The sequence below is a fragment of the Thunnus maccoyii genome, chromosome 9 (assembly GCF_910596095.1).
Source record: "Thunnus maccoyii chromosome 9, fThuMac1.1, whole genome shotgun sequence".
Taxonomy (NCBI): domain Eukaryota; kingdom Metazoa; phylum Chordata; class Actinopteri; order Scombriformes; family Scombridae; genus Thunnus; species Thunnus maccoyii.
In genome coordinates, this window is record NC_056541.1 from 7,082,274 (window position 1) to 7,370,631 (window position 288,358).

At 38.8% G+C, this 288,358-nt stretch overlaps 14 protein-coding genes, 3 long non-coding RNA genes and 1 pseudogene across 23 annotated transcripts; 9 read left to right on the plus strand and 9 right to left on the minus strand.

The window, feature by feature from the left end:
- The first annotated feature begins 7,170 nt into the window (after window positions 1–7,170).
- On the plus strand, window positions 7,171–9,007 carry LOC121904037 (UDP-glucuronosyltransferase 2A2-like). Its single transcript, XM_042421531.1, has one exon. The coding sequence runs from the start codon at window positions 7,196–7,198 to the stop codon at window positions 8,777–8,779; it is 1,584 nt and encodes a 527-aa protein (XP_042277465.1). The 5' UTR covers window positions 7,171–7,195; the 3' UTR covers window positions 8,780–9,007.
- Window positions 9,008–23,077: 14,070 nt separating this feature from the next.
- On the minus strand, window positions 23,078–24,407 carry LOC121903787 (balbiani ring protein 6-like; the record flags this gene model as incomplete). Its single annotated transcript, XM_042421175.1, has 2 exons — window positions 23,480–24,407; window positions 23,078–23,299 (listed from the first exon to the last, which is right to left on the minus strand). Coding segments are annotated over exons 1-2 (996 nt in total), but the record flags the coding sequence as incomplete, so codon positions are not given.
- LOC121903788 (nuclear factor 7, brain-like) lies at window positions 24,272–32,034 on the minus strand. The gene is made up of 2 exons (XM_042421176.1): window positions 30,528–32,034; window positions 24,272–24,298 (listed from the first exon to the last, which is right to left on the minus strand). The coding sequence occupies exons 1-2, from the start codon at window positions 31,950–31,952 to the stop codon at window positions 24,272–24,274; spliced, it is 1,452 nt and encodes a 483-aa protein (XP_042277110.1). The 5' UTR covers window positions 31,953–32,034.
- Window positions 32,035–34,896: 2,862 nt separating this feature from the next.
- Window positions 34,897–37,664, plus strand: LOC121904686 (UDP-glucuronosyltransferase 2A2-like). The gene has a single exon (XM_042422543.1). The coding sequence runs from the start codon at window positions 34,906–34,908 to the stop codon at window positions 36,487–36,489; it is 1,584 nt and encodes a 527-aa protein (XP_042278477.1). The 5' UTR covers window positions 34,897–34,905; the 3' UTR covers window positions 36,490–37,664.
- A 1,144-nt stretch (window positions 37,665–38,808) lies between these two features.
- LOC121904687 (nuclear factor 7, brain-like) lies at window positions 38,809–40,386 on the minus strand. Its single transcript, XM_042422544.1, has one exon. It carries the CDS (start codon window positions 40,384–40,386, stop codon window positions 38,959–38,961), a length of 1,428 nt encoding a protein of 475 aa, XP_042278478.1. The 3' UTR covers window positions 38,809–38,958.
- Window positions 40,387–46,860: 6,474 nt separating this feature from the next.
- Window positions 46,861–48,610, minus strand: LOC121904688 (nuclear factor 7, brain-like). The gene has a single exon (XM_042422545.1). It carries the CDS (start codon window positions 48,474–48,476, stop codon window positions 47,049–47,051), a length of 1,428 nt encoding a protein of 475 aa, XP_042278479.1. The 5' UTR covers window positions 48,477–48,610; the 3' UTR covers window positions 46,861–47,048.
- Window positions 48,611–50,732: 2,122 nt separating this feature from the next.
- LOC121904685 (UDP-glucuronosyltransferase 2A1-like) lies at window positions 50,733–53,938 on the plus strand. Of its 2 annotated transcripts, none has more exons than XM_042422541.1 (2): window positions 50,733–50,904; window positions 51,562–53,938. In XM_042422541.1, the coding sequence occupies exon 2, from the start codon at window positions 51,575–51,577 to the stop codon at window positions 53,156–53,158; it is 1,584 nt and encodes a 527-aa protein (XP_042278475.1). In that variant the 5' UTR covers window positions 50,733–50,904; window positions 51,562–51,574; the 3' UTR covers window positions 53,159–53,938. The 2 variants fall into 2 exon arrangements, with proteins under 2 accessions (XP_042278475.1, XP_042278476.1); XM_042422542.1 differs by having other exon boundaries at window positions 50,733–50,898.
- Window positions 53,939–54,360: 422 nt separating this feature from the next.
- On the minus strand, window positions 54,361–58,195 carry LOC121904690 (nuclear factor 7, ovary-like). Its single transcript, XM_042422546.1, has one exon. It carries the CDS (start codon window positions 58,049–58,051, stop codon window positions 56,630–56,632), a length of 1,422 nt encoding a protein of 473 aa, XP_042278480.1. The 5' UTR covers window positions 58,052–58,195; the 3' UTR covers window positions 54,361–56,629.
- Window positions 58,196–61,227: 3,032 nt separating this feature from the next.
- LOC121904684 (metal transporter CNNM4) lies at window positions 61,228–110,484 on the plus strand. The gene is made up of 7 exons (XM_042422540.1): window positions 61,228–62,752; window positions 80,579–80,722; window positions 81,020–81,154; window positions 84,192–84,361; window positions 99,358–99,454; window positions 109,607–109,785; window positions 110,210–110,484. The coding sequence occupies exons 1-7, from the start codon at window positions 61,339–61,341 to the stop codon at window positions 110,465–110,467; spliced, it is 2,397 nt and encodes a 798-aa protein (XP_042278474.1). The 5' UTR covers window positions 61,228–61,338; the 3' UTR covers window positions 110,468–110,484.
- Window positions 110,485–123,594: 13,110 nt separating this feature from the next.
- Window positions 123,595–126,042, plus strand: LOC121904080 (interleukin-1 beta-like). Its single transcript, XM_042421602.1, has 5 exons — window positions 123,595–123,677; window positions 124,221–124,462; window positions 124,688–124,852; window positions 125,010–125,143; window positions 125,368–126,042. Exons 2-5 carry the CDS (start codon window positions 124,243–124,245, stop codon window positions 125,587–125,589), a joined length of 741 nt encoding a protein of 246 aa, XP_042277536.1. The 5' UTR covers window positions 123,595–123,677; window positions 124,221–124,242; the 3' UTR covers window positions 125,590–126,042.
- A 3,844-nt stretch (window positions 126,043–129,886) lies between these two features.
- Window positions 129,887–132,071, minus strand: LOC121904430. Its single transcript, XR_006098225.1, has 3 exons — window positions 131,965–132,071; window positions 130,226–130,338; window positions 129,887–129,983 (listed from the first exon to the last, which is right to left on the minus strand). It is a non-coding gene; the product is annotated as an uncharacterized LOC121904430 (long non-coding RNA).
- ckap2l (cytoskeleton associated protein 2-like) lies at window positions 131,362–144,952 on the plus strand. Its single transcript, XM_042422181.1, has 9 exons — window positions 131,362–131,560; window positions 133,479–133,545; window positions 133,645–133,702; window positions 133,813–135,104; window positions 137,646–137,841; window positions 138,637–138,795; window positions 142,188–142,248; window positions 143,243–143,402; window positions 144,375–144,952. The coding sequence occupies exons 1-9, from the start codon at window positions 131,521–131,523 to the stop codon at window positions 144,688–144,690; spliced, it is 2,349 nt and encodes a 782-aa protein (XP_042278115.1). The 5' UTR covers window positions 131,362–131,520; the 3' UTR covers window positions 144,691–144,952.
- A 21,147-nt stretch (window positions 144,953–166,099) lies between these two features.
- LOC121904036 lies at window positions 166,100–170,412 on the plus strand. Of its 6 annotated transcripts, none has more exons than XR_006098164.1 (6): window positions 166,100–166,183; window positions 166,546–166,637; window positions 166,793–167,030; window positions 167,309–167,391; window positions 168,125–168,204; window positions 170,102–170,412. It is a non-coding gene; the product is annotated as an uncharacterized LOC121904036 (long non-coding RNA). The 6 variants fall into 6 exon arrangements; XR_006098163.1 differs by having other exon boundaries at window positions 167,309–167,334; XR_006098162.1 differs by lacking the exon at window positions 168,125–168,204.
- A 14,750-nt stretch (window positions 170,413–185,162) lies between these two features.
- LOC121903790 lies at window positions 185,163–192,327 on the plus strand (annotated as a pseudogene).
- A 24,111-nt stretch (window positions 192,328–216,438) lies between these two features.
- LOC121903834 (transcriptional activator protein Pur-beta) lies at window positions 216,439–220,086 on the minus strand. Its single transcript, XM_042421225.1, has one exon. It carries the CDS (start codon window positions 219,703–219,705, stop codon window positions 218,776–218,778), a length of 930 nt encoding a protein of 309 aa, XP_042277159.1. The 5' UTR covers window positions 219,706–220,086; the 3' UTR covers window positions 216,439–218,775.
- Window positions 220,087–220,416: 330 nt separating this feature from the next.
- Window positions 220,417–223,427, plus strand: LOC121903892 (histone H2A.V). Its single transcript, XM_042421292.1, has 5 exons — window positions 220,417–220,528; window positions 221,637–221,714; window positions 221,836–221,949; window positions 222,074–222,203; window positions 222,437–223,427. Exons 1-5 carry the CDS (start codon window positions 220,526–220,528, stop codon window positions 222,496–222,498), a joined length of 387 nt encoding a protein of 128 aa, XP_042277226.1. The 5' UTR covers window positions 220,417–220,525; the 3' UTR covers window positions 222,499–223,427.
- A 6,771-nt stretch (window positions 223,428–230,198) lies between these two features.
- On the minus strand, window positions 230,199–260,509 carry hs3st1l2 (heparan sulfate (glucosamine) 3-O-sulfotransferase 1-like 2). The gene is made up of 3 exons (XM_042421979.1): window positions 260,458–260,509; window positions 234,661–235,051; window positions 230,199–231,714 (listed from the first exon to the last, which is right to left on the minus strand). The coding sequence occupies exons 2-3, from the start codon at window positions 234,916–234,918 to the stop codon at window positions 231,049–231,051; spliced, it is 924 nt and encodes a 307-aa protein (XP_042277913.1). The 5' UTR covers window positions 234,919–235,051; window positions 260,458–260,509; the 3' UTR covers window positions 230,199–231,048.
- An 8,417-nt stretch (window positions 260,510–268,926) lies between these two features.
- Window positions 268,927–270,469, minus strand: LOC121904371. The gene is made up of 2 exons (XR_006098213.1): window positions 270,223–270,469; window positions 268,927–269,361 (listed from the first exon to the last, which is right to left on the minus strand). It is a non-coding gene; the product is annotated as an uncharacterized LOC121904371 (long non-coding RNA).
- Between the last annotated feature and the right edge of the window lie 17,889 nt (window positions 270,470–288,358).

A 288,358-nucleotide genomic window follows, 5' to 3' on the forward strand; every position in this document is an offset into this window, starting at 1 on the left:
TACAGCTACAAGCTACTTTAAAGATTAAGATTTTCCATACAAAATAATCATAAAATGATAAAATATAATGCATTGTTATAATCTAAAAGCTGTGAAGTTGAGAAAACCCCAAAATTTCAAGTCAACAAACTTCAGTAAGATTTGGGTCGGGTTTAGAGTTACATAGTATTTTACCTTTTTTGTTTTACATGACCACAACTCAGAATTGTCACTTCTGTTATTTTACTCAAAGTAACTCAAATTTGTGTTCTCTGTCTCACTTATAGATGCGATTGAATCACTATTTTTTAATTATTTTATTTTCATTGTGTCAAATTTTATCCTTCATGGCAGCTTTTGTTGTACTGTCACAATTAACCCAGGAACATTGTTCTTGATTATGACCACTTTGACTCAAGCACTTTACTCAAAAAGTGTGCAGGAAGAATGTCTGAAGTGCATCTTCATCATGGTTTCCATTTTGATCAGTCACCCATTTGACTCCTCTGAGTATAAAAAGACCCATAACAAACTCCATCATATTGTTCATATCAGGAACATACAAACGGGTGACAAATTAAAGGAAAAACTGGTACAGGTGTGAATGCTTGACCCCTACAGTGAGGGGATCTGGTGGCTCTATTATGCTGTGGGGGGCATTCTGCTGGCATGGTTTGGGTCCACTTGTCCCCTTAGAGGGAAGGGTCACTGCAAATCAATACAAAGTTGTTCTGAGTGATCACCTTTATCCTATTGATGAAACATTTCTATCCTGATGGGAGTGGTCTCTTCCAAGATGACAATGCCCCAATTCACAGGGCTCGAGGGGTCACTGAATGGTTTGATGAGTATGAAAATGATGTGAATCATATGCTATGGCCTTCAGCCACCAGATCTCAACCCAATTGAACACCTATGGGAGATTTTGGTGTTTCACGTGTAAGATGGCGCTCTTCACCACCATCATCAAAACACCAAATGAGGGAATATCTTTTGAAAAAATGGTGTTCATCCCTCCAGTAGAGTTCAAAGTTAGAGACTTGTAGAATCAAAGCCGAAGCTGAGGAACATCATTCTTGGTGACTGCGAAGGTCGTAGCATGTGATTCATATCATTTTCATACTCATTAAACCATTCAGTGACCCCTTGTGCCCTGTGGATGGGGGACCACTCCCATCAGGATAGAAATGTTTCATCATAGGATAAATGTGATCACCTTTGTATTGATTTGCAGTGACCCTTCCCTCTAAGGGGACAAGTGGACCCAAACCATGCCAGCAGAATGCCCCCCACAGCATAACAGAGCCACCAGATCCCCTAATTATAGGGGTCAAGCATTCAGACCTGTACCGGTTTTTCCTTTAATTTGTTACCTATCTGTATATCTTTTGATATATAAGAAATCTACCAAAAAGAGCTTTATATTGATATTGCATATATGGAAACGTTTGCTTTGTGTGTGTAATTGATGGTGGCCACTGTTGGCGTAACAGATGACCTGACAAGATAACATTCAGTAGTTACAGCAATGATGTCTCAGCTTTGGTCAACAATGTCAAAATCTGCTTTCAGTTCCTATTTATAGAGGGGAACGCTGCTATGTAGTTCTGTCACCAGCAGATGGTGGTGCCAGCATGTCCCTCAGAGTAAAATATTTTACTCAGAACTCAGCAAAGTACAGATCCTTGTCTCATATAGAAGCTTTTTTAGTGTCATCATATATGAGAAATAATCTCCCTTAATAATAAAAATAAAAACATTACAGCTCTTATAAATTTTACAGACCTGAAACTTTAGTCCTCCAGTGAGGAGTGAACACTTCAGCTTTCACATGGCATGTAGGTACAGGGTGAAACTGTTTTATTTAGCCTTCATTTGACCTTTTCTATCTTTTACAGCTTGTTGCTGCCGTTTATTGCACAGCTCAAATGTTACTCATTAAACAAAAATAATGGAATAATAAAGTGATAACGAACCATCAGGATTATAAAGTGGGTTACCTTTGATATCATGTCACAGAACAAAGTCTTCTCATGTTGAGTGAACTGCTGCTACTTACTGCTGAACCAGACTGAATTAAAAAATAGACAACTTCAAGTTTTTCACTTTAATCTTTCAAGTTAAAATGATGAACGCCGACATACAAATAACCTTTACACAACACTTAAATCACAATCCTTGTTGACACCTTAAATTAAGAAACTTAACCTTAACTGAAAACAGATATATTTCTGGAGGAAACTGTTAGAAATGATTCTTTTAAATTGAACAGCCTCATTTAGAGTTTATGTTCATGTCTTGAAGTAGTGGAGGGTAAACACATATACATTCAGTTTTATCATCTGAGGATTTGTTTAATAAAGTTTTCCCTCCTTTTCTGACTGTTTCAATATCTGACACACACAGTGAGGTACAGACCAGTGTGAGAATTAACACGACTCCATTAAAATAAACAGGTTGCACAACTATTCTCTAATATGTCATGCTTTATTACTCACATGTTTTGTCTATTTAGCTTTCATCAGGGTGGTATGAGGTTGTTTCAGGTTTCTTTATATACAATCAGTTAATTTGTCATGTGACTTTACAAAAGGAAATATTCAAATCAAATTTATTCATAAAGCACATTTAAAAAACAACAGTTGACCAAAGTGCTGTACAATGATGATAACAAAGGCCATGAAAAACACAATTAAGATGCATAGACTGGTTGAACAGACAAAGAGACATTTCTTGGTTTTAATGTACCGAGTTAGAAGCCAAGGAATAAAAATAGTTTTAAGACAGGATTTAAAAACAGGCAGTGTGGGAGCCAGTCTAATATGCAGAGGCAACTTGTTCCAGAGTTTGGGGGCTATAACAGCAAAGGCACGATCACCCCTGTGCTTCAACCTTGATCGTGGCACAACGAAAAGCGGCTGGTCAGCAGACCTGAGTGACTTTGATGGGATGTATGGTTGCAAGAGGTCAGAGAGGTAGGTTGGAGCTAGTCCATTCAATGATTTATAGGCAAACAATAAAATCTTAAAATCAATCCTAAAATGTACTAGGAGCCAGTGGAGGGAAGCCAGTACAGGGGAAGTGTGTTCTCGCTCGTGTGTTCCTGTGTGAAAGCTGCAGCATTCTGGACCAGCTGTAAGCAAGAGAGGGAAGCCTAGCTAACACCAATGTAAAGGGCATTACAGTAGTCAAGCCAGGATGAGATAAAAGCATGTATGACCCTGTCAAAGTCATTAAATGATAAGAAGGATAAGGGTTCCAGATATGGTTCCAGGGAGCACAAGTTCATATGAGGGGCATCGCAGGCACCACTGGGTCCAAAAATCAGGACTTCAGTTTTGTTCTGATTAAAACTTAAAAGTTTTAAAATTTAAGGCCATCCAATTTTTGATATCTTTAAGACAGTCCAACAGTGGTTCTAAATTGTTTGTGTCTTTCAGTTTCAAAGGAAAATAAATGTGTGTGTCATCTGCATAGCAGTGGAATGAGATGCCATATTTTCTTAAAATGGACCCGAGGGGGAGCAAGTAGAGTGAAAATAGGATTGGGCCGAGAATAGAACCCTGAGGGACTCCACAAGGGAGAGGCACTGAGGAGGATACAGAGTCACCTAGACTGACAGAAAAACTTCTGTCAGGTAAATACGACCTGAACCACTCCAGAGCAGTACCTTTAATACCAACACAGTGCTCCAGGTGAGAGATGAGGATACTGTGATCTACTGTATCAAATGCAGCTGTGAGACCTAACAGGATAAGAATCTGGCAGAGTCCCCAGAGTGAGTAGCTATTAAAAGATTGTTAAAAACTTTTAAAAGAGCAGGTTCAGTGCTGTGAAAGGCTTTAAAATCAGACTAGAACACCTCAAGAATGCAATGTGAGTCTAAGAAAGATTGCAATTGTATAAGTACAATTTTCTCCAAGATATTAACTAAATAAGTTCGAACTGTACATAAATGTTGAAGAGGTGACACAAAGATTATGAGACTGTGTTCTGAAAACTGAAGTTGAAACAGTTTCATTAAGAAATTTGTTGTTTTGAAATGAAGAAATTGAGATTTAACCATAAATAAAATAAAAATATCATGTTTTGCAAAAACTGGTTGTATAATTGTTTAAGATTTTACCTTTTGTAAAGACACATGACTATTTGATAGATGTTTGTAAAGAAAGTGAAACAACCTGTATCTCCTTTTCTGATTGACATACATGTGGAATAAAAACTATGTGGCACTACATAAATTGAATTGAATTGAATTCAAAGACCCGAGAACATAAAAATCTAAAACTGACAACTGTAACTGTCACAAAACAGAAACAATCAAAGCATTCGGTACAGTGGATATATACTACTATACAATGTTGTTTGACTAAAAACAAGATGCTGATAACCAGGATAATTAATCCACTTGTTTGTATTTGTTCCTCTTGTCCTGTAGAGACTTTAAGTCAGATTTCAGCTGGTCCATCAGGTCACTGACTGCTTGTTCTACAGGAACCACCTTATGACTCTGGTGGAGAGAAAACTCACAGACAGGAAACACAGCTTTCTGTTCATCCTCACAGAACAATTTAGGCTCTTCTTGATGTTTGCTACACACCATCTTCACCTTATTTTTTCCTTTTTCTGTCTCAGATGATTCAGCTTTCTGTCTCCCAGCAAACAAGTCCAATAGTTCCTTCAGTGCAAAGCCAACTTCTGGATGATCCTTTTAGGATTTTCTTTTACAAATGGGAGAGTTTTTGTTTTTAGCTTGTTCCCAGAATGTTTGCAGACAGATTGAACAAAATCTGTGGTTGCAGCTCAGAGACACAGGATCTCTGAAAGTCTCTGAACACACATGGCAAGTCAGGAAACGTTCAACAAAAGCAAATTCCTCAGCCATTTGCTTTGGTGTCCAAAATCATCTTTCAATAGTCAGACTCACCAAGTTACTGTTCCTTCACTTGATCACTTAAAATCCTTCAAATGAGTGTTTTCAGCAGAGATCTCAAACCCTGTAATGGCGTCTCAGCTCTGACCTATTATGTCAAAATCTACTTACTCTTTTATTTACAACAACAGGGTAAATTATTAACAGCAGGAAATGCTGACATGTAGTTTTGTAGACTATTTTTCTGCATCTTTTTGAGAAAGGATGTGCCTGATATTTGCAATATTACATAAGTGAAAAAGCAGTCCTTGAGATTTGTTTTATATGGGAGTTAAAAGACATATCTTGATCAAAAATTACTCCCAGATTCCGTACGGTGGTGCTAGAGGCCAGGGTAATGCCATCTAGAGTAGCTATATCATTAGATAATGTGTTTCTGAGGTCTTTAGGGCCAAGAACAATAACTTCAGTTTTGTCTGCGTTTAGCAGCAGAAAATTGCAGGTCTTTCAGGTCTATATGTCCTTAAGGCATGCTTAGAGTTTAGTTAACTGATTGGTTTCATCTGGCTTCATTGATAGATATAATTGGGTATCATCTGCATAGCAATGAAAATTTATGGAGTGTTTCAAAATAATATTGCCCAAAGGAAGCATATACAAGGTGAATAGTATTGGTCCAAGTACAGAACCTTGTGGAACTCCTAACGAATTCTAACATTTGTGTGCATAGAGGATTCATCATTAACTGAAATCAATCTGATAAATAGGACTTAAACCAGCTTAATGCAGTTCCTGTAATGCCAATTAAATGTTCCAGTTTCTGTAATAGGATGTGATGATCAATTTTGTCAAATGTGGCACTAAGATCTAACATGACAAGAACAGAGAAAAGTCCATTGTCCGATGCAGTTAGGAGATCATCTGTGGTACATAGCCTGTTATTAAAGACATATTGATCATATTTAATAAAAAAAGTGCTAACTAAGGGTAAGACTTCCTTAAGCAGCCTAGTTGGGATGGGGTCTAAGAGACAGGCTGATGCTTTGGATGAAGAAATCGTTAATTCAGGAAGGTTAATTGGAGAAAAACAGTCTATAACAGAGAAACAAGAGGTGTCAACATTACAGTCTTTGAGCTCTCTGGTTTTGTTGTGTCTCTTATAACCATCAGGAAATGTTCTTCAAACTCTCACTAACATTTCTCTGTTTGGTCATTTGTTTCAATAAATGCTCTGATATGTAAAAACTGCAGTGACAGTGATCTGTTTTATGAGTCTGTTCAGAGAGAAAGTCACTTCTTAATGATGACCTTTGATTAGGATATTACACAACATTCAGCGTAAGACTTTTCAGTCACACGACAGTGAGAAGTGTAGATCTGCTGCCGACTCTGAGACAAACAGACTGTTAATCTGCTGTACAACACCTTTCCACTGTAAGTAAAACATGAATTATTGTCATTGAATCAAGACGTTGTCACTCAGGTTGCATCACATATTCACAACAAGGTGCAAACTGAGCTTGTTGATAAGTGTTAAACCTTCAGCCTTTCAGACTGCAGGTATCCCAAAACGTACAGAAGCACAAACTGATGTTTGACTTATTTATCTCTCTGCAGAAGAAATAGAAGAGTTGTGAGGAACGTGTGCATGTAGGAGCAGAGTCATTTCATATCAAAGTACTGGAGCAAACATGTCAGATATGACAGATGTTCAGTCCAGTAAAATGTAATTTTATGTCAAAAGGTACAAGAGTTGTTCTCATCTCTTAAACATTTATTGTGTCTGAGTTTATAGTTCCTTTAAATGAAAATCTGTTGGTGTGATTGAAACAATAAAGTAATTGTTGAGGCATCCAAGAATTTCAAAATGTGATCAAATGTTCAAGAAAAGACATTCACTGTCATTTATTATTATCACAGAAAAAAAGTCACTGAAAAATATGTTGACATATGTCATGATGTTTATAAATATCATAAAGGTGAATCAGAAATTAACAAATATGGAGAAACTGTGCAACCTGCAACCAGCTCAATTCATCTGATGTGACTGACTTTATTCTGTTATTTAAAACAACAGCATGAAACTGGGAGTCTTACTGACACTCTGCTCTCTGGTGGAAGATTTAAGAATAGAAAGTTAAAGAGACAGAAGGTTCAACCGTCTCTAAATCTCTGTTTCTTCATATCTTCTGTTTAACTATTTTAACAATGAACTTCAAACTGTTGATATTAGCAAATCTACAATTAACATTAAAACCTTCCTGATCACAGTATTATATTTAAAGTCATCCTGTTAAAGTTGCACCTCTTCCTTGTTTTTATGGTTCCAGCTTCACTTCAGAGATGATCCAGTTGAGACTGGTGACACTGGCTGCACTGTTCTGCTCTCTTCTTAGTGCTGATGGAGGGAAAGTCCTTGTTTTCCCTGTGGATGGAAGCCACTGGGTCAACATGAAAGTCCTCATCCAAGAGCTCCACTCCAGAGGTCACAACATCACAGTGATCCGGCCTGAAAACAGCTGGTATATCAAAGCAGAGTCCCATCACTACCAGTCAATCACCCTCGATGTTGCTCCTGGATTTGATGTGAACAACATGAATAATTTTACAGCAAGAATGCTGCAACTCCGGCGTGAGGTCCATAGTTCAACTTCAGCTTTCATCAAAGCTGGAGACGAATTTATGGTGATGATGGATCGTGTTCACAAAGCCGTGGTTGATAAATTGCAGAAGATTTTTGAGGATGCTAAACTGATGCAGTTCTTCCAAGAGGCCAAGTATGATGTTGTTCTGACTGACCCCTTCCTTGGCGGAGGGGTTCTTCTGGCTCATCGGTTGGGTCTGCCTCTGGTCTTCAATGTACGATGGACAGTCATGGAAGACGGACATCACACAGTTGCTCCCTCACCGCTCTCATACGTTCCCATACCAGGCAGTGAACTGACTGATAGGATGAGTTTTTGGCAAAGGGTGAAAAATGTTTTCTTCTCATTAATGGTACTTAATGTCCAGGTGATAATAAAAGACTCTCACTACACACCATTTGTCCACCGTCACTTCGGTCCTGATGTCCACTATGATGAGCTTGTTCAGGCAGCAGATGTTTGGCTGATGAGAACTGACTTCACCTTTGAGTTCCCTCGTCCCACCATGCCCAATGTTGTCTACATGGGCGGGTTTCAGTGTAAACCCTCCAAAGCGCTTTCTCAAGATCTGGAGGACTTTGTCCAGAGCTCTGCAGAGCACGGTGTCATTATTATGAGCTTGGGGACCTTGGTGGGGAATCTCCCTGAGGATATAGCAGAACATGTGGCTGCTGCTTTTGCACAGTTGCCTCAGAAGGTCATCTGGAGGCATACCGGGAAGAGACCGTCCACCCTGGGAAACAACACCCTGCTGCTGGACTGGCTGCCCCAAAATGACCTCTTAGGACACCCAAAGACCAGAGTGTTTGTGGCTCATGGAGGCACCAATGGACTTCAAGAGGCCATCTACCACGGAGTTCCCATCGTCGGCATTCCTCTGATGTTTGACCAGGATGATAACCTGTTCAGGATGAGAGCGAGGGGCGTTGCCAAAGTGCTGGACATCAACACGTTACACAAAGACAACTTCCTGGAGGCGGTGAAGGAGGTGCTTCACCAGCCGTCCTACAGGGAGAACATGCAGGAGCTCTCCAGGCTGCACAGAGACCAGCCCCTGAAACCTCTGGACCGAGCCATGTTCTGGATCGAGTTTGTCATGAGACACAAGGGAGCAGCTCACTTAAAGACTGACTCCTACAAGATGTCTTGGATTCAGTACCACTCCATCGATGTAATCACACTGTTGCTAGTGTCAGTCACGCTGATGTCACTGATTTGCATTTTAACAGTGAAATGTTTGTGGTGTAAAGTGTTTGGTAAGAAGAAAAAAACCCCCAAATAATATAGATACACTATCCTCTCAGTTGAGTGGAGGTTTTCTGCAACACAGGGAGAAAGATGATGAAGATGTATTAAACTCAGTACTAATCTGTGTCTTGGACAACTGAGTTTTAACAATAATATGCATTGAAAAAAGTGACAAACTGGAAATAAAATATCCAGTGTTCAAAATGACTGTGAACAAAACGTGTAATTTGTCTCCATCTTGTGGCGTTCACAAGAAGAACAATTTGCAGAACAATTTAGTTTAGTTTAGTTTATTGTCTTTTTTCTGTCTCAGATGATACAAAGTTCTGTCTCCCACCAAAGGAGTCAGCTAACTGCAGTGCAAAGTCCACTCTTAGATAATTCTTTTAGGATTTTCTTTTACAAATGGGACATTATTTCTTTGTAGCTAATTCCCTGAATTTATACAGGCAGCTTGAACAGAAACTATGGTTGCAGCTCAGAGACACAGAATCTCTGAAAGTCTCTCAACATAAACTGTAAAAAAGGATTTTAGCTACTCCAGAGGTTTTACCCTTTATGGCAGCTTTTGCTGCACTACTAACAGTCAAAATTAACCTAGGAACATTATTCCTCAATATAACCACTTAGACTCAAATATTTTACACAAAGTGTGCAGGAAGTGTAGTATTTTATAATATTATATTTAGCAATTTTAGTCTTTGAAAAGATACTTATGAAGTTGTGTGAAGGCATTTTTTCAGCTGTGACAAGGTCATCTCATGTTATCTTTCTTTTATCCCACACATTGAAGTTTACAGTGGTTGCATCAATGTGACTGTTGCTGTAGCAGATAATGTCATATTCTGATGTCTGCCTATAACCTGCAAACAGAGAAGTTTTAAAGGACAAGTATTTTTAATATGTCTACTGTAATATCATGTATTAAAAATGTTTTAAATATTTTAATTATCTAATATTTTATTATTACCACTACTACAATTGTTACTCCTACTTGTACGTATGTCATCAGTATGTCTTCCTTGGACACATGAATTGGATGTTAATGATGTGCTTTTCCTGCTATGACAAGGGTAAAATTTTACTTTAAGTCCCCCTATTTAACTTTTATAAACAGTTTGATTGATTGAAGTTATGGGAAGACAAACAATATTAACAGCTTCTTAACTTACATGATAAAATATGAATAAAATGTACACTAATAAATGTGAATCAATACAATGAAACAATAACATTATTTCTGTTGTGATTTATTTTTTATCATCATCATTATCATGCATCATTACAGTCATAAACATCATGAGGCAAGTTGCTCTGGTGCAGTGCTGTGATAGAGGTTGACCAGGATACTCAGAGACAGGTGGGTGTTTTTCACTCTTCTCAGCAGGTAGAGCTCCCGTCGTGCCTTCTTGGAGGAGTTGCATGTCCGGGAGAGGTCTTCTGAGATTTAGACACCCAGAAACCCGATGAAGACGGGGTTGTGTCTGCAGCATTCATTGTGTTCTGGGTGTTTCGGGTCAGGTTGCTGCTCTCTGCAGGCCGTCTTGTATTTGTTGCTAATGAGGACTTTCACTGCAGTGTCACCTGTAAACTTGATAATGGCTTTCGAACACCTGATTTTACAAACTTTTGAGACAAAGTTAGCTCACTTAAAGAAAAACATTTTTCACTTCCAATGTGTTGAATATCAGAAAACTGTCTTGTGAAGCCGTCTCATGAAAAATGGACAATCTTCAGCCATCGTATTAGGTAAGAAAATAATGTAACTGACATTCAGATACTAGTTCTAAATAGTGTAACTAAAAATCTTTGCCTACGAGGTAAGCTTGATTTAATATACCACATATCAACATAACAAAACTTAAGCTCGAGGGCTAACATGAAATTTTGGCTCTGGCAGTGGGCATTAAGGTGGTCACAGCAAAACATTAACATTTCTGAGACGAGGCTTCAATGTACTGACAGCATGGAGGAAAAGAGCAATAGATCATCTGGGTTTTTCACAGTTAGTTAAGGCCATGCTTTGGTTATGGTTTCCGCAGGAAACAAGGACAACAGGTTTTTAGAGATGGAGCAGAGCTTAAGGATGCCACAGTCAATCAAAAGACTGATGAACAGCAGTGGAGCAGTGGAGACACAGGACTATTTCTTAAATATTATTTGTTTGTTTAACTCATAGTTTTCAGAAATGGCCTGCTTGATATAAACTAGAGCTTTGCTACATGGTTTCAGCAGGATAGACAGAGTGCAGCCTTTGCTGGGTTTAGGAGGAGTTCAAGTAGGCTACAGCTAGTTAGAATACATGAGAGCAAGAGGCAGGGCTTTGTTGAACATGTTTTCAGCAGAAGAGGAGAACTACTAACAGACAGGCACTGTATGAGCAGACCAGAAAGACTGCAGCTTCTTTTGAATAGGCAAAGCTGGAGTTTTGGAGGTAGTCAGTGCAAAATTAACATTTCTGCAGATATAATTAAGCAGTGGAAGGAACATTTGAATAATTAAGATGCAATCAGTGAAAAAGGCAGAGCTGGAGAGCTCAGAGGTAGTACAAAGTGGCAAGGCAACAGGAATATTTATGCCTATTTTTGGATTTTTATTGTTTGTTTTTTGCTTAAAAACATTTTCAGGAATTGCCTACTTGATATAAACCATAGAGGAGGTTTTTCTATGGTGATAGTAGGTTGGAAGGACTGCAGCTTCTGTAATTGCAAAAAAAAAAAAGGTGCGGTGTTGGAGGAGCTTGGGGAGGCTACACTCAGGATCAGGTCATCTGTCAAATGACTGAGTGGGAGGCAGGGCTTAGTTGGTGTAGAAGAAAAACTGAATGACAACATGCCTTCTTTGGAATAGGCAGAAGTGGAGGACTCAGTCTCAGTTTTGGCGCTGGCAGTGGCCGTTAAGGTAGTTAGTGCGAAATATCAACATTGCTCAGGGGAGCCTTCACTGTACTAACAGGAAGGAGGAACAGAGCAATAGATGATCAGGGTTTTCACAGCTAGTTTAGGCCATGCTTTAATGATGGTTTCAGCAGGGAACAAGGTAAACAGCTTTTGGTGAGTCTGGGAGGATACCAAAGTCAGTCAGAAGACTGATTTACAAGAGGCAGGGCTTTGTCTCGGCTGTACTCTACAGAGGAGTAGAACTAGCAACAGACAAATATCAGCAGAACAGAAGAACTGTAGCTTCTGTCGTTGCCGGAGTGAAAGCTGGATTGCAAGAGGAGCTCAAGGAGGACACTAACAGGTTCTGGTGAATGACTGAGGAGTAGGAGACAGGGTCATGTTGAGGCTAAGCTCAGTAGGGGAGGAAAACCACTGACATCAACTACAGATATGGACAAGGAAGAACTATGTCTAATGAGCAGGATGATGATTTCATGTCAGAGGTGGTCAGCGTAAGATTTGGTAAGAATTGCATAGTCACCAGGAATACAGAGAGTAAATCATTTAATTTGCTCACAAAGTTATGCAGAAAATCTTAACATTTCTCAGTGGAGGCTTCAAGGTAGTGACAGCAGGGAAGGAGATAATCAGGTCTTTACAACGACACAGTTTTGTCAGTACTCTTTGCTGATAGATAAAATCATTTTTCAGAGGCAATGGAGACACAGGGCTATTTATTAAACATTTTTTGTTTGTTTAACACATTTTTCAGAAATAGCCTGCTCGATCTAAATTGGAGAAGACCTTTTCTGTACTTTCAACAGGCTACAGCTTTTTCTGGGTTTGGGAGGAGTTTGAGATTGCTACAGTCAGCCAGAATACATAAGAACAAGTGTCAAGGTTTTGTCTAGGATGCTTTTAGCAGAAGAGAACTACTATATTTTTAAAGATTCACCTGCTAAACCAGAGCAGAGTTTTGCTATGGTTTCAGTGTGAGGAATGCAGCTTTTGTTAGGGTTGAGAGGAGTTTGAGGAGGCTACAGTCAGTCAGAATACTTAAGAACAAGAGACGGGGCTTTATCGAGGATGTTTTCAGCGGAAGAGAAGAACTACAGATAGTTATTGGCAGACTACAGGGACTACAGCTGGGAAGAGGAGGACAGTTTGGCAGAAGCTTGACTTGATTCAAGCAGGTTGTTAAATCACCTCTCAGAAGACTGAGAAAGGACAGGCAGGGCTTTGTCTAGGCTGTACTCAACAGAGGAGGAGAGCTATTGGCTTTAACTGCAGATATAATCGAGCAGTGGAAGGAACATTTCAAAGGCCAACATGCCGTCAGTGGACAAGGCAGAGGTGGAGGGCTCAGAGGTAGTGCACAGTGACAACATTTTAAAAAATCCTTTTCAGGAATGGCCTTCTTGATCTAAGCCATAAGAGAGGTTTACTATGGTCATAGCAGGTTAGAAGGACAGCAGCTCCTGTGGTTGAAGAACCAAAAGGTTAGACAATAGAGGAGCTTTGGGAGGCTACAAACAGGATCAGGTAAACTCTCAAATGACTGGGATAGCAGGTTAGAAGGACAGCAGCTCCTGTGGTTGAAGAACCAAAAGGTTAGACAATAGAGGAGCTTTGGGAGGCTACAAACAGGATCAGGTAAACTCTCAAATGACTGGGTAGTGGGAGGCACGGCTTGGTTGGTCCAAGGAAAAACTGAAGGACAACATGCCTTCTTTGGAAAAGGCAAAGCTGGAGGACTCAGTCTCATTTTTGGCTCTGGTAGTGGTCATTAAGGTAATCAGTGCAAAATTATCATTTCTCAGAGGAGGCTTCAATGTACTGACAGGAGGGAGGAACAGAGCAATAGACAATCAGGACTTTTACAGTTAGTTAAGGCCATGTTTTGGTTATGATATCAGTCAGAGGACTGATGAACAAGAGGCAGGGCTTTGTCCAGGCTGTTCTCAACAGAGCAGGAGAACTGGCAACACGCAAGGATCAGCAGAATTGGAGGACTGATAGGTAAAATCAATTCTGAGAGGCCATGCAGTCACATAGCTATTTCTTAAATATTTTTTGTGTGTTTAACACATATTTTTGACAAATGGCCTGATTGATCTAAATTGGAGCAGACCTTTTCATAAGGCTACAGCTTTTTGCTGGATTTCGGAGGAGTTAGAGGAGGTTACGGTTTGTCAAGAACAAGAGGCAGGGCTTTGTCGAGGATGTTTTCAGCAGAAGAGGAGAACTACTAACAGACAGGTATGAGCAGACCAGAAGGACTGCAGCTGGGAAGAGGAGGTAGAAGCTTGACTTGATTCAAGCTGGTTGTGTCAAATCACCTCTCAGAAGACTGAGAAAGGACAGGCAGGGCTGTCTAGGCTGTACTCAACAGAGGAGGAGAGCTACTGGCTTTAACTGCAGATATAATCGAGCAGTGGAAGGAACATTTCAAAGGCCAACATGCCGTCAGTGGACAAGGCAGAGGTGGAGGGCTCAGAGGTAGTACACAGTGACAACATTTTAAAAAATCCTTTTCAGGAATGGCCTTCTTGATCTAAGCCATAACAGAGGTTTACTATGGTCATAGCAGGTTAGAAGGACAGCAGCTCCTGTGGTTGAGGAACCACAAGGTTAGACACTAGAGGAGCATGGGGAGGCTACAAACAGGATCAGGTAAACTCTCAAACGACTGGGTAGTGGGAGGCAGGGCTTGGTTGGTCCAAGGAAAAACTGAAGGACAACATGCCTTCTTTGGAAAAGGCAAAGCTGGAGGATTCTAGGCTGCACAGAGGAGGAGAACTTTTGGCTGCAACTGCAGATATAATAAGGCAGCCAAAGGAACATTTGAATGACCGAAATTACATCAGTGGACAAGGAAAAGGCTGGAGGGCTCAGAGGTAGTACACAGTGACAAGGCACCAGGGATGTTGATACCTGATTTTTGGCCTTATTTTGTTTGTCAGGAATTGTGTGCTCGATCTAAACCATAGGGTTGTTTTTCTATGGTGATCGCAAGTTGTAGCTGGTTGCAGAAGCAAATGCTGGGAGGACAAACGGGAACAGGTAAACCGTCAAATGACTGAGGAGTGGGAGACAGGGCTTTGTTGAGGCTGAGCTCAGATGGTGAGGAGAACTACTGACCTCAACCACAGATATAGTCAGGCAAGAACTATGTCTAATGAGCAGGATGATGATTTCATATCAGAGGTGGTATTTTCTAAAATGAGCCTGAACTCAGTGGAGACTTCAATGTACTGACAGGAGGGATGGAGAGAGCAAAAGATAATCAGGGGTTTTACAATTGGTTAAGGCCATGCTTTGGTTATGACATCAGCAGGCAACAAGGACTACAGCTTCTGTTGATGTGGAGAGGAGCTTGAGGATGCCACAGTCAATCAGAAGACTGATGAACAAGAGGCAGGGCTTTGTCCAGGGTGTTCTCAACAGAGGATAAGTGGCAACAGACAAGCATCAGAAAAACAGGACTGAAGCTTCTGTTTCCAAAGTAAAAGCTGTGGCATAACAGGAGTTCAAGGAGGACACAAACAAGTTCTAGGAGATGACTGAGGAGAGGGAGACAGGGTTTTGTCAAGGCTGAACTCAGTAGTGGAGGAGAACTACTGACCTCAACCACAGATATAGTCAAGCAAGAACTATGTCTAATGAGCAGGATGATGATTTCATATCAGAGGTGGTATTTTCTAAAGTGAGCCTGAACTCAGTGGAGACTTCAATGTACTGACAGGAGGGATGGAGAGAGCAAAAGATAATCAGGGGTTTTACAGTTAGTTAAGGCCATGCTTTCCGCTCGATTTTCAGGAGCAGTGGAAATACAGGGCTGTTTCTTGAATAGTGTTTGTTGGTTTAACACATGTGTTTAAGGAATGGCCTGCTTGATCTAAATCAGAGCAGAGTTTCCCTATGTTTTCAGCAGATTAGGAGGAATGCAGTTTTTGCTGGATTTAGGAAGAGTTCGAGGAGGCTACAGTTAGTTAAAATACATAAGGGCTTTGTCAGGTCTGTTCGCAGCAGGTGAGAACTACAAACATACAGGTATGAGGAGACCAGAAGGACTGCAGCTGGGAAGAGGAGCACAGTGTGGCAGAAGCTTGACTTTACTCAAGCAGGTTGTGGCAACCAATCATAAGACTGAGAAAGGAGGATCAGCAGTGAGCCGTAGAGGAGGCTGCTCAGAGATTTGACTAAAAGATAATTATGGCAGATAGTTATGGCAGCAACTCAAGAACATGATGGATGACACCAGCATTGGAGGAGGCCTTGAGGTTGAGGAGGGAGGTCTATTGAGCAAAGTTAGTCGAGAGGACTAATGAATCAGGCTCAAGGAACGTTGTTTCTTTGTTTTTAGAGGCAAAAGGTTCAGTATGGGAGGAGGCTGAGAAGGCCTGAGAAGGCCTGAAGAAAGTAAACCATCACAAGATTGAGGAAGGAGAGGCAAACGAGAAGCAGAAGAGAACGACTGACATGTATCAGCAAACAGGAAGAACTGCAGCTTCTGAGATTGCAGAAGTAAAAGCTGCTGTGTAGCAGAAGTTCAAGGAGGCCACGAACAGGTTCTGTCAAGACTGACTTCAGACGTAGTCGGTCGGTAGAAGTAAGATTTGAATAATCCTTTTTTCTTCTGTGGAGGAGGCAGTGCTGGAGGGCTCAGAGGAAGCTTTGCCCACTGTCCGGTGAAGGTCACTCAGATAGTACAAAGTGACAAGGCATCGCTTGTGCCTTGCAACCAACCCCATTTAGCAACCACCTACCTTAGAAACCACCCAAAACAGTGTAACAAACCCGAGCAACAAGCAACTCTTGTTGTGTCAGCATACACACATAAAATGCCAATTGGTCAGTTATTTTAGTTAGTGTTAGCAGAGATAATACAGACATTACTAGACTGCAATTTTGAGTGAGAGCACCGAGCATAACAATTAAACATTTCCCATTTAAATTGCCCTATTCATCATCACAACTACCTATTACTGCTTTGACAACCACCTGAAACCCCCTGGCAACACAGTTTTTAGTTAGTTAACTACTTTTCTGATGAGTTCTCACAATTTGTGTCCTACCAACCGTCTGGTTTCTTTTAGCCTTGACTGCAAACCTTCCCTAACCTTAACCTGCAATTTTCGGGGATCCTTTCCTAACCTGTTGGTTATACTGAACCAAACCCGCCTTACCTATAGAAGTGGGAGATCTGAAAATGTTCAGACAGTATGAATAATTTTTGAAGCACTACTATCTGTCTTCTTAGGAGTCACTGACAAACAGCCTGTTTTGACATGTATGAGAAGTTGTTGGGCATATGCTGCTGACCGGGTTGCCAGATCAGAAAATGCATTATCATATTGGTCTATTTTTTATTTAACTGAATCTAATTCAAAATTGTTTTCCTTTTCATTTCTTTTGCTCAATTTTTCATCTTTATTCCTCCTTTTTCTCATTCTGTTTTAATTTTTTTTAATGTTTTGTGTTTTTTATTTCTTTTATGTTTTTAAAAAAAATGTTTTTATGTTTTTAAAAAAAAATGTTTTTATGTTTTTATTTTTTATGTTTTTATTTTCTTTTTTATATATTTTTCTCTTTCCTCTCTTGGTGGGGGTTGTTTTACTTCTAGTAGTTATGTACCGTTTCAGAAAAATCCATCTGTATACAGTATGTTCCTCTCTTATCTGTGATAGAGTGTTCACTCAGTGTGCCTTAATCCTTTGCAGCATTGCCTGCATGTGCATCTGGAGCACCTGCTTTGTGTCACATCACCAGTTTATATTGTTCACTTTTGGAAGTTTTGTGAGTGGCTGCAATGTACTACTACTAAATAATATATATTATCATATAAATGATTGTCAGGTGTCTGCCTTGATGGTCTGCATGTTGTGAAAATTTGGAAAATTGAATTGAAATTGTTTTTTAAAAGCTTACCTTTCACTGAGATTTTTAACATTTATTTATTTCAGTACGGTAAAGGGCAGCTAGTATCACTTCAATATATATAGTATACCAGTGGTAGTATCAGAAGTAGCAATAATAATGGCAACAAATAATTAGAATAAGTTGCAGTTGTGATCAGGATCGATAAAGAACAATGTAAAGACGGATATGACCAATTATGAGATAGCAGGTTACACCCATGAGGAGGATGTGCATGTCAGATATTCAGATGTGGTTACGTCTGGTCTAAGTGGTGTATTTACATGTAACTATACTTTTTTTTAGAGGTGTCATGGTGTTCAGTCTCAGGTCTGTCCATTTATCTCTGTTTTCCTACTTTTGGGGAGGCATCAGACCCTGAAGATAGTGTATTAGAGGTCAGTGATGGGGTGTCTCTCTGAGTCCCATGTATCAATAAACATGCACCACCCAAGCGTAGAGCACAGCTCATCCTCTTCAAAACTGTATCATTGTGCTCTTCAGGATTTTATCAGTATTAATTCTTGTGTTCTTGCACACTCTACAAGAACTCAAGTTAGGGTTTTCCTGCACACTGTGCCTGCTCACAGTGACATCAAGGTCAAGTACTCGTGACTGTGCCTGCCTTAGGTTGTCCCAAGGTTTTGCAGGGGGATCTTACCCGTCATAGGCGAACCAGTCTTCCATACTTGCCTGTTTGTTTTTTAAAATGTTTTTCCTAATGTTTTTCTGCATCTTTCTATTTCCCGTGTTCTTGCACTCTGTACAAAAACACCATTCACGATGGTCTCGCTCACTGTGCCTGCTCACAATGGCGTTTAGGTCAAGTACTCGTGGCTGTACCTGTCTTAGGTTGTCCCTAGGTTTTGCAGGGGGATCTTACCCGTCATCGGTTAAACAGTCTTCCATACTTGACCCTTTCTTATATGTGACATGACTTTATCAATTGGGAACATATAAACACCAGTCCAGCTTGAAGGTGAATCTCAGTGTGCCTGACTTGATCGGTGCAGAATCAATACTTATGGGACTCAGGATTCTCCCCAGTGGCCTCATTTACTTTCTTCAGGTCAGGTATGTGCATTGTTTTGTTTAATCTTTAGCTTCTTATAGGACCATGTGTGTGTATATCATGTTGAAAGTTACAGTAGGTCTAGTGTACTGCTCAAAGACACTTCAACATGTGGAAAAAGATAAAACTACCAAATCAATCATTAGACCTGGACAGGTAAAGAGGATGAAAGAAGAGGAAATGACTCCTAACTGGAACATGATACTGACATGCAAATCTCCCAGCAGGATTAGAACTGGCTCTTTTCAGTAGAGTCGTTGTGGTTAGTCATATTTTCTTTGCATGTATTCTTTTACTTCTGATCCAAGATGTTACTGCAACTCTAATCTATCTCTAATCTAATCTAAGTAACGTTACTACTGATACTACCAAGGTCCGAATAACTTTTTTTTGTACTAGCATCAAAATGAACTCAACTTAGTTTTAAAAACTGAAATATAAATTTTAAAGTCAGCATTTACAGCTGAGGAACAACCACAGTGTTTCACGAGAGTGTGCAAATAACTCACTCCCAGATTAAGATGGTGAGGAATAATAATCTGTAATTGCAACAACCTCATTGGGCCATTAGACCATGTTAGGTGAATTTCAGTTCTGTTCTATTTCCTTTGATGTAATTGATACCTGAACACTTTATCCAGCTGTGTGACAGATCGAAACATCTGTCTCAATTATGTTGGGTGGTGTTGTATGACTGTACAGTAGGTTGTAGAGAAATGTGTCTGATTGTCTTTAGCTGTGCTGCTCAGTCAGTTTAGTGTAGTGTAGTGTAGTGTAGTGTAGTGTAGTGTAGTTTAGTTTAGTTTAGTTTAGTTTAGTTTAGTTTAGTTTAAGTTAGTTTAGTTTAGGTCAGGTCAGTGTAGTGTAGTGTAGTGTAGTTTAGTGTAGTGTAGTTTAGTTTAAGTTAGTTTAGTTTAGGTCAGGTCAGTATATTGTAGTGTAGTTTAGTTTAAGTTAGTTTAAGTTAGTTTAGTTCAGGTCAGGTTAGTTCAGTGTAGTGTAGTTTAAGTTAGTTTAGTTTAGTTTAGTTTAGTGTAGTGTAGTGTAGTTTAGTTTAAGTTAGTTTAGTTTAGGTCAGGTCAGTGTAGTGTAGTGTAGTTTAGTGTAGTTTAGTTTAAGTTAGTTTAGTTTAGGTCAGGTCAGTATATTGTAGTGTAGTTTAGTTTAAGTTAGTTTAGGTCAGGTCAGTGTAGTTTAGTCTAGTTTAGTTTAAGTTAGTTTAGTTCAGGTCAGGTTAGTTTAGTGTAGTGTAGTGTAGTGTAGTGTAGTGTAGTGTAGTGTAGTTTAGTGTAGTTTAGTCTAGTTAAGATTAGTTAAGGTTAGGGTGGGGTAAGTTAGGTTAGGGGACTGTAAATACCAATAGGTATCTGGAAAAGCTCTGGCTCAAGTCATCTTCTGGGAGAAACCCATAAAACCAGAAAAAAAACAAAGAAAAAAACAAGTCAAACTGAAAAATACAATGAAAAAGAAAACTAATTTGGGCTTAGAATATCTCTCCTGGTGGCAGAGTGGTGCCACCTCTGGGCCAAGGACCAGGAGAACCCCGGCTCAAATCCCAGGGGGGACAGCCCAACAACACCCCCAAACAAATAAAACTGAAATTTAGCCTCCACTCTTTTTAGTGTTAGGGCTAGGTTAGGGGACAAAAAATTAGGTTAGGTTAGGTTAGGTTAGGTTAGGTTAGGTTAGGTTAGGTTAGGTCAGGTTAGGTTAGGTCAGGTTAGGTTAGGTCAGGTCAGGTTAGGTTTAGGTTAGGTCAGGTTAGATTAGGTTAGGTCAGGTCAGGTTAGGTTAGGTTAGGTTTAGGTTAGGTCAGGTTAGGTTTAGGTTAGGTTAGGTTAGGTCAGGCCAGGTCAGGTTAGGTTAGGTTAGGTTAGGTTAGGTTAGGTTAGGTTAGGTTAGGTTAGGTTGGGTTAGGTTAGGTCAGGTTAGGTTTAGGTTAGGTCAGGTTAGGTTTAGGTTAGGTTAGGTTAGGTCAGGTTAGGTTAGGTTAGGTTAGGTTAGGTTAGGTTAGGTTAGGTCAGGTTAGATTTAGTTTAGGTTAGGTTAGGTTAGGTTAGGTCAGGCTAGGTTAGGTTAGACCAGCGGTTTTCAAAGTGTGAGGCATGCCTCCCCTGAGGGGGGGCCAGAGGACTTCAGGGGATGTGCAGTGTGACAAAAAATAAACAACTGATAACACCCTTGATGCTGGCTTTAACAATTCAATTAAATAATAGCATTATGCATTTTCCTACACTAAGATAACCTTAACTAATGTAAGGCTATAGTGTAACCCAGGGGTTTTCAAAGTCTGGGAAAGTGAGACTCCCCTCAGAGAACATAATGGTAATAAAAGTGTCCTACTGACTTTGATGTGTTCAAAAATTCTTTGACAAGTAAAATTGCACAAATAAGCCTTAAAATATATTTGAGGTTATTTTAGTAGGGCTATTGTTGAGTCTATTTTCAATTTAGTTATTGGACTGTGGAGGATTAATTGTTAAATAATTTTATGTAAGGGTTGCCCGCAATTTAAGCATGAATGTGGGAGAAAATCAAAAGATGTAAAAAAAAAGATAGATGTTTAAAATGTTTAAAAAAGATGTTGAAAAAATAAAGATGTTTCCAACATTTGTTGTTGAAACTTATTTTTATGCTCAAGTAGAATATATAGTATAGCAAGAGCAATAATAGTAATAATACCAATAATAATTACTGTGTGTGTGTAATTAATTGAATTAAAATTTTTAAAGCCAGCATCAAGGGTGTTATGAGATGGCTGCTGGGGCATTACTAGGTGGTTGCTCAGGTGATGTTAATAATTTGATATTCATCTATGTCTGTGTATATTTGTTTCCGTGACCTGAACACCTTTTGTATCCTGGTCCATACTGACTTGTTGCTTTGTTTGTGGCTTACTTTTAAGTTGCTCTTCATCTCCCTCTTCCGTCTTTGTTTCTCCTCTTCCTGTGCCTTCTCATTTTCCAGTGTTCGTTTTAACCTGAGCAGCTCGCTCCTCCTACGCCACTCCCTCAATATCTTAATCTCCTGTTGTCTGACCGTGTCGCCTGAAACTAAAAATATATGAAAGGTAAGTCTGGAGTTCAGATGTACACCTGCACCCCTCCCCACAGAAAAGAGTCAACAGGTCACATTTATATATTTTTGTTTTGTTGCAGCTTGTTACAGTGACACTGTCTCACTAAGTGAGATCCAGTAGTCTGAATTGGAAAACCCAGACTTAACTGAACAAGTTAACTGAACTGAACAGCTGCACCAGCTGTTCCTAAGTTAACACTTTAATTTCAATGTCAGTGTTATTTATACTACAGGAAAGAGCAATAAGAATCATAAATGGCAGTAAGTATCGACTGATACTGAAATTCCCACGTTGTCGATTATAATTTTGGACTGATTATGTTCAGAGCCTATAAAACTCACTACTAGAAAAGATACAAAACATGTTTGCTACCAGAGTAAGTCGTTACAACCTCAAAGGAAGCTGCATGTTCAAGAAACCAAAAATCAGAACAGATATAAAAGGGAGACGGTAAAAGGAGTTAATTTATGGAATAACTTGCAAACTGAAATAAAACTGTGTAATACAATCATAAAATTTAAAAAAATGTATAAAAAGAATGTGAAAGGAAATAACATATTTAAATCTTGTGTTATGAATATGATCATTGTATTCTGATCTTCTTCATGCACTACATGTACAGGGGCAATGACATTTTTTATTTAATTTCTTTTTCTGTGAAAATGTTTATATGAGTCTAAAAGGGTAGAAGTAATAAGTTTAGGTTTCAGCCTATACTTTTCTGCCTTTTAAGACTTTAAAGACACTGTTTCTGGAGTTAATCATTATAAGAACTTATGCATTGAATGTTTTCTTCTATGTATGTCAAGCATAATATTTTGTATATGTGTAAATGGTGTAAATATGGTTTGGTATGTTTTATATGTTTTCTTATGGACTGGAATAAACACATGAAATGAAATGAGAACAAAACCTGAAGTAGAAACTGTCTCTTCACTAAATAACTAGTTATTACATGAAGATCAGATGCTACTAAACTTTATGTGAAAGAATGTAAATGGACTTACGACTAAGTGCGATGAACCACTCCCTCTCATAGGTCCTGTTGATGGCTCTGGTGACGTTCCTTCTCCCGGAGTTGATACACCAGATGTTCAGTCTGGAGAGGAGGCCACCTTTTGGAGCCGTTCTTTGTGTTTCCTCCTCTTCTTGTCCTTTCCACCCTTGGCTTTCTATTTCCTCTTCCCCCCTTTCTCGTTCCTTCTCCACACCTGTCACCCCCATCTCTTCCCCCTTTCTTTTTTCTTTCTCTGCCTGCTTTTGTCTTTTTCTCTCCTCCCCTGCCTGCTTTTCTAACTCTCCCCTCTCCCTTTTCCCTCGTTTTCTCTCCTTCTTCTCCTGCCTTTCCCTCTCTTTTCTTTCCCTTTCCTCTCGTTTTCTATCCTCCTTCTCCTGCCTTTCCCTCTCCTTCCTCTCCCTTTTCTCTCGTTTTCTCTCCTCCCTCGCCCGCTTTTCTAACTCGTCCCTCTCCCTTTTCTCTCGTTTTCTTTCCTCCTTCTCCTGCCTTTCCCTCTCTTTTCTTTCCCTTTCCTCTTGTTTTCTATCCTCCTTCTCCTGCCTTTCCCTCTCCTTCCTCTCCCTTTTCTCTTGTTCCCTCACCTTCCTCTCCTGTCTATCTCTCTCTTTTTTCTCCCTCCTCTGTTTTTCTTTTTCCATCATCTCCTGTCTTTTTCTCTCCTCTTTCTTCCTCTTCTGCATTTCTTTCTCCTCCCTTTTCTTTCTTTCTCTTTCCCACCTTTCCTGTCTTATTCTTTCCTTCCTCTCCCACCACTCCTGTCTTGCTCTTTCCCTCCTCTCCCACTTCTCCTGTATTTCACTCTCCTCCTTTGTCAAGGTCCATGCCTTGACCGCTCTCCCCTTACCTTTCTCCTCCATCCCACTGTCACTCTCCCCCTGCTCCTCTCTTTCTATCTGTTTACCTGCCTGTCTTTCCCTCTCCTCCTTTCTCCTGGCCCACTCCTGGAACTGCGCCATCGTCCTCTTCCTTCGCTCCTCTGGCTCCTCTGGCTCCTCTGGCTCCTCTGGCTCTTCTGGCTCCTCTGGCTCCTCTGGCTCCTCTGGCTCTTCTGGCTCCTCTGGCTCCTCTGGCTCCTCTGGCTCCTCTGGCTCTTCTGGCTCTTCTGGCTCCTCTGGCTCTTCTGGCTCCTCTGGCTCCTCTGGCTCCTCTAGCTCCTCTAGCTCCACTAGCTCCTCTAGCTCCACTAGCTCCACTAGCTCCTCTAGCTCCACTAGCTCCACTAGCTCCTCCGGCTCCTCTCTTCCTTTCTGTTTATCCACCTGTGTTTCCTTCTCCTTCTTTGCAAAGATCCATGGCTTGACCAGTATCCTCTTCACTCTCTCCATCCCACTGTCATTCTTCTCCTGCTCCTCTCTTTCTTTCTGTTCATCCACCTGTCTCTCCCTCTCCTCCTTTCTCCTGCCCCTCTCCTGGAACTGGGCCATCGTCCTCTTCCTTCGCTCCTCTGGCTCCTGTCTTCCTCTGTCCGTGTCGATATCTCCTGGAGACCAAAGTCTCGTAAAGGAGTCTTCAAAGTCTCCACGACTGGATTTATTCATACTCTCAATGACAATGACTCAATGATGTGTGCCGACGTTGTTGAACTGCAGAGACAAACACATGGAGCGATTATTTCACTGACAGATTATTTTTTTTAAAACAGCACATTGAACACATTTTTCTTACTAAACTGACTTTCTTAAAAGAAAAGCAAGAGAGATTTCAAGACTGCAATGACGTTCAAATCAAGTATTAATGTGTGTCAGACATATAATACATCTAAAATCATTATATTCATTGAAAATGTATTGCAGTATTGTTGTATTGAAACATTTAATTAAGACAGTTATCTAAAGAATGAGGGAAATACATTTTTAGGGTAAACTTTAGGCTTGTAGCATTTCTTTTCTCTCTCTTTTTTAAAAAGAATTTCCTTTTATCAAGTGCAGTCATACATAACACAGGTATAAATGTCTTAGGGGGCAGTCCATGGATTTCAGCATCCCCTCAATGTCCATATATAGTTCCCATTCTCAGAAAAAAAGGGGGATGGATAGTGACATTTGTCGTTGAACACAGAGAAAACAAATAAATAATGAAAAAACATATAGTGTTCACATTTAAATGAGGAGAAAAGAAATCTCCAGCAATGTATGTATGTTTTAATCTTTGATATATCTTGTAATGCCATATGAAATTGGCCAATTTTTGACATGACATGGAAATAAACAATAATAATATATTAACAACAAAAGATACTAAACTTTCACTGCCACCAAACATGGTAATACTACTACTACTACTACTACTACTACTACTACTAATAATAATAATAATAATAATAATAATGATAATGATAATAATAATAAGAATAAAACTACTATTGGTAATAATGATAAAAAAACATAATTGAAACAGAGCAAGCACTCAGTGCTACAATGAAAGCAAAGCGTATGATTAGCTCATGATGAGTCTTTTCTGTAACATGATAAGAAAACTTTAAGATCAACAACAACTGCACAGAATTTAACAAAAATATTAAAAAAGGAATTAGGAGTCAGATTTACTAAAATGCCTTGTAAATAATCTTTAATTAAAATGGCATTTTTGAAAAAAATGCAAAAGTGCAAGAACTGTACACCTCTCTGTAAATATGAATTTTCCTCAAGAGCAAAGAAAAATTACAAATGCAGTCCACACATGCAATTTGCACACATGCAATTAAGGCAACATAAAAAAAGTTTACAAAATATAATATATGATTATATAATTTTACATGATACTAAATATAATTATGTTATGCAACACAAAAAGTAGACTTGCATTTAAAGATTACAGGAAAAGATACAAATCTTAGTGTTATTATTTTGCATGTAACTAATGAGAAAAATAATTTTCTTGACAGAATAATGCAATGAAAATTAATTTACTTTTTTCTCAACACAAAACATGTTTATCAAATAGAAATAGCTATTTTTAAAAGCTGGTTTTCCCTGCTAAAAAGCGGTCTTACCTCTTCAAAGGTTGGGTTGGAAATGACTGTAGAATTCTTAGAACCTGCATTTATGCAAATGTCGTGGAACTCTTCCATTATGATGTTGGTGTTCTCACAGAGAACAGAACATCAGCATTGTGATCCTGTTCCAAGTAAAAACACTCTTTCATTTTGACTATATGAACTTATCCTGCCAGCACAGGACTTTAACTACAAACCTGCTGATCACAAGCACACTTAACTGAACTTTGGGCCACCGCCAAATCTACATGACATTATAAGATATATCAAACATTAAAACTATAATAACACATCTCCTGGTGACACATGACCAAAACCAAAAGAAAACACTGATCATAACAATATATATATATCTATATAGTTTAGGTAACATGTTTTTATGGTCAAAATTTCACATAAATTGTGCACCAATTATCAGAGGAGAGAAAATAAATGCTACAAGCCTAAAGTTTATCCTAAAAGTGAATTTTGTTCCTCAGGTTTTAGGCAACTGGCTAAATTAAATGTTTCATTCAGTCTTTGTGCTTCATCCATGTTTAAAAAATCTATTTGTTTATATGTCTATATGTTTGTATATTGCTTAAGTATTGTATTAAAATCGAGCTCATTTTATGCATTACTGAGACTGTATGAGAAAGTTTCTCATAACTATCTATCTATAAATATCGTTCTCATGAGAGAAGCACACTTCGGTGCTGTCTGTCTAGTAAAACTGGACTAAATTTCATTTGTAAATAAAATTGTAAGTGCATTATGAAGGGATCTTCTAATGGCCAGTATAAGGAGGAATGATTACAGCAAGAAAAACCAATTTCAATGTTCATTTGGGCTCCTGACTGTTGTTTTAAGACAGACTTGGACATTTGTGAACCTGTCCATTACATTTTTATGGATTCATGCATTTAAAAGAGAGGTTCACAATTTTTCAGATCTGTCTTAAAACAACAGTCAGGTGCCCAAATTAACATTGAAATAGTTTTTTTCTTGCTGTAATCATTCTTCCTGTTCATACTGGCCATTAGAAGATCCCTTCATAATGCAGTTACAATGTAAGTGATTGGGGACAAAAATATATTTAAAAGTTTATCTGAAGCTAATGTGAAGCTTCAGCGTTTAAATGAGTCAAATCAAGTAGATATCTTTCAACATTACAGTCTTTTTAGTGCCAAAGTCCCTCTTTTTGTTACTATTCTTCCACCACAGCTCAACAGGGAAACACAAAGAGGGAATTTGATGCTAAAAAGACTGTAAATGTGGCAGATATCCACTTGATGTGACTAACTTAGACTGCTGAAGCCTCATATAAGCTTCATATCAACTTTTGCACACACACACACACACACACACACACACACACACACACACACACACACACACACACACACACACACACACACACACACACACACACACACACACACCGTACACTAGCACCTCTTAAAATCATGGTGAGAAGAGTACAGTTTTAGTTTTGCAGTATGTAGAAGGACACTTCCACCTGTCATAGTCCAGCTGGACTCTGATCCTCTGGAGACTCTTCTTCTCTGTGACAGTCTCACCAAAACCATTATTGTATTTTCCACAGCCATGCTGTAAGCATCAGTGTCCGTTTTGCGTGGCATATAAATATCTCTTCCTGTCAGCTGACCCTGTAGCCAAACCCATGTTCCCATAAAAGCCATAAAACACTTGTTTCCAAAGAATAAAACAACAGATTCACAACTGAAATAACTCATCAAAAGACCCAAAAATATAAAAATCTAAATCTGATGACTGAAACTGTCACAAAACAGAATCAATCAAAGCATTCGGTACAGTGGATATATACTACTATAAAATGTTGTTTGACTGAAAACAAGATGCTGATAACCAGGATAATTAACAGCTTTGATTTGTACAGTTTGTCTCTTGATGATGTGAAACAGTTTCAGCATTTTGTATCCATATTTTCTTGTGAATTCAACTTTATTTTAAGAGGCGACACAACTAACTTACACACTAAATCTATTTTTTGAAAGCCAAGAAAACAGAATCAGAGTATTTAACAACATAAGTAAATATTCTGTTGAAATCCATTTAACAGTAAACATAATATCAACAGCAGGAGTTCAAATCATTAAGACATTTTGTCCAAACAGAAAATAACTAAATCCTGAACGGCTCAACGTCTTTCAAAAATTCAGATGAGAACAACGGTTTCTAGGTTTTAATGTTTTTGCATGAAAACAAGAAAAAACAATATCTGTGACCCTCAACAACAAATCAGTTCTGTTGAAGAACAAAAGAACAAGTAATAATAAATTGGAGCCAGAATGATTTTTGATACACTGAACCACTGAGTCTCTGAGTTTAAAGTGTAAAAAACTGAAATTAAAACATGATCAAACATAAAATAACTTTAATTACTATGAAAGTTTAAAAAGCTCATAAACTGTAGTATTTTGTACAGTCATTACAGTGTTTATTATATCTATATTATATTGTAGTCTGATTAAAAACAAGATGCTACTAACCAGAATAAAAAGTTATAATAAAAACAGCTTTGATTTGTATCTGTATAAAAATTCACCTCAGATGATGATATAATACAGTCTCAGTATTTTGTTGATTTTTTTTCTGGATCAAACTTTATTTACCTTGATTTTTTTTTGTGTATTATTTTTATTGTAACATTATACATAGCAACATATAAACCACATAGAACTCAATACCCAAAACCCAATTTAAACCTGTACACACACACATACACACACACATCCACTGGGGAAGAGGAATACAAGTAAAGTAAATAAGAAAAGTTCATCCTTGCCACCTGTTGAGGACACAAAAGCACATAACAACACATATCATCCACAAGTGACTTTCAATTACAGCCCCACAAAATTAAAAAAAAAAAAAAAAAAAAAAAAAAAAAAAAAAGGGACCCAATCTACAAATACATACAAATAAGGTTAAATTGAGTCCAGATATTGCAAAAAACAGACCCCAAGATACTATTCCAAAATAGTATGTGAGTAGTAGACCTTTTAAATTAAAATAAATTTTAAAAAATCGCAGTTTCTCCATGTGGATAACCAAAGCAAGCTCATGCAGCCAGTTTCTAAAACATGGTGGAGTTGATGTCTTCCAGTCTTTGAGAATATGTTTTTTTGCTAATACTGTGCCCATCAATAAAGCTGTTTGAATGTGTAAAGGGAGAGTCAATGAGTCCTCTGAGCATCCAAAGAGAACCAAGTCCCTGTCAGGTGAGAGGGTTCTGTGGTAAACCTCAGAAAAAAAAAGAAAAAACTCTTGACCAAAATGGATAAATTAACGGATAGTCCCAAAATAAATGCAACAATGTACCGTCATTCAATTTACATTTATCACAAATTGTGGAAACAGAGAGGTAATATTTATGTAACATGACCTTAGAGTAATGAAAATGGTGTATCACTTTGAACTGAATTAACCTGTGTCTGCTGTTTATTGAACAACTACTAATATGGGAAAGTGCAGTCCTCCATACTTTGTCAGTCAACACAACACTGAGTTCCCTCTCCCAAGCCCTCTTGATAGAGTTGACAGATACAGAGTCCAACTCACAAATTTAGTTATAAGTTTCTCACTTCCTGGTGAAAGAGAAAGCAATTCCAAAATAGTATGTGAGTAGTAGAGTGAGGTAGATTGTACTTTAAGCTTAACTGAGCAAAAGATGCAAACGTGTTGTCTAAATAGAAGTCCTTTATGCTCTTAAGCCCTTTTACACACCATGTAGCAAAAGTGTTATCTAGCAAAGCTGGAGTAAAGGCATGGTTATGGTGTATATATCAAAATATTAGGGACTTTGTACATATGTTTTATTTGAGTAAGAATCTTCAGTGAATTTCTGACAACAAAACTGTGACTTACTGATTTAATAGCACATATATGATTCGTAAAAAGTTAGGAAGACAATGAAGCATACGGTTTTATTAAGGACCTCAGCTCTAATTTTAGCCTCAAGGGGGCAGAATTGAGTAATTCATGATATGGAGAACCCCATTTCCAGTATACCAGTGCCCTACCATTAGCTGCCCAATAGTAATATTTAAATACTGGAAGACCCAGACCTCCATCCAAAGTAGGCCTAACTAAATGTTGTTTTGATAATCTATGTTTTTTATGACCCTAAATAAATTCTAAAATAATTGTGTCTAACTTTTTAAAAAGAGTCAGCTGAAATCCATATAAGCAGATTTTGAAAAAGCTATAAAAACTTTGGTAAAGATACCATCTTAATGGCATTTACTCTGCCAATCATAGATAGGGGTAAAGCCCTCCAGTATTCTATGCTGCATTTTAATTTATCAATACCTTCTAACAAATTTAATTTGAGCAAAGGTTTCAGATTTTGGGGGATTTTAAGTCCTAAATATGTGATATACTCATCCACAACCTTAACGGGGCAATCCTGTAAAATTGTATGTTCTCCAATAAACATGAGCTCACTTTTAGCCCAGTTTATTGTATAATCAGAAATATTACTGAATGATTTAATACATTGAAAAAGATGAGAAATACTCACTTCAGGATTGATTAAGGTAACAAAAGTATTTACCTTGATAATGTGATCTAAATAGATATTGAAGTCAGAATATATACATAAAAGTTTTAAAAGTAAAGTAAATTATTTATTGAAAACAATTATCGAGGTGTACATGTGTCTGTTTTGTACATGTTTTGTACATGAAAACCACTTTGGATCGTTTGTTTCAATGAGCAAAAAAAATTCAGTGACCCTTAACACAAAATCCAATCTGCTTAAGATAAAAGAAAAAATAATAGAAAAGTAAAACCAAAATGCTGAAAACAGTTTGACAGATTTTGATATCAGTGGTTTTAGCATCACCAGCTGGTCCAATATGAAAATAAGGGAAGAGTTTCTCAGTGAAAGTGTCTCTGTAAGTGCAGATGTGAGTCATGTCTTCAGGGTCGTAGAAGGACACCTCCCCCCTGTCATAGTCCAGCTGGACTCTGATCCTTTGGAGACTCTTCTTCACACTGACAGTCTTACCAAGACCATTAGTGTATTTTCCACTGTGATACACTAAACACCAGATTCCACATTTTGGTGAGACAGATCTCACTCCCTTCCTGTCAACTGACTCTTTAGCTAAACCCACAGTCCAGTCAGGATGGTCTCCCACCTCCACCTCCCAGCTATGTTTCCCTGAGCTGAAGCCCTCAGAGCCCAGAACAGTGGTATAATTAGTGTGTCTCTCTGGATTATCAGGCAGCTGTTGCTTTGTGTCTCCCTGTCTCACACTGGTCAGATCCTCAGACAGATAGATACGGGGGTTTGCAGTGTTTGGGTCCAGAATGACAGGACTGAAGTGGACCTTCTCCTTCATCTTCTCCCAGACTCTGAAGGACAGGTTGCCCAGGTGTTTGGCCACATCTATCAGTGCTCCTGAGACCAGCTGTGGATCTGACAGTGAGCACTGGGCTCTGGCTCTGGTCTGAGTGGGTTTATAACTGCTGAGGAATGACACCTTGTGTTTCTGCAGGTCTTCTTCAACAGCAGAGATACTGTCTGACAGAGAGGAGATCTGCTCCTGAATCCTCTTCATCTCTCTGCTGATAGTCTTCCCCTTCTGCCCCTCTTCCTCCCTCAGAGCTGCCAGTCTGGACTCCTCTTCCTCTTTCAGGAACTGGTGAAGCTTGTTGAACTCTGCTCTGATCTGCTTCTCTGTGGACAACAGCTGCTTCTTGGAGTGTTGAATCACTTCATTGTATGTTTTCTCCACTTGTTTGTATTTGTCCCTCTTGTCCTGTAGAGACTTTAAGTCAGATTTCAGGTGGTCCTTCAGGTCACTGACTGCTTGTTCTACAGGAACCACGATATGACCGTTTTGGTGAGGAAAATCACAGACACGACACACAGCTCTCTGTTCATCTTTACAGAACAATTTAGGCTCTTCTTGATGTTTGCTACACACCACCTCCTCTTTCTTTTCTCCTTTTTCTATGTCAGATGATCCAGCTTTCTGTCTCCCAGCAAAAGAGTCAGCGAGTTCCTTCAGTGGAAAGTTCACTCCTGGTTGAACCTTTGAGGATTTTCTTTGACAAATGAGACAGTTTTTGTTTTCAGCTTGTTCCCTGAATTTTTGCAGACAGCTTGAACAGAAGCTGTGGTTGCAGGTCAGAGACACAGGATCTCTGAAAGTCTCTGAGCACACATGGCAACTCAGGAAACTTTCAAGAACAGCTCTCTCAGCCATTTGCTTTGATGTCTAAATGATCTTTCAAAAGTAAGACTCACAAAGTTACTTTTCCTTCACTTGATCACTCAAAATCCTTCAAATGAGTGTTTTACAGCAGAGATCTCTCACCCTGTAACGGCATCTCAGCTCTGATCTATTAGGTCAAAATCTGCCTTCAGATCCTATTTATAGAGGGGAACGCTGCTATGTAATACTGTCACCAGCAGATGGTGGTGCCAGCATGTCCCTCAGAGTAAAATATTTTACTCTGAACTTAAACTTAAACTTAAACAGTAAAGTACAGATTCTTGTCTCATATATAAGCTTTTTTAGTTTCATCATATATGAGAAATAAAAGGTGAAATTGCTACATTCTATCATCTTTTTCTTCCTTAATAATAAGATAAAAACATTACAGCTCATATAAATCCTACAAACCTGAAACTTTAGTCCTCCAGTGAGGAGTGAACACTTCAGCTTTCACATAGCATGTTGGTACAGGGTGAACCTATCTTATTTAGCCTTCATTTGACCTTTTCTGTCTTGTACAGCTTGCTGCTGCCGTCTATTGCACAACTCAAATGTTACCCTGCAATAAAGGAATAGAAGTGGAATAACAAGTGACAGTTTATATGTTTATATGAGTGTCCAACTGGCAAAAAGTACTTAACATTTATTTATTTAGTAATTTTTAAACAAAATGAAGCAAAATTCTGTACTATTTGGTTCATTTTCATCCTTTTACCAACAGTATATGTTCAAACAACACTAGTGATACACAAACAGAATTTAGAAAATATAACATGTGGAGGCTGCTTTTCTCAATCATGATGATGTCACTGATTTGTATTTTTACAGTGAAATATTTGTGGCATAAAGTGTTTGGCAGGAGGCAAAATATATTTGTGACTAATTTTTGATCTCTTCTGTTTCTGTTTCAACAGCTCAGAAAAATCCTATAAACATGAAACAAGGAGAGGTTGGTGCTTTCGTCTTCCAGTGAGGAGTGAACATTTCAAAAGGCTGACTGATACTAAAACGGTTTTTCAACGTTTTTATTTTACGTAACTGCGACAGGAAACATGTTCTGCTTACATGTCTGTATGATTGTGTTTATTTCATCCAGCTTCATTAAATATTTGGCATTGATCGAAAATGTAGGTACGAGGTCCAAATTATTAATGAAACTCACATTTGACCTTTCTGATCTTGTACAAAATAAAAGTTTAATATTTCATATTTCATTCCCCACGTATTATCTATATATTAACAACTGTTAAAAAACAAAGCAAATAAAGATTTTTAGCTGAAAACAACACATAAATGTTCTGTCAATGTCTTTTACAATCTTTTGAATCTAAAAATATAATAACTTAAAGAGAAACTAGAGGTCTGTGGTCTGTTTTATGAGTGTGTTATGAGAGAAAGTCACTTCTGAACAATGAACTTTGATCAGGATATTACACAACATTCAATGTAAGACTTTTCAGTCACAAAGCAGTGAAAAGTGTAGATCTGCTGTCGACTCTGAGACAAACTGACTGTTAATCTGCTGTACAACACCTCTCCACTGTAAGTAAAACATGAATTATTGTCATTGAATCAAGACATTGTCACTCAGGTTGCATCACATATTCACAACAAGGTGCAAACTGAGCTTGTTGATAAGTGTTAAACCTTCAGCCTTTCAGACTGCAGGTATCCCAACATGTACAGACGCACAAACTGATGTTTGACTTATTTATCTCTCTGCGGAAGAAATAGAAGAGTTGTGAGGAACGTGTGCATGTAGGAGTGGATTCATTTCATATCAGAGTACTGGAGCAAATATGTCAGATATGACAGATGTTCAGTCCAGTAAAATGTAATTTGAAGTCAATAGATTCAAGAGATTTTTATTGGAATGAACTGAACTAAGTGAAGTGATTTCTCATCTTGTTAACATGATTTGTGTCTGATAGTTTAAAGTTCCTTTAAATGAAAATCTGTTGATGTGATTGAAAAAATAAAGCAATTGTTGAGGCATCCAAGAATTTCAAAATGTGATCAAATGTTCAAGAAAAGACATTCACTGTTATGTAATCATTATCAGTGTTGGGCAATTTACTGAAACTTAGTAATTAGTTACAGTTACCAGTTACTTCTCCCAAAAAGTAATTGAATTACTTAACCAATTACAGAAAATAAAGTAATTAGTTACTAGGGAAAGTTACTTTCGCATTACTTTTAATGCAATAGTGTAACTTTTCTCCAAAACCCCAAATCAGTTCAGTTCAATCCAGTTTCACAAACATAAGAGAGTTTTACCGCAGATCCAAAACTCAAACCAGAAACAGCAGCAGCAGTTCAGTAACAGATATTATTTACAATATATAAAAGTAACAAGTAACAAGCCCATATAAATTTCAATAATTGTAATTGCGTCATTTTATTTTGAAAGTATTGTATTGTTTTGAAGTAATTAGTTACGTTACCGCAAAAAGTAGTAGAATTACAACACTGATCATTATCACAGTTAAATATGTTGACTGTTTCATTCTCAGATGACATGATGTTTATAAAGATCATAAATGTGAAGCAGAAATTAACAAACATAGAGAAACTGTGCAACCTGCAACCATCTCAATTCATCTGATGTGACTGACTTTATTCTGTTATTTAAAACAACAGCATGAAACTGGGAGTCTTACTGACACTCTGCTGTCTGGTGGAAGATTTATGAATAGAAAGTTAAAGAGACAGAGGGTTCAACCAAAAAGGTTCTTCAAATCTCTGTTTTTTCTTACTATTGACTGACTGTAACTATTTTAACAATGAACTCTAAACTGTGTTGGATCAGAAAACTGTTAAAAAGAACATTAGCAAATCTACAGTGAACATTAAAACCTTCCTGACACAGTATTATATATGAAGTCATCCTATTAATTTTGCACCTCTTCTCTGTTTTTATGGTTCCAGCTTCACTTCAGAGATGATCCAGTTGAGACTGGTGACACTGGTTGCACTGCTCTGCTCTCTTCTCAGTGCTGATGGAGGGAAAGTCCTTGTTTTTCCTGTGGATGGAAGCCACTGGATCAACATGAAGGTCCTCATCCAAGAGCTCCACTCCAGAGGTCACAACATCACAGTGATCCGGCCCGAAAAAAGCTGGTACATCAAAGCAGAGTCCCATCACTACCAGTCAATCACCCTCGACGTTCTCCCTGGATTTGATGTGAACAACATGCATTATTTTACAACAAGAATGCTGCAGCTTAGGCATGAGGTCCACACTTCGACTTTAGCTTATTTGAAAGGTGGAGAGGAGTTAATGAAGATGGTGGATCATGTTCACAAAGTCGAGGTTGATAAAATTCAGAAGATTTTTGAGGATGCTAAACTGATGCAGTTCTTCCAAGAGGCCGAGTACGATGTTGTTCTGACTGACCCCTCCTTCGGCGGAGGGGTTCTTCTGGCTCATCGGTTGGGTCTGCCTCTGGTCTTCAATGTACGATGGACAATCATGGAAGACGGACATCAGACAGTTGCCCCCTCACCACTGTCATATGTTCCCATACCAGGCAGTGAACTGACTGATAGGATGAGTTTTTGGCAAAGGGTGAAAAATGTTTTCTTCTCATTAATGGTGCGTAATATCCGGGTGATGATAAAAGACTCTCACTACACACCATTTGTCCACCGTCACTTTGGTCCAGACGTCCACTATGATGAGCTTGTTCAGGCAGCAGATGTTTGGCTGATGAGAACTGACTTCACCTTTGAGTTCCCTCGTCCCACCATGCCCAACGTTGTCTACATGGGCGGGTTTCAGTGTAAACCCTCCAAAGAGCTTCCTCAAGATCTGGAGGACTTTGTCCAGAGCTCTGCAGAGCACGGTGTCATTATTATGAGCTTGGGGACCTTGGTGGGGAATCTCCCTGAGGATATAACAGAACATGTGGCTGCCGCTTTTGCACAGTTGCCTCAGAAGGTCATCTGGAGGCATACCGGGAAGAGACCGTCCACCCTGGGAAACAACACCCTGCTGCTGGACTGGTTGCCTCAAAATGACCTCTTAGGACACCCAAAGACCAGAGTGTTTGTGGCTCACGGAGGCACCAACGGACTTCAAGAGGCCATCTATCACGGAGTTCCCATCGTTGGCCTTCCTCTGATGTTTGACCAGGATGATAACCTGTTCAGGATGAGAGCGAGGGGCATTGCCAAAGTGCTGGACATTGGCACATTAAACAAAGACAACTTCCTGGAGGCGGTGAAGGAGGTGCTTCACCAGCCGTCCTACAGGGAGAACATGCAGGAGCTCTCCAGGCTGCACAGAGACCAGCCCATGAAGCCTCTGGACCGAGCCGTGTTCTGGATCGAGTTTGTCATGAGACACAAGGGAGCAGCTCACTTAAAGACCGACTCCTACAAGATGTCTTGGATTCAGTACCACTCCATCGATGTAATCACACTGTTGCTGGTGTCAGTCACGCTGATGTCACTGATTTGCATTTTAATAGTGAAATGTTTGTGGCGTAAAGTGTTTGGTGGGAAGAAAAAAACCCCAAAATAATATAGATACTATCCTCTCAGTTGAGTGGAGTTTTTCTGCAACACAGGGAGAAAGATGATGAAGATGTATTAAACTCAGTACTAATCTGTGTCTTGGTATCTTGAGTTTTAATGATGATGGTACAACATCCTTTAATTTTAAGTAAACATTGTTCAACAGAACATCAAGTGATGAGGAACCAGCAGGATTATAAAGTGTTTTACCTTTGACATCATGTCACAGAACAAAGTCTTCTCATCATGAGTGAACTGCTGCTACTTACTGCTGAACCAGACTGAATGAAAAAACACACAACTTCAAGTTTTTCAGTTAAATCTTTCAAGTTAAAATGATGAACGCCGACATACAAATAGACTTTACACAACACTTAAATCACAATCCTCTAAACACCTTAAATGAAGAAATACAAAGTCTCAAACTGAAAATTTATATATTTCTGGAGGAAACTGTTGTGAATGATTTCTTTTAAATTGAACAGCCTCTTTTAGAGTTTATGTTCATGTCTTGAAGTAGTGGAGGGTAAACACACATACATTCAGTTATATCATCTGAGGATTTGTTTAATAAAGTTTTCCCTCCTTTTCTGACTATTTCAATATTTGACACACAGCGAGGTGCAGACCAGTGTGAGAATTAACACGACTCCATTAAAATAAACAGGTTGCACAACTATTTTTTAATATGTCACGCTTTATTACTCACATGTTTTGTCTATTTAGCATCATCAGGGTGGTATGAGGTTGTTTCAGGTTTCTTTATATACAATCAGTTAATTTGTCATGTGACTTTACAAAAGGAAATATTAACTAAATAAGTTCAGACTGTCCATAAATGTTGAAGAGGTGACACAAAGATTATGAGACTGTGTTCTGAAAACTGAAGTTGAAACAGTTTCAGTAAAAAAATTGTTGTTTTGAAAATAAGAAATTGAGATTTAAACCATTAATGAGTTTAAATGAAAATATTGTATTTTGCAAAAAATGGTTGTATAATTGTTTTGTAAGATTTTACCTTTTGTAAAGTCACATGACTAGTTGATAGATGTTTGTAAAGAAAGTGAAACAACCTGTATCTCCTTTTCTGACTGACACACATTTAGAATAAAAACTGCTGGTGATTTAATTACACATCATGACAAGCAGCATCCATCAGATGTACATTTTATAAAATATAGTTGATTCAGAAAAAAACTGATTAAACCAAATTGTTTTGGTTGATTTTGTTTATTTTATGTTGATCATCATCTCAACATTGCAGTTTATCAATCCATGTATACACCACCAAAATGACACACACAGTATGCAGAAGCACTGTCAGAATTAAACACTGAATTAAAATAAAACTATATTAAAACACGTTTCCAAAGAATAAAACAACAGATTCACAACTGAAATAACTCATCAAAAGACCCAAAAATATAAAAATCTAAATCTGACGACTGAAACTGTCACAAAATTGAAACAATCAAAGCATTCGATACAGTGGATATATACTACTATACAATGTTGTTTGACTGAAAACAAGATGCTGATAACCAGGATAATTAACAGCTTTGATTTGTAAAGTTTGTCTCTTGATGATGTGAAACAGTTTCAGCATTTTGTATCCATATTTTCTTGTGAATTCATCTTTATTTTAAGAGGTGACACAACTAACTTACACACTAAATCTATTTTTAAAAGCCAAGAAAGCAGAATCAGAGTATTTAACAACATAAGTAAATATTCTGTTGAAATCCATTAAACAGTAAACATAACGGAAAATTCAGATGGGAACAACGGTTTAGGTTTTCATGTTTTTGCATGAAAACAAGGAAAAACAATATCTGTGACCCTCAACAACAAATCAGTTCTGTTGAAGAACAAAAGAACAAATAATAATCAATCAGAGCCAGAATGATTTTTGATAGACTGAACCACTTAGACTCTGAGTTTAAAGTGTAAAAACTGAAATTAAAACATGATCAACACTGAAATAACTTAATTGTGAATTAATTTAACTATGATGAAAGTTTAAAAATCTCCCCAACTGTAGTATTTTGTACAGTCGTTACAGTGTTTATTATATCTATATTATATTGTGGTCTGAGTAAAAACAAGATGCTACTAACCAGGATAAAAAGTTATAATAAAAACAGCTTTGATTTGTATTTGTATAAAAGTTCACCTCAGATGACAGATCAGTATTTATTTTTCCTTGATAATGTGATCTAAATAGATATCGAAGTCAGAATATATACATAATATAATAATAATATATTTAATAGTCTTTTAAAAGTGAATTTTCTGATGAAAACAATTATTGAGGTGAACGTGTGTCTGTTTTGTACGTGAAAACCACTTTGGATAATTTGTTTCAATGAGCAAGAAATCCAGTGACCCTCAACACCAAATGAAATCTGCTTCAGATAAAAGAAAAAATAATAGAAAAGTAAAACCAAAATGTTGAAAACACAAACCTTCCTGAACATCACAGAGAAATCTCAGTTTGACGGATTTTGATATCAGTGGTTTTAGCATCACCAGCTGGTCCAAAACTGAAAAAAGGGAAGAGTTTCTCAGTGAAAGTGTCTCTGTAAGTGTAGATGTGAGTCATGTCTTCAGGGTCGTAGAGGGACACCTCCCCCCTGTCATAGTCCAGTTGGACTCTGATCCGCTGGAGACTCTTCTTCACACTGAAAGTCTTATTAAGACCATTAGTGTATTTTCCACTGTAATGCTTTAAACACCAGATTCCATATTCTGGTGAAGCATGTCGCTTTCCCTTCCTGTCAACTGATTCTTTAACCAAACCCACATTCCAGCGAGGATGGTCTCCCACCTCCACCTCCCAGCTGTGTTTCCCTGAGCTGAAGCCCTCAGAGCCCAGAACAGTGAAATACTTAGTGTTCCTCTCTGGATTATCAGGGAGCTGCTGGTTTGTGTCTCCACGTCTCACACTGGTCAGATCATCAGACAGATAGAGACAAGGGTTTGCAGTGTTTGGGTCCAGAATGACAGGACTGAAGTGGACCTTCTCCTTCATCTTCTCCCAGACTCTGAAGGACAGGTTGCCCAGGTGTTTGGCCACATCTATCAGTGCTCCTGAGACCAGCTGTGGATCTGACAGTGAGCACTGGTCTCTGGCTCTGGTCTGAGTGGGTTTATAACTGCTGAGGAATGACACCTTGTGTTTCTGCAGGTCTTTTTCAACAGCAGAGATACTGTCTGACAGAGAGGAGATCTGCTCCTGAATCCTCTTCATCTCTCTGCTGATAGTCTTCCCCTTCTGCTCCTCTTCCTCCCTCAGAGCTGCCAGTCTGGACTCCTCTTCCTCTTTCAGGAACTGGTGGAGCTTGTTGAACTCTGCTCTGATCTGCTTCTCTGTGGACAACAGCTGCTTCTTGGAGTGTTGAATCACTTCATTGTATGTTTCCTCCACTTGTTTGTATTTGTTCCTCTTGTCCTTTAGAGACTTTAAGTCAGATTTCAGCTGGTCCTTCAGGTCACTGACTGCTTGTTCTACAGGAACCACCTTGTGACTCTGGTGGAGAGAAACCTCACAGACAGGACACACAGCTCTCTGCTCATCTTTACAGAACAATTTAGGCTCTTCATGATGTTTACTACACACCACAATTAGTTTCTTTTTTCCTTCTTCTGTCTCAGATGATCCAACTTTCTTTCTCCCAGCAAATGAGTCAGCTAGTTCCTTCAGTGTAAGGTTCACCCCAGGATGTTCTTTTGAAGATTTTCTTTTACAAATGGGACAGTTTTTGTTTTCAGCTTGTTCCCAGAATTTTTGCAAACAGCTTGAACAGAAGCTGTGGTTGCAGGTCAGAGACACAGGATCTCTGAAAGTCTCTGAACACACATGGCAAGTCAGGAAACTTTCAACAAGAGCAATTTTCTCAGCCATTTGCTTTGGTATCTCACTTATCTTTCAGTAGTCAGACTCACCAAGTTACAGTTCCTTCTTGAAATCCTCGAAATGAGTGTTTTCCAGCAGAGATCTCAAATCCTGTAATGGCGTCTCAGCTCTGATCAACGATGGCAAAATCTACTTTTGTTTTTGTTTACTTATAAACATGAAACAAAGAGAGGTTGGTGCTTTAGTCCTCCAGGGAGGAGTGAACATTTCAACTGGCTGACTGACACTAAACCAGTTTTACAACATTTTTATTTCTCAACCAACAGGAACATGTACCAGGAAACATTTTCTGCTCGCATGTCAGTTAGATTAAATATTTGGGGTTCACTTTAAATACAGGCGCTAGTTCAAAGTTTTTTAATTTAACCTTCACTGACCATTTTTTTCTGATCTTGTACAACTTATTGCTGTTTTTTCTTTTCCACACATGTTCTCATTCAGTCACTCATTCATAATTTTTCCTGTTCAGGGTCACAGGAGAATTTGAGTCTATCACATCATGCACTGGTTGAAAGGTCATCATCATAAGATTAACAACTGCAAAACAAATATGACAGATTGAAATGTTCTTGAATGAAACCCTGCAGGTTGACTCACAGCGCTGCCCCCTCCTCCCTCTCTGGTCTTGGGTACTTCACCTCTCAGAGCACATGAACAGGTAGTCAGCGTGAGTGTTGGTGGACAAGAGAGAGGCCAGAGAGAGGTATGTTGTGTTTCATTTAAACTTGGTGAAATATTTTAGTCAACTTGGTGTTTCTAAATATTTTAAATCTTTGCTACAGCTCATAAGCAGCCTTGATCGTGTGGACATGACATGTGGCTTAAAAAGTGTATTTTGTATTTTAGATAATTTGAGAGTGTTAAGCAGTCCCTGATATAGTCTATAGCCTTTAAGCATTATTCACTTCAATGAGGGAAATGATCTAAATGTCTGTAGATCCTTCTTTGAATACCTAGAGACCTAACACCCTCACATTTACCTCTACTTGTATTGTAGGACCTGGCCACTGCTGCTTTGTTTTAATTATTATGCTGCTTTTATGTCACATTGTTTATTTATTGTCAAATATCTAACAGGCCTAACACTCATTTCTTTTCTTCGATTGTCCGCCTTGATGTTTGTTCTTAATTATACTTATTAGTAGATGGGCAGATTTAATGCTGAGTGTCTTTAGGTTTCAGTCCAGGTTTTTTTTATTTATTTCAGTCAAGTCACTTTTTATTCTTTTTTATAGGATACTGGTGATCTTCCCCCTCCCTGCACATGGTGGCGGTATAGTGCACAATCACACCTTTTCAGTTAGCTGCATGTGTGGTTTTGTGTGCTTGTGCAGAAGTGTGTAATGTGCTTCAGCCTCCCTTTTCTGCAGACACTAAAACAGCACAAGGTCTAACTGTGTTGTATTACTTTATGAGTGTTTTATATTTCTGGGTGTAAACTTAGTGACAGCCAGTATTTATCTGTTTAATTCTGTAAGATTTCAATTAAAGTATTTGTTTTAATAATTTAGAATTTTTGTTGTGAACGTAATAAAGTCGTCCATCATTTATAACCACTCACATCTGTCTTTAATTGCAAATCTAACTGGTCTTAATGAGCTTTCTGTTCAGTTACACAAATAACAAATAATCAAATATTTTAGTCGGAAACGACACATAAATGTTCTGTTAATGTCCTGAAGATATTTTGAATGTATAAGTATCATAACCAGATTTTTTAGATCATTTGCTTCTTTTCTTGCAGCAGTTATTTTTCCAAGAGTTGAGATTAAAAATTTAAATGACATGATACACTCCAAAAGAAAAGAACATGACACTTGAGAAAAAAGCAGCTCAAAACACAGAGAAGTTGTTTTAATAGTTGAATGTTCTGTGAACAACTACAGGTTATTATATATCTGTCATTATCCTGTCACAGTCTGTCTCTATATTCCTTAGTTGCTCTTGTCCACCAGTCAACCAAATGTCCCCAGACTTTTCCCCTGTTTGTTATACTGGACTGAGTGGGAGAAGGCTCTTGTATAGAACATTGAAATTTGCTTTCACATTAGTGGCATAATGTGACTAAGAGTTTAACATTTGTTTATGTAAGATTTGAGTATTTGCATTTACAGTCTGTGTGCCACATTTGAACTGCATCATTGTTAAATTGTAAATAAGTATGTTACTTGTGTATTTAGATTATATTCTTAGACGGGTTTATATATGTTGGTTAATTATGAAGAGGATTGTGTTTTCTGGTTTCTTGACTGCTGCTCTGGGTTTTTCTTCCTGTGTTTTTTCTGCTTTTCCCTCCACACCTGTCCTGCATCAGGTCTTGTTAGCTCTGCCCTGCTCCCTGTGTCTTCCCCAGCCAATCAGTCTTTAATAAAGGAGTTATTCTTCAGCCTGCAGTCTTCTTCATTTGGGTCCACCTGCTCTGCTCCACCTAACAATATCTCTAACAGAGAAACAAGAGGTGTCAACATTACAGTCTTTGAGTTAATTACTTTTCTTATTACTCTCCCAAAATATACAAACACTCCTTATTCCCTGTTTTTACAAAATGCAAAGTCTCAAAGAGAAAAGTATGAATTCTTAATTCTTAATGTTTTTTGTAATTTCTATCTATCTATCTGTCTATCTATCTATCTATCTATCTATCTATCTATCTATCTATCTATCTATCTATCTATCTATCTATCTATCTATCTCCCTCTCTCATATATATATATATATATATATATATATACACATATATACTAGTTAACTAGTTAGAAACAGTTGATGACCTCGAGTCCTTCTCCATCACCTAAACTTAAAGTCTGTAACCTGACCAAATGTCAGTATAAATATTGGGCTAAATCAGTATTTGCTGTTGATATTCATTCAATGCTCTAATGCTTATTGAAGTACACACACACTCACACACACACACACACACCCTTCAGCAGAACCTCTTAAAATCATGGTGAGAAGAGTACAGTTGTAGTTTTGCAGTATGTAGAGGGACACTTCCCCCTGTCATAGTCCAGCTGGACTGTGATCCTCTGGAGACTCTTCTTCACTGTGACAGTCTCACCAAAACCATTATTGTATTTTCCACAACCATGTTGTAAACACCAGTGTCCATTTTGTCTGGCATATAGATGCCTCTTCCTGTCAGCTGACCCCGTAACCAAACCCACATTCCAGCGAGGATGGTCTCCCATCTCCACCTCCCAGCTGTGTTTCCCTGAGCTGAAGCCCTCAGAACCCAGAACATCGGCTCACTTAGTGCATCTCTCTGGATTATCAGGGAGCTGCTGCTCTGTGTCTCCATGTCTCACACTGGTCAGATCATCAGACAGATGGAGACAGAGGTTTGCAGTGTTTGGGTCCAGAATGACAGCACTGAAGTGGACCTTCTCCTTCATCTTCTCCCAGACTCTGAAGGACAGGTTTTCTCAGCCATTTGCTTTGATATCTATATTATCTTTCAGTATAACAAAAGTCACCAAAGTACTGTTTCTTCAGTTTTCTACATTCAGTCCTTCAAAAGTGTTTTTCAGCAGAGATCTCTCACCCTGTGATGACGTCTCAGCTCTGGTCAACAATGTCAAAATCTGCTTTCAGTTCCTATTAATAGAGGGGAACGCTGCTATGTAGTTCTGTCACCAGCACATGGTGGTGCCAGCATGTCCCTCAGAGTAAAATATTTCACTCTGAACTCAGTAAAGTACAGTTCCTTTCTCATATATAAGCTTTTATAGTTTCATCATATATGGGAAATAAAAGGTGAAACGGCTACATTCTATCATCTTTTTCTTCCTTAATAATAAAAATAACAACATTACAGCTCATATAAATTCTAAGTACTTAACATTTATTTTATGAGAAGTTTTTAAACAAAATGTACTATTTGGTTCATTTTTCATCCTTTTACTAACAGTATATGTGCAAACAACACTAGTGATACAGAGAACAGAATTTAGAAAATATAACATGTGGCCGCTGCTTTTCTCAATCATGATGATGTCATTGATTTGTATTTTTACAGTGAAATATTTGTGGCATAAAGTGTTTGGCAGGAGGCAAAATATATTTGTGACTCATTTTTAAAGGTTCACATCTCCAGTAGGAACCAATGTGTTTGGGACTGAGTGTCAGACAGGCTGGGGACAGGAAGTGTTGAAGGACAAACGTTTAATCTGTTCATGACATTTGATGACAGTACGAAAAATAGAAGATCTCCAGCCTCATCCTTTAATTTAAAGTGAATATTGTTCAACAGAACATCAAGTGATGAGGAACCAGCAGGATTATAAAGTGTTTTACCTTTGACATCATGTCACAGAACAAAGTCTTCTCATCATGAGTGAACTGCTGCTACTTACTGCTGAACCAGACTGAATGAAAAAATACACAACTTCAAGTTTTTCAGTTTAATCTTTCAAGTTAAAACGATGAACGCCGACATACAAATAACCTTTACACAACACTTAAATCACAATCCTTATCAACACCTTAAATGAAGAAATACAAAGTCTGAAACTGAAAATAGATATATTTCTGGAGGAAACTGTTGTAAATGATTTCTTTTAAATTGAACAGCCTCTTTTAGAGTTTATGTTCATGTCTTGAAGTAGTGGAGGGTAAACACACATACATTCAGTTTTATCATCTGAGGATTTGTTTAATAAAGTTTTCCCTTCTTTTCTGACTGTTTCAATATTTGACACACACAGCGAGGTGCAGACCAGTGTGAGAATTAACACGACTCCATTAAAATAAACAGGTTGCACAACTATTCTCTAATATGTCACGTTTTATTACTCACATGTTTTGTCTATTTAGCTTCATCAGGGTGGTATGAGGTTGTTTCAGGTTTTTTTTATATACAATCAGTTAATTTGTCATGTGACTTTACAAAAGGAAATATTAACTAAATAAGTTCAGACTGTCCATAAATGTTGAAGAGGCGACACAAAGATTATGAGACTGTGTTCTGAAAACTGAAGTTGAAACAGTTTCAGTAAGAAATTTGTTGTTTTGAAAAGAAGAAATTGAGATTTAAACCATTAATGAGTTTAAATGAAAATATTGTATTTTGCATAAACTGGTTGTATAATTGTTTTGTGAGATTTTACCTTTTGTAAAGTCACATGACTATTTGATAGATGTTTGTAAAGAAAATGAAACAACCTGTATCTCCTTTTCTGACTGACACACATTTGGAATAAAAACTGCTGGTGATTTAATTACACATCATGACAAGCAGCATCCATCAGATGTACATTTTATAAAATATAGTTGATTCAGAAAAATTAAACTGAATTGTTTTGGTTGATTTTGTTTGTTTTATGCTGATCATCATCTCAACATTGCAGTTTATCAATCCATGTATACACCACCAAAATGACACACACAGTATGCAGAAGCACTGTCAGAATTAAACACTGAATTAAAATAAAACTATATTAAAACACTTGTTTCCAAAGAATAAAACAACAGATTCACAACTGAAATAACTCATCAAAAGACCCAAAAATATAAAAATTTAAATCTGATGACTGAAACTGTCACCAAACTGAATCAATCAAAGCATTCGGTACAGTGGATATATACTACTATACAATGTTGTTTGACTAAAAACAAGATGCTGATAACCAGGATAATTAACAGCTTTGATTTGTAAAGTTTGTCTCTTGATGATGTGAAACAGTTTCAGCATTTTGTATCCATATTTTCTTGTGAATTCATCTTTATTTTAAGAGGTGACACAACTAACTTACACACTAAATCTATTTTTGAAAGCCAAGAAAGCAGAATCAGAGTATTTAACAACATAAGTAAATATTCTGTTGAAATCCATTAAACAGTAAACATAACGGAGTTACCATCTTTAATAAATTCATTCTAAATATAAAACAACTAAATCTTGAACGGCTCAACGTCTTTCAAAAATTCAGATGAGAACAATGGTTTAGGTTTTCATGTTTTTGCATGAAAACAAGAAAAAACAATATCTGTGACCCTCAACAACAAATCAGTTCTGTTGAAGAACAAAAGAACAAATAATAATCAATCAGAGCCAGAATGATTTTTGATACACTGAACCACTGAGACTCTGAGTTTAAAGTGTAAAAAATGAAATTAAAACATGATCAACACTGAAATAACTTAACTTAATTATGAATTAACTGTACTATGATGAAAGTTTAAAAATCCCCCCAACTGTAGTATTTTGTACAGTCATTAGTGTTTCTTATATCTATATTATATTGTAGTCTGATTAAAAACAAGATGCTACTAACCAGGATAAAAAGTTATAATAAAAACAGCTTTGATTTGTATTTGTATAAAAGTTCACCTCAGATGATGATGTAATAAAGTCTCAGTATTTTGTTGATTTTTTTTTTCTGGATGAACATTTATTTACCTTGATAATGTGATTTAAATAGATATTGAAGTCAGAATATATATAAAAGTTTTATGGTGAATTCTCTATTAAAAACAATTATTGAGGTGTACATGTGTCTGTTTTGTACGTGAAAACCACTTTGGATAATTTGTTTCAATGAGCAAAAACATCAATTGACCCTCAACATCAAATCAAATCTGCTTCAGATAAAAGAAAAAATAATAGAAAAGTAAAACCAAAATGCTGAAAACACAAACCTTCCTGAACATCACAGAGAAATCTCAGTTTGACAGATTTTGATATCAGTGGTTTCAGCATCACCAGCTGGACAAATACAGAAAAATGGGAAGAGTTTCTCAGTGAAAGTGTCTCTGTGAGTGTAGATGTGAGTCTTGTCTTCAGGGTCATAGAAGAACACCTCCCCCCTGTCATAGTCCAGCTGGACTCTGATCCTCTGGAGACTCTTCTTCACACTGACAGTCTTATTAAGACCATTAGTGTATTTTCCATCACCATGCCATAAACACCAGATTCCATATTCTGGTGTAGCAAATAACTCTCCCTTCCTGTCAACTGACTCTTTAACCAAACCGACATTCCAGGCAGGATGGTCTCCCACCTCCACCTCCCAGCTGTGTTTCCCTGAGCTGAAGCCCTCAGAGCCCAGAACAGTGGTATAATTATTGTGTCTCTCTGGATTATCAGGGAGCTGCTGGTTTGTGTCTCCACGTCTCACACTGGTCAGATCATCAGACAGATAGAGCCAGGGACTTGCAGTCTTTGGGTCCAGAATGACAGGACTGAAGTGGACCTTCTCCTTCATCTTCTCCCAGACTCTGAAGGACAGGTTGCCCAGGTGTTTGGCCACATCTATCAGCGCTCCTGAGACCATCTGTGGATCTGACAGTGAGCACTGGTCTCTGGCTCTGGTCTGAGTGGGTTTATAACTGCTGAGGAATGACACGTTGTGTTTCTGCAGGTCTTCTTCAACAGCAGAGATACTGTCTGACAGAGAGGAGATCTGCTCCTGAATCCTCTTCATCTCTGTGCTGATAGTCTTCCCCTTCTGCTCCTCTTCCTCCCTCAGAGCTGCCAGTCTGGACTCCTCTTCCTCTTTCAGGAACTGGTGGAGCTTGTTGAACTCTGCTCTGATCTGCTTCTCTGTGGACAAAAGCTGTTTCTTGGAGTGTTGAATGACTTCATTGTATGTTTTCTCCACTTGTCTGTATTTGTCCCTCTTGTCCTGCAGAGACTCTAAGTCAGATTTCAGCTGGTCCTTCAGGTCACTGACTGCTTGTTCTACAGGAACCACCTTGTGACTCTGGTGGAGAGAAAACTCACAGACAGGACACACAGCTCTCTGTTCATCCTCACAGAACAATTTAGGCTCTTCTTGATGTTTACTACACACCACCGTCAGTTTTTTTTCTCCCTTTTCTGTCTCAGATGATCCAGCTTTCTGTCTCCCAGCAAATGAGTCAGCTAGTTCCTTCAGTGCAAAGTCCACTTGTGGATGATCCTTTGAGGATTTTCTTTTACAAATGGGACAGTTTTTGTTTTTAGCTTGCTTCCAAAATTTTTGCAGACAGCTTAAACAAAATCTGTGGTTGCAGGTCAGAGACACAGGATCTCTGAAAGTCTCTGAACACACATGGCAACTCAAATAACGTTCAAGAAGAGCAATTTTCTCAGCCATTTGCTTTGATGTCTAAATGATCTTTCAATAGTCAGACTCACCAAGTTACTGTTCCTTCACTTGATCACTTAAAATCCTTCAAATGAATGTTTTCCAGCAGAGATCTCACACCCTGTAATGGCGTCTCAGCTCTGATCCACAATGTCAAAATTTACTTCCACTTCTACTTACAACTGTCACAGGGAAAAAATATTAACAGAAGGAAACACTGACATGTAGTTTTGTCACCAGCAGATGGTGATGTCAGGACGTCTTTCAGGTACATTTTTAGTTCTTCATTCATTACAGTAAAAATTCCTTGTGCAGGCGTCTGTAGACTAAGCAAAATGAAGTGCTCATGTCTTAACATTTTGATCTATTTTGTTTCTATTTCTACAGCTCAGAAAAATCCTGTAAACATGAAACAAGGAGAGGTTGGTGCTTTCATCTTCCAGTGAGGAGTGAACATTTCAAAAGACTGACTGACACTAAAACCATTTTTCAACATTTTTATTTTACATAACTGTAACAGGAAACATGTTCTGCTGACACGTCAGTATGATTGTGTTTATTTCATCCAGTTTCATTGAATATTTGACATATCCCGAAAATGCAGGTACAAGGTTAAAATTATTAATTAAACCCCAATTTGACCTCTCTAATCTTATACAAAATACCTAAAATTAAGGCTTGCAAATTATAATTTTTCATATTTTTTTCCCCTCACTTCTTCGCTTTTATATAGGTGTTTATTAATTCACCCACTCATAATCTTTAACCTTTTATTCTTGTTCATAGTATTAGGATGAGTTGTGTCTGTCCCATCATACATTGGTTGGAATGATTATCATAAGATTACCAACTGCAAAAAAACAACAAACAAATATTCTTAGTTGAAAACAACACATAAATGTTCTTACAATGTCTTTTTCCAATCTTTTGAATGTAAAAATATAATAACTTAAAGGTTTAGATATTAATTTGCTTCTTTTTTTTGTAGCAGTTTTTTTTTCAAACAGTCCAGACTAAACATTAAGATAACATAAGAGACACATATAAATACAAAAACACACAATTCAAGTAAGAAAAATGTAATTCAGGCCAAAGTTGTTTAATAGTAAAATATTTATAAACTTTCTAATCACACACTACAGGATTATGATGTATCTATAACAGAGAAACTAGAGGTATCAACATTACAGTCTTTGAGCTCTCTGGTTTTGTTGTAACTCCTCCAACATGGCAGCATGTCTCTTATAACCATCAGGAAATGTTCTTCAAACTCTCACTAACATTTCTCTGTTTGGTTCAATAAATGCTCTGAAATGTAAAAACTGCAGTGACAGTGATCTGTTTCATGAGTCTGTTCAGAGAGAAAGTCACTTCTGAACGATGAACTTTGATCAGGATATTACACAACATTCAATGTAAGACTTTTCAGTCGCACAACAGTGAAAAGTGTAGATCTGCTGTCGACTCTGAGACAAACAGACTGTTAATCTGCTGTACAACACCTTTCCACTGTAAGTAAAACATGAATTATTGTCATTGAATCAAGACGTTGTCACTCAGGTTGCATCACATATTCACAACAAGGTGCAAACTGAGCTTGTTGATAAGTGTTAAACCTTCAGCCTTTCAGACTGCAGGTATCCCAACATGTACAGAAGCACAAACTGATGTTTGACTTATTTATCTCTCTGCGGAAGAAATAGAAGAGTTGTGAGGAACGTGTGCATGTAGGAGTGGATTCATTTCATATCAGAGTACTGGAGCAAATATGTCAGATATGACAGATGTTCAGTCCAGTAAAATGTAATTTGAATTCAATAGATTCAAGAGTTTTTTATTGGAATGAACTGAACTAAGTGAAGTGATTTCTCATCTTGTTAACATTTATTGTGTCTGATAGTTTAAAGTTCCTTTAAATGAAAATCTGTTGATGTGATTGAAAAAATAAAGCAATTGTTGAGGCATCCAAGAATTTCAAAATGTGATCAAATGTTCAAGAAAAGATATTCACTGTTATGTAATCATTATCAGTGTTGGGCAAGTTATTGAAAGTAGTAGTTGAATTACTTAACCAATTACTGCATATAAAGTGATTAATTACTAGGGAAAGTAACTTTTGCGTTTGTTTTAATGCAAAAGTATAACTCATCCCAAAATCTCAGAGTTCAATCCACTCGGTAAAGAATCCGTTTTGTTTTTCCCCAAAACTCCAAATCAGTTCAGTTCAATCCAGTTTGACAAACATAAGAGAAAGACAATTAAAACTCCGCTCCGCGTTTTACCGCAGATCCAGAACTCAAACCAGGAACAGCAGCAGAAGTTCAGTAACAGATATTATTTACAATATATAACGTTATAACTCCAGAGACAAAGCTTATGTTTTACCATGAGTTGACTTTGACGTGACTTTACAACGCTGCTCTGAGACACGGTAAAGGTCAGATGATGTGCTTGTGTTGTGTTGTGTGTGCGTTTGTCTGCTATCCTCTGCAGTTGTCCACTATTTTCACGTAAGAGAAAAGTAACAAGTAACGAGCCCATATCAATTTCAATAATTGTAATTGCGTTATTTTATTTTGAAAGTATTGTATTGTTTTGAAGTAATAAGTTACGTTACCGCAAAAAGTAGTAGAATTACAACACTGATCATTATCACAGTTAAATATGTTGACTGTTTCATTCCCAGATGACATGATGTTTATAAAGATCATAAAGGTGAAGCAGAAATTAACAAACATCGAGAAACTGTGCAACCTGCAACCATCTCACTTCATCTGATGTGACTGACTTTATTCTGTTATTTAAAACAACAGCATGAAACTGGGAGTCTTACTGACACTCTGCTCTCTGATTGAAGATTTATGAATAGAAAGTTAAAGAGACAGAAGGTTCAACCGTCTCCAAATCTCTGTTTTTTCTTACTATTGACTGGCTGCAACTATTTTAAGAATGAACTCCAAACTGTGTTGAATCAGAAAACCGTTCAAAAGAATATTAGCAAATCTATAGTGAACATTAAAACCTTCCTGACACAGTATTATATATGAAGTCATCCTGTTAAAGTTGCACCTCCTCTTTGTTTTTATGGTTCCAGCATCACTTCAGAGATGATCCAGTTGAGACTGGTGACACTGGCCGCACTGCTCTGCTCTCTTCTCAGTGCTGATGGAGGGAAAGTCCTTGTTTTTCCTGTGGATGGAAGCCACTGGATCAACATGAAGGTCCTCATCCAAGAGCTCCACTCCAGAGGTCACAACATCACAGTGATCCGGCCTGAAAAAAGCTGGTACATCAAAGCAGAGTCCCATCACTACCAGTCAATCACCCTCGATGTTGTTCCTGGATTTGATGTGAACAACATGAATTATTTTACAACAAGACTGCTGCAGCTCCGGCGTGAGCTCCACACTTCACCTTCAGCTTTAATCAAAGCTTGGGAGGAGTTTATGAAGATGATGCATCATGTTCACAAAGCTGTGGTTGATAAAATGCAGAAGATTTTTGAGGATGCTAAACTGATGCAGTTCTTCCAAGAGGCCGAGTACGATGTTGTTCTGACTGACCCCTGCTTCGGCGGAGGGGTTCTTCTGGCTCATCGGTTGGGTCTGCCTCTGGTCTTCAATGTACGATGGGCAATCATGGAAGACGGACATCACACAGTTGCCCCCTCACCGCTCTCATACGTTCCCATACCAGGCACTGAGCTGACTGATCGGATGAGTTTTTGGCAAAGGGTGAAAAATGTTATCTTCTCATTAATGGTACTTAATGTCCGGGTGATAATAAAAGACTCTCACTACACACCATTTGTCCACCGTCACTTCGGTCCTGACGTCCACTGTGATGAGCTTGTTCAGGCAGCAGATGTTTGGCTGATGAGAACTGACTTTACCTTTGAGTTCCCTCGTCCCACCATGCCCAATGTTGTCTACATGGGCGGGTTTCAGTGTAAGTCCCCCAAAGCGCTTCCTCAAGATCTGGAGGACTTTGTCCAGAGCTCTGCAGAGCACGGTGTCATTATTATGAGCTTGGGGACCTTGGTGGGGAATTTCCCTGAGGATATAACAGAACATGTGGCTGCCGCTTTTGCACAGTTGCCTCAGAAGGTCATCTGGAGGCATACCGGGAAGAGACCGTCCACCCTGGGAAACAACACCCTGCTGCTGGACTGGTTGCCTCAAAATGACCTCTTAGGACACCCAAAGACCAGAGTGTTTGTGACCCACGGAGGCACCAACGGACTTCACGAGGCCATCTACCACGGAGTTCCCATCGTTGGCCTTCCTCTGATGTTTGACCAGGATGATAACCTGTTCAAGATGAGAGTGAGGGGCGTTGCCAAAGTGCTGGACATCGGCACATTAAACAAAGACAACTTCCTGGAGGCGGTGAAGGAGGTGCTTCACCAGCCGTCCTACAGGGAGAACATGCAGGAGCTCTCCAGGCTGCACAGAGACCAGCCCATGAAGCCTCTGGACCGAGCCGTGTTCTGGATCGAGTTTGTCATGAGACACAAGGGAGCAGCTCACTTAAAGACCGACTCCTACAAGATGTCTTGGATTCAGTACCACTCCATCGATGTAATCACACTGTTGCTGGTGTCAGTCACGCTGATGTCACTGATTTGCATTTTAACAGTGAAATGTTTGTGGCGTAAAGTGTTTGGTGGGAAGAAAAAAACCTCAAAATAATATAGATACTATCCTCTCAGTTGAGTGGAGTTTTTCTGCAACACAGGGAGAAAGATGATGATGTATTAAACTCAGTACTAATCTGTATCTTGGTATCTTGAGTTTTAATGATGATGGTACAACAGCACAGAGGATGTGAGCCTCTTCAGAGCAGAAAAGACTTGTGTCAGAGATATAATCCAGTCTGAAGATTTGTTTTTATTTAAATTGAAATTGATGCTTTATTGAACAAACCATGTAGATGGCAGTTTATCAATCCATGTTTTCAAGATTTTGTTACAGAGTTGATACTATTGATTAAACAATAATGTGCATGGAGAAAAGTGACAAAGTGGAAATAAAATATCTAGTGTTCAAAATGAGCAGAATGTGTTGTTGTGGGAAATCTTCAGATGGGCCAATAAATCTTCAGGTCACCCACAACTTAGTATTAAACTTAAAACTTATAAGAGAAAGACTCAAAGAAATACACCACAGTGTATTTTGTGTCCATCTTGTGGCGTTCACAGGAAGAACAATATATCCATGTTATTACATTCTGTACTCACGGTATAGTGCTGACTGACTAAACCTGCTTAAAGAATCAAATCTTTAGTGAAAATCTTAATTCTGCTGAAGAGTAGAATAATTTTAGAGTCCAATCACTTCAGCTCTTCCTACACAAACCCTCAGTGCTTCCTCTCTCCAATGAGTCAGTCTATAACATACTGTTATAATACTTCACAACAGCAGCAATATTTTTTGTTTGTTTGTTTACAAAATAAAAACTGTAATATTTAACTGTCCCTTGGAGCATTTAATCATGCAGTTGGTTAAGTTAAGTTAAGTCAGAGGGAAATATTTGTGGCATAAAGTGTTTGGCAGGAGGCAAATATATTTGTGACTCATTTTTAAAGATTCACATCTCCAGTAGGAACCAATGTGTTTGGGACTGAGTGTCAGACAGGCTGGGGACAGGAAGTGTTGAAGGACAGACATTTGATCTGTTCATGAAATCTAATGACTGTAAGAAAAATAGAAGATCTCCAGCTTCATCCTTTAATTTAAAGTGAATATTGTTCAACAGAACATCAAGTGATGAGGAACCAGCAGGATTATAAAGTGTTTTACCTTTGACATCATGTCACAGAACAAAGTCTTCTCATCATGAGTGAACTGCTGCTACTTACTGCTGAACCAGACTGAATGAAAAAATACACAACTTCAAGTTTTTCACTTTAATCTTTCAAGTTAAAATGATGAACGCCGACATACAAATAACCTTTACACAACACTTAAATCACAATCATTATCAACACCTTAAATGAAGAAATACAAAGTCTCAAACTGAAAATAGATATATTTCTGGAGGAAACTGTTGTAAATGATTTCTTTTAAATTGAACAGCCTCTTTTAGAGTTTATGTTCATGTCTTGAAGTAGTGGAGGGTAAACACACATACATTCAGTTTTATCATCCAAGGATTTGTTTAATAAAGTTTTCCCTCCTTTTCTGACTATTTCAATATTTGACACACACAGCGAGGTGCAGACCAGTGTGAGAATTAACACGACTCCATTAAAATAAACAAGTTGCACAACTATTCTCTAATATGTCACGCTTTATTACTCACATGTTTTGTCTATTTAGCATCATCAAGGTGGTATGAGGTTGTTTCAGGTTTCTTTCTATACAATCAGTTAATTTGTCATGTGACTTTACAAAAGGAAATATTAACTAAATAAGTTCAGACTGTCCATAAATGTTGAAGAGGCGACACAAAGATTATGAGACTGTGTTCTGAAAACTGAAGTTGAAACAGTTTCAGTGAGAAATTTGTTGTTTTGAAAATAAGAAATTGAGATTTAAACCATTAATGAGTTTAAATGAAAATATTGTATTTTGCAAAAACTGGTTGTATAATTGTTTTGTACGATTTTACCTTTTGAAAAGTCACATGACTATTTGATAGATGTTTGTAAAGAAAGTGAAACAACCTGTATCTCCTTTTCTGACTGACACACGTTTAGAATAAGAACTGCTGGTGATTTAATTACACATCATGACAAGCAGCATCCATCAGATGTACATTTTATAAAATATAGTTGATTCAGAAAAAAACTAATTAAACTAAATTGTTTTGGTTGATTTTGTTTATTTTATGTTGATCATCATCTCAACATTGCAGTTTATCAATCCATGTATACACCACCAAAATGACACACACAGTATGCAGAAGCACTGTCAGAATTAAACACTGAATTAAAATAAAACTATATTAAAACACTTGTTTCCAAAGAATAAAACAACAGATTCACAACTGAAATAACTCATCAAAAGACCAAAAATATAAAAATCTAAATCTGATGACTGAAACTGTCACCAAACTGAATCAATCAAAGCATTTGGTACAGTGGATATATACTACTATACAATGTTGTTTGACTGAAAACAAGATGCTGATAACCAGGATAATTAACAGCTTTGATTTGTAAAGTTTGTCTCTTGATGATGTGAAACAGTTTCAGCATTTTGTCTCCATATTTTCTTGTGAATTCATCTTTATTTTAAGAGGCGACAAAACTAACTTACACACTAAATCTATTTTTGAAAGCCAAGAAAGCAGAATCAGAGTATTTAACAACATAAGTAAATATTCTGTTCAAATCCATTAAACAGTAAACATAACGGAGTTACCATCTTTAATAAATTCATTCTAAATATAAAACAACTAAATCTTGAACGGCTCAACGTCTTTCAAAAATTCAGATGGGAACAACGGTTTAGGTTTTCATGTTTTTGCATGAAAACAAGAAAAAACAATATCTGTGACCCTCAACAACAAATCAGTTCTGTTGAAGAACAAAAGAACAAATAATAATCAATCAGAGCCAGAATGATTTTTGATACACTGAACCACTGAGACTCTGAGTTTAAAGTGTAAAAAATGAAATTAAAACATGATCAACACTGAAATAACTTAACTTAATTATGAATTAACTTAACTATGATGAAAGTTTAAAAATCCCCCCAACTGTAGTATTTTGTACAGTCACTGGTGTTTATTATATCTATATTATATTGTGGTCTGATTAAAAACAAGATGCTACTAACCAGGATAAAAAGTTATAATAAAAACAGCTTTGATTTGTATTTGTATAAAAGTTCACCTCAGATGATGATGTAATAAAGTCTCAGTATTTTGTTGATTTTTTTTTTCTGGATGAACATTTATTTACATTGATAATGTGATTTAAATAGATATTGAAGTCAGAATATATATGTAAAAGTTTTACGGTGAATTCTCTATTAAAAACAATTATTGAGGTGTACATGTGTCTGTTTTGTACGTGAAAACCACTTTGGATAATTTGTTTCAATGAGCAAAAACATCAATTGACCCTCAACATCAAATCAAATTTGCTTCAGATAAAAGAAAAAAATAATAGAAAAATAAAACCAAAATGCTGAAAACACAAACCTTCCTGAACATCACAGAGAAATCTGAGTTTGACAGATTTTGATATCAGTGGTTTTAGCATCACCAGCCTTTGCAACACTGAAATAAGGGAAGAGTTTCTCAGTGAAAGTGTCTGTGTGAGTGTAGATGTGAGTCGTGTCTTCAGGGTCGTAGAGGGACACCTCCCCTCTGTCATAGTCCAGCTGGACTCTGATCCTCTGGAGACTCTTCTTCACACTGACAGTCTTACCAAGACCATTAGTGTATTTTCCACTGCGATGCAGTAAACACCAGAATCCATATTCTGGTGAGACAAATATCTTTCCCTTCCTGTCAACTGATTCTTTAACCAAACCCACAGTCCAGTCAGGATGGTCTCCCACCTCCACCTCCCAGCTGTGTTTCCCTGAGCTGAAGCCCTCAGAGCCCAGAACAGTGGTATAATTAGTGTTTCTCTCTGGATTATCAGGGAGCTGCTGCTTTGTGTCTCCACATCTCACACTGGTCAGATCATCAGACAGATAGTGCCAGGGGTTTGCAGTGTTTGGATCCAGAATGACAGGACTGAAGTGGACCTTCTCCTTCATCTTCTCCCAGACTCTGAAGGACAGGTTGCCCAGGTGTTTGGCCACATCTATCAGCGCTCCTGAGACCAGCTGTGGATCTGACAGTGAGCACTGGTCTCTGGCTCTGGTCTGAGTGGGTTTATAACTGCTGAGGAATGACACCTTGTGTTTCTGCAGGTCTTCTTCAACAGCAGAGATACTGTCTGACAGAGAGGAGATCTGCTCCTGAATCCTCTTCATCTCTCTGCTGATAGTCTTCCCCTTCTGCTCCTCTTCCTCCCTCAGAGCTGCCAGTCTGGACTCCTCTTCCTCTTTCAGGAACTGGTGGAGCTTGTTGAACTCTGCTCTGATCTTCCTCTCTGTGGACAACAGCTGCTTCTTGGAGTGTTGAATCACTTCATTGTATGTTTTCTCCACTTGTTTGTATTTGTTCCTCTTGTCCTGTAGAGACTTTAAGTCAGATTTCAGCTGGTCCTTCAGGTCACTGACTGCTTGTTCTACAGGAACCAACTTGTGACCGTGGTGGAGAGAAAACTCACAGACAGGACACACAGCTCTCTGTTCATCCTCACAGAACAATTTAGGCTCTTCTTGATGTTTGCACCACACCACCTCCTCTTCTCCTTTTTCTGTCTCAGATGATCCAGCTTTCTGTCTACCTGCAAATGAGTCAGCTAGTTCCCTCAGTCTAAAGTTCACCCCAGGATAATCTTTTGAAGATTTTCTTTTACAAATGGGACAGTTTTTGCTTTCAGCTTGTTCCCAGAATTTTTGCAGACAGCTTGAACAGAAGCTGTGGTTGCAGGTCAGAGACACAGGATCTCTGAAAGTCTCTGAACACACGTGGCAACTCAGGAAACTTTCAACAAGAGCAATTTTCTCAGCCATTTGCTTTGGTTTCTAAATGATCTTTCAACAGTCAGACTCACCGAGTTACTTTTCCTTCACTTGATCACTTAAAATCCTTCAAATGAGTGTTTTCCAGCAGAGATGTCACACCCTGTAATGGCGTCTCAGCTCTGATCCACAATGTCAAAATCTACTTTCTCTTTTACTTACAACTGTCACATGGTAAATTATTAACAGCAGGAAATGCTGCTGTGTAGTTTTATCACCAGCAGATGGTGATGTCAGGACGTCTTTCAGAGGTAACATTTTTAATTCTTCATTCATTACAGTAAAAATTCCTTGTGTAGGCGTTTGTAGACTAAACAAAATAAACTGCTCATATTTTAACATTTTGATCTCTTTTGTTTCTATTTCTACAGCTCAGAAAAATCCTATAAACATGAAACAAGGAGAGGTTGGTGCTTTCGTCTTCCAGTGAGGAGTGAACATTTCAAAAGACTGACTGGTTAAATGTGCACTGCAAACAAAACAACGTAATGTCTCTAATATAACATGTCACATTTCAATTCTCTTTCACCGTCAAAGTTTTTTTTAATTTTTTAATTTTAAAGGTTTTGACAGATGAATGTTTTATACTGTAATGCTTAACTTACTCCAACTTAAATCATCACAAGTCACTTATTTTACTCTGTTTATTATGGCTCTGTTCGCAGTGTGACTCTTTGTCCCTAGCTGTCATTCTCCACCAGTCCACCAGGGACCCTCAGCTTTTTCCCTGTGATGATAAGTCTGGACTGAGTGGAAGATGGACAGATAAGTTAGTACTGTATTGAAGGACCCTTGAGATATTATTGCTTATTGTAGATAACCTTTGTCCTGACATTTAAGTTTGTATACATGTGAGCATACAGAGCTGAAATAATACTTTTGCCTTCACATGATTCAGAATGAGATTGTTTGTTTTACTTCCTGAGAATGTGTTCTGGGCTGGTTTCTCTATACTTCCAGGTTTTGGTGGTTTTTATGCAGCTCTCACTCTAAGCAGTGAATCGGTTTTTGGGTTGTGGAAGTGATCTATGTTTTGGACTCTTTGGAGTTTGCATGTCTTAATTAATCTTTCAGCTTATTTAGCTCTGTACAGTAGCACAGTGTGTTTCATTTGCATTTGTCCTGCTGGCATTTGGGGCCTTCTTGATCCTAATTGTGTTTTCTGGATTTTGGTTTTCTCTTTGCTCTGTTTTCCTCATGTGTTCCTGCACTCCTCCCCAGTCCCCTTTTTCCCTCCACACCTGCCCTGCATCATGTTTGTTAGCTCTGCCCTGCTTCCAGTGCCTTCCTAACCCATCAACTCCCAGCCTGCCCCTGTGTCTTGTCACCTGTTCCTTGTTGTCTGATTAGTTTAGTTTGTATTTAAGTCCTGGTTTTCAGTTCAGTCTTGTTGGATTATTTGTTCAGTTTAGTTACTTGTCTTCAGTTCCTGTGTTAATCAATATTCTTCGGTTCCTTGTGCCTGCCGAGTCTCTGCATTTCATGTCACAGATAAATTAACTAAAATTTGTGTTCTGTACCTACTATAAAGCCTCACTTACATATGAGCTTGAATAACACTTAAAGGTTTTTTTTCCATTATGTGAGGTTTTACCCTTAATGGCAGCTTTTGCTGTACCGCTAACAGTCACAATGAACCTGGGAACATTGTTCCTCAATATAACCACTTAGACTCAAATACTTTACACAAAAAGTGTGCAGGAAGTGTCTGAGGTGGAAATCTTCATGATGGTTTGCAGTGTTTTAAGTTTGATATGACAGAAGACCATCTGACTCCTCTGAGTATATAAAGACACATAACGACCTCCATCATGTAACTGGGTTCATATCAGAAACATTTATCCATGTGTGTGAATAAACTAACAATGTTTCACAATAACTTAATTTGATGAGTTAGGTAAACGATCCATTGGACATTTAGTCAACTGTACTCATGACTTTAAATTCTGAAAGCAACAATTTAACAATATAAACTTGAAATTGACAAACTTAATTAATGATAAAAGATGTTTATTTAATTTAACTTCTTATCAGATGTTATAGTGCAAAAGATAAAGTAAACACTCATTTAAAAAAACACAAGTTAACAGAACTTTCTGGCAATGAATCACAGATTAGGATTTGCCAGTTATTTATCAGTTATTTGCGCAATATCCATTTTTACTTTAAATACTGATCATTTAGATGTCTAATAACTTGTAATTGTTGTAAAGGAATATAAGTCTGTGTTTTTACAGTGTAGCTCAAACTTCCAAACAGTGTATAAAGTAGTTAGGCCTAAAATGAGCTCCACATTGACCAGCTACAATGTCAAAATGCTGCTCACATGTTTAACTGGATAGCATCTTTCACCATTTTCAACCCATCAGTGTGCACTGTCTGTAATTTGACCACAAGATGGAGCTCTGTCCTAAATATAGAGATTTACATACACAGCTGCAAAAGGAAACCAGTGGACTCAGAATATAATCACTGCAGTCTCGCTCCTGTGATTCATCATTTTTTAAATCTTTTAAATCTAAAATTCTCAACTACTTTCTTAAAACAATACAGGGACTCTGTCACACTTTCCTGCTTCTCAGGAAAGGTTGACGACCCAGGAGTCCCTCGGCACCATCCTTCCTTTTAATATCCTTTTGTCTAAAGGTCAGATTCAGCAACATAATGGAGCCGGTGGGTATTCAATGTTCAGTAAAAGTTTTGCAGAGTGAATGGATGATGATATAAGGCTTGAACTCATATTGTTAAGTTGACCTGTTGTCCCAGGTATCATCCTCCAGCTTCCAATGTTCAGTCTTGGTTAGTGAAATATGGGTGTAACGATGTTCCCGACAGTGCACAGGTCACAGAGGAGGGACGACAGACACCACGACCAATAATAGGAGGCTGTTTCCTCCCTACCTGCTGGTGTGTGCCTCTGCTTTCTAGAGTTTGCATTACATGTAACTCAAGTACTCTACTTTGTCTTAGATCTGTCAAAAATTCTGGCCACAATCCTGATGTTACAGCTTAAAAATGAATATATTTACAAAAGTGTAAATGGATGAAAATTAAAAAGAATTTCAGTGAAATTTAGAAACTTTTAGGCAGTCGACCTTAAAAGTAAAAATTATCAGTCGACCTTAAAAGTTATAACTGAGGGGGCTCGGTCAAGTTCTTCAAGTTACGTCTCGGCCGCTGATTGGCTGAGACTTCGGGATATGTAAATGAGGGGGTGGGGGCTTTTTGGAAACGAGTAGGTGACGTCAGTTCCCCCGTTCGCAGAGAGCGAAACAAACATGGCGATAGACTCGAGTGGACGGAGGTTTACGCTAACTTTATTCGTCTTTTCTTGTGTTTTTGCGGGCAGGCAGGCCGAGGCGGCGGTTTCGGAGTCGAGAGGCGTCACTCGGATACTCGGCATGAGGCTGGAGAAGAGCGACACACCGGCCGAGACCACCGAGAGAGGGGTTATTCAGGTGACCGAGGGCAGCGACATCCTCTTCAGGTTCTACGGGCTCCACTTGTTCCCCAACAGCTCGGCGCTCATCACGTTCACGGAACTTTACTCAAGTGATAAAGAGGATGACGCTGCCGGCGCAATAATGGTCTCCTCCAATAGGACTTGTCCCGAACACACGAAGGATATAGTGGTGAGGGGGCCCATGGACGTCGGCAACCAAAATACCTCCGGGGTGGTCAGCCTCAAGATCAAGCAGCTCCGCAAGAGCGAGGCGGTGAAGGTGTTCGGCTTGTGCATCCGCGACACCCAGGACGAGGAGGAGAAGTGGTACCTGCTGGACGACAAAGACGGCAGACTGCGGGTGGTGGAGGAGAAGAAGTCGCTGCTGCCCATCTGGCTTCAGGTGATCCTCATCTCCTTCCTGCTGGTGCTGTCCGGCATGTTCAGCGGGCTCAACCTGGGGCTGATGGCGCTGGACCCGATGGAGCTCCGCATCGTGCAGAGCTGCGGCACCGAGAAGGAGAAGAAGTACGCGCGGAAGATCGAGCCCATCCGCAGGAAGGGCAACTATCTTCTGTGCTCCCTGCTCCTCGGCAACGTCCTGGTGAACACCACCCTCACCATCCTCCTGGACGACCTCACCAAGTCCGGGATCGGTGCTGTGGTCGCATCCACCATCGGCATCGTTATTTTCGGCGAGATCGTCCCCCAGGCGTTGTGTTCTCGGCACGGCCTGGCAGTCGGAGCGAACACCATCATGGTCACCAAGTTGTTCATGCTGTTAACTTTCCCTCTGTCGTGGCCCATCAGCAAGATCCTGGACTGCGTCCTGGGTCAGGAGATCGGCACGGTGTACAACCGAGAGAAGCTGGTGGAGATGCTGAAAGTCACCGAGCCGTACAACGACCTGGTGAAAGAGGAGCTCAACATGATCCAAGGCGCGTTGGAGCTCAGGACCAAAACGGTGGAGGATGTTATGACGCCGATCAACAACTGCTTCATGATCCACAGCGACGCCGTACTAGACTTCAACACCATGTCCGAGATCATGGAGAGCGGATACACGAGGATACCTGTGTACGAGGACGAGCGGTCCAACATCGTGGACATCCTGTTCGTCAAGGACCTGGCCTTCGTCGACCCGGACGACTGCACTACCCTGAAGACCATCACCAAGTTCTACAACCACCCGGTCCACTTCGTCTTCCATGACACCAAGTTGGACTCCATGCTGGAGGAGTTCAAGAAAGGTTTGTGGTGGATGTGTGGTTTTCATTGACCAAATCTGCAAGCAAGACTTTTGTCTCCTCAAGTCAGGTGTCACCAGATTCCCCTTAAAAGTGTGTGAAGCTTTAATGAGTAAAAAAAAACATCTTATACATAAAACTTCATACAGCAGTTGTGCAGTAAATTTGGATTGAAGCTCATGGTGTTGTGAAACCGTGGAAGCTTCTGACTAAACCTTACTCTCATTTTTGAGGCTTTACTTTTTAGTAGAACGTGTTGTGAAGTGACCTCTATTCCCCTTTCTTACAATTTTGACTTTCTCGGTATTCTGCAACGATTGTGACTGATGCACCGAGTGATTCAGGGAAGAAAAAACAAACAAAACACCTTGTGCAGATAGTCGGTGTCACCTGTGTGTTCAGTCTAGTTTAGTGAGCAGTCAGCTTGTGTTTAAACAAGGAGATTATTGCTGAGTTTGACCTTTGACCTCTCCGCGGAGTGGGGCAGACATTAAAAGAAATTTTTAGCTCGGCGGATCAGCGATGTAAGGATTTATCCTGCATGTAACTAAAGCGGGGAACTGATGTTTGATCAGTGATAGAATACTGTGGAAGTATTTTTCTATTTCAGTCTTCTCGGCGATCCGGGTTTTCCTTTGATGTCTTGCTCGGTGAAACCGACCTGACATTGCATCTACTATGTGGATCAAACCTTAGATCAGGAGAGTCTGTCTGCCAGATGCACTCATGTCTTGAGCATTAATTATTAAACGTGTATTAGTTTTACTTTTGGAGTCACACTGGTGGTGTTTTCTCTTAAGTGCAGGAGGGTTACTGAGTCTAGTTGCTGACTTAATCGTTTACTATCTTCAGCCCAAAGAGATTCTCGGTAGGAATACTCAATAATAATATAGTAGTAATAATAATATGTAATATTGCAGGATTAGAATAAGAAAACACAGTAAGACTAAACAAATAAGAAAACAACTACAATGATAGAGAAAGGCGTTTTATTCATTACAGTTGCTGATCTGTAAACTCAAATCAAATGTAACTTCAGTCAGGATCATGCTCGGTGATATCAAAACACTTCCCTGTTTCACTTCTCTCTCGCCTCGCTGCTTTTCCTCTTTCGACAAACACACACACACACGTACGTACACACAAACGCAAATACTCACACTTGCGCACACTCCCTCTCTCTCAGGGGGGGGGCGTGCACACACTGACGCCATCCCCCGCAGGGATATATTTTTCCTTTCTCAGGCATCTCGTCTCAAGGTCACAGACAGTAGAAACACACACACACACACTCACACACGCTTGCTGTGTCTATATCCCAGCACTGTGAGGAATGAACGATTGTGTCTCTGTGTGTCTGTAGTAGCATCAGTATCCGACTGCGTGACATCGTAACGAAGAATTCACTGAGCTTTCCCGGCGCCATGTTTATACCAGTATGATTTCATCTCACTAAACCTATCCTAAAATACCATCCGTCTCTTAATTCACATCTTTTTGCGATCACTTTGTTCATATCTCCCATCAGCTGGCTGGTGTAGGTCGGCTTTTTAGTTGCTTTAGCGGCGGCACGCGGTGCGATGTGACATTTGGCCAAGAAAAGACTTTGCGGCTCATCTTGGTAGGTTCGGCTGGTGAGGTGGGAGGGTTTGGCAAGCAAGCTGCAGCGCCTACACACACACAAACACACACACACACACACACAATCCGGCCACAAAGAGAGTGGCTCAAAGCGTGGCAAAGAGATTTAAGTAGTTATGAGAGAACACTCAGTTGCTGTGTACAAACTCTGGAGTTTAGGACTCCTCTGTTTATTGAAATGCATTTTATACAAATCAACACATGAATGAGAATAAGAGCTTTTGCTGCTTTTTGAGGAGCATCGGGCAAAACAACTCCTCGATGTTAAAGAGCAGCTTGAAACATTACGGCGAATATTGCAAGTACAGAGTCATAACAAAAGCCAAAAGGCAAGACGAGCGGGTGGAGTCGGAGGTTGAATTCTGCAGATAATATCTGATGTTGTCACATGGACCCTAAACTGACACACATTAGACCACAGACCCCCATCTGATAAGATTCCTGCTTTTAGGTGATTTATTACAGAAAACGTATGAAACCCTTGACCCCCCGGCTTAAAGTAATAGTCAGATTATTGCAGTCCATCTGAATGTAGTCACTGATTAAACTTATAGCCAATTCATGACACAATGTCTGGTTAGTACAGTAAATTAGTATAAATAACAAGGATATAAAGTTAATACCATATGTTCTGTATAATTTAAGCTATTGTGCCTGCTGTAGTGTTTATGTGAGGATCATTGCATGGAGGTAAATAGTCTAGGAAGGGTGACCAACCATCATTTTCTTTTAAAACAGCAGATATTCTCTCTAAAAAAAAGTGTATAGAAGATTTTTCTGTACCAGAGGCTAACATTGGATCAGGTATCTTTTGATCCAGTTTTACAGAATATATGTATATAAAGCTCATAGTGTGATTAGGTGAGACAAGGAGGAATCTTGAACATCAGTTTAAACTCTTAAAAATAATGGATATACATAGTTCTAGGTTGAAGTGGTTTGTGAAGACGGTGCGATGTTGTTTTTGTTTTATAGTTACAGGGATGATTCACAGCAGCGGTGAGTCTTGTTATTTGTGAGTCTTCCTCAGCCGCTTGCGTGTGTGAGAGAGCAGATCTTATCTGTTTCCTGCCATTCACCTTCTAAAGATTCATCGAGTGTCACATTTTATTTTTTTATTTATTTATTTTTTTAACTCGATCGGTTGCTACGCGAGGAAGAATGGCAAGCTTGAAACATGTCGCAATCCGGACTTAGCTGCTGATCCAAGCCTTTTCTGTGTTCTTCAGGCACATGTTGAGTATTTTACCGTATTGACCTGAATATAAGGCCACCCTGATGAAAGGGTGACACCACCACACTTTTCAAACACCTGTTTTTTTGGAAAATATACATCATAATATAGTCGCATACACACACACACGCTCCTTTCAGGCTCTTGGAAGTGGTCAAAATTTCCAGCAGTTAACATTTTCAGACTGATTGTCTTTTTCAGCTCCTTATCAGCTGTGACAGTGGTAATTGGCAGCTTGACAGATTATTCAGTTCATGGTCTGTTAGTACAGTAAAGACGTCAGAAGATGCTTTGGACTTGTTTTCACTCGTGGCAGAATAACAAGTTACACGAGCCTTCAGAAACTTAGTTAAACTGAGTTAATGAAACACTGACCGACTCCAACAGACTCACTATACACAGACTTTAAGACACTTTCTAGCAACATGAAGGCTATTCTCTCTCTTAATTCTCTCACTCTTTTTGCATTTCACAGCTCCCTTCCCTTTTTCTTAGATATTAACTTGAGAAATCATTTGACTACGCAGGGAGTGATGCATTTCAATTCTTGGTAAAGTAACTGACACAACCAGTAAAAGCCAAAACAGCTGAATAGACAAAGAGAAGAATACGTCGACTTCATCCCCATGAAGTCACTCTGCTCACGCTGTTTGACTGACAGGTCTTATCGGTCTTGCAAAGTAGTGTAAAAACACAGCGAGGAGTGCTTTGTGCCAAAGAAGTTGCAAAACTTTTACCACGTCAGCCTCCACGCTGTGACTGAGCGGCCTGTGGCCCCCTTCGCGGTGGACCGCGTTGACATGGTAACGAACGTGCAGGCTTGATTTCCCGTTGGCTCCCTGCCTCTCCTCTGACCTGACTCCCCGCTTATATCTCAAGTTCCACTCGCTTGCAGCTTGGCTTCAGTTACCACGGTGATGGCATCTTACAGCGTCAGTGTGTGTGTGTGTGTGTGTGTGTGTGTGTGTGTGTGTGTGTGTGTGTGTGTGTGTGTGCGTGTGTGTGTGTGTGTACACCTATATTATCAGTTATTCTCACTCAGTCCAGGATTTGAACCGTTTAGTTTTTTTGGCCATGAGCTCTGAGTTGAAAAGCGATAAAGACAGCCATCAATACTGGATGTTCTGACATTTATTCTTCGACGTGTGTGTGTGTGTGTGTGTGTGTCTGTGTGTGTGTGTACTCATCACCCTTCTCAGTCAACATGATATGACCTTTTAGATGGACTATGAAGCGCCCCCTATTAGATGAGATGAAATTTTAATGATGCTTCGTCATTGCAGGAAATAGCAACAGGAGTCATCAAAGAAAAAAGGAAAAATATGTAAGCAAGCACATTTTTATTTTCATACAGTTTTAACATAACAGGATGTGGATTATTGAAAACATACTGAGCTTTATTAAAACCATCTTCTTATTTCTATATGAGTATAATGAATTAACAAGCACCAGTTTGTACCTCTCGTGTGCCGTTATTAACGTTCAAATTCATGCACATTGGACACAACAGGCATAATTTTGAAAACACACAAACACAAGTCAACCATGAAGTCACTGGAGGCACATTGCACTCTGTCAACAGACCGTCACGTGTTAAACCCTCGGGGTAGTGTGTAGCCTACACTTATCCCTGGAGGGGGGGTCAGCCTCCTTTTTAAATTGTATATTCTTTCAAGTAAAAAGTATGCAAGAAAATGTATGATCCTTTTAATAAGTTCTTATCTTTTTATGCCAGTATTGACCTTTTTTTTTTTTTTATTGTTGACGGTGATAACAAGGAAGGTACAGCCCAAACACACTGCTATTGTAGTTTAAAAAGACAGCAGTCATCATTCTCAATAATAACTTTATACTTTAAAGGTGCAGTGTGTAGGATTTAGCGACATGTAGCGGTGAGGTTGCAGATCACAACCGACTAAATACCCGTCACCCTCCTCTTCCAAGCGTGTAGAGAACATACGGTTCAAAAAACACGAAACGCCCTCTCTAGAGCCAGTGTTTGGTTTGTCTGTTCTGGGCTACTGTAGAAACATGGCGGCCTCAGTTGAAGAGGACCCGCTCCCTATGTAGATATAAATTCTAACGTAACAAGAACACAATTTTTCTTATTTTCAAGTGATTATACACTAATTAAAACATATTTATGAATATTATATTTCTATTTCTGCCAAGTCTGTTGCACTAGACGCCACTAAATCTTACACGTTGCACCTTTAATGTGACCGATTTTAATGAAAATGTGTAAAAATAACACCAAATTGAATTAAAAGCCAGCAGATATCTGCAAGTTTTCCCTTGAAACAAATCATTTATGCACAAACATATTTGGGTTTAGCATTTCACCAAGATATTTTGGACTTTTTTTGGACAATTTTATACACAAAATATGGAGTGCAATCTGCTTATTGTATACGTTATCATGAATTTAGGAGCAAAATTAACATATTGCTTTGCTCCAACTAAATATCAACATGTCAAAATATCAAAAATGTCCTAAAATGTGTCGGCACTAACGGTTCATCTGTGCTGTTGGATTATTCTTCTCATTTGTAAAAGTACTTGTATTGGATGTGAGAAGGTGGGCAGGTTTAGGACTTAAAGACTAAACACAACATTCCAGTTGAACACTCACCACTTTGTGCCTCTCAGGAAATGGAGCAGCTTGTGTTTTGTTTTGTGGTTGTCAAGACCGTCTGCATTGTCTGCTCTTTATCAGTGTTTGGGCACTTATCAAACCACCCCACCCAGGTCTTAAGGATCCCGCTGTGTGTGTGCTACGACGGTTTAATGACGGTTTGGTTCGGTTAGGTAGCAACATATCTCAAAAACATACAAACGGATTTTAATGAAATTTTCACGGGCAAAACAAGTGGGTAGATTTTTGGTATAGATTTTTATAAATAGATCACGACATCCCGTCCAGATTCTGACACTGAGAGATAAGAACTAGTTCCTAAAATTTTGATAATTCAGTCATTGTTTACTGTGAGTTATTTATTAAGGAAAAATTCCAAACATTCACCGGTTTCAGCTGCTTAAAACTTTAAGTTTTAATCTTTAATCGCCTTTAAACTATTTTGAGAATCGATTAATCGCTTTGAGTCATTTTTTTAAGAACAGATGTTTAAATTCTCTGCTTCCAGCCTCATTAATGTCAGTATTTTCTGGTTTTCTTTAATCTTCTATGATAGTAAACTTCATCTTTGAGTTGTGGACTACTGGTTGGGACAAAATAAGAAATCTTTATCCTGGGCTGTGGTAAATGGTAATCGAAATTTTTCAGCATTTTCTGACATTTTTATACCAAATAACTAACTGATCAATTGAGAAAATAATCAACAGATTAATCGATTAGTTGCAGCCCTAGTTCCTGCATTGATCTTTTTTTATACCAGTGTAATTTAATATCTATTTGTTTTTGGACTGTCTGTCGGACAGAACAAGTAAACATGACATTTTCATAAACGAATCGATAAAGAAAATAACTGACAGATTCATCGAAAATGAACCAGGTGCATTTTCTTACTGTTAATATAAGAAACTTAAAGGATTGTGCAGTTGGTGATACTTTCTTGTTTTTCTTCCTACCCTCCTCTCCCTTTTTAATTTTTTATTCAATCACTTCTTAATTGTTCGCTTTGTCAGATTGGCCTCCATCACCTTCGTATCCTGCCATGCACACACACACTCAGACACACGTACTTTAAAGGATCAGCGTGTAAGATTTAGTGTCATCTAGCAGCGAGGTTGCAGATTTGCAAGCGTGTAGGAGAACTGCGAAACTTGCATAAACATGGCGGTGCAACATAGCGCTCCGAGGGCTCACAGGCCTCTGCGGAAGACGACCCGCTCCCCGTGTAGATATAAAGGTAACGAAATGAAATATAATATTCATAAGTATGTTTTAATTAGTGATTGTACACTAATTAAAACATACTTATGTTCCATCTCTATGTATGTTTCCATTCTAGTATGTTTTAATTAGTGTATAATCACTAATTAAAACATACTCATGAATATTATATTCCATTTCTGCCAAGTCTATTCCGCTAGAGGCCACTAAATTCTACACACTGCACCTTTAACACACCTCTCTTCCCACCCTTAATGACACTTGTGACACTCCCTGCACACACAAACACACACACATTACACACAGCATTCATTGACTACATTCCCTTCTTCAACCCTTCAATCTGAACTGAACCTAATCTCAATCTAATCTCAACCTTTAACCGTAATCCTAAACATGAACCTGACTCTTTGTTGAGGTTGGGCAGCAGCAATATTTACTATGTCTCCCTCTCATTTTAAGTATAACAGAGTTTTATGACTTTTGAGTAAAAGATTACCCAACCCCGAGCTGATAAGGCAAACCTGAATCTCTGTTCCTCATTTTGTATAACGGGTGTGTCTGTAACTCTCCGTCTCTACCTCCCATTAATTGTCTCTCTGTTGTTTTTTCTTTCTCTGCCCATCTGTCCTTGTTTTTTTTGTTTGTTTTTGTTTCGACTGTCATAGGGAAGAACAGTTTCGTCTAATCTTTGGCAGCGATCGAATGTGTTAAAATACTAATAGCTTTTATTGATGCAACAAAAAACCCTAACAGGATTTAGTAGAAGGCAGTTACAAGGTTATGTAACAATGGCGATGTTCACATTGTAGCTGGAGATGTGCCAGTAAAATGAAAACATGGGGAGGACAAGCAAAACAAGAAGCTTCCAATATTTCAGGAAACCATTTATTCACTGAAACCTCAGGTAGTTTATTTATGTGATGAAGATTTCCTGTTGATTATTTTCACAATAAGGCTAATCGATTGTGAAAAATGTCTGTTTCTCAAAGATTAAGATGACAAGCAGTCTGCAAGATATTCAGTTTATTATCATAGAAGACTAAAGAAACCAGAAAATATTCACATTTAAGAAGCTGCGTTTTTTTTCTTCTTCTTAAAAATGACTCAAAAAAAGTAATAGATTATCAAAATTGTTGTGTGAAAAAGGCTTTATTTTATGTTTGAAGATAATTTTTGTGTAGTCGTTAACAATTTTCAGGGGTTTTGGGGAGTCAGTGGGTTATTTCATGATCAATAAGTTCGCTCTTTGTGCCAATATGTATCCGACTCAACCAAGTGAACCAGACTTTTCCTCCTGTGTGATGTAATCTTGCCCATCTGCCCACAAAATTCTTGTTTTTTTCCATCAACTCGGGGCATAAATCAAGAATGTTTTTGTTATTATTGTTTATTTGTTGCTCTTTGTTCTGAACCTCATCATCATGTCGACCACTTCGACTGTTATTTGTCTGTTTTGTTGAGGAAGATGTCATAATTTCGGCATCTACAGTACTGTGTTTGTTGCCTGGCTACGGTGGGTCTGATGTTCCCCCGGTTGGATAAAGGAGGGACTCACACACACAGTATCTACCTAACTATATTCATGAAAATTGTGACAGAAAAATGGCGGCGAGCGTGAAAACGACACAGCCATACAAGTTGTGTAAATCTTTTGGTGATGTCCCAGAAACCACCACCAAAGCTTGTGTGTTGACTGACCCACTACTGATTGGTTCGGGCAAAACAAAACAGAAAAACTCTCCTCCCAACAAGAAATCGGCTAACGTTGACACATAAATAATCAGGCTATATTGTCTGAGCCATGTGTCAGCATGTGTTAGACACTACGTCCTAGTAGCAAAACCAAAAAGATGACAGATGTTGGATGTATAGTGTTTTCGTGTTAGAAAGGTTGACAGAAGTAGCTGCAGCCTCTGAAGGTGGAACGTATGAGCAGCTTTTTTTTAACAGCATACTTACTCACCAAAATACCAACCAGGCAGCCATCTAGCTCTCCAAAATATTTCCAACCATTGTCACCTGCAAGTTTTCACTGGTGTGTCCGCTGAGTCACAAAGTAAACATACACACACACACATAGAAGGAAACACATGTTTACCTACGTCACTTTTGGGGACATTACATAGACTTATATTCATTTCCTGGTGAATTACCCCAACCATAACCGCAACCTAACCCTTTACCTGAACCACTGATCCAAAAATCACCTTTTTACCAAATAGGGGATAAGTCTTTTGTTCCCAGTTGGATAAGCCCTCCCCCCAGTTAACTGGTCTTGAGTCAGACCACAGTTAACATTCACTCGCTCACACTCTTGTCAGCTGACATCCCAGTCTGTTGTGCTCTGATTTTTATTTGTGCGAGATAAAAACCTGTGTGATCGACTTATGTCTGCAACCAACATTTTCTTCCCACTGTTACAACAGCTTACACACACACAAAAAAAATCTCTTTCCTTAAAAAGTAGTTTAAAGACAGATAATTATTTTATCTTTAAAACCGCTTCAGTGGCAACGAGGGAAATATACTCTCACATTGTCTGTCGCTATTTATAGGCTATAAAGCATTTTTTCCCACTGATGTCATATGACAGTCCTCTTCAATCAATTGATTATTGAAAATAATGATTACTTGCAGCCCTAAATGCTAATGTGCGTCGATACTACACAAGGTTCATACGATCAGCCGCTGGAAATCAGTAGCGGCAACGTTTCTCTCTGATTCTCTCTCTGCGTTCTTATCAGCCGCCTGCTCCTTTTTCTCTCTCTTCCTGTCTTGTCAGTGTAACTTGAAGTGCTGATGGTGCGGCTGCAGTCCTCTCAATTCCAACTTCGTGTATGTGTGTGTGTGTGTGTCACATCAACACGCAGACTGTGTGCCATAATGATATCAGTCAGCACCAAGAAAAGGCAGCTCAGCAGAAATGACTCAATGTCCCAAACACACACACACACACACACACACACACACACACACACACATATACACACAGCTGCTGTCTTGTCTATTTGCTTAAACTGCGACTTTACTACACATCATATTACATAACACTGGGGCTGGAGGTATTTTAGTTGTAGATTATATTGGTTTATTGGCAACAGGGCTGAGTGTTATCTGAAATAATCAGACACCGCCGCCAGTTTGGTACCAGAGTCTGTCCAAAATTAACAACAGGATTAAAATCAAGCCGTGTCTGATCAGAAAGTAACAAAAGTGAGAATCTGTCGGAGCTTTCAGTAGATGAAAGTGTTTTTTGATTCGCTTGCTGTGGACACAATTTAATCAAATTCAAAGTTGAGGTCAGCTGTAGTGGTCAGTACCGTGGCTGCACTAGACAAAAGAAACCAACTTAGCCTCTAGGGCTGCAACTAATGGATTATCTGAATTATTGATCAATCAGATAAGTATTCTTACTAGTAACAGATTAATGGTTTGTCCTAGACAACGCTCTCTCGCTCAACAAATTGACTTAAATGATTAAATGACTATCAGAGTGGTTGCAGACAAACTAATTGTTTCAGCTCTAGTTCGCTCTTTATTCTTTCTATAAGATCACTGTGTTGGTACCACAGAGAGGCAAAATAAATGTAGGGTCACTTGACACAAACAGTCGGGCCTGCCTCAGTGTTTTGACACCAGCACAGTCCGGCGCCATCCGGCAGCGCACCATGCAAGCGCACGTACAAGGAAGAATATCTCGTCGCTCCTACCGTCACGTAGCATGGCGCTGATTCTGCTTTGTATTCTGCAAGTGGCAAGACAGGGGAGAAAATAATCACTGCTGTAATATCACACCGGAGTCGTAAAATCCTACCTCGACGGTGAATAATCTATCTTGGCATTTAAAGCCTTCAAAGCGGACTGATTTATAGTTCATCCTATCAGGGATAGGCTGATATTCTTGAGCAACGCAGCCACACCAACACGGCCCCTTCTGTTTATTTCATCCTAAGCGTCTCACTGCTTCTGCTGCATGTTTACATGAGATGCTGTAAAAGTAGTTTTGCTTCTAAAACAAATCTAAATCGATTTAGCGAAACATTTCAGCCATTACTCTCCTGTCCTGCTGTCCCTTAAGATCAGAGTAGCTCTTATCTGCATAGGGCTTCAGTTTTAGCTGGAAAAACAGGTTATAAGAGCTTGACCTGTCCCGCACAACAAGCTTTTGTGTAAACGTACGCATGCAAGTATGTGTGTATGAGCGCGCACATGCATATTTGCAGGCATGCGTTTTTGTTTCATCCCCTCACAGCGTACATGTTTTTGGAGTCGGTAGCCGCGGTCAGTGCCGCTGATATGTGGTCGGACGGTTGTGTTTGTGCGTGGGAGGTATGCGTGTGGCATTCCTTTCCCATACAGACTCATCACTCCCCCCCCCCCTCCCCCCCCCCCCTCCCTTGTCCTTTTGTCGCCGATGTTTCATGTCAACAAACAGGCAGGCTCACAAGCTGGTGACGGAAGAGCCAGAGGGCAGAGAAACAGACTGGGAGGTCACCTGACCCGCTGGGAATATCTGTATGTGTGCAATATGTGCTGATGGACACACTCAGTTAAATTAATGATGATATGAAAAAGGCTGATCAGGTAATCTATGAACGGGACAGACTTGACACAAAACTCATCCTTAAACGACTGTTTCATTCAGAAAATTAAACCCCCCGAAATTTCAATCGTCAGTTAGTTGTTTATGTTGACTCGTGTGTTTTCAGTCAAAGAAAGAGAAGCTGAGCAGGGTTTGGTGTTTGTGGAAAAAAGGTCAACGTGTTTCTCGGTTCCTTTTTTGTCGGATTGTTCTTCTCTGCTGTCACGTAATTTGCTGCTGCGTCTTCTTTTTGGAGAAAATCTGTGGTCTTTTTTTTTTTTTTTTCTTAAGCGCAAAATACCTGCGATGATCACAATAAACAAAACAATAATCCTATATACAATACAACTTTCACCTTTCTTAACTGAACTGGTCATCTTCAAATGACTGGGATTATAATGACGGTAGGCTGATGATAATAAAAAGGCAAAAAATCCATAAAATCCACACATAAAACCAGACATCAATATGTGCTTGAAGTGCGAATAAATCCGCTTAACACAGTAAAAGGACATTTCTTTTTGTCCCTTTTTATAAGACTAGGACTAATCTCTTACTACAAATAGATGCTGAATATGCACAGTACAGTGATACACTGATAGTGTCTGGTAATACATGTAGGTGATGCATTGGTATTACATAGATCAGCATAAAACTGACTGCACTTTAAATATATTATTCTACTTGTTTGCAGTTTCAGTAACTGTATTCAGTGTGAAATTCCTTGATCGTTTTCTGCTTTCAGTTTCAAGTTCAATCTCTTGAAAACATGCACACATTTCAAGAGGTTGACAACAATAAAGGAAAAAAAGACCGACCAGTTTAAGCTTTTTACAAAGCGAAGGAGCACCGATGGTAATCACCGTTAGCTCAGCTCACAGCCTGTAAAAAGGACGAGCGACGGAGGGATGGATTTCACCAAAAAAAAAAACACTGCCCCCGTCATGTCAGATTCTCAGTTTGATAAGTAACAGCTGTGTGTATTTCTGTTTGGACCCGAGGTGAACGTGCTGAGCTGATTCGGTCACCTTATCTCATGTTTTGTGACAAACACACATCTTGCCTGAAAATCAGTAGCTACAGATGCAGTCTCAGCTGACACAGGTCAGACACTGAATGCATGAAGCAGCCTGTACTTGGCTGAACCTTCTTATGCAGTGTGTGTGTGTGTGTGTGTGTGTGTGTGTGTGTGTGTGTGTGTGTGTTAGCGTGTGTGTGTGCTCTGACGGAGTCAATAGACTCTCAACTGACTCTCCAGTAACTCGGGGTAAGTATGTCCCCTGGGGTCCTACTTCCTCTGAAATATTGACTCAGCACCACAGAGAGAGGACACACACACACACGCACACACACACACACAGTGCCTTTTCCATTACACGATGTCTCTATTTTCGTTGCTACAGTGATCTTGTGTGGAATGAACAACTATCAGCTAATGAACATACTCAAAGGCTTTTTTTACCGTGGGACACTCTTGACTAATATTCTCCATCCTGTGAAAATAACACTTTAAAGCTCCCACGAAATAGCAACATTACGTCATGTCATTTCTGAAGAAACGGATATTTTGGGATTACAAATTGAGAGATCATTAAGTCAGTCCATTCAAGACAATTTAGTTTGATAGAATAGGCAGATTTGTGATGATTGTATTGGTTGGAAGTTTAGTTACACCCACCAGTGTTGCATAAAGGCCATAAAGGCTGGTGGCGTATGATAGGGGTCAAAATGCTGCACCTATTGTTTGCATCAGGAGGAGCTGATGTCCTGGTGTCGGCATACATCAATGCTCCAGAAAAGCAGAAATTTTACCATGTTCGTGTCCTGGATTTACCTTGTGAGGCAGCTGGATTTGCGAGATCATGCGAGAATCCATCTTGTCAGGCTTCAAGTTAGGCGCTTGTGGCCAATCAGCATCCTAGAGCTATTGGAAGTACTTCGGCTGTGGTTTAGGTGTGACGACAGTGAGAAGCGATAGCTGGTGATAAACAGATGGTTCATCCAATCACCTACCAAGTAATTTTTTCCCAAAAAGTTTCTAAGGACAACTTCTCAGATGGTTCTGTGGCATCAGGCTAGCTCTCGATTGGCACATATCTCCTACTGTACCTTGGCTATTCCTTCTGTCATGCGGTGCATCTGGTGTGTGCTTTAGGCATCACTTGCCATGTGTCCAATGACAGATGCTGCATGTGACCTTTGGATGTTGCACTTAAGGTCACCACTGAAGATGCACTGATGTTTTCCTGGAAGTTCAAGTACTTCTTTCATGCGTTCTTTAAAGAACCTCCACATCATCATACATAACATTGTGCTCAATAGGAATAGAGATCTATTTTTAAGCGTGCAAGCTGATAACTAGAAAGTGGAAGGCAGTCGTAATCTTTTTACCAAATCTCTTTTGTCATATGATGCCACAATATGTTTGAAACTAAGCTGGTTACGTTGGTGGCATCTGGTCAAATGTGTGAAAATGGACATTGTGTTGGGTGGAGCTGCAACGATTAGCTGATTAGGCAATCAACAGAAAATTAATCAGCAACAATTTAGGCATTTTTAAATAAAAAAAATGCCAAACGATCCTCTTAAATGTGCTGGTTTCTTCTGTTTTATGCCTCAGCTACACATTCAAAGGTGTCATCTTAGACTCTGGAAGAATATGATGGACATTTTTGACTGTTTTCTGACATTTTATAGATTAATCGATTACTTGAGAAAATAATCTGCAGATTAATTGATGATAGAAATCATTGCTGCAGCTGAAACGTCGGGGTTCGCGACTCAGAATGTGAACCAACGACTCAATTTACATGACGCCACTTCGCTCAACGGGATGCGTGGTGACAGGAAGTGAGCTCTGGGGAAATTAAGAATTCAAATTCAAGCTGCAGCTTTAATGCCACGTGGGGCAGCTGTGGCTGGGAGTGGGTCGGACATTCGTTGTAGGGTCGGTGATTTGATCCCCGACTCCTCCTCTCCACGTGTTGAAGTGTCCTTCAGCAAAACGCTGAACCCCAAATTGCTCTCAATAGCCGGGGCGGCATTGTAAAGCATTTTATCCTGCTCAGATGAAAAAGTGCTCTATAAATGCAGTCAGTTTATCAAACAGGGCAGGAACATTGCGTCGGTTAATCAATGAGTCATTTATCAAACTTTTTCACAACTTTTAAATCTCAAAGATTGGCTTGCTTCTCTTCTTTTTCTTCTAAATAACTGTTTTATCAGACAAAATAAGCCATTTGAAAACATCACTTGGTGCTGGGAACCTGTGAAAAGGCACTTGACATTATGTTAGATATTTTTTAGGCTAAATGACGAATACATTTACCAAAAAAATCACTTAGAATGAAAATAATCAGCTGTAGCTGAAACAACTAATTGATTAATGGACAGAAAATTAATCAGCATTAATCAATCATTTAATTTTTTCTGGCAAAAATGACAAACATTGATTGTTTCCAGCTTCTTTATTATTAGGATTTGCTGCTTTTTTTTGTCATACATGATAGTAAAATGAATATTGTTGGGTTTTGGACTGTTGGTCAGACATAACAAGCAATGTAAAGACATCACCTTTGGCTTTAGGACAGTAGTAAGCATGTTTTCAATATTTTATGACATTTAGTAAACCAAAAGACGAACCGAGTAATTGACAAAATGATCAACAGATTAATCAATAATGAAAATAATAGTTGCAGCCCTACAATCAACTCTAATGTCATGACAAGAATCGTTTGGACTGTTGATAACTTCTTTCATGGCCAGCGATAAACGTCCTGCCCCGTTGTTCCTCTGGAGACTCGAGCGTCCAGACTAAATATACAGTACATCATCCGCCCCTGCTCTTCCACATCTCGTGTTGTGACATCACAGACTCCCGCAGTAAGGCCGGCTCGGTGGGAAATGGATTCTTCAAAGTATCTCTCCTCTATTCATGTAGTAAAACTAAGCAAGGTCAAAGCTGAGAATGTGCGGAGTGTGTTTGTGTCATCGTGCCAACAGCGCCCACTTTGCCAGGACACGCGGGGGGGCAGACATCAAGGACACACACGCACACACACACACAAAGAAGAATCACTTACAGCCTTTTGGTCTTCATTTAATTGCTGGTCATACGAGCTCTTTGTAAATCCCATTGATCTGCTGCTCTCTTTTTTTGGAAACAAAGACAGCCTGTCGATCTTTTGATGGGCCTCTGTGATTTCTCTCTTCCTCTAGTAAGTAAGTAAAGTTTATTTAGTAAAGCACTTTTCACACAGCAAAGTCACAAATCACTAGAGTAAAATTATTCAAAATAAGACCATAAAAAGCAGTAAAGAAAGAAAGCAAACAATAAAATATAAGCAACAGAAAGACATTAAAAACACACAAAATTACAAACACCAGACAGCACGAGGCAAGGCGGGAATACTGCGCCTTTATTCCTTTATTCGCTGTTCTGTATAAAAGGTACAGGCAGGGAGTGGTGGGGGGGGGGCAGAGTCACTCCGCCAATAAGCATAAAGGCCGGGTCGACTGTGTTGTGTTACCCGTCACGCCTCTGAATCTGGAACGCTGGCGGGCTGTGTAAAAGCACACACGAGGGCGGCGTTATGTCGACTTTTGTTTTGTTCAGTGTAAACAAGCAAAGGCAGCTAAATGATGGATGTTCTTCGCGGTTGTAATGTGGGATCTCTGTATAAAAGAGCCTAGTGTCTGAGCCACAACTCCAAAGCCACGATCACCGTTTGTTTCTAGTCGAGAACGAGGGACAACCAGTAACGACCTACTGGTGATATAAGGATGGAGCACGTCTCAGATGTACACATGAGCCTGACCATGCAGAGCTCTGTTTGTGACAACAAGAACCTTAAAATGAATCCTCTACCTCTTCTTCTCTGCCTCGCTTTTCATCTTTTATTATAACTTGACTGCTTGTGATTTCAGGAGAATAAGAATAAAACGTGTGTCTGTGTAGTACAACAGTTGCTGTTTTGACTTCCTCCTATATTTAGGAATCAAATCGTTTCATTTGTCGTCACCCATCCTGCTGTTCAAATCCAATCTCATAATGGTTCTGTGTGTGCATGAATGTGTGATACGGTAGAGTTTAGACCAGTTGCTCGCATGCGTATCCCCGTATGTGCGCTGTGTGTTTGTCAGGAGGGGAAGAAATCATCCACCCGGGGACTAAACCCCCCTGTTATCCTCTTGAGTGCTTCACTCCGGCAGCGTCATTAATAATTCAGAGCAATCGCCGGGGCCAACTCAACACTCGTTTGGCTCTGCAGCCGGCCAGCGTTCCATCTAAAGTCTGTCCTGCTAAGAGTTCAGCATAGCGTGTGTGTCTCTTGTGTACATGTGTGTTTTTGTGTTGTACAGTAACGCTCATGGCCAAAGTCCAGAAACCAGCCCCAGACTGTAACGACATGTACACATTAACAGGCTATTTGTGGTGCAAGCAGAGGGATGGGCAGATGGGTTAATGTTAGAACAGAGCTGTTTTCAGATTGTAATCCATAATGATATAAACGTTTGTCATGGGGCTCAGTGTTACAATCCTGTTGTTATGACCAGCAGTTCGGCTACACGATGAGAATGAATGTAAATTGTTCAAATATAGCACAATATGATTAAATAAATTGAAGATATGAAATTATATTTTCACTCTCTTAACAGTTACAGTTCTGCTTCACATTATCTGACTTTAAAGCATGAGCAACATTAGGGCTCATCATGTCGCATGCTGCTTTGTTTTGAGGGGAGATGTGAGACGAAGATAAGACCGTGAAAGCACGCGACTGGATCGTGATCGGGGTGTTGAAGTATTTTTTTAGGGAATAAAAAAAAATGAGGGAAAATGCATACCTATTCTAGTGAAGTGCTGGGCTTGTAAGCAGATGTAAGAATACTAGAAAAGCTGCACACTCATGAATGAATTTATTTTAACACTTGATCAACAGAAAAACTATTTTGATGAGCAGGTTTTTTAGCAAAAAAGCCAAACATTTGCTGGTTGTAGCTTCTCAAATATGGGGATTTGAGAACTTTCTGTGTCATGTGTTGCATTTTGGACTGTTGATTGAACAAAACAAGACATCACCATGAGCTTTTATAGACAAAAATATGAATTGAGAAAATAATCGGCACATTGATGGATTATAAAGATGATTGCTACTATGGTATAAATGGTATGGCAAAGTCTTGATAGACTGTAGTCAGTTTATCTTGTCTGCCTTTTCCTCTTTCATGGCTTACTTCTTACTGTTATTACTTCCACCATCAGTTGCAACTGTTGTCCAGCTGTACATGAATGCTTTCTGTATTGGCAGAAATGTGAATCTGGTGTTCATCTGCATCTGTGGTCTATCAAAACAGTTCAAATGCTGATATAAATTCCTAAAGTTGGGAACTTTTTTTTTGCTTTTTTTTTTGTCCTGATCATAACATCCAGAAAAAATAAAGAGGGTTATCAGTAGTATCAGAGTAAATAGATCTGCAGATAATGTATCTAACGCTTCTTTTTGCCCCACATAGGAAAATCCCACCTGGCCATTGTGCAGAAGGTGAACAACGAAGGGGAGGGAGATCCTTTCTACGAGGTGCTGGGGTTGGTCACCCTTGAAGACGTGATCGAGGAGATAATTAAATCAGAGATTCTGGATGAATCGGATCTTTACAGTGAGTTCAGCTTTTCTTTGTCACATGTTTTATCATTTACCCTTAAGCTTGTCTTTGCTGCCAGTGCAGATGAGGCTGTTTTCTTCCACCTAATCTTAGTCTAGTTATTTAATTACTTTATTACTCATATCTCAATTGCTGTTTTATCTTTGATTGATTTTTACATTGATACGTATGAACTATTTTTAAATACATAAACACAGGAACAGGTTTGCTGCTGATTGCCTAAACATTTGGATCTTATAAATGTTCCCTTGATAATAAATAACTTTATCTGCTCTGTGTGTTTCTCCTCAGCTGATAACCGCACCAGGAAAAAGGTGGCGCCAAATAAGAATAAGAGAGACTTTTCTGCCTTCAAACATGAGAGTGAATCAAAAGTCAAGATCTCCCCTCAGCTGCTGCTGGCCGCTCATCGCTTCCTGGCTACAGGTGGGTAATGGATTAATAAAAGCATACACACAGTTACTTGTATCTCATTTATAACTCGTAAGCCAACTCTATATTTGAACATATGTGTCCAGCATGTAGCCCACGACATGATTATCCTGGTCATCCTGCCATCTGACAGGCAAAACAGGTGCATACATTCAGTGAGGAGGTTTAAATGTGTTTATTTACTTGGGAGATCTATTTAAGATCCAAGCAGTACAACTGCCTCTGCCTACCATCACAAAAAGACTCTGGACTTCGGCCAGCTGGATGCGATACCTCGCCACTGCTACAAATCACTTGAATGTGTTGCAATCAGCCTGGTTAGCGAGCGCTAGCTGACATGCTCTGCCAGAAGCAGTTAGCACCAGCCGCTGCTAGCATGACGTAGCACTTCCGTGCCTCACAGACGCTGCTGTGGTGTAGGAGCATGCCAGAGTCTGCCTCTGCAGGCATAACGTCTGTCTGTGGACACAGTATCTGTTTTATTTCTCAAGTTGTTAGTTGTGTTTTCCTGTCTTGATTCATGACACAGGAACTGAACGTTTAAGTTTGTCTAGAGCTTCTATTTTTATTTGTCATACATTACAGTCCAGGAGGTTTCTGTTTCCTTTCCTTCTTTTTCGTTCCTGTTGATATCAATGATTATTACCCAGCTGTTGTCAGATTTTGTCTGGTCTGTCATGATATATCTGGAATATGAGAGATGCATTCCAGACAGGGAAAGTCATGGAATCTCATTGAATCTTCCTGATGTATTAGTACACTCGCACGTACAGTAATGTGTCATTGAATGAACCAGAGGACGTCAGCTTCACTGTTTCGCAACAGCAAGCTCCACTGTGTGGAAACCAGTATGTAGAACTTTTCTGAGCTGGAAAACTATATAAATATGAAACCAAGTGGAAGATATTAAATTCAAAAGCCAGTGTAGTGTGATTAATTATTGAAAAATCATTTAAAATTTAACCCGAGCCACAGCAGATACACTCAGTCACTCAGTTTTTTTTGAGTTTACCAGATGAACTTGTTGACTTAATATGTAAACCACAAAAGAAAAGAGTTTGTTTGACTTTTAGATGATGGATTCCAACACCGGTCATATATGCCTCACCCCTCACTGTGTATTACACAGGGTTTTGTTTGCAGGGTGGACTGTTTCTTTGTTCTCAGTATGGGTGGGGACGAAGGCACTTATGGCTGAGCTCTGATTGCAACAGTCTGGCTCACAGCTGTTGAGAAATACATGCAAATCAAATCTTGGTGATCAATGAATTTTAGAAATTTTAGTCAATATGCCATTCAACCTTTATTTACAGAAAAAAACACAATGTACATAATACAGAGATCCTGTCAGTTTTAGCATTAAAAATGAAACAAAAAAGGAGTAAATAACATTAAAAGAAAGATCACAAAAGATGAAGAAAATACAAAAGGTGCACCGAAACAAAAAGATATAAAAATGAATGTAAAATAAAGTAATTTTGTTTGGTTGTTCCACTTCCCTTGAACTACAATGGCTTGTATCAAATCAAATCAGTCAATCAAATTTTATTTTTGTTGCACCTTTCTTACAGGTTAGTGCATTCATACTGTTTTACCAGTGACAAGACATAATAATAAGACAGTACAAATGAAAATAGTAGAACAATTTGAGACTAATGAACACAAGAAATAAAAAATGATTGAAATGAAAACAAAGGCAAATAGTTAATTGACATGTTTGCATTTGAAATGAGTTAGGTAGTTATTTGTTTAAACAGTGGTTGCATCAGTATCTTATCAGGTGAAACCACTAATATACTATTATGTAATTTAAAATATGAGGAGCTTGGTTTAGGATGTTTGATTAGGGATATCAGGGACAGCTGATAGCAGGTTCCTGTTCATAAAAACATCCTTATTTGTTAAGTGCCGATGCTAACAAATCTCTTATCAAACCTTTTATCTCTCCTCACTTTGTTTTTATAGCAAAGTATAAAGGGAACCATCACCAGCAGCAGGTTAAATCAGCTGTAGTTTATTATTAATATTAATTCAGTATCAGCTAAAATAAAAAGTTTGGCTGTTCTCTGATTAATGTAAAGACTGATTTTGACTCAATAGACACCTCACTCTGCAACACAAGTAGTGAGTGGACTGTTTTTGTAGTTTAACCCTGTGCCTAGACAGCAAGTGTATCAGACACGTTTTTCACACGCACGTCACACGCAAAAGATGCGCTCTCGTTGTAATCTATACAGCTGTCTGCACCGGCTCCGTGCAGGCTCACGTCTCAGCTGCGTCTCACGGGCGTAATCCGCGACCTGAAGCATTCATTTATACTTTTTAAATGTATTTTCATCCGTTTCGCACCCGTTAACTACAGTCGTGTGTATCGGGCTCTGAGCGCTTTAAACACACAGGTGACCTAAACTCATCACCGCACCTGAACGCCTCTGGTGTAGACGCACAGACGGAGCAGACGCTGCTGCTGCTGCTCTGCTGACGTGCTGCTATTTTCTAGAGAAATGACCAGCTGATCACCTCATGTATCAAATCATAAATAATCAGGTTTGATACTGTATTTGAATTCACTAAAATGCTACTGAACCCTTCCCAATGCTCAATGTAATTTTTTAATCTCCTTTAATCATGTTAAGTATTTCAATGTGTTGGTGCTTGAGGCTTTGAGTGTGTTGTTCCACATTGTTAAGTATAGTTGCACCTGCTGTGTGAACAAATGTAGCAGACACACCCGCTTATGTAACTGATAAATTTCATGTTGTACTACTGACATCATCATAAGTGATTATTTTTTTTTAAAACTACTGGGATTAGTGTTGGGTACCAGCCAATCATTTCACTGTAATTAAGTGTTTGTATCTTTTCTGAGATTGGCATTGTAAGACCTGGATATCTATATTGTGCTTCATCAGTGTTATCAACCATCACAGATATTTCATGGTCAATTTGTATTATGGGGCCGTAAAAATTTTTTTATTAAATCGCTTTTAAAGTAAAAAAAAGCTTCTTCTCTCTCTCTCTCTTCCTGCAGAAGTGAGCTTGTTCAGCCCGTCTCAGATCTCAGACAAGGTGCTTCTGCGAATCCTGCGCCATCCCGACGTGATCCAGGAGATCAAGTTCAACGAAAGTGAGAAGCGTTCTCCCCATCACTACGTCTACCAGAGGGGCAAACCTGTCGACTACTTCGTTCTCATCTTACAGGTAAACAATGATTCAGGGGAGGAGAGGAGAGGAGAGGGTGAAGCAGGACTTGAGTTTGCGGCTTCTTTTTTGCTTCGGTGCATGATTTATCATCTGGTTGGGCGTGGGTGAGATAAACCGCAGGTTAGAAGTCAGGAGTTGCTCATGCTGCTGTCAAAAGCAGATAGAAAGAAGGATCTTACTTATGTTGGGATTGGAATTCTTATATAATCTTTTCTCTGCACTTACACCCAAACAGATAGATTGAAACACACATTCCTGCATACTCCGACACAGTCACGTGCAAAGAGAATATCTAGTTTTATCTCAACTTTTAACTCTCACATAACCTTTGCAGTCTCTTCACTGCTTTGCATCTTTGTTTGTTTTGTTGTTGCGTCTCCGGCATGCGAATATGAACTGTCATGGATGCTGAACGCACACTACACGCATCATTAAGGTGTCATTCTTGACCTTGGAAATAGCAGCTGACAACACAATCTGGACACCAGCTCCATTAGTGCCTGTTCTGGAGCTTTCAATCACATCACCTCATCTTTCCCCAGTTGTCATGGAAATGTAGATATTCAAATATACTGTAAGCATCACTTAGCGCTTTAAACACTTCTTGTTGGCTTAACAGTTGAAGTTTGATATGTTAAGGTTTCATCTCTTTTCATCCAATGAGAAAAAGGAATTTGACGCAGTCTTGTGGCAGGCGAGTCTTAACAATAATAATAGTGATTATTAAAAACATATAAAGAAAAGGGAAGAAGTAATTGCATGCCCACGGTATGCTAATTACAGTCACAAAAGACGCATGACAACTGTTTGCCAGGACAGGTGTGGACTTACAATGACGTCATCTTGTAAAATATTATCTTGAAAATCAAGTTTAGATAAACTCGCCTGCCTGATGCCAGAACACTTTTTTTTTTTTAAACACCACGTACATATAAGTGCAACAACCTTCTGACTCATTGCGATGAACACATCCCGCCCTACAGTCTTTTTTTAAATGTCATATTTCCATTTGCTTCAGCCTGGATAAAAGCAGCTCGGATTATGAGACTAACCTTCTACAAACACTCTCTCCCTGTTTCTTTTCTTTGACCCTTATCTCCACCTCCTCCTCCTCCTCTCTCCTCTCCACCTGTCAAGTCACCCCCTCACCAAGTGTATCTGGAGCATAGCGGCACTGAGTGATCCGCCCGGTTATTGAACGTGGCTCTAAGCTGCAGCCTGCGACAGATGGCAGAAGGCGTTATACACAGCGCCCGACCCGACATGGGGTCCCGGAAACTGTTGATAAAGCAAAGCGTGTTGTTGTTTGCCTCGGTTTGTGTCTGTGTCTGGAGATTTGTCCGAGCATTTAAAATTAAGTTGAGTCACTGAACAGTGGTTGGCAAATAAAACTAAATTATCTTCAGAAAGTCATTTTAACTGTACATAATGATCAATATGTTAAGTAGAATTAGATACGCTCTCAAAACCAAAGTAGCTCAGTCAACATTAATGCTTTATGTTTGCGACAAAAGTTTAAGAAAGCATTTTAGGGTCAAATTTTTAGGAACATGGACGGATTCTTTTAATATTTTCCTCTGAGCTGTGTTTGCCATCGTCGACCACAGCCAGCACACGTTACTGTTAGATAAGATGTTGTATTATACATAATATACAGTAGATCATTTACGGTTTAATCCCAGTTTGTCAAGATACAGCATGCCGATCACACCGATAACGCAAAAGAAAGAACACTGCAGGGAGGAAATCTTCATTAAAATAAATTAAGACCTGGTGATCAAGAAAAGGTAAAAAAAAATCTGTGTTGTTATATCAACGACAACAACAGTTGAGAGGTCAAAGCTGAGCCAAAGTCAATCAACTCTACAAGGAGATTAACCGGCTACTTGGAGTCTCTATAGATAGCCAGATTTGGTGGAGCGCCAAATGCTCGTCGTCTCTAGACTTCATCGGTGGTTTTTAGTTCTGTCCATGATGGAGCAACTGTCACTAAAATGATAGATAAAAAAAAACTGATTTTGAGTGAAGCATTCCTTTAAAAATGGGTTAACGTTCTTACACAAAAATCTGTACTACTACAGGGATGATAATCATGATATCTGTTTCACCACATGATCACTATTTATGTTTTATAAAGAAAACATAAATTATTCACACTCAAGACATAAAAATGCAGAAGACGTAGTCAGGAGGTTAGTGTGGGATGCAGCTCGTAGCTCTCGGAGGAGCGAGGCAAACTTCTAGTATGTGGTTGACATCAGGAAACTTTGAAAAACTGTTGTTATCAGTTCATTGCCGCTAAAACCAAAAATAGGGAAGTCGAATTGATAACTGAAGAATCAGTGGCGTTATTCAAATCACTTTAGTATGAAAGCAGAAACGTTAACGAAGCAACTTCCCATTTAAGTGAAGCTTTTTTTTTTCAGGGCGCTGTTTTACATTTTTTACGATATCAGTAGTGCATCAGGAGGAAGAGCGGGTAGCAGATGTCCGTTCATGTTTAATCACATCTACACGGACCGGTACAAGTTCACAGCCCGACTCAGTGATCTATTTTACATCCAATTCACATTCGATTAAAACAATACCACAGAAAAAACAGCCCACATACCAAACACCCTGCACATGTCCAGTCTAATCATGTCATATGCAATACTGACAGAAGATAAAGTCAGCCGCACCGACCAGTGTAGTTTTAATATATCGTTCATTAAATTCTGTAAGATAACGGCTGATAATCTTTCACTTTATGAGACTCCTCCAAACTTGAGCTTTGTCATTTTTTCAGGGGAGTTCAAGTCTTTTTTGGAGAAGCTGAAAACTGTAAAATCTTCACAACAGATTTAACACATTTTTAGATCAATTTCAACAACTTTTCACTTAAACGATATGTCCCAGTGCACCAAAAACAGGTGGTGTTTCCTGCTGAAAGTAAACTGAAAAAACGATAAAAAGTATTTTTGAAATATGCAGTACTCAAAGTTTGACTGTGATGAAGACACAGTAATGTCTCTTGTGCTATTTAAGGCTGCAAATCTGTTAGTTTCCTCCAGTTTTTTCTATCTGAAGATTCAATATTCAGAATAAAAAGCAGCAAATTCAGTCTTAATTATCTTTAATGTCAGCATACAAGAAAACAAATAAAGCTTCAGTCAAAATCGAAGACAAGGGACATTTTTTCGGTTACTTGACTTCCTATATTGTCATCAGTTCACCTGTCTTTCCAGTCCTGAGTGACTCCTCCAAATTAATGACAGGCGAAGGTAAAAAGTAAAAGTGGGAGAAAGGTCGTACGAGGTTTCCCACAGCTGTGACCTTGGACAGAGAGATGAAGATGTGAGGAGGACACACTCTTCATTAATTGATCCCCGTTATATAAGATGTTATCAGAGCGGGGAGGACACGGCATCGGCCCGCTGTCAGTCAGCTTCAATACTCTAATGCCAAACACACACATATACACACACCCACTACAACCTGAGAACCTCCCTCTTTATGTTAACACACTGTAAACATACAAAATCACTACACCGCCTCCGCTGTATCCACTCTGTGTACATATACACGTGCACTCAAATCCCACAGGCTGGGAAATTACGCTTCATTGTCTTAATCTCTTTTCACACACATTTATTTTCCCACACGTCGGTTATGTCACCGTCCCCAAAAACAGTCATTAGCAGTGGGTCCAGTGATCCGGGGATCATTTTTTGGTTTTCTCCCCCCGCCGCTCGTCTCGGTGAGATCTTCCCTGTGGGAGGCCGGATATCAAGGATGTTGTGTAGACCCCACATGTGGAATAATCCTCTGAGACCTTTTTTTAGAGGGGGGCGGCATTTAGTGTCAGCATGCCAGGAAGGGAATTTTCCACCGTTGCTGTGGAGTGAATGTTACCGCTGAAACCAGTAGTTGTGAATAGTGCTGGGTACTGTGTGGAAAATCCTGAGTTTTAGTCAAGATTTTCAAAGTAGAGGAGCAGGGCATAGATGAAGCAACAGCTCTCACTACTAACTACTTCTATCATTAAAGGCTTTTTTTGCTTCCCTTTCTGACAATGAGTGTTTAAACCACTTTCCATTGTTTTGTTTTTTTTAATGTAACCTGGATTTCTGTAAAGTTGTTCACCTCACAGTAAATGTTTACATAAGATTCCCTTCTCGATCAATATTTAATTTCAGTAATTACAGATACACCGCTGACTACTCGATGAATTATGAATTTCCTCTCTCAAGAGTCTCGGACGAGCCTGTGTGTGTAGACAACTTGTGGAAAATTGCAAGTTTGTGTGCTAGTTATGTTTGTCCTGTAAACAAAATTAGACTCTCACATTCCAGGTTTGCTTGTTTGGAAACAGAGAAAGAGGGGGAGAGAGAGACAGAGAGAGAGAGAGAGAGAGAGATGCACAGAGATCGTTTTAATTTGACACTGGTTATTTTGGACGTGTGACAACAGCTTATTGATTTTTTTTAAATATCCATGTAACTATTAGCGCGGAGCAGGTACTCGAATCCTCTCTGCTCGCTGCGTGTTAACTGAACCTCCTGTAATCACCTGCTATGTGCATAATCTTTACTATTTTGCTTTGCTTTTTAGCATTTACTGGCAAATAGTAGAGATAGAAAAAAAACATTGAAAGAGAGAAGGATTGTGACGCGATTTTTGGCTTAGGGTTTACGGTTGGCTGCGTTCACTATCGCAGGATCATGTGACTGGCCCATAAAGCTTTTTGCAAACACCCTGAAATGACTCTTTGTATTATCAGAAAGTCTTGAGGAGCCATATCAATAAATTATTTCATCCTATCCATGTGTGCGGGGGGGAGCCAACAGGAAGTCAGCCAGCCCCAACTGGTGAAATTAACGTGCGCGCTTTTAACCGGCTCAGGCGGAGAAAGACTCACCATGCTCTATGGGCCTCAAAATGTGGAAACCTGAAGGCTGCGTATGTTCGTATGTCGAGTACAGAAGGAAAACAGCCTCTTGTACACCTTTTTTACCTGTGCATGGCTCCGTTCTTTCCTTGTTATCACTCACAAACCAAAACTGCTAAAGTGCATCATTCATTGGTAGTGCATTCAAGTCACAATGCTATGGTGTAGGGGTGTGCCCGAATACAAATACATTATTCAGCAAAGCACAAATAATGGGTTTTTTTTTTTTACAAATATTTGTTTCATACAAATATTTTAAAAAGTATTTGTTAGTTAGAGGTCTGTCTGCAACGAGGCAACAGGTTTTAGCTCAGTAGTCAGCGCAGTGGTCTATGATCTGGGAGACTCCAGTTCAAGACCCGGTGTGGGTTCCTCCTTCATAAGGTAGTTTATTTATGAACACTTATTGTAAACTTTAATTTTCTAAAATTAAAAGCGTAATAAAAACAAAAACAGGATCTTTTATTCGAATACAAATACAAATAATTTTGCTGCCTCAACAAATACAGATACAAATACAAATACTGGGATCTCTGCACATCCCCACCATCCACCAGCCCTCCTCCTCCTAATAGGAAAGATCAGCTCATATTGATCGCATGTTAACTACATCACTTTAGAAATGTTGAGATGATACGTATTTTACGTGTTGTAACGTAGATATTCAACAACACAGATACAAATAATTTTGCTGCCTCAACAAATACAAATACAAATACATTATTCAGCAAAGCACAAATAATGTTTTTTTTTTTTACAACTATTTGTCTATTTGTTAGTTAGAGGTCTGTCTGCAACGAGGCAACAAGTTTTAGCTCAGTAGTCAGCGCAGTGGTCTATGATCTGGGAGACTCCAGTTCAAGACCTGGTGTGGGGACCTCCTTCATAAGGTAGTTTATTTATGAACACTTATTCTTATTGTAACACTTTAATTTTCTAAAATTAAAAGCGTAATAAAAACAAAAACAGGATTTTTAAGCCTCTTTCCACTTTTATTCGAATACAGATACAAATAATTTTGCTGCCTCAACAAATACAGATACAGATACAAATACTGGGTTTTCTGCACATCCCTACTATGGTGCTATAAGTTCATCGTTAATAAGATGTTATTTTCATCTTCCTTATTCGAACCGCCCTCCTTAATCCCGCTTTGTCAAGGATCTAATTGAATGTATTTCTCTCTTGTTCCAAACCAAAAGTCTTGAAAAATGTATAAACCTTATTTGAAAAACTTTGTCCAGCCAACTTTTGATTACATTTGCTAACCTCCCTGACATTGTCAACACTCCTCGAGATGGCTTCCCGGTAAATATCACCCACTACCTTCACCTGAAGTGTTGAGTTAGTATCAACAGTAACATTAGTTTACTGCAGCAAACGACAGCGTCCAGGCTGTGAAGGTGCTGTAAGAGTAACAGAGTGACCGCTGGCAGAATAAATAAATACCCAGAGGATTGCTGTGGCACTTAAAAATCAGACCTGGCAGACCGACAGAGGTGAATGAATGATGAATGTAGCTGAAACTCTGGACTGTGTGTGTGTGTTTGTGTGTGTGTGTGCATTTACATGCTCGGCTGTATTCTTGGCTTAATGAATGCATGTATATCGGATGTGTGGGAGGCTGGTTGACTCATGAGAACCCGAAAACCTCAGCTACAGATAATTCATTGTCCTTGTTGCGCTCCTTTTATAGTGTGTGTGCATGTTTGTGTGTGTGTGTGTGTGTTTTCCTGGTAGTGATCCTCACTGTCAGCGGACAGGCTGTTTGTTTATGACCAGCATGATTCATGTGCCTCTATAAGGATGCTTTCTGATTCTCACAGGACAGAGTTAGATCACTGAGTAGCGTTCATGAGGTTCCTTCAACCTCTGGAAGAATGTGATGTTGTGATTAGATCAGAGTGTTGATGAGAGGAGGGAATGATGTTCAGCCCATATACTGAATTAGCTCTACTGTTGTTATTCTAAATGTTTGGATACCAGGAGACTTGTATGTTACTACTGAGGCTTATAACCCGTCATCATCCCTTTTTTGATATCTTTATTTATGTCATTTCACTATCCAGCTGCTGTTTTATCATCAGGGAGTTTTTTTTTAGTGATGTGTATTTAAAACAATCATTTTCATTATAAATATATTTATCAGTTATTGCTTTGAGCTATATTTTTTTTAGCCATGCTAGCGGTATGTTGGTCAAATATTTTACCTCCAGTATCTCCAGTAACCATGAGGTTCACTCATGTAGTTTTGAGTGAAATATAACAGCACTTTTTTGTAATAATTTTAATGAACCCTGAATGTTTAATCTAGCGCAACCATCAGGCCGTAATTTCACTTTTGTCCAATAATTTTATGACTAAATACTTGCTCCTAATTAACACACTGAACTAAGACAGTGAACACGGTAAACATCAGTATGTTAGCTTCCTGATGTTAGCACCGCTAACGGCCTCACAGAGCTGCTAGCATGGATTTAGACTTAGTTAGAATGTGAAGAACAATGACAAAATTATGCAACGATGACGCAAGAAAATGAATCAGCAACTGTTTTGATAATTACTTTGATTAATGATTAATCGCTCCAGTCATTAAAGCAAATATGCCAAAAATTCACTGCCTCTAAAATGTGAGGATTCACTGTCTTTCTTTATATAAATTGAATATGTTTTGGGTTTGGACAGAAATTGTGAATGCCACATTGTGAATCTATTACTATACTATTATATTGCTGAGTAAATAATTAATCGATTCATCAAGAAAATAAACATCAGATTAATCTATAATGAATAATAATACTAAAATGATGTCTTTAGACAGACAAAACAACGAAAAGTTTCATTATTTATGATCAAATAAAACTGAGAAACACAGACAAATACTTGTGTTTGAGAAGCCGTAGCCAACATCTGATAAATCGTCAACATTGTAAGCATTAATTTTCTTTAACTGGTTGATGGACATCGTTCGTCATTAGTATTTAAACACTATTGTTGTAGTTACATTCCAGGATGATCACGTCAGAACATATTTGTGAGCAACTCTTCCTGTTGTGGACGAGCACTGGAAAAATGGAGTCCTTGGAGAATAAGAAATATTCCTGGACTTAAAAGGCGGCCTGTGTCTGTCTGTGTCTGTGTGTGTGTGTGTGTGTGTGTGTGTCTGTGTGTGTGTGTGACACAGCGTAAATGACTCAGTGACTTTGCACAAACTGTTGGAGGAAAACCGTTTAGTTTGACATCAACCATTAACTGAAGTCAGCAGACAAACATGTGGTTACAAACCACTAAACGCTGAGGCTGGTAACATGCACACAACAGACACTCACATGCACTCTCAGTCGAATGTGTGTGTGTGTGGTTTCAGGTGGGGCCTCCTACTGGTTTTGGTATAAGTTATTAACAAACCTGTGACAGCGATTCCTCAGACCTCTGCAGGGGTTCATCACAGCTACACAAACACACTCTCACACACACACACACACACACACACACACACACACTGATTGACCTTTACCGGCACTCACAGGGAGGCTGCATCTTCCCTCCTTGCGTAGTGTCTGTGAGTGCCTGCTTTTTCCCAATCGATACTCCCTCGTTTAGTGACCAGAAAACTCAATTCTGTGCTTTTACGAACTGTCCTTAAACTTTCTTTACTTTTCTCAGAGTTCGGTTGATGTTATTATTGAAAACAGTCTGGGAATTTATTGGCATATATTTTGAAAATCAGATACAAGGTTAAAAATGTATTTATTCATTTATTTTATTTGTAAGGGACCGTTCACACTAGTAAACATAAAGGTTACCATTTAATGTACCGTGTGCCAGTTAGCTTACAGCTAATTTCCATACATATTCCAACATATAACAAAACAATATGACACATGATACAAAGTTACACACAGTAGCACATCACACACACCCACAACGTCAACTCGACAAACGTGTGCTTCATAAAATTAAAAGTAAAATTGTTTTGAGAAGACCAATAAAATGTCAGTGGTTACAGAGTCGAGTAGCTTTTTAGCAGACTTTCAGTACCGCAGCACGTGTCGAGCACTTTTGGGATTTTCCCCTTACTTTTTCACTTCAGTTTGTGCTACCACATGTATATTCTGAGCTTACTGAGTTCGCTGTTAACCGCAGTTTTTTTTTTTTTACTGTGTACAATATAATCATAACAGAGAGAAACTATGGTCAGAACTATAAAAACAAAACTCAAGTTGTGATAAACTGGAATCATCCTTCATCAGCGTTGGATGTTGGGTACGACTTGTTTGTTGTCTTAGTTAGTTTGATGGAGGGGCCGATCCGGTACATTCTGGCTTGGTGTGGGTGACCAAAAGTGGGGGAATGTGATTCCTGATAACTCTAAATTTGTCTTATTTACTGGTAGCTAACATTCAGGAATCAGCTGATGTAGTTCAGAGTTGGAGCTGGCATGAGAAAAATGCAGCTTCACTGAGAGGACGTGACTTCATGTAGCAGTCACTGCGGCTAACTTTTAAGCTAGCCTGATGATAGTCATTAAATACCTCCAAACTGTAGGCTTGCTGCTTGTCAAACCGTATTACGTCCCTTTCTTCTTCTACACGTGTTAAGCAGAGAAGATGTAACGTGTGTGTGTGGAGGCTTTAAAGTTGGTTTAAAGGAAGCTTTGACTGAGCTGGGCTGAGTCACAAAAGGGAATATGTAATATGTAAATGATTTTTTATTTACATTCTCTTCCTCTGCTGTTAATAAAACCCAATTAAACCTCTACTTTTCTGACCTCGAGGCCTCATTCCAACACTTCAACAGGCGGCCGTCTCTTCCCTCGAGGCTCCACCGGAGTATTTTCACTGACTCCACCTTATTCTTAACTTTACCTTTCTGCCCTCACTCATCTGAAATGGGAAAACTCCTCCGTAGCAGTGGCAGTCCGGTATAAATGATCACAACAAGGTCACAAAAAAAGGGTTTGAGTTTGAAAGCTGTCGACAGCGACATACATCAGAGCCGTGATGTATGTCAGTTTGATGAATAGAGAGACTCCGGCAAGGACACAAAGTTCTCGCTCACGTTGTCGATGAGTCATAAAACACTGACTTGAACTTTGGCCAAGACCCACCTACAGTGCAGGTCCCGCACATGTCTTAGCAAAAACACACACACACACACTCACAACCAGAAACACAGACACACTCCTAGTTGAACTTTAAGTTGAAATACAGCACAAAGTAAAAACTGGTAATGATGTCAAAGTACCATGTCTTCACAGGTTTATTGCCATACTTTATCATAAAACTCACCTGCATGTGTGACTCTCGTTAAAAGCTAGTGGGTTTAGGTCAAGAAAAGGTTGCTTTTTCAGGTAGAGATGTCAACAAAAACTGCTTCCGGCTCTTCATTCGTGGTCGTCATGGCTGCAGCATTTCATCAAATGGAAATATTTCAGACTATTAACTTAATTTTATACACACTACCCCAAAATCCAGCCTGACACATTGTTACCTTTAAAAAAGTAGAATTTTAAATGAAGTCCTAAAGAGTGTGAGCATCAATTTTTAATAACTGATCCATCAGCAAGTGAAGGGGTTCAAATCCTGACTCATTAAATGGTTTATGCCCTGTGTGATGATGACCAAAATTTTAAATAATACAAATTTACTTTAAGGTTTTACTAGTATTGACTCCTTCAGGATATCAGGAATCATTTAGCTTAACTTACCCTTCAGTTTTCTCAGTATTCTGCAAAGTATCTGATGCAAAATTGTGGTTCTTCTCAGGAAGATTGTGTGTAGTTTTCAGTTTTTTAAAAATGAACAGAAATAATAAAATAAACGTTCTCACAGTTCTGCATGTGTTTGTCAATCTGCTGTTCTCTGCAACTACGTGGCAGCTCACTCCTGTTTATTGTCTAACATCATCAAAATTGTGACAGTTTCCGCCACATTAAGTTTTAAGCAGTTTATGCTGCAGATTTTTTATAGTATGACACTGCAGAAGCTTGGAAGTAAAGTTCACCTCCACACTTGAGAGTTATTTATTATATAGAAATTATTATTATTATTACAAAGAAATAAAAAAAAAAGATAAAAGCTTGCGACCAGGGTTGAATCTCTGACCACACTGCTGCAGTATATTGGTCGAAGCAAACTGTCAGGCTGCACTGTCAGTGCAGATCTAGGAAAACAGGTCTGACCGGAGCACCGGCAGGCTTTTACACCTCTCTCTCTCTCTCCTGTCATCCGCCTCCCTCTGTTTCTATTCTTTCTCTTCTCCCTCCCTCCCCCCGAGCCTCCCTTTAAAATTAAACACCAGCCGTGCGGCGGCGCGGACGGCCGCAGATCTCCCCAGGAGTCAGCCCTCCCGCATGCTTGCGAGGCACGGGGGAGAGTCATGTATGAGTTTATTGTGTATGCGCACGTGTTACAGGTTAAGTATTCGACCCCCAGCCGATGACACACATACACAAAGAGGTGACCATATGTCGAGAGATTAGCATCTTTCCAAATCTGCTGATATACTTTAAGAGACAGAAAGCTGGAGGTTTAACCTTCGTCATAAGGGTCAGATGAAGAAGTCACGCTGCGGTAAACCTCGCATGCTAACTATAAGTTGAAGAAATGTAGGATTATGAAAGAAACATCAGGCGGCCAGAAAAGGTTTGCAGGGAATGTTCGCCCTTCTTTTCAGCAGCGAGTCGTCCTTGAGCAAGGCATTCGACCTCTGATTACTCAGTGGCCGAAGGTAGAGGCCCGTAGCTGTACCGAGGCAGGTGTAAAACGTGTGTAACGGGATAAGTTTGGACCAGCAAAGTCATATGTGCAGAGTGAATTTACCTTTCTTTTTATATGAAGATGAAAAAATAAGAATCTTCTCACATAAGGAGCTGAGCGTTGACAGATGGGAAGATCGTCCTCATTAAAAAAATATGGTTTCACAGTTTTAACAAAAAAAACAACTGAATACTCAAAGCTGTTCCTCAACCTCAAAGCTGAATCATGAGAAAAGGAAAAAAAACAGAAAGCAGAAGCCTTCAAGAGAACGCTAGGTGTGATGAGAGTTGTTTATCTCACGTGCTAACGTTAGTAGGGCAGCTAATGAGCTTCTGGCTGTGAGTATGTGGACTAAGTACGAGCCTAAAGACATGACATGGCACATTTTTGACCCCGGACGCTACATACACCAACCACCGAAACATCTGAAGTATTCAAAACATGTCACAGACTTGAGTATATTTCCTTTTTAGGGAAATAATAACAACATTCCTTGATTATTTTGCTCCACAGGTTGCTGCCTTTTAGACAGAAAATGGTTCATGTTGAAACTATAGGTTGATCAATCGATCAAAAAGAAGTGTTTTGATAATCGATTAGTCATGTAAGCAAGCAAAAATGCCAAATATTGACTGAGGAATTGCTGTGTTTCTCTGTCTTATATCATAGAAAATAAAATATCTTTTTGTTGGACTGTTAATCTGACAAAACAAGCAGATCTTGTGATTGGCTTTTTTTTTTTTTTACCTTTTTAAAGATATAACTGGCAGATTAGTCAGCAATATAAATAATTGTTAGTTGCAGCCCAAGAAAGGGTAAGTAAGGAAGTGCTACGGCCAGTAAGCACCAAAATGTTAGATGAAAAGTGTCCCTTCAGATCATTTTTATTGACATTTTTGCACTGCTGTGTCATCCCAAAACGAGCAGTCAGTGCGCTGAAAAACCTGCTTCAGATTATTTTTTTGAGAATTTACTCGGTTGTCAGGATTTGGAGGGATGATACCAAGTAAACAAGACTGAATAGAGTCAGAATTGATGGTTATGAGAAAAATAAAACCAGCTAAATAGTCGGATTTGCGCTTTAAATGTAGATGCTGTGTCAGAGAAGTAGCGGCGGCAACGGCGTCTAGAAGAGTTTAGCTCTGATCGGTGTTGACATCGGTTGTGAAGCTCTCGCTGCGGAGCCGCGGGGAGACGTTGTGAGTTGTTTAGTGACAGAGACGCTCGTCACCCTCCCACTTCCCCCCCTGCCTCTCCTGTAATATCCAAGCCAGGTTTCAACACCGGCATGAACCTTAAAATAGCAGGAGTTTATGTTTGTAAATGCTTGCTCTGTCATAACAGTTCATTCCGGGAGGTCTTAAAGATAAACTTGCGTAGAAGTGAATAATGAGAGTCTGATTTGATTGACCCGTTAATGTAAAATAAGTCCAACTGGCTGGTTTTTTACAAACAGTTGAGTTGTACAAATGCAGCCTTTTTAACCTCATAATCATTTTTACCTTCAACTTTAATACAAATTTAGAAAAACAAGCTTGCATTTTAGGACATAACATAACATGTATCCTGTTTCTGCTTGTTCCAACACTGTATTGATGTTTCCTGAAGCTAGACTGAGTGAAATATTAACCCAAGATGCCATGGGATTAAACGGTTGCACCATAACCTATCGTATTTGATAAGCTTGGAAACCTTAAAATCCTGACTATGATTTAAATTTGTGTTGCATAGATTTAAGCAAGACTTTGCAGCACAACGTTACTTTGTACAAAAGGTCCGGCAGAGTTTATTCTCTACAAATCTAACTTCTGCAGAGTAAAGACTCTTGTTTGAAAGAAAAATGAAAAGGGACCCTGTAATTAAAAATCTTTAAAAAAACGCCCCGATTTAATCATCGCCGGTAGACGTAGCGAGCTCCTCTGCAATGTCTTATTCGTCCCTTCTGTTTGGTTTCTCTTTTATTTTACCACCTGCTCTGCTTTCATCAGCTCAGTCCATGTGAAGGGGGATGGGAGGATGGAGGGATGGAGGGAAGGAGGGACGACAGTGTGGATTAACTGTGCTGTGTTGTTGCTGCAGTTCACACATTCCAGCGGGCCGATTCGGGCCAACTCTCTGTACCAACACAGAGGCCTCCTTCTGTCCTCTCTTCTGTCCTGGCATCGCTCTATCTCCATCCCTGTCTCTAATTTCTCCATTTGTGTGTGTTCTGCACCCTTGAATTAAGTTTTTACAAAGAGCCTCTATTAAGTCCGGTCACCCCCCCCCCCCCCTCCGCATTAGCATCACACCGTCCATCTGCACTCGCACTACTCGGCAGATTTAGGAATCCTGATTTATAGAGTGCTTTGCTGGTGTCTAAACGAGGACAAAGTGAACATGTTTCCTTCCCCAAATGATTTAGAGCCTTTCCAATAATCACTAATAAATACTGTAGGCCACCTTGTTTTGAGCTGTGATTGTGCTGCCCTCTACTGGCCAGACAGTGCAACTCCAAAAACCCAAAGTCAGGGTTACTAGGCAATATTAGTCTTTCTAAAAAAGTTGATATCGTCAATTCATTGTTACCTGGTTCTGCTGTAATAAAGATGAGGGTTTGACGTGATTTTTCGACATATTTTGGACACTAACGGAGCCGATGAGCTGCTTAAAAATGTAATTCACGTGACTTTAAATAGAGATTTTTGTGTCACATGATGTTTCAGTGGCCTTTCATCTTCAAATAAAGCAACATTCCAGGGGAAACGCTGAATTTTTGCACCTTTCTTTGCACTTTTTTTCAAATTAAAATTGATCAATTTTAAAAAAGTACCGAAACATTGGCTTCAGATTGAACCTCAGCTAGAATCGAGTGAAACAAAGCGTCTCAACGTGTCTCACAGTTTTTGATGGATACACTGGAGCCTGTCATCCATTCCTTTATTTCATCTGGGTTGGCAATAAAGGGATATAAAGATGTTGAATGATGATGAATGTATATGTATTGTACTGATGGCTAAATTGTTCAAATAGATGAATATTAGAAAATATATTCTTGACGTTTATCAAGTGAGAATACCATCACATTTGCTAGTCATATTGTAAAATAAATACTTTGGGTGTTTGCTTGCATTACATTTGTCATTAGTTCAGATATTATGTCATAGAACTCATTGATAAGGAAAAACATAACTGCTGGCCTAATATTATGTTACTGTGTATATGCTAATACAGGAATATCGAGTGAATCTCATCTGTCATGAAGCTGTAATCTCTCACACATCATCCGTGTTTGTCTCTGTTGTTTCTGTTGTCTCTGTCAGGGACGAGTGGAGGTGGAGGCCGGCAATGAAAACATGAAGTTTGAGACTGGACCCTTCTCCTACTACGGTGTCATGGCGCTCAGTGCTCCCACATTGGGTGAGTCGACTACCCCGTCTCTCCCTCATCCACCTCCTCTCCACCCTCTCTTCTCTTCTCCTTGGATTAGCTAGTATCATTTGTTCAATATTAGTGCACAACTAATTAATCTACTATAAGGAATCTAGCAACTAGTATTTGCAGTGTAATGGTTCAGGTTTAAAGGGTTCTGCTGCCACCTAGTGGTAAAATTTTAGAAGATAACAGCCTCCTCTGCAATCAGTAAAATATTATGTTGAATAAAAGAGAAAGACTTAAACATAGTTAATAAATATAATTAAGGTACTTAAGTATTCCATTCATTTAAATAGATAAACATAGGTAATATTTTTCCAGTATTCTGTACTATTATAAATTGAGATGCACCATTTCGAACCTCTGGATAGTTATCAGCACCGAAACTGATTTTACTGATGATCGATCCACATTAAATACAGTTTCTTTGTCAATGTTATTATAAACTGATTCTGTTATGAGTTACATTCATACAGCCACAGCAGGATGCCGACCTTCTTTTTACTTTACTTCTCGCTTTTTACCACAACAACGTCTGACCTCACGTTACTGTCCATTAAAATAATTCCAATGAGTTTCACCCAGTGAGGAATACAAATTTTATATTCAGGGAAAAGAGGGCATTCATACTGGATCACTTCTTGGTTTTGGTGGATAACCTGAGTTGAGGTATTAAAGTTAAAAAAAAAAAAAAAATGTGTATCCCTGCTATAAATGGTATTAGATGAGAAATGCACATTTTACATAATGCAAGAGGCAATATATGTTCTGAATGCAGGCTTCAAGAAAGGGTTTTCACCTATTATAATGTTTGTTTAACCCACCATCTACCACAGTGTGAAAGCACAGAACAGTTTTTGTTTACATGTCGGTTAAAATTTGATGGACAGATACGGTAGATGCTACAAATGTCAATGCAGCACAGTACAGACAATTTTCACACTATTACTCAGTAGTAAAAATAAAATACAGAATAAGCTAAAAGACATATTTAAAAAAGAGATTGAAAAAACTAGAAAATGCATTTCCTGTAAAAAAAAAAAAAAAATGTGTGTGATTGCTGAAAGCTGAAATTTGTCACGCTGCATTGCTGAAAAAACCAGAAGCTGATGTGTAATAGCAGCAGAGTCGGAAGCTGAAGTGTGCCGCCTGAAGAAGCTAAGAACTGAAATGTTTTGCCGGATTAAAGTTGCAATACTATCAAAGCTGAAAGCTGAAATGAATTGCCTGGAAATGCTGAAAGTATAAAGGTTTTGCATGGAAAGCAGGGAGATGAACCTACAATGCATTGCCTTAAAACCTGAGAGCTGAAATGTTTTGCCTGAAAAGCAAAAAGCTAAACAACATCGCCAGAAAGAGTAAAAGTAAGATGAAATACACAGATTACCAGCATGTTCAGATAAAGAAAAGAATTGAAGGATGATGTAAGATAAAGCGCTGAAACTGTAGTTGGATTATAAGTACAGATGTGACCTGGAGTTAACTGAAAGGGGTTGAAGCACAAGCTCTGAAAGGAGAGTAAAAATGTGTAACATATACAATTGCTGCTTTACAGCAATCACACAATAATAACAGAATAATACAGATTAAAAACAAATTATTAAATAAAAATGCCCTTGAATACACGCGGGAGCTCTCCTTAGAGGAGAGATGTGCAAATCGTGCCGTGCTGAGTAACGATGAGACGTGCAAAATAAGAGGCCGCATCATTTACATGGAATTCAGACATCACTTCCTTCTTGCTTTTTGAGAACACAACAGCTTCACAAGATTGCCTGTTCAAGCAAGTTTATATAGAATTTAGTTAAGATGTTATGAGTCAGTGTGTAATTAAAACTGAAAGACAGTTTACTGCCGTTACAAAACTCTATTGAAACTACAATTCACCTATGTGGCTGTCACTAATTGATGCTGAACACAGAGGTGGGCGACACATAACAACAATACAGGGACAGTAAATGGTAATAATAGCCAGAGGTCAACTACAATATTTACATCCAGATACTGTACAATTAATCTCAGGAGGATAAACAGCTCCACCTAGTGGACAATGTAATCATTACATAAAAAGAAAGTAGTGCAACCTCATAGGACCCAAAATAAAACATATAATTTTATGATTAACCTTTGCTGGTGTAAATGTTTATAACAATATGTCACTTATATTATAGTCATTAAACATTATTGAGACTTTAACTTTAGTAAAACTTCCACATCACACCATTTTACATAAAACTGTGTTGAATTTGCTTGTTGAATAAAGTCTTGCCAGTTATTTAGTCACACATTTACACACGCTGCGGTTCAGATATTTTCATGTAATTCACAACATTTGTTCTAAGCAAGAAACTTAAATTTGAGAAAACCTGAAAAGTGTTTTTCTTTTTTAAATACATATTATATCACGCGATGTTGTTTAATCAAACGTGAAGCAACTGTCCACGTACCTTAACAAATGCTGGGATTTGTTTTCGAGTTAAACAAATACATGCAAACACAATTCTCTGGTGCAACGTGTCCTCGTTCACCTCCTCCTCTTCTATGACCTCAATGACTTGCTTATGAACATCTGACGGCAGTGAACAGATGATTCATAGAGGATGTGTTCATTAAATCAAATTAGATAAATTAAAAAAAAAAAAAAAGCCCAGCAGGAAAAAAATGTGTACTTTTATAAAGTGTTAGATAAAAAAAACATCCAGTTTTATGTTGGAGGAGAAAAAGGGTTCGAACTCATTGAGATGTGTGACAGAGAGAGAGAGTTCACTGAGGGCACTGGGAGCGTTCATGTGTTGGATGGAGGAAATGAGTAACTGGTTGGTGAAATATCTTCTGCCTTTTGAACTCCTGACCTCCCTCTCTCTCTCTCCCACTCTCTCAATGTCACTCCTTTAAATACAAAATAATCCCTCCTGTCTTACTCCTGTCTGCCAGTTGTGTCAGTTTGATTTTTCCTTTCTTTGTTTGCATTGTTTGCTACTTGTAGGCTGTGCTCAGACCAACATTTTACCTTGCAGCAGTCACCTCATTTATTCCAATGACCATTGTGTTAGTGACTCTAGTGGCAAAAAAGTTGAACTTCACTCAACTTTTGAGGCGTCATCCCGCAACACAATACGCTAGCCAATCAAATACGTGCACGCATACATTCCTGGTAGATTACTTTGCAAAAGAATATTATATTACTGCTGTTTACCCGGCAGTCGTTTTTACAGAGTATAAAATGATCTTTCGAGTATTGAAAGTCTTGCTGTGCAACATTTTGGTTTTTAATAAGACAAACTAATGGATGTATTACTCATTACATTTATTTTAATGCACTGCTGTTTTTGGCCTGAACATCTGGTCATTCCAAGATCAGACAACACAATATCGACCCGATAATGGCCCGATCTGACAAATATGAAGAGTTGAGAATAGAGAGGACAATCTGAGAGACAGTTTGTCAATTTACCTTGAATCTTGAGTCATAGTAGACAATGCTTAAGCCCTATTTCAATGTCGTGTTCTTTTAACACTGACCCGAAATAGCAAGAGTGCACAAGTAGTGAAGCAAAAGCTTACTTTGCATGTCATGCAGTTTGAGGAAGAACACAAGCTATGATGGAGATAAAACGTCAAACCTACAAACTCAGGATGTGCCACATCATGCACACTACATTTTATCAGGTTTTCTCACGCTTGCCGCCACATAACCATCAGTACACCGGCATGGCCAAATGGAGCGCGGTCTCCAAGCAAGTCTTAGCAGCAATTTAAGGTGTCATTTAGGGCAACGATGGCCAATTGTGTGTCATTTATGGCAAACAGTCTATATGTTTTCATTTCAACTGATCTCAGCAGGTGATTACACTAATGTGTTCCTCCCCTTTACCTGAAGGAGCTAATTAGTGGGTTGGAATTAAAACCCTTCTTAGCACACAAGTAGCCATACCAGCCTTAAAATGTTGATGCCAGCCTTTCTCCTCTTTCTATCCTCTCTTCCTCACTCTCTCAGGAACTTAAGGTGCAGATTGTGATGTATGAAACATATATTTTTTTCATTTCCAAGGCTCCTTCCCCCAATTCATCCAACTATTAGTTGATGTAACAAGAGCAGTCTTTGCTTCTGAGAAGTTTTATTTCTCAGAAACTGTGCAAAACATCTCAAGGAAAATACCTGACAAGACGTTCCTAGAGCAGAATTTCTCCACAGTTTTGCATGTCCTCACCCAGTCTGGAAGCAGACCTGTCTCTCTCTGTCTCCCATTGTCTCACTGACTCTCCCTCCCCCTTCCCCTTCATCCCCCTCCCTCCTCTGTCCCATCGATCACCTCCTCCTTTTCTCCTCTCAGTGGCTGCACCTCGTCCTCGCCACCTCTCCTTTAAGAGGTTTTCTCTGTTCTCTCGGTTGCCAGGTAACCTCCGGCATGTCTGGGTCCTTTAACACCAAGGATGGGCGGGGGTTTGGGGGGGGTGGGTGGGCGGGTTAGAGTTCAGTTGCCTGGCTCTTGATTCGCCAGGTGTGGCTTAGAAAATTTTGTAGACGTTGTCTTAGAAATCTGTTAAAGGGTAAATTAACACCCGATCACAGAGGGCAGAAGATTTCTCCAGCACTGCTTTCTATGGGCTAAAAGAAAGGATTACAAGTTGCACTTGTGAGCACGCTCTCATCAATGATGCTCGAAATACCTGCTATGACATCACTGATTGTGCTGTGGCCAAAGGTGCAACAGGTTCAAAGACGGCAGTGCGGCAGCAGTTCTCTTCCCCGTGTGTCACTGTCAGTTTACCCTTTAAGGACAGCAAAGAGTTACAAATAACAGCTACTTTTTGGCAAATAAGCTCTTTTTTTCAATCAAGTCGACCTCATTTACACCTGGTTTTATCGAGCCAACATTTCATTTGCATTTAATTTTATCTGCATCTGGTGTAGGTCAGCATATGTTACTGTCTAACATGGATATTTCCTGCAGTGGTGTCAATAACTCTCTCTTAGACAGTGCAGTGATGAAGATCTACTTTTGGTAACGTTTCTATCTGCTGTAAAATAATTTGTATCCACAGTGATTAAAATCCTGCCCACAGAGGTGATGTTTCTATTTATGGTGACAGATTTTCTACAATGTACACACTGTATGAATCACCAAACATCTGGATACCTCTGTAATCTGTCTGTGGATCACAATGTGCATAGTGTTTTTCTTATCCAGATAAAATATTTAGATATCTAATCATATATTATTACCAGGTGTAAACAGGGTTTGGAAGTAGTTTCACCACTGTGCCTTCTTTAGCCTCTTCTTTAGCCTTAGTACTCAAAACTAATCATTTTATTTATCTCATTTGATCATTTTGGGGAATTAGCAAATGTTGTACATGCAGAACAGTTTCGAACAGCTAAATAAATTTCGGGTCTTTGAAAATTGCAATCTACGTACGTTTGCAAGGGGGTCAGGGCCAAGGTAGTGTTTCTGTGTTTCTCAGATACGCTGAGGAGAGTAAATTAGGAAAATAGAATTGATACTTTTTGCGTGAGGACATTTTAGACTAAATCAATGACAAGAGAAACTGGTGAAGACATGATATGGTTCTGTGAAAACAAGTTAAGATTTTACCCTTATCTTCTGAATTATTAAATGAGAAATTCTGCCTGGATTTGAAAATACAGGAGAAGAAGAGTCATGCAGGTTGACTTCATTTAGAGATGATGCCAACACTAACCTTGCAGTGCGCTACAGTATTAGCGTAACGCGAGGGAGACCAGGAATACACTGGAGATGAAGGTGTGAAACAGGCACAGGTTCTTTGGATCTTGCACGGCAAGAAAGTTGATCAAAGAGCATATCTGCCAAAATGTCAGCACGAATCTTAAACTGTGAGGGCGCTTGGGGACAGAAAACGATCACATGACACCTCTAAGATGGAGAAGAATAGGACAACATCACGAGACACCCAGATGAGACTCGAAGCCCCTCGAGGGGTTAAGCTGTCTGCTCTCTGCAGCGTCAACTTTGGATGCATCCCAATAGCTTCAGATGGTTTCTTCTTGTTTGTTTAAGTTTCAGATTTGAAATCAATAAAAAATAATGAAGGAGAATGCACGGAGCTATTGAGATACAACCTGGGATTTTTAATTTCTGATGTTTTTTTTTTCCCTCTCCCTCACTATCATGATGTAGTATCAACCCTAGTTTTCATGACCAAATCGCAGCTTAAATAGTTTGTAGTTTGGTAGAGCACAAAAAATAATTTCTACTCCATTTAAACACAAACGCCCAGTTCTAAATTAAATCCCAGTACCTACTCAGTCCTGCTTCTTGTGAATATGAATCAGGATTTTAGTTAAGCTGTCTTGTACCAGATACGCACATTTTTTCTTTTTTTGCCTCTGATACTTTTCATTAGAAGATGTTGGATATGGGTAGGAGTGAGGATTGTTGATTGGAATTGGGTCCATCACTTGTCCACCTTTAATTTTAAAAACACTAATCACTCTGCGAGCACCAGGTCACAACCAGAAGTTGGTTGTTTTAAAACCTCCTTGATTATTATTCTTGAAGATCCAGTAGGCAACCTTTTTCTCTTAAGTTTTAACACTAAATGAATTACAGCCAAGGCAGAAAAGTTTTTAAAAGGAAAGCCTCACGTAAGGTTGCAGAGACATGTATCTAAATATCTGACAGTCTAGTTTCATGTTTTGGTTTAACTGTATGTTTGTGACGTGTAATGTGACTGAAGCTGAGAAAAAGTAAGATCAAGAAACCAAATGTTAGGTTTTTGCAAAAAAAACAGGACTTTGTTACTCTGTCACATGCTAAAAGGCTTCAAGAGTCTATCAAAGCTAGTGCTTTGGCAAGGCATAGTTTTTCAAAGGATATCTCTGGCGATTTTCTATATTTTTCTTATTGTCAAAAAAATCTCATGTGCAGAGCCAAACCAATAATGAATTGATCCTACTTAGAAGTGTTGTGTGTGCATCTAAAGTCTGATATATTGTATTTCTCTGTGCCATAGTGTCCAAAAACTATTTAAAACACATCAATGAGCCACACCGTTACCTGGGTTCCTTTGCCACAAAGGTTACAGTCATAGTAGTTTGGTTTGAAACGGCTTCAATGACTTATAAAATCACTGTTATTAGTCTTTGTAGCCGTTTCTAAACAAACTAACGTGCCAAAACTCTTTGTGGTGAAGGAACCTGTCACCAAATGCAACAGTGTGACTCACTGATGCTTTTTTAATAGTTTTTAGACAACAACAGAGGTCTACAGCACAGAGGAATACAATATATCAGACTTTGGATGCACACACAACACTTTTAAGTAGGATCAGTTCATTGTTGCTTTGTCTCTGCACATGAGATTTGTTGACAATAAGAAAAATATAGAAAAACACTAGTTAACATGATCTAAATAAAGAAAAGTTCCCTACTGGATCTTAAAAGTTCCCGTCTTTAATATCAACATAATAAAAAATTGTTTCATGACTAAGTAAAGTCTAACCACTAACTAGAATGTAGTTGTAGATATCCAGGATTAACTAGCTACATTAATTCCATGAAAGCTAACGCAGTTGACATGTCCAGGTAAAACAGTTTCCTATGACTCACTGAGGCCCCCTGCTGGAAGACTCACACCTACTGGTAATAATACACCGCTGGTGGTGAGCTTGCGTGTGGAGTGTGCGTGCGCGTGTCTGTGTGTGTGTGTGTGTGTGATACATTCAACAGTATGGTTTTGTTTGGATGACATCAGCATGCCACAATACAGACTTCAGGAAACCATCAGCTGGATGATGCACATGAATGTTAGTCATTGTGGTTTCAATATGTTTGAGCAGAGGTGGAAAATAACTAGGTCAGGGAACACTTTTAGGCCTGGAGCCAATTCGTACGTGTTCTTGTTATTAAAGTCATACTATGCAGGATTCAAAGTTGACCCCTCCTTCCCAGCTCTCGACAACAACGGAGAGAGAGCAGCGGCGGTCGAGCGAGCTAGAGAGCGGATGAAGAGAGGGAGCAGCAGTAGCAAAACGCAGCAGTAAATCAGATAAATAAAATGTTAATTTCTGATCGTTTCACGGCGGTTACGTTCTAAAGTGCAAATAAACACGCCCAGACCCCGCACAACCCTGCGGGAAGGTGCCGCATCGCCAGATTTTGTGTGAATGCAGAACTTCATCCTGTCCGCTGTGGCCTCTCTGCTCTGTCCCTCAGTCAAACAGAAACAGACCGGTTCTCTTTACACATCCATGACACAGACAGAGAGCAGGAGAGAGAGACGGAGGCAGCGTTGCTACCCTATGAGTCCCAATCTCACACCCTGCATGCTGTCATTATCTGGGTGCTACACACCCACGTCCCAAAAGCTGACTCCCAGAAACGTCCTGAAACACGGCAGCAGAGGGCAGGGTATCTGCAGATATATACACTGTCATGTGCTCCTAGTGGGTCGTAGGTGATGATTGAGAGGGATTATTTTTGTATGAGTCTATACATATTGTTTTTTAGGAAAATCCTAAAAAAGAAACTATTCACAACTATGACTCAGAGTACCAGACCAAACCTGCTGGAATCAGTCCCAACTTCTGATGTAAAAGTGAACCATTGACTTCCTTTAAAATCCTCAAAAAAAAGCTCAGTGTAAATGGACTAAAAAAAGTTGCATTTATTTTCAAATTAGGCACTTTTAACCCTTTAACACCCAACCTCCTAGGACACCATATCTGTAAAGTGTCCGCTGTATACTCTAGAGCTATAATGATTAGTCCAGTAATCCATCAAGTCAGTCAACAGAAAATTAATAAGCAACTATTCTATTTACTGATTAATCATTTGAGACAATTTTCAAACAAAAATGCTAAACATTTGCATTCGCAGGCTCCTTAAATGTGAGTTTTTTCTGCTTTTCTCTGTTTTATATTATTGTAAATTCAGCTCTGGGATATTGGGATGATTATTTTTATGACATTTCATAGATAAAATGATAAATCAAGAACATTCTTAATATACTCTGCCGTGACATAAGTGTTATTTATAAATACACTTTTTTATATGTTTATATTAATTAAAGTTTTCATAGCACTAGCAATCCTTGCGCCACATAGTGTCCTGATTGTGAGCAGCGGGTGTTAAAAGGTTAAAGCTTTAGACAGTCTATGCTCCTCTTTGTACCAAATAAACTCCTCATGTAGCTTGAATAAAACAAATGTACTTTTGAAGGATTACGGCGTCTGGGCTCGGCAGTATATCGATATATTATATCGATATCGTGATATGAGACTAGATATCGTCTTAGCGTCTCCTTGTTTTGAAGGCTGCAACTTACCCACTTAGTCATTATTTCCACATTACTGATGAGTGTTTATCAAAATCTCATTGCGTAAATATTCTGTGGAAGCGCCAACAATATTGTCGCAATATTGATATCAAGATATTTGGTCAGAAGTATAATGATATTTGATTTTTTTTCCATATCGCCCCTTTATTATAGTTGTTTCCACCTCTGTTAATGAGCCGTGTGTTATCTTGCATCCTGCACTTCACAACCTTCAGTAAAAAAAAACACTGTTATCTTAAATCTGTGAGTAAATTGCAAGTCATGTTCGTGTAAAGCATCCGTGTAAACACAAGCTGACTCACTGTTTATCATGCTATTAGGAAATTTTTTGTGTGTCACTGCCGGTCACGCAGCTAAAATAGTGAAACAAAGAGTTGGTCACGATTTTGTGTGTTGAGTGGATGAAATAAATTAACCTCCTTTTTCTGGCCCCCCTCTGTGTCTCCCTGCTCTCACAGATTTTATACAACATTTGTTTAGATTGTATTGTGTGTCACTAATTAGTCATATCCCTTCATATCATTATTATTAACCTGCATTTGAACTTACACTGCATCTTGTGCTCACAGCGTCTCCCATTGATCTGTGTTTGCATCATAAAGACGTAAATTCATGAACGGCTTTGAAACAGAACATCAAAAGCAACGCCGCAGCTTTCTGTACCGATAAACATCGTCTCCTGTTTTATTTATGTACGCAGGACGGCCTGTTAGATCTTCAACACACAGTTCTGTATGATCGCCGAGAGGAGATGTTAATAATCTTTTTTTATCTTGTATGTGTGTGTGTGTGTGTGTGTGTGCACATGTGTCCGCAGAGTTTCGTTCGCCGTCGCACCTCAGCGGGTTGAACCGCACGGCCTCTCTGAGCGGAGCAGACCGGACTGAATCTCTGTCTGTCAGCGGCAGCAACAGCCAGCTCAACAACAGCATCCCGTCGCAGCAGTACACACCCGACTTCTACGTCCGAGCCCTCACCGACCTGCAGTTCGTCAAGGTTAGTCATCAGTGTTGTTAGAATCTGTGAGTTTGAAGCAGCTACAGCAGGGGAGAATCACTTACAAATATGTACAGTAGCTGTGATTTGGAAGATAGGACCTGACTCACACAGTTAGATGAATCATAAACATCTAAATGTTCACAGAATCAATGACTACTGGTGTACTGTGCAGTGACATAGTGTGTGGTATTCGTATTTGTCTTCAGGGATGAAGGAACATGTCATGTAGACGGTGTGACTCATTGATGTGTTTCTACTAGTATTCTACTAACATTTGTCTACAGCACAGAGGAATAAGTTATATCAGGCTGTGGATACCTACTAGCCGTATCCTGCGAGTTTTGTTTTAAAAGTTGTAGGCAAGGTGCACATTCTCAGCTTTATCGCCCCCCCCCCCCCCCCCCCTTTCTCTCTCCTTCAGATCACACGGTCCCAGTACCAGAACGGCCTGATGGCATCCCGTCTGGACAGCACACCCCAGTCCCCAGAGAGCGGCCACAACACGGCTCGCGTGGATCAGAACACGCCCCCCGCCACCGCCAACACCACCATCACGGACCTGGGCGCGGACTCCACCCCGACGGAGAACGGGCCCGACGAGACGACGCTCCTCCTCCTCAACGAGCAGAACTCGCCGCACACGGCCAACCACCACAGCCAACTGGAAAACAGCATTTGACCCCACCCCCACCCCCACCCCACCCCCGCCCCCGCCCCCCACACCGCCCCCATCCTCCTACGTTTGCACGCATGCACTACTACGCTGAGGACGGGAGGAGTCTGTGTGTGTGTGTGTGTATCAGAGAGAGACAGGCTTTGCAGGCATATTGTGTACATATGCAAGGATTAAACAGAACACACACACACACACACACAGACATGCCAAAGTGTATTGTGGGAACTTGCGTCATCCATTTACCATCATAAAGAGACTCACAACAAACCCAACACTCATCTATGGTAGTTCATTCACATCAAGGAGTATCTGTATGTATGTCCCTGTGTATGTGTGTGTGTATGTGTGTGTGTGTGTGTATACATGCTGCCTAATGTATTAACTGACTGCAGAGATGTGAAGGACCTGCTCATCTGGACCAGAACACTCCTCCCCTTCTCGCCTATCAACGTCATCATCGTTCAGAGGCCTCGCCGATGTGCAACGTCCTTCCTCTCTCTATGTATGTGTGTGTGTGTGTGTTTTTAAATGTGTGTGTGTGTGTGTGTGTTGGTTCCAATTCACTGTCCCTAAACAACGAGACTCAGGGAGAATCCGCCCTCCTCCCCCCCCCCCCCCCATCTCTCTCTCTCTCTCTCTCTTTCTCTCGGCGTACATACACGTTAAGCATGGTTGAAAGTCGCACTTTGCTCACCAAAACCAACCCGCCGCCGCATGTGTAGCAACCTGCTTCCCCCCCTCACCCCCCCCCCCCCACCCCCACCCCCACCCCCACCCGCCTCATCCATACAGCTAGAAGACAAAGAGCATGTCAGCAGAGTTCAAACAAAGTAATATATGTTCCATAGAAATTTATAGAGAGAGATATTTATTGATGAATTCTGAGTGTGAGACGGACACACAAGACTCTTTCTTTTTTTTTTTTTTTTTTTTTTTTGAGGGGGGGGGGGATTTGGGGTGGATTTCTATATATATATATATATTTCCTTCTTGTTTCCTAGATAGAAGCAGTAAAGTAGCCCAGGGCCTTTATATCCCAGAGTTGTTAAAGAGATTCAGCACCGATAGGCAGTCAGTCTGTATCGTGATTAAGACAATCAATATGATTATGAATGTGTTCAGTTAAATGTGTAGGGTACGTTAACCGTGGCCATCCCGCTCTCAAACAGCTCCTCTTCTCTGAGAAACCTTTTTGTTTTTCTTTTCTTCCCGCCTCGATTTTATCAAGTCGTGAAGAAAGAAATCCGTTTTCAAAAAAAAAGCCACAGAGGTGAAGGTGTTTGAGAGCGATGAGACGGATCCTCGTAGAAACTTTGCGAGTCCTTTCCTACTTTGTAAAGAGAGGGTGTGTAGTCTGATTGTGTCTGTTTGTGTCTGTGTGTGTGTGTGTGTGTTGAGTGTGTATGTGACCAAAAATGGCCATCACCTGAGTTGGTGGGAACAGAAACCAAACAAAGAGGGAAACTTAATGACCTCCTGAGTAGAAAATACTTTAAGAAATCTGAAACTTTATTTATTTTGCTTACAGTTTTGTTCTGTGTGTGTGTGTGTGTGTGTGTACATTTTTGTCGATGGGAGGAGGGTGAGAAATGTGATTTTTTTAATTTTTGCCTCATTGTGAGATTTTTTTTTACATGTTAAATGTTCCTTTGCATTCAATGGTTATGTTTTGGGTTTCCTGTTTTTAATCAGATCTGGGGGATGAGGGTAACTCTAGCTTACTGAACGGCAAACTTATTTTTTTTTTGTCGCTGTCGTTTGCATTTCTTCTTTAGCCAAACACGCCGCTCAGCCCTGACATCAGCCAAATATTCACCGTTTTTTTTTGGGGGGGGGGAGGGAAACAATGTTGTATATTTTATGATTATCACAATGCATGTTTTTCACAGATCTTCACACACTCATACACACACTCCAGCTATATTTTTACTGTACCTTCCGATGAGATTTTAACAGAAAATTTTACCTTAAAACCTCAGATATAAACACAGCTACCGTCAGAGGTGCTTTGTTTTTGTTCTGGGCCAAATTTTGTGTCTTATGACGGTTGTTTTTTTGTTTTTTTAAGTCTGATTTCTAGCAGAACTACAGCGGTGTTTCATAGGTGTTTTTATTAATATAAAACATGAACAGTAAAACGCACAAGGGGTTTGTTTTTGTGTTTAAAATCAAAGCTTTTCAGTTTTGTTATTTAGGCGCAAATGTTTAGTATTGACGGGACATCCACGGCGGACGAAGCAGAGATTGATTTCTACACTTAACAGCAGCCTCAGTATACCAGAATGCATTGCAACCATACGAAAAGTTGAGATTTCTTTGCCTTTTGCTCTGCATTCAGTATCGCAATATTTTTTAAACTTTCACTCAACACATACAGTATAACTCACAGGTGAATCCAACAGGTTAGGACATGGTAGACAACACAGGGTGACGGGGAAGTGGGTACACACCAAAACAATTTAATTTGAACACTTAATCTCAAAGTCACAACACACAATCTGACATTTTTCTGAGTATTCATATCACTAAGTTATAGTCACTCAAAGGTGAGGAAGTGTTTTGGTTAACTATTTGGTCAACTGGTCATTAGGCCTCTATTCTCTTCTGTAGTAAATAATAATTCAACTGAAATAAACTCTCTTCCTGTAAGGAATTATGAATCACTTATTTCTGCTTTTCAGTGCAGATTGAAAACGTCATTTCTTGTTTCTAATGAATTGGAATGACTTGATATTTTGACAGTCTTGTGGTTTCACATTTGGGGAAGCCTAAATTTTATAAGTGTTTTAGAAAAGACCCAAGAAAATTAACTTGACGTGCATTAAAAATGTTTTGTTCTTAGTATCTATTTTCATACATTTGAGCCAGTCAAATTAACACATAAATAACCTCTGACGCAGGCAGCAAGTGACCTGAAGTAGTCATGGATAGTTGACTTATTTTTGCAGAAACAAGTAGAAATCTTTTATTATGTCATGCGTTCGACATTTTTGCCAAAGACACGAGTTGTGATAATCAAAATAATAATTCTGTGTTTCGGTTTATGGGGCTGATGCATCGTGGGTCTGAGCTGTCCTGGTGTTTTGTCTTTTTCAACAGTATACCAATAATTTTATCTACAAGTTGAAAATAATTTGAATTGATCTTGATGTTTTGTCAGTTAACATAAGGATTTGAATATTGAACACCAGTCACGGTCAGTTTATTCGATCAGAACCTCGGAGGTCGTTATGATGGAGCGTACGGGAGCTGCTGAGCTTGTTTCATGGTGTAACACAGTGTTGCCTCACACTGCCTTAAAAACACTTGTCCTTTCTTACACATTGGTACTGTCTTTTCTTTTTAAACTGGAAAATGTTCACAGTTACACTAATCTTATTTCAATGTGTTTCACGACACTAAAATCACAAAAGACTGGAATTTTAGTAATCTCACTGGTTGAGTTGAACCTCAGTGGGTGAAAGGCAAAAATTACCTTATTAGCAAAGAGGGGGAAATATGATCTAAATATAAATATTATTAAAATCTAAAATGCGTATTTTATGCACTGCTGATTGTGGTTTTCATGATAGTTCAGGATGTTGTGACATAATAATGATTGGGGGGGGGGTGTCAATATTTGAACTGTTATGTATAGGTTGTTTTATGATGGATCCAAACCAAAACTAATGTAAAAAAAAGTGGAATTCTTCACAATTGGCCAGCTACTGCTCACATTATTGACAAGTGGTTTATAACCAGCCGGTCCTCACAAGAACGACGACAGTGTAGGTAGGCCTATAAAATTCAGCCGGCAAAAACAACCTATAGTTACGTTTATGCCATCTAGCAGCCGTAGTAATTATGACCCAGAGAAGTGACACATTTCAGATGACGTATGTATATAATGTAAGGTGGCTTGATAAGTTGAGTTTGCCTCGTTAGGAGGGGGCAGGTTGGGTCACTGCCAGATGGATAGTGGACCTCTGAAGGAGACCAGTGTTTGCTTCCCATTTTCAACTGTGAGCGTCATGTTTTCGACTGCAAGTCGGGACATTTTTAAAAAAAAAAAATTTTTTGCCATGATGATGAGGTTGCATAACTTTAAGGAAGTATAAACCACATTTCAAGTGACCCTTTTGACCCAAACCATGATCTTTCCCTCACTCTACCCAAGTGGTTTTTATGCCTAAACCACACCAGACCTTAAAGGTATACCATGCAGGATTTTCCCCAAAACAACAACAACAACAACAACAACAACAAACCAGTGTATAGACTCATACAAAAGTAATCCTTCTCAATCATCACTTATGACCCATTCAAGTGTGTGGCGTTGTATTTATCTACGGAAACTCAGCCCTCTGCCTGTATTTTGCCTTGTTTTCTTATTATTGTTGCTGTGTTCGGGATGCTTCTGGGCGCCAACCTTTGGGCAGCGGGTGTGTAGCCCCCAGTGCAAGTGTGAGGTCGGGACTCGTAGCATAGCAACCAGGTTACATCACTGTCTCCGTCTCTCTGCCACAGTGGACAGGATGAAGCTCTGCATTCACACAAAATCCGGCAATGTGGCTCCTTCCCACAGGGTTGTGCTGAGGTGTGGGTGTGTTTATTTGTGCTTTACAACGTAACCGCTGTGAAACAATCAGAAAATAAAGTTTTATTTATCTGAATGCAAACACCAACACAAACGACAAATCCTGCATAGTATATCTTTAACCACAGAGTAGTCACACCACAAATCCATTAACGGTGATTTGTAACAGTTTTGGAAAGGCAGAGTGCATTTCTATGGCTGCTAGATGGCATAAATGTAACTATAGTAACTAAATGTAACTATACTGTCTTTTTTTTATGAGGATGTGTTGATTTTAGCAGCTGATTACTTCTTGTTTTAAGACTAGTCACTGATATTTGAAGGTTGGGGAGGAAAACTTGTCTTCAAAAGTAAAGGTTGAACTGAAAGCTGAAGTCCCCAAAACTCAGGAAGTTCCCTATAGAGGCTTAAAATACATGGTATCCACTGCAGTGGGTAGTAAAACCATGTCATTTTAGAATAAAACATGACTTTGTTGTTAGCATTTAAACACTACAGCATCTATAAAGCTTTGACAACATGCCAATGACTTATTTACTCTGTGATTTGGTTACATCCAGCAGCAGGTTGTATTTTTGTAACCTAACAAAATGTTTTCTTGGGGTAAAAGCAACGTTTAAATCCAATATTTTCCATAGACTCCTCTCTTCTAGTTTGCTGAACATAAGTCTGCTGTGCCAGCTTACAGAAGGCAGGCGCACAGTCTGTGGAAATATTGGATTTAAGGGTTGGTTTCTTAGGATATGCATCATTGTGGGCAGATAGTATACATCTTTGGGATTACAATACCCTCTGAAAATACAACCTGCTGCTGGACAACAGGTTGAAAAAAAAGTTTTGACTTTTCCACTAAGGCTAACAATCATGATATATTGTTGAATCCAAGCAAAATATTTTTGATCTTTGTTGAAATGACTATTCAATTTTTATGAACTAGTAGGCCTACAATAGTAGATACGTGGTAAATGTGGAGGCAATGTGGTGTGAGCTTTTGAGGAACAACATATGAAAGAAAATCTCAGTGACTAAATGCTAGAGGAACATGAGTTATCGCCACCTCAATGATGTAAAATTCAACTAATGCGGTTAATGTAGTTCTGAGAAATGCTTCTGTTAATGACTACGTAACAAGAACTTCCCATTGTTCTTCATTTTGGGGGGTTAAGAAAATTCAAACAGCCCAGACTTGAAACTGGAAGCACTTTAGCAAGGAAGCAGTATTTTCCCAAAAGCCACAAAATTTGCCAAAGTTGCCAGCTCCGTAGCTCTTTCAAAATACTGTTACTGACCAAGTTTTCATAATCCTCGCTTCACAGACTCCTTAACATGACTGCATTTTTTTTTGCTGTCATGTGTCTTGTCTGTACAGACACGAAAAGCTTAATGGACTCATTGACTGTTGCCTTCTCTCTCTTTCAGTGACTGTACTGGATTTAGTTTTTGTGTTCATTCCTGACACACACTCCCATTTCAACAGCCTGTTTTTTGTTAATTTTTGTAGATTTTTACCAGATGAGGCTGAAATTGTTCAAATGTTTTTTGTTGGTGTTTTTGTTCATGTGTGTGTGCGCCTGTGTATGTGTTGAGTTAGAGTACCCCCCCCCCCCCCCCCCCTGCTTTAAATTGTACTGGGTTTGGGTTCAGTGTGCGTGCGTGCGTGTTTGTGTGTGTGAATCAAGTCTGGTTATGTTTTTGTACCTCAAAACACTGTCAATAATCGTGGTAAACAATAATCTTTTTTTTTATTGTCATGGAATTTAATTTGGGAACAGAGTGAATGGAGCGACTGGCGTTGGGGGGAGGGAGTGGGGGGGGGGGGGTAAACTGATTGTCCTTCATTCTCTCCGGCATGCTTTAACTTAAAAAAAAAAAAATAACAAAACAAAGAAACAAGGTGTAAATACTGTTTTATAATTTCTGTCTTAATGAGTTTTGAAGATGAAGAAAGTTATTAATAAACCTGAGATATATTTCTCTATGGATATTTGTGATGGTCTCATTTTTCCTGAAGAAGCATGAGGATAACTGGGAATTAATAAATGATTACATTTTATTTATGTATTATTACAATTGTTTTCATTATCGATGAATCTGTCCGTTATTTTCTCAATTAAACAATTAGTCGTTTGATCTATAAAATGGTCACTGTTTCCTAAAACCAAAGGTGCAGCCTCAAATGTTTTGACCCAACCAACAGTCCATAAATCAAATATATTCATTTTATCATAGAAGACTAAAGAAACCAAAGGATAGTCACATTGAAGAAAAATAGTATTTTTTCTTAAGAAATGCCTCAAAACAATTAATCGATTCTCAAAATAATTTTGTTGCAGCTCTGGATTAAACATGTGCCAAGACACGAAAGATGGGAAAACTGAGGAGCTGAAAAATAAAAGTCAAACTGAAATTAAAATGTATTTTTCCTAAGAAAATTCGTATAAACACTCACTGGCCACTTTATTGGGTACACCTGGACAATCTAATGCAATGTTTCTAATATTTTGCCCCCCTCATGTATGTTATATATATATATATATATATATATATACTTCCAATATAATGCAGTCCAGTACAACACAACCACCAGCTATGACCTCAATAATAAACATAAAATAGAATTATCACATTTCTGATAATGTCAACAAAAACTGATCATCAATAAGCTTCATAAAAGTAGAATTTGTGGCAGAGTTTTTGCAGGTGTACCTAATAAAGTGGCCAGTGAGTGTATGCCCTTGGTGTTTGGTTTGTGTTCTTATTTGGTCAGTTTTGGGCTTCCATAAGACTTGGTGTTGTTATTAATTATCGTAATGTATCTGTAATATTTAAACACTTGACTTTGATATAACCATTTCTAAAAACTTTCCGTGCTAAATACGGTAAGGAATTCATTTTCCTTCCTTTTTCCTTCTTGATGTAAGTATTCTTTGAAGCAGTATTCAGTGTCGGTAAGAGCAGATAATGTTAACTGTTTTTCAGTCACGTATGAAGTCCCATGAATGACACATGATGACAAAACATCCACTTATTGTTTGTTCTAGACAATGTTGCAGTCTGTCCCACATCCGTCATTGGTGGCTCGGAAGTTAGCGCTGTTGCCTCACAACAATTATGTCCTGGGTGCAAACCCTGGATTTTTACATCACTGGGAATTTTGTTTGTCAAACCGGCTCTGCAGGATAGACCGAGCCACCCACAGAGGAAAAATAATGGCTGAGGAGTTACAGTTTATACTTCAATACAGCATCAGATTACACATGATCTAATGAAACTACCTTTTGTCTGTTGATCTAGGGAAAGTACACAGAAACCTGCTTTTAGAAGACAGAAATAAGGGTTTTTTTGGAAGAGGGCATCTCCCATCACATTGTTCTCATTGTATTAAATCACATCCACCACAACTCCTCCAGAGAGCTCAACAGAGATTTTCGAGTGACAGAGAGCCACTGCTCAGCTCACCTACACTGAGGCAACATCTGGCCAGAGGATCCCAAAAGTTTTACTGTGAATACTTCATATGGTCACAGCTCACACATGTTGTCATGTTGACAAGCGTCACAGTCAGATTTGTCACACACTAACATTTTCTCAGAGCTGGTTTTTCATTTGACACAAAGAACTTAAAGCTTCAGCCTCTGCTCTTGTTGTGAGAGTCAGTACAAAGACAACATATCAGGCTGTTGTCTATGACTCTAATACATTGTAAGTGTGCTGGGACTAAATTCAGTACCTCCATCATGGTTAACATTGTTTTCATTATTATTAAAATAAACAACCATGACTTCTCTTAACATGTATTAATGACACACAACAAGTTTCCGTCATGTATGTTTTCTTCAAACTACAAAAAAGAAGCATCTCTGGAGAGTTTTAACTCTCAGACAATGCATCCTCGGAAGTCTGCAAATATGCTAATCATGTTTCTTTAAAAACCTGATTTAGATCATCTGTTCAGGGTCATTTCTTGGCATCTGTTCTATTTATGTGGAAAATACAAAGCACTGGTCATCTGGTTGTTGCACGATCACAAACCAACTTTAAAATAAAACAGGGCAAAGTGAATTGAACTTCCGCCATTTAAATGAAAATAGAGTCAAACAGGATGCGAAAGTGCTGCTCCAACACTGCTAGAAGCTCGGTGCTCCGACTGCTAACAGGAGAGAAAATTTTCGTCAGCAGTAATGTGTAAAGTGATTCACATTCGGGAAGTTCAACAATGTGTCAGTGTTGAAAAAGCACACCCTTGAATTATAATTACTAAGGGCACGCACTTCACGTCCAGACAATTCAAATCTTTCCACTGATGTTCTGTTGGCTGATCAGTCTGCACTGGATGATCAGATGTGTTGATCAAAACAAGACTGTGCTGATTTTCAAGCTTTTGCCCCGACGTCCCAGATTAGTTTGATAGTGAAAATGAATATTTTTAAAATATAAAATTGAGAATTATTGCTTTGATGTGTGTCTGATCTCTAATCTAATCTCTAATTGTAAGGCAAGCGCTGTTTGGACATAAAAAAAAACCCCATTAAGACAAGTTATAAAAGAAACACAAGGACTAATAAAAATACAAATATATAGGTTATAATAAAATAGAAGATTAAACAGATTTTCAAACAAGCAGCCTTGTTTAATTCATTGTTTGTTTATGTTTCACCAATTTCAATTTTGAATTAATTGAGGTTGTTGTGAACTTGTTAATATTGTCTTTTGTTTCCTGTTTTACACCCTCAACACTGTGAAGACATCTTTTGAGAATGAACATATCTAAGAATATTTGGATTTTGTAGTAATGTGTCATACAATCTATTTGTAGTGTTTTGGTAAGTGATAGAAATGACCAAGGCCAGCATGTAGGTTTTGGGGGTCATCTGCCATTTGGGTAATGGATATATATTTTTTGTGATTTTTCTCTTTCTTTAACCTTCTTCAAATGTAAATGTTTTTGCATTTTGGGTTGAATTATGGAGCTCTAATTTGTACCAAACCATTAAAGCATTTGGTTCTCTGCTCATGTTTACTCCCTTTAATTTACTCTATGTTACGTGAGGACATCTAATTATACCAGGTCTGAATACTTCTTGAAAATAATAGTTATATCATGTAAATAGTTATATTATGGCTCATGGGAGACTTAGAGGTGTGAAGTTCATCATCATAGTTACAAGTTGAACGTTATTTTTCATTATTTATTCCCAAACAATGTCTAACAAAATGTCTATTCTAGCTAATACTATTCACAAAGTTTATGAATTGCTCTACAGTCTGAGAGTTGAAGTGTCTGTGTATTTTCCAACAACTAATCTACAATCAAACATCTAAATAAAATCAACTCTGGATCACCTATCTGTTCACCTATTAAAGTGTTCAAATCAATCATTTTAATTCACAATTATTGAAGGTTACTTGTGGGGTTCCCCAAGATTCAGTGTTAGGCCAATTATTGTTTATTTTTGGGTGGCTGTGGCTCAGAAGGTAGAGCAGGTCGTCCACCAAGCAGAAGGTTGGTGGTTCGATCCCTGGCTCCTCTAGTCCGCATGTTGCAGTGTCCTTGGGCAAGATACTGAACCCACAATTGTTCCCAATGGCTGTGCCATCAGTATGTGAACGTGTGTGTGAATGGTTGAGTATAGAAACATTGTGGGGCGCTTTAGGAAGTTTTGTATCGCTCCTGATGAGCAGGTTGGCACTCTGCATGGCAGCCTCTTCCAGTGTGTGAATGGGTGAATGTTGGCATGTAGTGTAAAGTGCTTTGAGTGGTCGGTAAGACAAGAAAAGCACCATATAAATGCAGTCCATTTACCATTTGACAGTAATTTATTTTGTTGGGGTAAGGACATGAAATGACTTGTGGTTAGAATGGAAAAGGAATTGAAATTTCTAAAGCATTTAGCTAGATGGAATTTATAATCTTTGGTAGCAAATTCACAAAGCAAACTCATGATCAATGATGTTGAAATTGAAAGTATGTCTAAAGTTAAATTTCTGGGTGTGATAATAGATAGTAAATTACGCATGAAAGCACATATAAATGACATCAAAGCAAACATTTCAAGTCAATTGCAAAACAAAGGATTTTCTAAATCAAGTTTCATAATATACCTTATACCACCTCCATGGAGTTCTATAAATAACTTATTGTGTGAAAGTGTCAGGATATACATATAAAACAAATACAAATTACTCTCTTTTGAAGTTAATACTTCAACTCTTTTGAAGTTAATACTTCAAAAGAGAGCCAATAGAATTGTTAACAAAACTATATCAACAAATTAAATTAAATTAAATTAAACTAAATTAAATTAAAGACTCTATAAAATTTCGTGGTTCAAAATCATGTAAAGAGTTAAAAAGAAATTATTACCTGAAAGCGTCCAAAAGTAGTTTAAAGTGAGACAAAGTCGATTTGATTTGAGAGGAATTTGCAGGTTTATAAACATATTGTAAGGACTAATGTAAGAAATTATTGTAAAGGGGTGAATTTATGGAACAGCTAGTGAAGAATTTACTGAAAAAATATAAAAATGTATGATCTGAACGGCACATTTGCATTAGTACGATATTGGAAATAATAGATGGATATTGATACTGAATATTGTAAAATTGTTGCTTGATGTCAAAAACAATACTTTTTCAGACAGAAGAAATATTTATGTTTTCAGATTTGATAATTGAGTAATTGCCTTTTAAAAAAAATAAATAAATAATTCACACGTTTCTCTGTTATTGATTGCAGACTGAAATTAATTCCTAATTTCACAATTTCAAAGGAAAATGTTTTGGTATTGCTCTTTGATTTCTCTAATGATTGTATAAGTTGCAAATACATTCTTTTTTTGTTATGGCAATAGTGGGTTTTTTTTGTTGTTGTTTTTTGTTTTTGCTTTTTACATAAAGTCCACTATGTTTATAATATACTGTAAATAGCATCAACAGTATGTATTATTGCACATTGTCTCCCTCCTTATGATGTGAATGATCTGCCTGATCTCCCAGTCATAGCGATACAACCTGAAAGTACAGATGACTTACCCCTCCATTGCACTATATAGGGAAGTGGTGAAATACCAGATTGCCCTTGTTGTGTAACTCTAAACAACAAGCAAGTCTACTATAGTGGATGGAATTTCTTTTCACTTCAAAAGAGCGGCAAAGCCCAGAAGTGCTTTGCTAAAGACGTGAGAAGCTTATGAAATCACACTTTCATATGATTTCATTTAATGAGCATTCACCCATTTGTGTGTATTTCTCTGAAACTCAATGGTCCTTCAAGATATTATTATTATTATTATTATTATTATTATTATTATTATTATTATTATTATTATTATTATTATTATTATTATTAGACCTTTTGCAGTTAAAATACAGAGTTGGTGGAGTTGGAAGGATGCTTCCTGTACACTGTTTAAACATCTTAGACTGTGGCAAATGCCAAACTTTTCCCATACAGCTTAAAACTACCCAGCCACATCTTTTTGCTACATTACATTCTTCTTTTTATAATCTTTGACTGAAATCTGATTAGCTGGATAGCAGACTTTTTAACTCATTGGAGTTTGAGCTGGATTTTGTTGCCTTTGTTTCCAGTCTTAGTTTAGTGCTAAGCTAAACTAATCAGCTGCTGGCTGTAGCTTCATATTCACAAAAAACACATTAAAGTGATCTCAGCTCTCCACCACAAAGCGAATAAGCCTGTCTCCCAAAACATTGATCGATGGCCAGAGTGTGCATGAAAATCAGCACACTGTGAAATTTGCAATGGTTTTCAGCCTCAAACAGGAGCAGGAACTGTCTTCGTGAACTTTGTTCAACTGTCATAAAGTACAAGCCTCTAAACATTAGATTCCAAACACAGTTTTCTGTCTATAACTGTTTTGAGATATTTGAAATTGCCTACTTGTGTGATTTCAATTTGCTTATAGGAAAGCAAACAACAACTTTATTTTCTTTTAATATTTGTCGCTCCATGATGACTGATAACTGCTTTTTTATTGAATCTGTTTGCATTATGGTGTGGAATGGAAACTTCTGCCTGTTTAGTCAAGTAAAATTATTGGAGTAAGTGAGGTCAAGCTCTTTGACATTTTAACACGTGTGTCCTTAGGAAGGCTATTATTATTGTTGTTGTTGCTGTTGTGCACAATGTCAGCAAGAAAATGTATTTTTTAGGGTAGTGGATAGAAACACTACTGATAATATTGTCCTTTATGAAATGTATCTTAAATGTTATGTTTCTTATGTAATGTTGTGTAATTGTGTTTTTCATGATTCCAAAATAAAAATATTCTTTAGAAGACAATACATGTATAACCAATGCATGAAATGATTTGCATAGTATATATCAAATCTCGTTCCTAAACAGTATATTTAACACTGATATTAACTTGAATTTCACTGTACCTGAGCCTGTGCATGGTGGCATTGTGTAAGTACAGGATTTCATCACAACGTGTTGTGAGCGTAACAATGAAGGCCGTCCCACTTCCTTTTTTTGGAAGGAAAATTCCTTTGACGAATGGCAAGTGTGTATAAAAGCTCTACAAGTCAGAACAAGCAGACAGTACAATAGTGACAGATCAACTGCTGGGATAACCAACCAAACTAACAGAACTTCTTTTCTACTGACTTGAACAGGTAAATTGACTTTTCTTGTCATTGTTGTTTTTGATTTTGACAGTCTTAATATGGAGGAAATTACAGTTTCTTTAACACACTCAGATGCCCGTTGTGGCATTATACGCTGATAGAGGATTCATTCTGTTGCTGTCATATGAAAATCTTTGTATTATATCTAAAAATGTCAGTTATTCTACACCATGCTGCGTTTCCAAAGTCGTCCAACATTTGTAAGCTGTAGATCTTTCTACAGCTTACAAATGATTTTTTAAAACTGATTTTTTAAATTATATCAAATGACATAAAATTAATTTCCAAGTGATAAATGCATCACAGTATTACTGTATAAGCTTCTTGTAGTCAAGTGTTGATGCAGTAGTGATAAATCACTGCAACAACAGACATTGATGTACTGTAACCTTTACACCAGAGAGGAAACAATTATTATTTACATAAAAATATAGTGGCATGCTAGTAAAAAGGCAGAAATAAAACTTCTGCTATATTTTCCTAAATGTTAAATGATTCATGGACACTGGAAATTTCTTTGTCTTCCTGCAGATCTTCCTAAATTCACAAAAAGATGGAATCTGAAATGAGATGCAACGTGAGCGAGATGTGGAGCCACAAGATAACCAAGGGACTGGACTTGGAGATTTCCCATCATCCACTGACAATGAAACGCGTAGCCAACCTCATCATCGCTGTAGAGAAGATAAAGACCAGCACGTCAGAGTCAGTGCTGAGCACTGAGTTCAGAGATGAAAACCTGCTCAACATCTTGCTGGACAGCATTGTAGAGGGTAATTGCACAAATTACAACTTATTTGAACACTATTGCATGAAAAAGACTTACTGAACTGTTTAGGCGGTTAACATAACATACCTGAATTGAGTTATAAAATTATTTGCAGTGGTCATTGCATGAACCTGCTTATAATTTCCAAAAAAGCTGATTGAAACTGAAAATTTAAAAACAAAAATGAGTGCTGAGTTTAAAGTTTGTTGTTGGCCTCTTTTCCCCTCAGAGCAAATTGTGTTCGAGAGTGAGTCAGCTCCACCAGTTGAGTTCTGCAGTACGGGCGTGCACCCGTGCACTGTGACTGACAGCCAGAAGAGGAGCTTGGTTTTCTTTCAGGACACCATGGAGCTCCAAGCTGTGATGCTGCAGGGAGGCAGTGAAAACCGCAAAGGTAATTGCGTGTGACAGTTAGATCTGATGGTTAGGATCTGACTGTGCCTGCAGCCTCTCCAAGCAGACTTCATCACAACTGTAACAGACTGTCATTCCTGATTGGATGATATCTGATATTGCTTTTAATGAACCTGTATCCTCTGTTCAATCCTCAGTTCACTTGAACATGTCGACGTATGTGCACCCTGCACCTATCACTGTGGCCAGACCTGTGGCTCTAGGCATCAAGGACACAGATTTCTACCTGTCGTGTCACAAGGATGGTGATCAGCCAACCCTGCATCTGGAGGTAAAACTCTTAATAAATCTCACAAAAAAGACTACACACTTTGAAGTACTGTACAGTAGTCTCTATCGCATGCACCACATTTCTCAAAGCTGTAACAGTGACCGAATGATCATCATCTGAAAGGGACACTGCACATTTATAAATAAATTTACATGTGATTTGAGCCACTAATTTTTTCCAGTATGATGGTCAAACTTTCTGACATTTATCTTTTCTCACCTCAGCGAGTGGACGACAAAAACAGCCTGACGAGTATCAGCTCGGAGAGCGACACGGTACGGTTTCTCTTCTACAAACAGGACACTGGGAAGAATATTAGCACCCTCATGTCTGCCCGTTTTCCTGACTGGTACATCAGCACTGCAGGGCAAGACAACAAGCCATTGGAAATGTGCCAGGCGACCGCCAACCGCTACCGAACCTTCAACATCCAACGTCAGAATTAAAAGCTGCCAACTATACACAAAGTGGAGAGTGGATCTGCATCTGGGGGGCAAATCTGGTCCCTTTTTAACATAACATTTTTGTATTGAACAGATATACTATGATTCAGCTATTTTAATTCAAACAATCATCAACAAAGTCGTGATTTTAAAAAGTATTGCCACTGTTTGCTAAAAAGACTCCTGTAGGTTTTACAGACTGTCCATTCACTGTATGTACTAAGTACAGAAAGTGAAATACTAAGTGTATTGACATTGTCAAGTTTCACCACAAGGTGACATCCTTACGCTGTGTGGGTGTGTATTTAATATGCTGAATGCCATCATACTGTTAATGCATTTATTTATTTATATATTTTTATAATATTTATTTATCTATTTACAAAACTATTTAACATGTTATAAATAATTATTCAAATGATGTGCAGAGACTCTTCAATAAATTCTATTAATTTAATCAAATTTGTGTATCCAGGTGTTTAATATGCTCTCTCAGGATTTGGTCACAACTCAAACAGGGATATATGACCACAGACGTATCACAACAGACATTAGCTGTTCTTAAGACAGCATTCTTAAGATGATTTTTGAGTCTGTAGTAATCTCCTCCAACTCTTATTATTTCCAGTGCACACAGAAGATTACCAATGGCGGCTTAGTTATGGTCCGAACAGTATTCCTAAATTTTACAAAAGCATTGAACAAGTGAAACAGATTTACTTTGAATGTTCAACACTAAACCCAAAATATCTTAACTACACAGCCACATGCTGCTTTTAAGACAAGATTTTGGAATGTCTAACCTCTACTCTAGAACTAACCCAGTTCCTATCTATCTGCAGGACTACTACCTTACTTTATCTAATTATCTTCAATGATGCACCCGGGCACGCCATGGCCCACCCCAGGACTATCACACTAAAAATAAGAAAGTGGTGCTGGTCTCTCCAGCACCAGCCGGCTTACTTAATTGGGCAAATTCAACAAACTACCTCATGGGGCCATATTGGGCACAAAGGTGACCCCACTTAACAACCAGAAACTAAAGGACTCGGTTTAGATCCAGGGCAAGCCCCCATTATTATGTTAAAGCTGGCTCAAACACTGAACGTAATAATGGATATAAAGTGGTGATTTGTCCTCAATTAAACAATAAAAAATAAAAAATAAACAAACTCAAAATCAAACAGCTACTGAGGCACCTAAGGAATGAATCTTACACAGGGAAAATATGTCCATTGTTCAGGCAACCATGATGTTTTGTGCGGTTTATTTTATCATTTCAGCAAGCAAACAGACAAACAACAATGGTGTCTGCAGCCTCTCTTGCTGGGGTTATATACTCCATGATGAGGGATGTACCATACTTTTCCACCATCTTGTTCCAGCTGATAGGTGGATACTATTTCACCATAGCCTTGGACCAACATATCACTGAGAAATGAAGTACTTCTCCTTATACTTGACATTCCTATCAAATTTCCTCTTCAGGCCTTGGAGCGGCTGTTCTGCCACACAGCAATTATTTGGTAAGACAGGGTCTTCTTCTCTGAAAGGTCATTTTTCAGTTCTGCTGTACTGCTCACAGTCTTCATAAATTTAATGTCATCTCTCAACATTTCCAAGTGCTCCTCTGATATATTTTCATTAAAATCATGATTATATTGTTTGATGAGCATCTCTTCCAGACATTTCATAGAAATACGATTGGTTGTAACAACAGAGCAGCCAGTCTTGACTCTATTGCTGTCCCATCACGAAGTGGTCCATGAATTACCCAGCCGACTCTTGTTTGGACTGCGTATGGTCCTTTACCTTGGCTATTAATCTTTATGTTTCTCTTTATGTTGCTTTATGTTCCTCAGGTAAGTCCTTTTTGCAACATCGTCATGCCTTGTGATGTTCAACCTTGACACTGGCATAGTCCTTTGAGTTAAAATATTAGGCAACTCAATAAAATCATTCATATCCATGCCAGACATTTCCAAAGTACAATGGTGCCCACAATCTTCTTCTGAAGCATCGTTCTCAAAAAAATGTTGGCTGTTTTGCCTCTCAAGCCAAGTCTCTTTGCCAAATTGACAGTGCAGAATGTCCCTGAGCTTCCAGGATAAAAAAATGCATATGTCTACACAACTTTTATACTCATCTGGCTTTTAACCTGAAGTTCAACAATGGAGAAGACAGCATTGTCCTTGTCACCAGCCCCTATGTGACCACATGTCTCAGACTGTCCAGGTGAAAGACTCAGTGGAGGCCTCACAGATTCCTGTGCTAATTTGATGTACTTATGTCCTTTTCCTCAGTGTGAATGACTGATGGATGCTTCTGGTGACACCCACTACAATCCAAATGACTCCTACAGCCTTTGCTTGTGTGACCAACCTTTGAGCAACCAAAACAAATTCCATTTTCCTTTATGAAATTTATCTTGTCCTGTTGCATCTTCAACTTAAGAGTGACTGTTTTGTTGGCAAAATAAACAGCATTTTAGGTTGCTTTGGGCAGAAGAGGATTCGATCCTATTGTCCGTGTAGATTTTATTTCTTTCTTTGATTGCAGTGATACTAGTGGTTAGTGGTTTCTAGTGAAACTAGTGGTTTCCATTTCTCTTTTTCTTTGCGTGAGTAGCATTGGAGGCTTTACTGTGGCTGGTAGATTGTAAATCCTGAATATTACCAAAAAGCGGGTCAGAGGCCATTTTGACTTGACTTGACTCAACAAAGGTCACAAGGTCAGTGAACACCGCTCTGCATCCCCTTTGTTCCTGCAGATCATATGCAACATTTCTCCACTTATCCCTTAGCTTTTAAGGAAGTTTTATCCCAATGTTTCTGACGTAGGGTGGCATTTCCAATTCCCTCATCATGATTGCTGTGTTAAATTGGAGCAACCTCAAAGGAACAGAGAAGATAATTGCAGTGCTTTAGCATCCTCTGCTTTAATGAGGGGCCAGTTAAGAATTTTGTCCATGTAAGCAGAAGCAATTTTGTACTCATTGCCAAAATGTTCAGCAAGAAGGGATTTAGGTCTCTAGTATCCCTGACCAGGGGATAGATGCTGACAACTCTTCAAAAGGTCTCTTGGCTGACCCCTGGTGTAATGTTCCAAGAATGTGATTACATAATCACAAGTTGCTCTTCTACACAGTTTTCAAAAGTTCTAATGAAGGATTGAAACTAAGGAGGGAAACTAAGGAGGGTGATAAATTTTGCTGAACCAACAATGCAGTGATGTCATTCTGTTACTGCATGATGTTCACAGTATCATTCCAGGTGTTATCATTACATGCTAGGTTCAGATAGTATTCACATCCTGTTTGTTGAGCATCATGAACCACTTGTGTCATTTGTGCTTGGGTTTTACTTATTACTGGTCTGATGTTTTGCCTTTCAACATCATCCTCTGGCAAATTCAGATTTAAGATTGATTCATGTATGTCATTAGCTTCCTCATAATACATATAAATGAATTTACCCAACTGAGATTGCACTGATTTCACATTGTCAGTGTATTTGTATTCCATCAAGACACGCACTTGTTCCATGTTCCTCTTGGCTTGTTTGCATTTCAAAAACTTCTTTTCTTGGCACGTTTTTACATAAAATGCCAAGCCTTTCATAGTAAACTTGATGGTCCATTTTACAGAGGGCACAGACAGGGCATCACTCTTGGCTTTTGATGCGATGTCGTACATTGTCTCCTTTGTCTCAAACACTTTTATGTCTCATTTAATTTCCACTCTCCATTTGCAGTACTCGGTAAATACAGGGAAACATTTGTTGCATAGGTATCAGATTTTATGAACAGATGAATATCTCCAGTGAGGTCCAACAAACTTTTAAAACTGCCAATATTCAGCAAGTGAAACAATGACTAAAACATTCCACTAGATAAACTATATCCCCAAGAAGACTAAAGTAAATATTTGCCACATACCGATACCGTTTAGTGATTTTGGGTGAGATCCATAGGCCACTGGCTCTCCAAAAACACAATCCAAACTTCCACAAAGTCCACCCATAAAAATGTGCACTTTAAAGGAGCTATTTAACTTGTGACAGAATAATAACAATCATAACAATAACAACAGAGAGTAGCAATTTATCCTCAACTAAATAATAAAAAATAAATAAATAAAACAAACTCAAAATCTAACGGTCACTGAGACACATAAGAAATGGATCTTATGCAGGGAAAATAAGCCCATTGTCCAGGCAAGCATGATGTTTTGCGTGGTTTATTTTACCATTTCAGCAAGCAAACAGACAAACAACAATGGTGTCTGCAGCCTCTCTTGCCCTGATAAAACCATAAACCCTTCCTGGTGGCTGCTGGTCCTATACCGGCCTACTGATATATGTAGATTCACCTTGTGTGCCCAAGCTGCCCAGTACCTTCAAGACAAAAGCATTAACAAGTAATCAAATTAACAAAAATAATAATGTAAATGTTATAATCAAATTAATTTAGCCATATACTTCAAAAGAAAAAACAACAACAAAATAAATAAATAAATGTTCAATTACTAAATATTACAAAAACAATGAATTGCTCCAACAGAACACAATACCAGAAGAGAAGTTTACTGCATGTCAATTTAATTAAATGAATGAATGTACAACTGAAAACCAGGTACCTAGCACCACAAAGGTGCTGCTACAGCAGGGTGAAGAGAGAGAGAGCTGAACAAAGGCCCGGCCTGTATAGACCCACTAGTGAGCTCAGGTGCCTGCCAAGCAGATGATCAACCTAGAGGAGTCAACAGGAAACACCAAAATAAAACAGGACGCAACAAGTGACAGGAAGTTATTTGATTAAACACAATATTAGGGAATATGCATGATGAAAGCACAATACAAACCAAAATAATAAAGCTCTCAAGACTAAATTTTGGCCCAGGGCTTGTCTAAAACACAGGAAATATTGTCCTTATTACTCCACTACATTTACTTGACAGATGTAGTTACTTGGCAGAATACAAAATTTATGATCATCCAACTAGCTAAAATACTAAAATGCTGCCTACATGTGGATGCATTTAGTATAATGATTTGGTATATAACTGACAATAATATAGCACTCTGAAAGTGGCCATGAGTGCTCTTACTTTTGATACTTCTGTATCGAAGCAAGTATCAAAGTAAACACACAATGAATATCACACAATATCAATCAATATTTCTGAAAACTGTGACAGAATTTTTCCCTGATTAACAGCTGGTAGTCATAATTAACCTTGTATTCATTTACCAATGCATCAGTGACCATGTAATGATAATTATAATTTGATTTGTGTAGCACTTTTCAAAACAGTAGTTACAAAATGCTTCAGAGCAATGGAACATGGAAAGATGATAGAATGTATATATATCTGATATACTTTAGCACCTGTATGCTGAACAAACCTACATCAAATTGCTTACATTTTCTCATCTCAACTTTATTGAAAACAGCCAATTTAAAAAAACACAGTAACATATAAAAAAGTATGGAGAACAAAAAGAGGAAAGTACAGTGCCAGTTAATTCAATTATGACATAATAAAATAAAAAATATTGGGTAAAAGGATTGTGCTATAAGCTTTTCACATTCAATAAAAACAAAAGAAGAGAAAAAAAGAGGGTAGAGAGTTGTAACGGAGCTCAGTATATCAGCATTAGTATTATTGGCTAGCATACAACCTGTACATACTTTTTGTTTACAAACTGCTCCAATCAGCGCAAGGTTTTTGCGCATGCGTGTTGGGTTGGAAATTTCAAATTGTCCAATCAGAGCAGAGAAGGCGTTCACTCCCGGCAATTTCAAACCGCATGCGCGAGTTCTGTTGTTGTAATATAGTTTAACGTACCGTAAATTACCGGAATCAGTCTATCGAGGCGTTTTTATAAGTTATTGGACAAAGGCGAGAGAAGAAATTCAATTCTGATAGATATGGAGGAAGAAGAGACCGTACCGATACTTCCCAGAAAAGGTTAGCTTGTTAAGTTGCTTAAAACGAGCTAAGTTACCGTTAGCTACCATTGTTTGCCTAGCTAGCTAACGCTCCATAGCGACCGTTACAAATTGGTAACGTCAAATCTGAGGAAAATGAAACGTTTTAATTTCTAACCATATAACGGGGAATTAACGTTATAGTACTGATTTAGTAGCGTACTTTGTATCAGACAGACCACCGTGAAGATGCTTTAGCTTGCATCCTTATTATTGTTGAATCTCTGATGTTTAACGTTGACATACGTTACCAGTAATGGACTTCTAAGAAAGATCAACTCTGGAGGGGGATAAACACTACCATACTTGGTTTCGGCTGCCATTTCTATAAGCTGTTTCATCATTCTTAATGATAACGTTATATTATTAATAAACATTACAAACCCAGCGTGTTTGGTGACGGTAGAAGTGGTTCATCAGAGTTGAAAGCTGGACTGCCAATTTGCAGCTGCAGTGGACAGAGGATGAATTATATTTATAATCGATTAATTGTTTTGACTGTTTTTAGGATGTCTTTGGGTTGTGGACTGTTGGTTGGGACAAAATATCATTTTAGGTTACATCTTGGGCTTTGGGAAACGGTGATTAATCGAGAAAATAACTGATTGATTGACTGATCGATAATGAAAATAATGGTTAGTTGAACATGAATTCAGGCGTAAAACAGATTGAATATTCAACATAATTTGCCAAGACTGTAGGCTTGCCATATAAATAAAGAACAGTGCTGGACAGAGCCAGATATTGTGGCCAAACGAACGAGACAAGTGCTAATTGGGTTGCAAATAACAATAATCCTCATAATAGATTTTTCTGCCAGTTATTTTATATATTAATTGTTTTCTCTTCAAACTGCCAGAAAGGTTTACAGAGCCCAAGGTGATTTCTTACATTAAAAAAATATATTTAAACTCAAAGATATTAAATAGGCTATTTTAATTAGACAAAAGTAAGACTAAAATTAGAAACACTTGTTCCTCTGAGGGACGAAGTTTTAGGTGAAGTTTTACTAGGTGATAATTCTTCACAATGTTTGTGATTTTTTTTTTTAAAGTAGTGTGTCTGCGAGTGTGTATGATAATTGTGACGTGAATGAAGCATTTTATTGTGATCCTGTGGATATGTTACTTGTTCTCAGGTCCGTCGTGCAAAAGAGATCTTGATCTCAATGAGATTTCCTGAATAAATAAAACTTAGTAAATAATAAAGATAAAAATAAAAGTAGCAGATATTTATTATTGCAGAAGCTTGAACCAGTGGAAATTTTGCTTTAGTTTAAAGGTTTCTGTTAAAAGAAAACTTATCAGTGATCAAAATTATTTATAGATTAATTGTCTGTCAATCAATAAATCAATTAACCGATTAAAAATTTCAGCTATAGTATGCAGTCTCTTTTCCAAATTTAGATTTTTCACAGGTATAGAAATGTATCACTGGACTGCATCCAGGTGGCAGTAAATGTCTATGAAGTTTTTATCAGTTAAGGTGTCAGTTTTGTCTGCCTCATTCAATAAGAGGAACTGAACTGTAGGTTTTCTTCACTGTAATCATTCCTCCTGTTCAAACTTGCTATTAAGCTTTATATTAGCTTCAGATAAACGTTTAAATACTTTTTTGCACAGGAGGCTTATGGATTTGTGGCCTCCATCACTTACATCCTAAGTGCCCTATTAAGGGATCTTATAATAGCCAAAATGAACAGGAAGAACAATTATGGCAAGAAAAACCTATTTCAATGTTAATTTGGGCACCTGACTGTTTTAAGACTTGAAAAAATGTGAACTTGTCCTTTAAGTGTTGGTTGTAATAAAAATGCTGTAATAATCAATTATAGTTAAGTGTAATGGAGAGTCAGTCTTGGAGCCAGTGCTAAATTCTTATGTTACTTTCTGTCACAGAGCTGCGTAGGCAGAAGTTGATGGAATACTTGGCAGCAAAGGCAAAGCTGAAAGTGTCCAACCCCAAGTAAGAAATAAACTCTCTGCATGATAACTCATACATAATATGTTTGACTAAATGTTGTTTATCACATCATTGGTAAATTACTTTACTCCTTTATTTAAGGAGTGTCAACAGCTGTGACAACTGCCAGGTTAAGAAACCTGTGATGTCTGCACTAAAGGTGGGTGTACAGGATATACAGTCTATATAGTGTGTATACACATCTTGTCAGGGAAATACCAGAATTCACACCACATCTCCACCTTGTTTTCCCCCTGTTTGTTTTCACAGATTGTCAAGGGGAAAGAGAACAATCCTCCAGCTGACAGTCTGAGATATGAAGCCAGAAAAGCTCATACTCTGGCTCCTCAATCCACTGAACATCAAGCTAAAAGAGGATTTGGTGTTTTTAACAAAGTTATTGTAAAAAGCAGCAGCCTGACTGCACAGCAGAATGTCAATCGTTCATCTGCAACCAGTGGCCCAGCACAGCCAAAACTTAATCAAAATCGAGTGTTTACAAATACATACAGTGTGTCTTCCAAATCTAACCTGTATGTAGCCAGCCATCTAAAAAAGCAGCCAAAAACAGGAATGCAATCTTCAGTCAAAGCCTCTTCCAATGCCTCTTGTATAGCTGTAGCAAAATCCAATAGCAGAATCAAAAAAAGTATCTCAAATGTTACCAGGTCAGGTCCAATGACATCAGTCAGCACCAGGATAAGTCTTGGCCCCATTGTCAAAACAAAAACAGGACTTGTTCCTGCTGTGATCCAGCCAAGGAATACAGAATCAAACTTAACACGCACCTCTGCCACAGCAACTGATAACACTGTGAGCATTAATACTTCTGTTGCCAACAAGGTGCGGCCCAGACCCTCATCATCACTTTCTGTTTCCAAGAGTTCTTCCATGGCTCAGAGGAAAACATTTCCTCGTGCTGCTCTAAAGAACTCTGCTCATGAGAGAACCACTGTTTCTCTGAATGCAAGAGCTGTGATTAAAACTCAAGATCAGAAAAAGTCTAATTCCAAACCACTTTTGGGTAAACATTCTCAACCATCTTGTAAGAATCAACAATTAAGTGGAGTGAAATCAACATCCACCTCCTCCAAGTGCAGAGCAGCACTTGTCAAGCCAGAGGGAAGAGTAGGAGTGCCAAAAACGATTGAATCAGCTGGGCAGCCCACACACAGATCCACAAAGCAGAGATCTCAGGCTGAAGGGGAGAAAAATGGCCAACCATGCAAAGTTGCCCCCCGAACCACCTCGGGGCCAGAGAGCAGGTGCAGTTTCAGGGTGGTCAGTGGAGTTACGCGGGCTACTGTGGCTGAGCTGGGAGGGAAAACCAAGATATGTGAAAAGACAGAAAACAAGAAGGGATGCAGTTCAGCAAAAGCCCCTCCGCTACAGACAGGTGCAAAAAGAACAAGTGCTCCAGTAATGTCACAGACAGTGCCACGGCCTGCCAGGACCACCAGCTATTCAGGCAAGAACACAGACATGAAGACACCAAAGGTCCCAGTCAGGGTCATTCCCCAGACGGAGGGAAAGAAACTGACTGCTGCCCAGGAGGAGAGAATGTAAGTAGTATATTTAAGAACAGTACAGCTACTGATAATTGTGTAGCATGAAACCATAATATGTCACCATTGATTCATTGAATTTCCAGCATTCACTGATGGTGGGTTAAGGTTTGGTTTGTGACTTTTGCACTTTACTGACAAGGAAAGTTAGTGTCAGGGCCGGGCAACAAAGACTTTGGTCTGATGTGATACATAACAGTACAACATGGTCAGTTGCTTTAAACATCAGTTTGATTATTTTTGTTATTTTAAGAGCATAGACATATTGTGATATATTTGTTGAAATATATGTTAATATGTCAGAAAATGTATCCTAATTATCATGATAATGATTTAAGTAGTATTGCCCAGCCCTACTCGACATATTGTATTGTCTTCCTTGGGTTGTGTTTGGTAACTACAGTCGCCAATCTGCTGGATCAATACCCAGGCCTTTTTTTATATATTTGAATTTTACTATATTGGTGCCAATATGATACCTGTGTTTCAGTATCGTTATCAAAAGTGATAAATTCTGCTTCAGTTTGACCAGGAATCTGACGAAGCATTTATAGGAGTATAAATACTTTATTAATGAATAATTACCTTGTTATTGTGGGCACCAACCCCCATGGATTTAGCCTTGTTAGTGTCGGGAGGTAACATTAAATGCTAGTACTCAATTATACCAATTAATCAGTCTCATAATCATAAGTTCTTGTCCAAGTCATTGACCATTGTCTTACCATTATTCAGAAGAGTGCAAACAACTTCTTGATTAAGACAGACATTTATTATATAGTTAAATGCCTGAAGAATACATGATCCACATAGAATAACACAAAAAAGAATAAGAAGGCCTTTAATAAATTTTAACAAGAGTTAAAGCAGCAATTCTGTGAGGTTAAACACAACCTGCAGAAACAGATATAAATTCAACGTAGTTATTTCATTACTTTCGTAATTTCAAGAATTCAAGGTGACTTCCTATCTAACGTGCTTATCCACATCTGACTAAAGTGAACACTTATGTGATTAGATTAAACCCTCAGAAACATATTCAAATATAAATTCAACACAACTCTTACATCATAAGATAAAAAACATTCAATATGACTATTGTTTAATAATAGAAGAAAACTTCAACCTGAAATCCTTCAAACATTATATCTTTACATTTCTATTACTACAGAAAAGTTACTCTTTCAATACAACTACTTATCTAATTTAATTACTAAAATATGATTGTCTATGAGGTTGGTAGATGAGAAGTTAAACACTTAGGTGATTTTGAAATAACATTGCATAGTTACTGAACATTCATTAACTCTTAACATAAGGGAATTTAACTCTAAAGGGCAGTAATGTTAAATGTAGTAAAAAGGTAATAAAGTAAGAAGTTTAATATATCCTTAGTAGATAGTCACACAACTATGAAAGTTATAGGCTACCGTTCTTCTTGTATTTACATGACAAATAACATTAAATAACTTGCTAATGATTAGACATTTAATCCACATGGAATTTAGGTTTGGCTAAGATTTGCAGGGAGGCTTCACAAAAAGTCCTCAGGAATGTGGGTCTGGTATGATAAATGTCCCATTTAAGGAGGAAGTTGTTTGGTTTTTCTCCATAGCCTCAGGATCAGTTTTATGCTGTAACTTTTTGGTTGTTTGGTCAGAAATGGTCTCTTGGGAGGTTTATGAAAGTCAGTTCTGCAAGCCAGGAGTCTGTTCTCACCAACTTTGGAATCTAGGCAAGTCTCTCTCTTCTTCTTAGGAATCGAAGATTATTTGTCCTCTGACACACTCGATGCCAAGGTTTGAGACAAAGAGTGGAGACTCATTCCCAGCTGAAAATGTCTTGAGGAAGTCAGAGACTTGAAATGTACAGTTTATTGTATCATTAGATTAGAAAAAATAAAAATCAAACAACAAATCAGTATTGGGTGGACAGCAACTTGTTTTCCAACAAGTGCTGTAATTTTTCCCATGAAGTTATAAAAAAGATATAAACAAAGATTCAAACATGTCTCAGTTGGATTGGCTTTTATGATGTTGTTGCTGTGCAGCTGTCAGAAGATCTAAATTGCAGATTGGAAATTGGTATCGGAAGATGCTCATTATTAGAGGAGTCCCAAACCATTTATTTCTGCATCACTATTATAGATAATTGATGGAGATTCACAGCACATAAGCGTGGTCGATGGATCATATGGACAGCGTTGTGGAAGCTTATCACACAGAAATGAACAGTGACAAATGGACTAGTTATTTAAAAAAACAAAACACAAAAGTAAGACAAACAGACAAAAGTATACTCAGCCTTTGAGATTTAAATTCCACCAGAATGTGCAATGGTTGGTTTAACAAAATGATTTCCAAGAAGTTGGTCTGTCCCTTTTTAATTATCAAGTAGAAACCAGGGCTCGCTTGTCCAAAACAACTAGGTATTTCCTGTTTCTCTTTGCTGTATGTCCAATTAAAACTAAAATTTTAAAAAGTACTATAAAGCATTAAGTTTTGAATTGTATTCTCTGTTCTGTTATTTGGTGTCAAGGAGTAAACTACAGGCATGGCGAGAAGCCAAAGGCATTTCCTACAAGCGTCCTCCAATGCCAGCTAAACCTCTGGTCAGGCACACTGTGTCCTTGCCTCATCCTTTCTGGGTAAACATGAAGGAGGAGGATGAGGCCCACTCCCTTATCTATGCAGTGGATCGATCCCTGGCTGACTGCTTAAAATTGCTGGGTGAGGTAAGTGTTGTTTTATTATGTTTTTCTCTTGTTTCAGCCTCTCTAATCTCCCACTGGATGTTGCATCTTACTGAAAGTTATGTGGTGGACATATTTTGTAGGGTGCACATAAGCATTGACATTGTTTGATGGTTCTATATAAACCTGTTCTGAGTCACCAAACTTAATAGTGGTACCTACTTTCATAGAGAGTTATGAGTTGCAATTATTGTTTACATATGGGGATAGCAGTGCACACCTTTAGACAATCTCTCCTTGAAGGTGTTCATAGTGTTGCACTTTTGTGTGCATGATTGTTGGAAATTAAAATGCAGACACCAAATCCGTTAACACATGTCAAGTTGACGGATCCCATTCGTTTTCCATGGAAAGCAGCTGACCGGAGCATCCAGATGTGTTCCCGCCAGAGTCTGTCTCTGCACCATTAGACTACATTCAGAGCAAAAGCTGCCATGCATTAAAACAACGCAAGGGGCTGCATTGCAATGCGTGGGGGCATGTTGTTTAAATACCGATGAGACAATGAAAAATGTTGCATGACTTTCAGTTGGAGCCACAGATTAATGTGATTAAAAGGCTTATCAGACACCAAAACACCACACAGCGATTTGTAGTACTCGCGGACAAGGATTTTACAACTGTGGAACGTTATCACGGCAGCAACTATTTCATCTTAAACAGCCGAAATACAGCGTTCACATTACAAACTAATCCACCAAGCACTTTGGTTTGGAGCATACTGATGCCCTTACTTTCAGTGAATGAGTTTGATGTGAGCGTTCCTTGCATGTACAGGGTTGCCCCCCAGACCAGGTGAAAGAGGTTCTCTCACGGCTGCCACCAGTGTCCCACAAGTTTGCCAAATACTGGATGTGTCAGGCCCGCCTGATGGAGCGAGAGGGTAACCTGGATGTCCTGCCCATGTTTGAAGAAGCTGTTCGTGTAGTGTTGGAGGTAAGACATCAATGATATTCAAACATCAGAGATATTTTGGGTAAAGTTTTTGTACACTACTTAATGCGGGTTTTCATTTGCATTAGTGTGACGCAATACTTCAATTCATTAGATTAGCCAAAAACGGGACATCCACTGGGTTATTTAATCCAACAATTTCTCAATTGATTTTTCAGAAAATTTACTGTTCTATAGGGTCCAGCAATATAACAACACACAATACACCATGAGACATTTATTAACCAGTATACAGCACAGACAGTATATCAGTATTGCATATATATCAGTTGATAAGTAAAATAAAATTTCAGCCATGATAGGTTTGAGGTCATTGAGAAACAGGGATGCCATTACATAGTTTGTCCACTAGAGAGTGCTGACAAGATTATTTGTCAAATGTTAAATGTCCTGTTCAGTGCATAACTAAGTCTCAACAAATTTGGGGGACTCTTATCAACAAAAAAAAAAGTCTGCAGTCTCGTTAACTCTCAAATATCTATTAGCCTCAAAAGCCCTTTTCCAGGGCTTGACATTAACTTTTTGAGGCAAGTAAATTTACCTTTCACAACAAACAGTTAAAAGCATCCAAACAGTGTCAACATATAAATGATTGAATTTATTAATTTTATTAAAGCTATAACTTTTCTGTTAATGATCTTTTCATTTGATCCTGAATTGTGAAGCACTTTGTAAAGTCTGTTTCAATATGAGCTCTATAGATTAATCATTGATCATTCTTCTGACGTTTAATAATGATGATTGACAGTGTTTTCCTTAGGGATTTCTTCAGGGGGGAAACTATTAGTTTTGTCATGGAGTGGGCGTGTCACGTGGTTTATTTCTTTACACTGAGCTGAAATAAAAGAAAGCGCACTAAAAAATGAGGTAAATTAATATGAACAATATTTACCTAATTTTTAAAAATATTAACAATACTTATTAACACATAAATAAACGTAGGCCTTATAGATAATAGATGGACCAATCAATCAGTTTTCACACTGATTTATGGGGAATTAATTAGGTCAAACTAGAAGCCAAGTCAAGATAACAGTTTGACTTACAGATGAATCAGTCAGATGAATGATGAATCAGCATTTTGTGTTTCGTAATAACTGACACTGTGCTGTCTGTACAACATTTACTGAGGTCAACAACTTTCTAACTGCGTGAGAAAACATGTTGATAGACTTGTTGTGTAGTGTTAGTGTATTAAAATATCTGTAAATCCTTTTACAGCAGGTTTTAATCTTGTGCTTTGACTTTTGTTTGTTGGTTAGTCCTTTAGTTTACATTTGGATAACAGATTATGTTTTTAAAAATATTTACCAGAATAGTAATTCATCTACATACAGGTATAAGTCAGACCGTACCAGTTGTTTCTGCCTCCTGCTTTAAATGTGTTCCCGTCTCTCCATCACCTGACGCCTGGGCTGCTTCTATGTGTTCTCTTTCCTCCTTTAAATCTTCAATCAGTTGTGTGTTTACTTTACTTATCAGTGTTTACTTAATCCTTGTTTTTTTCTTTCAACACCATTAGCGTTACATCCTGCTTCCTCATTTCTGTCTCCTCTCTCCTGATTCCTTCACTCACTGTGAAAATATAAAAAAAAACATTCCTTTTTAAAAATATGACAGAGCATGGCGCAGAACTTTAACTTGTACGCTGTTAATTACAGTAAATGTGGACAAATGACACATGGTGTGAATGCATCAGCAGTCAAACTATCCAAACTATCAAGCTACAGTAACATTACTGATGAGCTGGACGGTAAAAACAACACTAATGTCAGTTTTAATGTCTTTTCTCTGACATTATTATTTCATGCTGCACAGTTGATATGTAGTATATGATCCTCTGATTCTGTTCAAACAGAACTGCTAGTATCAGTTACATTTGTTTTTATTTGTTTCTTTCGGGAGGGTTAGGGTTAGGCAGGCAGTGGTAGGGGAAACCCTGCATATAACATGAAGACATGTTTGTTTTTTATGACTTTTAACTTGTCCGGTGGGTAAATTTCTCTTCCACTTGTCCTATTAAGAAAATCCACTTGTCCTGGACGAGCAGACAAGCCTTAATGTCGAGCCCTGATATCTACTCTTTAATAATTCTGGTTAGGATGGAGGTTATTAGGCCATTGTTTGTAATGTTACAAATCACTGAGCAGGACTGCTTCATGGTAATATTGAATTTACAGGATTTTTGCATTAATGTGATGAAGAACCTTTACTTCTCAGTAAAGGATTAGGATTCCCTGGATTAGCCAAAAAAAACTCCCATTTAGCTATTTCAACACTTTCTCACTTGATTTTCTTGATATTTTTGCTATATTACAATGTGTTTATGTATACATCAATAACTCAATATAAAATCATATATTTCGTTTTTGTCAATATTGACCACCCCAAATGTTATGATACAGACAGTTAATATTTAGGGCTACAACAAACAGTTATTTTCATTATTGGTTAATCTGTTGATTAGTTCTCAGTCAGTTCTCAAGATATTCAGTTTACTGTCATAGACGACTAAAGAAACTGGACAATATTCACATTTTAGAGAATTTGAAATTCTTCAAGTCATCAAAATAGTTGATGATTAATTTAATAGTTGGCAACTAATTGATTAATAGTTGCAGCTCTAATTGTATTGCTGTCACAATGTTATTTTGGCCAGTATTATTATTAACTCATATCAGCACTTTTTTGAATTAAACTGCCAGTCATATACAAATTCTCACTTTTGTTATTGAAACATTTGCTTTGTAATTGTAAGCGACAGAATCCAAAAAAGACTTGACCGACTTCAAAACAAATACTGGTGTTTTGCTTCTCCCAGTGCCTGAGAGTTGAGTATTCACTACCACTGCCAGCAGAGAATTTGGCTGTTCAAACTAGAGCCCAATAAATATATTAGTCAGCCGTTAAATGGGGCTCAGACTTGTCAACTTGTCAACGCAGATACCTCTGATGTCAGAAGATGTGCAATATCCAGTCATCATAACAGGAAATATCCTCAAGATTTAAACTGTAACTCTAGTCTCACAAGTATGTGTTGTTATTTAATATGGTACAATCACTGCCTCATTATGCAATCCCAGCCACAGCTATTGTAACAGGCTTTTTTTTCTTTTTAGTTATTTTTCTATTTTTATTGTCGGACATTTAGTAGACTAAACGATTAATGAATTAATCAAGAAAGTAACCAACAGATTGATCGATAATGAAAATAATCGTTGCCCAAGCTGACGCTCGCCATTTATCTTGTAGTCAGACTCATCATATGTCTGTTCAGAACAACAAATTGTAATGTATCTACATCAATGTTGCCACAAATTCCCTGCCACACTCATTGTTATGTATGTTTATGTTGTTTATGTTCTATATTTAAGCCGGTGGACGAGCTGCGGACTGTGGTGTTTGAGATTCTGAAGAAAAAGGATGAGATCCAAGGTATTTGATCTTCGCGCCTTGCCATTAAGATTACTCACAGCATGAACTTACTGTATTACAGTGCTCACATCGCTCAGATATCTGTGTTTGTGACAGCCTCGGTATGTTGAAATCATTTATTTATATTGGTACTGTAAGTAGATGATTTATCATTGTCAATGTAGATGCCAGAAGTTGTTACATTTATCTTGATTTTTTTGATAGTGAAGTTATATGGTTGCTGTAATTTGATAGTAATGGCAGCCAATAGTCAAGCATACAAAACATTACCACAAAACACATACATAAGTGTTTATATCCATTAGGGTAAAGTAGATATTAGAAACACCTCTCTGTATAACATAATACAATTCAGCACCTCAAACATTCTTCAAAACTGACTATATTTGAATCAACACGCCTCTTAGCTGTCTTAGCTTAGTTTTTTAGTGTATTTATTTCATGTATTGTAGATTTGTCTTTGTTCTTGTGCTGTTTTTCTAATTTTATGTGTGACGTTTTGCCCCCCCCCCCCCCCACCCCCCCTCAGTTTAAAGCTGCAATAATCAGCATTTTTGCATCCTCTAACTCATTGTTTGGGTTTCAAATTTACTGCTACTCACTGCTCTTATCTGCATCATTGTCGACAAAATGCTCCAAAAACCAAGTGTTCACTACCTGCCCTGTGCCAAACGGCAGACAGACAAAGTTGGGGGCTTGTTGTTGAACAAAGTAAAGCATTAGAAGCTTAAAAACTTGACGTTTTTCTTGAACATGAACACGACTCCAAATAAATGCTAATGTTGCTCCGTATCTGCTAGATTTGTCACATCTGCCATGTTTACGTTGCGAGATGATATTTGTCAGTGTTGTGTTCACAGCTCTTTGGACAAAAAAAAAATCAATTAATACAGCTTTAATATTACATTTATTTTGTAATTAGAAAAGAGAAATATAAATAAAATGCAAATTCTTACAGTGATTAGGTTTTTAAATGACTGTAACTAATTTTCAGCATCCGAAGAGAAAGAGGAGGACGAAATTCCAGGAACGGTGGAAAACACTCCTGAGAGTAGCAACGACCCAATGATGACTCCTAAACCTGTCAGAGCCTTGATCTGCGGAGAGAAAGGAGACTCATCTGTTGTAAAATTCAAGATTACAGCAACTCCTGGGTACGTGTGTGTCTGTCTGACTGATTCAACTTCCAGCAACTAATCATTTCACTTTTCTTAACAGTCAGTTTGTTGTTAGTTGAGTGGAGTAGTTAAAATACTGATAAATAAATAAACTAAATAAGTACATTTACTCAAGTAGTGTTCTTGAGTAGAATTTCGAGTATTTCCATTTGATGCTACTTTATACTTTCTACTCCACTACATTTATTTGACAGCTTTAGTTTCTTCAGATGAAGATTTGACACAATGGATGATATTACAAGCTTCTAAAATACAACACATTGTTTAAGATGTGGTTTCCAACCTTTTTTGGCTTTTGAAGTCTTACAAAAAGCAGTGTGTAGTCGGGGTCACATTTCACATGTCTGAGTTGTTAACAGCTCTGCCAAATAGTGATTTTTCCCTCTAAACTTCTCACTTGTTTTCATTTCAATAAATGGTCAAATGATCCAATATTTCACCAAAGATCAAAGATTAGAGAAAAAGTCCAAAAACTGAAGACAGATTTATGTATCGGAACTTTATTTTTTGTTTCTCTCCCATTAATCATCTCACAACGCCTCAGATTTATCAGGTGACCCTTTGGAGGGGCCCGACCCCTAAGTTGTGAATCACTGGACTAAACCAGCTAACTGTATATAAAGTAGTGTAAACTAGCTCCACCTCCAGCAGCTGCAACAGTAACATGCTGCTCTAACACTGATGCTTCACTATTAATAATCTAATGATGTCATATATAATAATATATCAGTCAGAGGAACCAAACCACTACTTTTACTGCAATACTTTAACTACATTTAGCTGATAATACTTATGTACTTTTACTTCAGTAGGATTTTTCATGCAGGACTTTTACTTGTAATGGAGTATTTTTACATTGTTGTATTGGTACTTTTACTTAAGTAAAGGATCTGAGTACTTCTTCCACCACTGAAATTAGGAATTTTTGTCTTTCGCTCCTTCCTGCAGTGGCCCTGCACACCAACAGAGAGAACCAGCACGGATAAATGGCCAGGAGTTGCGCTTCTTCACCCCAGTGAGACGCTCAGTGCGAATTGAGAGAGCCTCACTCCAATACCCTACGTCCCTCCAGGACCACGATCTCTGTGTGGCCTCCTACAATGACCTAATTGCCGAGGAGGATAAAGATAAAAGTGAAGAGCAGAAGGATGGGGAAACCAGCCCGTCCGCTAACGACACACCGATGTACGTCTACAGGCAGAACGAAGCACTTAATGACAAGGTGTTGGTCAAGCTTTTCTACGATGAAGATGGTAGTCCTTAGGTGCTTACCTCACCTCCACCAGTTTGTAATTGAGGGAAAAAATTCATACATTTTTCATTGTTCACATGACAGGGAGAAAAATGTGCATATTTTGGTGTTATTGGATTTATAACTGTTGAGTTTGTTGACTTTTATCCTTGTAAAAACTGAACCTGACTGTTTTTAGGCAATGAACTGTTTTGTAAAGGTCACTGCAAGTAATGTCCTGTATATAGTATTGTAAAATAAAAGGCCTTTTTAAAAAAAAAAACCTATACATGTACAGTGTATACAGTATATATTTTATGCTTTATTAATCCATATATGGCATGTGGACACTTTTAGTGCCCTACACAACAGCTAACATCAGTCCATGGAAACTCACACCCTTGAAAAGCCAGAGCCTGCACCTGTTTGAGTTGGTAGTAATTCATTGGCTTTTTACATTTAGCTTTGCTAACCAATTCTCACTCAGAATGATGCAAGCATTTCTATGCATTTGGGGAAAAGAAGACTTCTTATGCAATAGAATTTCAAAGACGTGCTACAAAAAGGGCAGGGCTTTCTGTAAGAATTAAATGGAAATGGAGTTTTATGTCCTGACATGAAATTCAGGAAGGGTTTCGTCACACCTGTAAATGATCTGCAGGGCTGTGCAAGTGACAGACGAGTGACTGAGAAACAATAATAGCGATGACATTCTTGACTGAATTGATTTCAATCACATGCAGGTAGTGTCTCGACATTTTCAGTTCGCATAAAAAGCTGGACTGATAATGCCAAATATCAGCTTCCTTCATATGGAAGGATTTAAGGGCCAAAACTGCATATTTAAATATGTAAATAGTTATATAATTAAATGCTTAAATAAATGAATAAATACTTATATAATTTAATGCTTAATTGCCACCATAAATAAATCACAAATGAGACATTAAATACATAAATGTTAAATTTATTTGTGTATTTACTTATTCAATTGTATATATATAATTGCACATTTGTGTAATTACGTCTTTATTCGTATATTCATTTATTTACTTATTCATTTATTTTTCTATTCATAATTGTATTTATTTATTTATTTATATGTACTTTCATTTTTCCATAGCGTAACTTGCTGCAGCAAAATAAATTACTTCATCTATCAAAAGTCAGGGGGCGGAGTCTGCCCTGTGATTGGTGGTTGAAAATGAATCTGCTGCTGAAGCTGTATTCACGATCCCAGTTCCTGCTGGGTCTGTAATACTGTTCATTCACCAATCAGAGGCTTTAACCCGCCCCCTGACTTTTGAATGAAAGTATATATAAATAGAATTATGTTGACTATTTATGTATTAAAGATAAAGGTAGTGATTGTAATCCAACACACTTTTTGTGAAATTCAATGAATTAACTCCAACCAATCAGCAGGGGGTGTTTGTGCTCATGCACAGGATGGGGAAGTCATCAGAGCAGCTATCTGTGTGAGGACACAGGTGTCTCCAGCACCTGTAATATGACGGGAGAGGGCTGGGGAACTGGAGAGAGAGAGAGGCTGTGGCCAATTCATATAGAATATATAATTTCATATATAGTTTTCTCACTGAACAGATGTCATTTTGTTAAATGTATCAATCCACACTGAATCTCAGTCAGTCTCATGGAGACCCCCTGCTTTTTTTTTACACTCCAAGTTTGTTTCTGTTGTGTTTAGTGAAGCGTAATCTGAGCAGGCAGCTGTTTAAATCACACAAATATCCTGCTGTATACGTATGTGTTTTCAGCCTGTTAACCGTATCAGTGAATCAATAAATACAATACAATACAATACATTTCTTGCTGCAAACTATTTTGGCTTAGTAAATTTCTGCTGTCAGTCAGCCAAATGATGGCAGATTGCCTGGCCGCTGTCCTCTCAGTTCCCAAGGAGCTGCAGCTGACAGATGTATTGTTTAGCAGACAGGGAGGCTGAGTGCAGATTGCGCAAGAAGTGGTGAGGCCAGAAAGAGGTGGAGGATGTGGATGGACTGTTGTGATTACATGTGAGAAAATATTTTTTCTGCTCGTGATTAAAGTGTGAGAAGCTCTACGGCTGAAGCATCGCTCTGGATTCCGCCATATTTCTCTTTTGGTCGTTGCCTTGGCGATGTGCGTCCATGAATTTTTGTTTGGGTGTTTAGTTCAAATATCAATCTTTCTCCAGAATGACTGACTACACCTTTAATTTATTTATGCATTTTATTATGTATTTATTAAGCATTAAATTATATATTTATTTAAGCATTTTATTATATAGTTATTTATTTATTCAATTATATAAGCATTTAATTAAGTAATTATTTATGTATTTATATATTTAGTTTCGGCCCTTAAAACCCTCCATACTCTCACGTACACATCCCAAAAGTATTGTATGAAGAGTTCAGAAATGTTGCATTTTCCACAGTTGCTGCCACCATGAAAAATTACCTCAAAAAATTACCTCAAAAAATATTTCTCAGTACAACAAAGTATCTTGTCAGACCATTTTTCACAGGATAATGATGACATTCAGTGTCTGTTTTTAACAAGACACTTTTTATATGAAGTTTCATTTCAGTTGATATATGACAATATTCTGCAGTGACAACGTACAGTAGATGGTATTTTAAGCTATTAAGTTGAACTGTCTTGCTAATGCATCACGTCTTGTTGCACAAATTCAAGGACATGCCGACATTGTAATATTATATCAACTGTAGAGACATTTTAACAACTGACTACAAGTCACTGCTTGGATAAAACTTGAAGGAAGGGTTCACAATTTTTCAAATCTGTCTTAACCTTCCTATTGTGTTAAAATCAAATTTGACCCGTTTTCAAGTTTAGATGTGTGAAATATACTTTTAATTTTTTCTGATCAAAACAAGGCTTCATTACATCCTCTACAGTGGCCCACTGAATACAATAAAATACATTTTGATCATTTTTCTTTTTTTTAATGCCTACTAAAAAAAAAAAGTAACATCTGTTGTGTTATGGGTCAAATTTGACCCGGTAGTAATTATGGGTTGTTTATGCACAGAAATACATAGTAAATGTTGCCAAACCATCATGAATAACACAAATTACAACAAAACAAAAATAATAGTAATGAAATCCTATAAAAATAGTATAATAATATTGTGTAATAATATTAAAATGATGTTGCCATGCCAAGAAAGCATATCTACTTGAAATCAATTGTAGAGTGGCACTGTTATGGCTAGGCTAATGAACCCACGAGCAAGACACCGAGGCAGGAGGCAGGGAGTGGGATTGGAAAAGGATTTATTTGCAAGGTGGTAAAACTGGGAGACTGGGGCCAAGGTCTGGACCGGTAGCTGGGGAACCTGGGGGCTTGGGCTGGGCGTGAGGCTGGGTATAAGGGATGGAGCGGGGAGCCAGGAAGAGGGATAGGCTGAGCTGGCGAGGCAGGAGGACTGGAGACAGAGCCAGAGTCAGGCTGAGGTCTTCTGCAGGCACAGAGAAAACAAAAGTTAGGCAATTGTTGGATACTGACACAGCAGTAATAAGTAGGTTGCCTCCTGTATTTAAGCTGTCCTCCTGATGAATGGCAGCTGTTTACCCGACGCCTACACACATGTCTCTACTCCTGCAATTAATACCCAGAGAGAAAGACACACACACACACACACACACACACACACACTAGGAGGAGGCAGAAGTGGAGGACATGACAGGCACACAGCAAATATGATCTCATGCACACACCCCCACTCTCTTTTTCACTTGCACCCTATAGACACACACACTCAAACACACACATGTTGACCTAGGTCACTTTTGGGGACATTACGCAGACCTACATGCATTTCCTGGAAACCCTAACCATAACCTTAACCACTGACCTAAAAGTCAGTGGTTTGGGGACGACACAGCTGTCGTCCCCAATTGGACAAGCCATTTCCAGTTAGCTGGTCTTTAGTCTGAAATTTGTCTCCAAAAGTAGGCTATGATTGACACACACATATGCACGCACACACACGCACACACTGACACAGACACAGACAGCGAAAGCTAAAAACGATTTGTACAATGTAAGTTAAATGTGGTCTTAGGTACATAAAATACCAAAGTAAGTATATATATATGTTGTGGTTATTGATGAATAACAAGTCACTTAGCAGGTAAAACATTTTATTGAATGATAATTAATGTTTTTTTCAGTGCTTGTTAATGAATTCAAACACAGGTCAAATTTGACCTGTGAACACTAAAAGTGTAAACCCTTTTCTAACACATTAGGAGGGTTAAAACAACAGTCAGGAGCCCAAATGGACACTGAAAGAGTTTTCCTCACTGTAATCATTCCTCCTGTTCATACTGGCCATTAAAAGATCCCCTTCAAATGTGCTTTTAATGTAAATGATGGGGGGCCAAAATCCACAGTGTGTCCACACAGTCATTATGTGCATTTAAAAGTTGATGTGAAGTTTATATGTTTCCCTGTTGAGCTGTGGTGGAGGTATAGTGACAAAAAGAGGGACTTTGGTACTAAAAAGACTTTAACATTGAAAGATATCTAATTGATTTGACTCATTTGGATCGTTGTAGCTTCATATTAGTTTCAGATAAACTTTTTAATCCATTGTAGCACAGAAGGGGGACTGCGTGTTTTGTCCCCTGTCACTTACATTGTAAGTGCATTATGAAGAGATCTTCTAATGGTCAGTATGAACAGGAGGAATGATTACAGCAAGATAAACAGGTCACTGTTCATTTGGGCACCTGACGTATCAACAGTGTAAAATGCTTCAACAATTGTTGATAAGTTTTGTAGATTAGTCAGTAGCTCCAACACACAAACAAATTTTTCTCTGTAAGCTTTGACTAAATCTTTTTCTCAGCATGAATTCATACTCATTAGGCGCCAAAGGCTACATCATACCCTTTCAGTGATTTACTCCTTTGCTTTTTCTCAGCAGGAAACATGACTAAAGCATGCAAGTACGCACATGTTATCACTTAAAATCACTAACAAAGGTATTCATACACTATCAGTGTGCCAAGTTATGACTCGTTTGCAATTTGTCTTTATCATTTATCATTTTTGAGTTTTTAAGTTTTAGTTTTTAAAGTTTAAATTGTTCAGGTTTTTTTAAAAAAAAAAAAAATTGAATATCAATTAAAAATGTATCTACAGTAAACTAAAGCAAACTGCACTGATTTTACATACTGAAAGTCTGTTTACAGGCGTTGAGAAGTACCACTGCTTATGTGAAAAAAGTAGTATAAAGCCTTTTGTGGCTCCAGATGGGGTTGCGCAAAATCTGACAAATCAGCTCAAGTGATATCACTTGAGTCAGCGTCTGAAGGACTACAAGTTTGAAAATGTAAAAATCTGAAAGAAGTAAGATTACCAGACCTCTTTAAAATGGTAAAATGGACTCCATATTTATATCTTCCGACCACTCTATGTTTTTTACACTACATGTCACATTCACCTCTTCACACACACATTCTAATCATTCACACACACACCCACATACCGACGGTACAGCCTTCGGGAGCAATTTGGGGTTTGGTATTTTGCCGAAGGACACTTTAACATGCAAACTGGAGGAGCCCAGGATTGAACTGCCAATCCTCCAATCAGTGGACGATCTGCTCTACCTCCTCATCTCTGCTTGAGGCTAGCAGCTGCAGACTACTGTACATTAGCTGCTACTAGCATAACACAACTGAATCTATACAGTCAAGTTGCATTTTTGCTAATGTAGGCACCAGGTTTTACAAGGAAAAAGAATGTGTGGAATAAAAAAAAAAGATATCTTTAATTCTGATGTAGTGGTGGTAAGTTAAGTACATTTACACAAGTACGGTACTTAAGTACAATTTTGAGGTATTTGTACTGTACTTGAGTATTTCAATTTGATGCTACTTTATAATTCCACTCCACTACACTTCAGAGACAAATACTGACCCCTCAGATTTATCTGGTGACCCTTTGGAGGGGCCTGACCCCTTTTTTCTATTAATAATCTAATAATGTCATATATATCTTATCATATATATTATATATATATATATATCAGTCAGAGGGTCCAAACAACTACTTTTACTGCAATACTTTAACTACATCAAGCTGATAATACTTATGTACTTTTACTTAAGTAGGATTTTTCATGCAGGACTACTTTTAATGGAGTATTTCTACATTGTTGAATTGGTACTTTTACTTAAGTAAAGAATCTGAATACTTCTTCCACCACTGTTCTGCTGCATTGATTTCCACCATGAGCCTGATAATGTTAAAGAAGTGCAAAGCTAAATCAGTGGAGTACCCCTTTAATTGTAGAGTAACGAGGTTGTGGCAACATCTTCATGAGGGGTATCGTCTTATAACAAAGTCTGGTCTCAAATAACATGACACATCAGATTAGAAATGAACTTCATCTTTGACTTTGGAAACAGTAATGTAGTTTGACAAACAAAAATCTTTACTGAAGGTCCACTGAGTAGCTTTTTACAAAGTTTTCACGGATATCTCTGTTTTCATCTGTGGCCATTGTTTATATAATTCTAGAAAGTGATTTTCAAGGCCTTGAGAACCAAAAATGACACTCCTTTCACTGGCAGAAATCTCAGAAACTCTCTCCACAGCTAAATGCTTGGTAAATGGACATTTGCTTGACTGGGCGCAGTATTTAAAGACCTTAAATTAACACCAACATTATAACCTAATCTTAACACCCTGTCTTGTCAATCGGAATCTAATCGATACAGTACACCATTATGAATACTTGGTGATTTGGTTCAATAACTTTAAATTCAAATTGGATTCTTGGTTTGGCTTTATTCTTTCATATAACAACAAACAAATAACACATGTCTCCACATATTCACCAGGAAAGCCAGCAGACACACAAAAGTGCACAGATTCAAACCATGCAGAAAAACACAGAATAAACTGTAAGCAGCACATACAACAAAGTGTTGCGCGTGCAACTGAAGCAAGACACAGGACATGAATCAAGACATGTTTTCCCTAGGGAAAGTTGTGCCTGATATTTTTGATAATGCTTGCAAAGATGTTTTGTCTGTGAGAACTGTTCTGTATTATTGAATTGCTCAAGGGATTGATCCAGAATTGATGATTCTTGACTGAATCACAGAATTTAGAAATGAGGATCATAAATGTGTGAAAGTTTATCTAATATAATATTTGAAAACCCTTTTCATGATTTAAATGGTCTTTAAATACTTATTGTTGCAGACATCACTGAATGAACTTTCTGGAATCCAAAAAATAAAAAAATGTGTGAATCATCACATGGAGACACTTTGTGTGATGCAACTTGTGAAAGTAAGTCTAGCTTCTGGGAAACTACAGTATTCTGTGTTGGGGGGGGACTTTTGAGTTAAATTTGTCAAACAGCATGTTAAGCAAATATCCTTCACCATGACACACACACCTATATAAATAATAATCTCCCTCTCACCCCCCTCCCATGGGGGGTGGTGGTGTGTCTTCCTCAAGCTCGGGTCTTAGCTGTTCCTAGGACTGCGCTCTTCTGCACAGAGATCTCAGATGTTGTACTCGGAATCTACTGGAGCCACTCTCCCAGTTTGTGGGTCACAGCCCCCAGTGCTCCAATTACCACTGGCACCACTGTTGCCTTCACTCTCCACATCCTTTCTAGCTCGTCTTTCAGCCCTTGGTATTTTTCGATCTTCTTGTGTTCCTTCCTCTTGATTATTGTCGTCACTTGGGATTGCCACATCTATCACCACTGCCTTCTTCTGTTGTTTGTCGATCAACACAATGTCCGGTTGGTTAGCCATCACCAGCTTGTCAGTCTGGATCTGGAAGTCCCACAGGATCTTGGCTTGGTCATTCTCAACCACCTTAGGAGGTGTCTTCCATTGTGACCTTGGGACCTCCAACCCATACTCAGTGCAGATGTTCCTGTACACTATGCCAGCCACTTGTCTGGTGTGGTAGATCCCCGCCTCTATTGATCTTGTACTGAGTGCCTGTTCTTGTGCTGCCATGATTAGTGCTTCTGTGCTGTCCTTCAGTCCAGCCTTTTCCAGCCACCGGTAGGATATATATATATATAAATAAACTTAGCACAAAAAGTAAGGAAATTTGTGTTTGGTAGATTATTTCTTTGTTGTAACAATGCTTCTTGGCAATAAATCTTATACCGTTGGAAAGCCTGTTTATTTCCCTTTTAAATGGTGCCACATTTGTAAGGAACATGCATTTGTGGGATGAGCAGCAGAGCTGAGTATGTGGGTTGTGCCCATGAAAAATGTGCCAATTCCTCTCTGCCAATGCCAAACAGCTTATTCTGCCATTGACTCTTGTTTGGTGTTTGGTGGATTGGATGATTGAAGTCTGAAGAAAAAAGACATATTGGCAATTTAACTATTTATTCATTTAACAAACATGAGCCTCACTAGCATGTGGAAGAACCATACACAGCCACAACAGCCTGGCAACCTCCTCCTCATGCTGGTCACACACTGCTGTGGGATGGCATCCCATTCTTCAACCAGCATATATATATATATATATATATATATTTTTTTTATATAGTTTTTAATATTATTATTTATCTATTTATTTTTAATATATTTATTTATATTTTACTTTTTTCTTTATGTATATATGTATGTATGGGTATCTGTGATCGAATTTGTGTTTATTTTAATTTACAATTTATCTTGTTGTGGTGTTCCATGTCAACTCGATGTTGTAGTTTGTGTTTGAAGTATTTGCATATGTTAGCAATAAACTATTAATCATTGAAAAAGAAAGGGGGGACTTTGGCACTAAAAAGACTAACGTTGAAAGATATCTACTTGATTTGACTCATTTGGACGCTAAAGCTTCATATTAGCTTCAGATAAACTTTTAAATACATTTTTGCACAGAGGACTGTGGATTTTGTCCCCCATCACTTACATTGTAAGCGCATTATGAAGGGATCTTCTAATGGTCAGTATGAACAGGAGGAATGATTATGGGAGACTGGGGCAAAGGCTTGAGTAGGTAGCTGGAACCCTGGGTGCTGAGAATTGGGCGTAAAACTGTGCCAAGCAGGGCAGGGGAAACGCTGAGTAGAGCCAGGCAGAGTGGTATCCAGAGATCAGGGAGTTGACGAGACAGGAGGTAAACCGCAGGCACAGGGAATAAGGTATTAGATAAACGCAGATTACTGGCAGAACAATAACAAGACTGAAAAGGCTAGAAGCTTGACTAACTGCATGAACAGAGTCTATCTGCCGACGAGGTGGAGGCTGAACCACGTATCTTTGCAGGACTAATCAATGAATGGTAGCTAGTTACCTGACTCCCGCACACCTGTCTTCACTCCTATATTTAAACACAGATAGATAAGGAAGGGGTGAAGAAGGGTGTGGTTGCAGGCTTGGTGGAGGAGGAAGCAGAAGTGGAAGGCATGACAGCTTTAGAAGTTCCTTATTCCAATGGAACTGGTTGCTGGTACAATGCAGAAACCACCCTCTACCGCAAGAAACTTCAAAAATTAAAGACTCTCCCCTGTGGAAAGTTGTACAGACTGATATTTTTGATAATGCTTGAAAAAATGTTTTTATTAGTGTGTCTCTGTCTGTGAGGACTGTTTTGTATGATTGAATTGTTCAGGGGATTGATCTGACATTGATAATTCTTAACTTAATCACAGACAGTTTTCATGATTTAAATGGTCTTTAAATACTTATTTTTGCAGACATCACTAAATGAATTTCCAGAACCCCTTTTTCAATTGAGACAAAAAAAAAAAAAAAAAAAAAAAAAAAATCAGAATCATCACTTCTAAACATGGAACTTGTGATAGTTAGTCACAAGACAATTTTTTTTTATGTTTCCTGAGAATGTACAGTTTCTGTGTAGGGTGGGACTTTTTGAGTTAAAATAATCATGTAGCATTTCATCCAGCAAATCCCCCCTTCCTTCACTTGGGACTGCTGACTACACTTCATGTGTCCAGATGATCAATGAAGCAGATTCTTCTTGCATACTGGACATTAACAAATCTCTCCCTAATGTGCTTTCAATGTAAGTGATGGACAAAATCTACAGTCCTTGTTTTGTGCAAAAAAGTATTCAAAAGTTTATCTGAAGTTAAAATGAGACTTCATCTGTCCAAATTATTCAAATCAAGTGGAAATATTTCCACTTGATTTTTCCACTAAAAAAAAAAGCTGACAATTAAGAGACTATTGTCAGGTGGGGAAGCAGGAGTGGACCCAAATGCAGAGGCCGGAATGCAGATATGACGAAAATCTCCTTTAATAACGGATAATCAAGTACAGGCAAACAACTGAACAGAACTAGCAGACAAGATAACACAAAACGATCCAACAAAGACTCAACTCAAAACCAGACCTTAAATACAGACCAAACTAATCAAGGAATGGGGAACAGGTGATGAGACACAAGGGCAGGCTGGGAGTGATTGGCTGAGGGAAACACAGGAAGCAGGGCAGGGCTGACGAGACTGATACAGGGCAGGTGTGGGGAAGACACAGAGCAGAGCAGGGCTAACGAGGGTGAAGCAGGGCAGGTGAGGAGGAGTACATGAACACACGAAGGAGACACAGTAACAAAACCAAAACCCAAAAAACACTATACTCTAAATACAACCCACACCAACCTGTCCAAGAACCATCATGAACCCAAACTAATGTACACAACACACCAGGCTAAACAAGAAAAGGCAGTCCAACCCACCACCCAAGGAAACCCATATAACCCGAAGGACTAAACAGAAGTGCAAACCAGGAGACCCCAAAGAACACAAGAACATAAAAAGACCAAAAAACACACAAAGTCCAGGCAGGGTGTGACAACACTTCCACTGCTGATCAACAAGGACACACAAAGAGAGAATTTTATAATAAAAAGACTTAAACCTTTCGAAGATATCCACTTGACTTGATTGACTTTGACTGCTGAAGCCTCATAATAGCTCCTTTAAAATATGTTTTTGCTGAAAACCTCTTCCATCACTTGAGCTTAGTAGGGGGGGGTTAGTACATCCGTGTGTAGCTGTGTGAACATGATGATAAGTTAATATAAGTTCAGTTGATATGAGTTGAGTTTTGATCAGTTAGACCAAGTTAACTATTTAGTTGTTTTTTGTTTTGTACATTTTTTTTGTTTGTTTTTGTTACATGTGTAGCATGGTGCCACTTTTTTTTGTAAATAAACCACCTTGTGATACCTGGATAAGGTTTCCTGTGTCTGCCTCCTACCAAGTGACCAGCCACTCCAGTCAGGCTACACCACAGGAGTATTGTGTTTTTTGGGTTTTGGTTTTGTTACTGTGTCTCCCTTGTGTGTTCATGTACTCCTCCTCACCTGCCCTGCTTCACCCTCGTTAGCCCTGCTCTGCTCTGTGTCTTCCCCACACCTGCCCTGTATCAGTCTCGTCAGCCCTACCCTGCTTCCTGTGTTTCCCTCAGCCAATCACTCCCAGCCTGCCCTTGTGTCTTGTCACCTGTTCCCCATTCCCTGATTAGTTTAGTCTGTATTTAAGGTCTGGTTTTGAGTTGAGTCTTTGTTGGATCGTTTTGTGTTATCTCGTCTGCTAGTTCTGTTCAGCTGTTTGCCTGTACTTGACTATCTATTATTAAAGGAGATTTTCGTCATATCTGCATTCCGGCCTCTGCATTTGGGTCCACTCCTGCTTCCCCACCTGACAAGTGTAGCAACAAAAAGACTGTAACATGGAAATATTTCCACTTGATTTGAATAATTTGGACAGATGAAGTCTCATTTTAACTTCAGATAAACTTTTGAATACTTTTTTTGCACAAAACAAGGACTGTAGATTTTGTCCATCATCACTTACATTGAAAGCACATTAGGGAGAGATTTATTAATGTCCAGTATGCAAGAAGAATCTGCTTCATTGATCATCTGGACACATGACCTGACTATTATGAAAAGTTTAACAAGATCTCAGCCAAAAAAAGTTGGCTGAGATCTTGGCAAAAAAGAGAGACTCTGGAGTTTTAAAGTCATGGTTGAAGTGTAGTCAGCAGTCCCAAGTGAAGGAAGGGGGGATTTGCTGGATGAAATGCTACGTGATTATTTTAACTCAAAAAGTCCCATCCTACACAGAATAACTGCACTGTACATTCTCAGGAAACAAAAAAAAAATGTCTTGTGACTAACTATCACAAGTTCCATGTTTAGAAGTGATGATTCTGATTTTTTTTTTTGTCTCAATTGAAAAAGGGGTTCTGGAAATTCATTTAGTAATGTCTGCAAAAAGACAGACATCACCTGCCCTGTATCAGTCTCTTCTTCTTCTTCTTCTTCTTCTTTTGTTTAATGGCGGGTGGCAACCAGCATAAAGGTGCATTACCGCCACCTACTATGTTGGAGTGTGAACCAGAGTTATCTATCCCTATAAACAAATAAAAAAACAAAAAAACAAAACAAAAGGAAGATGTCCTGAATACTAAATTCTGTTAATCAATCCTGTTTCTTTCAAGTAGTGAAATAAATTCCGTAACCCAATTGTAAATATACTTTTCAAACTCAATTCTTCCCCTCCAATCTTCCTGATTTCTCTCTTTAATACTTCTCGCTCTCGAGAATACTTATTGCAGTGCAAAATGACATGTTCCACTGACTCCTCTATTTGACATAGGTCACATACTCCTGAGGGATGTTTGTTTATTAAATGCAGTGTTTTATTTAGTCTGGTGTGTCCTACCCTCAGCCTTGTTAAGATATTCTCCTCTTTGGTGCTTCTTTTAGCTGACCTTGCTGGGCCCACTTCTCTCTGTATTTGTTGTATCCCATCTGTGTTGCCACTCTTTAATGATGTTTCTTTTGATTATTCCTTTTGCTTCCGTTTTAGTGAGTGAAATTTCCATGATCTCCTCATACTTCAGTGCCTGTTTTGCTAATGTATCCACCATTTCATTGCCCTTAATCCCTCTGTGTGCTGGTACCCACATAAATGTTATAAAAATATTCATATTTTTAAATCTGTACAAAGTTTCATGTATCTCATTAACTATATCCTGCCTACTGTGAGATGTATATGACTGTAATGACATTAATGCAGAACGTGAATCTGTACAAAGAATAACCCTTTTAATTTGCAACTCCTCTATCCACTGTAATGCTGTTGCAATTGCTATCATCTCATCTGTATAAACTGACAGATGATCTGACGTTCTTCTTTTCACAGAAACTTTTAAGGCAAAGCCTGTGCTCCCTGTGTTAGGATCCTTGGATCCATCTGTGTACACTGGTATGAATGTTTGATATAATGTTTGTAACCTATCTTCAACCAAAACTGCAATATTTCAAAAATCTTTATGTACCTGCACTTTTTCCCAGAATATAGAAATCAATTGACACTGAGGGGAACAATCAGGGTGGTGTTACTGATAATGGCACTGTAGGGATATATCTTTTCTGATTTAACGACATATCTTTAGCAATTGTTTCACTGCTCCACGCAAAACATTCCCTTTTGGCCCTTTTTCTCTCCTAGCATGGAAGAAGTACTGTTTTTGTTGGATTGTGATCTTCAGAATACCCTTGAAGATTTGTCCAGTAGTTCATCATTAACTGTTTGTGTCTGATGTGCAGCGGCAATTCACCCATCTCAACCTGAAGAGCAGATACAGGAGTAATTTTTAAAGCACCACAGCATAGTCTTAACGCTTGAGCTTGCACCACTTCCAACGTCTTTAATGATGTTTTTGCTGCTGAACTGTAGGCAATATATCCATAATCTAATACTGCTCTAATCAGCGCGACAGATATTTTTAATCGCAGATCTGCTTGCTCCCCATTCTGATCCTGTTAAACATCTCATCACATTTAGTATCTTTTTGCACTTAGTTGTTATCTTGTGAATATGTTCATTCCATGCTAACTTTTCATCAAACCACACACCCAAAAATCTGAAGACTTTCACTTGCTCTATTCTTTGTCCGTATATCTTTATCTGTGTGCCAACACCTCTCTTTTTAGTGAACATTAATGTTTTGGTTTTTTCAACTGAAAACTTAAACCCCCAAGAGTATGACCATTTTTCTACCATGTTAACTGCCAGTTGCATTTTATTTATAATATGATCTATATTCTTTCCTCTTTTCCACAAAGCTCCATCATCAGCAAACAATAATCGTCCAATATCATCCTGAACTTGAGAAAATACATCATTTATCATGATGGAAAAGAGTATTGGGCTAATAACACTGCCCTGAGGGGTACCGTTATCTACCATATATCTTCCTGATAAGGCTGTCCCAATTCTGACTTGAATAAATCTATCAAATAAAAAGTCTTTAATCCAATTATATGCTCTTCCCGCTATTCCCATCATATTTAATTTGATCATTAACCCCTCCTTCCAAACCATATCATATGCCTTTTCTACGTCAAAAAAACTGTCACTACTGATTCCTTATTAACTTGTGCTTTCTTAATCTCTGTTTCCAGACATATAACAGGGTCCATTGTTCCTCTACCCCTCCTAAATCCACTCTGATGAGGTGAAAGAATTCTTCTGCTTTCCATAAAAAATCCTAATCTTTCTGTAATCATTCTTTCCATTATCTTACCTACATGTGATGTGAGTGCTATGGGTCTATAGTTCATTGGATTTGATGGGTCCTTCCCTGGTTTCCTGATAGGAATAATCACTGCCTCTTTCCAACTAGTTGGTAATTTCCCCACTTCCCATACTTTATTATAGAGAGCTAGCAGTTTCATAGATGCTGAAAGTCCTAAATGTTTTACATAACATAGCAGATTTCATCCTTCCCAGGAGATGTTAGTCCAGACTTAATTATTGCCCTCTTCATTTCTTCCATTGCACTGTTAGTAATTTCCCTTCTCTCAAGACTTCCAGGATGAGCCAAACTAGTCATTTCCCTTCCTCTCTTACCCTTCTCAGTCAAATTATCATGGATTTGAGTAAATGCCTTTGCTAACATCTCTGCTTTCTCTTCATCAGATACTGCTGTTTCTTCTCCCATCTTCAGTACTGGATACTGCCATTCCCTTCTGATTCCTCTCATGCTCCTAATCATGCCCCAAACCTCTCCCACAGGTGTTGATCTTCCTATTTTATTGCAAAAGGTCTGCCAGCTTTGTCTTTTTGCTTTACGTATAATTTTCCTTACCCTTGCTTGCTCTTGCTTATATCTGATTAAATTCTGTACATTATGAGTTCTTCTTAATAACCTGACAGCTCTATTCCTCTCTTTTACTATTTTACTACATTCACCTGTCCACCAGGGAACCACTTTCCTCTTCATTCTTCCTTTACTTTTAGAAATGGACTGTTTGGCAGCTTCTAGTAATGTTATTTTCAGCTTTTTATCAATCTCCTCAATATCTCCATTTAAGTCTATTTTATCCATTTCTCTCTCACATATATAACTGAACATTTCCCAGTTTGCACTGCTAAATACCCACTTCCCTGATATTTCCCTATCTTCCTTATTTTTTTGTAGCAATATCCTACACCAGACTGGAAAATGATCACTACCCATTGATGATTCTTCGGACACTTCCCACTCACATATTCCCGCTAACTCCCTTGTGACTAAAGTTAAATCTAATACCGAAGTGTTCCCTGTGTGCACATCTAATCTAGTCCCTCTCCCATCATTTAAGCAAACCATTCTTTTCTCTTCTAATAGTTCCTCAATTACCTCACCATTTGCATCTGTTCGTGTTCCTCCCCATAATGTACTGTGAGCATTAAAATCCCCACATATCAACACCCTATCACCATCTATCCCTTCAATTTGTATTAATCTACTCAAATCTAGCCTTTTACAAGGATTATAATAATTAATAATGACAAACTTACCCTCACTTGTCCATATCTCTACAGTTACATATTCTTGCTCATTTCCTATACTCACCTCTCTAAATGAAATATTTTTTCTAATAAATGTTGCACATCCTCCTCCTACTCCATCCCCCCTATCATACCTAACAGAAGTATATCCTACTATTGTAAAGAGATTGATTTCCGTCTTCCTGTGTTTCCCTCAGCCAGTCACTCCCAGCCTGCCCTTGTGTAGTTTAGTCTGTATTTAAGGTCTGGTTTTGAGTAGTGTCTTTGTTGGATCATTTGTGTTATCTCGTCTGCTAGTTCTGTTCAGCTGTTTACCTGTACTTGACCATCCATCATTAAAGGAGATTTTCGTCATATCTGCATTCCGGCCTCTGCATTTGGGTCCACCATCAGTGAAGCGCCTTGAGAAAGCAGAACACGAGACAACAGCAATGTTATATTTTTACTCATATCTTTGTTATATATATTACCATGATGTGTCCATATATAAATAATTAAATTCACACTGCTTACCAATGACAACTGTCTTCAAGATCATTCACTGGACAGATATTTTATCATTCACCCCCCTCCAGTTCATCTGTCTTGCAACAGCAGTTGAACATACAGGTGCAAACCATTTAGGTGATGTTTGTGGAACATCAAGCATGTCTGTTCACATGATTGCCATTACCACGCCACATGTGGTCCCCAGCTGTCAGTTCTTATCGGGGCCAGAAACCTAAATTTCAGAGATGATCCAAAAGTGAAATTCCCTCCAATGTTGAGGATGTGGTTAAATAAAACTCTTACAGCTGTTTGACGTCAGTGCTACTGAATCAGAGCTTTTACTGACATTTTAAAGGCTCTCAAGGATGGAGCAACACTCATGCCATCATGCTTGCGTATGTGTTTTTATGCGTATTTTCTTTTTTAACAGTGACTCATGTATAATTAATCGTCCTATTCTATTTTGTCATCGATATTTGTCTGTGATGATATGACTAATTGCAAATTTAGTCTGCAATAAGCAGCTTAATGGCGATATAAACTGTTAAAAGCCTTCAGGTGGGTCCTCTAAACTTGTTGTCCTGCATTGTGACACACACGCAGCTCTACATCATCTTCTTAGGAACATCATGATTACAACAGTGAATATTTTTTTGTTAAAAACTTAATGCCGCCTGAATTGTTAACCATATCTGTTAATTGATTAATTTTTTACAGTACCTGCATGCAGTGTGAGAGAGAGTGAGAGATTGTCCTCCCAAGAAAAACTACAGGATTAGTCAATTACACAAGTGTCCCAAAACAGCATACATTTACACTCAAGAGACAGAAGCCATACAGTGGCTGTAGTAGTAAATATGAGGGGAGGGAAGGAGAAAAGCTACAGAAGCCCATTTCTGCCAGTAAAAGAAAAAAAAAAGAAAACTTAGCCTTGATAATAAAATAAATACTCATGTTAAGTCAAAATTATGAGATATAAAGTTGAATAATGAGATAAGGAGTCATAATTATGCAGCCCAGTATCACACTAAAGTGTGTAATACACTCGCTGGTCTACCGAGTCAGTGTCACGTTTTTCCTCACCTAGGTGTCCAAATGACGCAGTTCAGATGACGTCTATATGAGGTGACAAATTTCCACATTAGGAGATGGCGGGTTGGGTGGATGGCTAGATAGTTATATGACAAAAAATGGACTTTGCTGCAGGAGACCACTATTGGCTTCCCACTTCCAACCACGAGTGTCACGTTTTCAACTGCGAATTGGGACAGTTCTTTAAAAACTGTGACTACAATTGTTGTGGTCTTTACTGTTGCCATGACAATGAAGGTTGCCTAACTTTAAGGATGTAGTAACTTTAACCCACATCACTTTTCAAGTGATCATTTTAACCCAAACCATGATCTTTCCCTGACCCTAACCAAGTGGTTTTTGTGCCTAAACCCAACCAGACTTTAACTACAGCGTTGGCACACCGTAAAACATCATTATTTGTTAACAGTGATTTGTAACGGTTTTGGAAAGCACAGACAAATTATGCTGTCGTGCCGATTACTACTGATAGAGGCGCCATATGAGAAAACACTCCTAATGTACACACATATACTTTTCACACCTAGGCAAGGCAAAACACTGACACTGACACGGTGGACCGGCAGGTGTATTACACACTTTGGCGTGATACTGAGTTGAATTATGAGATAAAAAGTCATAATTATGAGATACTTTCACACAACAGTCAAGGTAGCAGCTGTTTGAAGGGAGTTCTCCTATTCAGTTTGACACAGAAATGGATGAGTACACCGATGACTACTTTAAACAACAGATTTGCCACATGCTGTCTGGACTTCTAGTGTTTTTTTTGGACTCTTTGTGTTTTCTTTGGAGTTTGTTGCATCATTTGTTTTGGCTGTTAGTTCTGTTTGGATCTGTTTGCCTTGTTCTATCCTTGACCATTTCAAGAGTGAAGGAGATTTTAATTGACTCTGCATTCCAGCATCTGCATTAGGGTCCACTCCTGCTTCACCATTCCTGACAGAATGATCCAACAAGGACTGAACAGAAAACCAGGACATAAAAAGAAACTGAACTAATGCGGAGATGATGTGCAGGTGGGGAGATGGATGGAGAACTGATGAGGCTAACAGGGAAATGTGGGGGAAAACAGAGCAGGGCAGATGTAGAGGAGTACATGAACACATAAGGGAAACAGAGCAACAGAAAACCAAAACCCAGAAAACACAAACTCCAAAAAACACTAGAAGGCCAGGCAGGGTATGACAAGATTAAATTTTCATTTGCTTTATGATTCACATGGGATTGTACCAAGCAAATGTATCCTTCAAAGGATATTATGCAAGAAGCATCTCTGATGTAGCAACCTTCATTGAACTGCAGCTGGAAACATCTGGTCAAGTTCATCTTAACAAATGGATGCACCAAAAATGTTGGTTACATGGAATTGTGACATAATGAGAAAAAGTTTGAATATTGCTACAGTTATTGGATGGTGAAGGTGTTGATCTGAGGTCAAAAAACAGACTGTGAAGGCATGTTTACTACAGCTGTGGTCCAAACTATGTCTTGACAAGTTTAAATAATCAGTGCTGGTGGGCTTCCTGTCAGACTCAGACTTGATTCAGGAAAGAGAAAATGGCCATATGGCTGAAATGCAGCATTTTTTTCCTGCATTTTTCTGAGAAAAAAATCCAATATCGTGCATCCCTAATATAAACCATCAATCCTAAACTACTTCCTTAACTGAAGTATTTATAGTAAGTTCTCTGCATTGAAACATACCATTTAAATGAACATGTTCTTAAACTGAAAACAATGTTGAACAAAACAAAAGGTAAAAAGCAGCTGAAAATGTAAACAGCATGTTAAAACTGTGACATTCATTAAGGTTAAACAAGGTAGCTGTAGTACTTCCTTCATGAGCCAAAAATCTGGAAAATCTACAAAGCCTGAACATGAACCTCTGATAGCAGTTCCTGTTGGCTGAAATCTTTATATCTTAAACAATTTCCATTTCCCACACTTGGCTTTCTAAGATTGTGTTAATTTCATGTTGAAAATCTCTGTAGTTTCAAGTAACAGCCACATGTATGAGCAGGTCTTCTCTGAAATCCCTAAATTCATGTGAAACTGACAGTGATGCTCTTTCCCGTGAACAAGTCTGATCCTGTGCAAAATCTGAGGAAAAAGGAGAAGAACTGGGTGTTTGACTCTCTAAGGTATTCAGAGCTGTTGTGGCTTTCCATGATTTCCTGCACTTCCTCTTGGCCAACACAAGTGCAAGTTTTACACTGAGGTACTTCTCTTTTTGCCAGCCAAATGCGATACCACTTTCCCATTCTTGTTTAAAAAATCATGATGTATGTATGGCACTTTGAAGCCATTTCCCATAGTGCACTGCTTATAAAAATCATTCCAAAATTCTGACAGTGCATCCCTCAAAACACCTCCATCATCCATGGCCTTTTCTAGCTTTCAAGAATAACTTAAAAGTAAATGTCATCCTCCATGATGCTTCCCTCCGAAAACACTTGAATAAGTTCTCTAAGAATCTGTCGATGATGAGGAACAATAATTTTCTTGACTCTTTCTCTCTGATTGACTTGTTCCTGCGGCATATCAATGGAAGGAGGCAAAAGTGATTCAAATGACAGTTCCTGAGAGACAAGCAAGGTATCATCAAGACTTGAGTACTACATCCCAGAGATTTTCTATATGGAAAGTTACATCCATATGAAGTAATGTTTCATGTTCTGGCAAACTAGATGAATCATTTGGGTCGATTGTGGTGTAAAGAAGGGAAACACTCTTATTGCTTGCATTTCCAAATACTGTGCTACTTCAAACATAAATGACATCTGAAGTTTTCATCTCTACAATGTCTGTTACACAAGTGTCTGGAGAGTGGTGATAGATATCAGGTCTGTCATGGGAGAAGTTTGCCTTCAGGGGTTTCTGCCAGAAAGCTTTTCTAACAGAAATCTAACCCCTTTCCTTCAGAAGTCAAGAATAAAATAAGGCTTCAGCCAATGATGTGCCGTTTTCACCTTCACCACAATTCCAACCATCCAGAGCTTGCTTCATTGGTAAATATGAAAGTTATTGATGTTATACAGTTTAATTAAATACAAAGTACTTATTGGTTACTGTGTAGCAACTATATCTGTCATCACTTAAGAGAAAACAAAATTTAACTTTAAATATTAAAGTTAACAAGCAAACTAGCTACAGAAGCAGAAGGCAAACTTAGTTGAAAATTTTCGACCAGTCTGCTGAATTTAAAGTGTTATCAATGGCAGATAAACCATCTTTTTGTGAGAAAGGTTAGTGAATTTAGGTAATAATAATATCAATTGTCTTTCTGTCAGAATGGCTAGTGCATTTATCACTGGTAGCAATATGAACTGTATTACTCATTAATTATTATCAACTGTTTTGCACCTCATTTTGATATTTTCTCATCTTAGTCTGTGTGAAATGTCTACATGTATGGTAGAAGTCAGTTAACTGGACCCTCTTCAGTCATATGTAAGGATTAGGGGTGTTGACATGCATTTGTAGTTTATTAAGTTCTAGTATGGTATTTGTGTTCACAAATGTGTACATTACCAGCAATGTGTTTGTAAGGGACCGAGCTGGCAGACAAAGGAGACTCAGGTGGTTTCAAAAAAGAGGGTTTTTATTTTACCCAAAAAATGCAAAAAAAAAAAAAAAAAGGTACAAATAACAAAATATGTAAATAAAGTTCAGGGCCCATAAAAGAGGTCAAATAAACAGAACTCAACTAAAGTGAACTTAACCCTACTAACAGACCTTCCAAAATGAACACAAAGGGGAACATATATACTGGCTGATCAGACCATAACAGAAGAGGGGTAACTAACAAATGACAACCACTACCAACTAAGCAATAAACAACAGAATTCCCCCCCGACACAGGTTAACTAAACTAAATCAACTAAACCAAAAATACCCAACTAAACATTCAATAAAGAGAAACAAACAATATGACTAAACTTGAAATAAACAGTTCCCCCCTATGAGGTGGCAGGACTTGGTATGACCCAATTGGCTACTTCCTGTATTTAACCATACCATGTCCTGGTGCACATCCTTTGCCCAGGCCTGGCCAGATGTCCTTCAGGAGTAGCACCCCAACACTGGTAACTCAAAAAAAATGAAAATTAGAACAACTTAAACTAATGACTGTACAAAAGTTAACCAAATGTGCGCGCTACAAATAGAAACTAATGTACTGCCAACCTGTAAAATAAAATGAGTATGATGTATGAAACAAAATCCAGTGTGTTGTTATTTATTTGTATGCAATGTGAAATGTAATTAAATTAGCTAACTGAGGAAAAAATTAACCAAAGAGACCAAAGTGTGAGTGCCAGCTGGGATACAAACTTCAAAACAGCTGTGTGGCTGCAAGTGTGGCCATCACAGTGTTTGTGCATGCAGACTACAAAGTAAAGAAATGTTCTAAATAATATAATAAATCTCATGTGTCCCTATTTGACAGGTGTGGGTCCACCATGGGTAAGCTGATGCATAAACTCACCCAGTGACTGCACCAGGATAACCTAGAAACAGCCAGGGGGAAACTAACAGCTGGTAAGTACAGAGTAGAGTCCATCATTTAGACAGTGACACATTTTGGTTGTTTTGGCTCTGGCATATTTGATTTGAAATGAAAGGATGACTGAAACGAAGGTGCTGACTTGGTTTTAAGTAGTTTTATGTTGTTCATATCCATTCTGTTTTAACAGTGAAACAACTGAAGCCCCCCTTTCAAGGTAGTCTGCCAATTTCAGGACAAAGAAGGAGGAGGATGACCCTAAATATACAGCAAATGCAGTTTGTTATGACCCAGCAGTGGGATGTTCTCCACTTGCATTATCATTCACCTGACCTCAGTCCAGCTGAGCAGGTGTGTCACTCACCGAAAATCAGGCCGACGGCAAAAGCCCAGTTTGCAGTTCATAGAATCACCAGGGGAGATATACAGTAAGTGTCCTCTTGGAACAGAACTGAAAACAGTTTGACACCAAATATTATATATCATGAATAAAATTTGTTTTAATCGGTCAAATGATCTTTGCTAAACTAAAGTTAGAGAACTTTAGTTACAAGTAAAAACTAAAATTACAATTCCTACACTATTCATCTGTGGATGTAAACACCATCAAAGTAAAGAGGAAAGATTAACCTCATAGTCATGTATTTTCCTCATGCAGTCTTTATTTAAGAAATCTGTAAACTTAAAATATATTCTTTTATTGCAGAATTTCCAGAGAACCAGATGGAGCTTGTGAGTCATCAGGAAAGACAGGATTACATGTTTCTTACCTTGAAAGCTTTTGCTAGGGTATCACATGTTTGCTTTCTGAGTCTCTAACTGTTCTGTTTTTCAAAACATTTCCTTGAGATGAGATAAGAAACTTTAATGTCCTGAAGGAAATTTGTCTTGAGCAAAGGTGCTACGCAGAGCTGCGATCAAGCAATACATGACAAAACAGTACATGGACAAAAACATAATTCATTGACAAGACAATGCAGTGGTGCACTAGTGTAAAAATGTGCTGTACACCACTGCAATCACATGATGCATAACAAGACATATACAGTGTAACACAATAAGACAATGTAGAAGTGCGCAGTGCAAAAAAAGTGCAGAACCAAACTACAATCAGTGCAATAAAAGATCACTAAATACAGTGGAAACCGCTTATAGTGATCACGGTTACAGCGATCAAACGCTTATATGGATCAAAAACCTAGGTACAGAATCAAAAAAATCTGAAAATAATATTTTATCCCTCTCTTTCTCTGGCTTTCTCGCTACCACTGCTTGCTCTCCTTGTCCATTCTCTAGCTCACTTGACCCCTGCTTCTCTCTCTCTCTCTCTTTTTGAAAATGAGCCAGGACGCTATCAGCAAATATATTTTGATAATGTCACTTTTAATCTTTCTACTAAATTAAATGTACTCCCCTCTTCCTAGTAATGTTTTTATCCTCCCATATGGCAGGTTAGGGTTGTACAGCATTGCAACATTGTGTTCTTCCAAAAGTTAATTCCGGTTCAAATTTCTTTTTACAGCCCCCCACCCCCGCAGCCTAAATGTACGACGCTGTCAGCTGGTGATTGGAGTCTGGTGACGCATACGCATTGAAATCATGGTGGGAAAAAGAAAAGGAAAAAGTCATTTTCTCTCAATAAAAAAGTAGTCTCCTTGAAGCGTATGACAAATTGCCAAAAAAAAAAATCTGTTATAAGAATCATCTGCTTATAGTAATCAATTTGACCCAGATGAAAGTGATCACTATAAGCTGTTTCCATTGTACTTCATTCTCTTGACAATGCTGTGGTGCATACCTGCAAAAGGTGCTGCACAAAGCTGCAATCAAACAGTAAGCAATACATGACCAGCATGATCAATGTAATTCAAAACCAACCAAACAATGCAGCGGTGCACTCTGACACCAGTTGATTACATTCAACTAGAAGGGATAAGATGTTGCAACACAACCATAAGATATTGGTAAGCCAAGGTATCGTAAGTGAAACATAGATCACATTGTAAACAATAGATCTTAATAAATCTTAAAAAATCATAAGACATACTACCTAGACTAAAAACTACAGTGCCTCCCACCTTATAGCGCTCCCTACAGCACCTCCTTTACTGTGCACCTCCTTCAAACAACAGAGCCTACTTCCTTATAACACCTCCTACACTGAGCTTGAGGCACTACAACCGCAGGCTCATTGTTTATTGTGTAGTGCAATAGAAGTTGGGATGAAGGAAAGCTTAAAACGGTTACTTTTACATCTGCTAGCTCTATAACGTCTGCCCGAAGGTAATAATTCATAGTCAGGGAATTAGAGATGTGACAGGTCTTTCAAAATCCTATGTGCCTGTCTGACCACTGTTCTCTCATAGGTGGTTTGGAGGGACAGGTAATCTCTCTTCCCTATCACCTTCATAGCAGTCTTCACCATGTTAGCCAATCTAGTTTTCAGCTGGAACGTTTAGGTGCCATACCTGATAATGGTTCCCAGCAATCGCATTGTAGAATGTAAACATCAGTAAACACACCAAACAGTTTGAGTAGGCAGGGAAAGTGAATTCTTTGAGCCAGCCTGGCACACAAATACTCAACGTGAACATTTAATTTTAAGTTATTGCCCATTACTATGCCCAGATACTTAAAGAAGCACACCTGTTCAATTTCGCTGTCGCCAAAAATCACAGGCTCATTGGCTCTCACCTCCCTTGGATCAAAAACCATTTCTTTGGTTTTATCCATACATGATGCCACATCATGAGCTTGTTAACTACAACCCTGTCAAAACATTTCATTTCCACAGAAGTTAACGCTACAGGTCTGAAGTCATTATTAGCAGAGGGGCATGTGATTTTTGGTACAGGAATTATTTTAAATTTTTCCAGAGAGCTGGCACAATATGACTATCTAAGGACTTTTGAAAAATAGGGAACCAAGTAGCAATTACTTCAGATGAGCAATGATTTAGCAGGACATCAGACAAGCCATTCGGTCCCATAGATTTCTTATTGCAAACTTTACTAAAAATAGTCTGAACCTGCTGTGGATCAATTTCTAGCCAATCAGGTGTTGGCTAGAAATTGTGATTATAGAGTCTAAGACTCAGCTGCCTCCTGAGAAAAGTCCTGTGTTTCAAACCTGAGAAAAAAGTAATTCAGTTTGTTAGCTCTCCCCACTTTATTCAGGGTAATAATCTGTTGCCTCTGGGAGTTCATGTTTGTCAAGTTTTTCAGACTGTCCCATAACCTTTTATTGTCCATAGAGCTGAAGTTTTGTTCAATTGTGGATCAGTGTTTGTCTCTTGCCCTCTTCAAAAGGAGATTTAGTTCTTTTTGTGCTGTAGCCAAGCCTTCACGGTCTTTACTTCTAAAAGCCAGTTTCTTTTTGTTAATACAGTCTTTAACCTCCCTTGTAATGTGTGGCTTATTGTTAGAAAAGTGTAAAATGTTCTTTGTAGGCACTACAATGTCAACACAAAAGTTAACATATTCTGAAATTGTATCAACAGACTCATCGAGCTCCAAGTTAAGGGAGATGCTCCTACCAGTGATGAGGAAAACAGCCCCTCATGGAGATATAGAGCAGTTCTCTCTGGTTTGATTCTCTTGGCTGCTGGAGGAAAGGAGTTGGATTTCTGGCAGACAGGCTTATTGGCAGAAAGTCAATTTGTATCCTTAACCTACTTGTGGAGTTGCATAACTTTTCCTCCTCCAGATTAATTTCACTGACAATATCTCTTTGTTTTCATACAGTTTCCCAACTGTGAAACTATACTCTAATGAATGCTGCTTTAAGTCTGTTAAATAAATGTCAAAATCAGTAGGGCTCCCCTCTGTATTTTTTCCACCTGGAAAAAAACAACTGCACAGCCTTTTCAATCAAGTTATGTTTTTACTGTCCTTTGAGACACTTTCTCTCTGGCAATCAATCAATCAATTTTATTTAAAGTGCAGAATCACCATGCAGCATGGTCCCAATACACTTTACAGTTAAAAAGGACAACATACAGCAATCAATTTACAATAATAAAAATTAAAAGTGAAACAACCACATTAAAAACATCAATTTTAAATAGATGTTAAAAGGTGATGGGCCCGGCTAAGTTTTAGGGGAGGCTGTAATGTAGCGAGTAAGGGTAGGTTTTCAGTCTTGATTTAAAGATTTCAACTGTACGTACGTCTTTAACATGTAATGGAAGGCCATTCCAGATATAAGGGGCACGGTAGGCAAATGCTGTGAAGCCAGTATTAGCTCAGATAAGTAAGGTGGTGCAAGTCCATGCAAGGCCTTATAAGTTAAAAGAAGAACCTTAAAATCAGCTCTAGCTTGCACTGGGAGCCAGTGATCAAATATGGTCAAATGTAGGGAATCGGAAATTGCACTACATCAGGTAAACACTCAGCCTGTATAGATCTAGCAGTGGTGTCAATACGGCAATAAGTAATTGTATCAGGCTATGAACACTTAGTTGGAGCACAGAGAGAAACTTTGAAAAAGACACAGGAGTGATGAAACACCGGAACCTGTAAAATAGAGGAAACATCAACATCGATACCCTTTGAAAAGATAAGGTGTTTTATATTTCCACGGTTGTGGGTAGCATTCCTCACATGTTGAGTAAAGTCTAGAGAGACATATGATCACCTTTTGTTTCTTGAGTGCTTTCCTCTGAATTGACAAAAGGTCCTTGACTTGTGACTGCTGGGTGCTGTTATGGAATTTTCCGTCTTTAGTGGTTACAAATTGGGTTACATTGGGTCAAGCCTTGACCTTGAGGTTACACTGTAATTCTTAAGCAGGAAGGAGACATTTTTTCCTCTCCTCTCTCCAGTTGTCTGTGATATTTGGGAAAGCGGAAACCTCTCTGATAAAGGGTGAATAAGCATTGCTATGGTTACCAAGGTCGGAGGAAGCTCACAGCTGGATCAGCTGTTACCTATTTAACAAACACCTAAATAAAGACCTGCATTCTGCATTTATACCGTGTCCTGCTCAGAGGCACAGGAACCATTTCTACTCGCGGAATGTGTTTATACTATTTATTGATCATTTCCATCTGTATTTTTTGATAACCCTGATAGTGAATTCATCATCCACTAACCCAGAATATGATCATTTCTTCTGAACACTGGAAAATATGTGTTTGGCTAAATGTTTTAGGGCAAATGGAAGTGATGCAACTCATATAAAACACGACACTCAGGAATTTTCAGCCTCACATGTGACCGAATGGAAATGACGATAAATGATGTAAAATATAAATGTGTTTAACTGTTATTATGGATAAAGTTAAAGTCAGGAAGAGTCTGTCTGTCAGCAAGAAACAGTTTAATGGAGGAAATAACATCATGAAAAAAAATCTCTCTAATAAATGAAGAAAGTTGTTTATGGTTCTTTTGTTGATCAAACCGACAATTAACAGATTTTTAACTATATGATGAATATATAAACATAAAACTTGGGAATGATACACTTAAATTTAATCTGTAATCTGTCTCCACTCCAGTATGAAACTGCAGTGATGTATCAGATCAGTCTGATCAGCTGCAGCGTCCAATCAATAACTGATATCCAATAAGGGGGCGTGTCGGCCGGTAAAAGACTTCCGTGAAGTCTGCTCTCATGTTTCCTCGCTCCTCAGAGATCCCTCCTCACTCCTCCGAGCAAAATAAGAGAATTGGGACGCTCGTCAAAATGGTGCATCAGGAACAACTTCCGGTTCAGGTGAGGAGCGAGGAGCGAGGAGCCATAAAATAAGAGACTTGAGACGTACCCTAAGACTCAGACCTTCAGGGGGCAGAATGGAAAGAGACAGCATCCAAGTTGCAGATGACTTCCATGCTCGCTATTTCAGTTCTCCTCAATCAAGTGCTTCTATAAATATTTTCAGCTGTAAGTCATCAAAAGGCTCATTGTTTTCTAAATATTTCTTTTGTGTGTCTTATGTAGTTTAGTGCTTTCTGACTCTGACTTCAGTCAAATTGCATCACTTCTTGTGTAGACTGGAAGTTGGTGAACAATGGTCTAGTTGAAGGCCAAAAGTTTGTAGCTGGAGTCAATCTGACAGAACAGACAGACAGAAGCATTGCTTGTAAATTGCTCATATGCATACTTAACAATTTCCTTCAGATATTAACAAGTATTTTTGCTAATGTTAGAAGTGTAAGGTTTATTTTGCCACTTAACTGCCAACCATTCGGCCCAGTTGTGAGTGATACCTGCTCACATGTGACTGTTGTATTGTGCACATCTTTGGAGTAAATTCATATGGTTGTTAAGATGATTAGGCGGTGTTGTTGGTATGTTTGTACTGATGTTTGCATATTTTGATTGGGTGTTTATGCTAAGTGGACCACTGGGTGTTGGCCTAATCACTCTGCCTTTGCCTGCCTTACCATTTGAATGTCGGCCATATTGGTGTTAGTTTACTATTTCTTAATATCCTTTGTTACTTATTTTGTTTATATTTAGTAGTAATTGGTAGTGATTGGAAATAGGATTATTTATCTGTGATGTATTAATATTTGGTAAAAGCAACTTATCCCTGTATAGATAATAATATATTAATGTGTTTTGTGCTTTTGTTATTTTTTCAGTTTCACTCCTGATATTCAACTATACGTGCATTGGGCCTACAATAAAAAACAGAGCTAGAATGCTACATCCTGACTCTCGAGTTGTTTGTACAGAGTTTGGCAGGCTGTCTAGTTGGAGTTACAACACTTCAGCAAAGCCAGTACACTCATGCCCGCTTTCCTCCCCTGAGTTGCTGAACATCACTCAAAATATCCACAATAAGTGCTTTTTCCTTCCTTCTGCAGTACCCAAAAACAACCAGTCGATCATGGCGGATACTGTCTTAGCAGGTCATCTGTCATGAGGGGTGAATGTATTCTTAGGTCAAGGAACAATGAACAAGCTTTAATGTTTATGTGTAACTTGTCAAAATTAAGTATTTCCTATATTAACCACCTTTCCCTGTTCCATCCAGTCACTTTCATGTTTAAATAAGACAAAACCTTTTACTATACTCAAAATTCTTCATCTAAGGAGAAAGAGAGCATTATTTCATTTATTTATATTTTGTTTTTCTTTTAATATTTAAAATAAATCACTTGGTTTTCTTATTTTCTAAAGCTGCCCTCTGATATTATTATTTCACTACTTTAAAATGGGTAAGGGGACATTTAGTGCCTGTACTGATTGTAGTTTATAAAAACATGTTTGGCTTGATGTTGAATCAGTTATCAATAAAATACAGAAGCCTAGAGCAACTATGATGCATGTGTTTAAAAATCCTTTTTTTTTTTTGTAAAAATGAAAAATAGTTAAATATGACATCAGCATGTTTGTGTACTTTGCTCTTGATTTATTTCGGAACTATGTTGCAAAAAGAGATTTGTACAAAAGGGTTATTATTTGACCCAGCTTATATTAATATTTTATGGTACAATTAGCTATTATACTGACTCGAGACCCTGCATGACATACATTTATTGTACATTCATTTATCTCAACACTAAAAATCTTGTTACATGCAAGCAACCTCCAGTTGACCATTTTCACATCAGATAGTTGACTATAACATTCACATTAGGTTTTTCCCATTTTCATGCACATATGTTACCTATTAGCTATAATTTTGTTGTGAATACAAACAGAACCTAGTAACTGAGACAAACACTCAATGATGGAAACAGAATTTAATTAAGTATAATATTTTGTTTTATCACAACCTTGACACTGCAATGGTCATAAGATGTGTAATTTTTGTGTTATATTTTATCTAAGCCACTAGTGTGTGACCAAATCTTTCAGTCACACCACAGTCTCCACCACAGAAATTCCAGTGAACCCAACACAGGGGCATGGTCTGTGGCTGGTGACGGGAAGTATTTTTCAAGATGTTTTTCAAAACACCTCATGATTACTGGGGATCAGATAGCATTGTGGTATGTAGGGACGGAGCTAGACTCTCTGCACAGAGGGGGGCAGTGCATTATCAAGGGGCCCTTCTAATAAAGTCATTTTAAAATTCACAACTAAAATAACTGATATATACTATCCATAATCACAAAGTGTTATTGAGCCAAGCAAGCCTATGTCTAAGAAAACATACAGCAAAGCCACTTTGTGACAAGCTTATTCTGAAGAAAAAAAAAGAAAAGAGTTTGCCAGCCACGTTCAAATGTTTCAGCACTGAGGAGGCTCTACATACATCGACTGACAAACAGTTCAGCACCACCGCTGATAGACAGTGACAAACCAGGTGCAATGTCTCATATGCCATGTCTTTCTTACATATGAATAACATAAACATAAAATAGAGACGGCGATCTACAACACTACAAGGCCTATTCAAATACAAAGTGGACAATCTACAACACCACAGGCAGTGATACAGACAGGTGCTGAGATGCGGTAAGCACAGATAAATCTAATATTCTGACTGGTTTCTTCATAACCAAAATTTAAGTTAATAAAGGCTAATTATGGATGTTTCACTCACCAGTTCTTGTCCCTGCTCAGACTGCTGCAGTTTAGTGTAACGTTAGTCCATCTGTGTATTCCACCGTCCGCCATAGAACAAAATAAGTTTAACAAACTTTGTACAAACTTCATCCTCCTCTCCTTCATGGTGGCAAACATGCCAACCACTTTGTCCTTATCAGTGTGTATGTCCTGCTCAACACACAGCAAAGTGAGGTTGGATAGTCTGACCTCATCCATGCACAAATACAAATGATGAGCCTCAGTCAGCTGAAACTTTGTCTGGATAGTTTTTTTCCACCACAAACTTAAAAATACTGTCTGTTTTAAATGTCTTATGCCTGAGTCAAATGACCAAAAAGTATACTGAACAAATAGCAAAACATGGTAGTGTAGTGCTTATTAATGTGAGGAATAGAAGGAGAAAGTATGTGTGCGCTAGTAAACTCTGATATTATACACAAGGTGATGTGCATAAATTATGCTTGGTTGAAGTTATGTAGAATCATTTATTTTTTAAAGGACCAGTGTGTGAGATTTAGTGGTATCTAGTGGTGAGGTTGCAGATTGCAACCAACTGAGTATCCCTCCCCCTCCCTTGCCCTTTCCATGCATGAATTCTACACACTGCACCTATAAGCCACCTCAAAGTGAGATTGTCATGCGAGTCATTTAAAGTCTGTGTAAAGGAAAATCAGAGATTTCGTTTGAAACAAATTATACATTATAAAATAATTGCTGAAAACACGTGAAAAGACTAAAGCCCCCCCCCCCCCCCCCCCCCCCATCTGTTGCTTTAATTTAAACAGGAGAAGAACAAAAGGTAAAAAAAAAAAAAAGTTTACTCTCAGAGAAGCACCAGATGGTGAGCTAGTGGATTTTCCCACATCATGTTTGATGCCAGTAAGTTGTTTATTTGGCCCACAGACTTCATTCCGCAGACCCCCTGAACACCTATTACATTCCAATAATCATATCGTGTTTGACAAAGGCTCAAACCGCCACGTACGTAGTGCTGCGTCACCGCGCGGCAACGGCTACTTAAAGGGTGTCCCTTCCCTTGCTGACTGAGGCACAAAGCTCACTGCTGCTGCTACTGCTGCACACCGGGACGCCTACTGCACTTGTCACCAAACAACAGGAGCTCGAATTTTCGCAACTTTTCAAGACTTCACCACAGAGGGTAAGTGATGGATGCGTTATTTCACACGTGCACATCAGCTTTGTACGTTGTGTGGTGCCCTCCTACCTGGTGAGACAGCATGGTGATAAAAAAAATGAGGTTAAGTTAGTGCAGGACTTCTTAACAAGCTGCATGCATCTCTAATAATATTCTGCAGCGTAAATATAGGTGTGTACTACAACTATTTTGCAGCAGGCAGTTTCACAATAGCTTCTAAGATAGAAAAACAGCTGCGGAGAACTGAAAAATAATTGTTTAAACAATGTTCCCCTGCGTCTCAGTGTTCTTCAACCTCCTGTGTATTTTGTATTTTTCCCGTGCATGCACTAAAAGATCGTTTGCCAGAAAGTGTTTATGAGAACCCAACCGTGTTAATGCAATATTATTTGATTGTTTACACTGATTTGTTCATTTGTACGTGGCACTATGCTGTTCCCGGTGGTTGTGGTAACAACTTAATACACTGTTGGTTATCTTATCTGTAACAATGCATCATATTTTACAAGGTCATTATGTGATTGGTTATTTCTATAACTGTCTAATATTTGTAATAGTGTGAAAAAAGTCCATATTTGCTTCTAAAATGTAGTGGTGCAGAAGTATAAAGGAGTATAAAATATAATTATTAAAATAAAGTACTAATAACTTCAGAATTGTACTTAAATAAAACAGTCTGGTCTCTATGAGAGTAAATGTAGGACATTTATTGTAGCTGCTCAGTGGAATCTAGAGTTTATTTATATATTTATTTGGTTACAGTATAGATAAAGATGGACTAATATAAAATATAGTGACTTTTCAGTATTAGGCAAGATATTAGAAATTATCTTTCTCCTACCTGGATCACATCACACTGTACAGATGTTCCTTTTATTGTCTCTACTTTAAAGTGTTAAACACTCCAGTTTTCCCCGTAGGGCTGCAACAAACAATTATTTTCATTATCAATTAATCTGTTCAATATTTCATTGACTATCCAATAAGTCATTTGGTCTATAAATTGTCAGAAAATGGTGAAATCTGTCGATCTGTTTCCCAAAGTCCCAGCTGTAACCTAAAATGTCTTGTTGTCCCGACCAGCAGTCCACAACCCAGAGATTCTCAGTTTACTATCACAGACTGAAGAAAGTAGAAAATATTCACATTTAAGAAGCTGGAATGAGAGAATTTTTGGCCTTTTTTTTCTTACAAATGCACTCAAAATGATTAATGAAATAATTGCTGATTAATTTTCTGTTGATGAACTAATCGAAAAAACTTGAAATCTGTGTGGATTAGTTTATCAGCCTGCTGAGAGTTGTCTGTACAAGCAATCCAATGTGAATCTGATCCAATCTGTGCATAATAACAGAGCATGCGCATAGTCGAAAGTACAAATGAAGTGTGGATATCATTCCTGCCGCTACATGATGATTGCTGATAAAGAGAAAACACATGTACTCCTACAAACAGTTAAAACTGTTTTTAGAATATATTCATTGGTTTTCATATTTTCTATTATTAATAAATAGGGACACAAAAATAAACACATGCAGGTTGTTGGCTGTAGAGCTGCAACTAATGATTATTTTCATTATCGATTAATCTGCTGAGTCAGAGTTCTCACAGTGATGTCTTGTTGGCATGGTTTGTCTTATCAACAGTCCAAAATCCAAAAATATCCAATTTACTATCACGTATGACACATAAAAGCTTCAAATATTTACATTTGAAAAGCTACATGTAGCAAATTTTTAGCATTTCTGCTTAAAAAAAAAGACGATTATCAAAATAGTTGCCAATTAATTGACTAAATGCTAAATGTTGCAGCTCTTGGCTGATTATTCATTATGTTTGGCTCTCAGTAAAATCAATTTATGTTGAAGTTCTTGAGTATTGTTCACTGGTTGCTCACATTCCAACATTCTTTTCATTTTTGACATTTTCTTTCTGAATTGATTGGATTTAAAGTCTCACCACAACCTCACATTTTCCATAGTGAAAATGGAATATAATGCATATAAGGCAAATGTTTTTTGTTGTATAGACTCTTCTATATCTTCTCTCTAAATCTTGCAGATTGTGTTTCTGATGTAACTGATGTTTTTCTATCCTTCCCCTCATGTCAGAACACCACCGAAGAGACAGCATGGACAACAGTAAATACTATCTGAAGACTAAAGAAGGAAAAATTGTGACAGTCCACGATGACGACGAAGAAATAATCCTGTGTGCTGAGGACATACAAAACGAAAAAGAGAAAGGTACAACTCTTTTCTTGTGACTGAAAATTATTTCAAAATAAGAGATTAGATAGATAGATAGATTAATTTTTTCTGCAAAGATACCAGTTGCTTCTCTTGCAGATCAGGAACAGATAGGAAACACCTTAAACAAGCAGAAACAATACTGTTAACAATTACATCTTTATAGATATATCTCCCAACACAATTAATTTATTTTATAGATAAAAAAAGTCATCCATTCATTCTGATTGTGCCATAAGAAGTATTTACAGGAATCTATGCAGTAAGAGAGTTGATTTTAGTCTGTTTTTGAATGATTATGAATGATTTTGTTGATTCAGACACAAAGTAAATATGTTGTATTGCTTCTGTTTGTAGGGCAGTGTGTGCAGATTAAAAAACACAAATCCTCAAAAAAACAGATGGCTTTCATTTTCCTGTGTGAAAAAACGAACTATTTAGCAGTGGTGGACGGTCAAAAGCTGAAGGTAAATATTAATCTCTAACGATAGCAGTATATGTTTTTCTTATTCGGTATTACATTGTATAGATCTGTAAAAAGCATAAAAGGAAATACCTGGATCAAAGTATATGCATAAACATCAGGGTTTTTTTTCATTTATTCTTGATTCCTGGGAATGTATGTTATGTACAGGTACCCTCATGTTACATTTTTAAGTCACTTGAGGTGTTGAAGGCATCTTTTACTATTATTATTTCATTTTGAGAACATCTATCCAACCTATTTGTATCAAACCCTCATGCATTGTACAGTAGACTAGAAAAGTGGCTGTAAAAAGGTGGTTTACTTAATACTTGACCCTCAGACAGCACAGTGCTTGGGCTGGGATAGATAATGGATTCAATAGTAAAGTGTATAGTAAGTATTTTTAAATAAGTTTATTCTTACATTTTCACCAAGGTATGTTGAACTACACAAATCTTCTTATCAAAGAAGAAGAGCGGGAAGAGGGTGCTTCTTTAACCAACAGACACACCTGCTCACCAGCCCAACAGGATCATGTGTGAGGACTGAGATGGTAGCAGCTTATTAAAGAATCAGTTTGTAAGATTTAGTGGCATCTAGTGGTGAGGTTGCAGATTGCAACCAACTGAATACCCCTCCCCTCCCACTCTCCTTCAAAGTGTGTAGGAGAACCTACGGTGGACACAAAACTTGCGTGAAATGCGGTGTAAGAGGACCCGCTCCCTATGTGGATATAAAGGGCTCATTCTAACACATCTATTTTCATGGGATTTGACACTAATTAAAACATACTTATGAATATTATATTTCATTTATGCCAAGTCCGTTCTGCTAGATGCCACTAAATCTTACACATTGGACCTTGGAACCACAATTTGGTGTAAAAATGAGTCTTTGGAAAATTTTAAGCACATTTGTGGACAGGGCAAAAGTTCAATATACTGTTCAAGTATTTAGAAAAAATTTCTATGGATATTTTTTCTGACCAGAAAACTATTTGCAGGGGTTGGCAGTTGGGGTGGGTTTTTAGGCTTCCATCTCTGACCACAGCTTATTTCTCAGAGTAAGCGAACCAAAGCCACTTTTCAATACTGCAGGCAGTGTTTGCTACTCAAAAGATTATAGAGCATCACTTGAAATTAGGTGAAAGGGCTCATTAGAAGTGGCAAATGAAAAACTACCTTAAGAAGTGCACATTCCTTCTTTTTGTCTTACATGGGACCAAAGCAATGCTAACCATTATGTTTTGTCTGTTCCTAGTTGGTGGAAAAAAGCAGCATCCAAGAATCCCTGACATTACCTGATGGTTATTGGTTTGAGAAAGTAAAGGCTGAAGGCGGTGACTACTACATCCTGCAAAGTGTGGTCAATCGCGACCTATACATCTGCGGTCCACATAAGGATGATGACTCCTTCTTCGTCAGTTCATGCATTGACCAATCTGTTCATGTCAAAGAACATGCACGCAAATGAAGACTGTTGAATTTACAATGACACTGAGCCAAATTTACATTGAAGCCATTCATTATGGTCCTGTCTTCATCTCATCACTGTTGGAGTTTCTGGTTCACTATTTTCTCAGAAACCAGCCCTTACCCTTACTCTCTATGTTGTTACCCTCTCAGGCATCCAACACTGCCGTAACTTAAGATTTCCCTGCTGGGGGAGGTGCCTTAATTTGCACTCTGCCGGATCAGATTCAGCTTTTGACCAATCAGACAGTGGAAAAGAGATCACTTGCTATTCTTGGGTGGCAAGGTTTCTTCTAGTAAAGTGAATCAAAGGGGTATTCCAGCAATTTAGTATTGCGCTTCCATAAACATCTGGAACAGGTAAAAAAAGAATGGTCAAAATTGATGCAGCACATTTTTTACTCCTAGTATGAGTCAAGCTCCAAAAATACTGAATCCTAAACTTCCCGTACTGTAATATGATTCTGTGGTTTGGACCATCCCTCCTGGTAAATTCCTTTAAACCTGTCTTTCAAGTTCAGTCCCCCCATTTTGTAACGCAGCGTTTCTTGTAAAAATTTGAAGTCCTCCTCCTGAGCACTAGAAGTGTTAAAGGCTGAGGAGTGCTCCACATGCCTTGTAAACTGAGCTTGATGTGTAAAATTGTAACCGATTAATGTTAAAATGTTTTTTTCAAAAGCTTTTAATTTGTCGATATCAAACAGGGAAAGCGGGAATTTTCATATGTTTGTGACACATTTGTTGCTGTGAAGGAGATTGGTGAATTGTTTTTCACCAAAAGTCATTTGGTTGTGAGAGCTTCGCACCAATCTCCACCCAAACAGTTTATTTGGGGTTCTTCATGATCCAATACACTGACTGGCTGGCAGTAATGCTGACCCAGCCTGATCCAAAACCTACAAGTCTGATTCAGAACCTGAATTAGAAACAAAATTGTAAATATTCATTTTTTGTTATGTGACATGACCTTGAGCAGCAGTTTCATCATGTTAAACAGTTGAAGCAATTGAATTCTTTAACAGCATTTAAATTACAGTTCCTGTTTACCATAAACCCCTTTTTTGAGGTTTTAATGAATGTCAACAGTTGCTATATGTCTTTTCACATCTTGTCTTGCTGGTGTTGCAAACAAAAAGCTTTTATATATATATAGTATATATTTTGACAATTATTTTAACAAACGACAATGTATCTGTAATATAAATACACCTTTTTAATAAACTTTTTTATATCCTAAACGGTGTCATGATATCTTTACAAATAGTCACACTGTAGAGATTATTTGTTGTAGATATGAGCAGAAGACTATGGTGAAATCTCTTTAGATATGATTTTTAAGTGTTGTCAGCCATATCAGATAAATAAGATGGCCCTTAAGTAGAAAACATACAGAAATGAAAGCAGTGTGTACAAATGTGTGGTTTGTCCTCGGCAGCCACCCCAGATAAAAAGCAATGTCCCTTAACTCATTTCAACCTGTCACAACCACTTCAACAAATTATTCTTGAGAAATGAATCCTTTCTGTGAATTCTCCTCACAACAGGACAATTCTTGTTACTCTGTGTGTGTGTGTGTGTGTGTATGTGTGTGTTTAACGTCGGGTGCGTGCTTGTGAGAAAGGCTGAAAGTGTTGGTGGGTGTTGGTTTTGCCTTTGTGTGAGAAAAAGACTTATTCAGGTTTCGATCCCCTGGGCAAGGTTATGGCAATACATTTCTCAACACCATTCTCCATTTATTGAGCAGCATTGTTTCAGCACGTGTCACGGACAAATTCAAACCCCACAAAACTAAATGTTGAATTAAGATTAGAATGAATGCCTTGTCGTTCTGATGGAGGAGGAATGATGGAGAAGGGTGAAAGCACAGAAAATATGCAAAAAGATGTAAACTCATTAATTTTAGATCTTTCTCCTCTCTTGTGTATTTGCTTTTGTTTAAATGGGAAATTTTGATATGTTTATATACAGTAGCACTTTACAATAAAGGCATTTAACACAAAATACTAACTGGTAGCACAATAAGAAACATAAGAACAACAAAAAATGATTAACAACACGCAAACATAAAAGGAAAAACGTTGTTTAAGAAAAACCAAGGAATATTAGTCAGTCTTGAGAAGCTTTTTCGAAATCTCACTATATATATAAATATATAAAGTTATGTAATGTATATGTAACGTTATTCTGAGTGTGTTAGCATGCTTATGTCAGCATTTAGTTCAAAGTGATGCTTTTGATTCAACTGCATTTCACATTCACGACTATTCTTCAATGTCTAGTTAGGATCTGCTTCACAGTCAAATAATTCACAATGTTGAACAAAATGTTTTAAGAAACTCCTCAATTCTTAACCAAATATGGCTTGTTTTTATTCCTAAATTTCACATTACCTGCAAATGACCAAATCAGTTCTTAGGGGAACATGTTCAGCAAAATATCAGGTTACCTTGTGTAGCAATCTGTGCACAGTGTGATGATTTACTGCAGTGAATCAGTGGCAGCTATACAAGTGAGTCATGTGATTTATTGCGTGTGTTATCTGATGCAACTTGAAGATCCTCAAGACTCAATCAAACCCATATGACCCGAAGGACTAAACAGAAGTGCAAACCAGGAAACCTGAAATGCCAGTGCTTCCATTGTATAAAAAACAAAAATTTATAATCATGCCAAATACTGTACAGAAGAACTGCACGAAAAAAAACCCCAAAACAACACCAACAAAAAAATAACTTGGATATTGAGAGTGACACCAAGTCCGTATTTATAAGGCTAGCGTGCAGCTGTCAGGCATTTGTTATTTCATCCACCCCCAATGCTGCAAACATTGTTACTATCAAGCTGCATATGTGCAAATACTACTTTTACTTGTGTAAACATTGACATTATACTGATATTGCAGAATTTATGGTAATGGTAGTTTGAAACTTTTGGAGTGATTCTAACTTATCTTCTCTGTAATCTAATCCACATAGATCTGTAAATTGTCTCGAAGTCAACTCAAACTGGTTTTCTAATGACTTATTGTGAGGAGACTCTGTAGACCTCCGCAGATAAGAGAGGAAGGATTGTGATTGTGAAGCAGGAAACGGCGACAGGATGTGTTTAAAAGTTTCACGTGAAGGTGCTGATGGGAAAGACTGTGAGACTGAGAACAGAATTTTAGCTATGTTGGTGGCAGCTTTTTTTGTGGGCTGTTCACCAGATGGATTACAGCAGACTGCTTTATTTGGAAACATGAACCAAGCCCTCCCTCAAGACTGATCATAAGACATACAGCAGAATCTGCAGCTGTATAAACACTGGAAAATACTTTTTATGATATTGTTTGGACAAAGGAGGGATACAAATGATTTTGGACTGGTTCAACTGGTGAACATGGGAATTAGGGCAGGCACTTTTTGTTTGAAACACAAACTGCCATTTGGAAAAAAAACAAAAAAAATTTCATCAGTATTGATTTGTATGAATTTAAAATTCACAGCATAACTGGACGTAGCCATGGCTGAATTACTGAGCACAGGCTTGTCTCACTTTTTTATGCTCCTGATTCTTTATTGGGTGTGTTTCCCAACAGCGAGTCAGATTTAATATTTATTTTTTTATTATATTTTTGTCATTTTTTCCTAACAAAACAGCTTCATACTACAGCTGCAGTAAACCTACATCAAAGGGACGTATTATGCTTTTTTTTCTGGTTTTCTATTATTTATATACTGTTATGGTGTTAAATATCATGTTAAACATGGTCAAAATTCCAAAACATGAGGTTGACGTGTGTAGAAATGCTCCTTAAAGGTCAAAAGATTCAACCTGCATTGATGGTTTTTTGTATCTTTCCATGAGCTGATGAGCTTGTCCTGCATGCCAATTGCTAAGGTTTTTTCATCTTGTTTGCATCGTTCACACTCATATTTTGGATAAGACCAAGGCTCAAACATGTACAGACGCATCTAGTGAAGAACCAGAAAAGATAGTAAAATCCTACTACCACTGTTCATGGTTATGGAAGCAAACCAATCAAAACAAAGATGTCAGGCAAAGCTATTCCAGTTGAGCCCATATAGACCTTGAAATGTGAAGAATATGTCTCCTTTGATGTAGGTTTACTGCAGATGTAGCATGCTTTTATCTGACCTGCAAAATACCAACAGCAACAACAACAAAACTTTGTGGCAGTATGGGAGACAAAGGATATCTTCAGCTCAGCAAGGTGTTGTAAAAATTATCATTACACTGTGTATGAGTGTTACTATTTTATTTAGATCATGATGAATTATTCCTGTCTTGTACTGCAACTCTGCAACATCAGACTTATCAGCTAAGATTAAAGGACGTTCAGCATCATATTTGTAAAGAGGAAGATGTATAAATTAAAATTCCTTGAAGACAGGATGAGACATGTAATCTGGGGATCAGTTAGGCAAGATGGCTCCTGGACAGGAGAACTGAAAACAGACATGACATTATCAATAAGTCTGTATTTGATAGATTAAGAAAAGAACTGTAACGCCCACTTAAGGTGTATAAAACCTTGTTGTAAGTGCTCCACTGGGAGCCTTTTTCTTTGTAACCTCATCCTGTGTGTTGCATTGTGAAACGCTTCTTCTTGTACAAGAAAATAAATTCTGTTAAATTTTGATACTTCGGCTCAGGTCTCTACTGTTTAATGGTCATTATTAAGAAATTTTTTTAACATTTTGGCGCCCAACATGGGGCCCCAACAGCTGATCTCCTCAAAAGGCACCGGACCTGAGAAAGGCCTTACAAGAACACAACCAAAGACCTTCCCCATGGAGTTTTTAAAACCCCGTTTTGGCAGAGAAGGCCAGGACCGGCTGAGAGAGGAGACAGTGACGGGGTTGATCAAGGAGACGGACCAAAGGACTCAGCAAAAAAAGGGTATGTTAAATTTTAATTACTGATCAGTTAAATCTAAGTCAGGGATACCTAGGTCAGAGATTTAGAAGTGATACCTAAGTCAGGGACTTAGAAGGTATTCCTAGGTCAGGGACTTGGAAGTGATACCTAAGTCAGGGACTTAGAAGGGATACCTAGGTCAGAGATTTAGAAGTGATACCTAAGTCAGGGACTTAGAAGGGATACCTAGGTCAGAGATTTAGAAGTGATACCTAAGTCAGGGACTTAGAAGGGATACCTAGGTCAGGGACCTAGAAGGGATACCAAAGTCAGGGACTTAGAAGCTAATGTCTTTGGATTGACAATTGGAAAAACTAATCCCTCAGGCCTGAGTAAACAAAAGACATCTAGAGAAATCAGGGACTTCGCAGGATAGTGTTATTTGTGAGTCTGGGACTCGACAAATAATACTCGGAGTCTGGGACTCTAGGGAGTCCAGGACTCCGGTAAAATCATGATTTAGTGTTTGTTTAAATTTATACCTAAATATATTATACATATATAATCTATATATATATATATATCATAAGTGTTTTGATTAAAGGGTCTTATTGAATATGATAATTATTAACAGTGTCTCAGTGAAATGAGTCTGGGGACTGGAAACCTAACAACAAAGTCAAGGTGTCAACAAAGGTCTATATATTTCACTGATCAGACCAGTTGCTTGGGTGAACTCCATACAAACTGGTTGGCTGTTAAGGGGAAAACAAGGCAATTAAATAGCTTTACCACATACAAAAAAAAGGGAGAGGCCTCTACAATGGGTAACTGTTGTAGCTGTAAAAAACCACGAGCAGAGAAATATGGTAGAGACGCCAAACTCATGAAACTACTGCATCCTGATAATGTTAAATATCTCAAGATATGGCAAGAAAAGTATGATTTTGTAGGAAAACTAGATGTAGAAGCTTGTGAAGAATAAGTGAAAGCAATCTCAGAAAGAACAAAAGGGAAAAAGGGGAAGTCAAAGAAAGAAGGCCTGTTACAGGCCAAATTATTGCTGGTAAAAGCAAAAGCCGGACAAACTGGCTGTCAGAAAAGAAAGAGCGAAGAGGAAGAAAGGGTAGATCAAAAGAGGGCATAGATAAGTGACAAGAAGCTCAACAGAATAGAGGTGAAAATAACAACATATCTCCTGTCCTATAATCTGCATGAGACCAACAGGATGATAGCTATGTGCCATGTGGGTTCAGTCCGGATCCTCCGCCTTACCCTGAACCTTGACCACCTCCTCCTCCTCCACCGCCAACTGCTCCACCTCCGCCTCCCGCCTTCTCACCCCACAACCCCTTCAGGAAGGTTAACATCACCCCAAGGGAAGGAGAGACGCTAATGATAATGATGACACTGATGAAAGAAGCAGATGTGTGCTACAATTGTGGCAAACCTGGACAGCAGAGCTCCAAAGAAGTTGTGGAGAGAGAGAGGAGGGCGATGAGGGAGAAGAAGGAAAGGAGGAGCAGAACCCAGGCAAAGAGGACAGGAAAGAAATCATTCTATGTGTTTAAACCAGGTTAACCAGTGTTTTAACCAGGTTATGCACCCACACCGACACACACACACACACACACACACACACATTAGTAGATAGGGAGACAGAGCTAAATTAAATCCTATTGTTACAAACAGCTGCAATTTTACTATCACAGGAAGGGACTAAACCATGGATAGTATTAAAGGTACAGGGAAATCAATAACATTTTTATGTGATTCTGGAGCTTGCCGACAGTTGTGCGATGTAACAAAACAGGGACAGATTTTCCCCTAAAACCAAATGGCGGTTTAGGGGTTAGATCAGCCACAGGACATGTGACTGTTGAACCATTAACTGAACCTCTAAAAACAAAAGATCCCAAAACAAACAAAAACATATATGCCTCAGTGGTAATATCACGAAATTAGGGATAGCTGTAGTACCAGATCAAAATGGCTCTAGTATGAAAGCATGCCAAGTTAACAACCGACAGTGATGAAGAGGATGACACAGAAACATTTGTGCGTGAATGACTGACATGAAATTACTAGTACAGTTTGGATTTAGTTCAAACTGGGCCAGGAAATATAACTCAGGCGCTAATGAAATTGGTAAAAGATGGCATTCCTCCAGCTGAAATAAAAAATATTGAAATCTCACACTTCAGGAGATGACTTAATCTCACAGGGAAACTGGAAGGCAGATGAGGAAGTGAAAGCAGCTGCTGCCAGACAAGAATACCAAGACATATACACAGCTGAGCAAATTACACACATTGATCATGACATTTTAAAAGATATGCAACAAAGCTCACCCGACTTTGCAGCAGTATTGACGCATGGATTAAGCCATACGTCAACAGGAGGGATGTATGAACGAATAAACAAAATATATATAACCTATGGATTCTAAAATTATGCAAAAAATTTTTGTGCATCATGTCTAGTGTGTGGAAAACAGAATGTTCAAGGTAGATTGAGGCCAAGGTCAGGCAGGATGCCCGATGCACAATACCCGTTTCACACAGTATGCATGGATTTCATTGAATTGAATAAATGTGAAAACAAAAAATACTGCCTAGTAATCATAGACTTACATTCAAAATGGATTGAAGTCATCCCAGCAGTAAGGAATGATGCAGTAACAGTAACCAAAGCCCTAGCGACACACATTGCACCAAGATTTGGGTTTCCAGAAATCATATATAGTGATAATGGACCTCATTTCAGAAATGATGTAATTGCTAAACTGAGTGAACTATTTTCCATCAAAATGAAATATCATTGTTCTTATCACTCACAGTCAGCAGGATTAGTGGAAAGAGCAAATGGTACAATCAAAGCTCAGGAAAGCCATGGAAGAGACAGGGAAAGGATAGTTAACCTGTTTGCCAGCAGTAATGCTAAGCCTACACATACAACCTAATAATACAGGACTATCACCTTTTGAAATCTTATACGGTAGACCCTACAGACTACCTTTGATTAACCTAAAGGGAGATGACACTGAATTAACAGAAACAATTGTAGATTATATGAGCAAGATGTTGAAAAACAAGGAGACTATGTCTACAGTCCTCTCACCCACAGAGCCACCAAATTGGAAACCATTGTTAGTACAGGTTCAAAGAGTGGTAGAAACCGAGGAAGGATTACACTCTCCAAAAGAGAAAGAGAAAAAAAAAGAGAGACCTGGGAAGAACTAAAAGTTTTGTTAAGAAATAAAGGTAGAGACTGAACGGAAAAGGAGCCATTGGGGAAGTTAATGTGGGAAAAAGAGAAGGAGTATGAGGCAGAAATAAAACAGGCAGAGGAGGGAGAAGAGAAGGCAAGTATAATACAGAAGGGTAAGTGGAGGAAGATAAGGAAAGCATTAGAGGAACAGAAGAGACAGTGGATGAAGAGAGCTCTGAACTGGCAGGGCATAAGACACCAAATGAGAGAAAAAACTGAAAAAGCAGACAGACAGTCAGAAAAGGGGGAGTCAAAAGGGGGCCTTCCCCCTGTCAACCCTCCTCCTTACTCCCCCACTCAGTCAACAGCCCCTCCCCACAGACCAGCAGCCATGGTACAGGATGGATGATGAAGCTGTTCCACATGTCTCTCTGGCTCTTCACCCTGAACATGAAGCTAGGGAGCTGGGGGGCATGGTCAAAAGAGCTGTGCAGTCCACAGATTGGCAGAACACCCAAATACCCTCAGTTAGTTTTTCACAATCTAGCAACACATACAGGGTAAAAGTCACCGCTGTTGATCATTGTCTGTTAGAGGCAACGCAAATTTCTAGACATCATGGCAGGGAAAAAACAGACCATCCGGCTGCGGCAGGTGTAATTGAAACCATGCCATCACACTTGTGGGCTCAGGGGCCAACGGATGTTGGCTTTGTGGATTGTCAACCTATCACATTCTCTGTTAAAACACTCAAACCTATTTGGCTCAACCAATACCCCCATAAACTACAAGCTGAGGGAGGAATTGCTGATACCATAGAAGGATTATGGTCCCAGGGAGTGTTAGAACTCTCCTCCTAAGAATGGAATACTCCAATTCTGCCAGTTGAGAAGAAAGGTACAGGTAAATACCGCATGGCGCATGACCTCAGGGCAATCAATAACATCCTGTTGACACCCACCGTCCCTGTACCTAACCCCTATGTCGCTTTAACTAACCTGTCTCCTGAACATTCCTGGTTCACCTGCATTGACTTAGCTAATGCATTCTTCTGTCTTCCCCTAGCAGAGGAATGTAGAGACATTTTCTCTTTCACATACAGAGGACAACAGCTCAGGTACACCAGATTACCACAGGGGTTCGCCCTCTCGCCCGGTCTGTTCAATCAAGTACTCAAAGACATATTACCCACCTGTCTGCTGCCGGAAAGTGTAACACTCGTTCAGTACGTTGACGACCTCCTGTTAGCAGCACCAACTGCCCTCTCCTGTTTGGAGGCCACGCGTGTAGTGCTTCTTCATATGACAAAGCATGGGTTCAAAGTCAGTAGAACTAAATTACAGGTGGTCAGGAAACAGGTCTCCTTCTTAGGACGAGTTATCTCACAAAAAGGTGCAGGCCTCTCGCTCGCATCGTGCTAACATACTTCACCACCAACAGCCTCGTACAGTCAAAGACATGCTGTCGTTCCTTGGTCTGACCGGATACAGCAGACATTATATCCCCGATTACAGAGGGCTTATGCAGCCCTTGCGAAACACTATAAAAGAGGCTGGGATGCGTAATCTCTCAGCTCCCATAAATTGGACATTAGAGGCCGAAGAAGCGTTCATCAACATCAAACAGTCTCTGGCGGCTGCAGCAGACTTGGCGACACCAGATTACACTGCACCCTTCCATTTGGATGTTTCTGGAACAGGGAAAGTAGTGAATGGCGTCCTGTTCTAGAAAAAAGGGGGAGGTAGACAGGTATTAATGTACGCCAGTGTCATGCTAGATAACATGGAACAAAGACATCCCACATGTACACAATATGCGGCCGGGTTGGCAAAACTGATTCAAAAGACAGCTCACATAGTGATGGGACACAGTTTACAAGTACTGACAACACACGACGTAGTAGCCTACATCAATTCACAAGCATTTACCCTCACATCACTGCGCCAACAAAAATTAAGCAAAATACTCGATGCTCCAAACATTACATACACACATGAAGGCATCAATATGGCAGATAGAATAGGGACTGGAGAACCACACAGGTGTATAGAGGGTCTGGGTAGAGCTTAAACCTAGAACAGACCTGCAGGCAGAAGCCATAGAAGGGGGAAGGAACTACTACACAGATGGGTGCTGTTACAGAGATGAAAAAGAGGGACTCAAAGCAGCATACGCTGTAGTGGAGGAGCAGGAAAGAGCGTTTCAGGTGAGAGTAGCAGGGACAACAATCAGCACAAAGAGCAGAAATTAGGGCGCTAATCGAAGCTCTGAAAGCAGGAGAGGGAGAAATTGTTTAATATTTATACGGATTCAGCATATGCAACAGGAGCTGTGCATGTAGAACTGGGACAGTGGCTGAGAGCAGGGTTCCTGACAGCCACCAACAAACCAATAAAGCATGAAGAGGAGATGAAAGAATTAGCGGAAGCCTTAATGTTACCATCTCAGGTGGCGGTGATCAAGTGCAAAGGCCATGATGCCAGTAGAGGCCAGGTAGCACGAGGAAATGCAGCAGCAGACAGGCCTGCGAAAGAGGCCACCGGATATACTGACAGGGCAATGTTAGTAAGAACAGAAGACGAGGAAAGGTTAGACATGAGTCTAGAAAACGTCTCCAAGATGCAGAAACAAGCCTCGCCACAAGAGAAAATCATGTGGAAGGCAAGGGGGGGGGGGAGAAAGATGGGGTATGGAGAAACACTGATGGAAGGTTAATTCTGCCCCCTGGTATGAGAAGCACCGCTCTAGAGGAAGCCCATGGGGTAGGTCATGTAGGAGTAACTCAGATAATGAGAAATCTGAAACATTGGTGGCACCCATTTATGAAAGAAATGGCAAAAGAAATGATACAGACATGCAAAGTGTGTAGCAGACATAACCCCAGAACCACCATTAAACCAGAAACAGGAAGGTACCCTTTGATTACTCAAGCAGGTAAAGAGATTGTTATCGACTATACAGATATGATTGAAACGCACAAAGGGTATTGGTATGTACTCGTGTGTGGATGCCTATACAGGTTGGCCAGAGGCAATTCCTACAAAGAAAGAAGACAGTCAATCAGTAGTGAAATTCTTGATCAATCAGTACATACCAAGACATGGGTTCCCCGAAAAGATAAGATTCGATAATGGGACCCACTTCAAAAATCAAGACCTACAAAAAGTAGAAAGACTGCTTGGTCTAAAACACGCTTTCGGTACCGTGTACCACCCCCAGTCTCAGGGAAAGGTAGAGCGAATGAATCAGACTGTAAAAACACGGTTGGCCAAAATATGCGATCAGACAAAACTCAACTGGGTTGATGCCCTGCCACTAGCCTTAATGTCCATCAGAGCATCAGTTAACCAGGGTACGGGGCACACACCATTTGAGCTACAGACCGGTAGGATGTTTCCAGATCCTGGGGAAAGAATGATAGGAGTAGCAGAAACTGAGAACATAATACCCGCCAGGACCTACTTTAATGATCTCCAAGCTTTGCTTTCAGAATACTCCACCCAGGTCCTCCAGAAGAATCAGGGCCAAGAGAGAGCAGAGGTGGTGCCCACGGCTGACTGGGTTCGGTTGAGAGTCATCAAACGAAAGTGGTCGGAGCCAAGGTGGACTGGCCTGTATCGAGTCACCGAGAGGACATCCCACGCGGTCTGCTTGCAGGGTAAAGGAGACACCTGGTTCCATTGGAGCCAATGCACAGCAGCAGAGGAGCCCAGGAGGTCGCCGAGACAGGTCCAGGGGGACCTGTTGAACCAGAGCTCAGGACCGGTTGGTCCTGAGACCAAGCTTTCCGAGAAAGGGGCAGAATAATCCCCTGGGAAGCTCCGTGGAGGCGTAGGGCAGTCTACCCCTACGTCCCGAAGAGGAGAGGTCACTCACCATCTGACCAACAACAAGAAGGCGAGTAGAAGGTCTGGCCGAGCAATTGGCACCAACTTCATTAATGGCAGTGCAAAATCGTATGGCATTGGACATGGTCCTGGCAGAAAAAGGGGGCGTTTGTTTTATGTTCGGAGATGTTTTATGTTTACGTGCTGCAAGTTCATCCCTAATAACACTGCTCCAGATGGGAAAGTAACTAAAGCGTTGGAAGGATTGCGAACCCTCTCGGATACCATGCACGAGCACTCAGGGATCGATAACCCATTAGAAGGTTGGATGCAGTCAATTTTCAGTCAGTGGAAGGGTCTGATACTGTCGGTACTGATGTCGTTGGCTACGTTCGCGGCCATCTTGGTTACATGTGGATGTTGTTGTATACCATGTATTCGCTCGCTCTGTGTGCGTCTCATTACCTCCACCATAGAAGGCAAGGCACCCCCTCCGCCACCATACCAAATCTCTCTCTTTGAAGGGAGTCCCTTGGGGCTGAAAGATCTGGAAGGACCCTATGGGGCAGATGAGTGATCTCTTTAGTAGAGATCAAAAGGGGGAATTGTGAGAGGTAATGGGAAGCACACATTGTCATATTAATCCCAATGCTGAATTAAACTTATGTTAAATCGAGTATGTTTTATATGCCTTATTCAATTGATAGGTGATATCAAAGGTCATGTCCTTTGCTTGCCACTGTGGCTGTAAACAGGATGAGTTATGCAACAATAAGCAGAAGTCAAAAGTTCACTGTGTTCTGAGTATTGTGTCTGCAGATGCACATAAGCAAGAAGTAGAGGTCAAAAGTTCAATGTGCGCATAAGCGTGTCTGCAGGTGCATAAGCGCGCCTACAGAGGGATGTGGTTAGAAGTGAGAATTAAAAGACGTATAAAAAACCAGGTAAGACCAGAATGCGGGAGACAAAAATAACCTTAAGTGTGGGTGGTGAATTGGGGTGAAAAGTGAAGGAAGAAAACAACTCCTTTTTCGGAGAAATGATAGACAATGAGCCAATTGGGGTCCAAACAAGAGGTACACCCAGAAGGGGGGTGAAGACAAGGTATAAAAATGCTCTGGCACGCAGACAAATCTCAGAACACAGGGCGCTTGGCCAGATGCAGGTTTCTTCTGTGAAGTGTTCTCCGAAGATCTTCGATAAATAAATTCAGCTGCTACAAAGACATTACTCGACTGTGGTCTCGTTCTTCTCGCATCAACCAACTCGGGGAGGTTAGCTGAAAGCCTACCTCAACATGGGTAACAGTCAATAAAAATATAGATTGGATAAATTACATCTACTACAACCAACAGCGCTTCATTAAATACACTTGTAATGGATTTAAGAGCATCCATGAGCAATTGGATAGAACTAGTTTAATGGCTTGGCAAAATAGAATAGCTTTGGATATGCTATTGGCTAAAGAAGGAGGGGTATGCAAAATCTTCAGGAATCTCTGTTGCACCTTCATACCAAATAACACCGCCCCTAATGGAAGCATCACAAAGGCGTTAGAAGGATTGACGTCACTGTCGGATGAGCTGGCGGAGAATTCAGGTATCACAGATCCTTTTACTGGGTGGGTGGAAGACATGTTTGGGAAATGAGCAAACATCCTTAAGGCCATCATATTGTCTATGGGAATCATGCTTGCTATTATAGTCACTTGTGGTTGTTGTTGCATTCCACGTCTGAGAGAATTAATGCAAAAATTGATTACTGCTGAACTGACACGACAACAACTATTGTATCAGCATATAATGACTACGAGAGACATGTGGTCGGAGGACATGTCGAGGTTCAAGATGGAGATGAAGAGATATACGGAGAGTATGTTCAGCTTGAAGCAGGAGAGGGGTCCATCTACGAACATATTGGAGATGAGGCACTTGCTAGAGATAAGACACCTGTTTAGTTTTTATTCCACAGCATAATGATGAACCTATAGAAAATCTGAAAGGAAGTTATAGTGTTCTGATGTAATGTATGCTTAAGAGAAAAAGACTGACAGTATGATGTATATACATTTATAGGTTTTATTATTTTCTTTCACGAATCAGGGAGAAGACCCTTAGGCAGGGTAAGGTCCACACATCGGGTCCAATGAGTCGATCAGCCCGACTGAGGACAAGTTTTATTTTATTTTTTAGATTCATATACAATGATTATTGTCAGAATTGATGTCTCTAAAATTGTGATGTGTGATTAAGCACACAAATGTGATTGAAACACTTATTAACACTGATTAATGGCCGCCGGGGCAGTGGGGTAGTGAGGAGAATTTTTCCTGTCCGAAAGAAAAAGAAGAAAATGACAAGAATGATAAAGAGCTGCCAGACAGGTTTTTTCGCTCCTACATCTGTTGTCAAGAGAATCATGCAATTATGTAATCATTTATGTTATTCACTTGAATCATTCATATATACTCATTTGAATCATTTGTGGTTTTCTCGTTTGAATTAATTATATTTTTCTTTTCCTCTACTTACAAGAAATTTTTATACTCATGATTGTATCTTTTGTATTCTTTTAAGACTACAAACAGGAGGGAAATGTTATAAAAATTATGTTTACAGTGTGCATAAGTGTTACCATTTTATCTAGATTATGATGATGTTTGGACTACATGTTGACCACAGTTTACCACGTTTCACGACTCCAAGAAACCTGAGCCCTGGGGGTTCGCACCCAAAGTGTGAAGCTCCCACCATGGATCCAGGTTATCAAAACTAGAGATTCTCCTCTTATCTTGCTCTCTTTTCTCCACGAGCTGCAGCAGGAGCAGCTCCTTGCTCTCTTTCTCCTTCAGCTGCAGGAGCAGCCGCTTGCTCTTTCACAGCTCTCTGCTCTCTTGTGTGGCCTGCTCACAGCAGACACACGCAGTCTTCTTTACAGCAGAAGATGCGAGAGCCTGCCTAAGACTCAGAAACTAAGTTTCCTTGTGCCAGCAGCTAACACACAAGTCTGCTGGCCAGTTTAACAAGTACAGGAGCCGTGAAATGGAGTAAGCTTGCCGCTAACTCTACACAAAGGAGTGACCTGGGCCCTCTGCACGACTGGAGTGCTGTCTCCCCAGCAACGCCTGCATCTTTCAGCTTCAGAGCCAAAGCCTTTTCAGCCTGACTCACGCACGGATTCACCGGCTACAAAGCAGAACGCCACAAAGCATCTCTTCCTTCATGGACTGGTGACAACTGGGCATAGCCTAGCAACACAGTGAAGCATAGTACGGCTAAGCAAGAATGTTTAACTCAAACAATGTGCTGTACGTGTATTGATCTGGTTAAGGTTATACATTGAACTGTTGTTGTGATGTCCTTGTTGCTTATAGTCAGGTTACTGCATAACCACACTGCTAGGTTAATGTTAGCAGGCTTAACACATGCTGCATCCAGTAACTCTCCTCCTCCTCCTCTCCATCTGTATGCATTCATGTAACATCAATGCATGTCACTAACTTTGCTTCCTCCCCGGAGTTTTTTTTTTGTGCTTTCTCAGCTCGCAGGAAACCCTGTGTTCTGGGCCGAGCCTTTGCGGTCCTTCACAGTCCTGTTGGCATCCTTCCCTGGCTGCTGCTGTTGTCATTGTTGTTATGATTGTTGTTATTCTGTCCCCCCCCTCCCCCTTCCCTCTTTCTTTCCAACCCAACCGGTCAAAGCAGATGGCCACCCGCCAAGAGCCGGGTTCTGCTTGAGGTTTCTACCCGTTAAAAGGGAGTTTTTCCTTACTGCTGTCGCCAAGTGCTTGCTCATGGGGGAATTGTTGGGTCTCTGTAAATTAAAGACTACGGTCTTGACCTGCTCTATGTGAAAAGTGCCTTGAGATGACTTTTGTTGTGATTTGGCGCTATATAAATAAAAATTGATTGATTGATTGAACTAGGCCTTGCATGCAACTAACCTCGTTTTAACATGGCACCTCGATCCCACACCAATTGGCCTTGAATAGAGAACCACACAGTTAAGAGGTTAAAACCTAGTTTGGCAAACTTTGGTTCAGGCAGCACATGTGGTTCAAGACACCACATGGTCTGGCCTTTTATCTCTGTAGTTCCCTTTATCAGCCAAATTGTCGGCATGCCATGTCAGGTGACTGCAGCCATCTTGCTATTGTCTTCCCTACACACACACACACACACACATACACAGTCACACTTGTGTATAGGTACACTTTGCTAGATAAGTATTGTGTGTTGCTTTTACCCTTTGTTAAATAAATGCTTTTGGATATACCTGTTGTCTGTTTTAATGTCGCACAAGAATGAGTTTTGCCAACCCCTGCTCTGTAAAGAACTCCAAATCCTTCAACCATAACTAACTACTGATATGGTGATTTAGTTTATAGTTATTAAATTAATTTTTAATCAAAGTCCAAAATTCATAGATTAGCACACTACGAGACTGAACTGGCTATCTTTTTATTATTAATTAATAATTTTATCGATTTTAATAATTAACGATTATCAAAGATAATCGTTAATTATTGCTGATAGCCAAACTTGTAGCCACGGCCCAACAATTAACTGTTCCTGTCTTGTACTGCAACTCTGCAACATATCAGCTAAGGTTCAAGAAAGTTCAGCACCATATCTGTAAAGAGGAAGATGTAGAAATTCGTTGGAGACAGTATGAGACATGTAATCTGGGGGTCAGTTGGGCAAGATGGCTCCTGGACAGGAGAACTGAAAACAGATATGACATCTATAAGTCTGTATTTTATAGATTAAGAAAAGAACTATAATGCCCACTTAAGGTGTATAAAACCTTGTTGTAAGCGCTCCACTGGGAGCCTTTTTCTTTGTAACCTCATCCTGCGTGTTGCATTGTGAAACGTTCCTTCTTGTACAAGAAAATAAATTCTGTTAAATTTTGATACTTCGGCTCCGGTCTCTATTGTTTAATGGTCATTACGAAAACTTTTTTTTTAAACACAAGGGAACAGTAGCATTTTTTTCCAGCCATTGCTCACCACTTATTCATGTCTAGGTTATTACAGCAGCTGGCTGAAGGTGTTTGTTTAGTCTATCAGAAGCACTTGTCTTGTGGTCAAACAGCATTGTCATGTGTACAATCGAATGCAACACTATGAATCCCCTCTAGTAGCGGTTCTACTTTGATCTTTCAACTTCCAAATGTCCGCGCTCCTTACCCTTTCACTGCATCACATGTTTCTGGTGTAGACAGCCTGTTGCTTTCACTACTCAAAGTTCATGAATGCAGGTCAGGGATGAAATATAGACCAGCTGTTATGTTTTACAGTTGTTCCTCAGGCTCAGCTTCCTCTTCACTGCTGTCTCATCTATTTTGAAGGGAGGGAAAGACCACGAGAAGGGCAGGAATGTGGGTGACTCAAAAGAGCTGGTAACTGGGGAGTTCCACTGTTGACAGTTAGGCTATATTCCAGTAAATCACCCCTCTCCTCATCAGAGTAGATTGAGACTGATTGAAACCTTATACAGTATGTAAGTCTCTGTTGTCCAGCGGTAGCCCATGAAAACTGTCATTTTATCCTTGCGACTTGGAAACTTGCAGGCATGAACCATTTATTTATCTGCTAAGTTACTACTCCTCTAGCAGGAACAGACACTGACGTAAACAAACTGATGTGCAAACTACTCCAGATGTTGTTCCCTATGCGGTTAGCCATAATGGCTGCCACAGGAGGCTAGTTTCTGTGGTTACTTCTCAAACAAACTTTTGAAGTGATTACTGTAAAAGTCCTGTTTATCTTGAAAGCTTTAGGAGAATCAGCAGCTGATTGCAATTTTGTGAATTGCTGGAATCTCTATAATGGAGCTGGAGAGAGCAAATTTAGCATGACAAATAGAGCCACAATGGCCACATTTATGGGAAATACATCAGGTTCAAATAAACTGGAATCTTCCTTTAACACAGACTTGAAAAACCTGAACCTATTGTTTAATGGGGACATGTCATGCTTTTTGTGATTTTCTGTTATTTTTATGCTGTTATGATGTCAGATGTCTATGTTAAACATGGTCAAAGGTCCAAAACTTGAAGTTAACATAAGCAAAACGCTCCCCTCAAGTCAAAACGCAGGGCTTCAACCTGATCTGAACGCTTTGTTTGCAAAGTTACCTCTACTTCCTTTTTGTGATGACATCAGATCGTTCGTGCAAGCCCACAAATAGACATCCATTCTGTAGCTGTTTGTTGCTAAAGTTGTTCCACAGGTTGTCCACTCATATTTCAGATCTGATTCGGGCACAAACATGTATGGATGTATTTGAGAAGTTTATATTTTGAGTAAAGAACACGAAAGAGAAGTGAAAACCAACCACTATTGTTTGTTTACATAGCCTCACAATCTGCTGGAAGTCTTCCAAGGGGCAGCTTCCTTAAGCTGTCAAATCAGAATTGGGAGACTTAAAGAGACAGGAGCTAAAACGGCCTGTTTCAGACAGAGGCCGAACTGAGAGGCTACATAAAGAGCCAATATGAGATAAATAAGGAGTTTTTTGAACTGCAAATCAAGGAGTGATACTCTTGTAAAGAACCAGGATATAAATCCGGATCAGCAAATATACATGATATGTCCCCTTTTACATTCAGAACAATTGTATTGGTAACTTGATAACTGTGTGAACAACAACAATTAAGCTAATCTAATCTACAATTTCACAATGCGTCTATAATACTTCACATTCATTTCTAATGGCTGAAGTGTTGAATGGTAACCTATTAAACTCAGGAAGCAGGAAATTCTTGCATGACCATGCTGGGAGGTCAGGCCAATAACCTCCCAGTTTAGTTTTGAACAGAGTGTGTGATGGCTGCACCCGCAGCCACACACACTCACACACCTGTTGCCTCACCTTAATTTTATCACGGTCAAGTCAGAAAACAACTCCTTAAATGGAAATCTCCAAAAGCAACATGAGCTACACATTACCGACACAGGAAACCAGTAGATATATTACATGAGGGAAGAGTAGGGAAGTGGGAAGAGTTATCTTCCTCGTGCATATTTCAGTTTTTTTTCTTGTCACTTTCCTACATCCGCATAGTGCAAAGCCTGATAATATACACTGCTGTGAAGTGAAAAAAAAAAAAAAAAACTCCTCTAATGTGATCTTATCTTTTTTACTTTACAAGTTACAAACAGTTACAATCTTATGACTAACCTAACGACAATAATCTGCCCTACATGGTATACTGGTAATGACGACAATGCTGAGTCAGTTATTTTATGCAGAGTTATTTTCTGAGGTGGATTCTCAGCAACCAGATGAGCTCTGGCTCTTGTCTCATCCATGTGCCTGTCAGTTTGTTTACTGCTGAGTAAACATTTCTGTCAGTCGTACATTCTCTGTCTGTCTGTATGTGTGTGTCCTTTTGTCACATTTGTTTTGGAACTGCTTCTCCAGATTTAAACTCCTTGACCTCTAGTGTCTGGGGGGGGGGGAGACACACAAGGAGTAACATAATTAAGTGACCCAAAACCCTTTGTAAAAATGGTAGGAAATAGGCTGCTAAAACTATTGCAAAGGGTAACAGGAAGAACCATTTATTAACAAAAAGGATTATTAACAGATAAAACCGACTGATATAGTAAAAAAAAAAAAAAAGAAGCAATTTAGGCGTCAGGGTCTCCAAGGCCAAAACAACAAACAAAATTCCACTCTAACTAGAAAAGAAAAGTCTCACTTGGGCTACAGAATGAAAAAAAAAAAAAAAAAAAGAGACAATGCTACGCTCCCTGGCTAGCCACAAAACAGGAGAAAAACAGGAGATCAAAATAAAAAGGCAGAGAACCCCCACAAAGATCTATATCAAAGCGCTGACAGCAACACGGAGTATGAACAGCAAAAACTTGACAGCACCATCCCTACCAGCAGCTCAGTAGCAAAATAGGGAGAAGCACTGATCCAGGGGAGTTAATATGCAGCTCCACTGACGATCAGATGCAGTTCAGGTGTGGACAATCCAAGCAGGCATAGAGGGGCATGGCAGACCTGAAACACACAAAAACATCATTCTTTCATCTCAGAAATATTGCCAAGGTTCGACCGTTCCTTATTCCCAAGATAAAAATCATACGTCTGATAAATTTGCATGTCCATGTTGTGAGACCTGTGTTGTTGGCTTGAGGATCCCAGTTGTGTGTGATAAACTGATGTAAGCCAAAAATTTCTTTAATTCTTGAACTTAAAACTGAGATTCAAATCTTCAGCCCTGCAGACTACTCCCAACACCTAAATAAATATTCTTGGGCCTCTAACGCTGAATGTAAACTCACACACAAGAAATATAGATTTAGTCGGTCAGCCTTATCAGTCCTGGTGTTTTTGTGTGACACCAGAGCAGGAAGTTAAAGCAGTTAGCTGAAGTTAGCATATCGGCAAGTGGCTCAGTTTAACCAGTGACCGTGTTAACTGGTGACTTTCAGGGGAATGTGTTGTGGTTGTCATGGTGACAGCAGCTGTTGAAAACACAAACAGAGCATGTAGGTGTCTTCCTAAAAGTCTTAAATTATTGTGCGTTCAACACAGCATATATTCATCAGGTCCTTTTTGTGTTACATTATGTCAATTAAATTTTGTTGCCAACAAGAAGAATTCACATTTCCTCACTTATCTCTCTGAATTTAATCTTTTTAAATGGCTTGAAAGGCTGAATGTCGTTGCAGTATCTACACTGATGGTAACAAGTTAAACAGTAAGTTGGTCAAACCCAGTGAATACTGGCTGTGTGACTACAGTTTACACACTATTTAGCCACAATCACTATCGGGGTTTCAATTAAGGCTATATTAAAGATGTTCACAGGAAACGCTGAGACCAGAGAGATGAGCAGGCAACCAACGGGAGTTTATTTCATTACACACGAACATACAAAACTCAGAAAATAACCAATGCAGCAGCCCCTTCAGCGCATACCCAACCCCTATTTATGCCAAGGTGGATGTGACTTTCATGAGTCAATGACCACTTAGCTCTTTAACATTTCTTAATTTAGTTTTTGCACGCTGTGTGCAAATACTTCCCAGATGTCTCCTGTTCTCTTCTCCAGAGATTGTAATCGGACCTTCCAAAAACAACTCCTTATCTATCTCTTCTGGTTATGCAGATGTTTATTTGAGAGGAAGTGCTATGTGTATTGTTTGGTACAATTCCACACGCTATCAGGTTTTTTTGCTTCTACAACTCACTTTTACTCTACTCTACTCACTGACAAAGCAGGTTAATTGGTTGATAACTATAAAATCAAAAGATAGACTATAGCTGCACTGCCAATTTATAGGCTACGTTTTGTTTCCCACATAAGAAACGTTATGAGGTGAATGCTTCTTGCTGAGCAAAGTTTAACTTAAATAAATGATTGGCGTAGATAACACACTGAATGATTGATTAAAGTAAAATCAATAAGGCTTTTAGGAGCCAGCTGCCGTCACTACGAGCAACTATTCAGCTGAAAGTCACCAGATAACACGGTCACTGGTTAACCCAAAACACCTATTTTGGTTTAACCACTGACATGTCGATGGCCAAAGCGCAACACCTCCTATCTGCAGAATTTCTGATTGGCGGATTTCACTTTGGATGATGAGAGCAAGGAAGGCTTCTCATATTCAGTCTGTCTGCAAGATAATCCCGCCCTTCATTGTGACAGAAAAGTCACACAACAAAACAAAAACACAATGCAGAGTCCCTGGATGTGTAGAGAGGCTACAGCACAAGTGTGTTACACAATCACTGAACATTCATTTCCAGTGGACGAGGAAGCAAATACACTGAATTTAAGGAATTCTGACCCTAGTATACTACAATGTAGTTACTATTACATTTACTACATCTTTTTACCTGCAAACAAACTTAATTTTATTTTTAATTTAATTTTAATTATTAACTTAATTTAGAGCATCGTTTTGTAGAACCTCTTCCAACTTGCACCAAGTGCAAAAGCTCCTATCTGCACTTTGCGAGGCATTAATACCTAGTCGGTATTGTTAATACATAATACAATAATATAGTCTAAAAACAGTGTATAATGTATTGGGTATCCTTAACAAATAGCATTCTGCAAGACAACAAGTTTTTTTTAGTTTTCTCAAAAAAGTGCATTTTTCAGATAGAAGGTTTTGCTCTTCGGCCATCGATGTGTTGTTTTGGTGACTTTCAAGGAAATGTTTGTGGGTGACGGCAGCTGTTGTCCTCCTAAAGTCGCAGTATATATCCATCTGGTCCTTTTTGTATAACATCATGTAAATTAAATGGTGTAAAAAAAAAAATAAAATAAATAAAATAATAATAAAAACCAAATGCCCAGGCAGTTATTTTCTTGGCGCTGGGACTAAGCCTTATATCGCTTGCAGCTGGTTCAAAATGCAGCAGCATGACTCCTCGTTGGTACCAAGAGGAAAGACCACATGTCTCTTTACTGGTTACCAGTCAAATAAAGTTTTTATTCATTTGTTTTTAAAGCACTGCATGGACTGGTGCCAGCATATCTTTCTGAACTCCTCATTCTACCGACAGACTCCTCCAGAGGTGGTCAGGCATTTACGATTGTTGGCCCTAAACGGTGGAATAGTTTGGAACTTGCTAAGTCTGTTTCCATTGCACTGTCTTTTATTGATACACACATTTTTCCACCTCAGCCAAGCCATTTTTGCAATAGCTCAATGTTTTCTTGGGATGTTCTGTGTTTCCACCCTCATTTTTTCTAAATTGAAAATACAAATAAAATTAGCTGGATGGTAGCGCTACTAGAGGCAGAATTGAATGCAATGCTGATGAGCAACACTCCTTTTGGTGAGCAAGGAAGAAACCCTGCGCCATCTTTGAATCACCTATTTCTAACTGACTGATTGGCCAGCATTGCCATCCATCGAGCAATGCCACTTGTGTGCATTAAAATATTGATTATTGCAGATTTAACTATTCCTCTTGATCATTGCCACGGGCAAACCATAACAATATACAGTTGTTACACAACAGGTAAATGATAGAGTTTCTAAATATTCATATTAGTGAATCATATTACATACTGTATATATAGAAAGAAAAGAACATAATACACTTAATATACTTATATACTTATACTGAAGAATTTTTGAAACAAGTACACACTTTGCCACCACTTCTGCACAACATAAAGTATATGTGTGTAGAATACTCAGATAATCTCAGATAATAGGCAAAGCAAGTTTATTTGTACTACACATTTCAACAACAATGCAATTCAAAGTGCTTGACATGAAACATGAAAGGCGTGAAGACAGAATGTAAAAGCAACACAAGGCAATATAAAAAGACATTTAAATACAATATTAAAATAATTATAAAAAATAAGCTAAAATAGAACAAGAGATAAAACAGGAGAATAAAAGTTGCGGTGCAGTGTAAGATATTATTCAAAATCCTCAAATTCGATTAAAAAAAACAGCAGTGGCAAACAGAAAAGTCTTCAGCTCTAATTTAAAAGAACCGAAGACAGACTGATACTGAGATGCAACTTAAATCCTGTTAAACTTGTAAATCTGTCATAGTAGATAACAATTTAGTGTGGTGATGTAGTGAGTCACCCTGATGTCTCACCAGTTTGTGGAGGAGGGAAAGTGACGTGAATTTCCTCCATAAAGTGTTATTTTATGGAGGAAATTACAACAGTGTAAGAGTTGCGATGCAGTGTAAGATATTATTCAAAATCCTCAAATTCGATTAAAAAAAACAGCAGTGGCAAACAGAAAAGTCTTCAGCTTTAATTTAAAAGAACCGAGGACAGATTGATACTGAGATGCAACTTAAATCCTGTTAAACTTGTAAATCTGTCATAGTAGATAACAGTTTAGTGTGGTGATGTAGTGAGTCACCCTGATGTCTCACCAGTTTGTGAGACATCAGGGAAAGTGACGTGAATTTCCTCCATAAAGTGTTATTTTATGGAGGAAATTCCAACAAGATAGAGCAATAAACAGTGCCCACCCTACTTAAATTAAAATTGGAGAACACATACTGCAAAGTGGGGAAAAAAATGTGTTTTCTGGTTCCAGTGTTATTTGCACATATAAAAGATGATGATAATGTGCAGGTTTTGGGATCACATGATATTAAAATGTCAAATTCTGCATTTATTCTGCACTGTGGCTGCACAATGCATTTAAATATTTAGGATCTGTCTAATGGAGAATACATGTTTCTCTCCAGGGAATAGGGAGGTAAACTATAACTTAATATTTAAGGATAACAAATAAAAAAATTCTCAGAAAAGACATAAAATGCACACAGTTTAGGACTGCAACTAAAAAATATTCTCATTATTGATTAATATGCAGATTTTTTTCTCCCTAAATTGATTGTTTTGTCTCTAAAATGTCAAATGAAAAAAATAAAAAATGCCCGTTATAAAGTCTTAGAGCCCGAGGTTATGTCCTCAAATGTCTTGTCTTGTCTGAAAATCCAAAGACATTCAGTTTACTATCATGGTTGATACATGAAAGTTTCCGATCCTCACATTTGACAAGCTGTAACCAGCAAATGTTTGGCATTTTTTCAAAGACCGCACCCATAGAAGATACTGGAGCACATGATTCACTTTAGCAGTTTATGAGGGTTCAACTGACTATCGTTTCAAGTGTTCGAGTGTTTATCAGAGTCGAACAGTAATGGCATCAATTTAAAAAGTTGTCTCCATACACAGAACAATCTCTCATTGTTTAACAAGGGTGTCAGTTAATCAGTAAATAATCTATAGCCTTGACAGCACAATGTTACTCATCACAGGAAATGATAGATTGCAATCAGTATCCTCTTCTTGTGATCACAGATAACACAAGAGGCTAAGTTCATCAATAAGTCTGTGTGGTTTAACTGTGTATAGTGTGTATATCCAAAAAGCTCTCTCTTCTCAACAATTTGTTAACAATATCACCTCCTCTCTGGGAGGGAGAGATTTTTTCATAACCCCAGAATCTTAGCGATGCAGTAGAGCCATGATCTACTTTAGCAAAGTGTCTTGCTATCGCATAGTCCATATTCTGATTGTTAATAGCGTCCTTGTGTTCAGACTTCCATGATTTCAGGGGATGTTTGGTCTGGCCCACATAATCCATCCCACATAGACATTTCTTTCAACTCTCACTAAATTCATTATTGGATTATCCAAATGGTTGCAGATTAATTTTCTGTTGATGGACTCATCGATTAATCGAGTTATCGTTGCAGCTCTAACTCAGTTGCCAGTTTATTAGGTACACCTAGTTGAAACTAATGCAGTCTAAAACAACAATACATTAAATCCAACTGTCATGATGGTTATAATGTTTTAATAGAGGTCTTGGTTCAATTTAACCGTATTACGTTACCCACTCAGTGGATACTATTAAAGGCTTTTAATTGTTTTTAGTAATGAATTAAATAACCATGTGTAATGTGGGGGGGATTCCTTGTAGTGAAGAACCCACAGAGTATTTACTCAAAGTATTTTCTTTTGGCTTGTTTTGATTTTACAGACCACAACTTCACCGCTTTAGTGTAGCAGTTAAAGAAATATTTCCGCTCAGGAGCTGGCAGAGACCAAAACCAGCACAGAGGATACAGATGCAGCATGAGTCTGCAAATTTTTTAAGCTTGACTGTATTTTTGGTGTGGAGCATTATTCATACTCTGTTATGAAACATGTTATGAAAGCAGAATAACTATTAACTGTATCTAAAACCTCCATAACATCTACATCAAAACATATAATTTTTCACACCATTAGCATGCAGAATATTTGGAAATCAATGCTTTGTTTTCAAAGCAGAATAAACTGTGAGGCATCTTCTGCAATAGATGATTAAACTGAAGACTTTCTTCATCAGCGACTGATGAGTGTTGCTTAATGCTGTTCCTGCATTATAGTAATTTTTAATGATTTTCCTCCGAGCTCAACAATAGCCTCTGCCACTAAAAAAATCTATATTTTCTAGCACGTTCTGAGGTCTCTCTGTACCCTCCCAAATCATTCAGTGGATCATTGAGAGTCCTCACACTCAGCAGCGTCCCTGGCTGCAGGTGTGATAGTCAGGTTGTATGATGCAGAGTTGATCTCTGCTGCTAACATGTGGCATTAATGTGGTACTACCATTCTGGATTGTGCAATTGTTGGGACAGGGAAAATAATGAAGGAGGAGGGATGAAGAAACCCTGCACACGTCTCTCGTTTTCACTCGTTTGTATTGAGTCTTAATTATGTACAGCACAACCAAATTCACATATTTTCTCAGTCGGAATACACTCAGTCTCAGGACCACAGTTTCCTCAACTAAGTTATCCTCTGTTTTTTCTAAATAATGTAAATTATATTTTTAACCAACATAAACTATAACTTAAATGAAATACATTTACCTTTTTAACTTTCATATTTTACCTAACACATGAACTGACCTTTTACCGTAATAAAATAATGTTTTTAAACACCTTACAGACAACCTTAAATGCAGAAAATGGCAGAACAACAGTGCTGGATGCGACATCGGGACAACAGCAGTAGCTAGCTCACACGGTGACGGAGTTAGCCAGAAACTCTTTAACAATATAAAAGTACAAAATTCACCTTTTTCCCTCTCAATGAACAACAATGATGAAATAAGTATTAATCAAATTATTAACTACCACATAATTTTGTATCACAGGTGAGATGATGCAGCATGGAAACTGATGTTTGCAACACTGACAATGGAGACTACCTGTGGTTTTGTAAATGAATGCCCAGTTATTTCACAGTGTACAGTACTGTGTAAAGGTTTAGGCGCCAAAAGTAAAGTGAGAATGCTTTGTTATATTTTCTTTATTCTGTAGAAGTAAAAAAAACTATTATCTCAGGATAATGAGCTTCAGCATCTGGCTATCACTAGAAAACTTTTATCCCAAGAGAACAAGATAATTGAGTAGTGATCATGAGAAATCAAGATAAAATTAAATAATTGCAACCATGGAAATTCTCTGTTTCTGTTATTGATGTTATTTTTATATTTGTGTAGGCTTTGACCTATTTTGATTTTGTATCTCTTGACATATGGTGGGTGGAATATGACCTACCCATAAATAAACAATAAATAAACAATTTTTATATAATATTTATATGTATTTTATCTAAAAACTATCTTGTGTAATGGTAAATTCCCCTTTTTTAGCACTGGCAGCTTCTATTTCTGAATGTTCATGCTAATGGGACACACAAAGACAGAAAAGGAAAGAGAGTAAAATGCTTTGGCATAATGTCTTCAGCTGTCATGCCAGTGAAACACAGTGAAATGAATTGACATTGAGAGCAAGGAAGAAATGTGCAGATGCAGGGAGAAGAAGAGAACAGATATAGAGACAGGAATAGAAGAGAGAGTGTGTTCGTGTGCTGTATCTCCCAGCAGTTCAGTTCTGTGAAATTGAGCTTATCATTTTCTCCATTCATGCATGGGATTAGGATGACGCTGTGTCATGCGCGTAGAAAATGTACAGTTTGCCTGAGCGTGCGGCAGAGAACATTCCTCACACATGGCAACACTGGCTAAAAATAGCTCAGAAGCCCCTTATTCACCACTATAGGATATTTGCTCAGAAGGCGTGGGATCCCCGGCTGCTCTGGTCCACATATTATTTAGATATCTACGTTCTCCTCTTTTACTTCACTCTTTCCTCTCCATCGTCTTCCTCAGCCCTCCTCTCATCCTCATCCTCTGCACTCTTTGACCCCTCTTTATTCTCACTTGTCTTTACTACCAACTCTTTCTCCCTTCTTGTATTTGATCAGGCAGACTACCCAACTAGAAGGGAACGTTCCCACAACATTGGCTAACATTACGTACAAGTTCTAATAATGTTTTAAAGAATGTTTTAATGTAATGTTCAAAGAACATTTTAAGGATGTTTATCATTTCAAATAATGTTCCTATAAGGTCAATGACTACGTTTTAACTGCTCTTCTGAGGATGTTTTGAGGACGTTGTTGAGGTAACATATTATAGAATGATCTTTTATTAAACATCCCCACAATGTTACATGATAACAAAGGGGGAACATTCTCACTGCAACATCAGGAAAATGTTTTGAGAATATTAGGGCAATAATGTTCTAACAATGTTATCATTAAACGTTTTAAGAAGGTTGTCACCAAACATATTTAGGATGTTTTTCAGAGAACGTTATGCTAGAACATTCCAAACCAGAAGCAAAAAAAACTTACGAAAACGTTTTAAGGAACGTTTGGGCATAATGTTCTGAGAATCGAACAAAAACGGGAACAAAAATTTCTAGCTGAGTAAGCAGGAAACCCAGCAGGAGGGAAAATCTTTCCACCAACCCAGAGAGTGGTCAAAACGAATGGTCAATTTTAATGAATACAAATCAATAATAATTTGTGATTGGTATGTTTTTTCTACAAAAAAAATCAATTTGTCTTCTCAGTGCACTAGAGGCTTCAGATTTTGGAAACCTGGAGGCAACTTACATCACACTGTGAGTGTAATGCATGCTGACATTACTCATGCAGGAAACATAAACTCATTAACCTTTCATGAAGAAGCAAACATGTGTCATGTATCATTTCAAATAATGTTCCTACAAGGTCAATGACAACGTTTTAACTGCTCTTCTGAGGATGTTTTGAGGACGTTGTTGAGGTAACATATTATAGAATGATCTTTTATAAAACATCCCCACAATGTTACATGATAACAAAGAAGGAACATTCTCACCGCAACATCGGGAAAATGTTTTGAGAATGTTAGGGCAATAATGTTCTAACAATGTTATCATTAAACGTTTTAAGAAGGTTGTCACCAAACATATTTAGGATGTTTTTCAGAGAACGTTATGCTAGAACATTCCAAACCAGAAGCAAAAAAAACTTACGAAAACGTTTTAAGGAACGTTTGGGCATAATGTTCTGAGAATCGAACAAAAACGGGAACAAAAATTTCTAGCTGAGTAAGCAGGAAACCCAGCAGGAGGGAAAATCTTTCCACCAACCCAGAGAGTGGTCAAAACGAATGGTCAATTTTAATGAATAAAAATCAATAATAATTTGTGATTGGTATGTTTTTTCTACAAAAAAAATCAATTTGTCTTCTCAGTGCACTGGAAGCTTCAGATTTTGGAAGCCTGGAGGCAACTTACATCACACTGTGAGTGTAATGCATGCTGACATTACTCATGCAGGAAACATAAACTCATTAACCTTTCATGAAAAAGCAAACATGTGTCATGTATCATTTCAAATAATGTTCCTACAAGGTCAATGACAACGTTTTAACTGCTCTTCTGAGGATGTTTTGATGACGTTGTTGAGGTAACATATTATAGAATGATCTTTTATAAAACATCCCCACAATGTTACATGATAACAAAGGGGGAACATTCTCACCGCAACATCGGGAAAATGTTTTGAGAATGTTAGGGCAATAATGTTCTAACAATGTTATCATTAAACGTTTTAAAAAGGTTGTCACCAAACATATTTAGGATGTTTTTCAGAGAACGTTATGCTAGAACATTCCAAACCAGAAGCAAAAAAAACTTACGAAAACGTTTTAAGAAACGTTTGGGCATAATGTTCTGAGAATCGAACAAAAACGGGAACAAAAATTTCTAGCTGAGTAAGCAGGAAACCCAGCAGGAGGGAAAATCTTTCCACCAACCCAGAGAGTGGTCAAAACGAATGGTCAATTTTAATGAATAAAAATCAATAATAATTTGTGATTGGTATGTTTTTTCTACAAAAAAAATCAATTTGTCTTCTCAGTGCACTAGAGGCTTCAGATTTTGGAAGCCTGGAGGCAACTTACATCACACTGTGACTGTAATGCATGCTGACATTTTTTACAAATGGCAGAGCTCATGGTTAATACCTCTGTTTTTTTTGTTTTTTTTTACTCATGCAGGAAACATAAACTCATTAACCTTTCATGAAAAAGCAAACATGTGGTCTTGCAGTGGGGCTCTCACAGGTTTAATCTCTTTGCTAAGCATATCATGGACTTGACTACGTGGACCCTCTAGAAGGAAGGCTAGATGCTTTGTATCTATTGAAAGCAGAAGTGAAGTGTAGAGAGAAAAGTGAACTAAGATGCACACATTATATTTGGTTTTTATTTTTATCTTATGTGAAAACTTCTAACAATTCAAAAATTCAAATTTTAATTGTTCTTGTCAGTTTTTATGAGCTGTTCATCAAAAGAGGACTTCATTACTGTCGAGTGTGGAGAAAAATGTGTTCTACAAGTGGGAAACACAAAACTTTTTGGTACATTGGACCATAAAAATCTGTGTGTAAGGTGTGAACAAAGCAACAAACTTCAATGTTTTTTTTTTTTTCTGAAACTATCTCACTGCTCTATTTACAGTACCATGCAAACATAATGCATCATCATGCATGACTGATGGGCAGCATGTGTGCATTAACTCTTTTAGATGAGTGTGTGGGGTTGTAGGAGGCAAGGGGCATCATCGTGCACTACGTGTATTAGACACCCCATCGCCACCGCCGCTACCACCTCAAAGAGATGAAATCCTCCGCCTTTACTATACCTCTCACTGCATGCCTGCTCAGGATGATGGATGGGCAGCTTAGCGTGGCTCGTCTCTCTGGAGCAGGCCATCAGGACACCAGGGCCATGTGAAATAATCCCCCCTTTCAATGGCATCCAGCCCAGCGGGGTATTACGTGCCCTTGAGCTGCCCTCTCTCTCACTCACACACATTAGTGCTCTGTCCCTCTTCATTTTTCCTCTCTGCGCACACTCTTCATCACTCAGTGCTGAGAGAGATCACAGAGGCTGTGTGTGACGCAGGGAGGAGAGGAAGGTGTTTGTTTATGTGAATGATTATATCTTCATGTGCTGATGCATGCACATGTGAGCACATGAGGGAAATAAACATTGTTTGACTCACAAGGCTAAACAGAGGAAGAGTATGCAGCAGAGGATGTAGACAGGGTACCGTGGATCACAGAACGCACATATGACACTGGTGAAACATCATACAGACAACAAACCCTTTGAAGAGATGTAACACTTGAAACAGTCGTGTTATCAGCGAGCCCAGAGCTACTGGCTCATAGATTCACATTGCAGCTTTATTGCAAAAATGATGTATGCAGATGAGTCTTGAAGGTCATTCGTTTGCTTCATGTTTTTCTGTTGATGCTAATGTTAAAGCTTCTACAAAGGCCGTATTGATTGCACAGCTGCACTTGGGGAAAAAAGAATGAATACTTCTCATCATTCTACATAAGATTGTGTAACTGTGGAGATGGGGTTATGCTTTCATGCTATCTGCTTACCAGGCAGTTTCTATACAGTTATCCAGACATATTGGCCATGATACTTCCCATAAAGTTCACTTTTGCTTTACAAAGAACATGACAAATCTTGATGTTTTGAAACCGCAGGTCTGCCACGCATGGATCTGTATTGCAAAACACTGTCTTTGTGCGTGATGGCATTTTGCATGTAAATGAAAGATCAGCATTTTTCTGAGTTCGACTGCACCTTTCCCACAGGCTGCTGCATAAGGACCTCATCTGTTGACTGAAGTGAAACTCGTCATACATTATTCTGACACTTGTTGCAGGTCATGTTCCCACCGCACACAACTTTACTTGCAAACTGCTGTATCTATAAAAGCTCCATTAAATGTTATATTTGATGTTAAGACTAAACTGTCAGGCAGTAGAGACAGCTATTTACATCCCATCACAGACCTGCCAATTAATATTAGTCTTTTCATTAACCATATCTTTAATCTTTCTCTAACCTCAACCTTAATGTAGTTACAATGCACAGATGGGCAAGAATTTTAGAAAACATGGCACTCCATACAAATCAAAAGCTGCAGAATCATCCAATACGAACTTAATTCCAATTCAGAGCTAAAAGATTCATAAATATTGGACTTATTAACACAGCCACAGGGTGTATAAGTAGGAAATTTTTCCTAACATAATAGTTATAGCTTGAAAACTAAAAGACAAAAAGCAGAAAGGTTATGAAGGTTGCTGTGAGTTTGTTCCGCCCCCTAGTGGCCAAATTGCAAAAAATATATATAAGTTTTTGGTGATTTAATTAATTGGAAATGTGTTTGGTAATACGTACTACTAAAGCCCAATGGGGGCACACCTCTTTTTGTGATTTAATCCAGTCCCGGTACTGATGATGTCATGTAGTAATCAATCCTGGAGCGGCTCCTTTGACTGAGTAATGGGAGAACTATTTGTTATGGTCTGAAGATAGTTTTAAAGCTGAAGCTGAATATAGTATTCGAAACATTCTTATTGTCCTCTTGTACTGCTCTGTTTAACACCAGGGCATTAATGGGGATTTTACTGGAATACTGGAACATTTTCTGACTCACAGCTGGAAGCAATGCATTCAAATAAAACTAATTTTGATTGAATATCTCAAAGGAAACCCTTCATGAGCATGACAGTCAGTCACAGTTAGTGTATTGTCGTGCAACTCTAGAAAGTGTCACCTGATGGCATCATAAGACTATATGCTCTCATATCCACAGTGCAGGGACACAGCTGTCTGTTTTTTAGTAGTTTGTTGTCTGTGCTGAAAATGACTGCAACAGTATAAATTAGGATGATTCCCTTTTAAAAGTGAAGTGCGGCACATTAACACATCAAATAATTGTCTTTTCCTTATTCTACTTGCAATTTTCTGAGCTGGATTTCGGTAACAGAGCAGCGTCGTTAGCAGTTCACTATGAAATAAGTCATCACCTGAAGTCTTTGTCTGCGGTGGGTAGAGGAAGAGTAGCAGACTCCTCTTACGTCTTTTCTGTGAATCATCTTCCCTCTATCTCAGGCTCAACCAACAGCAGACAGCTGGGTCACTTTCAGTACCTCTAAAATAAAACCGCACACTGGGACTCTCCCTGTCTGGACTTTCACATGTTGCCATGTTGACCTACACCATGTAGGCCTGTGCTGCTCGGTATTTTAGGTTTCACACAAATCTTGAGGGATACACCGGTCCCTATGCTGAGCTACTTTCTAGAGGTTTAGTTTAAGGCGTGGATGTAACAATAGATATGACCTCATTGTTAAATTTGTTTAGATTGTCAGAGAAGTGTACTGTATTGAATGCAGGGAAAGACAGGGTTTCTACAGGGTTCACCAAGGTAAATTTCATACTTTTAATGATCTTTTAATAGCATATAGACTGTAATTTAATACCTGTTTCACAATAATACCAGTTGTGATTATAAGGCCTAGAGTTCTTTATTATTACATCACATTTCTTAAGTACTTCCCAGCAGCATGTCACAATAATTCATAATGATATAATTAATTGAATTACAGGGCCTGGACCCAGAAAAGCAGCATGAATGGATAAATGGATTAACCAATTTAAGATGATAAATTAATGTAAGTTAATTTAGGTTTTTCCTAAAACTGACACTCGCCCTTTATGAGATGACAGGCTACTGAATGGATCAGTGGCAACAGTGTTTGGTCTGATGGTGCCGACTGAAACTCAGCAAAAAAGGATTGAACAGCTTCCACTGTCGCAATAATCCCACTTTTAGTTTATAGGTGTATAATGTCTCCCGACAGCCTGCAGTCAGATACAAAAACATTTTATATCTAATATTACCGCCTAGCAGGTAAGAGAATCTATCAAGACTTTTATAAATGAAATATGAGACTTTTTAATGTCTTCTAAAGCCTTTTTTTTTTGTTTTTGTTTTTTTTGTTGAGGAAACTGAATTCAATGCAAAGCCTTCTTTTGGGGTATTCTTGATTAGAAATACACACAAGATACATTTTTTGTATTTTTATTTGAACAAATTGAGTACTAAATGTCTCATTAAGCAGATCAGCTGATGCGGATGTCAGTCTGAGAACTAAATAAACGAGTAATTCAGGCTCTTGTTAATAGAATAACCATGAAATGAAATAATTGCATGAACGTGTGCAGCAGTTACAGTCTATTCAAACAGTAAATGCCATAGTTTTAGTATTATACATGTGCACTTTATTTAAATTCAAACTCATCTTTTGGTCCCAACTTTAGATTTTTTTTTTTATCTTGTTGTTTTTCTGTTTTGTTTGTTTTTTGTGCCCAGCAGTGACATTTACACAAAGACTGTAGACACTTTCAAGGTGCTTTTTCAATTTATGCTACTTTATACTCCACCACATTTCATAGGAAGATATTGTGCTAATATTGTATTTACTTTGCTACATTTATTTAAGCTTTAGGAGTTACTTTGATTTTACATACAAAACATGATTAACTTTAATGCATTTTTACCAATTAAAGGCCCTTCACACCCTCACAGGTGTTCTGAGTTACGTGGCTGAGTCGACCTGCTCAGGATGGATTTACATGACATCATGAACGAGTGATGAAGTTGTAACTTAATTTTTTTTTTTATTTATGTTGCACAAGATAACAAATTGATATCTTGTGTGGATAAGATTTAAAACAAACATCTATCAGGACCTTAAAGGCTCCATAATTTAACACTCTGAAAAGGGCTCTTATACACAATGACTTATTTAGATACTTTAAGTGCATTTTGCTAGTAATACTTAGGTACTTTGCATTGTGTTTTAGTTACTTCTACTTAAGTCTGAAGAGGTGAAAACCCCAGCATCACTTGTAGTAGAAAGAACAACTTAAACATGAGTGTTTCGGCTTGCGGCCTTCATGGAGGACCCTGAACGCATCTCATAGGTTGTTCTTTATATTACAAGTGTCGCTGGAGTTTTCACCTCCTTCCTCCATGCACCTCGGAAGCAGGTGAAATGCCAGAAACCCCTACTTAAATTCTGCTTTAGTGAAAGATCTGAACACTTCTTTTATCACTGTTGCTCCAGAAGAAACAAGGTTTAATCTCAACAGTTTTTGATTAGTTTTGTTTATGGATTAACCAACCTCTTGCTTGTCTTTGTCTATAGATTCATCTTTCACTCTTTTGCTGTTGTGGACGATCATCCCGCAAAGTCTCATAGAAGCAAAGTTTGTTTACACCTTTAAGAGGCATCCTCTGTCTATTCTATCTCTTTCATTCTCCCCATTTTTTCTCTGTAGATCACTTTATAACTTATGCTTTTAAACAATCTATATAAATAACAATTGCACGCTTGTTTGATTGCTTGTAATGAGCTTAAAAAGGTTTGATATGTTAAAATTCTGTTAATTTAACCCCTGCTTCATCCACCCTAAACGACCATCTGAAACTGGATTAAGTTTTGACATTGCATTTATATCATTGTCTTCACTGACTGTCATCTCCATACATCACAGCAGATAAATGTTTTATCTCTCATCAGTTCAAACAGACACTTATTTGCCTAAGTGTTGTATCAGCACCACTCTATATTTGTCCACGTGACGGATGGAGAAACCAAGTCAGGATCACAGCAAGTGATGTCACTGACACACCTTCAACCAGAGAGGAGGATCTGATCTGTGAAATCACCCGGTGACGTCTTTTGTTTGCATGAAACGATACGAGGTTCACATGCCGACTCGTATAAACCTCTCTGCTCTCGCTCTGATGTCGACGCACTCGTCTGTCATGCGTGTCCCCTTCAAAATCACAGCGTGAAAAGCACTGAAAACACCGCTTGTGTAAACTGTCTTTGTATAATATAAAGCACAGTTTGGAGGAAGAAAAAAAAAAAGTGACCTACTTAGTAAGTTGAGCGTGGAAGTGCATTATTGACAGATTGACTCTGGCAAACTTACAGACCATGACATGTACTTGGAAAAAGCTAGAAAGTGGATCTAAGATGATTTTGTTGTTGTTGTTGTCAGACTACAGTGTTCACTTGCAGGGAATCAAGAGCTAGTACAACATTTATAGTCTATTTTTTGCATTTTTAAGTCACTTCCTCACAAAACAAAATGGAAATATTAATAATTTAAAGCTAACTTTTTTGCTTACTGCATTTAAATAACTTTCAAGACGGGAGAAGTGGAAACAAAAGGACCTACTGCTGACTAAAGCTACTACAAGTCACTTCACATCTAATAGCTGATTCATAAAAAAGAAAGAACCGATCCTGTTAGAGGATTAAAAAGACCACACCTCTCCTGAGCAAAAACCTTTTTTATTTCTCGTTGAAAGGAACTTGGTAGAATATTACAGCAGAACACACATGACTGAAACAGCTGCCATTTCACGTAACACAGTACAGGAAGAAGGATGTAGTTCAATCTCATGTGTAATATTATATATAGTATATTTATATCAATAGAAAAGAAAAAAAAAAAAACTATTGCTCCCAGGTGTTCATTATTTTTTTTTTATCATATGGCATTTCTCTGCTGTGTTGAAGTGGGTAAAATAAAATTCAACGAGAGGTTTACACACCAAAGGAAGTGGGACAATGAAAGTGACGTTTCCCAAAAAGCATGGGAACTTTGTGGCTTTTTTTTTTTTTTATTAGGCTTAGAAGTAAACTTTAAACTTTTTTTTTTTTCCATTGCAATACAGAAATAAAACTTGAAACCGCTCTCAAATATGGATAAATACCATCATACAGCAATCAGAGTATGCAAAAGAAAAAGAACACAAGGCAGCTCCGCATAAGAGCAGGCATGCAAAAAAAAAAAAAAAAAAAAAAAAAAAAGATCATATTTAAAAAGGAGCACTAAAGACAAAATGTTGATGATTGCGGATGTTTTATGTTTGCGTCGTATGGCAACTGATGGAAAGCCAATTTATGGACAAAACATGGTATAACGGGTGGACTGAAACGAGGGGACAACTCGATGCTCTGTAAAGTGAACTGGAGTGCTGAGTGTTTGCTGACAAACTACTTCAATGAAGTTGTTTTTCTAGAAATTGCTATAACATACTCTGTTATCAATCTGTTGTACTCTTCTTAATTTCCTCTAAGGAATAAAAGAAATGTTAGGAAAAAAGCAGGTATGAAATATCATCCTGGACAGTTGCATCCAAGTTTAGTGTTTTAAATAAGCCACTTTAGGCAGCATTATCTAATAAATGTCTCATATTTCTAAGACATATTTCAATATATCTCTTTTGAAAAATAATTCTATCTATACTTGATTTTTTAGTAAGTAAATCTCTTCCAGTATATATTTTTCTTCTTTTTTTTTTTTCTTTAGGTACAGCACCCCATTGTGGGTTTTTGTTTTCCCAAAGCACCTAATTTTTCTTACAATCAGACTGAATATTGCTTCAGTCATTAATGGTCTGAGTTCAAGATTAAAGGATCCAAATGGCGCACCCAAATAAGTCGACAAGGTAAATTCCCTTGAGATGCTAGCTCAAGCCTGGCAATATTAAGCTTTAACTTGAAAAATCGTGACTAGTGCTAGAGGCCTGAGCTCACTGCATCCCCTTTGACAGAAAGGTCACAGGGGTCAAACGTGGCCCTGCATCACATGAGACATCATCAGTTGCCACAGACGTCTCAACTGCAGCAACTGGCTGACCAGATCTGCACCCAGAACCTCTTGAGAATGACGCACAGGCACAGGTGATGCTGATATACCCCAAAAATACGGATGGGACTAGCCAGCCCTGAGACACAACAAGCCACGTGTGAGCGAGCGTCACCGCATTTCAGCTATCGGAGCAGGAGGTCAGCACCTGAGGGATGCCCAGGAGGGAGGGAGAGAAGGAAAGAAGGGTGGAGGTCATTTGGACTCATTTGGATTGTCCAGAGAATCCAAATGAGTCATGTGCTTGTAACAGATCACCTTGTGGAACCTCGCTGAGCTGAATGGATGTCCTGCGATGCCAAGGATGCCCCCTATAGCTGAGACCGTGGCTCTGGGTGTTGTGGGTCTGTCTGGGCAAGCCGTTTGTTACAGGTCACTTTAGACGAAAAACACACACAGCCATGGTGAGTGATGCAGGCGCTCCGTCTCACTCCCACTCCGCACCTGCTGGTTTGAGTATGTCACACGTTTCACACTTCCTTGTTATCATCACACAGACTACAGGTCAGCACCAGGTGAGCTCTTACCATTGGATATCAACTAGGAAGCGGGACTGGAGACCTACAGCTGTGTCTTGAGCACTGTCAAACTTAATTTGCTGGGCTACATGTTTTGAGGTTATCAAATGGACAATATATATATATATATATATATATATATATATATACACATACATATATATATAAATAATCAATGGGGAATCTCATACAGGAGCTGACTACTGCAGTCCGCACTCATTTAGCTATAACATCCACCTAAACTTTAGAACATGATTCTCTTATATAGACAGTAATTTCTCAGTCAAATATACTTTTTAAATTTTACTCCGTTGTTTTAGCATTTTATAGTTCGATTCGTCATGCACAGAATAGTCGTTCCTCTCTCTCTGTTTCTATGTTTATCTCCAGGCTTTGCATCATGTTGTCAGCTTCACCACAAGTAGCCACTCTCTCCATCAATCGTCGTCCACGTCGTCGCCCTCCGACTCCTCTCCGGCTCTCCTCTCGTACATCTTATCCCGGTGCCGCTCCTGGATCTCTTTCATCTCCTCGGCGTAGCGGCTGAACGCACCCCCGAATTTGCTCCACGCCTTGAACGGTATCGTGATAGAGTTTCTGTAACTGGGCTTCACTTCACTCACCCGCAAGAAAACTCCGTACTTGTTGGACCCCACGTCAAAGAAGAAACGCTTGGAGTCCACCATGATAGAGGTGCCCTCCGGAAGCTCGCTGTAACCCCCGGCCCCTCCGCCGCCGGCCAGCTCCTCCTCATCGCCGCCGTAGTCGTCTATCAACTTGGCCAAGGCGTCGCGGAACTCTATTAAGCCCTGGGCCGGGAGTGCGATGGTCTGTCCGGCCTGCAGGCCAGCTCCGGGGATGCCACCCACTCCGACTCCGAAGCCGGGGCCTCGGTTGACGGTCTGCCGGATCCGGAGAAACCGACCCCGCTGGTTCTCCTTCAGGTCGAGGTAGTATTTTCGGTTCTCACGCACCAGGAACTCGCTCTTCAAGGCCCGTCTAGGCCCGGTGTCATCCCCACCGGATGATTGAGCGATCTGCTCCGGGGTGCTAGGCCCAAGCTGGGCGTAGTGCTCTATGAAATCCCCCAGGTAGTCGCGGAACTCTGCCGCAACTGACATAGAGAGGGTCAGCCGACTTTTCGAGCCCCCGGCGCCGACCTCGGCGATTTTGATGAACCGGCCTTTGGCGTTCTGCTTTACATCAAGGTAGAAGCGTTTGTTCTGAATGTCCAGCCGCTTCGACGCCAGCTCCTGGGTCTCCGGTTCCCGCTGGTAATGCTGAAACCCGCCGCCTCCTCCTCCTCCCCCTCCGCCGCCGCCGCCGCTGCTGCCACCGCGCTCACTGCCACTGTCCCCATCCGCCATCTTCGCCACCAGCAGCCCGTTTCTCTGCGTATCTTTGACCCCCACCCCCCTTTGCTTGCTCGAGCTCGCGGAGGAAACCGGACGCTGACTGCTGGGCTCTGATTGGCCGTTGCGGCTGCCAACTATAACATCAGATAGACGCTTGCGTTCTCATTCGCTGATTCTCCTGTCTGTCAATAAAACGGAACCACCTTCTGGATGACATTCGAGTATATATTGTATTTACAATCCATAACGGCTACCTACGTCATTATAAACTGATGTTTAATGTACATCTACACCGGAGAATGTGTCCTTTAGTGGAATAACTGTAGACATAAGTAGCTTCTCGGTGCCGTCAGTATAAAATTATTTGTATAAGAAGAAGTCATAAGTGCCCTTGTGCTGAAATTAAAGAGTTAATCCCCACTACGGCCTCCTGATTATGTATTTTGTACATTTTTGGGATGGATGCCCCTGGAAGGACACACACACACACACACACACACACACACACACACACACACACACACACACACACACACACACACACACACACACACACACACACACACACACAGTCCCGCCTACTTGTTGGTTCCGTGCGCAAAGGCAGGCACGGTGATCTTAGGGTGGGGGATGGGTGGATGTTCTGCAAGCTGTTCGGCGATTGGTCAAAGCAGAGATTCGAAGTAACAACACGCACTGTGATTGGACAGTTGGACTCCCACGAGGGGTCGCATGCAAAAGATTTGCGAGAGGGTTTATTGTTTCTTTGCTTTCGGGAGCCGAAATAGTTTGCTATCTACTCAGTTCTTCAATCAAATAAGGAGACGGAAAAATGGTATGCGCGTTTCGGCTGGTGCTTAATGTGTTACGTGGGATCTCGGTATATTTATTCTGTAGTTATTGTGCAACTGTTGAAAGTGCTGTTTTGAATTATAACTGGGGAAATTCGACCAGAAGGTGTGTGGTTAAAAAGGTTTGCTAAAGAGCTAACTGTCAGCTAATACATTAGCATTAATGTTAGCATTGGAAGTACGTTTTTAGTGTCTTGTCCGTTAATGGGAACGTTGTATTTGCTGAGGTATGTTTTTTATAAATAGTATGTCTTTTGCAGAACTTAAGGATTTCACTCAAGGTTTAAACTCTGATTCATAGTGGAGTGGTTTTTGACTTGCTGTAGTCTCTTTGAAAGGTGGATTAGCAACCGTTAGCAAGCTAAGTTGAGCTAACGTTATTTCATTGGCTTAACGGAAGGTTTGTTAGCTATTATTTGTTGACATACGTCTTTCATTAAGTATATAGACGCAGAATTGAGTCATATATGTCCGCGAATCAAATATGTACGTGACTTATATGCTTTTAAATTACTTTAAAGGAAAACCTTTTTCTTCTTAAACTGGTGAATTTAAACTTCAGCGCTGGACATGATAACAGCGGCGCGTCTGTTTTGTTTGTCGCGGGGTTATTGCTGTCAGCTTCTCGTTTTTTTTGTTTTTTGTTTTTGTCAGGATGGCGCTGTATTTATTTCTTCAATAGAATCAGTTTGTTGCTAAGTTGGACGTATAACGTTACATTTCCGGTAACCGTTATCGTTGCCGCCTTTGATTTGTTATGTTTTATTTGTGATTGGCGGGAAAGCAGCGTAAACAACCGGGCTTCTGTACCATACGTGCATGATTGGTACCCGTTGCAATGCTCATATGGCGTGTTTGTATTGTCTTGCACATTATTTAAAACTTTTTTTTTTTTAGTATTTAGCACTCCATGCCCTGTTACTCAGTTCTGTGAACTCCCTTCCCTGTTAGTGTGGAAATGAGGTAGTGTTTGTGTATTGTGTGCTGGGTTTATACTTGCACCACAGCCTTACATATTTCTGCCTAAATTTGCCTAATTTAATTTTCTGTATTGTTTTCTTTGCCAAATTTCCTCAAATCACCTCCTTGTAGGCTGGTGGCAAGGCAGGTAAAGACAGTGGCAAAGCCAAGGCGAAAGCAGTGTCACGCTCTCAGAGGGCTGGACTACAGGTACATTTCTTTAAACTTCTTCATGGCTTTATTGCATGTATAATGTGTCATTCTCCTTATCAACAGAGAGTTTGCCTCTTTGTTTTACTTCAACAACTGTCTTGTGTCTATCCCCTGCCAGTTCCCAGTGGGTCGTATCCACAGGCACTTGAAGACTCGCACAACCAGCCATGGTCGTGTAGGAGCCACAGCAGCTGTGTACAGTGCTGCTATCCTTGAGTACCTCACCGCTGAAGTAAGCCCTCCCTGTTTTGTATATGCGATTAGCAGTGGATGTCACATCATGCATTGTAGCATCGTTTTTCTGTGAGATGGTGTTATTTACATTAATTTCTGTTCCTTGACATTGTTGTGATCAGGTACTAGAGTTGGCGGGCAACGCCTCCAAAGACTTGAAGGTGAAGCGTATCACTCCCCGTCATTTGCAGCTGGCCATCCGTGGTGATGAGGAGTTGGACTCCCTTATCAAGGCAACAATCGCTGGAGGAGGTGAGTTGAATCTGTTGCAAATACATCAATTCTGTTGAATCTTTTCCATCTGACATCAAGGTTTTGTGTCTTAATTGCCTGATTGTATATGCATCATCATGTTATAGGTGCCAACAAGTATCTTGGTGTTAGTGTGGTCTGCTGACTCTGTGCTACATATTCTGCAGAAATATTTTTTCTTAAGGTCACAGGTATGTGTACTTGAAACCTCACCAATGCGTTTTTGTTTTCAGGTGTCATTCCCCACATCCACAAATCCCTTATTGGGAAGAAGGGCCAGCAGAAGACTGCATAGATGCCATGTTGACCAGAAATTTCGGGGCTTGGGCTTTGATCGGACCAGGAGTTCACATTTGTTCTTTTTTATTATTAATATTATAGCAAACGAAGAGTGATTGTTAGACTTTGTGTTGTTATATTTTCCCATAACTAGAAAAAAAATTACAGAAAACCCCTTAATGACAAAAAAACCCTTTGTATGTTATTGTAGAACGTTTGACTGGGGATTATTTCAAATGGTGACAGTGAATTTGTTTGATTGGCCTCAGACTCTGTTATGTTTTATACTGAAAAAAGAAATTGTTAAAACCATTTTTTATATAAAACTTGTTTTTGTGGTTATTTCCTTGAAGTTACAATATTTACTATAATACAAGTTTTTAAGGAGATATTTTTTGGACAGCATATTAGGTAACAACAGCTAAATGTGAGATGGTGCTTTTTTCCTTTTGACTTACTGTAATATTTTGAACTGCACAATGATAGTGATGTATTAAAAGTTGAATTTTTTACATCAAAATGAAAAATCATTGGAAACAACTTATTGCAACCGTCTGTTACAGTGTTACATGTTTGTTCATAGCAGTTGCAAAAATGTGTTAAACTTGAAATTTCACAGTGTGAACCTCGGCTGCTGTGGTCAGATGCCACTGATCCTGCAGTGTTTGCCTCACTGTGGAATTAATGTCCTGCCATCTGTTAAATACATATCACTACTACATAGTTGGTGTCCTGATATTTGGAGGAGATAATCCGGCAGATCTGAACCATATCAGTGCTTTAAACATGTACCTATAGTACCCAAATGTATGCACAAACTGAAATGTCATGACCTAAAGTCCATTGCATTTTTCAAGGAAAGAGGCTAGAACCTTTTTTAAAAGCTATGTGTTCAGGGAAGTGACTTTGCATATATTATCTTTGAATAAATACCCTTGTATGTTATCTTTGGCTTGGTTTGAAACCGCTACATGAACATTTATTCAACGTTTTAAGTATCATATGATATATGTAAGGTGGCACGACTGTCCAACAATACATAAAAGTTTTTCAGTTTGTGTTCAAATATTTACAATGTAGAGTTTTGAAGTGTTTTCAGTAGAAAAAAAAAAGACGTGGTTGATTTAATAATTTAAAATGTTTGTATCAAGTAAGTTTCTGTATTTTACAACCTGGTTGAGAAGTGAATTCATGTCAATTTCAAAGCTAGACAACAGACACCTCACAGCTTAGGGCCTAAAGTAGTTTAATTAAGCCAATCATAACTTAATTTACATATTTGTTTTCTGACTTCCACAGGATTTGTCCTGCAGGTTTACAGACTGCCAGCAGGGGGAGCCACTGACATTCATAATAACATCCATCCTTTCTTTGAATAATCAATAAACACTTGAGACACTAATAGATGCAGCAAATATGTCAAAAAAATGATTGATTTGTACATAAATATAGAGGAAATACAGGACTTGGGAATCACATCTCATGCAGTTTGGTATTATTTTCAAATCCAAGATAGCAGCATATAATGACTGCTGTTCTACATATTTCTACATTACATAGTTGCATATTCTAAACTATTCAGAATAACTGTATAGCCTAGTGGTACCTTATTTTTGGAAACTTTGGGATCTTGAATAAGATTTAAAATTAAGGTTTGCAGGTTTAAATAATGCTGGTCCACAAAACCTAAATTTGTGATGACAGACCCACTAGAGAGGGATCGAAAGGGCAACAAGAGGAACCAGTTTGTGTTTTTAATGGAGAGTAAAAAAATAAGTTAAAAAAAATGGAACAGACAATGATAATGTGGAAACAACAGCACTCAGTGAGTATCAGCAGCTGTTTCAATACACAGAAATTAGTAAATAATACGTGTTATGTATCAGGAAATCACACACACACATACACAGAACTGCTATAGACTTTTATTGAAATTCAAAAGCAAAAACCACTGACATAATCAATCAGGAGAATGATGATGTATGTTAATATATTCATTTTACATTAGTTAGACCAATTAAAATTTATCACTTCATATGAATTGCACACACACACTCTCTCACACACACACAAGTTAATTGTGATTGAATTTGACAGAGGCTGTGATGAACCGTGCTGTGCAGACTAAGTGGGTGCCTTTGTGTGGGCAGCTGTTGATTATTAAGTGCAGAGAGCATCTCACCTTCCTTTCCACAAGATGATGAAAGGAGTTTATGTGGACTTATCTACAGCTCTGACGGGCTTTAACATAACATGTACAGAAAATGCCTCACATAACACTGAATGCAGTCATCTAAACCACTTGTACATTCCTCATGTCCTGTAGTCATTTTACCAACGTGAACATGGACGGTTCAGCCGCTTGTTGTGGGAATCATGTTCTTTATATATACTCCCAATGTCTGGAAATTCAAGGCTGATATATGTCAGTTTTATTGTTTTGTTTGCATTTTAGTATTCCTTCTGCTACATTTGTGTCACCAGCAGGGATTTTTGATGTTTGTGAAACACTTGGAGCTTCAACCTTGAAAGACTTCAGTTTGCCTAACATAACAGTCTTCGAGTGCAGCTCAAGAACAAGGACAACATTCATTCAGACAATATTTGGGAAGCGATCAAAGGTGAAAGACATACTTAAGTTTTACTGAGATATACTAAAATGTACTGATAGTTTCAGAACTAATCCTCTCTATGAACATGATGGCTTAATTCTCTAAAACTCTTAAGATAATTTACAGAAAATGAACTAAACCAAGGCCGTTTTGATCTAGTATCACATTGCTCAGAGATTTTTGAAAGTTTAATATATTACAGCTAAACAATTATCAAGCATCAACCTCTCTTGTACCAACCTCAGTTCTTTCTTTTTATAATAACTTCTGAGAAGCCCACTCAACTCTCATGTAGCCTGAAAGGAACTTAAGAAATCTAATGTTCTCTTTTGTATCCGACCTCTGTGTCATGCACATCTCATTAATATATATATATATATGTGTGTGTGTGTATATTATATAGTTCTCACTGGCTGAAGTGTCAGAAAAATCTCTTTAGTATATGACCTGCAAATGATGTGGAAGAGATGAGTAATGAGACTGCAGAAGAACAAGCGGCTCTGAGGGTGAGAGGAACAGAAAGCTGTTTATTGAAAAGAATATTCACAATCACTTCTGAAGTTTTGTTTACTCATATCTTACTCAGAGGTGTAACGACTCTCAAAATGGTAAAACTTGCTGCTTCTGGTGGCTGACAGTGAGGATCCTATTATGACAGTTACAAGACTTACCTCAGCAAGAGCAAGCAACAACTCTTCTAACGTCATGAGGCCCTCAGTTGGTCTGAGAGCCGCAGATCTGTGTCACACAGATTTAATATTTACATTTTATCCAATTATCAGTCACAAACAGATGCATGTTGAAGATTTACCCGGAGGAACACAATGTCTTCTAAATCAGGGTCATACAGGGTCAAACTGCTGCCACTTTGCTATACTTGTGTGGCTGCATTTGTTGCAAGGAAGATTGTTTCTCAGAAAAAGTGATAGGTTCAGAAACAATAGTAAGCGTCTACAGCTATGCTATAGCAGCTCTGCGAGGTTTGCACTTAGGCACTTTTAGCTAAATGCTAACATTTGCAAGCTAACATGCTCACACTGACATGCTGATGTTTAGCAGATATTTTTCTAATTAGCACTGAATGCAAAGTACAATTGAGGCTGATGGGAGTGTGATTAGTTTTGCAGGATTGGTCATAAAACAAAGTATTGGACAAACATTTTGACCTGATGATGGTGCAGGATGGAAGGTTAAAGCGGCTATAATCAATATTCGTGAATGTATCAAATGGAAATGTGCAATGAGAGGCGTTGCTCTGATGAACCTACAGGGAATAGGCTTTTTTCACAGCTGACATTTTGACTTGTCACAGTGGGAAAAGCACAGGTGTTACTAACAACATTAACAATGTTTCTGTTCAAGTGTCCCAGCAAGCCACGACAGCGTGACAGTGAGTCAGCATGCAAAATACCATGACAAGTCAAAATGTAAAAACCCACTGTACGCTACCTGCTCCAACACTGATTATGAGGCATTTTATTTTTTGTGCAGTGTCAGATTAAAAAAAAACCCCCAAAAAAACACACTTTTTACCTAAAAGGACAAACATGTCCCCTTCCTAAAACTAATAAAAATACTATGTACTAATATTTTCCATTTTCACTGAGTTAATTATTTAACCAGCATCATAACCACCAAATATTCATTCATTTACAGAATTTTATCTCTTTGAATGCCAGTTTTTGACATGATGCCATGATGTTTTTATGAAGAAGAAAAAAACACAAAAAGTGAATTATTTTCCATAAACTAAATGAAACTAAATGATTATCGCAGTAAGATGTTCCCTTCCTAAAACTGCCATAAAAATACTATATATTAAAATTGTTTTCCACTTTCACTGAGTTAAAATGTTTAACTAACTTCAGTCCTGATTATCACTACCAAATGTTTATTAATTTAATTCATTTTCAGATTTTTAACCCTTTAAGTGCCAGTTTCTTAGGGAGAGAGTCAACGAAGTGGGAGAAGGTCATGACCTTCAGTACCAAGTAATTTCTATCGTTTGCATATACAAACACGCACACACATTGGCTCAATTTGGTGGAAAATAGTAAAAACTACACTGTTGAAGCCAGGTCTCTAGATTGAAAGCCTGATATAATAGAATGAATGATTTTATGCTGTAATGGCAGTGGGATCAAAAATGATTTAATGGGTTTCAATGGGGATATTTTTGTCACTATTTTGATTACACAGTTTATTATAGACTTATTATAGGAAATGAGGTTGAACTTCCAAAATTGGACAAAAAAATCTACAAACTTGTTAAATTTTATATGTATTAACACAGCCAAAATAATCACAAAATCGCAAATTAAAACGCCAAAATTGTCCCTAAGGATGTTAAAAGGTGATCATACATATCTCGGTGTTGTGCTCACAGCTTATTTCCACTGCCCCCAAGTGGCCAAAAATTTGGCAAAATTCACAACAATAAAATTTAAATTTCATCCATCCAGTAGTTGTTGAGATATTCCACTGGATAAGTGGAAACTTTGACCTGCTGGTGGTGCTAGATGGCAAGTCAGGGGATCATCAAAGTCATTAGGATCTATCCTCTGGGCACTGTGGTTATCTGTACCAAATGTTACAGATGGTCAGACACTTCACTAACACTAGAAATGTAAACCTCATAGTGCAAAAAGAAAACTCACAAAAGTCAGTAGGCTTCATCCTCTGAGAACCATGAATGTCTGTACAAAATTTCATAGCAATCCGTCCAGTATTTGTGAGATACTTTTCCACAACTGAGGGAACTGAGTAGTCACAACATCAAGAATGCTATAGCACTGTGGTTGAATAGATAAAGAAAGCAGCTCCAAAAGCAAACATCAAAACAGAAAACATAAAGAAAATGTGCCGCCTATTCTGTTTGACTGAGAGAAACTGAGCAGAAATCCTAGAATTAGTGCTTAATTAGCATCAAATATGACACCAAACTAGAACATGAATCCTGCAGATTACCCCTTTACCAGTTAATCATACACATCCTCTAAACAAAGCCGATGCTGAGAATCATTCTCAGGTCAAAACAAAGTTGGTTATGAAAATGCTGTAAACCTGGGAACCCGACAGATGGAGAGAAAGAAATAAAAGATTTCTCTTATTAAATGTGACATGAGATGTATTGTCCATACAAGTGCGAGGCTCTGTGGGAACACATGAAAGACGCAGCTGCCTCACATCTTCAAAGAGCGAGGATCATTTGTTTATTCTTACATCTCTGTCTCTCTCTGTCTTTACAGTTTTCTCTTGAGGATGATGGGAGGGTGACAGCCAGAGGTCAGCCTTCAGCTCTTATTTTCTTCTGCGGCGTACTTGAAATGACTAAAGTAATAATCCACAAATGTTTGTTTAACGAGTTTCCATTACACAGAGTTATGATTCAACCTGTAATCAATTCCTGGAAGCATGTGCTGTTTTAAACATCTTGTGTCTCTGCTGCTGTAGATATTATAGATTTTCTTGAAATAAATAGACTACGAACTGGGTATTAGCATCAGCAGTGATAGCTGGGTGAAAAAAGACAAAAGCCCCTAAAAAACTCAATCTTCACTGAGATAAAACTCAAATAGGAATTTGACACATTTCTGATCATTATTTATGTCTGACATGTGACATTTGGGCATTTATAAGGTACAGCGTCAAAGCACCAAAGATATATCGAGTCCACTGTTTTTCAACTCATTTAAAGTTTAACTTTGTGAAACTACTCTGCTGGTGCTTCTTACTAGGCTTCAACACTGTCTAATGGGGTGATTAGCCGTCATAAACCATGTGAAATTTTGTTTTCAAAAATATAAAACTCATGATATAGTCTTTAAGCTCTACTGATGAAAGGATCTGCTTTATCAGAACTTTTCTTCACAACGTGAAACAACACCAGTTAACCCTGGAGGAAATTATTACTGGTCTGACTTTTTGATTGTGAGGTTCCTAAATTTTTCCTTGCAATCAGTAAGAAAATCAGAAGTCGCTACACAGCAGTATAATTAACTGATGCTGGTCAAACACGGGCAATGCTACTCTGCACTGGATCAACAAAACAAGACTGCCGCTAGCAGCTCTATGAGGCTGGACTTTCCCACAATGGTGCATTGAAGTAAATACTAACATCCTCACAATGACAATGCTAACATGCGGATATTTAGAACGTATAATATTAACCATTTCACCATCTTAGTATGTTTCCATGCTAGCATTTGCTAATTAGCACTAAACATGAAGTACAGCTGAGGCTGATGGTCATGTCATTAGTTTTGCAGGTATTTGGTCATTTTGGACAAATTAACACTTTGACTTTATGTTGGCGCTACTAGAAAATTTAAAAGATTGCTTCTTACAATTCATCCTGAGAGGGAAATTAATGTATGTGCAAAGTTTTATGGTAATCTTTAGTTGTCGAGACATTGCTCTCAAAGCCATCAATGTCAACCTCATGGTGGCACTAGATGAAAGTTCAGGGGGTCACCAAAGTCAGCGAGATTCATCCCCTTTCATCTGGGGCAATCCTTTCAATAGTTATTGAGATATTTCAGTCTTAACCAAAGTGGTAGACTGACAGAATGACTGACTGTTCCTAGAGTCACGCCACTAGTGTTGTCAATAACACCAGTAAGTTTGAAGTTGGTCCACAGCTAGAACAAGCCCTTTCTTCATGTTGGATTTATCCCTATTTTTGAATTCCCAAACAAAAGCCCCATTCAGTGTGAGCTGCAGCAGAATGGTCACATTCATTAATATAAAGAAGAATACTCCTCCTATCTTTTAATTCTATGGTTTAAGCTTTCTGCGCTCATGTCATGACATGTCAGCCTGACCTAGCCTTTCAACCTGCACTGAATTAAGGTGAGAAATCTATTCTGGCTTTGAATAAAGTCAGAATTCCAACACATACAGCCCCTCAGGTGACCTACAGTTGTAATTTGTTATACCGCGGGGGTGAAACCAGAGGTAATTTCTTCAAAGGAATAACTTCATGATGAAAAGAAATATAGGCTCCCTTTGATCCTCGATGTAAAGAACATGTTAGATAGACACTGACAGGGAACATCTTCATACTCTTAGAGTGAGGAGCTTCCAGAGAGGCCTGTCAGTGACTCTGTATATCTGTGTCTTTATGTTTGATGTTTTTAAACCCTTTAAACCGTACGACTGGGTTCAGGGGAGGCTCGCACAAGGCAGGAGGACTGAACACATTTATTAGAAGTATGTTTAAAAAAAAACACAAACTAGCAATACTACATTGGCATTGAAAGTTTTAAAAAAACAAAAAGTTTTCAGTGTGGCTCATTTCAAAAGAGTCAAAATAGATATATTCACTGAACATCTAAAAGTCAGCCAAGTAAAATAAAAGAAGTAAAAACAGAATGAATAAAACATTTTACTAACACACAAACCTTTTTACAACTGTTAGGAAAAATCAAAACAAGGAGTTGATTTCTGTTTGACATTGTCTATATTGAACCTTGATTGATTTTGTATGCAATCAGAGTTCATAGTGCAACAATTCATTAATTCAACCATTGTTTCACCATTTGTCTATTTTCTACATTACTTCAAAGTCTGCACATTTTTTTTTAACATCCCACAAATAAGCACTACCAAGCAGTTTTTTTTCTGTTGTGTATGGCACAGTTGTCATAGCTTTTTCGAGTGAGTTCATCCACAGAGGCACCAGCATGGTCATGGTAAAAGTTTGTGTTGGCCAAAGCAGTTTGAATTCTCCACATATCTTCTAAAGTTGTGGTGCTTTTGTTGGCCATTTATACCTGAGTAGGTATCAACAACAAGGGATTTTATGACTTAAACTGAGCTCAAATCTTTCCATTCATCTACCTGCAGACCTAATAAAACACATAAACAACAGTTTCATTTTCCCTCTGAGTCCCTGAATGTGTTGGCATTGTTCAGGAGGTGTTTAATCTCCATAGTAGCTGTTAACCGCTGGATCAGCACCAGGAGAATGACCTCCCCACCATCTCAAAGAACAACTTGTTGGGCTTCCTGAAGTAGTGGCAAAGCTTCCTGAAGGCCTGAGTGCTCAGCGGTGCATGTGGCCTGCCTTTAGACTCGTCCAGGCACTTGTCGTGTCCAGCAGACAGGAGGCAGTAGAAGCCCTTGGTGGTGTTGTAGTAGAAGTTGTTTGGGCTGATCCTGGGCGGCAGGTCCAGAAACCTCTCGGCTTTTCTCAGCTCGGGGAAGGGATCGCGAATGAGCGCATCACCGTCCACCACGTGGATCTGCTCCCTGGGGAAGACCTCCAGCCAGCGAGCCAGGTGCAGGTGGTACAGACTCCTCTGCAGCGCTTTGTACCCAGGGTCAATGTGACCCTTGTGGATCAGGAGCTCCTCTAGAGGCTGGTAGGGCTTGTGGCGTGTCAGGCGGTTGTGGAGGACTTGGGTGTAGTCAGAGACGAGCCTCTCAGCTGGGTCACGGACAATGAGTAGCAAGCGGACGGCGGGGTTCATGTCCCAGACCCGTGCAGGAACTTGGGGAGCTGCGAAGTAGCCGGGGGTCTTCTCCACCGTCAGCTGACCAGGGAGGGTGAAGGGCATCTGGGCTCGGTACCAGGCCAGGCCTTTGCGGTAGTGCTCCTCCACGTTGAAGTAGTGCACCTGCCAGAAGCACAGAAAGTGAAGCTGTGTTAATGATGATGAAGAAAGTGGCAAACTTACATGAATTATTGTGTCACTTCTTGATTCAGTGGTATTGAAAACCTTTCTTTGCTCGCGCTGAAAGAACGTGTATGAGAAGTTTATGTGTAAGTCTTTTTACCATCAAAAAAACACTGAGCTCTATTCATTTTGTCCCCATCTTGTCCAAACCAATCAATTCCTTCGCGCCAACTATCCAACTTTGTAGTCCTCACTTCAAACTACCCTGATATGGATTTCTCTTCAGGACAGGCCTGTCATCATCCATCCATGAAAATACCAACCATACATAGCTGAGTTGCCTCTATTTTGATTCACCTCCCTGCACTGATGGAGATACGGTATGTGTGTGTGTGTAGACTGATCACTCTTGAATTAGTAACAGAACAGATTTAGCGATGCAGTTGTAGCAGCTTGTAAGCAAATAGCTGTCATGCGTATCATTTAGAAAACTACAGGCTTTATTGAGGGAAATAGGAGGGTAACTACAGTACACCAGTGAAGTAGATGTATCACTCTACAAACTGGTCATGGAACATTAACATCAGTTCAGGCAGAGTGCCGAAGTCATGCTTGCATCAGCTGATCGGCTCTCAGCTGTTCTTGCTTCAGCATGAGTGGTTCAATGATACATCAGATGGTTTGCTTCCAGCTAACTGTTAACATTCAGTTAATAATACATTTATTCATACAGGTGTGCAGGGTGGCCTTTGAAACTCTGCTGATACCTTCATGACAACACTGCCTGCTGCTACAGCTCCTCCACCACCACACATCCCTCCTTCTTATAACTTACAAATTGAAACTTCACTATAAGATCTATTGGACTTGTATGTTTACAGCAGCTGTCTCTGCGTTCTATATAATATGATATGTAAATTAAATATGCTGTTGGAGTTAGTTCTCCCAGCAGAATCCCTTTTGCTGCTCAGACTCTTTGAGAGTTCTAACAAATCTGGGTTTTTTTTGCAATTATTGATCAGTTCTTTGAGTTCTAGTTTCAGTTATTTTATTCTTGGCTGGTATTTCACATCATTCAAAGTGAGGAAGTACTTGTGAAGGAATTTTCATATATGTCATGTATGAAAATGTTTCTATTTTCATATATGTGCCATGTATGAAATGCTCCGACAAGCAGACAGTGAAGGACAGACAGCTGTCTTCCTCCCAGTCGAGCCGACCTCGCTTTATGATTGTTGCCATAGAGACAGCACTAAAGTAAACAATCTTATAGCGATGTTGTGACTAGGGACAAGGTTGCCTGGGTGCTGCGTGAATAACTGAGAGTCTTTTAACTGTTTTCCTTCAGATTTGCTGTGGCATTTCACAGGGTCTACCCTGGCACTTTGAATGTTAACTATTATCTCCTCGGTCAATCAAGTTTGTGTTTGTCAATAAATCTTTTTGCATAAGACATCCATATCTACTGGAGTTTCTGAATTGACAAGCTCAAGATTTCTGTAACAGTAGTCAAATCCTTTATTTAAATGATAGCAGCAATACAACAGAACAGAAAAATAGTCTTGTACAAGTTAAAGTTCCACATTCAATCTTTTACTGAAAGTACACAATTATGACAATGAAATATCCCTGAGAATCAAGACTAAAGTGTTCATTTTTATAGAATAATCCCTTTGAAACTGTTAAATTATTAACCTTTAAACGGGATTTTAATATTGTAGAAGGCTCTGTCTAACTTTTTTATACACAGACAAGAAGTTTAAAATTTAGTGATGTAATATTTTATGAGTCTGTCTCATGGTGACTGTAAAATTGACTAACATGTACATTACTTCCCCCTGAATGATAATGGTGTACAAGTTTCCAAAAAAGTTAGTACTAGTACCTCAAAATTATATTTATTCATTAAAAAGAATTTTGTATGTTTCTCAACCATCATGATTCATAATATTTATCAAATGTTTATAGAATTAGAAAACAATAATTTAGATGTAATTGTTCACAAGTGTTGCTCCTCTATTTAAAGAAGACCTGTCAATCAGTTTGGTAACTGGTTCGGCAACCCTTTTGTTTAAACTTGGATTACCAACTATGTAAGTAAATATGTATATTTTCAGTGTAATATCACTGAAAATAAATGTACTTTCCAGTACTTACTTAAAGGATATGGATGGTGATTTTCTTACTGTCAACAAATCTCATGTGCAAAGCCAAACAAACAATGAATTAATCTACTTACAAGTATTGCACATTTATCCAAAGCCTGATATATCTTATTCATCTCTGCGGTAGACATTGTTGTTGTCCAAAACTATTAAAAACACATCTATGAGCCACACCGTCACACTGGGAGACATGTTCCTTGGACAGGAATACTACGGTTATGATGGTTTGCTTAGAAACGGCTCCAAAGAAACGGTTCTGTTTACTGAGCTTCACTGGCTTGTTGTGCTACATATCACCACCTCTTGACTTTGTACTACATTGTATTGTACATTTCTCAAAGAACGTCAGTACAAAGTCAAGAGGTGGTGATATGTAACACAACAAGTTAGTGAAGCAGGGTAAACTGAACTGCTTTCCTGCGCAATCCAAAGGTCTACTGCACGGAAGAATAAGATATATCAGGCTTTAGATACACACACAATACTTGTAAGTAGGATCAATTCATCATTGGTTTGGTTCTGCACATGAGATTTGTTGACAGTAAGAAAAATATAGAAGCCTTTTCCTTTAATAAGTTCTTTACTGTGTAAAATCACTGAAAATAAATGTACATACCAGCACTTACTTACTTATATAGTGTCTCAATACACTTTCGAAAACAAATATATGTCTTTAAGTTGAGTACTTGAGTGAATAACACTTAGATAACAATTTGACACTTTCAACCTCTGAATCATATGTGAATGAAGTAGTTATTAGGTGATAATAATGGTCTTTTACCTCAGCCTTTGCCACTTCTACATCTGGGTGCAGGTTGAGCATCTCCAGCAGGGCTCTGGTGCCGCCTTTCCGCACACCAATAATAATAGCTCCAGGCAGCCGCTGCTGGGTGGCATTGTAGGAGGAGGAAGAAGAGGATGATGAAGAGGAGAAGGTAGGGGAGCTGGAACCCCCGTTGCGTAATTCCCTTAAGCACACGGACAGCTGAGTCTGCAGCAGCAGAAGCACCAGCAGCGCTAATAGCACTGTCCACAGCATGGTGCCACACACACACACACACACACACAGAGGTGGAGGTTATGTGCACACACTCATGAAGCTCTCAGACTTGTACGGAGTTGTGCTTGTTGTCAGCAGGGGGCCTCAGGAGGGAGCTCTTCACTTGCACAACCTATTAGCAAAGAAAAAAAAAAGGGTTATTGTCCACTTGTGTTGTTTTACCGCTTTCTTCTTTAGTACTGACACTGCAGTAGAATTACATGGTAGAAAAGTGATATATTTGGCAAGACTGCTCCTGATAAAGAAGCAATATGAGTTCTCAGTTCTTTTAAATCAAGGTTAAAGACTGCTGCTGCCTTTTATTAAGTTGAATTTTGATGATTCATATCTTGCACTCTCTTTTTTATTTTCCTGTTTTATTCTTATTCCATTTTAGCTCATTTTTATTTTACATCTAACTCTTTTAAATTCTGTTTAAATGTGTCTTTTAATCATGTCTTGTGCTTCTTTTACTTTTTGTCTTAATGCCTTTTATGTTTTATGTAAAGCACTTTCAATTGCCTCGTTGTTGAAAGGTGCTACACAAATAATTTTGCCTTGCCTTTTTACATTTAAATAAAATATGACATAGAACAGAGATTCATGAAGATAAAAACAAAAGGCTAATCATGGCTGTTTTCCTTTTTTGTGTGAATTTTAATTATGTTACAGTTTTCTTATACATTTTATGGTATATACAAAGTGTTATGTCAAACAGTAGACATGACTAACAAGAAAGAGGGGAAAAAAAGATGATTAATGTCAATTAATTCCAGCTGTATTCTGACTGTGACCATCGTAGTTGGTTAGTTTAGTGACTTAACTTTAACTTTATGTGATCAGATAGAAACATTAGATCTAAATACATTATTCTATATACAATACAGTTGGGTTACCACATAGAAAATTACTTAATGTCAAGAGAAAGATACAAATACACTAACAAGTCTCCTGCAGATGAACAGGTTTAAAAAAAAAAAAAACAGGTGAATCTGTGTGTGTCCCAACCAAATGAAATTACTAAACCTCCTGCACAAAAGAATAAATATAAAGAATAAAAGAATCTAAAATATTTCCTTTGAACGGGGGAGGTTGCAGTGTCGGCATCACTCAAATTATGAGAGTGTAGTCACAAAGCATTTCTTTTCATCTCACAGTCTACAGCAGTCCTTCATGCATTCTTGCTCGACTATTTCTTGATCCCATATGTCTGAGTCGGCTCTGCACTCTAATATGCCATTTCGCAAAGTCCCAATCCAAGCAGTGGTAGTTTTCAGTCCAGAACATAGGGCTGTGATTTGATTATGACCAGAAGATATTAAAATATTAAACTACATCTAAAGCAGACAGAGAGGAGATGCATTGAAAATTAATGCAGTTATGAGGTTTAGGGTCTCCCCTCTGAGTTCAGCTGAACCATTTTTACAGTATAGAAGACAAGTTGCAGTGAATCTTGAATGCTGCAATATGTTTCATGGAGTTGTGTTTAAGCTGTGTTTGGAGGAAATATTTCATGAGTGTAAGAAACCATACATTCACAGATACATTAAAGTAGTCAACTGATCAGTCATCCAAGACGGTTTCGTTTCAACCGAGCATAAAACATCATCTGCTGTAAGAAAAAAAACAAACCCGCAATCAACCAACACATTATCAGCCAACATCATCTCTGAGTATGTTGTTTTTAAGGCCATAAAATGTCTAAATACATTATGTTCCTTCAGAGACAGTAAATAATGAAACACTCTTGCCTTTGAACAAGGCATTAACCTTCATCTGTTGCAAAAGTAGTTTGATAAGAGAAGAGCTGTTGCTTCTCTGTAAAGACAGAACATTTTCTTTTACATAAATTTATGTTGATTGCACAAAAAAGATATGAAGAGTGCAATTTAAAGACACAAACAAACAGGAAATTCAATGGAAAATATGTCGCAGTGATGTTCACAAAGTTTTATAGGCTGAAGGGTCGACAGTTCCCTACATCATACCATCAAAAAAATTATGTAAAAGGTTTTCCGTGAGAGGAAAATCTTGTAATTGAAGGCTCAAAATTATCCCTCACTGCAAGATAGTATGGATAAATTATATATTTCCAGAATCCGTGGAGTCATGTGATTATTCCGGTTTTTAAAAATTTGTGTCTGTCATGTTCCATGTTGTCATTTAGATTTATAAGAGCTCAAGTGAACAGACTCATAACTAGACTTGAATGAAAGCCAAGAATGTACCCTTGAAAATGATAGAAAATGATCACAGTAAAATGATTATTAATGTCCTAGAAAGTCCAGTTTATTATGGTGGGTGGGAAACATCATCATGAATAGAGAATAGTGAAGATTTACCACTCAGTTAACCATTTCAGAACTGTTAGCTACATTTTTCTACCTTGTGTGTTACAGACGAGTGACATTTTAGGAGCTGGCTGTTGAACTAATAGTCTCGCAATGTGATTTTAACGTTTAAGAGAAAATCCACCTTCAGTCAATGTTCAGTTAAGATTTGTTATCATGCTTTTGACTGCTCCCAGAGGATAATAAAATGCATTCGATATTCTACTGTCAATATTATTTTATGATCTTTGAGTTAGGCTTTCCATCTGTCAGACATAAGATAAGATGTGCATTTTTACATCAGCCTGTTCGACATGATAAATGAATGTAGATTATAGTGCATACAAGGTGTTTGAGCTCACTTTATGTTAAAGGCTTACTGTCAACATATGAGAGTGTTGCATATTTTCATTTTTTAATGTTATATCTGATATATGGATATGTGTTTGGCATATTTACTTTTGTTCTTTCTTTGTAATGTCTCGTATTTTGCTTTCCGTGCACCGAAGTCTCCTCATTTCCTACATTTCCCAGAGTTCCTTTCATCAACTTTGTGAGAAACAGTATGAAAACGAGTATTCATTAATTCAGCTGAGGGTTATAGACTTTTTAAATATATTTTGACTCATTAAACACAGATTTAACAAGTAACACAGGTGAAACTAATCACTTTCCAGTTCCTGAGCGCTGGTATTGTGGAACAGTGGAACATAATTAATGTAATTATTTACACCTGTGCTGCAGGAGAGTTGGAGAGTTAATTCCAGTCAGGAAACGGTAAGAGTTGCAATTGCATTGCATTTACTTCATGTCATTCAGCAGCCGAGTGGGAAAAAACCCTCAGTTTCCATTTTGTTAACTTTGCATGAATGTAGCTTAAGTCTTTTTAGCCACATTGCACATTATGGCTGCATTGCATTATGGTCTATTGAGGCTGCTCTGGATGAAGAGTTTGGTACTTTGGCTTCTTCTGTGATGGTTCACTTCTTGTCTATAAAGAGAGAGTCTTCAATTTTGAGAGACTTTTGAGAGCTGAAACATTTTCTGCTATTAAATTAGTAGCTGCACTGAAAACATTATGCTGATTGTGTTGGGCCAGGGAAATATAAAAAATACATCACCTAAATGAAAATGGCCCTTAAAGTGATTGGTCCTGTAATTTGCCAACTACTTTTTAAACAGTGTTAAGTCCTTCAGGGAGGATTTCCTCTCATTAACGCAGCAAACAGCTGTTAGCAAAATGTTAAACCCTTGTTCTTGTTCTACTGTTTGTCCCAGTGCTTTTCCTGTTGTTATTGTTGTTACTGTTGCTGTTGTTATTGTGCCAAAGCCACCCTGATGCGACTGACTTATTAATTAGTGTAACAATGTTCTGGTTCAGAGGAGGAACCCTGTCTAGCGTTGTTCCTGTAGCAGAGCGTTAATTGCACCTTCAGGGAGCATCACTGCACCCCCGACCTTCTGTGCTATCCCCTGGCTTGGTGACATTGTCGTCATCGATGTTGCAACCTTTGCTGTCCCTCGTTGACTGTGTATTTGGGTTTTTGTGGTTTTTGCTTGTTGACGTGGGTGTTTTAGGTGTGGCAAATGTTCACTTGCGACTGGTGTTGCAGTCAGTAGCAAACTGAAAACTTTATTTTAAGATGTACGAAATGTTTTGGGCGTTCATCAGTGTCTTCTTTCTTGAGTATGTTTTTTGTGAGTGACAGGATTAAAAACACAATCAATCACAATAAGTTTAACTACAAACCCATACATTTTAAAGACAAGAGAGATTAATACAGATGAAGAATTTCTACTTTTTAAATGTTCTGAAGGTCATGACTAAGATTTTGATTTAATATCAACCAGATCAAGGCCAGCATCCTGTAATTTATCATGAAAAGAGTTGAAGGTCGTTTCTATCCCCTTTGACTTTTTACTTCAGGGTCATATTTGAGAATTGAGACTCTGTACTTGCCCAGTGTGGTTTGTTTACTCTATATATAGCACCAGTCACAAAGGCAGATTTGATATGTTTAAAAAAATCCTGTGTATGTCAATAACATTGTGTTTTGATAAATTATCTGGATTGACAAATTACCAAGACTGAGAATGTGATAAAGTTCAAAAATTTTTTACCTGATGATGGTGGTACGAAACGTTGAGGGATCACCAAAGTGATAACAATATATCCTGAGGGTCACATGAATGTGAGTACCAAATTTCATGGCAATCCGTCCAATAGTTGTTGATATTTCATACTGAACCAAAGTGGTGGACCAACAGACAAGCACTGGCACCCACAGAGCCTTGCTGCTAGCATGACTAATAATGCATGAAAAATACTGCCACCCACGTCGTTAAAAAAGAGTCAATTAAATTAGCTTCAATTGCTTCTAAAATATTTCCATACATGACCACACCAATGCTCCCCTCACACAGTCATCACTCACTACTGTGGTCTGGCAAGGCTCCAAGTGTAGACCAAAATTACTGTGTTCGCCTTTAGCTAATCAGTGTGGCAAACCAAATACAGTGCTCAATCAAAATTCCATATATGACCTACCTGCCCTACATAGTTCCCAGATTGGTCTGGCTTGCAGCTGCCGGGCTTGACTGATTATCTGTCTCTCTATCACTTCAGTTGAAGCTTGTACGACTGATAACTTCAAGAATGCGTTTAGAGTTTTGGTGAAAGCTCTAGCCTGTTCCAGCAGACTCCGAAAACAGTGCAAATGTGGTGGTCAAAGTTGAACACAGCTGAACTTTGACCTGTGAATATGCATGGTTTGCCAATAGATAAGAGTGCTATCTTGAGGCATCTTTTGTAATGGTATGCTATCGCTGTGTTTATCATAATATTATATGACTTGACTACAACCTGCAGGATCGCTCATATAAACTATTTCCAATTTATATTTGCTCTGCTCAGTTTTTCATATTCAATGGTGTGAGACAGTTTTGTTGGACTGATGGCTAATATCACCTTATCACCTTGGGCAGACTTTCACTGATACTTCTCATTCATTCCCATTGAAGCGACTGCCAAACCGAAGAATGGGGTTCTGGTTTTGTGCAAGCTCAGATAGATTAGCAGAATTTGCACATTTGCAGGGCTGAATAAAACATAAACTGCATAAAAATGAAATAATATATGTTGAATCAAATATTACATTTTTACCTCAGAGCCACCCTGTCTCCTCAGAGTTACATTAACACTGCCACTCTGTTTTGCTAACTGTATTTTGAGATGAGGTGTAATGCCATATTTATGCACTGCACACAAAGTGTAAAGCTTGAAACCAGGGACCAGGGTTTACATCCTGTGGAGTCCAGTGGGTGGTGAGGTTTAGGCAACAAAAGTTACGAAAAAGATTGTGGTTTTGGTTAAATGTTACAAAAATAAGCTCATCCTGTTGGCTTTTTCAATATTTAACCAAGACCACGATAAAGTTTTATAATGCTTTAGTTGCAACAAGCTGATATAGTATTGCAAGAGTGAATGTAGAAAAACAAAAGAAATATGTTGCCTATGATGATTGTATTTGATTAACATTGTGTGACTTGCTAGATATGTTAATTGACGTCTCCTGCTGCTAAAAAAAAGTAATCTGTGCAGCATTAAGTTTCCCTCAAAAAGTATTTACTGTTATTTTTAGAAGGAAGGATTGCTCAGAGACATCATACTTGCTAGTTGCTCTTCTCAATATTTTTTGATTACAGACCAATAACATTTTTGACCAGTATGAGTCTGAGTGTGCGAGAAAGCTGATTCACTCTGGCTACTGAAAGAAAACAACAATATAACCTATAAGTGATTTAAATGCTTCTCTGTGAATTCGACTTGTCCTACACATGAACTCTTCCTCATGTAGCCTACATTAGATTGCTTGCAGCGAGCAGCAACATTGCCTCGGAGCACCAACAGTCATCGCTTTGATGCAAAGAGCGCCAAACTGTGGGCTGATGCCAATCGCTGTGTTTATGCGTGTGTTTATGTATGTGTGTGAGAGGAACTGAGACAAAGACAGAGAGATCTTTTTGGAAGGTGTATGTGTGTGTGTGTGTGTATGTGTGTTTCACAGCGAGACTCCTGTGATAGGTGGTTGCGCGAGTCCCTTGTGACTCTGCTGTAAACTGGAATATTCCCCTGCTGTCAAGTCGCTTCACTTCCACCTCACCTCATGACCTTCCTCTCCTTCCTCCAACTCCTCCCACCCTCCATCTCACCTTTCCTCATCCTCCCTAACCCTCACCTTTGTTCCTCCGTTTCCTCAGCCCTTTCCTGACTCTTTCTTCGCAAAACCGTTTGAATCCGTCACTTTTTATGGATCCGCAAACATACCTCCGGCACCCTGTTAATGGGGATGCCCTGCAGCAGCCTCTTAGCTGCTCATAAATAAAACAAAGGCACACCTTTCCGGTTAGAAATATGTTTGATTCAATGAACATTTAATCTTGACGAATTGGAAATGAGACAGGGTTGGATTTAGAAATGAGAAACAGCTTTGTGTACATGCCAAAAGTGTCCTGTGCTTTTCACATTTTCTAAGTGATAAATAAAAAAAAGAATTATACAACTTGCAAACAACTTCATCATTTTATAGTTTGATTCAAAAGCCTTTGATTTAGTCAGCTTTTTGGACTTTAAATTAAGATTCTAAAATACCATTTTGCACTTAGTACACATATATGAAATAAATATACATATATAAGTCATTTCTTCACAAAAAGACAACTGAATTTGGAAAAAACTCAGGACATTTTTGTGTTAAGTTAAGCTTTTTTGTCATTGTTGGTACATATTGTTTTCTGTCTGGATCTATGTTTTAATCTATTTTCTATTGTTTTATCACTACAACATTTTGAATTGTTTAGATGGCGCTCTACAAATTACCTAAGGGTTAAATAGGCGAAAACTAGCTGTACATCAGGGTTCTAAAGGATTTTAATACTTTACAGTCTGTCCTTCATGCTCGGCTTTGTTGGTGTAAATGACAAAAAAAAAATAAAAACAAAATGTCTGACTTCACTAGCACCATATGAGCTCTAAGTTAGCCTCTTAGCCCTGCTCAATGAGGCTCACATGAGTCATTGCAGGCCCTTGTCTTTTCCACTCATCGCCTCTTGTGATTCACATTAGCCAGCATGGATAGGGAGAAAAAAACAACAACAATGCCAGGATTGTCAATGATGCGTGAATTCTCCATATTGACAAACACAAGTATCTATCCAGGCTGGAATAGATAGAGATAAAGAAAAAAAAAAACAAAAAAAAAAAGGAAAGAGGGGGATGGTGGAGTGTAATTATCTGTGAAAGGCAGATGCTTTCATGTACGTTTTGGGAGAGTCCCTGTGTCTTATAAGTTTTAGTGTGTGCGTTTGTGCGTATGTATCTCGTCTCATCTGCATGTGTGCATGTGCGCCTTTGCCTTTTGTGCGAGCACGCAGCATGCGACTGCCTGCGATCCGGGCCCTTGGAAAATATCTTTTTACTGAGCGGTGGTATTTGGGGGGTGGGGGAAGGATTATCCTGTACAGAGACGGAGGGTGGCAGGGAGGGAGGAGACAGGCAGTAGGGAGGCGGGATGGGGCTGAGGTACAGTTGGTGTGTGTGTGTGTGTGTGTGTGTGTGTGTGTGTGTGTGTGTGTGTGTGTGCTCTGCAGGAGGGTGTGTGTGTAAGGCAGCTAGGAATATTGTCCCTGGTAGGGGGTGGCATGGTGAAACGCTTTGGATTGCCAAGCCTGTCATATCACCAAGGCTGTGAGAGTCAGATAAAACTCTCTCTGTGCTCTTTCCTTTCTTTCTTCTTTCATTCATCCCCCCCCACTCCTCCCTCATCCATCTCTCTTTCACACTCTGGTCTCTTTCCTTTTCCTCTATTCGTCTGGGTCTCACCTTCATTTCCTCTGCCATTTGTCTTTCTTTACTTTCAAACTTCCACTCGGGCCACACTTTCTCGGTTTCTGTTTGTCTCCATATACCTTGTCGTGCCCTGCTGCCGCTCGACCAATCGCACCCGCTGATTAGAGCGCACATACATCACAGCCACAGAGATGATTGCCTTTCAGAATAACAAAGGAAATGTAACAAGGCTGGCCCTATTTCCCATCCTGTTCCCATTACCCGCCTGGAGAGGAGATGGCCAACACTCGGAGGGGGGTCTGTAATCAAAATAGATGAAGCCATCTGAAAAAGACGGGAATCGGTCATGCTTCCAGATCGGGCCGACCGCGGGCGTTCTTCTTGTGTTCCTGCAGTTATTGCACTGAAAAGATGGAGAACAATGAACCTTGGGTATTTGGATGGTGGTTTGAGATGTTTGACGATGTATGAATGCAGAAAAGATACTCAAGCCATTCTAAAAGTCCACCTTTCTACTTTTCCGATCACAACACTTTACAAAAAATCCCTTTAAGCCCAACAAAGCATCATATCAGGTGCCAGGTCTTTCAAAGTTCACAGATACAGCGAGATGAAAGAAACATGAGAGAGTGAAAAGAACTCTTCTGTCTCTATTGAAGTCAAGGAGTTTCGCCTCTTCCAGGCACTCTGTCTATCTGCATGAGGAGTTCGAGGCACCCTGCACCAGGTACTGAACTCGGGGAGAGATATGCTATTGCCTGCATGAGAGGGAAGATTTGATCTTCTCCTAAGAGGGATTGAGAGTAAAGAAAAAGACAGAAAGATGAAGAAGCAGACAAAGGGCGAGAAACAGAACTGCCCAAGTGGGTCCTACAAGAGCCTCTTCTTCTCTCTGAAAAACAGCCTTTGATGTCAGAGCACTTGTGGCTTTTAATAACAAATTATATAACAAAGTACTTAGTATACATGCATTCAGAGATATTCGTTAACATAATATAAGCCCCCCCCCTCCAAGGATCAGCAAAATCATGTGTACAGTCATATATGAAAGCAAATGATTTTGCAGCAGTATTCAGTTTCACTGCTCAAAATTGGTTTCACATATTAATTAGCAAATTGTGACAAATGGTCAATCTGTGGCAACAGAATAAAGCCAGTTTGTGTGTTTGTGCAACATCATCTAGTGCATCATGAAAGACAATGTTGGAGAAGTGGCTATTTTATTAAAGAGAGAAACATATAAAATATATATATTTGTATTTTTCACCTTTGTTAGTGAGCAACACAGGCTCCAAGTTCCTTTAGAAAAATAAAGTTGTACCATGTAATGTTGTACTGTGCATATCAATACTGTCTGACAAGATCGACAAGATACTATGACTGTGTCCTAATGCTATGCTACAGGTACAGTCTATATGCATTTTAACTATTTTACCACATTTGCATTGGAAAAATGAAAAAAATGAAGTGCACATACTCTACAACAATAGTTACCAACCTTTTTCCTTAAGGGACCCCTATTTTAACATTGAGTACACTGAGGACTCAGACTCATACTTTCATTTTGCCAGTTTCTCACTGCAAATGACACATTCAGTCCCAGACGCTTGGCAATTTTTCCATTAGCTCTTTGGTTGTTTTAACTACGTACTTTTATAATGTAGGACTAGGATAATTAGCTGTCTTGCTACACTAGATTAGCCGAGAATGAAGGCTCTGTGAATATGGTTTATGCTCATGTCTACAACCGAGATTATATTTTTAGATTATATTTATTTTTCAAAGTAAATGTAGATATAAAATATTCTAAAATACCCCATAGATTTAATTGTTTTTGGCACAGAAATGAATTAAATGCTGACACATATAAAAAAAGTATGTGCATTCATTTCTTCTTTGTTAGCTGCACTTAGTGCATTATTAGTGTGAACTTTATATAGTATGATTTTACTATAACATACAAATGGTTAGCTAGCTTGTTGGTTCATTATTTAATTAGTATCCAGCTAAAAGCATGTCCTTTCAATTCCATAGAGGCATCTATGTAGTGAGCCCCATCGAGGACCTCCAACATGGCCGACAGATAAAAAGAGGGCAACTAATCCTCCTGAAAGCCTCTCCACACTTTATGTAACTGTATAATTTCTTTATTTTTTGGTCTCTCTCTCTCTTTCTTACACCCTCTGTTCTTCTCTCTCACTCACGCTGACCTTCGCTGAGGTCTGTCCATCTTTTACCCATCAACCCCCCGCTGGTTTTCAAATAGACTCATTGAAAAAAAAAATCTGTCTGAGCAGCACAGCGGCCCACACCCACCACCGCCCTTTCACCCACTCATCATCTTATTCACTCACACATGCATAACACCCAGATACCTCAACCCCCCCACCCCAATCCCCACCCCCTCTCCTAAAACCGCTCCCTTCCCTCCTCCTCCTCCTCCTTGCATCTTCAGCCGTGCACGCTCCAAGATCTGGGTCAACCGTATCAAACACCAAAACGCGCTTGCTCCCTCTCCTCTCTGGTGTATGTTTGTGTGTTTGTGTGTGTGTGTGTGAGTGTGTAGAAGAAGTGGGGGTTCTACTGTTGTTTTATCGGAAAGTGCGCAGGGGGGAGTCTGATTAGGAAATCCAGTTTATCAAAGGAATCTTTGTGTGTATGTGCATGTGTGTGTGTTTGTGTGTGTGTGTGTGTGTGTGTGTGTGTGTGCGTGTGTATGCATGCATGCATGCATAAAAAAGCAAGATGTCTCTGCAGAAATGTGTGTGTGTGTGTGTGAGTGAGTGAGTGAGAGAGAGAGACACAGAGAGAGAGAGAGACAGAAAACCAAAGCACATATACTAGGAGTGTGCATATTAAAATTAAAATTAAAAAGGCTTTTGGCCTAAGTGTCAAGGCATTGCCGCCGGCACACACTCCACACTTATGTCAGCATGTCTAGTCTGTGTATGTATGTGTCTGTTTGTTTACATGGCACACCTGGCACAGGGCCCAGTTCATGTCATTTGGATTCAGAGAGGTGGGAGAGAGGGGTTGTCTGCATGATGATGCTCGCTCATTCCCTGAGCCAGGTATACGATTTCTCTCTTTCACTTTCCTTCTCCCTTAATCTATCTCTATGGTGTCTTCCTCCTGTTTTATTTTTGTGTTTCCTGTCCACTGCGCCAGTTTGACCATCTGATCGGCTGGCACCAACACTGGCTCATGGGCTCAACCTGTACTGCCAAGCCCTTTGTTCAGCTGTCTCTCTCTCCCTGCTACAGCAGCACCTTCGTAGTGCTTGGTATATGCTTTTCATTTATCTGTTAATTTATTTCAATAAACTTTCATGCAGTAAACTTCTACCGTCAATTCATCCGTCTATTTTCCGCCGCTTATCCGGGACTGGGTCACAATGGCAGCCGACTGAATAAGGTAACCTAGATGTCCTTTTCCCAAACAACATCCTCCAGCTCCTACTGGGAGACACGAGACCTCCTCAAGCCAGAAGAGATATAAAACCCCTCTTAGCGTTCTGGATCTGCCCCGGGGTCTCCTACCAGTTGAACGCACACCAGCCAGGAGGCATCCGAACCAGATGCCCATTTCCAAATCACCCCAGCTGGTTCCTTTCGATCTTAAGGATCAGCAGCTAAACTCTGAGTTCCCTCCAGATGTCCAAGCTCTCTAAGGCTTGAGCCACTTGTATCTGCGATGTCATTCTTTTGATCACTACCCAAAACTTCTAACTACTAATTCTACTTTTAATTTGCAAAACAAGTTTAGCAACGTTTCAAATGCAGTAAGTCATAATGACATAATTTCCCAGTTAAACAGGAGCATCACACGGCATTACGGTAATCCAAAGAAGACAACCTTTTCTTCAGAGTAATCAGAGAACACATTCCTCTGCTTAGCCCACAAAATCTTCTACATTTGGTACACACCCCAGTCCACATACTTTTTGGCTAAACCCTTTAGTTCTGATGAAGGGAAATCTTAATGCTTTGATGAGGAGTAATGCATCATTCTAATTACTGCAGCATCACAGACCACACACACACACACTGTGCCTTATTCACATCCGTACCCAACCTGCTGCCATCCTTGTTTACACACTCGCTCACTTTCACTCGCTCACACACACTCACACACAGACACAGAAATAACATATGTGGGCTCTCTCACAGTGACAGTAGCCCCGACAGCTTGGCCTGACAGTGAGAGGAGTCTGACCCGTCAGAGTGGATTTAACCCGACTGTCACCGAGTGAAAGCGGGACACTCGAGGGGTGCCGGACAGTTGTGTGTATGTGTGTATGTGTGTGTGTGTGTGTGTGTGGTATTTAGGGGGGATGTGGGATAGTAGGATTTGTGTGCGTCCCTCTTGGCACATTGGCGAGGTCAGCAGCTCCGGGGCAACAGACACCATCGACTTGTTTTTTCGGGTGAATTCAATGTCGTCTGCTCGTGTGTGAGTGTCACGCTTGTGTGCATAAAGGCGTCTGGAACGAGAGCGAGCTGACAGATGGGAGCGGGCAAGTTGTGTCTGGTCAATATTATCACGGGCCAGCGAGCCCAAACATTATCTGGGTCCTGAACTGTATTTTTCCTACTTTACATACTGTACAGGCAGGACAGTTGATGGAAAACAAAAACAAAAACAGGAGACAGAAAGGCAGATGGTGTTTATGTAATGAAAGAGGATTGGGGGTTGGAGGAAGAAGAGTGGAAAGTGAGTGACAGATGAAGAGGAGAGAGGGACAGACGAACAGAAAGAAATGATGTACCTGCATTATCAGGTGTGTTTGGACTCCCGCTGGCAGCTTACTATGGCAACGACTGTTTAGATCCCTCTCACCTGGGCAGCAGACCCCAGGGACAGAGGATTATTGAAAGGGGGGAGGCCGGGGAAGGATGGACAAACCGAGAAAGAGTGAGAGAAGCTGTAGAGAGAGCTAGGGGATAGAGGAGGGTGGCGGCGGTTACAGATGATGCCACAGTTGGTGTGGTGTTAAAGCCAAACAGTGCCCTACGGTGACAGTAATAAACAAAACCGGCTGCTGGTGGCTTTGTTGTCCAAAATGAACGATTAGTCTGATTGGTGTCTCAAATGTTCAGCCCCAAAGACAACACAGACACGCAGAGAAACAGACACCCTGCTTTGCAATGCTACAAAAATACACCAGTCTTACTGGTTTAAATCGCACTTTAAATCAAGTGTCCCTCATGTCCTCGATGAATCCAGGCTGTTTTCCAAGTGCATGTGATATGTTAACTTCAGTAAACACAGGAGGTGAACTGAAATGTAATAAAGTAGGTTTCAAAATCTGACATTTTGCTTGAGTTCAGCAGAAGTTGTCCCCAAATTAACATGTCAGAGACGATGCATTGATGTTGTCATCGCTCAGCTTTTCGCCTCTCATCGTAAAATCTGATGTTTATGCAGGTGAAGTGAACTTAGCAGCAGGAGGGCTTCACTCCCCGCCGTCAGTCAGCCGCATATTAGTGTTGTTTTTGTCACATTTTCCTACTGACGTTTCAAGATTAAAACACAAACATCAACAAGTGAGTGCTGAGTCATCAGGGAGAGCTGGAATTAACATTTGATCTTCGCCTCTCTTCTGGCTTTTGTTTTGGAGCATACAAATTTGTGTTTGGGGTAGTCTGTGCTGTGCTAGACGGGAATGTTACATACAGTTTACAGTTTATTAACAGAGTTTCCTGGTAGGCATTGGACCTGCATCAGTCAATACTTTTGATATGTGATTTTTTTTTTTATTTACAAACTTACAAAAACATAGCCATAAGTTAGGTTTCCATTCAAATTAGTGCAAATTTGAAAGATTTTCAGATTTCCATCCACTGACATTTTGCAAATATTTAGAGTTGGTTCATCAAGATAAACAGCTGGTGGCGCTATTTTTCTTCTTGGGGACTATTAAACCATTTTAAAAGAAGCAGGTGCAACAAGATGGCAATTAAAAGAGCGCCAGTCAAAGTCAAACTGTGAAAATAGTGTAGAAAATATTATGGAAATATGACATTTCTGTTTGTTTGATGTATTAATTTGAAGAGTGTTACAGTCTCCTCGTCACTCCACACGGATGTTTTTGTCTGCTGCAGTTTTTCATCTCTTCAGTGGAGCAGAAATGTGAGAAGATGTTTAAATTACATGCTTTATGTAAATCATGATTTAATCACTACATCTGTTTCCATGGAACTTTGTTGCATTTTGCTTTTATCAATGAGCCAACCTTTCCTCCACAGCCAAGCACAAAAACTTTATATTTTGTGATTTTTTAGAATTTTTATGTGTTTTCATACTTTTGTTTTTATATGCAAATACTAAAACACTGAATCAAATAACTCTGTGATGTGAAAGGGTTACTTATACTGTTAAAATTACAGCAAATTATACTCTGTAGCTCTATTGAGCCTTTTAGCCTTCTTTAGCTAATCTTTTGGTTTTAAGGCATATTTACTATTATATGGTTCAGTCTAGAGCCATGCATGGGACGTGTTGAATTATGTCAACATGTCCTTTCCCGGTGACAAAGTCATATGGCCGAATGTCTCTACAGCAAAGTGCGACACATTTCTCAATAGTTTCTTGTTTAATATGTGCAGGAAGAAGTGCTTTATCTTTGAGGAGGAGCTTACTTTGACTAGAATTGAACAGACATGTCACCTCAACCCAGAGGAGCCAGATTTGTGCCCGTTGTAAATCAATACTTTTTCAGTAACAACTGAGAAATTTGTCCAAATGTGAGACTATTGTAATGACCTGCTTCAATATTCTTTCCAATTTCATCTGTTAACGCCATCCATCTGATTAGCACCAGCTAAATCTTGGAACCTGCAGTTTATTTTTTGACTGCCCGCTCTCACCCACAGCAAAGTTAAAACCGCGAGATCTGCGTTGGGTCCTCTGGGACCTGCAGGATCCCAATCTCAATGCAGTCCTCTAGTTCAGTCTCAACACTCACAGGCAGCTCTTTCTTCTAAATCAAGCTCTCACAAGCCAACTTTATTACTGAGTGACTGGTAAACAGAGTTGAGCATTTAGCAAGAAGTTCAGGAGTTGGTGGAGACCAAACAAGAGCTAAAAGGATCATGAATGTTGGACATATGTTTACAAGGTGGCCAGAAACAGGACTGAAAATGAATGCTAATGTTTCTCTGTGTCAGCTGGATGAGTAAGTAGACTACTGTTTGCTAACATGTTACTTATAACAGCTTTATAAGTCACGGATATGGTGCTGAACTGTGCTTTTCTCACCCCTTGTGGCCAAAAATGAATTATTACAGCTTTAAATACTTTGTTAGTGTTCTATGTAAAACACTAAAGCTAATAACACGAGTGTACTTTTACTAACACTCCATGGAGTATGTGCATCAACATACTGTAGAGCACATAATGCTAACAATGTATTTTATTTAATGATTATCATATTTTCATTCTCACTTTTTATGCTTAGTGGCTGTTTCTCATTCCTTTTTGTCTGTATAGGTATTACTTCTGCATATTTATGCTTGGCGAACAGACATGCATTTGCCAACGAATCCATTAAAAGGCAGAAAGTCACCAGATAAGGGAGGCAATTTCTTTGGATCATTAGGACGTTTGAGCTTTTAGACATAACTGTGTGATAACGTACTGTTTGCACATTTTAGCTCGCAGGCCACTTTAGATTCTTTAATTTGACAGTTTAAACAGTTGCAAAAAATGTGTCTGCAAGCCAAATAGGAAGTGCATAATGGACAGAATCCTGCAGTGGCTACAAATGACTCAGAGGCGTAGACGTAGGGGCAAATACATGCACATGTAACACACACACACACGCACACATGCACATATGTAGCCGGACAAATTATACCTAATCACTGCATCTGCTGTGTTGCCGTTTTCACAGAGCTCCACTGGTGGTGCATCCTTTCTTTCATTCTCCCTTTCTTTCTCGCTTTGTGCCCAGTATCCCACTGACTCTCCAGACTGGCTCGCTCACCCCCTCAGTCGACACATACACACACATTAGACACACACACACACACACACACACACAGGCACACATGAAAGCACAACCTCACTCTCCCACATACACAAAAACACATACTACATGTGCTCTTTTTCTCACATTCACACGAACACACACATATGCACGCACATGTACCCGCAACATCACATTTACACACACATGAACACACAGTCGAGGACATGAGGTCCCTAGCAGGGGGTGGTTTTGATTGACCAAGCACTTTATGACTCTTAAATGGCTTTATTGCCTTCCTACTTAACCCCCACACACCACCTCCGTCCTCCCCGTCACACCACAACTCACACACAATCCTCAGGCCCTCCCTGCGACTGGAAATTAATGAGAGACATCACTAACCTCACACACGCACGCACACAAACACATATCGCCACCCGGCTTGCGATTTGAGCTCCCTCTGACTGTCTGGAATCCATCAAGGTCACCCCGCAAATCTCTAAAGCGTTGCTCTTCCCTCTGGAGTCTATCGGTTTACCTTCCATGACCTTGCTTTGATACTTTTATCTTAAATTTTGGGAGCAGGCCAGGACTTTGCTTTAATGACTTTGTTACTGTATGGAGCAGGTCGATATGTGGGAGATTGGGTTGATTGATTTTAATTGGCGGGACACCAGGAGTCTGTTAATAGGACGGGACAAGGGTTTGACTTGTATGGGCATGTGTGAAGGATGCTAGTTGTTACTTAAATTCGACCTCTGTCACGGCCAAGATGACAAAAATCCCCCCAAATGTGAAATATTTAGTGTTTTACCCTTAATGTAGATTTTTGGCAGTTTGGTATTAAAACACATAATGAAAACCATCAAAACAGTTGTGGAATATAAAATGGAATTTAACACCACATCATAGATTGACAACACCTACTGGGTTTTTAATAATATTTGATGATCTGATGATATGATGTTGTGGATATGTGTGTTCTGGACTGATGATTTTTTTCAATAAGTATTTGTTGTATATCTGAGCAGTTTAAGTGCAGTGGAAGCTGAAGTATGAAACAAATAAAAGTTTTTTTTTTCTTTTAGTCTCGCTTGTTATCAGATCTTTCTGTTCTGCTTTTTCTCTCTGTCTTTTAATGTCTGTATGTTTTGTTTTGTTTATGTATTTATTGAATTTTTCTTTTCTATTTCTGAGTCCTGTTCTTCCTGTTTGAACATACACACATCTATACTTGAGTAAATGTGTTGGGAATAACGTGTAATACATTGTTTTGTATTTTATATACAGATACTGCAGACATATGTTTTATATGGGCTTCTGATGTGCATGTGCACATGCATGCATATGTAGATATGCAGACATATGTTGTTTTTTTGCTTTTTTACCTTTTTCGCTAGCATTGTTTTCCCTTCTTCTAAGGATGTGAGGTGTACAGTACATACATGCATACTCATACTTGAGTAGATGTGTTGGGAATAATTTGTAATGCAGTGTTTTGTGGATTGGGTTCATGAAAGGGCGGGAGAGATACTCTGCAGGTATGGTGTAATACACCATGTGGTTGGTATACTTAAGTGATCTGTTATGCATCCACCTGTGGATATATTCATGCAAAGATAAATAAAATAATCACACAAAGAAAATCTGATAAATTAACAAACATTTCTACTTCTTGTCTTTACAAAAGAGTACGCATTTGTAAATACTGTAAGATTTTCTAGTGCACTATATCCACTTTTTCTAAGTCGCTCTGTATCAGCATTCCACTCAGGTGGAGTGATGATATTCATAGTGAGTGGGAAGATCATCCTTCAGCCTGAAACCTTGGCTAGAATCCAGTACAGTGTGCTCACAGAAATATAACGCTGCTGATGTGCCCTTTAGCTAAAGAACTCAAACCTTGCCAGCCTCTGGGTGGCTGTTCAGTAGCTGACCTCTGAACTCTGCGTGCAGGAGGGTAAGCAAAAATAACTTTCCCTCCAGGAATAAATGCAGTATCATATCATTAATATAGCTGAAATATGGCGAAAGAGTTCCTGTCATAGTTGCTATGTTTCTGAGTGTTCGACCTTCAAAGTGTTTGTTTTGGCCCGTAACCACATTTCAAAAAGTGCTAGTTCAGATTTAAAGTAATACTCCACAGACGATCTCTCTCTTCAGTGTCAAACACCTGTAGTTTTGAAAAGCAGTGAAAAGTTTGCAGCGTCCTTCTTCATGAAGGACAACTTCATAGATTCACAACAGTTACAATGGATTCAAAATGTCAAACCACTGCTGCAGAACAATAAATCTCTCTGCCTAATATACTTCATATCTGTTGCACCTGTTGTCACCTCCTCATAGCTCTAAAGTTGCAACAGGAAGAGAATATTTGGCAATTTATTGGCATTTAACCATAAGGACCAATGAGAGAAGTGTTCATGGAAGCTTTGATATGTTATTTTATTGAAAGTTAAAAATAACAGAAACCCAAAGATTCAGTTTAGATCCGTAATCTTTGTGGTTTGCAAAAACACCACAGTTTTTGGTGGCTAACAAACAGCAAACAGCTTAAGATATCAAATGTATGATGAAATGTATCTGACACATAACAGGAACCAGCAATCAAAACCTTAGTTTAAACTCTTAGTTTTGACTCTGGGTCTGTGTTGGCGTCCTGCAAACTTTTCTGAGCCACGTTTCAAGCCTACAAGTGGTGGTGTTTGATACTCAAAGGATCAATTTTTAGCGTAGAGTATTCCTCTAAAGGCTTCTCCAGACTGTGACAATCATGTAAGTTTATTGCATGTCGTAATGTGCGAGACGCATGTAATAAATCTTGATCACCATCTGTGTCAGACTTTATGACATCAATTTGAGGCTGTCAGATTATGCAAAAAATGCATGATGAATTACAGCGCTAAAAAAAAGTGAAGCAGTGTCCTCGGCTTGCTTCATTCTTCATATGTTTGGGAAAACACAGCAAACTCACACAAACTTCTTTTTTTTTCGTTTCATTTCACATTCTGAGAATTTGGTCTTAAATTTCTGACGCTGCAATAATTTTGCCTCAGGCTGTTTAGGATCTAGGACCACTGTTCTGGATTGTAGACCAAAGATTTAACCACATTTCTCTCAAGATTATCAACTTTCATCTGAGACATCCCAAAAGCGCTCAGTGTAAAGGAGCCTTAAGGCAGAGTTTAAGATTCTGTCGTTCTCACTGGAGTTTACCTGTGAATGAAATCACAGTTCAGCTGGGCAGGCTGTCAGAGGATGCTGGCAGGTTCACGCCAGCAGGTTTTGGCCAGAAAACAGAAGGGACCATAATAACACAATGGTATAATGATGGTGTGTGTGTGTGTGTGTGTGTGTGTGTGTGTGTGTGTGTGTGGACAAAGGTGGGGTCTTGCTGGCTCCTTCCATCTGCCTGCCACCAGGAATTCTTGTCACCTTGACTCAGAGCGGCTGAGGTGTGACAACCTCGACAGTCTACGTGTTTGTGTTTGTGTGTGTGTGTGTGTGTGTGTGTGTGTGTGTGTGTGTGTGTGTGTGTGTGTGTGTAGGCTGCTGCCAGGCTGATGAACTATACTCCAAGGTTTTACAAACACAGTTAACACTGACCTCCTGAGCACATGGCCACAATCCATTAGACAACACTACATCCTAAATAAGACCATTATTAAAGACTTTAAAGGAACATACCACAGTTTTAACTTCTTTTTTATCTCATTAAATACAACTTGCAGGCAGCTTTTATTCTCAGTTGAGTTTAGGCATGAAACTCACTTTAGATCCCAAAAAATACAGCTGGAGATTTAGTCAGCTTTTGTTATTGATTCATTGCCAAAATTACATTATTGTCTTGTGATAATGCAGCTTGTGAATTGAATGTAATGAAATTTTCTCCTACTTGTATTTGGTGTATTTCACTTCTGGTGGGAAAACAAATTCAAGGCTTGAGAGTCTGCAGAACTGCAACCTCATAACTCAAGTGATCACTAAATGTGTATTATTAGGTTTAATTTTTCAACAACATGCCGGTAAATTCGATCATTTTCATGCCAGCTCTCAAGCAGTAGCACCTGAGTGAACTAAATAAAATTACACTGATGTAAATTGAAATCATTGCCTCTAGAAGGTAAAAAGTAGTCAGCAGTAATATGAAATATAATCTGTTTATAGTTAACTAAAACATGTAAAACAACACATGGTCATTAAACCCATAGAGAACCTCTAGAGCAGCAAAGGTAAGCTGGCTGGGATATTTCTGAAATGTAAGCAAAAAGTAGATTTTTGTACATTTAGATTAACAAAAGATAGATATAAAGTTACCTCACATTAATGGAAAAGTAGAGCATTGTCAAACCAGCCTTAAATCATCTTTACTTTGTTAAAAAATAGGGTCGTGCTGATGATCTACTGATGTGACTCTCTCTTTCATGCCAGCAGTAATTTCTGTGCGAGTAGATGTCAAACGGTGTTTCACTCGGGAACAAAACTGTTAAGCAAGGGATGAGACAGGCAAATTCAGCACACCGTGATAAAACTTTGAGAGGAGGCAATCGTAGAAATGACGCTTAAAAGTTTTGATTGTCTGAAGTCATCTGAAAACGACTCTCTTGTAAGTGCATTGCGTGAGTTTGTGTGTGTGTAAGAGTGTGTGTGTGAGACGTTAATGGGCTCATTGGCTGCCCTGTTAGACTTAAAGAGGACATATCGTGCACTTTTCCAGGTCTATATTTATATTCATGGGCTCTACTGGAATATCTTTATATGATTTACAGGTTTAAAAATGTGTTATTTGTCTTATAATGGCTCTTTACGTAGCCCCTCAGTTCAGCCTCTGTCTGAAACAGGCAGTTTTATCCCCTCTCATCTCTTTAAGGCCACCTCTCTGATGAGCTCACTCTCTTCCGATTGGTTATCTTCAGGAAACTGCACCTCGGCAGACTTCTGGCGGCTCAGGAGGCTACGTCAACAAACAGTAGTAGTCAATGCAAACAACCAATGGAACCACCTTAGCAACAAAGATTACAGAAGGGACGGTCATTTGTGAGCATGCACAAACAATATGATGTCACTACGAGGAGGAAGTAGAGGCAACATTGTAAACGAAGTGTTCAAAGCAGGCTGAAGCTCTGTCTTTTGACTTTCAGGGAGCGTTTTTACATACGTTCACCTTAAGTTTAGGAACTTTGACCATGTTTAACATAGACATCTAACATTATAACAGTGTCAAAATAACAGAAAATCACAGAAAGCATGTTATATCGTCTTTAAGGACCATAAACCAGAGCATACCAACCATCTTCTGTCATCTTTTTATGTTGTTGTTGATAAGAATTCGGAGGTGTCTCAGAGATATTGTTAGTCACACAACACAGACAAATTACACACACTTGCGTGAGGTCATGCCTTTTCTCACGCAAACATATGCATACGCACAATGCCAATTTGCACAATTTCATGATTTTGACAGCATGTAAGAAAGTGCATGAAAAGGGAATCGCTTTTGTGTGTGTGTGTTTGTGTGTGTGTGTGCATGCGTGCGTACGTGCCCCGGTTCAGTGCGCTTCAGAGGACGTATGCACTCTGCTCATAAATAAAGACCATGCATTATTCAGGACTGCTCCTCCAGCTAATGCCCCTTAATGTGCCCAAACAGCCATAATGTACTCTGCTACCAAGGTGGCAGAGACCCCCTCACACACACACACACACACACACACACGTCAAACCATCGCCACTAGATTTGACACAATGTCTTTGTCGGTGTCGCTCTCAGGCTCTTATCTCGCTCTCGAATTGTCCCATGTCCCTAATTTTCTCAAAAATCCATTTTTACTTTTGATCCAAATTGCTCCTGCTCATGCTGTCTCACCATATTTCCATCGAACTTTGCTGATTTGTCCCAAATGCTCGATCGTCACTGTCTCCATCTTCCACTCCTACTCAGTATCTCCTTCTGTCTTTCTCTTTGTTTTTAACAGAAAATGTATCTGAGTGCAATTTTTAAAAAAAAAAAAAAAAAAAAAAAAAACCTACAGTACTGTTTCTTCCTCTGCAGGGCTCTGGGGTAACCGTTCTCTGCAGAATTAGAATTTGTCTCGACAAGGATTTGTAGCTGCGAAGCTCAGATGGCAAAGCTTCCTAAATACATAATCTTAATCAGTTTTTCTGGAATTTAAACTGATTCTGTTCAGAGGTAAACAGGAAACAGTAAGGAGCAAAAAAAAAAAGCCCTGAAAAAACATAAAATCTGTTTGAGGTGGAACGTTTATTGCTGCTGTTTTGCTCGTCTGTATTTTATCGACAGTGTTTTATGTTCCAATCACTTTGTACTTGATTCGCCTGTTTACAGTCTTTGGGTTTAATTGCTTTTGTGGTTTGTGCTCCTCTTTTGCTTTGGTATTTGTGGAGCACTTTAACTTTTTTGAAGTGTAATATAACTCAGGTTTTACATTTTTATGTGTTCTGAGAAATAATGCATGTATGAGTCACTGCTACATGCTCTCTCAGGAGAGTTAAATGGCTCCTTTGTTGTTGAAACAATCTTGAATTTGATGTCTTTCATTTGAATCATTCAAAACCGGAAAATACTGTAATACTAAAGTTTCAAGTCTGTTGCAACAGCTAACAAAGATGTCATACCACACTCTTCCCTATAGTGTTTTTTTTTTGTCTAGACCTAACCAGACTTTAACCACAGTGTTTTCACATCATACAATGATCAATCATGCGTCAGTTGGGTAAACTTTTCTGTGTTGTTTCGGAGAGCATCGACTAACGACATATTTTGTCATTTCCTTTGCAGGACTTGTTGGTTTTGGCAACATAATAGTACCTTATTAAAAAAAATCAATAAAACTGAAAAAATCCAATAATCCAATCTAATCCAAAAGATTTGAAATGATCCATGATGACCATTGCACATTATTTATGCTGACATTTTTGATTAAATGCGCTCAACATTTTTGTTCGTAGTTTGTTTTACGAGTGAAGACCTGTGATGTCATTTTTCTTTGGATTTTCTGCAGCGAGCTCTGAGCTTTTGATTTTTCTTCTTTTAACCATAAGATGTTGTTTTTTTTTTTTTATGTATGATCATTTTGAGATGGAAGAATTTGTAATTATTTCTTTACGTCAATAAAGAAGAAGTAGAGAAAAATCCTGACCTTTAAAGTCAGCTAAAGTTGACCAGCTCATGCCAGTTCTTCTTTACTTCTTAAAGGAGCAGTGTGTAGGATTTAGTGGCATCTAGGTTGCAGATTGCAAACTGAATACTCTGCTCTGATTGGCCAGCTTTAGGAAGCTGCTCCTCAGCTGACTTCAGCGAATGCAGAGGTTTACGTAAATAAACAACAGTAACAGGATTTCACTTCTTTTTCTCATTCTTTACTTCAAAATGTAAACTTCTCAAATACATCTGTACATGTTTCGAGCCTAAATCCGATCTGAAATATGCGTGAACTCGTGGAACAACCTTTGCAACAAAGACTACAGAACAGACGGCTGTTTGTGGGCATGTGTGGACGATATGACATCATCACGAGGAGGAAGTAGAGGTAATATTGCAAATAGAGCATTCAGAGGAGACTGAAGTCCTGGGTTTTGGGGTTTTGACTTGCAAAGAACATTTTTACATATGTTCACTGCAAGTTTAACATCTAACATTATAACAATATAAAAATGACAGAAAATCACAAAAATCGTGATATGTCCCCTTTAAAAGAAACTCACTAACATAAAACACATGACTGCCTGTAAACCCGATGTGTTTTCTTTATTTGTTACAGTATAGAGATACAAAAACAGTATTTATTTTCATGAATGGTTCACTGATGATTACTGGGTTATACAGTAATTTAATGTGATCTCTTTGTTTACAAGATGAGCCACATCTTGGTGTAGCATTAACCTCTCACATGACACAGATTGCTCATAGTTTGTTTTGAGGCACAAAACACGCCCCCCTCATTCAGCACACACACACACACATATATACACACACACACACGCATGCATACAGACCAGACAATGACTCCATTCATCCTTTCTCTCTCTCTTCATCTCTTCTCTCCCTCTTTCTCCTCCTCTGCTTACATCAAGTCTTTATGAACACAGTGAAGGTCAAAAACAGTAAACACGCACTACGTCTGTCTCCTCGCAGCCTGTCTGACCTGGATCGGCTCCTGTTGTTTCGTCATTTCACAGTCTGTTTAAATTCCTCTGACGCTCCTGAGTAGGTATTGTTTTCAATGGAACGGGATTATTTAACCAATTAGTCATGTGGGAGTGTCATGATTAGCGGTGCTGGCAATGAATTATCACCTTGTTTTAGCAATCATGTGTTTGCAGTGCAGCTTAATCATGCTGTAGGTATGTAGATAGAATATTTTTTATAGATTAGTTTAGTAGTTTAGCATAGGGAGACATTAAATTACAAATATCTACCTAAGGTAAAACAGCAAAGGTGACATAATAGATCATATCAACCAATAAGACAAATATAAGAGTAAATAAGAGTCAAAGAAAAAGCTCTTTTTTTAAGCTCCAAATATCTCAAGCCAGGATTTGACCTTCTTTTTAATGGTTATCACTTTAGTCTTGACTGAAATATCTCAACAACTATTTGATGAATTGCCTTGACTGAATGTTTTATCTATCTAACAGAGTTTGGTTTTCTTTACAAGGGTAAAGGATTACAGCCACACAGAGCTGCTAACGTGGCTGTTGACTCTTAGTCTTGTTTTAAAGTCCAAAGGTAACGTCTTCTTTTGATTCTTGGCACAGGACCAAAACGAACAAGTGCCGATGTTGGTGGTTAACCTCACCAAACAGAGATACATCCTCTTAAAAAATAAATATCCTTCTGCTTTCACTTCCCTTATAACTCAATCTTGTTTCTGATGTTATGTAATGCTTGAATGCACATGCAAACTCACACAAAAAAAAGACCTCATCATTTGCTTCTATACAGGTGAATGCAATCAAGCTTACATTTACCGCACATCTTTCTCTTCCTGTGTTGCACGAACGAAAAGCGTTTGTGACTTCAAACCGCCACAAAGCGTATTGCTGCATCTCTACTGTACTCTCTGACAAGTAGAAAATACAAGTTCCCCAAAACGTGTGAATTTATGAACTTATACAGAGAGAGAAAGGAGGTCATACGCTTCCGGAGAGTGAAGGTAGATGAGGTTAACTCTGAAGTAAAGGTTCAGTCACTTTGCACAGCATCAACTGAGACTTTCCACTGTTTTTTTTTTTCAACATAATGTTCAAGGTAAGGACACATTGAAGTTTATGTAAATATTGTCTGTGATGTACTGTGTGTACTTTATGTGTGCCTTCATGATGAAGAAGATAAGGAGTGAATGGGAAAGATAAAAAAGAGGTCTTACCTGAATGATGCTTCCCAAAAATGTGTCTTTATTTTCTCTTAGGATCAGCAGCAGTCTTTTTCTCTTCTTCTTTTATTTCTTCTTCTTCAATTCTCCTTCTCTTCTTCTTCTGCTGTCTCTTTCTCTTCTTTCTCTTCTTTCCTCCTTCCTTTGCTTCCTTCCTCTCGCCAGTTTTGTTTCAGCTCCCCGGGAGCCGCTGAGGAGGTGTGTGTCGAGTGTCTGAGCGTCTGAGTGTGTGTGGTATGTGTGTGAGAGGATGTGTGCGTGTGTGTGCGTGCAAGCGGTTAAGAGAGCGACTCTGCTTTTGTGCTGCCGACCTCGGTGAGCGTGTTGTTGCAACTGACTGAGTGACTGAGAGAGAGAGGGAGGGAGTGTGTGTGTGTGTTTGAGAGAGAGAGAGAGAGAGAGAGAGAGAGAGATTAGTTCACACACAAACACATCTACGCCTCAGGGAAACACCCCACTCTCTCTTCTCCTTCCTCCCCTTTTTCCTTTTTCTTTTTTATCACTCTCACAATCAGGTCTTTTTTTTTTTTTTTCTTTCATCTGATCACCTTGAAGGACTTATGGAGCAAAACATTTCCTCTCCTCCTCCCCACTCTACTTCCATTTGACTCCAACCGATCCTCCGAGTTGATTCTTGGTTTTTAACCTCTCTTTTGTTGTCTTTCTTCCTTAAATTCCCCCTTCAGTTTGCTGTTGTGAGTCCCCTGAATCATAAATAAGTTAAAGAGAGCTGGCACAAAAACAGCACAAAAAAACAGTGATAGGCTTCTCTCCAAGCCGTCGCTTTTTGTTTGTCTTTCTATCAGTAAAGATATTTAATCTTTTTGTACTCTTCATGTTTTTCCTGCCTTTGAATCTACAAAGACATTTGATTAAATAACAAGGAAGTAGGTGGAGAGAAAAAGAAATATTTTCACTTTTCAAATCATGTCAGGGACAAACTACTTATTGATGGGTGTCGGGTGTGACTTAACAGCACTTTGCTAAAGTTTTTGGTGAATCTCACAATGTTGAGTGTCATTTTCATGATGCAGAATCACAGCCTTAATAGTGTGAATTAACTAAATTATATATATATATATTTTAATTTAAAGGTGACAGTCACACCCTTTGCATTGCTTTCTATCAACGCATCTCCATCATATCAGGTCATTTCATCATTTAATATAAATGACTCCTCGTGAAATCGCTTGATCAAAACATAAGTATTTCATAAATTCACCATAAGTGTTGACATTGTGTAGGAGTTGAGAGAGTAGAGTTGTTTATAATTGGCTCATAAAAACCTTATTTTCTTGAAAACAGGTGAGAAAAAAAGCTACCATTGCAGTAAAACGCATTTGGTCTTGAGAATTTCTGTCAAAATAAGCACTTTTATCTTAAAACAAGACTGAATAAGACAAATTGTTGCATCATAATATATATTTTTTAAAGAAAATACTTAAGAAAAGTTGTTTTGAATTGGTGACAAGTATTTTTTACTTCCCAGGCAGATTTATATGTACATTAGACTCAGTTACAGACAAAAATGACTGAATAAAAAGGGAGACTTTTACACACAGTTTGCCGCATTTGCCATCCGAATCAATACCTGAGCATCTTGCAATAAAACAGGGCGACAGAGAGAAAAAAAAAAAGCTGACTGCCTGAATGAACACTGACGAATTAATTGAAAAAGACAGCAATCAGTTTAACCTTGAGGAGACCCCTTCTCAGTTTTGTTTAAGCCCATCACAGTGATTACAGAATTTAGCTTTAGCCTGCTAATCTGCTCCAGATCCACATTAAAGTGCTCCTCAGGAGGCTGAACAGGGGAGGGGAGGGGATTTTTGTGGGTGTGCATGTACTGTACATATGGACACTTTTGTTTCGGCACTGTACTCGAGCACACTGAGTTTAAAAAGAAACAATATCTATGACGTTAAAACATTTAACATTTCAGCTTCACATTTTATGAACTTGTAAAAATATTATAACCCTTTTTGTGCATAACACCTCCAAGGGTATCGAGTATTATTCGCCAAATATGGATGTAAACAACCTCAAACACCCTTAAAGCTGACAATTAGTCCTTTAACTTCACAGTCAAAACATGTCCCATAACATTTAATTTCATATACAGCATTAGCAAATACCACTCAGATTAAGATGAAGACTTATAGCAAACATATCTGCAAACTATTCACTGCCAACATAAAATGTTCATACTTTATCTGCAAAAAGGTCATTGTCAGTGTATTATATTTATTTCAATTACAATATATGCTGCCCTCGAATAAAGCATATGTGGTTATGGATTTTTCTTATTGTCAACAAATGCCATGAAAATACCAAAACCGACGATGTGTAAACCACATGTATCTTTCAATAATTTCCAGCTTTCCTACTCTGTCTATTGCTCTCAGCTCCAAGCTCGTTTTGTTCCTACTGAAGATGTAAATCTTAAAAACAAACAAACAAACAAAAAAAGGGTCACAGATATACTTTTTATTTTTGTAAAAGGATACATCAATTTGGCACTGTAGTTTTTTAGCAAACATCAAAATAAGTAAATAGTGCATTTTGGGGGACTAATTTCAGCTGCAGATTAACAGACATTTATTCTTTATACTCACTATACTCTGGTGAGTATTTAAGTGTCTGTGCTCATCGTAATAACGGAACATGTTTTTAAGACATTTGGACAACGGTGGAGCTCTACGGCACAGAGGAATAAATCGTATCAGCCTTTGGATACACACAGTACTTGTTGGTGTCCAGTTCGATGTTGGCTTTAGACTTTTCATGGGATTTTTTGTCAATAAGAAAAATGTTGAATATCCCCAGACTTAAGGTTTGAGAAAGGTCACGGTCTTTGCTACATATTGAAAACATAAGTTGAAGTATGAGATGCAGAAATGTTGACTTTTATCTTTAACTAAAAGCATGACCTTCCTCTAACTTCAGACCAAGTCTTTTTTGAAGAAAAAAAAGTCCAAATTCTCTGGTTTCAATCTCACAAATGTAAATATTTCTTGGTTTCATTAGACTTCTATAAAGGAAACTGAGTATCTTTGGGTTGTGGACTGTTGGTCGGGACAAAAGAAGACATCTGAGGATGTCACCTTGAGCTTTTGGAAACACTGATTGACAATTTCGAACATTTTCTGACATTTCATAGCTCAAAAAACTATTAATCTATAATAAAAACTTCCTGGATTGGAAAACAGTGTTAGTAAATGTAATCCAGCATCATTTCCTCCAGAACATATTTAACAAAACAATAAGTAGCCTAAACACATTTTGTAGGAGACAAGGTTGACATTGTTGGGAGTAGAGAGCCAAAACAATGAGAAATAGATCATTGTCCTACTTTCCGATTGTACTGTATATCTATATTTGCATGTGTGAAAGTGTGTGACTGTGGGGGTGGGAAATGAGAGCCTGAATTAGAAAGAGCCCCCCCAACTCCCCGAACAAAGCTCCTCCACCAGCTGAAACATGGTGTGTATGTGCCTCTGTTTTTCGCCTCTTACTGTCGGGAGTGGTGGGGAGCTTTTCTGTTTTTTTTTTTTCTTTCCAAAACAAAAAGCTGACCCCCTGTTGAGTTTCTCTGCGGGGGGTGCACTCGCCGAGCCATCTTCTTCTCCCTCTGAGACCCCTGGGAGACGCTCAGCCAGCCCCTCCACCCCTCCTCGCCGCCTCCCTTGTTAGTTTCCATCAGCACCACCACACCTCCTCCAATCTCTCTCCTCCTCTCGTTTCCCTCCCTCCGAGGCTCGAGCTAACTATCGTTCTGATCTGATGCTCTGATCACTTCCCCCCCCCCCAAAAAAACTCTTTTCCTCTCTTTTCTTTTTTTGGTCATCTTCCCTTTATGTTCATTTCTCCATCTTTTTCCTCTCTCTTCTTTTCCTTTCCTCTCTTGCTGTATCTCGACCTCATCTCTGATCCCGACCCTCCTCTTATCTGTCACCTCAGTCCTCATTCTGTTAACCACTTCTTGGAAAACATTACATTTCCCTCTCTCTTCTCTCTCCTTTTTATTCTCTGTCGTTTTTCTCTCTTTCCAAGCAGCAAAGCGATTTGGCGCTCGCTCGGGCCTGTGAGAAGACCCAGGGGGTTGGTTGCTCTATGAGGCGACGTCTCTGAATAAATAAGCATGGGTAATTTGCTCCAAACCTGCAGCTCCTTATTTTTTTTTTTTTCCTTCTTTTCACCCTCCTAGTTTATAGAGAGGAGATAAAGACACAATAAAATGGTGGGAGATCCTCATTATATGGTTGTCAGTGAAGTTTTCTCACAGGGCTTTGTGACGGATTGCTCAGCCCCACTCCGCTCTCTATTTCTTTTCAGGCCAAATTATCTATATTACATTTCATTTTTTTCCTTTGGCGAGTATTTGGATAAAACTGCTCTCATTGAAGGAAGTAATGAACAGCCATTTCTTGCTGAACTAAGGCAGATTATCGAGAACAAATTGCAACGCTTGTCTTACAGAGCTAACAACTATTAGCAGCATAGCACCTCACACACCCGGCTTATGAGACTCTGATAAGGTTTCAGCAATTCAAGCGCCATCTTTCACTTAAAGGAGACATTTCGTGCAATGAACTGGTGTCCATCCTGGATGTTGTAGCACGAGTTTAATTCTCTTGCTCTCTGCTACAAACACACACACTCTCTCTCTCTCTCTCTCTTTCATTCATGGCCTGGTGAGGGACGTGTCTGAGCGCCAGGTCAACTGTGAACATCAGGTATTAATAATGCAGGACAGGAAGCCGCCCCTCCGACTACAAAGCTGTGCACTCCGACTCTGTGTCTCTGCTCACCATCACACTGCTGTGAGCTACATAACCCAACACAGACTGGGAGAAGACCCGGAAAAGTGTGTGCTGGGATGGTTTCGCTTAATTCTGCGTTAACTGATTTTTTTGGTCACTTGGGAGCAGCAGAAACAACTTGTAAAGATTGACATGATACTTGTTAGCAAACAGTTGTTTATTTACACATCCAGGAGTTACAGAGCAACATTATCATTCATTTAGAGTTGTGTTTCTGTCCACCTGGTGAATGTAAGTCCAATATTTACTCTCTTTTAGCTCTATTTTTGCTCTCTACAAACTCCTGAGGGAAATATCTGGCTCTTTAGCTGCTAAATGCTCCACTATGTTCACCATCTAGTCGCTAACTGTGTCGGTTTGCCGTTTGGTGCTGAGCAGGTAGTGCACAGTGGGGTTTAGAGCCTTTTCTCTGAAAACAGCTGCCTGCTGCGTCCGAACAGATGACGCTGTAAGAACGCTGAGAGTGAACCAAAACAGTAAAGTTGAGCTGAAACTGGATATACAGCTCTGTAAAGCCATCAGGAGCTGCAGAGTTCCCTGTAAGTTCATCAAGGAGCAACACTTCTTACATTATGTTTTATCATTTAATACACTATTATCATGAAAAATATTGATTATAGTCACTGTAAGTAAACACTTTGGGTAATAAAATCCTCCTGGATCTCACAAAATGTTTGGGGCCAAAAACCACTGAATTTTCTACATATAACAAAAGAAGGAAATTGCACTAAAACCTGTGAGACTGTTGTGTTATTTTGGGGAAAATGTGGGCGCGAAAGAATCCAACAGACTGTTGATCACTTGAAGGAGGAAATATTTGATTACATTCACCAGGTGGTTAGAAACATGACTCAAAATCGATGCTAATGTCACTCTGTGTCTGCTGGATGAGTAAATAGGCAACTGTTTGTTAACAAATTCACCATGTTCACTTGAAAGGGGATAGCATGTCGATGTTGTGTTCACGTCTTTTTCCTCTACACCCAAGTGGCCTCAAAAAATCAATTAATGCAGGTTTAAATGTAGTTTATAAGTTAACTGTAGTTCATCCAGCCATTCTGTATAGATTTCTAACAAGCCCCATAAACCAAAGGGTCGGTTTTAGGTATTTTGGTTGAATTTTGGGAACTTGGAGAAGCTTGGCCAGCACAATACACAGCCTGGAGGCTGCTGCTGTTTGACAAGACAATTTCTGGGAAAAGGAGGTTGTTTTTGGAGTCTGAAGCTGGATTTTTCTTTGACTTTGGCTGACAAAAGTAGCTCTGAATTTTATGTGTTTAGTTTTACGTGGAGATATTCCAGTTTTACTATTTTTGTGGAAATATTATGAAGATTGATTGAATTTCCATTAATCATTGCAATCTCAAGACCACAAATTCTACATGGAGGGAATGGAAGGACTGGTTAAAGGATTCTTTTTGTGCATTAAACATGATTATATAACATAGTACACTCCCTTAAACTTGTATCCTTTTTCACTTCTTAAAGTCGTTTACCTTTGTGTACCTTCAGAAGAGGCTCCGCATCTTCATCAGCTGTCCTTGTGGTTTCAGTTTGATGGTTTACTTTGTGTTTCCTGGACTGTTGAGTGGACTCATGTTTCTTATAGTAATATTATTTGTATGTAAATTTGCATTATACTGATGATATCATTCATATGTCTTTCTTCTCATGCGTGAGTCTTTATTTAACCAGCAGCACAAAGTATTCCTTTATTGTGTTTGTTAATACGACTGTCATGCTTGTTTTGCTTCACAGCATTTTCTACCATTGATAAGAAAATTACATTTTTATTATGATTATTATTGCTTTGTTCCCATGGATGAATTGAGTCACAAAAGGAACTGAAGGTTGACTTACGTAAGCAAAACAGAAGCAACTGTAAACAAGAAGTGGTAAGTTTCCACTATCAGTCTTTCTACACCCACCTAACATTTCAGGTAAAATACACCACCTGAAACTTTTAGTGAGATATACTGAAGCAGTATATTTTATCAATATTTTGGTGTTTGGAAAATACTGAGCATACTGATGGATAACAAAGAAGATAATTGCAGTGTTTTGAGAGGTTTATATGGACTTTTAGCAACATAAAAACTTGTCACAATTAGAATAGTGTGTAACTGACCCTTTGATGAGGAAATTAGTTGTTAATAAAATTTTCCAGCAGACTTTGTGTGTATCTAGAGACAGAAAAGTATCTCCACTATGGGGCAGAAGAGGGCCAAATCATCCCAGAATGTCTTATTTCAAAACTTATGGTTTTGTACAATATTAATATAATTTAACTAAACCAAACTATAACTAAACACCCAACAGGGTTAAGGTAAAAGGCAGCAGCACTAGCAAAAATGCTCTATTAGTTTTTCTTCATAACTTTACAGTATTACTGTTATTGTTTGTCTGCTGCTTAACTAATTTCACATCCTAATACACTCCCCCCACTGTTCATGTGTTTAAATGTGGATTAATTATGTTAGTATCTGAGATGGTGCACATGCTCAATGCAGTTAAAAGCCAGTAGCCTATGTCAGCACTCATACAGTTAAATTTTCTACAGGGGTTCAACTGTGATAATCATTTTGATAAAATATAGGTATTAGAAGAGTATCACTTCCAGACTGTTCATCAGGTTGACTGCAGTGTTTCATCTCCTTAACTTTTTGTGAGTAAAAAAAAAAAACACGTTAAAAGATAAGTTACAACTCAAAAGCCTATTCTAACTTCCAGTTCTTACTTTACGGTCTGTTCTCCCAGCATTCATGTGTCTTCTACCACACTGACCCCTTGTGATGAGCTGACATCCCTTCAAGGATAAGGCTGGTGATTTTCTGTATTTTTCTTATTGTTATTAAATCTCATGTACAGAGCCAAACCAACAATGAATTCATCTTACTTACAAGTACTGTGTATGTATCTTAAGCCTGATATATTGTTGCTGTAGACCTTTTTGTTGTCCAAGAACTTTTAAAACACGTCAATGAGCCACACCTTGCACTGGGTACTATTTCCTTCATCCCTGAAGGAAGTGGTTACCTTTGCTAGCTTGTTGTACTACATATCAAAACCTCTTGAATTTGCACTGAAGCTCTTTGAGAAATTTATGATGTAGTACAAAGTCAAGAGGTTGTGTTAAGTAGCGCAACAAGCTAGTGAAGCTCTGTAGTGGCATCTGTCGTACTAGGAACTTTTCTCTTAAGCCACAGTTGAGGAAAAGTGCTGCACAGGATGGGCCATGGAAAAAATAACTAATTGTAGCCTCCATTCAATTATTTGTGTTTACAATTTCACTTTCATGCCATTCTCTCGTCCTGCTGTACCTCACTATGCTTGGATTTAAAAAGGTTTTTAGTCCTTATTAATATGGTATGGTTATTACAAATCAACATGTCTCAGATCAAATCAAACAAGTTTCACCAGCTCTTTATTCACCACATCAAGAAGTAGCTGATGTCGCCTTCTTCAAACTTCCAGCTGACTGAATGGGTTTGGTGCCCTCAACATGCAAAATAGATAATTCGAGAGCACTAATTAAGTAATTCGTGCGCACCAATTATTAAATCGAGAGCACTAATTAGTTTTTTTTTTTATCTCCACGGCTCTGTACTAAGCAAGAGTTCAAGCATAAAATACACACATGTTAATATCAAAAAAAAAATATTTAATCATTTAAAATAAGTTTAAAAGTATAATGAAAATAGTTTGTTGTCACATTTCAGGAAAAGTAATGTGATTACAGCTTTTAATGAAGTCACATTATCATTTCATTTGTACCAACATAATCTGCATTTCAGACACATCCTTTTTGTAGAACTGAGATAAACAGCTGTTCACTCTCCGGATCGAAAACCCACTTTGTGAACATTTGGTCACTGCTGGAGCCACTACACTCTCCTTGTGTTGTCCACCACGGCTCTCAGCACCCTTCAGAGGCTGCAGACGGACAAACACTGTTCATTAGCCGCTGATGAGTCGTGTAGCTGCAACAAGCCAAACTAGAACAGAGGCTAATTAGCCAACAGTTGCCAGCTGGGACATCAAACCTTTGCGCTCTTGATGTGCGCGGGCTTAGCGTCTGTGTTGAGAAAGTAAGAAAGCTAAGTATAGAGAAAAGATCCCAGGAGAGGCATATTCAGGCCTCAGCTTTCACTGGCTGAGGTCTGCTTTGAGAAGTTTCCAGTAATGTGAACAGAAGGAGAACCGAAGGCGGCTGTTTTATTTACATGTGGAATGATTTCTGACTTTTGAAGATGGTGAAGAGTGCTTTCCTATATGTTTTAAAGAGGCTATTTATCATATCTTTGGAGCCAAGTGCTTATTGCTCTAGTGCCACCTGTCCAGCATCAACTCTTTTTTTTTGGATTTTCTGTTTAATAGGATCAAGTTTGTACCTTTCACAAACTGATCTTTTTAATTCATAGTGAATTTCATGCCTGAAATTGCAAACAGTCATTTCTGAATATTAGATACTCTTCTAAAAAAAAGTATTACAGTTGTTTCTTTCATTTGTGTTTGGGTCTGTCTGAGACATTGAACATGTCATTTAAATTAAATGGCAAACTATATAATTTGTAATTGCCCTTCAGAACAACACATGTTAGCATTTTCTGATCTGACGTCCCTTTTGCCCCCTTTAGAAGGTATTTATCAGAGCCTTTCAAAACCGTTACACATCACCATTGCAAAAATATAAGTGCTAAGATAAGATTTAAGCAAAACAACTTGGTTGGGGTTAGGAAAAGATTATGGTGTGTACAGCAAATGATCACCCATGCCACTGTCAATGACATTTTGTTGACCAACCACCACAATCACTTCCTCCTCTCTCTGTAGACACATTACTCCCTCTTTAGTTCCTGATGGACAAGAATCATAATTCTTACAATCTCTAATGTTCTTTGTCACTTGAACATAAAAAATTGCTGAATAGACTGACATTGTTTTTCTTGCAAGGACAGTCTTCATCACAACCTGCAATTCCAGCTGTGCAAAATTGCTGCAAAGCCTGGCACTTCTGGGGGATTGTGTGGAGAGCTCTTTGGATGACGTCTCCCTCACTCTCCTGTTTTGTTGTACCTGTTAGAAAGGGACAAACAACTCCTTTATCATCCTTTTTAGCACATGGGGTCCAGTTACATCCCAATCTTTCAGTGTAACCCTCCCCATGTTCAACTTGGCCAGAGGTCTAATCATCCAGAATAAGTGGAAACACCTGTGTGGGTGTGCAGGGCTTTAAGGTCATGTTCATGTCATATGGGTTGGAAAGAAAAGATGGGAAAGATTCCCATGTTTAAGACGTGCACACATTCATGTCATCAATTCAAGACGCTTGTATGTTTATAGAGTTGGTCAAGTGAGGGTTAAAAATACTGTGTAATGACAACATAACACTACATCCATTGAATTTGGGCTTAATCACCGTGAATGATGGACTTTGGCTGATGTGAGGCATCCCTATTCGCTACACTGTAACAAATTTCCTTGTAAAATTACAGTAAATTACTGGCAGCTGTAGTTGCCAGCATTTTACCATTTTTTACAGTGTCACTACCATAATTTATTTTAACAGTTAATTGCTGTAAAAATTATTACAGTATTCAACTGTAGAATGTGACGTTTACAGTTTGATACCGTGGCTCAACCTGCAGTCATATACTGTATTTTACAGTGTTGCTATTGTTATCTACGTGAACAGTTTCTTACTGTAAATGTAAACAACTGAAAAGTTTTCTTCTTATTAATATTTATAAAAACAACTAAAAATTGCAGATATATACTGTAAATATCAATGTGTCTTCAATCTTAATGGTCCAGTAATGAGATCAGTTCATTTTTACATTTAAAAACACATAAACCTTAATTATCTATCACAAAAGAGGATGAGACATGTGACAGCTGTGCATTTATTCAAAGGTTTTCAAATATGCCAAGTATATTCAAGTATGCATGTTTGAAAAAATAATTCTCAAGGTTCATGCCCTTTCAAAGGGGGTCAATGTGAACCTGTTAATTATAATTTCCTGAACAGCAACTGCTTTGCAAACTACTGTTTAAAAAATTATAAAAGCACAAATAAACACATTGCAGGATAACACAAATTGTAATGCCTTCAAGTGTCCTCTGTTTTTAATTGGCAGATGGTTGGCATCCAGGCTTCAAGGCTCACAGCTCACTGAGTGAGAAAGAAACAAGAATGAAAAGAGTGGGAGAAAGAGAAATGAAACAACTGAATGGCAGAGATAAACATTTTAAACATGAGGTGACTTCAAGTTCTCCAGAAGAGTGGTGATGAAGATTCACTGTGAGCTTGTTTGTCTTCTTCGGAATTATTTTCCCTGGCTGGCCTCTGTTTCTCTCTCAGGGTTAATCACAATGAAGTACCTGAAAACAACATTTAACATCGCCAATTATGTCCCAGGTTTTAGTACAGCTTGGCAACAAACTACAGTATATTTGCAGTATCCTAGCTGCAGTGTAGAAAAACACATGGGTTGAGCCAAGACAACCAATATAACCCCTCTGTCTTTTGGGGCTCAGCAGCAAACATATCTTAATCAACTTGGCTCCATATTTGAATAAACTTCAATTGTTATGTGCTTTATATAGAAGGCTATTGTTAATTATGAAATGCAAGTGGGATAAACAAGCTGTAGGTATAAACCAGGCCGGACTAGCATTAATATTCACTGATGTGTAGCTCAAGAGAAAACAGCCATCCAAAAATAATCTTTAAACTAGACTTGCAAGCAGCAGTGAGAATAATGTTTAAATACCAGTGTTTCAAACTTACTGAACTACCTGAAAATGCTCTCTTGTGCCTGCCAGTTGCTTGCTGGAATTATACCAATCTAATGTTCGGAAAAATTAAATATTGTCACTAATTGAGTAACCAGATGTAGTTCTATTTTCTCAGTATGATGTTACTGACTTTTTGGTTTGATTGCACAAAGGAGGATGAACCATATTTCATATTTAGAAAGAACAGTACCTTACTGTTAGAATTTGGCTGTATTTTTACAGCAATTTATCACAGTGTAGATTTTCAGGCACTTCTGTATTCCAAGGTTCCCAGTTGTAATTACAACTTGGAAGTTGTCAAGTTGGAGTCTCATAATTCTGATAACCTCAATATGACATGAACGCTGCATTAACTACAATTCATTACAACTCAACTCATGCTCATCTAAATGTTGAGTTATTTTATGTACCATGTCCCTGCAAATGCATAACATCCCCAAACTAATGAGCACATGTATTCTTTCATTTACTGTTTATGAAAATACAAAGAGTAAAGTTTTATTGATGATGCAACACAGGAAATGAGATTGCTTCCTTCGTTTTTGATTACGTGTTTCTGTTCAGTCAGCGCTGTCAGTTGGTCAACAGCATGAATTCATGTGTCAGAGGTCACCAAAGTTTAACTCTTTTGTGAAATTCTTTGGCTTCAGAGCAAATCCACTGACCACTACAACTCAGAATGGACTGATTTGATGAACTGAGTCTGAAAATTTCTCTGTAAACAATGCATATGTCCAGGTCATCAGAAAAAAAAACATTCTGTCCAAAACAAGTAATTCAGCATTTTTTTTTTTGGTCTCTGTGGCTTCAAGTGACGTCAGACAGATATCTGCAGTTGCCTGTGCTTTTTAAGTGGCTGCTGACTAATACAAGTGTGTCTGTGCTGAGTCTCAGTTACGTGCCATGTTAGAGGTTTGTACAGCATCCACTGCACTGACATCACAGGCCACTTCAACACACAAAAAACTACTCTCCTGAAAAGCTGTTTACACCTTGCTAACTCCAACATCAGTCAGCAGAGCCAAAAGCAAAATTATTGAATGTTAAAGGCCTTCTGAGTGAAATGCAAAAAACCTGCATGTGTGCATGTTGTCCAGTGTTTGTGTGTGCGGCTTGTATGGATCTTTTTGTGGAGACACGCCAGCTCAGTCAAGACAGGAAGATATATTTTGTTCCTCAACTGAAATACGTATGAAAACAAGCAGAGGAATTGTAGGTACAAAATCAGCCGTGACATCTTTTGTGAAACTGACTCTGCACACACACACGCACACACTTTGTCTTCTTGACATCACTGACGGGGCATGTTGGTAGGGGATATGTGTTACATCCTAGAATAGATATGAACTGTCATCCAAAAAGAATCAAATACATGCAGCGATCCAGAACTCAGCACGAAGGCCTCCAGTGTGACTGTAGTCTCTCAGACACACACACACACACACACATCACAAGATGCCCGTGAGCATGAGTTAGCAAGACCAAAATAAGGAAAGACAGAGGTGGACAAGGACAAACAAGAGGTAAAAGACAAAAAGGATGCCAGTGCTAACTCTACTTCTGAGTAAATCAAAGCTCACAGCGAAGAGAGAAGCTCCTGTGAGCTGTTGTTCATTCTTGTCATTGTTCCACCTTCAATTTATCTGCCTCAATGTGATCTGAATCAATTTCTCATTTCAAATTTTAATCATGTCTGCTGTCATCTCAGCAGACCATCTCCTTGGCCAGTTTCCTACTAACACACCTGCTTCCCATTAGTAATCAGCACCAGTATATAAATGCTCCCTATCCAGCATTGAATCCGTTGCCAGATTGTCTTTAGGCACTATGTTTACACCCACCTGTTTTTATGCACATTTTCAGTTTGCACATCTAAATACCAATACTTTGAGACAGAAGTTGGGAGTTTTTTTGCGCTTGGTTGAGATGGAAAAGTTTGCATATAGAAAAAGAGATGTGACTTAGAAAACTGATGGATTTTTTGAGTACAACTTAATGTTGTAGTTCCAACTTCTGCCACTATAGTGAAAGCATTCATATCATGCTGCCTCTCACCAAAAAGCCCAAAAAATACAAAATAAAATAGGTGACCAGGGATAATCACCAAAAATGGCAATGAAATAGAGCTTTAGCAAAAGTCCAGTCAGGAAAACTCTCCTCTGCATGCTCGGGTCTGTAGTTTTATTTCTCAAACCATCTGTCACTCCCATCCCTCTCACATGCTTACTCATAATTTCCTTGCTGTCATTGCCCAGGCATCAATTGAGACATCAGCTGTTCACATCAGCTGGTCATATCTAATCAATAGCACGGTGAAGCACCTTTTATCATCTTGCGGGTATCTTTTTAAATATGTTTTCTCCTTCTCTGCCTTAGTGCCTTCATGCTACTGTTATGTGCACCCCCCACCACCTCCCCATCACCGCCCGTTCTTCGCAGATTCATCAGTGCATCACTTCATCAACCTCATCAGTCTTATCAGCCTAAGCAGAAGTCATCAGCCACCACCAGCACCAGTGTCTGGACTCCATGGGGGGGATTTATCTTGCTGCTGCTCAGGACTTATGTCCCTCGATTCAAAATCTCCTCGTAGAGTCTTAGTGCCAAAGACTTTTGACATCATCTGTATAATAAACAATTCTTTTTGCTTCATTCACTTGTTTCTCCAGACTGAAAAATGCCATGTGTCAGTTATTGGTGCTTGATCAGCAATTTATTTTGTCATGTCCCCTTGAATTAATTTACATAAAGGTAGTTTAATTTGTATTATTTTTTCGTCTTCACAGGGATGCAAATTGATCAACATCATGGTAGACGTGCCAGTGTTAGTTACAGTAAGTGGCTAATTTTTAACTGCCATCCTACTTTCAGATATTAAAGGCATACTGTGGAGTTTTTGACCACCAGCAGCAATGTTTTGAATTGGTGGGCTCCCCATTTGTTTATTGTTGTTTATTGCACTGTGCCAGTGGGGGAAAAAAAGAAAAAAAGAAAAAAGAAGATTGCCTGAAGGTAGACACAGATGTAAACAATGCAGGTTTTAAATTTTTCAAAATATCAGCTTTGTAAATGTTTTATGAGGAAGGAAATGCCTTCAACATATTTGTTAGACCTCAAGGACACACACAATGCATTTTGATGATCACTGAGTGTGAATAGAAACTGATTCCCATATTTTGCCAGAATTTCAGAACTTTGAAACTTGTGCAACAATTTAATGGAAAAAAAATATGTAATTTATATAGCCACACTCTAACAATTGTAGTTTTATTTTTTTATTTTTTTTTACCGTGTAAGGACGATTTCTGCCTCTGCAATTCTGTATCATGAATGTGTATGAGAGATGTTATTCATGCGCCAGTTTCCTCAATTTTCACAACCCTCTTGGCTTATTAACATCACAAAGAACATTGATTTTGATGGTATACGCTTTTCAGGGTCGTCATCTCTCATGTTTTTGGCATCAGATATCTGCTTCCAGACGTTGTCTCACACTCTCACGTCACCCAAACGAATATCGCACCAATTACAGTAAGAAGAAGGAATAAATTAACTCTTTGATGAAAAATGTAGATTATATTGTCTACCTCAGCCTACAGGACAATGAATGTAATGGTCAGTCTGCATTTCAGCACCAAGACTGGTCAATCATGATTACGACGTCTCCAAAATCTGGAAACACCTTTCATGAAAGTTGAGTTTTTCTTCTTTTTGCTTTGCTCTACAATTTCCAGTGTACTAGAGACTGAAGTTTACATCAAAGTACAACTTTTTATGTGATTAAAGCAGAGTCTGTAGAAACTTTGATATCCAATGTTGTTCACCTTTCATAAAATGTAATGCAGGTTTTTCAGAAACCTCAGTACTGATGTGTTTTTTGTCAATGTGTTGCACATAGTTGAATTTAGGCTCCTTACATTTCAATAGATTTAATCCCTGCTGCCATCACACAGCAGCAGAAACGATAAGTGCATCTCCAAAGAAAGACGCTCTGCAGAAATGATGCATGAGGGATTGCAGGGGAATCTTTTAAATCTTCCGACATCTTTTCTTCACATCAGACAGATTCATAGACACATTTCAAGTTCAACAGTCATTCAGAGTATAGTGACGACTGAATTGATTTTTTTTGTCATGTTAAGGGGATTATCACAAAGCCTTTTCAATTCTACTGCCTCAGTGCAATCTCTTACAACATTTGCACGTACTGGCAAATTTTGTTCACATTATGTTTCATGAAAAAAATTCATCAACAGATTATCATCAATCATCTGCCATTGACAGCATATTTTTTTCTCTTGAATACAAGCCAGCCTTTCTCCTTGTGGTGCATTTTAAAAGGTTGGTTCACCCAAATTACTCACAGCATATTGTCTTTTTCACCTTAAGTGGTATTTAGCCATGCAGAAATTTACCCAGGTTTTCTAGATATCATATCTGTCTCTGAGATTTCTGTCTCCATCCCAGCATAATAATGAGGAATGGAAAATTGACAGGAGGTGATAAATCATAGTTTTTTTTTCAAGATTGGGTTTTGGCTCCTCAACATTGCAGTAATAAAATAACAATAGAAATAGCAGTAAAAAATAGTACTAAAAAACACAATAAAAATATAAATAATATAAATAATGTATAGTGAGTGTGAAATTGTGTGTGTGTGTCACAGACATACAGGCAACAGGCTGTTAGTGTCCATTATTCATAAGCCTGGTTGCTTGGTGGAAAAAACTGTCCTGGAGCCTGCTGGTCCAGGCCTTGAGGCTGCGGTGCCACTTGCCAGACGGCAGCAGCTGAAACAGACCATAATGTTCTTGTTTATAATACAGCTGGGAAAAGGCCAAAACACAATCTCACCTTGGACCCCAAAAATGCTAAAACCAACCTTGGTTCCAAGTACAACGAACTTGTAAGCACCATGAATACGCCGGTCATATGAGAAAACGTAAAGGTCTGATATGGTCCCATTTTCCCTTTTTTTAAGATATTTTAAATGATGATGACGAGTTTAATCTCATAATCTGTTTCAAATGTTATAAACAACAAGCTCACAACTCATGGTGAAAAACAGGAAGTGAAAACATCTGGGTGGTAATAAAAAGGGAACCACTGAAAGAGATTTGTAGCAAATAAAAGTGGTTCTTCTTGAGACTGATGAAAATACAACTGCTTGGTTTTTGGTGAACATATGAGTTCAACCTCACATGTTTTGGAACAAAGTCAGAAATTATTCTGATTACATTTGTTAAGGAGCAAAGACACATGCAAGGCACAATCTTAATTTTTTCCTGCTGTCAGTCAGTGCAGCTGCAGATGTTTCAGTGTGGAAATCACATTTCAATGATGTGAAAATAACGTCATTGAAATAATTATTCATTTAAAGAATTAAAAAAGTCCAGCACAGCGAATCTGAAGCCTTTCTCTGAAGAAGATGTTTAGCAGCAAGACTTCATTCTGGTTCACATGATTTTAGATTCTCTTTTAGGATTTCATAGAGGATAAGTACCTTTAGATTAGATATGAAGCTTTACAATAATTTTTGTTTTGTACAAGTTTCTATCTGTAGAGTAGAGAAAAGAGGAAAGATATATTTGATTTTCACAGACAATGTGCGTCATCAGAATCAATTAAATTTTGGTTTTGCTTTGTTTTTGTCTTTTGGAAAAAATATATAACACTATTTAACCTTTAGAGAAGGCTGCAGTCTGACTCCTCAGACTTTGCTTACCCATTTTGACAACACAGGATACTCATGTCTAGACTACAGAAGGTAAATGGACCTTTTAGGGATAACTGCATAATGGCAAAAACAACAGCAAACATGAGAACAAAGTTTTACCTACAGTTTGCCTGCATGGCACTCAACCTGTGCTGACATTTCAGTAGTGTCACCATTAAATCTGAGGGCAGGCTTCTGTTTACCTTGTAAATCAAAGATTGATATTGGTTGAATATTACAGAATTTCTGCCAGTAAATATGCAGCATGCTGGATAAAAAGTCCAACATACGGTGGAAGCCACAACAGCAAACCCCCAAACAATTACAGTACACAATGTCACAATATGAAACAATGACAGATCATTTTAAGACACCTGTGGAAACTGAAACAGTGCAGTCATGTTGCCATGTGCACCATCATGTTTGTGTTTCTGAAATGTTTTCTTTGAACTCAGATTGCAGAAGAATCAAGGATAAATTCACAAATGTTTTTCATGAACAAAGTCCCACCAAGCTCTTCCCATCTATTTATTTTTCTTGTAGCTGTTCCTCTGATTAAAAAAAACTAAATTTGACTGAATAATGAGCCTCAGATTTGTCTCCACAGTTTGGTTCAATCAATATCTGTGAACGAGGATCACTCGCTCCCGAATCCTGGAAACGAGACAGACGAGAGGATGCTCTGTGACGTCCTCGGGGGATGAAACATGGAGCTGATCCACAGGCAGCCGACCAGAGACTGACTGAGTTTAAAGGCTGAACAGCTGTTTGCAGCCTCTTTTTCACAGAGGGTCTCCTCTTTATCCTGCATTTAATCAAATACTGTAAACCTGCTCAATTACACTACTGGCTTTAATGTGTTTTAAACAAGTGTTTCCCTTTCTTACAGCCTCATTTTGACATTTTTTTTCCTTCACTACATAAGATTTTAAAAACAGGGTTTTTTTAATTTACAAAAAGACATGCTTACAAGCTCTAATATTTGTTGTATCCATATATGTAATCGTTTCAAATGAACACTCAACACACCATCATAATTAAACAACCTCAAAGGTCAACTGGTTGGGGTTTGGGTTAAAACGATCACTTGAAATGTGGTTTCTCCTTTAAAGTTAGGCAACCTTTGCTGTCATAGCAACAGTAAACACCAACAACAATTGTTTAAAACACTGCCCCGACTCACGGTTGGAAACATGACGCTTGTGGTTGGAAACAGAAGGTGAGCAGTGGTCTCCTGCAGCTAAGTCCACTTTTTACCATCTAACTACCTAGCCATCCACCCAACCCACCGCCTCCGATTATGGAAATTTGAACTGCGTCACTTCTCCGGGTCATAATTACTACGGCTGCTAGATGGCTTCTGTCACTCAAACGTAACTATAGGTCGCTTTTGCCGAGTGAATTTATGACCCATGCTGTTGTTATTCTTGTGAGGACGGGCTGGAACTCTAAAGATAATGTTAATCTGAGAGGGGAATATAACGATTTAACGTCTACAAGAAATTACAACAGTTTTTATGCATCAAACGTACTTTTCAAGTGGGTTGATCCCATGGTTTCACACTATTCCTCTGACTGACAGCTAGTGGTAGTAAGTCACCTATCCACACAAAAACAAAAGCAATGAAGAAGTAGTTTGCTCGCAAGTAGACGTGGTTGATAACACTGGACTAAACTGATTTTTACAAGAAAACTCCACAGGGCGCCTTTAATCAGTGCATTATCGTGTGTTTTTTACAGTCAAAATAGATGTATGGATTTCAGATAAAAGGTAGTTTTCACCTCCATGTTTTGTCCTTCACAGAGTAAGAGCCGATTCTCTGGGTCTGTTATCCGGAGACACAGACTTACAAGTGTCCTGTGGAGTTTTCTTGTAGAACAAACAAGTGTTTTGTTTTCATTTCCTTCTTCTTTGTGCTTTAGTGCCAACTGTAGATCAGCAGAAATTGGTGAAAAGGTGGCAGACATGTGCTACACAATGCAAACAGAATGGGGACCCATTCATAGAAAACATCCACAGGGTATCTGTGTATAAGGGCTGAAAGCTACAGAGAATCTGTACAATTTTTGCCAGAATTGTCTAATTTTTCAACAGGCAAAAATGCTGTCAGTAAATGAATGAGTTCTACACAAAGCAGCTTTATGACCTGCTTCTATGGTTGTCTTTTAATCACACTTACAAAGTCAGCTCATGAAGTAAATCCCTTAATGAGTGTGCTCGCTTCAGCAGGAACACTCATATTATTGTTGTTAATGTTGTTCATTGTTAATTCACTCTGTCTGACTCCTTCCCTCTGGCCCAGCAGAGTGCATTGGGTGTGTTGTGTCTGGAGCCCTGAGCTTGGAGATGCTCCACTATGACGCTCCTCTGGGCCTTTGTGGCGAGGAGAGGAAACAAGAAGAGGAGACACAAGAAGAAACAAAGACATGAGAGGAGAGGAGAGACAAAAAAAAGGAAATGAGACAGGAGAGGAGGCAAGAAGAGGAGAGAGGAAACGAGGAAAGAGGACAAAGGATGAAACGAGAGGGTAGGACACAAAGAGAGGAGGAAGGGAGAGGAGATGAGGGGTAAAAAGGAAAGGAAACAAGGAGATGAGACCATAGAGGAAACAAGGAGAGGAGATATGAGAGGGAACAACTAAAGGAGAAGAAAGGAGACAAAAAAGAGGAAACGAGGAGATGAGAATAGAGCAAGGGGATGTGAGAGGAGACGAGACAAAATAGGAAATAAGAAAATAAAGGAGGCAAGAAGAGTAGAGGGGAAATGAGGAGAGAGGAAGTAATGGAGAGGAGATGAAATAGGGAGAGAAAAGAGGACAAAGGAGGAAACAAGAAAAAGAGAGGAGGAGAGGAGAGAGGAAGTGAGAAGAATTGAGAGGATAGGCAACAAAGAGAGGAAACGAGAGGACAGGAGAGAGGAGAGGAGACAGAAGATCTTGTTTCCTCCCAGGAGGAAATGAAAGGAGAGAAAGGGAATGTGAAAAGAAAAGGAGAGGAGAACATGAAGGACAGGGTGGAGACGAGGTTGCCAGTTTGACTTGACATCATCTATGAATTTTACATGAGTCATATAGTATCGGTGATGCAGCTGCTGCGAGCCTTGGCCTTCAGGACATGACCCACAAATCGACTGTCAACGTGTTGCTGCTTGCCGAACAAATTACCCATCAAAGTTATTTATTGAGCCACATTCAGGGGAAGGAAACTGTTTCACCCTCTGAGTCACGCCCTCTTCACGGTGAGGCCTCGGCCACAGTTGCACTCCAGGCAGGTTTCACTGAGGTGAGCCAGTCCATGTTGGAGTTTCAAGTTGTATTTTACTGAATGTTGGGAATGGGAGCGCATGAACAAAACCTAGAAATTCCTGTTTTTACTATTCCTGTTAATAGTGTAAGTAGAATAAATAGCATAAAGTCAACATCTCTCTTTTCAACCCAAAAGATGATCAGGGATGACCCCGATGAAGGCCACAAGCTGAAACGCGTTGGTCCATACTTGGCTCCATTGGAATCCATTTCTTTAAGATCTGTTCAGCCCCGTGTCAGGTTTGGATTAAAGTAAGTCACGGGTCTTGTACAACTTTCCAAAGCCATGAAGTCCTCTAATCCTTGCTTGCGTGTGAGGAAGAATACACGTACCAATGCAGATTTATCAATAAGCATTCCATTCTGTGTTATGACCTGCTGCTGCTGTTAACCTCGTCTTAATCAAGTGGCGTCTGGGAACAGTTTCCTACCACCTCCTGTTTCTGCCCCTTGATTTAGTTATTGACAACCAGCTGTCTGAATGCAGTGCCCCCTCCCTTATCCTTTGATGTCAATTCCTATCTGATCAATGTCTTACAATGCCCTTAACTATTGATCACAGCTGTATTTGCATACTGTCTGATCACTGCCCTTTGGCCCACTGTACATATGTTTCCCTGCCTTTTGCTCTTGGTCAGTTTGCTGCCTCAGACCCTCTCTGTGTGTAAACTCATCGGATTCTGGAAATACTATTAAACCACCACCACTACAGCAAACTTTTGAACTGGACTTGAATGATTTCAGCACGTGTAAGTGTATAAGTGTCTATGAGTATGCGCTTGTAGACATTCATTCACCCTGTAAGTGTTTTATTCAGTCTGAGCCCAAAGAGGATTTGATAAACAGCATGTATATCCCCCTTGTCAATTAGCTAACATGTTGATGTCAGCATGGTCAGTATAATCCCTCTCTTAATGTACTGTAATAACCCCCCCCCCCCCTCCTTCCTCTGCTCTCCTTCAGTGAGATACTCAACACACACACACAACAGCTCCAGAGGGAAACAGCCACACAACAACATGACAGGATGCTGCATTAGCTCAGCCGTCATAACAGCATTATCAGGAGCTTGATGAAAGTCTCCAAGGCTTTGGAAGAGACAACTTTCTGAACCAGCAAACGACTCAAGCATCGCAAGCATCGAATTTAGGTGCCTTCCATATTCATACCAAAGTTCCTCTCATTGTCGTCTTTTAATGTGATTTAACTTCAATTTTGAAAAGATCTGAGATGTGTAACGTCCTTGTCTTGGCAAAACATGAAACTGACAATAATTTGAGTCTGAATTTAATAGAGATTACATAAAAGTGTTAGGGAAGACATTTATGACACGTATTTTTTTTTATTTAACACAGTGAGGACCACAAATTAAATTCCACACCTTTTCTATTGAATTGAAGTGGAAGAGAAAAAACCTGCAAGCGGCGACATGACCAGCATGAATGAGTAAAAGCCTGTCACTATAATAAAGGAATAGAGAAGAGGTGAAACGGCTCATTGCAACAACAGTCATACCATACTCACCTCTCTGCTTCTGTGAGTTTCTCTTTTTGACAGATACACTCACCAAGCACTTTATGAGGAACACCTGTGCAATCTAATGCAATCCAATACAACAGCAACAATTCTACCTGGTCATAGTAGGCGGGTGTGGTGCACTGAAGTGCAATATATTGAAAGGTATTCCTAATATTTAGCCCCCCTCATGTATGTTAAAAGGTGAACAAAATATTAGGAACACTTTCCCTCTTTTCATCTTAACTCTTATTACTATTTTCTTTATGTTGTGTGTTCTATTTTATTAATACTGTAGCACTTTGAGTTTCACTATGAATGAAAAGTGCAGTGCAAATTAAATGTATTATTAAAAATCACTAGGGCAAAAATAGGACTAGAATATAAGACAAACTTATGATGAAACATAGCAGCTTGACATCAGCTTAGCACAGAGTGATCACTCATGACGTGTTTCAACTTGAGCATTTTGCTCACACTGGAGAGGATGTCCTTCGGTGCAATCCTTCCTGTCACAACAGATCAACACAGACAAAACACTACAGAACAATATACATTAATTACAGTGAACCATCATGAAAGGTTGCATTGCTTTTGAGATATTGTGAATTTCAGGGACCTCAGCATCCCTATTTTTCATATGCTAATCAGTTCCAGTCACTTCTACTTTGTCATTCCTTTGTCTGGTATTAAGTTTCTGTCGGTTAAAGTAAACATGTCGTGACAGAAAAGAGAGATACTTCCTCTTATCAGCTGAAAAGTATGTAAGTATTTTTGTAAGTATTTTTTTCCCTCTTTATTCCAAACAAACAGTATTGCTTTTGCAAATTGAAAAAAAATTATATTCACAAAGTTAGTCAGCTTTATGTAATTTCACTCTGAGCTCCACAGGAAGAACAAGAATAAGGACAACCATCCTCACTGCCAGAACTCTCATATCGACAGTAATCACAACAACACTTTCCTACCGCCTGTCCACAGCTTCCCTCTGGTTTCATGGGAGACAGCAAGTGTCAGGGCCAAGATGGCGGCTAATGATGCGTAGCTTGCCAGGGGACTAAGACAAGGCTGCCATTTCAGCCAGGGGAAGGTCCTGTCTGGGGCCACTAATGCATCCAAGACATCTGATGACACAAACTCAGCCATCCAGAGGATCTGTCAGTCCAGCCGTCCCTCCAGCTGTTCAGCCACAATGTGTCCTTCCTGGGGGAGCTGTGGAGCAGAGTGTGTGTTTATGATTTTGTGTGTGTGTGTGTGTGTGTGTGTGTGTACTGAGGGGAAGTACAAGATGATTTTCATGACTGGCATCAGTAGGGACAACAGATCTTTGTGGTCTCCAGTGGGCTTAATGATGATGAGGGGAGGATATGAAGATTAACAGTAAGCCCTGAGGAGTGTGTGTGCGCGAGTTAGTGTGAGTTTGTTTGCACACTTGGTGGGTGAATGCACGTTATGTAAAACTGCTCCCAATGCACATTGCATATTAGCTAAATGTCTCATCTGTAAAAGTTTAATAATGTCTGGTTTTGCCAAATTCTACAGCAAACAACTGAGAGGAACCAAGACGTCTCACCTGCAGTCAGTGACGGTGACATGAAACAGACATTGACATTAAAGGAGTGGGTAGAGATTACATAAAAGTGTGGGTAAGTCACTTTCAGGGACACACACCAAACTTAAGACCAGTTAACTGGGAACGGCTTGTGCAACTGGGGACGAAAGTCATGTCCGCAATTGGTAAAACACTGATTTTTGGGTCAGTGGTTAAGGTTAGGGTTAGGTAAGGTCTCCAGGAAATTAATGTAAGTCTATGTAAATACCCCAAAAGTGACTTATGTAAACCTGTGTGTGTGTGTGTGTGTGTGTGTGTGTGTGTGTGTGTGTGTGAACGAACAGATTGCCTTGTTTCGTACACACGAGAGTCCTCCAAGGGCTAAGTGTCTTTTTCCACCTCCTCTGTCTCCATGGTGAAACAAATGAGGTTCCTTCCTTGAGGGATCATTGAGGAGCATCTGTGTGTGTGTGTGTGTGTGTGTGTGTGTGTGTGTGTGCGTGTGCGTGTGTATAACTCCAGGTGTCTTTTGCAGATCATGTTGTCAGGTAGCGCTGCCTGTTTCATCCCTGCTGTCTTAAATACTCTGTTGTTTGTTTTTACACATCTGCCTGCCAAGCTGCACACCTGCTGCGTCAGAATAATCACACACACACGCACACACACACACACATAATGTACACAAACACAAATTATCTTTAATTGGAGGGACAATCTCAGCTCATTTGTTCATATGAAAAAAATGTATTTAGTTGTTTAGTAGATATTCCTCTGGGCGGTCTGTTTTGCAGCAGTCTAAGATGCCGTGATCTTATTCATTGCTTGAGTTTGTTTTATATATGTGAGTGTGTGTGAGAGTTTGTTTTGTTCTTCAGAGTTACAGCACTAAGCTAAACCTAAGATAGTGTATCGCCGTTGGCCTTGGTTTACATGTCGCAGCACTCATCTGAAAAAAAAAAAAAAAAGATAATAATCTGAAGCGAAAGCTGTTGAATAATTCAGCCATGTTTAAAAAGAATAAACTATGATCCTGCATGAATATGACCTGTTTAATCCCCAAAGAGGCTCCCACTTTCTCGCTTTCTTTCTCCATTCTCCTCTTTACTTCAGCCCGCTCCACTGTAAATGATGGAGGGCTCTTTCTGTGTTTCATTTTTGTAATTCATCAAAATACTTTACTCTCATCAGAACTTACCAGTTGTTTTGCAAATTTGTGCCATTTTCTACATGACTGCTTACTTTTTTCTGAGGCATACTGGATCATATATCTTGTATGTAGCCACTAGTTTTAGTTAAACATCAATCATCAATGTATTTAGATTTATTTGAAAAAGGAATATCAGAAAGCTGTATTATTGGTATTGCACATACATTATATGGCCAAAAATACATGGACAACCCTGCGATAACTGATTAAATACGGGGATAACTGCACATTTTCAGACTGTCTGGCTGCTGGGAGGCATTAATTGTGTTGCACTCAGTTGTAACACAGATACTGACAGAAGTAGTTGTTGTCTAAAGATCGAAAAAGAGCTGAGGAGAGAGAAGTTCAATCCCTTCTTCCGTTCTCACCTCTGCATGCCTGATCAATCATTGCATGAAGTGGGTGTGAATGTGGGATTACCAGTTTCAGAAGTTTACAGAATGGACACCGTGGGAAAGGTGTGTGTGTGTGGGGGGGGGGGGGGGGGGGGGGGGTGTTTCCGGAGCTGTTTGAACATCACACTGAGTCAGGTGTTGTTCATGCCAAAGTTTGTCGGATGTGTGTCAAGTTACAAAACTGCAATTGTCTTCTGCATTTGACAAATCAAATGACACTTGCTCTGATGAGAAAATGCACTTTAGACTTACACAATCATCAGTTCCCCTTACCATTTAGTCTGTAAATTCCACATCTGAGATGAAGAAAAGAAAGGAAGGTAAAAGTAAAGAACGGATGGAAGTGACTAGATGTGAAGTGAAGTTAGAGGTCATACTGATTTACGGCGTGCCTCCTGTTGAGCCCACTCCCCTCTTCTTCTCTGCTCACTCCGTTGATGACAGAGGAGGCTCTTCTGCAGCTCAGTGCATGTCGTAGGCGCAGAAATGTGACCTCAACACACGCTGAGCCCATCAACAGCTCCAGATGCATCGACAGTCAAGAGCATTAACTCATCTGTGAACTTCTGACCCCTGCTGATGAGCTGTGTGGAGGTGCAGAGGGAGAGACTTTACATCAAACTTTAATGCTGATAGCAACATGATATAAGATGATAACGAGGCTTAACATAATGGAGTGAAATGAAACATAATGCAGAGCATGACACAAGGCAGCACAGCACCGTGCAACAGCAGAGATAAAAGGGCGCCACCTGCAGATAGTCAGCAAGTAAACAACAAGAAAGAAAAAAGTTCACATTTTTACTTTTCATGTTTGAAAGGGAGCACCAGAAACAGCAGCAAGAACTTATCGGAGCCAGATTTTAAACAGAATTTTGAAACAAATTTTGGAGTTTTGGATATGGATTTTACTGAGCAAAGGTGTGATGGAAATAAATTTTGAGCACAGCTACTGAGGTGGACAGAAGAGTCAGTGCTCAAGGTTTTCAGTTAGCTCCAGATGAAATGAGTTACAGACGGGTCCCCGTGGTAATAAATCATGAACACCAGACTTGAATGATAAGATTCCTCACCTTCACCTTCTGTCCTACTGTACGAGCAGTCACAAGCAGATCAGAAGCATGAACGTGTGTTTTTTTTCCCCATAAAATCTAGAAGGGATCTGCAGGCTCTGAAATTTTCAATTTTCCTCTGTGGCTTGATGTGATTTTGTATAAAACAGGGTATAAGAACATCTAGAGTTTCTTGATTAGATTATGTATATGTTTATGTATATGTATATACTTATAGTCATAGTTATAGTTATTTTTTATTGATTTGAAGATTAATCTAAATAAATAAATACATTTGAATTAACTGGCACACAAGCATGCTACTTAAGGAAATGGAAACAAAGGTTATTGCAAAATAAAAAAAATCCCCTAGTCCATGTCAGTGATAGTGAAGTGAAGCTAAAGGTTTTACATGACGGGAGAAGTTGCCGAGGCTGCCCCTGAAATCATGATCAGATTTTATTAAATGCATTTTTTATACAAGGCCCCAAATGCAGGATGCACAGTGCTGGAAAAATGCAAATGTAGGGATTTCAATATAGGAAATAGTGCTGAAATGAGCAGCTGATTTATTATTAAAGTAATTTATCAAGTAAATATTTAAAAAGTGAGAGTCGTCTTGGTTTTCTCAGTTTCATATAACTGTAAATTTAATACCACTGTGTTACTGTTGACAAGACAAAAGACATGTATTGAATTTTTTTGTTTGAAATGTGAAATATAAACATAGTTTTGTTATCTACTATTATATATAATGTTTTTTTATAGTATTATATAAGGCATTTGTCATTATTTTCAACAATTTTTAGACAAAACAATAAGAATTCATGAAGTTTTCCCATAAATTATCCAAGATCCAGATTCACAAGTAATAAAAAAATGTTCCACTACAGGTAATGTTTTTTTTTTCATGATTTGAGAAAGGGGGTTTTTCAATCGTACCAAAAGTGATTGTGATTACATTTTGTTGGAAGACAAAACACTTCAGTATTGTCAGATTATCATGGGCAATGTGTGGACAGTAAGCAAAAAAATGTGTTAGCTGTCATGTTGTTGTGTGTTTCTTGTATTTGGGAATATGTACATATACTGCATAGTATGAAGTATGCAATAATGATCAACATGTCAAGAGGATGTTCTTATTTATTTTGAAATTTAATTCATATACTAATATATAATATATTCATCATAATTTTTTTAAAGTTGATTGTTTAAAGTATTTTTCACCTGTGAGACTTTACTGGTAATGCTGTTGCTATGGTTACCTGCAGTTTAATGCACCTCGTGCTCTTATATACCATGTTAGATGCGTCCTGACATACGATTTTAACTAACGGACACCTGCCAGCCAACCAGAGACATGTGTTTCCAGTTGCCATGGCAGGTGCTTCAGGTGACAACACTGGAAAAATAATCTTTTCATGACACTGTAAGAAAATCTCAAGTACAAGTAATCAGGTGCTTGTACTGTACATACTGATTCATATCATTATCATATTCATGCCACACAGGTTTCCTTCACTGGAGCCAGC

Excerpts from the sequence above, each read along its gene's own strand:
- LOC121904037 (XM_042421531.1), top strand. The coding sequence starts at position 7,196 with ATGATCCAGTTGAGACTGGTGACACTGGCTGCACTGTTCTGCTCTCTT.
- LOC121903788 (XM_042421176.1), bottom strand. The coding sequence starts at position 31,952 with ATGGCTGAGAGAGCTGTTCTTGAAAGTTTCCTGAGTTGCCATGTGTGC. Across the intron at positions 24,299-30,527 it reads AAACTGTTTTCAGCATTTTG|TTCAACAACGTCGGCACACA; the intron begins GTTTTACTTTTC and ends TTGTCTCTGCAG.
- LOC121904686 (XM_042422543.1), top strand. The coding sequence starts at position 34,906 with ATGATCCAGTTGAGACTGGTGACACTGGTTGCACTGCTCTGCTCTCTT.
- LOC121904687 (XM_042422544.1), bottom strand. The coding sequence starts at position 40,386 with ATGGCTGAGAAAATTGCTCTTGTTGAAAGTTTCCTGACTTGCCATGTG.
- LOC121904688 (XM_042422545.1), bottom strand. The coding sequence starts at position 48,476 with ATGGCTGAGAAAATTGCTCTTCTTGAACGTTATTTGAGTTGCCATGTG.
- LOC121904685 (XM_042422541.1), top strand. The coding sequence starts at position 51,575 with ATGATCCAGTTGAGACTGGTGACACTGGCCGCACTGCTCTGCTCTCTT.
- LOC121904690 (XM_042422546.1), bottom strand. The coding sequence starts at position 58,051 with ATGGCTGAGAAAATTGCTCTTGTTGAAAGTTTCCTGAGTTGCCACGTG.
- LOC121904684 (XM_042422540.1), top strand. The coding sequence starts at position 61,339 with ATGGCGATAGACTCGAGTGGACGGAGGTTTACGCTAACTTTATTCGTC. Across the intron at positions 81,155-84,191 it reads TCATCGCTTCCTGGCTACAG|AAGTGAGCTTGTTCAGCCCG; the intron begins GTGGGTAATGGA and ends CTCTTCCTGCAG. Across the intron at positions 99,455-109,606 it reads GCTCAGTGCTCCCACATTGG|AGTTTCGTTCGCCGTCGCAC; the intron begins GTGAGTCGACTA and ends ATGTGTCCGCAG.
- LOC121904080 (XM_042421602.1), top strand. The coding sequence starts at position 124,243 with ATGGAATCTGAAATGAGATGCAACGTGAGCGAGATGTGGAGCCACAAG. Across the intron at positions 124,463-124,687 it reads GCTGGACAGCATTGTAGAGG|AGCAAATTGTGTTCGAGAGT; the intron begins GTAATTGCACAA and ends TTTTCCCCTCAG. Across the intron at positions 124,853-125,009 it reads AGGCAGTGAAAACCGCAAAG|TTCACTTGAACATGTCGACG; the intron begins GTAATTGCGTGT and ends TTCAATCCTCAG.
- ckap2l (XM_042422181.1), top strand. The coding sequence starts at position 131,521 with ATGGAGGAAGAAGAGACCGTACCGATACTTCCCAGAAAAG. Across the intron at positions 131,561-133,478 it reads ACCGATACTTCCCAGAAAAG|AGCTGCGTAGGCAGAAGTTG; the intron begins GTTAGCTTGTTA and ends TTTCTGTCACAG. Across the intron at positions 137,842-138,636 it reads GCTTAAAATTGCTGGGTGAG|GGTTGCCCCCCAGACCAGGT; the intron begins GTAAGTGTTGTT and ends TTGCATGTACAG.
- LOC121903834 (XM_042421225.1), bottom strand. The coding sequence starts at position 219,705 with ATGGCGGATGGGGACAGTGGCAGTGAGCGCGGTGGCAGCAGCGGCGGC.
- LOC121903892 (XM_042421292.1), top strand. Across the intron at positions 221,950-222,073 it reads TTGAGTACCTCACCGCTGAA|GTACTAGAGTTGGCGGGCAA; the intron begins GTAAGCCCTCCC and ends TGTTGTGATCAG. Across the intron at positions 222,204-222,436 it reads GGCAACAATCGCTGGAGGAG|GTGTCATTCCCCACATCCAC; the intron begins GTGAGTTGAATC and ends TTTTGTTTTCAG.
- hs3st1l2 (XM_042421979.1), bottom strand. The coding sequence starts at position 234,918 with ATGCTGTGGACAGTGCTATTAGCGCTGCTGGTGCTTCTGCTGCTGCAG. Across the intron at positions 231,715-234,660 it reads TAGAAGTGGCAAAGGCTGAG|GTGCACTACTTCAACGTGGA; the intron begins GTAAAAGACCAT and ends TGCTTCTGGCAG.